This window comes from Rana temporaria, chromosome 3 (genome assembly GCF_905171775.1).
Source record: "Rana temporaria chromosome 3, aRanTem1.1, whole genome shotgun sequence".
Classification (NCBI taxonomy): Eukaryota; Metazoa; Chordata; class Amphibia; order Anura; family Ranidae; genus Rana; species Rana temporaria.
Window position 1 is genome coordinate 251,492,273 of NC_053491.1, and position 288,358 is coordinate 251,780,630.

Below are 288,358 nucleotides of genomic sequence, written 5' to 3' on the forward strand. Positions count from 1 at the left end.
GTGTGCAAAAGGCCTAAGGGGTCACTGACCAACACTAGACTCAATCACACCAATTTCTTTGTGTAATCAACAAATTTCACTTTTGGGCTGCTCTGTTTTAGACGCACTTTTTTTTTATTTATTTTTTTTTTATTTTTTTTGTGCTAGTAAAATGCTATTTTGTAAGTGGATTGTTGTATACAGTTTTTTTTAAAGCCCATTTCCCACTGTTTCCAAAAACAAATGAAATTAGTTGGTATTTTATTAAGAGCTGTAAAAACCTATTGTCACATGAGAGAGCCAAGGGAATAACGGGAAAATCAATCTGTACAATGTATGGTTTTAGAACTAAAATATATGGCAAGTTGCATGAAACAAATAGAAATAAGACTGCTCCATTTCATGGTCAACACTGGCAGGACTGGTGAGCATCTCCGTGCGAACACAACATGCATTTATTTAACATAAATAGTTGTTGCACTGCCCTACATTGGTTACATGGGGTTAACAGTCCTGCCCTGATATTCACAACTGGTGCCTCGGACTCCTGGGAAAGTGGGGAGACGTAGGTAATGTGTAAATATTACATGGCAGAGGCAACATTAAATGGTCCTAGTTCAGAACTGACATTGGGATCTCTTGGAAATATGCAGACTAATAGCTCGGGATGAGAGAGAAAAAACTTGCCAGCTCTAACACTATATTTTGGTGCTACTTGTAAGAGAACAAAGACTAGGAGTGAAAACCGAATCCTTTTAGAATTGGTCTTTGTGGTGTCCTAGAAAAAACAAGGATGAACTCCAGATGTTTCGGGTATGGATTATATAGTAGTAATTAATATTTTTGTAAAGTGTTACATCTATTGTTTTAGTAAAATTAAAGTAAATGTGCTGTGCACAGGTTTAACGAACATGTAATTCTGATATAGGCCAGTCTGATTAATACAATTTTTTTAGTGATTCCAAACATTGAGAATATTTATGCGTATGACAAAGTATGGTATGACACTTCTGAATTTTTTTTTTTTTTTCTTGTCACAAAGCCACATAGACCTGCTAAGACTACACTCTGAATTTAAGCTGACATTTTTCAGTACATTGTGCATTACACAAAGTTCATGCTTGGTTTTATGTGATCTTTACTGACTACTGCTAAGCTAGGTGCCTGTGTAGGGTTTTGTTCATGCAGAACTGCCTTTTCCTTATACAAATCAATGGGAATACAAAAGCAGCTTGAAACATGTTGATGTAGCCTAGAGGGAAGTCAACTGCAGGTTAAATAATCCTGCTAATGTACTCTGATCTCGAAAGCTTCTCAAAATTATTCTAAGTGCACCTGAAAACAAGCTGCATGTACCCATTGACACAACCCCAAAGCCGGTCAACACAAGCCCTAAATTAATGTGAATTTTGAAAGGAGACTTTTTCATTGTTAAAGCTAATTCTTTAAAAAGGAAAAAAAAAAACACGACTGCAATGCTCGTGTTTTGATCAAATCTTTGCTACAACTAAAACATTTCACGAGGAGAAACCACAAATTACTTCTCAAAAGCCTGACCATACTTCAGAATAGAGGTAACTCTCTATGGGCTGCAGCACATTTGTATGCTGGTTCCACTGTGCCTTGTTGGGATCCACCTACTCGTATTCAAAATGTCCCTTTTGGCGCATATTGCCTAAATGAAGTACCTACATGCTTGCTTTATTTATTCCAAGGAGCCAAAGCTGCTAGGATTCCCAAAAGATGCAAGGTACTGAATGATCTCTTCAGCATGTATCAAAAAGTAGATTATTGTTTTTTGATTGACACTTTAACATGACTTTCAGTACATCTTCTGCTAGGCAATTCATCTCCAATTGACATTAGCAGACATGCTAGCCGCAGATGATTCCATCATTAAAAAACATACAGATTTCTCTATCCACACAAGGGAGGTGGATGGAGGAATCTTACCAACTGTGCCATTGCATCCTGACAATGGTACTTCTCCAGCTGTCGGAATACACTGATTAGGCTGCAGACGGCTGATCAGCAAAAGGTTTCCAACAGTCCCATTTGTTAGAAGTTGAATCAACTTCTGTTAAATGGGAACAATCATAAATGTCTCAAGATTCAGACAGTTTCTGCTGAACCAGATTCATTTTGATCCATCTATGGGCAGTTTAAGGCTGGGTTCACACTATTGCGATTTGGATGCAGGTTTCCCTGTATCCAATTTGCATATCAGGAGATTGACCGGCTCTCTATGGAGCCGGTCCACACATCTCTGGTGAGGATTGCACAGGAGTCCTGTGCGTCTTCAGGTCTGAATTCAGCCAAACATTTGTGCTGAAATTGGACCTGTTACGGTGAACAGGGAGCCAAGGAAGTTGCCATCTTGGCTCTTTTTAATTTGACGGTTTGAAGCACAGGCAAAAGAGGCATGCCGAGAATCTTTTTTTTTTTTTTTTGTTTTGTTTTGTTTTTTTAACCATTAAATCGATGAGCTTAGTTCTACTTTAAGACTTGTGTAATCACACACATCTCTGCCTTGTTCCCTTTTAATGTGCTAGGTAAAATAATAGGACAGTTTTAACAGGTGTTGCCAAAGTATAGAATCTTGGCTTTCTAGCCTAAATGGTATCACTATGCCTTTTGTGTACACTTTGATATCATTATTGTTCGACTGCTGTGCCATAGTAGAGTGCTTTATTTAAATATGAGAAAAACATTTTTATTTTAGCTACTTTATATCCGTAGACTTGTTTGGATGTCATAAAATGAATTGAATATATTTTGTCACATTAGAAGTGCAAGAGATTATCTAGTATGTTTATTTATACTGTGGTACAGTTGTCTACCAGTTAAATATTCAAACAACTTTGCTTTTGAGCTGCAAGAGAGTCTGTCTTCTCTTTTCTGAGACTTAAGCCTAGTATACACGGGCCAAACACCGGGTTCAATGGAAACCGATGACATTCGGCCCAGTGTGTATGGCAACTGGTCCAACAGTCGAAGGGTTATGACCAAAAAACGTCTGCCGATCAGTGCTCTCAGCCAATTGCTGAGCGTGCTGACCAGAGTGTTCTGGCGGGGGTCCCCCTGTCAGAACACAATAGCACAGCAGGGAAATTGCACTATTAACATCAGATTATTAGCACAGCAGCTCCACCCTGAGCTGTGAGGTTTGTTTATTTTTTCATTCAGCTCGCTGGGTTGAACAAAAAAAACTAGTAGTGTATAATAGGCTTTAGGTTTAATGTACAGTAGCCTACACTGGCAGTTTTTTTTTTTTTTTTTTTTTTTTTTTTTTTTTTTTTGCCAAAGCTCTTAAACTCGACTCCATAGAAGCCTATGTGTCAATGTACACCTAAGCTTTAAGCAGAGTTTACGAGCTGCAACGTTTTAGATGAGCTTCAACCTTCCTCCCTTGAATGTGGAAGAATCGCATTCAGGATAGGAAGTTTTGATCACCAGCTGTGGGAAAACCCAAAGTGCGGCAAAAATGTTTTGCGTTTTCCAACAGCTTTGGTAAATGTAGGCCAATGTACATGAAAACGTATACCAACAAAACGGTAACACTGTAGAGTTGTCTCTGGACTTTATATTCAACAGTTTATGCCAGTTATTTTCCAAATTCTGTTTCCAAGATAATTATGTAGTGTGATCATACTCGGGGCTACTGTACTGTTGGGGATTCTTGTTCGGTGCTTGATCCAGTGTGGCTGAATATTCTTTTATATTGAGCATCTCTGGATACCCAAGAACATTGGTTTAGCTTTGTTATTAAACAGCTCAGGCACCCTACAACCTGGTGGTGCTCTACTGTACTAATGTCAATTATGGATTTTTTGCCACAATTTTTAATCACTGTTGAAAAAATGTACTTATATTAGAACGGTTTTCTACTTGACAATGTCGAATAGGATTCTTTATTATAAAGGCTTGATGGGATGGTGAAGTCATAAATTGGATGGATGGTAGAATCAAAGTAAAGCTGGCCATAGACGGTTCAAATCTTGGCTGGTTGAGCAGGAACTGGCTGAGATTTGAACCATGTATGGGCAGGCTGATTATACCCAAGTTGATCGCTCAATCAAGCTGGGTACAACCAGCCTGACAGATTTTCCATGTGATCATTGCCAATGGCTATAGCTGCTGGCAGTAATCCCTGTGTTTTTCTCTCCCAGGCCAGGACGGCTCAGCCGCTCCCGACTGTGTTCATGGGGGGAATCGAGACATTTTCTTTCCTGTATGGATGCAGGAAAGAAAATCGCTTCATCTATGGCTTAAATGTTCATTGTCTGAGAATGTGAGAGGGCACTATTACATGTAAACCTGTGAAGACCATTTGGGGTATGTGCCATTATGTAACTCTCACAATGACTGATGTAAATTGCAGAAATAGAGATAAGCAATTGTGTTTTGAATGTAGCTTTGCATGGATTCTGTTTTACATCGGGTTTGATATATAGAGGACTAGACTGCTATTGCAGGAAGAGTATAAGGAGAGCCATGCCTGTAATAAATCCCCTCTGTGCCCTAGTTCTACCAATTTCAGAAATTAAAGTATAGCTAAAAGACTTTAAGTAGCAAGGGAGTGGAACATCTGTCAGATTATTGACATTTAGGTCCCTGTTGGGGAGATTCAGCCTCTCTATTTCCCTTTATTACCCTTGTCCCTGAGTAAAAGAAAATCCCAAATTTTGGGTTGTCACCAGAACAGGGATAGAGGGAAAGCTTCCAATGGTGGCATTAGTTCTGGTGACCCTCATCACAACCAGAGATGCCTCACTTTGAAAGGTATTTTCACCTACTTCCTGTTTTGGCTGTGGGACAGGAAGTGAAGGGAAATCTCCCTAATCTCCCTCATGGTTAAAAAAAGAATTAAGTTTCACTTAATTTCTAATCTGTACTTTTTAGGAGTCCAATCTTAAAACAATATTTAATTACATGTATAAGAACCTACCTCCAGTATAAACATGATAAAGCTATCACAGCTTCTCCTGAACTGTAGTGACAGTATATAGTTTGTATTCACAAGAAGTTGTTCCCTCAGTCCTGTTCCTCCAGTCACTAGGCTTCTTTGCTTCAGAAACTTTTAATGGTGGAGTTGGAAGGTAGTACCCTTTTTATTGTGAATATAAACGATTGTACATGTTTTTACTATAAGAGGATGCTCCGAAGAACTTCTTCTGTATATATTCTGTTTTAGCTATTTGGACTGCTGAGAGTTTTTGTTTCACATATGTACTGTGGATACTAAGGAGTCACAATGTATGGTAAACTCTATTTAATTTTTCGGGAGTTTTTAGGCTTCATGTACACGTTTTAAAAACATCCATTGTGCCACATTTGCGTTTTTTGGAATCGTTTTTTGCATTGAAAATAGTTAAAGGATCACTAAAGGAATTTTTTTTTTTTTAGCTAAATAGCTTCCTTTACCTTACTGCAGTACTGGTTTCATGTCCTCATTGCTCGTTTTTGCTTTGATGTTGCTGTAAAACTGCTGTGATCTCCACACTTCCTGGTTGTTGGTTTCCTTATAACCACAGTACTGGGAGCTTTTCACGATGGTCTAAGCCAGTGGTCTCAAAGTACCGGCCCGCGGGCCATTTGCGGCCCGCGGACCAGTTATAAATGGCCCTCAGGCAGGGTGGAAGTGAGGGGAGCAAAAAAAAAAAATTTTTTTTTTTTTTTTTTTTTTTTTGAGCTGGTGCCATCTGGTGGTGAGCCGTTGGTATTACAAGTTATTACCACCAGATGTGAGCTGGCGCCATCTGGTGGTGGCCGTTGGTATTACAAGTTAAGCATTACAAGTTAAACAGCAATTCTAATGTCATTTTACACTATTTTCACTGCCATATTCTTCCCTCTAATTAGAACCCCCAAACATTATATATATTTTTTATCCTAACACCCTAGAGAATAAAATAGCGATCGTTGCAATACTTTCTGTTACACCGTATTTGCGCAGCGGTCTTACAAGCGCACTTTTTTGGGAAAAAATTACACTTTTTTTAATTAAAAAATAAGACAACAGTAAAGTTATCCCCATTTTTTTTAATATTATGAAAGATAATGTTACGCCGAGTAAATTCATACCCAACATGTCACGCTTCAAAATTGTGTCCGCTTGTGGAATGCCGACAAACTTTTTTACCCTTTAAAATCTTCATAGGCGACGTTTAAAAAAATCTACATGTTGCATGTTTTAAGTTACAGAGGAGCTAGAATTATTGCTCTCACTCTACCAATCGCGGCGATACCTCACATGTGTGGTTTGAACACCGTTTACATATGCGGGCGCTGCTCACGTATGTGTTCGCTTCTGCGCGCAAGCTCGTCGGGACGGGTGCGTTTTCTGGCTCCTAACTTTTTTAGCTGGCTCCTAGATTCCAAGCAAATTTGTCAAACCCTGCCTTACACCAGTGCTGGTGGTAATAATGCGCTCGCTGACACCAGTGCTGGGGGTTAATAATGTGTTCGCTGACACCAGTACTGTTGTTTTTGAAGTTTGAAAGTTTGCATGCGGCCCCCCATGGCATATGAAAACTTGTCTTGTGGCCCTCAGGTAATTTGAGTTTGAGACCCCTGGTCTAAGCTGTCATTACTGTGTGTCTAAAACTTAACCGAACCAATCAGATTCATTTTAAAAACAAAACACTGCCCTGGATTTGTTTGTTTTTGTTCTGTGTGTCTCTCTAGTTCACAGGAACATGAAACCAGTTTAAAAGTGAAACTAACCTGCAGGCACATTATATGATTGATTTTTATCTATTTGTAATAATTTTTAAAAGGAATCGGTTAACTTTTATGTCTCTATACCCTGTAAACTGTCATTTCAGCAAAAAAATGTTTTCCTTTAGTGACCCTTTAATGTAAGTGTGGCTAAACACAAGTTACTGACACATTATGTTACAGGCATTTGGCGTTTCAAAGGCCTCTGAACATCTGTCCTGAACGCATTTTTATTTTCCTTTCCAAAAAATGATTTAAAACTCAACTGCCTGCAAACGACTGTAAACAACCCTGTGTACATGTACTGATAAAGATAACACAGAGCAGAGTTCAGAAGCAGCTGATAAAAATGCCCAACTGCTCCTAAACGTCTGTTTACCAGCAGCAATGTACATGAAGCCTAAGCCTTTATTCACCATATGATGGGTTTATTTTATTGCCATTTCAGTTTTTGTAACCAAAGACCATCATCAGTCATTCCCAAAGCTTCAGTCTACAGATCTGTTTTTAAGATGGTTTCATAGTATTATTCAAGAACAAACAGAGAATGCAAGTCTTAGTTGTGAATGTTCTAGAAAAACAGTTTTTAACAGTAATGTGCAATAAGATCTACAGCTGGGTTTAAAAGAGTAACTTTATTTTAATCAAAACAATGTTAAACTGTGAGTAACTGGGATTTATGTTTCCATTTAAGTATTAGTAGAGAATTGTTCTATCTGAATTAAAGTAGTTAACAAACAATAAAAGCAAGACTGGAAATCCAACTTGTCTGCGTAGTATGGTTTGTTCACCACCTCACACACCACAATATACACCATGAACTGTACTAGCAGTTTACCTGAACTAAGAAAGTTTTTTTTTTTTTTTACTCATTTGTACAAATAAGTTATTTGCTTTGGACCAGTGCACTGGACTTTTATCTATTCTTGTGCAATCTGGTTAAACAATAACATCTATACCAGTAATTGTTCTGAATTGCTTTGTTAAAACGACGTGTATACACCTTTTATTTTATCACAAGACTGTACTCTAGGAAGTCTATATGTATGTATGTATGTATTATATTTTGTGTATATATTTCTACGTTTTACAGATCTCTACGTATTTACATTGGTCCAGGTCAGACCAGTGTAAGTTTGCATGTGTCATACTTGGAAGCTGGACATTGCTGTAAGAGGCACAGTTACTACAGTGATCGCCACTGAGCAAGCAGCCTCCTGTGTTCACGAAGTAGCAGGGCAGCCCAGAAGGTAGCAGCATTCTCTATAGTAGTAGTGCCTGCTACAGTGATTTCCAGCCTCCAGGGGAATCTTCCAGGTTTGACACATGCATGCTTACTTTGGTTCAAGCTGCACCAATGTAACTATGCAAAAATATGCATATCTAAGCTTTGAATATAAACAAATCCAGTGCAGCACATGCTTTAATATGTGTCTTTTAAAGTACAAAAAGTAATGCAAAATAATTGTCAGTGAATTAAATCTTGTGAAAAAATAGTGACGACAAAAATAAAGTGTCTATAAATTGTCTTAAGACACAAATAAGTGGTGACCAGGGCCGGCCCTATGATGGGACCGGGTGGTACCATGGGTACCAGGCAGCACTTTTAGGGGGGCAGCATACTGATGCCCGCCAGCTCCGCTACCCAAATAAAATTGATGTCCTTTTTTTCCCACAAATAGAGCTTTCTTTTGGTGATATTTGATCACCTCTGCGGTTTTTATTTTTTGTGCTATAAAAATTATATATATATATATATATATATATATATATATATATATATATATATATATATATATATATATATATATATATATATATATATATATATATATATATATATATATTATTTTTTTTTTTTTTTTTAACTTTTTGCTATAATAAATATCCCCAAAATTTAGAAAAATAAACAATTTTCTTCAGTTTAGGCCAATATGTATTCTTCTACATATTTTTGGGACCAAAGAAAAAAAAACACAATTAGCGTACATTGATTAGTTTGCGCAAAAGACATTGTGGCCGCCGGCAATTCACAGGTCCCTTTATACTCCTGGATACATGTATAGAGCCATGGCAGGTCCTTTTATACGCCTATATGCATGTATAGAGCCATGACAGGTCCTCTTTATACTTCTTTATACATGCATAGAGCCATGACAGGTTCTCTTTATACATCTATAGAGCCATGACAGGCCCTCGTTATACTCCTTTATACATGTATAGAGCCATGTCAAGTACTCTTTATAGTCCTATATACATTTATAGAGCCATGACAGGTCCTCTTTATATTCCTTTACATGTAAAGAGTCATGACAGGTCCCCTATATACATGTATAGAGCCATGACAGGTCCTCTTTATACATGTATAGAGCCACGACGGGTCCCCTTTAGTTATCATGATATAAAATAATGAATGTGGGGGCCTTTTGGTTGGCGTGATTTTTTTTCTGGGGGGGGGGGGGGGGGGCAGCATTTCATTCTTGGTCCCAGGCAGCACAATGTCTTGGGCCGGCACTGGTGGTGACTGATATGAATAGCCACAAAAAGCTTACCAAAATGGCAGTGACCCCCCTAATAAGAGTTGGCTGCATATGCTTTGTAGCATGTGTGCGTGGCTCTGTCATATGCGTTTCATCACACATCAACAGGGCCCCCGGCTTAGGGTGGAGCCACGCACACGCTACCATGCGTGCACAGGTGTCTGGTTTACCATATGGCATTCCTGTGACATGATTTTAATGTTTGAAATGTAAGTGCATTCTCTTTTATGTGGAAGTTCTTAACTTTCATGCATTCTATGATGACCTACCATCCCAGAGTGTCAGTGTTCTGAATGAAGCCAGCAGTAGAGGAAGCAAGCGGTTGTGGATGGAGCAGAGAGGCCAATGAGTGATACCCAATGCGTTCTGCCTGGGAGTGCAACATCCGCCGATACCTGAACAGAAGATTGTTGTTAAAGGGAAGTTTATTACTAAAAAGTGTATATATGGGCATATCTGTTCTGCAGTGTTTACTGGGCTGGCTTCAAGCTGATCTGCAGGTGCAGCAGTGTACCTGAGGGTTACCTGTACTGAGCCATAGACTTCTGTTATTACCTGCAAGTTTTGTGCGCTTTTATAAAGTGTGCCACACCTGCAGTATATGTGCAGCTAACCCAGGAAAGCAACAGGTCCACTGTGCTGTACCCGCGGTGCAGGTAAACTGCAGCACATCAGTGTAAAAGCAGCCTTAGGCCCCTTTCACATGATCGGTTCAACCTACATGGACACTCCGTTCACCTCTATGGAGCGGCAGTTGTAAATGAACTTGTGGCCATTTGCACCCACCTACCTCCAACTGTCCCTCTCCATCTGGTTGGATCGGATGGTAGAGCCCACAGAGTAGAGTGGGCTGTGTCCTTGTCTGCTTCGCATATACAGAGTGGACACGGATCTGTCATCCGTCCTTTTATTGTGGCCCGTGACCAGTTACCAAGTTGCTTAAGTGGCCCTTGCTCTTCAAAAGGTTGGGCACCCTTGTACTAGGGCCAATTTAGACAGGAGCCAAATAACCTACCATCAGTCTTTAGAGTGAGTGTGTAGGGAAACCAGAGTACCTGGATAAAACCCATGCAGGCACAGGGAGACCATGGTCAAAGCATGGGTTTAATTCAATTGTTCTCTGTATTTTAATATGGCATTTGGATGATGGGTTTCTAACACCTATAGATGTTTTATTTTGGGGCTTTAAAGAGGAACTGAATTCTAGAAGCTGTTCACACAAAAAAGGCAGGCAGAGGGCAAGGAACTAGTCACCAGCATTGCCAGTGGTCTCCCCGCAGCTGATCTTCCTTATTTACTGACCATGCCTTGTTCTGCACTGTCTGTGTAGAGGGCAACCATCTATTTTTAAAGGCAGGTCTTTGCTTCCTAATATCAGAGCCCTAAGCAAGGAAAGCAATGAACAGCACCATAGTGACATCCCCAAATCTTATTCCAAATTTGAGATTACATAGAAAAATGACAGCAATCAGAGGCTGAAGTTTCTTAAATAATATTACAAATGCATAGCTACAAGACTGAAGACTGTAGGTCCATTTGCATACCAGGAAGCGCACTTTTTTTTTGGGGGGGGGGGGGGGAATTACAGACAAAGGGTAGTTCTTGGCACAACATGTGTCGATGTTCCCTATATAGCAAATCTTCTTTTTTGAGTTTAGATCCACTTTAGAGAAACTTGTAATGGAAAGATTATAAAGATTGACGCTGCTGACCTTTACTAAAATATCGGTGGACTGGTTGACGTGCTAATGCTTTGATGTCAGTACTTGTTGTCATTGACCCTGGACAAATCTAGAGATAAGGAAGCCTGACTTTTCTCCTAACATTCTGCTCAAGAATAATGCAGACACAGCCAAACTAATGTTCTTAGTTGTACAGTATAGGACACATACTTCCAACATTCAAGACTTTTGGTTATATGCTGACACCTTCAAATGTGGACACTGGTAAACAAAGCTATTAGGATAGCCCATATAACCACTTCTCATCCTCATGGCAGATATCAAGCACAATGTTATTGGGGCAAGGAGAGAGGCAGCACACACTGCACAGGACCATGATGAGATTTTTCAGGGTTCCTCTGAAAACTCTACTTCTGGTACTTTGGACCTCAGTCTCCACACCTTGGATTCTCCCCTTCAGGTACCCCTGTTCCTCCTTTCTAGGTGGAGAGAAATGTGTGGCCTTCACGATAGACCTGATGGCAAAAAATCTCTGCACTGATGGAGAGAACAGGATGTCCAAAGTTAAGCGCCACCAGTCAGTGTCCCCTGCTGAGTATTTATTCAGGCTTGCTTATTGCAGCAGCGTTACTTGTGATGAAAGTGAGGAGGATGAAGTGGAAGGTAAATCCTTGGAGTCTGAAAACTTGTCCTCGGAGTATGGACAGCTGCCTTTGATCTCCCCTAAGCTAAAATAAACTAAAGTTCTAGTGGCCAGGGTACGCTCTTGTTTGAACGTCAAGCCATCTCCAGTTTCTGGACCTAAAGTCACAAGTATTGAATTTCTTCCCTAATCCAAGAAACCTAGGTCCTTTCTGGTTCATCCAGTAGTACCCAGATGAGGCAATGTACCACAAAAAGTGGAAGGCTTCAGTGGTGGATCTGCTATTTTCTGCCTCAGCAAAGACCCAGTGAACAAGAGGTAAAGCCTCTCTTGCTCTGTCAAGCTCATCCATGCAATGGACTGTGGTTTCTCTTGCCAATTGCAGGACCCTAGTGTGGGCCAAGCATATGGTGTGGTACCCCCAGACCAATCCTTACAGGTACCTTGGAGCTCTTCCCAGTAGCCTTGTTCTACTTCAGCATTCTCTGCACCAAATTATCACCTGACCTTTATATTTGTTCAGATGGGCAGGATTCTCTGGCTGGGGAACTGGACTGCAGATACAGCCTGTTAGAAATGTCATGAAAGTATTCCTTTTGATGGAGAACGACACTTTGGAGAGTCCTTAGACATCTTTATTAATGTGGAAAGAGCACACGCTTGCCTAGTAAGAAGATAGCCAAGAGTTCCTCAAGAAAATCAGCTGCTTCTGAAATTTGGAAGAGTTCCTTTATAGCGGAACCCCACTCTCTTAATCAACATTGACTATTCTTAATCCTTATGCTGCTAGCATTAGTAATTATATGGGAAAGTATATCACATTTACTTGTTTTAAACTTTAGTTATTTTCCTAATTTCCAGGCCTAAGCAAATGTCGTACATCCCAGGAATCTTAAAGTGGGAGGGGTTTTCTCAGCTAAGCACACCCTCCTCCCTGCATGCCTGAACTAAAGTCAGATGGATTCCAGGAAGTAAGTGTAACGTGAATTATCTGCCCTTACTCAACATGTACACAGCTAGAAATGCTAGGGAAGTGTTTTTTCAAAGTGATTTCTCATCAAAATAAAGCATAAAGACATGCATTGATGGGAGAATCTGCTTTGGATATTATAAATGAATTTGTGGTTCTCAAATGCAGCGTAATTCCGCTTTTGTCCCTCCCAGGCCTCCACTTCTAGAGGCAAGTTCTGAACGTCTAAATCTGGACCCAATTTCTCCTTGCAGTGCCCACATTTTTACAATTGGGGGAATGTTTGTTGGCCTTTTTAGGTCTGGATGTGATGTCCCAAGGATACAGGCTGGAATTTTGTTTCTTGCCTCTTCCCTGCTTCATGACCTCTATTTCTCTAGGCCCTTTAGACTGCCTTGCACCAACTTTAATCTTCATAATTATTTGTTCAGTTCCCTTGGGGAAATGATTTCCAGGCTTTATTCAAATCTGTTTATGGTCAGAAAAGCCCAGCAGGGGCAATCCAGAAACAGTCCAAGGGACTTGGCCGTCAAGGGAGTTCAGCCTTTCTATTAACATTTCTGATCTAAGGGCCACATGATAAAATGTTAATGTTGTGGAGGGCTGAACCAGTTTAGTGTATAGTAAAAAAAAAATTTGACTAAACGAGCAGCCTTGGGTGGATAACACTGGACTACATAAGTACACAAACGTAAAGAAAGCAAACACCTGGCGCTAGGAATAATAGGTACAACTGCTCATGAAATGGTGTGCACACGTATGATTATTAAAAGTAGCAAAGAAATGTTTTTTTGCTGGTAACAATGTTGGTGTATGGCATGCTGGTAAAAGCAGGGCTTAGTTAACTGTTCTGCCATTCCAAGTGCCAATGTGTGACCGATAGGCTCTGGGATATAATTGGCAGAGATACTAGAATTGTGGCTGAAAGTAGAGAACCTGCAATTGGTACAGCTGGGATTTCTGCAGGCTCCAAGAGGTTGCTGACAGTGGAGACACATCGTTGGCTGGACAGGGAGAGCCAAAGGGCCGGATGTGGCCCTGGGGCCACAATTTGCCCAAATCTGCACAAGGCACTTTCCAATAATAATATATCAGTTACCTACATACTACAGAATGCCAGATGAGCATTTCCCCCAGGACGGGGCTATGATATAACGTTTTCACACAAATGTCCTTGCAGATGTCCAGCTGTAGAGATGAGATTGTGCCAAGAAGCTGACTGAGGAGACCCCTGAAATTAATCCATGCTCTTAAAGAGTGGAATTTTTTGTCCTGTCCTGTACTGTACTTCAATAAAAAATATGTGCAGGTAAGTCAATGATCCTTATTTTAGATGGTCATATTTATTTTATTTTAGGTATACTTATAGGTACTGAAAAAAATGTATGGACCACCATTGCTGACCCTCTTCAAATAATACAAGTTACATGGTTTCCATTGCTTTCAACAATTTGAGTTACTGACCGGTCCTGGCATACCACAATAAAATCAGGACTACTGACTTGCAAGCTTGTTTTGAATCATAGACTTGGAAAGTATAAAAGTTATTAAAGGAGCATTACTGCCAGGCAACTAGCATTTTAAGGAATAGAAAGCAGTGGCAGCCTATATATTTTCCTTCTTTTGATGCAATCTGAAAAGTGGCCTCTAGAGGGAGATGTTTTAGTTTAAGTGTCACACAGACTTGATAAACTATAAACTCTGCTTATTATTATTACTATATAGGATTTATATAGCGCCAACAGTTTGTGCAGTGCTTTACAACATCGGGGAAGACAGTACAATTACAATACAATACAGGAGGAATCAGAGGGCTTTAACAAATAATTTTACAAACGATAATAGCTGATCTGTTCAGATTAATAACGTTCAGATTCTTCACTGAGACATATACTTGCCTCACTCCTGCCTCTTGAGGACTACATATCCCAACACACTATATTTTTCACTTGTCTCTCCTGGACTACAGATCTTGGCATGAAACGCTTTAGTTAGTAATTTTATTTTTTTTCGAGTTTTGGATGGAAGAGGCAGAACTCGAAAGTTTAATTTCTATTCTGGTCTCCACACTATAGATACCCTCATTTCCTGTCCCACTTACAATGGTTCAACCAGAGGGAGCAAGGAAAAATCTGAAACGGGGACACAGACAGAGAGATATAAAAATCTTACAAGAGTTCTCTTCTTTCCCTCTCTCCTTCCTACTAAAGAAAAGCATTTTTTATTTCTATATATCACAGACTGACCACCCATCACAGACTGCCCCCCCCATAACAGACTAACCCCCCATCACAGACTGACACCTCATCACAGACTGACACCCCCCCCCCCCCCAGACTGACTCCCATAACAGACTGGCCCCCCAAACACAGACTGACAGTAACCCCCATCACAGACCCCCTTCACTAGTAGACTCCTGTCCTCATAACAGCACGGTACTCCCCCCCCCCCCCTCCACACAAAGCCCTACCTTATTCACACAAGACGGAAAGCATGGCAGCCCTTGACAATGGGCAGTCCTTTTCATGTTAAAGGTGAGTGATTTATTGCTGGGATCGCCCCGCTGTGTAGCAACCAATCGCCCACTTTTTAAATTGAAAAGTCCCGCCTTTCGTCCAGAGTGGCTGCTCTTCTCCTCTCGTGTATTCTTGGGAATAAGACAGGCAGTGTGGGGAGGGGCAGTGCAGGGATCCTATCGAAGGGACAGACCCATACGCAGCGTGCCTGCCATGTTGTGCACATAGCAGCAGGCTGGCTGGCAAGCCGGCGGCGGGGAGAGGACACACAGGCAACCATATGGCGAGGCTGCGGTCCGGGTAGTATAGCTACAGGGGCCGGAACTGGACCATGGTCCGCCATTTAGTGATGCCTGATATAGGGTGTTGCTTACATCATTCCCTCTCTGTTTTCCCCAGTAGGTCCAGGAGACCGCAGCCTGGGTATGTTGGCTTCAGAAAAAAACACCCTTTGAACATATCAGGGATATCCCCTTGTCTATCCTTACACACTTACTCCTTGCTATCATGTCTAGGGATGAGCTTCGTGTTCGACTCGAACATTGTATGTTCAACAGTTCATCGAAATACGAACGTTACAGGTCGTTCGCACCAAATTCGAGTGGCGTGTCACGGCCCATAATTCACTGCATTGCTGGCTGATGGCTGGCCAAGCATGCACTATGACCCGCATGCTTGGCCAATCACAGCTTGCAAAAAATGGAGAGCCATAATTTGGCCAATTATGGCTCAGGGGGTTTAGTACACGCCCCACACTATAAAAGGCCGCCTGCAGGTCGGCCTTGTGTAGTGTATTGCGGTGGTTAAGAGAGAGAAGACAGAGAGTGTCATTTTTTTTGTAGGTAGATAGAGCAGGCAGGCTAGTCAGCTAAAGTTACAGGCCCAGATTCACGTAGATCGGCGCATCTTTATGCCGGCGTAGCGCATCTCATATGCGTTACGCCGACGTAAGTTAGAGAGGTAAGCTCTGTATTCTCATATGTAAGAAGTGAAAAAATGCGCATACCAAAAAAAACCCTAAAAAGAGCAGCAAACTCAAAATGTTATACAGCATAAAAGTCAGATGTTAGAAGATGGGAGTTGCGCTAAAAATTATAAATGAGTGAACATATGAAATAAAAATAAAAGAGAGCTGTGCCAAAGACAGCTCGTGGGAGTGACAAAAAGATCAACAAATTAAAAGTCTCAATATGTGTACATATACAAATCAATAGAGAAGCTTGGTTGAAAGAATTCCCAAAAATAGTCCAAAAAACTAAAAGGTGAATCCAATTCTGTGGTTAAAGTTGGGACAATATCCAAGTGAAAGAATTCAGGCTTGACCCTTACCAGAAGTATAGATCCCCAAGGATCAAAAAGAGCCATCCATACTGTAGCCACAAATGGATCCTAGATGGAGCGGTGCAGGAGTTCCTACTTCCGTGGACTCAGCCCAATAAATAAAAGGAAAAAGAAGACAAAATAGTGCAAAAACGAATGATAGGCAAATACAGACTAACTCCCGGTGGCTAATGTTGACAGACACTGTGCAGTAAGGCTGGGGTCCCACCACCAAACAAACACACTGACCCTTACCAGAGCTAGGCGACCCTCAAAGGATCAATATTGCATGTCAGTGTGTAACGATCTACAGCAAGGAGACGTTTGTCAGGCAAGTCCTTTCAATCCAGAGGTCAGGTAACTGCAGCTCCAATGTGTCGGCTCTCGGCGTCCAGGGGCGGCTTATAACCCCAATGCTGAGCGGCGGCGGCGGTGTGATCCTCTATGATCGATCCCTGATCAGTCCTCACACTGAGGTCAATCCTGCAACAGGCAGAGCGCAGCGCTGATCAGCAGGCGGGGAGGCACCGAGAGCCGACACATTGGAGCTGCAGTTACCTGACCTCTGGATTGAAAGGACTTGCCTGACAAACGTCTCCTTGCTGTAGATCGTTACACACTGACATGCAATATTGATCCTTTGAGGGTCGCCTAGCTCTGGTAAGGGTCAGTGTGTTTGTTTGGTGGTGGGACCCCAGCCTTACTGCACAGTGTCTGTCAACATTAGCCACCGGGAGTTAGTCTGTATTTGCCTATCATTCGTTTTTGCACTATTTTGTCTTCTTTTTCCTTTTATTTATTGGGCTGAGTCCACGGAAGTAGGAACTCCTGCACCGCTCCATCTAGGATCCATTTGTGGCTACAGTATGGATGGCTCTTTTTGATCCTTGGGGATCTATACTTCTGGTAAGGGTCAAGCCTGAATTCTTTCACTTGGATATTGTCCCAACTTTAACCACAGAATTGGATTCACCTTTTAGTTTTTTGGACTATTTTTGGGAATTCTTTCAACCAAGCTTCTCTATTGATTTGTATATGTACATATTGAGACTTTTAATTTGTTGATCTTTTTGTCACTCCCACGAGCTGTCTTTGGCACAGCTCTCTTTTATTTTTATTTCATATGTTCACTCATTTATAATTTTTAGCGCAACTCCCATCTTCTAACATCTGTATTCTCATAGCAAATGTGCCCAATTTGGCGCCGGCGATACGTAAATTCGTTGGCGTAAGCCAACGTAATTCAAAGTAGGAAGGAAGTGGGCGTGATCCATTTAAATGAAGCGTGACCCCATGCAAATGAAGGGCCCGAACGGACGGCGCGTGCGCCGTGACGTGACGTATGTCCCGCCTCCCTCTGCGCATGCTCACAACTACGCCCGGCTTAAACCCTGAGATACGCCGGCCCACCGATTACGCCCAGGGCATAAATACACCCAGACATGCGCCCGTCGAGTTCAAAAGTACACCCGTTTGGTTTCTTGAGTGTAAGTACTTTTGCTGTCTTACTTTGTGCCATGTCTGCTCCTCACAGTGATAAGAGGAAGAAAAACTTCTCCCCAGAGGAGAGGGCGATTATTATATCGGCCATGGAGAGGTATGATGCTCGCCTCCATGGGGCAGAAAGTAAAGGCACGAGTAAGGCGATTGATTAGATCCTGATGAGGATCACCACCCAGGTCAATGCCCTTGGGAATGAGGTAAGGAGGCCCAAGGACATTTTGAAAAAGATGAATGACCTGCGTAGGAAGGTCAAAGAGAAGCTGGGCAAGATGAGGAGGCATGCCAGCGCCACTGGAGGTGGACCAGCCTCTGCTCTTAGCAGGTGGTTGCCCGGTGCCTTCAGAGGGAGCAAGTGGAGGGCTATGACTCAGTTGAACCAGCCTTGAGGACAGGTAAGTGTGTTTTTTCTCCTATCTGGTGTGTAGCATGTGAGGGGGTGGAAGGGAACATGTGACAAGTGTGTGGGTCCACCAACATGGGAAGGTTTTGTGTCATCCACAGATGTCCAGGAGGGAGCTGGGCCATCATTTGCCTCTGGCCGTCCCACACCATCATCCCCTGAATATCATGAGCCGGACCCCCTGGGAAGCCAAGAGACATTGGTGGAGGGGAGTGGTGCCCAGACCTCAAATGAAGAGGTGGTTGAGGATGATGTTGTCCCTATGGGTGAGGAGGTGTGCCTCTATTTGGAGGAATCCTCCCTATCGGCTGAGCCGTCGCGCACTTCAAGCCCCATCTTGTCCAGCCCATCAGGATCCATCCCCATCACACCCACTCACTCAAGGGCCTCCCCATATGCAAGGCCTCAAGCCTCTCCTGGCCCCAGGAAGGCTACCAGGAAGACCAGGGGGGTTCCTGACTTCCTTCCTGAAACTTTAACAAGGGCACAGGACTCCCAGACCCGCCATATGGGTGAGATGACCGCGGAGATGCGTCGTGTGGCAGACAGCCTGGCCTCCACGGGCAACATAAATGACGCTCTTCTAGATCTCACTGGCAACAGTGCAGCAGTGATCACCTGCCTGGGGGATCTGCAAGCCACAACGGCTACCCTCGTGGCAGAGGTGATGTCCCTGACAGAGGCCGTACAGGGCAATACAGCTGCCATTGAGGCGGAGGGGAGGCAGTCGCGCTGGTGCAGGCAGAGACCAATTCCATCCTCACCCGCATTGCCATGGCTTTAGAGGGCAGGCCGCCAGCCAGGGAGAGACCAGGGGATGCTCCTCCACCTGATGACCCACCCCCCCACCTGAGGCTTCTACCAGGCAATTACGGAGCCGTGGCCGTGGCCGTTGTAGCAGGCTTGGCCCACGACAGGGCAACTGATTCTTTTGTTTTGCCTTATCTTTGCTCTGGTGTTGAGTGTTTTTTTTTTTTTTTCCTCAGGACATGAGTTTTTTTCTTTGCTAAATTACTGCACACGGTGAGGCGTGCAGAGTATAGTGTGACTGGTGTGTGAATGTGGGGGTGACACTCCTGCCAGCAAAGGGGTGTCACCCTCGGTCGTTGGGGAGAAGTTATCCCCACGACCGTGTGAATGTGGTATGAATGGACAGTGACATAATTGGGGCCTTGGCGTGGTGTTGCTGCTCCCAAGTCCTGCATGGTGGACTTGGGCTAATCCAATGTGATGTGGATGTGGTGTGTGTGAGCTAGGGACCACAGTGGTGTGCATGCATGCATTGTCCTTGTGCCATGATGAATGTGTGTGTTTAACGTGCAAAGATACGTTCCACAAGGCATCTCCTGACTGCTGTTCCCTCAGCAGACGGGGTAGCCTCAGGCAGGGGGGGAATGTCTGGTTCGGGGGTCAGGTCATCACGTATGTCAATCTCCAGGCCCTTTCTCTCAGCAAAGTTGTGCAGCATGCAACATGCACCGATGATCTGGCACACAAAGTTTGGGGAATACAACAGGGTCCCCCCTGACTTATCCAGGCATCGGAAACGGGACTTCAGGATGCCAAATATGCGTTCCACCACTGCACGGGTACGTATGTGTGCTTCATTGTAGTTTCTCTCTCTCCTCTGGTTTGGGGATCACAGAATGGAGTCATGAGATGGGGCCCACGTGCATATGCAGAGTCACCTGGAAGGGAAAAGACAGGAGGATGTTAGTCATGCATGTGCCCCTCGTGATGTCTGCATCATGGAGTCGGACAGTCATGCCTGACTCCCATGTCACTCACCAACCAGCCAGCTGTCCCCATACACGTTTTGTTCGAATTCCGTTGGGATGGTGCTTTGACGGTATATGTAGCTGTCGTGGCTGGCCCCTGGGTGTTTGGCACGGACGTGCCATATGAGGCCTTGGCCATCGACTATCACCTGTACGTTGATGGAATGCCAGTGCTTACGATTGCGGTATATGTGCTCTGTGGCACGGGGGGGCCGTAGTGCTACATGTGTGCAATCAATGGCCCCCACGGTGCGTGGGAATCCTGCAATACTGAAGAAATCCTGCATTGCCTTATGCCGCAGGTGCTCCTGGGTGGGAATGATGATGTGGTTGGACATGCGTCTGAGGATTGCGGGGACAACCTGGTGCACACATCTGCTCATGCTGGTTTGTGACATCCCAGCCACTACTCCACTTGTACGCTACGCCGGCGTAGAAAAGTTACGTCGGTCGGAAGAAGCCTATTTTCAGGCATATCTGGTTCTGTGGGTACGGTGCATAGATACGCCGGCGTATATATACACTTACGCCGCACATCTCGAGATATGCCGGCGTAACTTCTTTGAGAATCTGGGCCACAGTGTGTAGAGGATATATATGCATCCCAGGTGTTGTGTATATATATTTAAACACTATAGTTTAGCTAGATCCGCTCTTCCTAATTTACTGGCAGGCAGTATTCTCATGTGGTGTACTGCTTGTGTCCTCTGCAGTGTGCACCTAAAGCTACATGGTGTGTGTGTACTGCCTGTGTCCTCTGCAGTGTGCACCTAAAGCTACGTGGTGTGTGTACTGCCTGTGTCCTCTGCACATTGTGCACCTAACGTAAAGCTGGTGTTTCTGATATTTACTCCTAGAAGCAGGGATCTGCTCATATTAATACTACAGGCAGGGTATATTGCTGCAAATACTTTCACGTGGTGTACTGTCTGTGTCCTCTGCAGGCCATTAGTTTGTCTGGAAGGACAACAAGGAGAGGCAGAGAGTCACGAGCCGATAAAAGAGGGCAAGCAGGCTCTGCGTCGAGGCAACAGTGCTGGTCGTGGACACGGTGTATCCTCATCAGCACGTGGCCGTGGGACACGCTCGTCCTTTTTTTCGGCAGCTGGCCGTGTTGAGCCGCAACATGCCGAAGACTCGGTAGAGTGGATGACCAAGCTGTCCTCATCCTCTCTCACCCAGGCTCAGGGTACTTTGTCTGGCAAAGCAGCTGCCAACGCGGCCTCATCCCTCTGCTCAATGGCATCAGTCACTCCTTCCCTAGCCCCACCATGTCCTCTTGAGGAGTCCCCTGAACTGTTTGACCACAGTGTTGGGTACATGCTGCATGAGGATGCGCAGCGTTTCGAAGGCTCCTATGATGGTACACAGCTAGAGGAAGGCAGTAACGTGAGCCCAGAGAGAGGGGGGTGCCCAAGAAGGACAGCAATCTGGCAGTCATGTTCCCCCAGCTGCAGCATACTGCCAGGTCTTCTACAGTGATGAGGAGGGAGGGGATGATGAGGTCACTGACTCTACTTGGGTGCCTGATAAGAGGGAGGAGGAGGAGGCACAGGCACATCTCCAACGAGGCAGGATGCCCTCCAGGGGCCAGCTTAAGGGCATCACACCCACTGCATCACAACGCAGAGCTACGCATGTGCAGGACGCTGCTGTCTCTCAGCGTTACTCCAAAAGTTCTTTGGTGTGGGCCTTTTTTGAGACGAGTGCATCAGATTGCACCGCTACTATTTGCAACATATGTCTCAAGCGTATCTCGCTTGGCCAAAACATCACCCGCTTGGGCACCACATGCTTGACCAGACATATGTCGACCTGCCATGCAGTTCATTGGCAAGCGTACCTCAAAGACCCACACCAAAGAACAAAGCGGACCTCCTCTTGCTCCTCATCAGCTGGGATCTCCAACCCCACTATACCCTCAGTCCTCTCTGAAGCCTGCACTGATAGGACTGAAGGTGTAGAAATGGGTGTGTCACAGCCAAGTACTTGCGTGCAATCTACTATCGGTACACCGATGGCAGATTGTACCAGGCAAATTTCCCTGCCCCAGCTGCTGCAGCGCCGAAATAAGTTCTCTCCCAGCCATCCACATGCCCAGCAGTTGAATGCTAGCTTAGCTAAATTGCTAGCACTTCAACTGCTGCCTTTTCAGTTGGTAGATTCTGCCCCCTTCCATGAGTTTGTGGAATGTGCGGTACCTCAGTGGCAAGTTCCCAAACGCCACTTTTTCTCACGGAAGGCGATTCCGTCTCTACCGGCATGTGGAAGGCAATGTCCATGCCTCGCTGGACAGGGCGGTCAGTGGTAAGGTGCATATTACTGCTGACTCATGGTCCAGCAGGCATGGACAGGGACGTTACCTATCTTTCACGGTACATTGGGTGACTCTGCTGGCAGCTAGGAAGGACGCAGGACAAGGTACAGTAGTGTTGGAGGTTGTTTCACCACCACGCCTCCAAAATGCTACTACTGGTTGTGACACACCTCTCTCCTCAGCCCCCTCCTATTCTTCCTGTGCTGATGTGTCCTCGGAACCAGCGGTGCTCCGTATGCGTTCAAGGAGGGGGTACGCAGGCAAAGAGATGCCATGCAGTGCTTGAGCTGGTGTGCTTGGGGGACAGGAGCCACACTGGGCCAGAGGTTCTGTCAGCTCTGCAGGGGCAGGCTCAGAGGTGGTTGACACCACGCCAGCTTAAGCCAGGAATGGTGGTTTGCGACAATGGCACCAACCTCCTCTCCACCCTGCGACAGGGACAACTGAACCATGTGCCCTGTTTTGCTCATGTCCTTAACTTGGTGGTGCAGCGGTTCTTGGGCAGGTACCCGGGCTTACAGGATGTCCTGAGGTGCATGCATCAGTGAGACTGTCCCTCTTATTCACCTGTTGGAGCACACGATGCGGGAGGAAGAGGAGGACTTCCTTACCTCTCAAGGCCCCCTTTATCCCCCTTTATCCAGACAGTGTTCCTGCTTGCCCACCTATCACACAGAAATAGGACGAGGAGGAAGATTGTGTCAGCATGGAGGTGGAGCCTAGCACTCAGCATCAGCAGCAGTCTTTAAGGGATCAATTACAGTCCCAAGGAACCCATGGACTTGTATGTGGCTGGGACGAGGTGGCTGCGGATCATGTCGTCCTCAATGACCCAGAGGACTCCGCACCGAATGCCTCAGCAAACCTACGTTGTATGGCCTCCCTGATCCTGCAAAGCCTGCGGAAAGATCCTCGTATTCGTGCTATCAAGGAGAGGGACCCTCCTTGATCCACATTACAAGAGTAAGGTTGCGGACCTTATCTTGCTGGCACAGAGGGAGCAGAAGATGAAACATCTTTGGGAGGCCTTGCAGAAAGGTCTGTGCAACGCGTTCCCAGATACTGGGAGGTTACAAAATCCTGGTCCTGGACAACGTGTTGCTGAGGCTTCGGTCAGTCACAGAAGGAGCGGTGGAGAAGGTGGCCGTCTGACCGATGCGTTCAGAAAATGTTTAAGTCCGCAGCCCCAAGGTATGACCGGTTCCAGCAACCATCGTCGGCGTCTGTTTTACATGGTGCGGGAATACCTAGGGGCAAGATCAGACTTGGATACCTTTCCCACCGAAAATCCTCTGGCTTACTGGGTCTTGAGGATGGATCACTGGCCAGAGCTTGCACAGTACGCAATTGAGCTACTGGCTTGTCCTGCATCCAGCGTTCTTTCAGAACGCACATTCAGTACTGCTGGAGGCTTTGTAACCAATCACAGGGTGCGCCTCTCCACCGACTCGGTCGATTGACTGACCTTCATAACAATTTAATCAGGCTTGGATCACCACCAGCTAACAAGCACCTGATGCTGATGTAACTGAATATTTTTTTTGAAATGTCAGATCCCTTCAAGACTGCCTATGCTGAGGCTGAGTGACTATCCTGGTATGCTGAATGACTATCCTTTTCCTCCTCAATGATCATGCTGATAGCTTGTAAGAACATTTTTGGTTCTGGGCACTACCACCAGTGGCTAAGGCCTAATTTTTCTGCCCCTGTTTAACAGGGGGCGTGTAATTACAATTTTTGATGCAATACTTTGCAGCAGGATCATTCCTGCGCTCCAACTAGAGTATCTGTGAGGGGTTGCAGTGTTGTGGCACCAGCACCAGTGCCTAAGGCCCAATTTTTCTGCCCCTGTTTAACAGGGGCGTGTAATTACAATTTTTGATGCAATACTTTGCAGCGGGCTCATTCCTGCACTCCAACTAGAGCATATGTGACGGGTTGCAGTGTTGTGGCACCAGCACCACCACCACCACCACCACCAACAAAGGCCCAATTTTTCTGCCCCTTTTCAACAGGGGCATGTAATTGTAATTCTTGATCTAATATTTCACAGCAAGGGCCGTTCCTGCGCCCCCCAAGAGTAACTGTGAGGACTTACAGTGTTGTGGCACCAGCGACCAGGACCAAAGGCCCAATTTTTCTACCACTGTTCAACAATGGCATGTAATTACAGTTCTTGAAATAATAGTTCACACAGCAGGGTGTTCCAGCGCCCACCAAGACTAACTGTGAGGGCTTACAGTGTTGTGGCAACACCTATGGCCCAAATTTATGCAGAGTGTATACGGCAGGCCCCTACTTTCAAACAGCCAACTTACAAACGACTCCTACTTGCAAAAGGAAGGAGACAACAGGAAGTGAGAGGAAATCTACCCCTAGGAAGGGAAATTCTCTTCTGTAAGAGGTGTCTCTGATGCTTTATCACCAATCCTTGTTTCACAAAAAAAAAAACATTTTCAAAAAATCATTTGTCATTGGGACAGAAAAAGTGAATTGCAATCTTCTGAACAGATGCACACAGACAAAAAAACAAATGTTACAGGGGTGATAACCCTTCTCTAAGTTTTCAGAAAAGCTTAAAAATAGATTTTAAGGCTGGAGCTACACTTTAAAAAAGTACCTTATCCTCCTGTATAGATTCATTCTTTGTGTTATACAGGGATAAGGTTGTTTGAGGCCTCAGGCCTCCTTTCTTCCTAAAGTGATTGTGTCCTTTCTTCATATCCAGTAGGTACTCCAACAGCCATGCTTTCTGTTCCATACAAATACCAATCAGATTCAGCACCAGAAACATTAGACCTGCATTTCTGAATGTCTACCAACACTTTTGTGTTACAACCTCCCAATCTTTAGTTCTCCAGTTAATCACCTGTATCAACAGTAATCTCTCTGTGCTGTTCCTCCTCTTAGCTCTTTGATCACTCTCAAGCTCCACAGGTAAACAGGATTGCAGCTTCAAATCATCTGCAACTTTTTACCTCTCCTCCAGTATACCAGGCAAGAACTTGCATGTCCTGCATTGCATGTTGCATGTCCTGCATTCCTCTTAACTGGAAATCCCCCCCAACTATTGCTCAGTGGCTCCGAAGAGTGGATGATGTCAGCAGAATGGAAAACCTGATCCTCGCAAGCCAACACAGGCAGGAGGCTTACTCCAAGACATGGCGACTCGAACATTTTCAAATATTCTGATGAAGGACAGAACCTCAGAGGAATGACCCTGGCAACTTGAGAGCCTGCCCCCCACCCCATGCGGCTGCTATGGGTGCGTTCTTTGCCTTGTGTGTCCATGTTCGGGCATGCCTGTCTCCCCTACCCCTCCCTCCCCCCCACCCCCCTCTTTCATGCCCTTCTCGGGAGCCCGCTTTATTTGGGTCCTACCTTGTATCTTCTTCTCTGCTCTACTTTACTTTCTACTTTCTCTCTTCTTACGATATTATACAGGAAAATTAGATGAGGGGCTGTGCCCGCAGGGCTCCAGGACGGCATTTTTCACACCTGTCCAAACACTCCGCGCCAGGTGGGGGCACGGTTGGGACTACCACAGATTTGGCGGGGTAGTAACTCCCTGTGGACATTTCACCTAATGATCCCTATCACCTGTCTTAGCTGTGCCTGCACTAGTGGAGTACCTGTTTTGCGATGTTGCCAACTGTGCTGTTGTCAATGTAATGCTTTCCTTGTTATTGCGGCCCCTGGGAGCCGACCTCTCTCTTATAAATAAAAACAGTCCTTAAAAAGGAACTGCAGTCTGCTTACATTATTTGTAATACAAACATCTTTGCCATTCTGAAGCTTCCCTCCAATCACTTTGCATATTATTTTATATATATATATATATATATATATATATATATATATATATATATATATATATATATATATATATATATTGTAAGGTTGGGGGTTATTAGCTCTCGTGGTATGGGCGTTTTTTCAGCGATTCACTCCAGCCAGGAACTATGGTTAAGGGCATGGTAGCCCATTTTTATTAAAAAGGCAAAAATAAGTCCAAACAAACGTTTTCCCACGCAGGGGTTCTTCTCCATCAAATATACAATAGAAAATGCTAGTCCTCCTCTGGCTCTCTGTAGCAGTACCTCTGCTCTTTATCCTGGTTGCCGAGACCAGCGGACTCCTCAACATAGACCGCTTCCCTTCAGCGTCTACAGCTCTGCCTCTTGCAGTCACCGTTCTGGCTGTCTCCTACAGCCTCTCTGATTCCTGGAGACCTCCTGTCTCTTCCAGGAGCTGTCTCCAACTGGGAGCCATGAGGTCTTCCCACACACTCATTATAAAGGGCTGTGCTCACCTGAGCACACACACCCTGCTGGTAATGAACAAAGCCTGGATTACCAAAACCTGGAGAAAGCTGCAAAAGCAGTCTTCTCCAGTCCACAGCTATGTTCTGTAGTTTTGCACATCTCAAGTGTGCATACCCTGGGTCCATTTTACCATCACAGTAGCTCCTACTGTTACATACCTCCCCCCCTTGTTTTGAACCCGTAGGGGGCGGAACACACAAGCCTGAATCCTTGATTGGGCCTACGCAGCGAACAGCTGGCGCAGAGGTGCCCCAATCTTTTTTTCGGGTGCGTTTCCAGGCACGCCCTATCCTGGATCGGAACGGGGTCCTACCATTCTGTATCCCCAGCCTACTCCCTCTGTCCTTGGGGTTCCTGAACTCATGTTTCTTTTCTGGTGGCCCCCTGCCTTTCCTGCTACTTTTGGGTGTACCAACTTTTGCCAGCTCACACTTTTCCATATCCCAATGTTTGTTCCTCTCCATACTATATTTTAGAGTGTCTCCAGGTACCCCAACTTGTACCTCTTTGTAGGTGAGAGACAAAATATCTGCTTTTGCTGTGTCCGTATCTGGCCCTTCCTTCTTAGTTGTAACGGGTGAGGCAGTATCCGCGCCATTTACAAAACACTGCTCAGCCGCACCTCGGACCACATTAGCAGACATTTCCATCACCGCATCAGGCGGAGAGACCTCTGATGTCCCCAGCAGCCCCCCAGAGTGCCTTCCGTACTGAACTGTATGCGGAAGCACCCTCACAGGAAACTGGGAGATCACCTGCCACACTATCAGAAAGCACTGTACTAACCAGTTCCACTGGTGACTAATTTTAACCGGCACAGGTTGCACTACCTGGCTCCATCCATTGGTACCACGCAGTACCACCACCTCTGACTGTAATGGAGGCACCCAGGTATACAAGGACTGTGCTTTCACCAGTTCAAGCAAATCCACTAGCATATCTGTAATTTCTACACACTCCACATCAATATGCCAAACATTTTTGGGGACCTTAACCTTATTAGAGACATGGAGGGGCTCATTCACTGCAGCTTGGGGGTCCGAGACCTTTAAAGGGGCATCCACCTCACTGGAGGTAGCCACCACAGCCGGATGCTCCCCTGGAACACTGTCCAAATTTAGCATCACTTGTTTCCCCATGTACACTGCATGCTTCATTCTGTCAGTTTCATCACCAACATCCTCATATGACTGCGGCCTCGTCCTAGTCTCCCTCTGAAGGACATCCTGACTATCTCGCCACTCTGAGGTTTTTAAGTCATGTGACACCTTGCTAAGTTTTGGGCTTTTTCCCTCCAACCATTTTTTACCAGGATCCTTCTCAGATCCTAGAAGTTCCTCAAACCTCAGGAAACCTTCCCCAGAATTACCCTCCTGAACCTCTAGGGGGCCTACTTCTGCTATACCTTTTTCCTCTTCTGTGTCAAACCCATCATTCCCTGTCTCGCTACAATTTTCAGGGTTTTCTACAACCAGATCAACTTGACCAAGACCATCATGTCTACCATTATTTTTGATGTCACCCATGGCAACCATACCATCAAAAATCGCCAACATGCTACATTTTTCATCATGGTCAGAAACATCAATGCATTTGTCATATTTAATTTCACCCATGTTCCGCAGGGCAGTGTCTGGAGAGGAACTGCACCCAACGGAGTGGTTGTCTCCGGCAGCTTCAGTACACGCAAACTCCACTGGCATGAGATCCTCTGCCAGCAACTGTCCCGACCGCTGAACATCACATAACACAACATTTGGATCTTTGACTACAATCAGTTCACTTATTGCTGTGCCCTCTGGCACTTCCACCAACATCAGCTCATTTGGCATGGCACCATCCATTACCACATCATTAGAACCTTTGTGGATCACAGACATGACCTCTTCTGTGCGTTCGCCGTTACTTGGCGCTTCCATCTTGTGAGCAACATCATCTGCAGCAGCAAATGCACCATTGCATACAAGTTGCTCTGCAGGTCCTTCATCTGGCACTGCAGAAATCATGTCTGCTCCACTCTTACCAACAGAGGCCTTTTCCAACAAAGCCAACAGGCTTTTTGTCCATCTGTCCCAATCTGTTATCTCTGCGCTACCAGAGGGACAGAGTGGCACAGCAACAGACACATTGCAAACATCACTTTTGTGTAAACCTGACTGTGGTAATACATTTTTAACCATTGCAGGCTGCAATACCACACTCTCACCTTCTGGTGGCGCTTCATTAAATGCATGAAGACCTTCACACCTGTCATTGCCAGACAGCATTAAGACACTTCCATCATGAGTGTTTTCAAACATATTAGTTTTAGCATTTAACATTTCATTATTACCATGTTCAGGTACCGTCTTATCCTTCAGAGTGGCACCATAGCTGTCCCAGGCAACCTCCGGCTCCAAAACGCAGAGCTCCCTGGGGGTTTCTAGGGACACCTCTGTGGCCTTCATCACGGTTGCTAGGGGAGATAGCACATCTTTAACTGTATTCATATCAACATTTATATCTCTAGTGAGGTGCACTAGCCCATTAGCAGCTGGGCCATCAACTTTAGCCAACACAATATCAGTTTTACCCATCACATTGTCATATTCAAGTTTACCACTTGCCTCCCCACTGAACAGGGCACTGCAGCGAGGAAAGTCCTTTTCCACACAGACAGTGGATCTCCCATTTGGGGTCACTGCAACTCCAGTGTGCACATTCAAATAGTCAATCTTTTCCATGCATTTACCAGCAACAGTCTTACCGATCACTGTAACGGGGGCTGCCATGTTCATTTGAGTACGTTGTCTTTCACTGGCCAACTCTCCCTGGTGGCCATGGGATGAAACTGCAGCAGCAATTTCTGACTCCTTAGCACCCCCAGGAGGCACAACAAAAAACTCCTTGTTGCCAGGGGAGACGGCAAATATATTTTCACAGGAAACTGGCTCAGCCTCATTATCTCCAGGTGCACCCCAGAATCTAGGGCAAGACAATATTTCATGCCCCAGCTGGCCACATTCCAGGCATGGTACATTTTTACACATATCTTTAATGGGATGCCTCTTTACATCTCCACAGTAGCTCCTCCTTCCGGTTGACATTTGATCTCTCGTTGCCAAGGGAGATGGCACTCTTCCAGCTGTACTTTGCTGACTCTCCCAAACGCAGCGACTTTGCGATCCTTGAAACATTGTTGCTTTCAACTTGCCACGATCCTTTGTCGGCAATTTGTTTCTCACGTGGTTTGCAGACTTGATATCTCCACCGTTGCTACGGGCAACCACATACCTCTCGAACTTTGTATGCGACTTTTGGACACTCCTGGCACTCAAATTAGGTTTTCCAAACATTGTCGCAGACCTTTGTTTGGCCATGTCACCTTGTCTTGGAGACTGAGACAAAGGGCACTTGGAGACAACATGCCCCCACTCACTGCACCGCAAACAGCGCTCTTGCTTCATAGCCTTAGCAGGGCTTCCCCAACTGCATCCTCTTTCAACCTTAGGACTTTGCACATTAACAGCTGGCCTGCTTGTACTAGCGTTACCAGGGGCAACCACATGAACTTCCCCTTTAACTGGCGTTAGTTTAGCAAAAAACAGTCTGCAGTACTCTCCGGCAGGCTCAAACCCTTGCATCATCTTTGCAGTCACTCCACCAAACTTTTGCACCGTCCAGCAAAAATGAAGCACTGTCACTTTAAAGCAAGTTGCTTTTCACTTCATGCAAGCTCTCCTCAGCTGCACACAGATTGTGCTGTCTCAAGCACACAAACACAGTTCATATAACAGATGAACTTACTTTTGCAGAGATCTCCAGTTCTGCCAAGATTGTCCTTTCACAGGTACATAACCTGCAATGCCTTTTGCCTGGCTGCACTTCCACACACAGCCAACAGTTCCTGACGTGAACTCACTGTGGAGCAAGGACCCGGATGCCACCGTCTTGTGCCCGCATTCATCCACCACTTGTAAGGTTGGGGGTTATTAGCTCTCGTGGTATGGGCGTTTTTTCAGCGATTCACTCCAGCCAGGAACTATGGTTAAGGGCATGGTAGCCCATTTTTATTAAAAAGGCAAAAATAAGTCCAAACAAACGTTTTCCCACGCAGGGGTTCTTCTCCATCAAATATACAATAGAAAATGCTAGTCCTCCTCTGGCTCTCTGTAGCAGTACCTCTGCTCTTTATCCTGTTTGCCCAGACCAGCGGACTCCTCAACATAGACCGCTTCCCTTCAGCGTCTACAGCTCTGCCTCTTGCAGTCACCGTTCTGGCTGTCTCCTACAGCCTCTCTGATTCCTGGAGACCTCCTGTCTCTTCCAGGAGCTGTCTCCAACTGGGAGCCATGAGGTCTTCCCACACACTCATTATAAAGGGCTGTGCTCACCTGAGCACACACACCCTGCTGGTAATGAACAAAGCCTGGATTACCAAAACCTGGAGAAAGCTGCAAAAGCAGTCTTCTCCAGTCCACAGCTATGTTCTGTAGTTTTGCACATCTCAAGTGTGCATACCCTGGGTCCATTTTACCATCACAGTAGCTCCTACTGTTACAATATATATATATATATATATATATATATATATATATATATATATATATATATATATATATATATATATATATATATATATATATATATATATATTGTGATTCTGTACTTGCCAAATATGCTGCAGAAATCTCCCTCCATTGAGTCTGGCTGCAACCATTTTAACTGTGGTCAGCTGAAACTGCTGCCTGTTCACTTCCTGGATTTACACAGACACCCAGAGGCACACCTCCAGCTCTGTAGCTCTCATTGGCCCTCTTATGACTCTTCCCCCCACCCTTCCTGGCAAACTCTCACAAGAGTGAGACAGAGAGAGAGAGCTGTGCATAATGTCATAAGCCTAGGCTAATGATCGGACAAGCCTGATCATTAGCCTAGGCTTGAAACTCCCCATGGGGGGGATTTTCCCAGGGTCTGCACAGGTTCCAAAAGGGGTGCAGAACCAAACGAGGCACCCGAGGGGGAGGCGGGCCAGGAAAAAGAAGCAAACCATAAAAGGCAATGGCATTTTTAATCTTAGTAAGGGGGTATTTTCAGATGCCGAACTTACGACTCTTGATAAAGGGTTAAAGTTTGTTCCATCTAAACAATTGAACAAATTCGAGACTTTTGTTGATATTCACAAATTCACTCGCAAACTAAATATCCAAAGGCATTTTTTGTCCAACCCCTACCAGTCTAAAATGACTTACACACTCCCTGCAGATGTGGTTCATTCAGGCATGTCGAACCTGTCTCTCTTCAATCCACCAAGTACCACAGCATCTTCAATCAAGGTTTTTAGAGACTTAGACAGGCGGCGCGTAAGCTATTTACACTACGCCGCCGCAAATTACTGGAGCAAGTGCCGTATTCTCCAAGCACTTGCTCCGTAATTTGCGTCGGCGTAGTGTAAATTGCCCGGCGTAAGGCCGCGTAATTCAAACTGCGCATGCGCCGGGCGGAAAAATAGCCCAGTGCGCATGCTCCAGCTCACGACGGAAAACGTCAATGACGCCGACGTGAGCATCATTGACGTAAAGTCGTATTCCCGGACGACTTAGGAAAATGGCGTAAACTACGGAAAAAGACGACGCTGACCCGACGCCATACTTAACATGGCATACGACGGACCTACGTAAACTTACCCCTCATATAGCAGGTGTAAGTCTACGCTTACGTAAACGTCGTAAATTCACTGCGTCGTCCGTTCGGGAATTCGCGTAAATAGCTAATTTGCATAGATGACGGGGAAAACGACGTCGGCGACACCTAGCGGCGGGAAAAAAAAATACATCTAAGATCTTTCAGCGTAAGAGCCTTACGCCTGTCAGATCTAATGGAAATCTATGCGTAACTGATTCTAAGAATCAGTCGCATAGATACGCCGGGCCAGATTAGGACTTACGACGGCGCAAATGGCGTTGCGCCGTCGTAAGGTCTTTGAGAATCTGGCCCTTAGTCCTTAAAGATTTGGAGTCATTACCAAAGAAGCGAACTTCCGATCACCCTGATATTAAAGCGGGGGTTCACCCGTACATAACGCTTTTTTCCCTTAGCTTCATGCTCGTTTTGTCTAGGGGAATCGGCTAGTTGTTTTAAAATATGAGCTGTACTTACCGTTTACGAGATGCATCTTCTTCGCCGCTTCCGGGTATGGGCTACGGGACTGGGCGTTCCTATTTTGATTGACAGTCTTCCGAGAGGCTTCCGACGGTCGCATCCATCGCGTCACGATTTTCCGAAAGAAGCCGAACGTCGGTGCGCAGGCGCAGTATAGAGCCGCACCGACGTTCGGCTTCTTTCGGCTACTAGTGACGCGATGGATGCTACCGTCGGAAGCCTCTCGGAAGACTGTCAATCAAGAAGGAACGCCCGCTCCCCAGAAGACCCATACCCGGAAGCGACGGAGAAGATGCATCTCGAAAACGGTAAGTACAGCTCATATTTTAAAACAACTAGCCGATTCCCCTAGACAAAACGAGCATCCATCTAAGGGGAAAAATTGTTTTATGGGTGAACTCCCGCTTTTAAGGTTGGCCTTAAGTCCCTATGTGAACGGAGGGATCTAATTATTCGGCCTGCTGACAAAGGGGGTGGGGTAGTAATCTTGGATAAAAGGGACTACCACTTGGAAATATGTCGCATTTTAGATGATACAAGTACCTATTCTCCTATGGCCCTAGATCCAACAAAAACACTTCAAAAAGCACAGTTGGGATTGATTAATAAAGGTTTTACGGATGGAATTTTGGACAAAAAAAGAGAAAGATTATTTAGTACCGACTGTTCCCCGCATTCCGGTCATGTATTATCTTCCTAAGATCCACAAAAACATCACAAAACCCCCGGTCAGACCAATTGTGAGTGGGATCAATTCGGTGACCTCTCGAATAGGCAGGTATATTGACTTCTACCTCCAACTATTGGTGCGCACCGTTCCTTCCTTTTTGAAAGATACAGGTGACACTATACGCAAACTACAATCTGTCGATTACCAGGAGGGTTGCCTACTGGTAAAGGCCGATGTAACATCTTTGTATACATGTATTCCACACAAACTGGGGTTCAAGGCCTTGGAACGTTTTCCTTCCATCAGCAATTCACTCCCGGCTGTACAACGATTTATAATGGACCTACTCAAGTTTGCCACCCAGGGCAACTATTTTTGGTACAACGACCGGTTTTTCCTCCAAACACGAGGTGTCGCCATGGGGGCTAAGTTTGCCCCCAGTTTGGCAAATCTTTACATGGCCCAATGGGAGGAGGATGTCGTCTATGCCCTTCAGCGTCCAGAAATAGTGCTGTGGGCCCGTTACATAGACGACATCCTCCTCCTATGGCATGGCGATGAAGAATCGTTACATGACTTCATGGTCACTCTTAAAGCGGAGGTTCACCCTTAGAGAGCACATTTTCCCCTTAGATTAATGCTCGTTTTGTCTAGGGGAATCGGCTAGTTGTTTTAAAATATGATCCATACTTACCATTTACGAGATGCATCCTCTCCGTCGCTTCCGGGTATGGGCTGCGGGAATGGGCGTTCCTTCTTGATTGACAGTCTTCCGAGAGGCTTCCGACGGTCGCATCCATCGCATCACGATTTTCTGAAAGAAGCCGAACGTCGGTGCGCAGGCGCAGTATAGAGCCGCACCGACGTTCGGCTTCTTTCGGCTACGAGTGACGCGATGGATGCGACCGTCGGAAGCCTCTCAGAAGACTGTCAATCAAGAAGGAACGCCCGCTCCCGAAGACCCATACCCGGAAGCGACGGAGAGGATGCATCTCGAAAACGGGTAAGTACTGCTCATATTTTAAAACAAATAGCCGATTCCCCTAGACCAAACGAGCAGGAATCTAAGGGGAAAAGGGCAAAAATTAAATAAATGGGTGAACTCCCGCTTTAACGATAATGAGATGGGCATCACTCTAACTTATGAGTTGAGCCACACCTTGATTCACTTTCTGGATCTTGAAATATCGGTAGTAGATCGCCGGCTGGTGACCAAAACTTTTTTCAAGCCGACCGATAGAAACGGATACATTCCCAATGACAGCTGTCATTACAGCTCGTGGCTCAAGTCAGTACCTTACAGTCAGCTGCTCCGAATTAGGAGGAATTGTACGAATATATCCGATTTCCATACAAAAGCTGAGATCCTTGAAGTCAGATTTGTAGAAAAGGGTTACACACCAGCTACAGTTGATGATGACATAGATCGAGTCTCCAAACTCGAAAGGGATTTTATCATCTCAGAAAAACCCAAACGCCCTCCCGATACTAAGTTTAAATGGGCATTCACTACCCAATACTCAGTACAACATAAACAAATCAAAAATATATTCAACAGGCATTGGAATGTGCTACAAAGTGATTCCCTTCTAGGACCAGTGTTCCCTGACAGGGCTGGCATTGTCTTCAGCGGAGCTATGTCACTTAGAAATAAACTTGCCCCCAATGTGTCAGATCCTCCAACAAAACCTTCATTCTTTCCTGAATTTAAGGGATTTTATGCCTGCAGAAGGTGTAATGTATGTCTTCTCAACACCCTTACAAGTAGGAAAATGGAAAGTTTCTCTTCCACAGTAACATCTACTGTCTATAGGATGAAAGATTTTGTCACCTGTGACACTCGGTATGTGGTATACCTTCTTACGTGCCCGTGCAAAAAACAGTATGTTGGTAGGACCATACGCACATTCTCCATCAGGGTCAATAAGCACATTGCACGTATTAGGAAGGGTAAGACTAACCACAGTGTGCCCAAGCACTACCTAGAATACCATCAAAAGAATCCAGAAGGAACGAGTTTCCAGATAATTGGGAAATTTACCCCCCACTGGAGAGGGGAGTCACGGGTTAGAGGGGTTTCCCAACTCAAAATGTATTGGATCTACCAACTTCGGTGTTTCTCCCCCTATGGGTTAAACATCGAGTGGGATATCAATGCATTTATTAACAAATCTTAGACTGCTCTTACCAATATTATTTTTTTCATCTCTGTCATTTATAGTATGATTATCATGCAGCTTAATATTTTTACTTATACCGTTTACATGTGAGGTTTTCATATGTGATATGGTGTCTCCATATGTACGTGGTTTTTGGCCTGGGCATTTGATTTTACGTTATTTTTAATTGTGCCCATATATCTTTGATATCCTGTTTGTCCTTAGGCGGTTTATTAATGTTTTACTTTGTTCTAGATGAGTAATTGTGTCACTCATAGCCTTTTGTATATTAGGTGTCACCTAATTACGAATAAGTCACTCCCCCCTAATTACCAAGTTGGTGTTGTCTCTCACCACGGGTTGGCCAGTTTCTGGCGTCGCCCAGTGGTGTTACATGGAACGCAATAGTATGTGGCGCGGCGTGATGACATCATGACGCCAACCTGTCATTATAACGCGCCGCTTGTATGCATCTCTATGATGGGCTGGTCGTGGTCCAGCCTGGAGCTCACAACGCCGCGAGGGTGGCGTGATTGCGTCATCGCGGGCGAGCGCGGTGGCGCGCACACACCTCGGGGCTGGCTTTGGACCAATGAATGTGCCTGTGAGGGCATCATGTGATGGGCGCTGTGTTTAGTGGTTGTTCCCTGCTGACAGTAGTGGGTGTTGTCATCAGGATACCACTGTGATTGGCTTAACATCCCGAGCTGCGCTTTCACAGCTGATTCGGCTTGTTGACACAATTTGTTCATCATTTGTATGCAGTATATATATATATGGCGTGGTGCGGGTCTATAGGTTTATGTCCCAGTTGAAGAGCTAGTAGCTCGAAACATGTCGGGTACATAGCCTATATACGCTACCTGCTTACCACGCTGCATTATTTTTCCTATGTGATCACCTGTAGTGGTCTCTTCAAAAAGACTTGTACCTTTTTATCTATTTTTTTGCTTTTATTGTATTTATCCATGCCTAATAAAGGCCTTTTTTATTGGGAATAACTACACCAAGTGGAGCTTTTTTCCTTTTCCTTCCATGTTCCTATGACTGAACATGTACACCTGCTACCATCTGTAAGGATTCCTTCAGGGATTTACCTTAAATTGGATACATTCGACTTCTGATAGTGATTATCAACAATTTCATCGGCTGTTCCACTGTTACTACCGCTTTCTTCTGCACCTCATAGTTTGCTGGTGCTGGCCCTGCTTTAGGCACGACTGCATAGCGGGAAGTGAGCAGCGGTCGCCGCTCACCCCCACTGTGCAGCCCAGTCAGCAAGAGGGTGCTCTTCCTAAAACATGCAGTTCGGAGGCCCCCGGCCCATCAGGCAAACACCCAGTGTACTCTATGGCCAGTCTGGGCCTACTTACAATTAGTCCAAGTAGCTACTGGATGATGCCTAAACAATTATTGTACTGGTCTACTAGGGAGAAAGAAAGATGAAGATGTTTTCAAGACTGCTACATACCTCCCAACATTATGAAATTATAAAAAGGGACATCTTTTAGCACACACTCTGTAGACAAAGGACATGTCCCTGCCATTGGAGGACATGGTTCTTCTTACATGGACCACAAAGATCTAACATTCAGAAAATAATTGGCTAAACCATACAATGCTTATTTGACCTCTATTTTCTCTTTTATATTGGCTTTTCAAAATAACAAATGCAGTAATATAGATATTAGATATACATTTTAGTGCAGCATACACCACTTTCGCTTGTAAAAATAGTACAATTTGTATAGAGATATACACATCAGACAAAAATAGGAACAACTGAGCCTGCAAAAAAGTTTTTTACTGTCAAAAGAAGTATAGTCTTATGTGCTGTAAAGCCAAAGTTCCGCTGTAGACATTGGCTTTCTGTTTCTACAAGTAATCCCAGACTGGCTTAATATTGAGATCTTGGCTCTTTGAGGGCCAAACCATCTGCTGTAGGTGTAACCCCCGGTCTGTGGCACTTCTAATGCTGCAGCCACCCACCCACAGGTTTCTCTTTCTCTCCCCAGTCACAGTGAGGCGATAAAGGAGAGAGAGACGGTTATGGGACATTTTGCTGGGACTGTGATGTAGCGAAGATGAGTTTGAAAGAAGTCCCAGAAGGACACTGTGATTGACTGCTGTGCAGCTTGGGAGAGAAAACAGACTGCTGAGAGCCAACTGGAGCTATAAAAGATGTAGTAGTACACAGGAGACAGTTCCAGGGCTGGATGGGACTACAAGTCCCTGGAGGATAGAAAGCTGCAGCAGGAGGAAAAGGAACGAGAAGCCTTGGATTGAGGCAGTCTCATGTGGGATGTGAGAGATGACTGGAGACTGGGTTGCTGAGTTGGAGAGCTGCCTGCTGTGAGTGAGTGTAAGTCGAGGAGCCGCATAGAGACTGGGCGGCCTAATCTCATGGCGGGCACAGCTGTTGAACACATCCAGTGAGCTGGAAGAAAAGCATGTCACCAGTTCCATGAGAGATCGTCACTACAGGGTCCCAAGCAACTGCCAAAACCATTGGTTCCTGATGCCAAAGAGCAGGAGTAGGGTTAATTACAAACTGCATAGTGTCAAGAGGCGGCGGCTCCCAAAAAGTCCCACACATGAGGTATCCCCGAACTCAGGAGAAGCAGCAGAATATTTTTTTGGGTGTAACTCCACATATGCCCATGGCATGTTTGAGCAATATATCATTTAGTGACAACTTTTTGAAAAAAAAAATTGGTAATTTTCCCGCAACTTGTGGCGAAATATAAAATATTCCATGGTCTCAACATGCCTCTCAGCAAATAGCTTGGGGTGTCTACTTTCCAAGATGGGGGCATTTTGGGGGGGGGGGGTGTTGTGCTATCTGGGCATTTTATGGCCTTCAAAACTGTGATAGGTAGTGAGGAGCGAAATCAAAAATGTGCGCCCTTAGAAATCCTGAAGGCGGTGCTTGGTTTTCGGGGTCCCGTACGTGGCTAGGCTCCCAAAAAGTCCCACACATGTGGTATCCCCGTACTCAGGAGAAGCAGAAAAATGTATTTTGGGGTGTAATTCCACATATGCCCATGGGATGTGTGAGCAATATATCATTTAGTGACAACTTTTTGTGTTTTTTTTTTAAATGATTCAATCATTTGGGACAAAAAAATGTAATATTCAATGGCCTCTCAGCAATTTCCTTGGGGTGTCTACTTTCCAAAATGGGGTCATTTGGGGGGTTAAACTGCCCTGCCATTTTAGCACCTCAAGAAATTAGATAGGCAGTCATAAACTAAAAGCTGTGTAAATTCCAGAAAATTTACCCTAGTTTGTAGCCGCTATAACTTTTGCGCAAACCAATAAATATACGCTTATTGGAATTTTTTTTACCAAAGACATGTGGCTGAATACATTTTGGCCTAAATGTATGACTAAAATTGAGTTTATTGGATTTTTCTTATAACAAAAAGTAGAAAAAATTATTTTTGGTCTTTTTTCGTTTTATATCGCAAAAAAATTAAAATCGCAGAGGCAATTGAATACCATCAAAAGAAAGCTCTATTTGTGGGGAAAAAAAAGAACGCAAATTTTGTTTGGGTACAACATTGCATGACCGCGCAATTACCAGTTAAAGCAAAAAGTGTAGCTGCTGACTTTTAATAAACAGACACATACCTGCTCCATGGTCCAGCGAAGCGCCCGCCCGGAGCTCCGCTCCTCTCCACCCCTCTCTGCCGGCACCTCCATTCATAGTGTGGGCACCCGGCCGTGACAGCTTTCGGCTTTGCGGCCAGGCACTCACTGTGCATGTGCGAGTCGCGCTGCGCTCTATGAGTGGACAGGCAATCTCCTGGGACCTGTCACGTGTCCCAGGAGATCACCTAAAGGGAGGGGTCACCTAAGGCGAGAGGAGGAGTCGCCTAGGCTGTCCCTGGCTGGAAGTAGGAAGTGGGACAGGAAGTCCCACTCCTAACAAAGCCCCCACCCCCCCCCCCCAAAAAAAATGACATGCCAAATGTGGCATGTAAGGGGGTGAGGAGTGCTTAAAGCGGAAGTTCCACTTTTGGGTGGTGGCTGGTGATCAACATTTTTGGGGAGGTGCAAACAAACGAAAAAAAAAAAACAATTGCAGCATCACTGTGCCCATCAAACGCAGCTACTGTGCCCATCAAATGCAGCCACTGTGCCCATCAAATACAGCCACTGTGCCCATCAAATTAAGCCACTGTTCCATCAATTGTCACCACTGTGCCATCAATTGTCGCCACTGTGCCATGCCATCAAATGCAGCCACTGTGACATACCATCAAACGCAGCCACTGTGCCCATCAATTGTCACCACTGTACCGTGCCATCAAACGCAGCCACTGTGCCATCAATTGTCGCCACTGTGCCCATTGTCGCCACTGTGCCATCAATTGTCGCCACTGTGCCATCAATTGTCACCAATGTGCCCATCAAGTGTCACCAATGTGCCCATCAATTGTCATCAATGTGCCATGCCAAACGCAGCCACTGTGCCATCAAACGCAGCCACTGTGCCATGCTATCAAACGCAGCCACTGTGCCATCAATTGTTACCACTGTGCCATCAATTGTCACCACTGTCCCCAGCAATTGTCACCACTGTCCCCAGCAATTGTCACCACTATGCCATGTCATCAAACGTAGCCACTGTGCCATCAATTGTCACCACTGTGCTCAGCAATTGTCACCACTGTGCCCATCAATTGTGGAACTCCACTTTAATGCAATCCATTCAAATTAATAGCTGCCTTAATACAATGGACCATAAAGCAGGGTATTGCCAAAAAGCATGCATGCAGAATTTATGGTAGTACCCTGCTATGCATAGGTGTGTGTTACCTCACGTGCTGGAAAGGTGCATTACTGCAGTTCACTGGTGTGAATAGTCCCTGTCAGTTTTTCAGGCAGACCTGATCAAGCCCTCCATTCACTCCATGGACTGGTGGGTTAAAACTGACTTGTTGTCATTTACACTCACCTACCTCCATTCCGATCCAGTCTGTTAAGGGAAAAAAAAAACGCCTCTGTCTAGGCAGTTCAGATCAGAGGGCAGTTGGTTGTAAACCGACAGTAGAGTCAGTTTACAGCTGCCGGTCCATAGAGCAGAGCAGGCTCTGTCCACGTCCGCTCTGCATAAACTGAGCAGACACAGACCTGTCATCTGCCCACTCTGCTCAAAACAACAGGGGGTCAGCTGACAGGTACCCTGCTTATCTAATCAGAGTCCACCTCGTTTGAAAGGGGTCTATGCATTGTGGTAACAAATGTGCATACTGTGTGCAGGGCCGCCATCAGGGGGGTACAGGCATTACACCTGTAAGGGGCCCGATGGTCCCTAGGGCCCCTTACAGGCCCGGCTGGCCCCCCTCACATTTTTTTCATTTTTTATTTATTATTTTTTTGCATTACACCTGTAAGGGGCCCAATGGTCCCCAGGGCCCCTTACAGGACTGGCCGGCCCCTCTCCCGTTTTTTTTTTGCATTACACTTGTAAGGGGCCCCTTATATGCCCGGCTGGCCCCCCTCCCATTTTTTTTTTGCACCTCACTTGTATGGTCCCTAGGCCCCCCCCCCCCCCGCTTATTATTTCGCATCAGGAGAGAAGTGATTACACTTTTTTTTTCGTCAGCCCCCCGGTTCTCTGCTCCAGGGGGGCCCTGCCTAAAACTGTGTAAGGGGCCAAAATTGTGATGGCTGCCCTGACTGTGTGGGTATTGCAGTGCCATTCTAATCTGTTTTTGGCTGTATAATGGTGTATAATGCTGTATAATGGTGTAATTGTACAGTTGTTTTCTATGTGCCCTTGCATTGAACCTGTGATGATGTACGTGAACAAGTTCCTATGGAAGTAATAACAATCGTGTACATCCTATAGCATCGGCTCCATTTTTTTTTCATAAAACAGCCACACTGTGTCACTATGCCGAATACACGAGCCATTGTCAGCTGTACATCTTGTATTTATCTTCTAGTATAGTTTCTGGAAAGCATTTTGCACTCACTAGGCCATAATGGCAGCATGCAGTCCTAGCTAGCAGCAGAAAGCCTGAGCACCTACACAGCAGTCTCCCATTGTAATGACAGCCTTGTTTCCATAGGAACTGAGGGAGGGAGATTGCAGTTGCAGGCTCCATGAGCTCATGTTCTGTCTGCCTCCCTAGAAGGAGGAGGGAGGGGTCCTTTGCCTGCCTGCCTGTCTGCCATCCAGCCATCCTCAGCATCATCACACAAGCACAGCTGCTGATGTGTGCCTCATCCAGCCATGGATTCAGGATTCAGGCTGCTCAGCTTTCATCTCTGCCCGACTTCAACATGGTAAGCCCTCTCTGTCTTTTATATCATGTCAATGCATTTATATATATATCATTATTTCAATGGACATCAATGGTGCAGCTAGATGTGCTGCTCGCTTGTTATAATTTTCATTATTATTATTATTATTATTATTATTATTTTATTAACATTTTACATAAGCTTCTTTTACGATAGCGACTGTTATATTGGTGATGTGGCGTGAATACACTTGTGGGTTTATGTGCTTGCCAAGATAGCTACACTGGGCCTCACCTTCATTCTCCTCTGAAGACATCCCCAGAGATTCTATGCTAATATGTTATCCGGTCATGTGCAACAATTTTTATTTCAGCTTCAGTATACAGCAGCATTGCAATCAGCACATCGAAACAAGCTGCATTGTAATAAGAAAGGATCTGATAAAGGATTCTGATATTTTAGATTTATGGAAATTACTGACGCATGTATAGACAATCACTATAGGAAGTAAGTGCAGCATCTCAGTGACCTATAAAGAGACCCTTTGCATGCTGAAATATTTTACCCATGTCATATCATCTGCCCTGCAGCTACTGCGGCCATTGAGCTGGCTCGCACTGCGATGGGCCGTCTTTATCTATCCTTTTTAATGGTGTGACATTTTTATGCATTTACTTCCTGATTCATTGAACTAGACGTTTTGACACGCCACTGATATTTTTTACCTTTATTATGGTGACATGCTGCATTAAAATGTGTATATTTGTCATTCAAAAAAATCCATAATGGAAATAAATGCATTTGTTTTTAAAAGGTGTACATTTGTAAGAATGAAAAATAATTATGATACAGTTCTAGCTTTATGGTGCAGATAGAACATACTGTTCTTGGTTACATTGTCCTCTTTGTAGTAGCAAAGCACTTTTGCCTGTCACGTGCTTGCCGTTTACTGGTGCCTATTGATTTGTGCTGTAAATATTGCCTTGGCGGTATGCCATGTATGTGAAGGGGGGCCCTCCTCTATATGCTATTGTGCTATGTGTAGTGTTAGGTAGACATAGTCATTGGATGCTTGGCCTTTTTTTTCTCAATGTAGATGAATAATGAGGTTATATATCGTTTATGATTTTCAGTCTTTTATGGTGTCTTGTGTGATAACAAAACCTTATATGTTATGTGAATTTATTTATGACTTCTAAAATTTAGCTGTGAGCTTTTAGATCTTAAAAGCAGAACTAAAGGCTACAAATAAAAAAATTGAGAACAGGCAGGCTCTTAATTTGCAGAAGAGACATGCAATGTCTCTTCTGCAATATAATTCACTTACCTGCCTGTTTGTAATTGAGCTGCGCATGCGCAGCTCAGTTTACAGTCTGGTTATGTGCCTATGTGCCAGGATGACTGCATAGCTCCCAACTGTCACTGATTTTGAGAGACTGTCCCTGATTTGGAACAAAGTCCCTCTTTCCTCCTCATTTGTCCCTCATTTTGGTCTAATCTATATATTTGTATATAAAATGCACTTTTTATCTTTAAAAAAGCGCTTCCCAATGCTAAACCTTTCATCCAATTTCTAGATTGCTGCGGTTGTAAATTTCAAAAGCCAGTATAAAGTATAGTAGTGGTAAAAGAAAAAGCACTTGTGGGTTTAACTAATCTTTTCTTTTTCGTATAACTCCCCTTTGAGGGGGCATGGCAGGGGGTTGTCCTATGCCTACGTACTTTTTCTAATAGTTTCCCTCATTTCCATCTCTAAAAGTTGGGAGGTATGTAACTGAACTCCTGCACATGCACAGGAGTGAAAGCATACTGCACCTGCCAATTAAGACATCTACAGACTAGCACCCGGAAGAAGTCGGAGCGAAGATGCCGGTGAGGTGTTGGACCATTTGGAGCATAGGTGAGTAATCCTATCTTTAGTTGTACTTTAAAAAGGAACTTCACTCTGCCTGAATCCCCCTGTCCAAGAAAAAAAGGCCTAAAGTAGGGTACATACTATGAGAAAATCATAAGAAAATTCCCGTACATGGCTCATTGTTCAATTTTTCGTATAATGTGTACAAAACTTTCGACATCAGACTCAGACTTTCCAAACCAAAATATCCAAAGGGACAAAAATCAGATACAAAATACTGAGCGTGATCAGAAACAATAAACTACAAAAAAAAAAATCTTTGTCGTGCAAGAATTTACGTACATTATTTCCATCCTCTGTTCCAACTTGCTCTAAAACATCAATGAAAACCAGACGATAGTATACTCATGGGCGTATCATAAGGGGTTGCAGGGGTCACAATCACAACCCCGACCCTATCTCCAGGGGGCCCCTGCAGCCTCCCTGTCAAATTATCATATTCTCCACAAAGTCCAGCTCTGATCTGCCCTAGGGCCCCACAGCCACTCTCCAGTACTGGGCTTCCACTTTGCCTTCCACAGTCCACACCCCTCCATTCTCATTGGCTGGGAAGAAGCTGTGAGCCATTTCCTGAATGAGGAGGAGCACGGGGTGAGAACCACCCAGGATGGGGAAGTGTCTGTGCTGTGCGCTGGTAACATGGAATGGTGACCGAGCTCAACGAGTTAAGAGGAGGAGAGTGCCGTCCTGTAGCCACGATGGGACCGCTGTCTCTGGTAAGGAAAGACACCGCTCAATGTCTCTTAGTCAGCAGCTGGGATTCTCTGTAACCCCCCACCCCATGGGGGATGTCTGCTTACCCCCACTTCCCTGACAACTGGGGAAAAGACACACACCTCCGAGAGGTGACCTTCCCCCAACACCTGCCAACACTGACAGAGAAACCTTCATAAAACTAAAACTAATCCCCTAACACCTCCTGAGGAGCTTCAGTCTCCAGATTTTGAGTCTCATGGTTGCGCCTCCCCCCAAAGCCCCTGACCACCCCCTCTGCCCTGGATGCTATGCCCGGCTGCTGAGCTCCTTTCCCATTACAACGCTCTATACTGCTCCTCCACCGTAGGGCTGAAATCACATTCCTTTACAACACAGCCAGTCAGCCACGATCTGCACAGGGTGTATCAGCCTACTGCAACTACACAGCCGTTCCGACCAGTGTGTAAAGGAATGTGATTTCAGTCCTGTGTAGGGGGGGGGGGGGCAGGAGCTGTGATGGGAAAGGAGCTCTGCCAAGTGACCAGCCTGCGGTGATCCCTGTCCTCTGATGTAAGGAGGAACTCTGGGAACTCTTAAGCCACTTTGAGTATCTTGACGTGTGATCCGTGCATCTGCATGCACAGTGGTCAACGTTTGCATCGGGTCACACACGATTCCAGCTACGCCTCTGAGTATACCCAATTTTCTTATAGTGTGTACCCACCTTAACATTGATCTCTGTCTCAAAATAAAATAAATACATACATTCCCATCACACCTCTTCTTTAGTGCTGCCATCTTTACTGGAGATCAGACTTATGCACAGACATGCTACAAGTCCTTGCCAGGTCTCATAGTAGTGTGACAGACCCCTCGTGACATATCTGCACATGCCCTACATCTCACAAACAGCTATTTTGAAGCTATATTTATTTATTCATTGTACTTGTATAGCACAGTTAAAAGAGGAACTTATAAAAATTTGTAAAGTTCCACTTTAAGGTAATTATATTCTTCCATAGAGGGCTATAGGCAGTGTGTCTGCCATCTTTAGAATGAATCCCATGGTAAAGTCCATTCTTAATGAAGGGGATGTTTATTGTACTAAGGTTATTGAAAGATGTTTGTTATTAGTTACTGCACTTTGCTCCTCTGTGTCGTACTAGCGAAGATTAAAAACTATCAACAAAAACATAATGTCAAATGATCGGTATTTTTGGCTGTGATTGTGCTGGCCATCAATCAATGCTGAAAGTTTGCAGTTTAATGTGGTTATGAAGCCTAAACATTTTTTAACCTAATGCATTCCTTGCAAACACAGCTTTACCTTATTTACTAGTTAACAATAAAGTTGATGATTAATCTGCTTATGGTTCTTCCCTTCCCTCTTATCGACAAGCTAATTAGGTTTTATTGAATTTTTGTTTTTGTTTTAATTATGTAGCCCCCCCTTTCTCTGGGCTGATGCCTGAGGAGGTGCTGCTAGATGAAGCTTTGCTGTTAGGTCCTGTTTTGGGGCCTAACGTGTGCTGAAGTGGCCCTGACTGGTCTGGAGGAAGTTGTATCAAGGAGTATACCCAGGGGAGGCCCCTTGCTGAATAGAGGCAAGAAGAAGGCTGATCTGGTGATGGTGACTCACTTGGAGGATGCACGGAAATCTGGGAATGTGTTTACAGAGTTGCCAGATTGGCTTAAATATTCTGACACTGTGAAGCTGGACATTGATCTGGAACATCTGTAAGTGATCTGCTGTGGTATCTGGGATCCCTAACCCTCGCCTCCTTAACCGTTCTGCAATAAAACTTTAAAAAGACAAAAGTGACTGGCACCCAATATTCTCTCTCGGTCTCCTTGTTTTAGCCATGGACAGCCCTGGCCTGCCCCTGCCTCTGGAGGTGCTATTGGGTGCCTGAGGGGTGCTACAATTACATACCTTATTTCAGACCCTATGATGTCATGACTGGCTTTTCTATGCAACACAGGCAGATCTTGGCTGGGTAGAGAGACCAGCAGGAGACTGCTCTCAGACCACCCTAGGTAATGCCCACATGTGATGCTGAGCCTCCATTATTAAAGGAGCTAAAATCCAATTAATGAAAGGGATGGGCTGGGCAAAGTCAGGCTGGGGAGGAAAGGGCTACATGATACATCCACCAACTAGGAAATGTGGTGGGCTCTATCTCACTTGCTGCAGCTTCTAATGCACACTGTGAGAAGCTCACAGTGAAATCAGAGTAACAATTTCCATACAGGAGAAGAGCCTGTACAAGACTGAATGAAAGGCTGGGGACCAAATAAATCTTTCTAAATGGCCTCTGATCCTAGTAAAAAAGCTTGCTGTGTATGGAACTTGTTTACTTCCAATTGGTGCGCCCACAAATGAAAAGCAAAAATTGTTTAAAAAAAAGCACCTTTCACTTTGTGTATTTATACAAGAATTTAATGACTAGTCTGGTTGGTCAGCTTTAAAGAGTGTCTCTAGCCCAACCATTTTTTGATAGAGAAAGGAATGGTTAAAATCTCTGTGTGGGTGTTTTTGGTGGTCTCTGTGAGATTTAAGAGGCTTCCCTTCACTTTTTTTCTTCATAGATAAAACAGGAAATTTCTCCACATAAAGGGGAATGCCCAGATTAGACCAGATCACGTGTCTCCATTGAAAAAATGTCATTAGATCCTGTTCTGGTGACAAATGTTAAAGAGGAAGTAAAGTACCATGTATTGTTTGTACCTATAAGCCCTGTAAGATTGGGGTTATTAGACTCCAGCGATAGATGCATTTTCCAGTGAGTACGCCAGTCTGGAACTGAGGGCCAAATCTTCAAAGGAGATACGCAGGCGGAACTGCTGTTCAGCCTGCGTATCCCTGTGGCTATCTTTGGAAACGATCCTCAGAAGGATTTTTCCAAAGATAGTCAGAAGATCCGACATCTGTAAGACACTTACACTGTCGGATCTTAGGATGCAGTAACGCATCCGCCGCTGGGGGCATTTCGAGTCGAAATGCCGCTTTGCGTATGCAAATGAGGACTTAGGCAGATCCACAAAGCTTTTTAGCTTTGTGTTTTCTGCGTAAGTTACGTTTTGCATATGTAAAAGTAGGGATGCTTTTACAAGGCCTAAACTGTTTAGACCTTGTAAAAACAAACCTTTTTTTCGATCGACGCGTTTTTTTTTTAATTTTTAATTTTTTTTTCCGGCGCATATTTTTTTTTTTACCCGACGCAACTTTATTGTCCCATCGCGATCCACAAAGCCCGGCGTAAAGTACGTTCGCGCGATGCACGTCGGGAAAAATGACGTCACACGCATGCGCCGAACGTCCGGCGCGGGAGCGCGCCTCATTTGAATAGGAATCGCCCCCTCGAGCAGACGACCGCCTTGCGACGGAGGCACTTAGGTTACACGGCGTGTAATTTCTAGGTAAGTGCTTTGTGGATCGGGCACTTAGGTAGAAATTTAACGCCTGTGTAACTTAACTGCTGAAAGTTAAGTTAGGCAGGTTTTTTTGAGAATTTGGCCCTGAGTTTTTAAGGGCCTGGTAGCCCACTTTTATTTAAAACACAAAAGTTCATAAATACAATAGCAGCCCTCGCAGGGGGTTCCACCATTCCTGTATCTTGCCAAATCAACAGTTTAGCCGCCTGGCTGTCACACTTGCTATCTGGCTGTTTCAGGCCTTTGGCCTAGGCCCCAGTTTTGTTCCTCAGAACACACAGTTTCCTAGAGATAAGCTCAAACCTCGCTTACTTCTGTCAGCATCTTGCTGCTCCATCATTAGTGACATCTGCCTCCTGCAGACATGCACACACAGCCTCTGGCTCCACTCAGAGGGATTTTGGGAATTCACCTGATTCCCGGGACAGACTTCCTGTCTGTAGGGTGGGGCCCTGAGCTATAGTCAGGTCACAACTAAATAGCTGAACACACAGCTGTGTAATTAGTGTGTCTTTCTCTCCAACAAATGGCGTAAACCAGCAATCTTTCCCATAGCACAGAGTCCCACCCTCACAGCCCCTATAGATGCTGTAAATATCTCCTATACATGTGCTATTTAGGAAAAATGTACTGTATATGTAACCGATTAAGTGATCGGCACATGCGCTCTGAAGGACCGGCCTCCCCTGCCATTTCTTCAGAACCCTGTGCCATATGACCAGTGGCTCCCATATACATGCGGATGCCAGATGTGGCCTCCAACAGTGATGAGGAGGACTTTGTTTGCAGGTAAGTTTAACATAATGTGCTAGTATGTGATGCATACTAGCACATTATGCCTCTACATTTGCAGGCTAGGGAGAAAAAAATGCATTTTACTTCCTTTTTTAATTTTAGATTTTTAATCGCTTTCTGAATACCAGGTCCAATAAAGAGAGTAAAACTCGGCAAAGACACAGACAGCAAATAAAACTTGACAAGGGTTCTAACTATTCTCTTTTACATAAAGACCATAGTGTTTTGAACTTGTTCTACTCAGAAAACATAGTCACATGTTCAGCAATTCAGCAGTATTTTCTGGGGATCCGCTGCTCCCCACCAAGTCACATGTCATGCTCTTCTAATGTCATCAGGGAGCCAGCTGTATCTTCCAGATGCCCCCACCGAAGACGCACATGCGCTGAGGTGCGTCATCACAGGGCTATCTGCAAAAACTAGGAAGAGACAGTTATTATTATTTTTATTATACAGGATTTATATAGCGCCGACAGTTTACACAGCACTTTACAACTTAAGGGTAGACAGTACAAATACACTTTAATACAGTAGGAATCAGAGGGCCCTGCTCATTAGAGCTTACAATCTAAGAGGAAGGGTCAAGTGATACAAGAGTTAATAACTGAGGGAGATGTGCTGATAGAGAAAATAAATGTACTGTTATTAGGTGGGGGCCAGATAGACTTATCTGAAGAGATGGGTTTTCAGGGATCATCTGAACATAGACAAAGTAGGAGACAGTCGGACAGATTGGGGTAGAGCATTCCAGAGGATGGGAGAGGCTCGGAAGAAGTCCTGGAGGTGAGCATGGGATGAGGTGACAAGGGTGCTAGAGAGCAGGAGGTCTTGGGAGGAGCGAAGAGGATGATTTGGTTGGTATTTTCAGACCAGGATAGAGATTTAGCTGGTTGTGGATGGCTTTGTAAGTTACTGTTTTGCCGCGTACTCACGATCGGAAATTCCGACAAGAAAAGTTCGAAGTGAGCTTTTGGTCGGAAATTCCGACCGTGTGTAGGCTCCATCAGACTTTTTCTGTCGGAGCTTCCGACAGCAAAAATTTGCGAGCTGGTTGTCAAGTTTTCCAACAAGAAAAGTTCTTGTAGGAATTAATTCGACGCATGCTCGGAATCATTGAACTTCCTTTTTCTCCACGTTCTTGAGGGTCAGAATTTTGTGCGACCGTGTGTATGCAACACAAGTTTGAGCCAAACTCAGAATTTCCGACCGTGTATACGCGGCATTAGTATTTTGATTTGTTATTAGTTATTTTTATTTATTTGTCCACTCTTCTTTGCAAAAACACTCCAAATCTGTCAGATTGCGAAGGCATCTCCTGTGCACAACCCTCTTCAGATCACCCCACAGATTTTCAATCGGATTTAGGTCTGGGCTCTGGCTGGGCCATTCCAAAACTTTAATCTTCTTCTGGTGAAGTCATTCCTTTGTTGATTGATTTGGATGTATGTTTTGGGTAGTTGTCATGCTCAAAGATGAAGTTCTTCTTCATGTTCAGCTTTCTGGCAGAAACCTGAAGGTTTTGTGCCAAAATTGACTGGTATTTGGAACTGCTCATAATTCCCTCTACCTTGACTGTTCCAGCTGAAGAAAAACAGCCCCAAAGCACGGTGCTGCCACCGCCATGCTTCACTGTGGGTATGGTGTTCTTTTGGTGATGTGCAGTGTTGTTTTTGCACCAAACATATCTTTTGGAATTATGACCAAAAAGTTCAACTTTGGTTTTATTAGACCATAACATATCAGATGTGTTTTTGCAAAATTTAGCTGTCTTGGATGTTTTTCTTTGTAAGAAAAGGCTTCCGTCTTGCCACTCAACCATATAGCCCAGACATAGGACGAATACGGGAGATTGTTGCCACATGTACCACACAGCCAGTACTCGCCAGATATTCCTGCAGCTCCTTTTAATGTTGCTGTAGGCATCTTGGCAGCCTCCCTGACCAGTTTTCTTCTCGTCTTTTCATAAATTTTGTGGTAAAGTTCAGTTATTGGTAATGTCATTGTTGTGCCATATTTTCTCCACTTGATGTTGACTGACTTCACTGTGTTCCAAATAAATAACTACTGACACCGTCCACTTCTCTACTGACACCACCCATTGCCCTACTGATATGATCCATGGCCAACCTCCTCCCCCCAAAAAGAATTGTGAAAAAAATATGTAATTGTAAAAAAAAGAAATAAATATATTTGTACCAAATATATGAATAAAAATAAATAAAAAACTACTGACACTGTCCACTGCACTACTGACACCGTCCAGCCATAACTGTCCGCAGCAACCCCCAACCACAGCACTATAAAAAAAATATAAAAAAAAAAAAGGAATACAAATAAAACGGTAATAAATAATAATACAAAAAAACTACTGACACCATATACTGCTCTACTGACACCGCCCACTGCCTTACAAAATGTTTGTAAAAAAATAATACAAAAATAAAATTGTAAAAAGTAATACAAAAATAAAATAATAAACAAAAAAATGGTCACTGTCTATTGCTCTACTGACACTATTCACTGCCCTACTCACACCATCCTGCACATACTACACACCACTATACACTCCACACTCTTCTCCTGCACATACTACCCACTGCCATATACTCTGCACTCCTCTCCCTTAGCTGATCATTATATTAGTGTCACAGTTTATGTCAGTGTCAGTTAGGCAAACCATAGATGATTAGAATCTTGCCTGGTTTAGCAGGGACCAGCTAAGATTCAAACCATCTATGGGTGCACCCCTGAACTCTGTACATGGAGCACCCCTGAACTCTGCAGTCTGTACATAGAGCACCTTGATGCTTCTTTGGTAAGAATAAAATACAAAATATGCATTGAAAAGTTTTTTCTCTATCTTATTGTCTTAACTTTTGGTAGTCATATCCCCAAAAGAAGTATCTTTTTTTTATTTATTTTTTATCTCATGTATGAAATGCGAGAAATAACGTATATATCATACAATCATTCCATAAACACATACCACATACACTGCATATATAATTTGAGGAAAATAAAATAGTTTACCATTTTCCAATTAAAAAAAAAAAAAAGAAAATATGTCCTTGGATTTCATTTTAAAAATCTGGTCACCTTTATCTAAACATTTCAAATGTCACCTCTCCCGGGAAGATTCACACATTTCAGATTATCGTAACAGGGATTTTCTCCAGCAAGATGGTTTACAATAATACTTGTTCAAATACCCCCTATTACCCAAATATTTCTAGTTTCGAAAGGGCACAGCCAATTAAAAAAACAGTAGAGGAGAAGATCTTAAGGTTAAAAGGGAGGATGAGGAGGCACAGGAAATTATTTTATAGTTTAGGACTCCTGCTGCCAGTCTGAAGATTTGTAAGGTACAGAATGATTTCTGCCTTTTCTATATTTCCCCTGACAATCCCCTCTCTTCATGTGGTTTACTGTGTTAAACTGGTAGAAATACTCAGCATGATCTCTACTTTTATTAAAATCCAAGTGATGCTGATTTATTATACACTATACCGGAGAACCTGGTGCAATCAGTTGATGGTAAAGCAACCCTTTCAGAAAATAAAAAAAGCCTTAAAGACGTTTTATCTATCTTTCCTGCTGCCTGTGCCACCAAAAAGCCATTTGATTCAGAAGAAATTCATAGGAAAACTGACACTTCCAGAAGTGTCAATTGCTTTTCCTGGTTCCTCCTGCTTCTGTAATGAGAGGTCAGAGGAGGGATTCAGTTATGCCCCGTACACACAAGCGTTTTCCAGTCGGAAAAAAAAAACGATGGTTTTCTCGACGGGATTCCTCTCAAGCCTGCCTTGCATACACAAGGTGACACAAAAGTTTGGTGAACTTTTCACTGCCAAGAACGCAGTGACGTACAACACTAGGACGAGCCAATAAAATGAATCAGTCGACCTGATTCTGAGCATACCCGTTTTTTTTTTGCACGTTGAAATTGCATACAAACAAACGGTTTTCCCGCTAAGACCCTGCTCTCTTTTCCCCAGAAGTTTTCCTATTGGAAAAAGTCAGATGGAGCATACACACGGTCAGGATTCCAAGCCAAAAGCTCCTATCTGACTTTTTCCGACGGGAAAACCGGTTGTGTATACGGGGCATAAGAGTTGTGGGCGACCCAGGCCGGGAGATTGACACCCCTGGAAGTGTCGGTATCAGTACCAACTTCAGCAAGACATTGCTACTGAATGGAATTCCATTCTGATGTCCAGAGCCGTGGAAAAAGATACCAATCCAGAAATGCTAATTCACTCCTGAAACAGATTTCTCCATCCACACAAAAAAGGTGAACCTCTCCGGGAAATTGGTTGAAATTTAGTCGGTCCCTGCTACACTGCCCGAATTTCACGTATGGCCATCTTAACACATGACTTTTACAGCTTTTTCACATTTGTAAATGTCATTGCACATGCACCCTAATGTGGTATTTTATGCAACTTTAGTATTGTGGTGTGCCGCAGCAGGCAACTGTACTTGTGAATGTGTGTGTTCTAAGTCAGGGCTCAAAATTTCAAGTCCTGAGCTACTAGCCAGGCCTCAAGAGTTACTCGCCACCAGTTGCCCCACCTAATTCATATACTGCCCTGCGCCTAATTGCACCCGTAAACACGCCCTCGTAGATTATCTCATGGAATGACACTGTTAAATGTTTTATGCAGAATCAAGTTACAAAATTAAATATTACCAACAACAACTTTAACAAAATGGGACAGGGCACTGGGGGCAGACCAGAGGGACAGGGCACTGGGGGCAGACCAGAGGGACAGGGCACTGGGGTCAGACCAGAGGGACAGGGCACTGGGTCAGACCAGAGGGACAGGGCACTAGAACTGGGTCTCTTCCCCATTCTCTTGCTGTCTCCTCTGCAACTCCCATCCATCCTCTCTCTCTCTCTCCCATTCATCTCATCATCAGGAGCCTGTGTGTGCGGCTCCACGCTTGCATGTCCCCACTTCCCCCTTTTATTCTGGCTGGCTTGTAGTGAGTCGAGGAGGTGCAGCACAGCGGGAGGGAGTACAATCCAGCGCTGAGATCCACACAACTGCACAGCCATTGACACCATAGCACAGCACACATTGACACCGCACAGCACACATGGAGACCAGTCTGCTCACAGTGCTCAGGCTGAACTGCTGGACACTTACATAGAGCACCAGGAGAAGAAAACTGTACAAACTGGAAGGCTGCCGCTGTCATGTCAGGGCAACTTTCAGTGAGCGCTGCACCGGAGTGGTAATTTTTGCAATCCTCCACCTCACTCATTACTTTCTGCTCTCCAGCTACATTGGTCGGGGGAGGGGGGGCAGGCTCAGAGAGGTCATACTGTTAGGTCCCATGGCTTAAAGCGGTGGTTCCCCCTTAAAACAAATTTCTAACAATGCATTCGGACGACTGCTTACACTGCGGGTAGGCTGGCTTTTTTTTTTTTTCCGTACATAATGAGAATTGTAAGGAGAGCTCCTGTGTACTGCTCTGCCTGTGCGTGGCTCACCAGACTACTTTTCCCGAGCATGCACCTTTCCTCTTCGGCCGCCAATCTCATCGGGACTCTAAGTGTAGGCACAGATTGGAGGGAGATTGGTCATGTAGCCCTGTCATCACTCGCCCCCAGCTTAAATCCACTCGCCAAATGCTAGTAGGCGAGTGGAAATTTTGAGGGCTGTTCTAAGTGAACACGACACAACATCAAACTGGGGGGGGGGGGGGGGGCGATTTACTGAAACTGAAGCAGCAGTGCATAGTAACCAATCAGCTTCTAGTTTCAGCTTATATGTCCAAAGCATATCTATGGTCAAAATGTAAAATCGTATATTCATTTCCACATTCTATTTCAATTATTTCTAGCCTACTCCTAATACTTTGAATAATCTTGACGTTTCTAAACTTTTTTTGTGAAGATCCCCACACATTCACTTCCTTGAATTGTATGACACATATTCACTATGCTCTGTTAATAGGCATTGCTGTGTCACACATTTCACAGAGCCTGCCTTCTGACCTTCAGAGATGCTGAGAGAAGGAGTTTCAGGAGGCGGAATCAGTATAGAATCACTGCTTGCACGAGGTATGCAGTCCCTAGAAATTGAAAGTAAACAGAGAGGGGAAGGTGCAAAGCATGCAGGAAATCAAGGAAGTTGTGGATCAAAAGGAGATTTTTCAAGTAAGCTTGTATTGGATTGCCAAAAATAGCTATTGTTCGCATTGCTATTACAATGCTAATGTTATCCCCTTCCCCCCAAGCGTACACACAGATGCGTCCTCGGCTTTCGGGGGTTATACCGGGATGATGCCCGCAGCTGCCGGTATCAATTTTTAGAGCGGGCAATCAGCTTTCCAGGGATAATAATTGTTATGGGACACCCCCCCCCCCCCTAGGGTGACCACATTTCCAAACTACCATTCAGGGACACCCTCCCTTCCCAAAAATCAGCTTGTGCTGTAACAAATCACAGCACAGTGATTGGACACAAGAGGCAGGATTTATGATTTCTCCAATCACAGGCAGGGGGCAGGATTGTGCTCCTTCAGGCATTCCCGGCCAGGACAAGTACTGTCAGTGAGTAAAGCAGTGATGTGGTGGCCTCAGATTGTCGGGGGGGGAGTTGTATGTGTCAGTTTCATTCCGGGACACTGTATTGTCCTGGAATGAATGTGCCCGGGACAGACCTGCAAAATGCCCGGGACACGTGGTCACCCTACCCCCCCGCCGATCTTACCGGGCCTCCCATCCCACCGGGAGACCCGATCCACGATGTGCCACTTCTGGCACCTAGAGATAGACTGCCACGAAGCTGGACGCGGCTTTGTTCCAGTATCCTGAATGTAAACACGGAAGCAACGTCACTTACAGGTTTTTTAAAGTGCCCCCTTCACCACGAGCTTGCGCAGCAAACAAAACTCATACGGAAATCGCGCCTGCATATGTAAATGGTATTCAAATCTTACATGTGTGGTATCGCCCAATCTCGGGGTGTCATTAACAGTTTATTGACACCCGCATGGGCTGCTCAATCAAAAATGCCCGGGCCTATTTTTTGTCCCAGTCCGGGCCTGATAGCACCTCATGGCAAAGAACTCTCTAATGGCGCATACACACAATCGGACATTCCGACAACAAAACCGTGGATTCCGACAGAATGTTGGCTCAAACTTGTCTTGCATAAACACGGTCACACAAATGTTGTCTGAAATTCCAATCGCCAAGAAGTTGGTCACGTATAACACTAACACTACGACAAGCCAAGAAAAATTAAGTTCAATGATTTCGAGCATGCGTCGAATTGATTCCGAGCATGCGTAGAACTTTTGTGCGTCGGAATTGCATACAGATGATCAGAATTTCTGACAGGAACTTCTTGCCGTCGGAAAAATAGAGAACCAGCTCTCAAACATTTGTTGTCGGAAATTCCATCGATAGAGCATACACACGGTCGGAATATCCGACCAAAAGCTCACATCGAACATTTGTTGTCAGAAATTCCGATCGTGTGTACGCGACATTAGGATGTGAAATAAATGATTGTTGCTCTACATAAAGATGGCCTAGACTATAAGATTGCCAAGACCCTGAAACTGAGCTGCAGAGCGGTCGCCAAGACTATACAGCGGTTTAACAGGACAGTGCCATGGTCGACCAAAGAAGTCTCAGCGTCATATCCAGAGGTTGTTTTTGGGAAATAGACGTATGAGTGCTGTCAGCATTGCTGCAGAGGTTGAAGGGGTGGGTGAGTCAGCCTGTCAGTGCTCATACCATACGCTGCACACTGCATCAAATTGGTTTGCATGGCTGTCCCAGAAGAAAGCCTCTTCGAAAGATGATGCACTAAGGACATGGATTACTGGAACCATGTCCTGTGGTCTGATGAGACTAAAATATATTTATTTGGTTCAGATAGTGTCAAGCATGTGTGGTGGCAACCAGATGAGGACCATAAAAACAAGTGTGTCTTGCCTACAGTCAAGCATGGTGGTGGTAGTGAATGGTCTGGGGCTGCATGAGTGCTGCCAGCACTGGGGAGCTACAATTCATTGAGGGAACCATGAATGTCAACATAAACTGTGACATACTGAAGCAGAGCATGATCCCCTCCCTTTGGAGACTGGGTCGCAGGGCAGTATTCCAACATAATGACCCCAAACACACCTCCAAGAAGACCACTGCCTTGCTAAAGAAGCTGAGGGTAAAGGTGATGGACTGGCCAAGCATGTCTCCAGACCTAAACCATATTGATTATCTGTGGGGCATCCTCAAACAGAAGGTGGAGGAGTGCAAGGTCTCTAACATCCACCAGCTCTGTGATGTCATCATGGAGGAGTGGAAGAGGACTCCAGTGGCAACCTGTAAAGCTCTGGCCCTGCCCAAGTGGGTTAAGACAGTGCTGGAAAATAATGGTGGCCACACAAAATATTGACACTTTGGGCCGATTTTGGACATTTTCACATAGGGGTGCACTCACTTTTGTTGCCAGCGGTCTAGACATGAATAGCTGTGTGTTGAGTTATTTTGAGGGACAGCAAATGTACACTCATTACTTTACATGTAAATACATTATACAATTTACATTATACAATGTAAATATTTACATTACAATATTTACACTAATGTGAGGGGTGTACTCACTTTTGTGAGATACTGTGAATATACATCTATATATAGATGTTTATCTATATATATCTTTTTCTATGAATGTTCCTCGAGTAGACCCTGAACGTTTGCAATGCCAAAATTCTCTGCAAAACTGACAAATCGCACCACGCTTCTTCAGGTGCCATTTATTTTCAATGGCACCTAAACACAGTTGCAAATCTATGGTGATTGTTACGCGATAAATTGCGCTGCAATCGTGGCAAACCGCAGTTAGTGTTGGGTTTTGGAGTACATGCATTAGGGTATAAAACCTTGAGCCTTTATAACCACTTTGAGCCTGGGTTCACAATTGTGCGATAATTTTTTTTTACCAAAAATATGTAGAATACATATTGGCCTAAACGGATGAATAAATAAAAAATTGGAGGGCTATTTATTGTAGCAGAAAAATTAAAAATGTATTTCAAAGTTGGCGCTCTTTTTGTGTTTGTTTATATCACAACAAATAAAAACCACAGAGGTGATCAAATACCACCAAAAGAAAGCTCTGTTGGTGGGAAAAAAAGGACATCATTGTTTTCTGGATACAGTGTCGCACGATCACGCTATTGTCAGTTAAATCGAAGCAGTGCCGTATCGCATAAAATGGCCTGGTCATTAAGAGGGGCAAACCTTCCTGGGGCTGAAGTGGTTAGGACTTGTTCATTGTACTGGGCTAATCATTTAGGTCCGTTCACAGCATAGAAGAAAAAAGCGTTTCCACTTTGCGATTTTGTGGAGCAATATGCATGTGATTTTGCGTGTTGATTAGGGCCAGTCCATGCATGTGGCCTGCACAGGTTCTGTGCTATTTTTTATTTTATTTTTAACAAAAGAGCTGTATTATTGGAAAATTATGTTGGGTTGTTCCCTTCAGAAAGACTGCACAGGTTTTCTGTGGATCCCCATGCAGGCAGGTTCTTTCATGTCACTTATGCCGCGTACACACGGTAGTTTTTCGGCATGAAAAAAACGACGTTTTTAAAAAGTCATTTAAAATGATCTTGTGTGGGCTTCACATCGTGTTTCAGCTTCTGAAAAACAAAAAATTCGAACATGCTGCATTTTTTAACGTCGTTTTTTAAAATGACGTTTTTCCGGTTGTAAAAAATTATCGTGTGTGGGCTAAAACGACGTTTTAAACCCGCGCATGCCCAGAAGCAAGTTATGAGACGGGAGCGCTCTTTCTGGTAAAACTACCATTCATAATGAAGTAAGCACATTCATCACGCTGTAACAGACAAAAAAGCGCAAATCGTCTTTTACTAACAAGGAATCAGCTAAAAGCAGCGCAAAGGCGGATAGAACTTCCCCTTCAGAGTGCCGTCGTACGTGTTGTACGTCACCGCGTTTTGTTCATCATTTTTCAAAAACGATGGTGTGTGGGCAACATCGTTTTTAATGATGAAGTTGGAAAAACTTTGTTTTTTGGACATGCTGAAAACGTGTTTTTTTTTTCATGCCGAAAAACGACCGTGTGTACGCGGCATTAGGATTCAATGGCTGCACAGACACAGCCGCTGCTCCCAATTTGACATCCGTGCAGGTGCATGGCCTAGAACGCACACTGTCTGCGTTCAGGGTTGTGCACCCGCACAGCTGTAAACTTGAGAGCAGCGGCTGTCTCCGTGCAGCCGCTGCATCTCAGTTGACATGAATGGAACCGTCTGCATGGGAATTCACAGAACACCTGTGTATTCCAGTTGCGGTAAACACGGCCCTCACACGGGCGTAAGCTGTAGTTCATCCATGTGAATGAGGTCTTAATGGAATATAATTATTTACTGAATAAGCACATACTCATGTGAGTTTTGTTACCCTTCCAAATGACTTCCCCTGCTTAACACACTTTGTTTCACATTGCCTCCTTGCTTAGTAGAAGCATGCTAGTGAAACAAGGTCACTATTATATGACCTCTTTTTTACCTCAAGGCACGGATTATTATGGAAGCTGAATACAAACACAATGCTTCAGGAAGATTTCTAATTGTTGCCATAGTAATTGAAACGATAAAATGGAAGACTGATGTCTCTTGAGAGTTGCAAGAGCAGCAGTGAATGGCATCATGTGTGCCTTTTTTCCTTTCTTACAGCTGTCAGTTTCCGCATATACTGAGATTGCTTTGTAATGGTGTACTCTGCGCCTTGTTAATGAGAACTTCCTGGTTCTGATGTACTTAGAATTCAGGCTTTTTCTTGGCAGTGTTGGCCTAGTGATGGTCAGTGTGGTTACAGGTGCAGTGATGACTTTTTTCGTTCCAAATTTTTTTTATTTTGGAAACATTGAATAACAGATACAGTATATCTAACAAAATTATTAGAATATAATACTGAAGTATAGATGATGCAAGTACAAATGTTATTTAAATATTAGAATTTAACTAAACCTTGACCATAACTTCAATTATGCATTGATAACAAATACTGTATTATAAATAAAAAGCATGAGTTGAGAAAGGTAGTAGTTCTTGAAGGAACAAGGGGAAAGAAAGTAATAAGAAGAAAAAAGGTAAATTGGAAGGAAAGAGGACAGAACTCAGAAGGCAAATTTTGTGTATACATTTAGTTTGTTGAAAATCCATGAAAGAGTATTAATCACCATGACGAGAGTACTCGATTATCAAAATTGCCCGGCATGTAATATTTAATCCATGGTTTCCATATGTTGTCAAATTTCTTCATATTATTATCTAAAGCATTTTAGCATGTATAAAAGATTGATTCATTCTGAAGCCCTGTACACATGATCGGATATCTGATGGAATCTAATCCGATGGATTTCTTCGTCGGATATCCAATGAAGCTGACTTTCATCGGTCTTGCCTACAGACCATCGGTCAAATATCCGACCGTGTCCAAACGCGGTGATGTAAAACACCACAACGTGCTGAGAAAATGAAGTTCAATGCTTCCGAGCATGCGTCCACTTGATTCTGAGCATGCATGGATTTTTGACCGATGGACTTCCACACAGACGATCGTTTTCTTAAATCGTTTTTTTTATCCATAGGAAAAATTTAAAACATGTTCTATTTTTTTTAACCGATGGAAAACAAATTGATGGGGCCCACACGATCGGTTTGACCGATGAAAACAGTCCATCGGTCTGTTTTCATCGGACAAACCGATCGTGTGTACAGGGCTTCAGTTCGGTTTCTGCAATGTTCACAACAGATGTTTTCCATGCGTTAGCTATTGTCTGCTTTGCGGCTATCAGGAACGAAAGGAATAGCTTAAATTGATTTTGGGTAAGAGATACTGGTTTTACATTGAGAAGAGCTGACATTGGATCTGGCAAAACAGAACAGTCAAATAATTTTGAGGCTATCAGAAAGACCTTTTCCTAAAATGTGTGCAAGATAGGACACTTCCACCAAATGTGCATGTATGTACCTTGTTCCGGACAGCCGCGAAAACAGAGGTGTTATTAGCAAATTTTGTTATGCTAGTAGGAAACAAATACCATTGTGTGAGTACCTTATATGATGTTTCAACCGCCAATATGTTTGTGGAAGAAGATTTAGCATTAGACCAGTTATTAGACCAAATCATGGGATCAATCCTACAATCAAGATCTTTTTCCCCCTTAGCAACATATGAAAGTGAAATTGTATTTGATTTAGTGATCAATTGGGAATATATTATTGAAATGCGACCTTTAGCATGTGGTTCTTTTAGACAAATTCTTTCAAATGGAGAGATAGGCCCAGATTCACAGAGAGTAAGGCGCACATTACGCAGCCGTAGGGCAAACACTGTACGCTACGCCAACGCAGCGCCAGTGCTCCCAACGCTGCGCCAGCGTGGCATGGGTTTCGAAGGCGCACGTCGGCGTAGGTGGAAGTGGGCGTGAACCCATGCAAATGAGGCGTGACCCCATGCAAATGATGGGCCGAGCGCTAGACAGGTACGTATCACGAACTGCGCATGCGCCGTGACGTGGATGCAAGCCTCACAACCACGCCGGCACAACTGCCTAAGCTACGCCGGATCACTGCGTACGCCGTGAACATAACGTACACCCAGCCAGACACATGTCCAACGCACATTACGCCGGCTTGTGTTCCCTGGTGCAGACTTGTGCATGTTTGTTGCCAGGTTGCACCTCCTTTATGGGGAATAACTTTACGCCGGACGTACAACTTACGCGCATCTCGCGTAGTATGCGCCGGGCACACGCACGTTCGTGAATCGGCGTATTTCCCTCATGTGCATGGCTAATCAATGGGAGCGGCACCATGCGCCCAGCCTTAATGTGCGCTCACCCTACGCCGGCGTGTGCAAGCTACGTCGGCGGGGTGTAGCCTGTTTTTAGACGCATATTAGTTTGTGGGTCTGGCGCACACATACGCCGGCGCACATTTGCACTTACGTCGGTGCTTTGTGAATCTGGCCCATAGTGTGCAAATTGTCACTAGAATCAAGGATAGGAGCATAATTTTTTTTGATTTGAAGGTATCTGAATATTTTAGATTGGGGGAGCCTATAGGTCTCACATAGTTCTGGGAAAGGTCGTATTGAGCTTGTTGAAGTTATATTATGTAGACAAGTAATGGCAGCCTTAGACCAGACTTTAAAAGTCCTGGGAGATATCCGAGCTGAGTAAAAGGCCGGATTCTTGTGAAAAGTGATGACTTTTTTCATAAGAGAACTGTATCATTGGAAAATGATTTTGTTACATGGGTAGGTTTGTTTAGAAAGGTTATTTCCATTTTAGCAGAAAATGCAATTGTATTTTTTTTTTTTTTGGACAAACAATGATTTATGAGTAAAATAATGTTTGAAACAATTAAATTTAGGATCAATTGATTATTTTACTGTAACTTGTATGCTGTCATAACCACCCCAAATTGTCTTAAAAGAAAAAGAAAATCAATTTCCTATGTTTTGCTTAGAAAAACACGAAGGCCGTTTCATGTCATGTCATTTTTTTATGTCAAAAATGTAAACTCCATTTAGTATTGCGCCAGACACAGGCCTAGTAGAGTTTTTTTTTATTTATTAAAAAATTGTATTTATTAAAAAATTGTATATATAGTCAGTGCTAAGTGGTAAAAAGACAGCCAGCAAAAAAAAGGTGATATAAAAACTCCTAAAAGCTACCTGAAGATAGATAGCAGTCTCCTGTGCGCTCAAAATATATAACAAATTATTCTGTTTCAGTATGTTGACTTATTTGTGCAAATAAATGATAAATATTATGTAATAAATAGTCACAAAATATACAAACGTGCTTTAAAATCAATGTGATAAAACAATAGCTTAAATAAATTCCTGCAACGTTATTATTCATGCAATAGTAACTGCAGTGCTGTGTACTCTTAAAATTCTTAAAATTCACCAAAGTTATGCCACATACACACGATCTGAAAATCAGACGACAGATCGTCCGACTTTTTCCGTTTACTAGTCGCAAGTAGAAATTGAATAGGTTGCTAAAGTCACGAAAATTCTCGTACGACAGAAAAAAAAATTGCAAGTGATGTCGTGTGTTGTAATGTATTTGTGTTGTATTTTCAGACGACAACCGTACTGACCAAACAAAAATCGTACGATCTGGTATCCTACGAGGAAAATTTTCGTGCATGTCCGATAAAATAATATCGGATGAACTGTCATGATCGGCTCACGGAAGCCCTGTACTAACGATCCGATTATCGGACGATTCTTCCTCGGATGACATTTTTCGTACAATATTCGGATCGTGAGTTCATGGCATAAAGCCCCCCCCCCCCGTACACACGACCGGATCTATCTGCTGGGATTGATCCGCGGATCAGTTCCAGCAGACAGATCCGGTCGTGTGTAGGCCCGAGCGGACATTTTCCAGCGGATAAAAATCCAGCCGACGGATTTCCAGCGGATAAAAATTTCTTAGCATGCTAAGAAATCTATCCGCTGGAATCCTGTCCTTCGGACTTATCCGGTTGTCTGTACAGACTCACCGGATAAGTCCGCCCGATCCCCATCCCTCGCATGCGTCGAAGTGATTCGACGCATGCGTGGAAGTATTTACCTTCCAGGGTCGCGCACGTCGCCTGCGGACCGTTTCCAGCAGATATCCTCTCGTCTGTACGAGGCCAAAGAGTTCAATTTTGGTCTCATCTGACTGGACTATATTCTCCCAGTATTTCAGGCTTGTCTAAATGTTGTGCAGCAAACTTTAAACAAGCTTCAACATGCTTTTTCTTCAGCAACAGAGTCTTGCATGGTGATCGCGCATACAGGCCATGGCGGTTAAGTGCATTACTTATTGTTTTCTTTGAAATAATTGTACCTGCTAATTCCAGGTCTTTCTAACGCTCTCCACAGGTGGTCCTTGGCTCTTGGACAACTCTTCTGATAATTATTCTCACTAGTCTGTCCGAAATCTGGTCGTGGCTGGTTTATGGTGAAATTATGTTCTATCTACTTCCAGATTATGGCCCCAACAGTGCTCATTGGAACTCTAAGGCCTCGTACACACGACAGAGTTTCTCGGCAGAATTCACCGAGAAACTCGGTCAAAACCCGGATTCTGCCGAGAAACTCTGTCGTCTGTACAGTTTTGGCTCGATGGAGCCGCCGAGGAACTCGACGAGAAAATAGAGAACATGTTCTCTATTTTCTCGTTGTCCTCGTTGTCCTATGGGAGAAGGCGGCCCGCCGAGCTCCTCGGCGGCTTCATCCCAAAACTCGACGAGGAACTCGACGTGCCAAGCACGTCGAGTTCCTCTGTCGTGTGTACGGGGCCTCAGACGTTTAGAAATCCTTCTGTAACTAATGCCTTTAGTACCTTTTGCAACAAAAAGGTTGTGAAGGTCTTGAGAGAGCTCTTTACTTTTATCCATCATGAATAGGGTTTAGGTCTGGAGACATGCTTGGCCAGTCCATCACCTTTACCCTCAGCTTCTTTAGCAAGGCAGTGGTTGTTTTGCAGGTGTTTTTGGGGTCGTTATCATGTTGGAATACTGCCCTGCTGCCCAGTTTCTGAAGGGAGGGGATCATTCTCTGCTTTAGTATGTCACAGTACATGTTGGCATTCATGGTTCCCTAAATGAACTGTAGCTCCCCAGTGTTGGCACCACTCATGCAGCCCCAGACCATTACCCTCCCACCATTATGCTTGACTGTAGGCAAGACACACTTGTCTTTGTACTCCTCACCTGGTTGCCGCCACACACACTTGACCCCATCTGAACCAAATAAGTTTATTTTGGTCTCATCAGACCACAGGACATGGTTCCAGTAATCCATGTCCTTAGTCTGCTTGTCATCAGCAAACTGTTTGCGGGCTTTCTTGTGCATCATCTTTAGAAGTGAGAAAAATAAATAAAAGGTCTGGTGTCACCAGAGACACACCTCCATCCCTGCATTTAGCATCAAAAAATAAAAATTTGCCCTTGGGACTTTGAGTGAGGTGAGCACTGTAGAGCCAATAAAATAGCAGGAGTAATTACAGTATATATTTAATTCAAGTAAAAAGCAGTACATACATTAATGTCATGAACATGAGCCAATTCATACAGAATACAGAAATCGGGTAAAATGATATTGCAAGTAACTGTCCATATTAAAACACACACAAGCATCAAGTGTATACCCGACGCGTTTCGCAAGGCTTAGCTCGCGCTTCAGGGGTAGATGCTTGTGGTATACCTAAAATGAAAGGATAAAGTATGTAGTATGATATGAAGGGCACATGGTAAGGGGGGGCCCTTGATATGGAAAACCCCATACTCACCGATGGACATAGCCAAAGACCAGCCCATGTGAGGCTCCCAATACGGCGGCAGCGAGTGACACCAGACCTTTTATTTATTTATCTCAATTGTATCCGGGTGGAAGACACCCACTAGCCCAAAACTGGTATGTGGTCACCCTTGCCATTAAAATATATATATATATATATATATATATATATATATATATATATATATATATATATATATATATATATATATGCATTTTACATTTCTATCATGCACTAGCCGCTTGATTTTCCAACTATATCTCACAATGGACATATATCCCAACCCAGCTGATGTGCTGCTCTCTGCTGGTGGCAGTGTTTTGGTTTTGCTTTGGGAATTGCGATGTGTATAAAAAGGGGACGAGATTTTCACCTAACCTAAGCAGAATAACCCAGGTCCTGTGCAAAGCATCTCAAAAAGGCAGGTAAGATATGAGGTCCGATATAAACATTCATAAGCTTAGCTGTTATTAATTAGTCATATGTATAATATCATTGCAGAAGTTCCACTAATAAGCCAAAAAGTGGACAAGGAAAAAAGTGCAAGGTGGTTTTTCATTCTGCTGAGAAACATTACCAAGGCACAGAGTTCATCAGGGTTATTTGGTGCATATCCAACCTATTTTTCCAAAGGTTTGTGGTTTTCATAGCTTTTACAACTCCTGCATCAATATGCCTGGAAAGCCATCCATATTTGTTATATTTATTATTAAAATTGCAAGAATTTCCCATATAAAATAAAAGCACAGATTATTGTTCTATTATCCCGAAGCACCTTTTTCCCATGTTCATGGGTGTTGATGGGGACAAGAGTCTCTGGTTGTGGGGGTCTGCAGGCAGGGGGCTTATCAGAATCTGGAAGCCCCCTTTAAGGAGGGGGCCCCCAGGTCCCAACCCCCCCATGTGAAGGAGTATGGGGTAAATAATACCCATTCACCAAAAAAGTGTCAACAAGTAATAAAAACACAGAAACTGTTTCTTGACAATTCCTTTATTAAAAAAAGCTCACCTCACAGGGTAGACCCTCCGTTAGATAGGGTCATACACGCTTTTCCATGAGGGTATGATCCAGGCAAATGCTCCAATAAAGACCAAGCAAACAAACTCACAGACGATTCCAATGAGAGATATGTCCAATCATGTAAAAAGATAACAGACCATAGTGCTCTCCGCAATGATAATATACAATTTTAATAAAAAAATATAAACACTTACAAACATAGGCACTATATCCAGTGCCAGGTATACAGCTGCTTTCTCAACATCTGCTTTAACCCCTTGGACCAGGCAGGAGCATGCAGTTGCGCAGGGCACTTGCAGAGTGGCTGCGACATGTGTACACCTTTTGGCTGCTGCCTCAGCAACTTTACATGTGAATGAGCCCTAAGGGTGCCCCTGCCAGATACAACTAAGGTCTCATTCACAAGTGCAGCAGGCACTGCTGCTTCTCTAAAAAGCGTTTAGAGACACAGCCGGTCACAAATGTAAACACAGCAGAGCAGTTACTAGCTGATCTCTGCTCTCTCCTCACACACCGATTGTGTGAGGAGAGAGCAGGGAGCAGTCAGTGAGATATCAGTGTCTGTCTACCTGTACTGTGCACAACACGCCCCCCCCCCCCAATAAAGAGAATCTGTCAATAGTTCTGTTAGTCCATCTGGATCTGTCACAGCCCATTTGTCACACAGGACCGCCATCGGTACCGCCACACAGGCCCAACACTAGTACCGTCATCGGTACCACCACACTGGCCCGCCACCTGTACAGCCACACAGGCTCATTACTAGTACCATCATCTGTACCCCCACACAGGCCCACCACATTTACCGCCAACATTATGTATATCCACACAGGCCCACCACTAATACCGCAATCGGAATATACACACAGGTTTACCACTAGTACCGTCACACATGCCCACCAATAAGTACTGCCATCATGTCTCAAAGGGTTTTCACACCTGACGAGGCATATGCTATCCTTACCATGTCGGATTAAGAGAACAGCGGGGAGCTCCCATCATCTGATTCTGGTTTGGAATTCGAGCCATTAGAGAGTAGTGAAGTCCGAGTCAGGGAAGGAAAATGTTCCTCCAAAAAGAATAAGGAGATCAGGACTATGATCATAAGACCTGCCTATTACCAGCAACACCAGACCCCAGGAAGAGGAGCCCAGTACGAGTACTGGAAGTACACACCCAACCCGAAGAATCCAGTCCTACCTTCCCGATGCTCTGGCAAACCCCTTATGTTTGTCTGCCAACTCGGGATCCGCTATAATCCCCCCCTTTCACCGCATAGCCAGGTGTGCAGCCCAACACTACAAATTTTTCAGAATTGGATTATTTATCTTTCCCACGAGATTTGTTGCAGAATATGGTGGACCAAACCAATCTGTATGCAGAGCAATTTATTGCGGCCAACCCCAATTTATCCTACACCCGCATATTCCAGTGGCGACATCTCACACTGGACGAATGTAAATAGTTTTTGGGTCTTACATTTAATATGGGGCTTACGAAGAAGAACGAACTCCATGCCTACTGGTGCACCAGCCCCATCCACCACATGCCGCATGCCGATATATTCTGCTGTCATATCCAGGACACGCTATGACATGATCATGCGTTCCCTACATTTAATGACAATTCGCAGTGCCCTTCCCGAGATCAACCCAACCATGACAAATACAAAATACGCCCCTAATAAATACATTTTTCCAGCGATTTGCTGAGGTGTTTATCCCGGACCAAAACATTTGTGTGGACGAAAATCTGTTAACCATAAAATTGCAAAACGGAGAATCGGCATTCATGAGAATTGAGGAAGTGTTGGCCATGAAGAGGAGGGACAAGAAAGATATCCACATCCTCTCTACCATCCACAATGACACATTGGTGGAGATCCAGAGAAGACGCTGCCCCGTTGTAAAGCCTGAATGTGTCCACAATCCACAACTACAATATGTACATGGGGGGGGGGGTGTATTTAAATAATCAGATTCTACAACCCTATTTGTCAACCAGAAAGTCCTGTTATTGGTATAAGAAAATTGCATTTCACCTGTTTCATATGGCCTGATTTAATTTTTTGTCTGCTACCAAAAAGCAGTCAAACAAAGAAATGAGATAGGCACACATCACGTGTGATCAATTTTCAGTGATTGGCACCATAGCTTGTAGACTCTATAACTTTCACACAGACTAAACAATATCCACCAATTTTTTTTTTTTTTTACTAAAAAATTTGTAGCAGTATAGTAAGAAAAATTACTTATTTGCAAAATGTTACAATAGAAACTCACTCTTTTTTCGCTTATATCGCAAAAAATAAAAACAGCAGTGATTAAATACCACCAAAAGAACTCTATTTGTGATGAAAACAGATACAAAATTTGTTTGGATACAGTGTAGCATGACTGAGTAGTTGTCATTCAAAGTGTGAGAGCACTGAAAGCTGAAAATTGGTATGGGCAGGAAAGTGCATAAGTTTCTGGTATTGAAGTGGTTAAAGGATTTCTGTATTTCTAATGGTGCCCTTAAAATCCCACGAAGGCCCCCTTCTCGTTATGTTTTTTTCATTCTATGGCTGTGCCTTGCTTCCCATGCTCTTTTTTGATAATAGTTTTCCTACTACCCCTAACAGAATTTGCAACCCCCCTCCATCCCCATAGACTTCAATATAATTTGCCTCTAAGTTCAGGTTCACGGAATTTCAAACAAGATTCGTCAAACCTTTAAGGAATCAAACTTAGGCAGATTAACCCATCACTAGCGCTAACAAATATAACAAATATTATTATACATTTCTATTTTTTTTCATTTTTTTTATTTCTTTTATCCCTTGTAAATTGCAATTAGATCTATGAACATCTTGTATGTTTTGGAGAATATAAGTAGGAAATATTGATGTTCATTTAGAGGAACGTCTTGTTATTCTCAGTATACATTATATCAGGCCTTTGATGAAGTGAATTAATTCTTGAAATCCACTGTTTTCAATCTCAAAGCTCTCTATTTGGAAATAGAACTTGGGCTGCCTTGCTTTGCATGCTCCCAGTCTAGTTCTGTAGGCTTATCTGTCTAGTGTAGTAATTAATGCTAATCTGAATTTTCAGGTCATTGATATGGCAAGATATTAATTGGCTTGTTTCACTTCCACCAGGACTGAGCTTACACAGTATTCATTGAAATGTCATTGGTAAAAAGCATGCAAATATGTGGACAAGTAACAATTTTTTCTTACTGCTGCGGCTACATTGAGGGTCCCTAGCAATACATGTTTTAAGTAATGGATATTAAACAACTACCTTTTAGTCAGGGGATCAACTGTAGAGACTGCAAGTTCATTAACCACGGACCTCCAAGGCCCCATTTACACCTGAGCGTAGTGTTGTTGCACGTTTTTCAGGCGTTTTGTTGCGCGTATTTGTGCGTTTTAACCTCTTGACCACTGGGCACTTAAACCCCCTTCCTCACCGGACCAATTTTCAGCTTTCGGTGCTCTCACAATTTGAATGACAATAACTCAGTCATACAACATTGTGCCCATCTGAAATTTTTGTCCTTTTTTCCCCACAAATAGAGCTTTCTTTTGATGGTATTTGATCACCTCTGCGGTTTTTATTTTTTGCGCTATAAAAGAAAAAACACTGAAAATTCTGTAAAAATAAAAAATAAAATTCTCGTTTCTGTCATATTAGCAGGTATTGCGGAGTATGGGGGGTATTGCAGAGTGTGGGGGGTATTGCAGAGTGTGGGGGGTATTGCAGAGTGTGGGGGGTATTGCAGAGTGTGGGGGGTATTGCAGAGTATGGGGGGTATTGCAGAGTATGGGGGGTATTGCAGAGTATTGGTGGTATTGCAGAGTATGGGGGGTATTGCAGAGTATTGGTGGTATTGCAGAGTGTGGGGGGTATTGCAGTGTGGGGGGTATTGCAGTGTGGGGGGTATTGCAGAGTGTGGGGGGTATTGCAGAGTGTGGGTGGTATTGCAGAGTATGGGTGTTATTTATTGCAGAGTATTGCACAGGGAGGGAGGGATGGATCTGTGACTGCATTTGTCACAGATCCATCCCACAGCAGCTGCTGCTGCTGCCGCTCTCCCCCCTCTCCTCTCACACTGTACCGATCGATACAGAGAGGAGAGGGAGAAACCGCGTCATTACATGACGCCGGTTTGTTTACAAGTGATCGCTCCGTCATTTGACGGAGCGATCACGTGGTAAACCGCTGCTATCAGCGGCGATTTACCGCGATCTGTGATGCGCCGGGTCTTCTAGACCCGGCGCTCACAGATGCTTCTGGGAGCGCGCCGCAGGGGGCGCGCGAGTGAAGCATTCTGGGAGGACGTCCCAGGGACGTCGTCCCGGAATAACTCTACCGCTCTGTAGACGTCTTTTGTCTATGGAGCGGTGAGGAAGTGGTTTAATGCAGCGTTTTCCAGCGTTTTTGAGCTTTTGAGTTTTTTTTTTAATAGCCAATAGGAAAAATTAACATCTGTTTCATCATTTGTTGCTATGTTTTTATTTTTTTCCATCTGCTTCCTGGGTGAATTTTCTTTTTCCGGTACATCATTGTTCTTCATTGTTCTTCCTGGCTGTGTGTGGTGTATGTTGTTATACAAAGATGAGTGCTGATGAGTTGGCATATTTTGTGGCAGCAGCAACTATTATGTCATATTTTCTGCATGAAAGACAGAGGAGGAAGAAGAGGGAACGCAGACACTGGATCCACCCCGTAATTGCCGATAGAAAAGAGAGAGGCCAATTTTGGGTCATGTACAGTGACCGTACATCTGTGTTACCAGCGGAGTGCTTCCTTACGTGTGTGTTCCCAGTTTCTCCCAGCGGAGTGCTCCCTTACATCAGTACATGTGTTTAGATAATGTACATAATAACAATCATCCTTATGGTCGGTTTGGTGGTTAGTTCAGTTTGCAGGGGTTTAGCTTACCTTTATTATCCTTCACATGGCCATTTCTTATGTCTGTCCAGTTTGTGAACACTTGGCTGGCAATCTGGTTCCATGCCCTCCTTTTGCTTGATTGAACCTTGTAGCATGGATCTCTGGAATCGTAGAGGCAAATGTGCTGCTTTACCATTCGGATAAAGCTCTCCGGGTCTAATATAGATAATACCTCATCCATCACTTCCTCTACCATGTTGTTTTCCTTCATGTCTGCTAAATAAATATGGATATCTGTGTATTTTATGTAATTTCCTTTATGTAGATCTATTTCACTTGAGCAGATAAAAGCGGCAAAACGCACGTAGAAACGCTCAAAGAAGCGCTAAGACGCTCGAATGGAGCGTTTCCATTTATTTCTATGGCAAAACAAACGCTCCAAAAATGCCCAAATCTGTCCGATTCGAGCGACAAAAAAAGGGTCCAGAGCTTGTTTGAGCTTCAGGCGTTGGGCTTCAGGAGACTTGGAGTGGAGATATGAACAATCTCCATAGAGAATAATTGATTTTTTTCCCCTCAAGCATCTTGTAGCTTCAGGCTGTGAATGGGGTCTAAACTCTCCTGTATTGAACTGTATTGTAACTGTCTCCTTAATTTTGTGAAATGCTAAGCCAATGGCTTAGCGATATATAAATCCTGTATTATATAATAATAATAATAATAGAGATTTTCTAATGATCGGAACATCGACAGAGGGCATTTGGTGCTCATTCAAGCAGTATTAAACCCAAAAGCAAACATTTATTAAATTGCACCTTACCACTTAGATGTGATGGCTGCATTGTTTTTCTTTTTAGTATTTCTTTCCCTTATTTTCACCTGGCGATCCTGCCAATAAGTCTGTTTTTTTTGTAAAGAACAAGCAAATGTAGCAGTTACAGGATGATACAAACCATTTATTACCAACAGGGGTACTTAGAATGATCAGCTTTTTTTATTTATTTACTGTATATAAGACCTTTATCCAAAAAGGAAAAAACAGTTTGCTATAACTGCTTATAAAGTTTTTGAAAAGTCCCCCTATTCTCATTCATCCAGAGTGGAGGCACTCTAATACAGGAGGTGTGGTACTGCCAAGATCACCAGGTGAAAACAGAGGGATAAATCTGGGAGAAAAAAAAGAAAACAAATGCAGCCACAGCATCTAACGATTGGTAAGCTGCAATATAATACATTTATGTTTTTGGGTTTAATACCACTTTAACTTTACAAAACAATAAATATATTCTTTTATCTAACATATTTCAGTGCAAAAAGGGTGGTGGTCAGTGCATATTGTTTAGCAAGAAAATTTCTTAGAACTTGCAAACAGTATATATTCTTCTTTTTTTTTTTTTTTTGTAAAGGTACTAGAGAATAAAATGGTAGTCGTTGCAAATTATTATGTCTCACGGAATTTGCGCAGTGTCTTTTGGGGAACAATACACTTAAATGAATTGTAATGCAAGAGAAATATATAACCCAATTTTTGGGTAAAATATAAAAGATGATGCTACGCTGAGTAATTGGATACCTAACATGTAACGCTTTAAAATTGCTCACGCTTGTAGACTAACTACAAACCGATACTTAAACATCCCCATATGTGATGCTTTTCAATTTTTGTAGGTTACAAATTTAGGAGGAGTTCTAACACTAGAATTATTTCTCTCGCTATAACATTTGTGGCGATACCTCACATGTGTGGTGTGAACACTGTTTACATATGCATGCATGCAAGACCCACGTATGTGCTCGTTTCTGCATGTGTAAACATTCCTTGTGAAAGAAATAAGGCATGGCAGGGTCATAAGACAACCCCAGACCTCCCTTCTACCCTGGCAAGCATTAGATCAACAAAAAAAACATTGATCTCATGCTTTCCAAAAAAAAAAAAATGCCAGTGTTTCCCTAACCGGAGTCAGAGCCAGGGACCTTTCAGTGCTCAGCCAGCTCTATGATAACCCGGCATCACCATTGGATTGGATACCAGACTCCCTGTTCACACAGCACAGAAGAGCCCAGCAGGGGCGGATTCGGGGGGCAACAGGGTAATTGCTCCCCCAGAGAAAATAGCAGCAGGCTAGCAGCGGCGCCAAAAGAGACCATCTTGTTGCACCGCTGCTGGCCTGGTTGCTATTGCCTGGCATCTAGCAACCAGTGATGTCACTTCCAGGCCGGAGGAGGAGGAGGGCATGGTGCCAGCATCCAGAGCGGAGTGGAGGAGGATATAACTTCTTACTCCTCCATGCTTAGTATGTGAATGTTGGCTCCTACCATCTCCTCCCTCCATCTTCTCCAGGCTCCTGCGTGGCATGTGTGAAGGAACGGAACTTCCAGTTCCATGGCTGTGTAGATAGGTTGGAGGATTGTATGTCACTTTTCCTGAACTTGAAGGTCGGTATTAGTTGTCAATTTAGTAGTAAAAGCAATGCAGTGGCTAATCAAAAAAAAAACAGGCAATAGGCTATGATCCAGCTAGGATTGCTTTTAAACTAAATAGCATTGCCGACTGAAAAAAAATATCGGGGTTACGGCATACAGCTTCAACCAGTGCCCCAGTATAACCACTTGAATCTGTACATATATGTGATTTGGCAGCAAGTGGATAAACAATATACCTGCATTCAGATCCGTAAACAACATTTTTTTTTTTTTTTACAGTTGTGTAAATGTATCCTCAAGTTGCTGACAGAATCTTTGTCCTTGTCCATTCCATACCATACCAATGTCCCTAGACTCTAGAAAAGCAGAAAGTTTCCTAAAAATCTCTTGCATCACAAAGCTATTTATATCGAGGTCTAATGGATATCTTAGAAACAGCTGAATATGATAGTTCAGACCTTTAATAGCTCCAGAGAGGGATAACCTCACTTGACCTCTGTAGTTAGAAAAAATGTAAAGATAAAATATAGCATTTATCTTTTGTTCATTGAAGGACACTAGTGGGGTCTCTTTTTTTCCTACAAAGGCTCACAAAAAAAGGGTACCCCTCATGGTGTAGTACGTAAAAAATGTATTGCTTTCTTAAATAAAAGTAAGTATTACACTCACAATTGGTTGTGAGGACGCAATATACCTTGCGAAACGCATAGAGGCTGCTGACATCTACGGAATCACGCGCTGATCGTGAGATAGGCGTAGGGGAACACGAGAGGAACGGCTTTTATCCTTCACCTGTTTTGCATACACGGCTGGAGAAGCTTGGTGCCGGCATACTGGCACAACCAAATGTGAGTGTAATACTTACTTTTATTTAACCACTTAAGCCCTGGACCATTTTGTTGCTAAATGCCCAGGCCAGGTTTTGCGATTCGGCACTGCGTCGCTTTAACAGACAATTGCGCGGTCGCGCGACGTGGCTCCCAAACAAAATTGGCGTCCTTTTTTCTCCACAAATAGAGCTTTCTTTTGGTGGTATTTGATCACCTCTGCAGTTTTTATTTTTTGCGCTATAAACAAAAATAGAGCGACAATTTTGAAAAAATGCAACATTTTTTAATTTTTGCTATAATAAATATCCCCCAAAAACATATATAATTTTTTTTTTTGCCTCAGTTTAGGCCGATACGTATTCTTCTACCTATTTTTGGTAAAAAAAATCGCAATAAGCGTTTATTAATTGGTTTGCGCAAAATTTATAGCGTTTACAATATAGGGGATAGTTTTATTGCATTTTTATAAAAAAAAATGTTTTACTACTAATGGCGGCGATCAGCGATTTTTTTCGTGACTGCGACATTATGGCGGACACTTCGGACAATTTTGACACATTTTTGGGACCATTGTCATTTTCAAAGCAAAAAATGCAATGTTTATTGTGAAAATGACAGTTGCAGTTTGGGAGTTAACCACAGGGGGCGCTGTAGGAGTTAGGGTTCACCTAGTGTGTGTTTACAACTGTAGGGGGGTGTGGCTGTAGGACTGACGTCATCGATCGAGTCTCCCTATAAAAGGGATCACTCGATCGATACGCCGCCACAGTGAAGCACGGGGAAGCCGTGTTTACATACGGCTCTCCCCGTTCTTCAGCTCCGGGGAAGCCGTGTTTACATACGGCTCTCCCCGTTCTTCAGCTCCAGGGAGCGATCGCGACAGGGCGGCTATCGTCCCGGATCGCTCCCCGCGGGTTACCGACCGCCGCATGTACCGGGGGGGGGTCCCTTTTGTAGGAAAAAAAGAGAAAGGGGCCTTTGTAGGAAAAAAAGAGACCCCACTAGTGTGCCCAAAGTGTGCCAAGAAAATATACCCCACACTATTACACCACCAGCAGCCTGAACTTTTGATACAAGGCAGGGTGGGTCCATGTGTTTATGTTGTTTACTCAAATTCTGACACTATCTTCAGAATGTCACAGCTGAAATCAAGACTCATCAAACCAGGCAACATTTTTCCAATCTTCTGTTGTCCAATTTTGGTGAGTCTGTCCGAATTGTAGCCTCAGTTTCCTGTTCTTAGCTGACAGGAGTGGCACCTGGTGTATTTTTCTGTTGCTGTAGCCCATCTGCTTCAAGGTTTGATGTTTTTTTAGATGGTATTCTGCATACCTTGGATGTAACAAGTGGTGATTTGAGTTACTGTTGCCTTTCTGTCACCTCAAACCAGTCTGCCCATTCTCCTCTGACCTCTGACATCAACACTGCATTTTTGTCCACACAACTGCCGCTCACTGGATATTTTCTCTTTTTCTGGCCATTCTCTGTAAACCCTAGAGATGATTGTGTTTGAAAATCCCAGTAGATCAGCAGTTTTTGAAACACTCAGACCGGCTTGTCTGGCACCAACAACTATGCCACGTTCAAAGTCACCTTAAATCCCCTTTCTTCCCCATTCTGATGCTCGATTTGAACTTCAGCAAGTCGCCTTTACCGTTTCTATATGCCTAAATGGGTTTCTGCCATGTGATTGGCTGATTAGCAATTTGTGTTGCCAAGCAATTAATAAAGTGGCCGATGAGTGTATACGAATGTTACACATTCTCTTTAAGGAATGAAGACATTCCACGTGATTTCAGTTACAAAACCATCCAAAGCTCCTCGTCCAGGAGGCGAAAAATTTTGCATGAAATTTTCCCCTACTCCATACTAAACACAACGGAAGATGTTGGCACTATATGAATCAATGATTATATCAATAGTCACTGAGATCCTACAAATCTTTTAATACCCTTATGATATAAAATAGGTAATACATTATCCCATATACGCTGTACATGTTGAAGTTGGCAGTATCCCATGTAACAGAATGAGGCATGTGAAGGAATTTCTGCATGTGCATTGTTCTCTGTGAAGGATTCTGGTACATCCAACAATGGACGTACTGTACTGGTTCTTAACAATAATTGATAAATAAAAACCCATACTCTACTGGATTTATATCCCTAGGCAGTGAAAAAAACGAAATTTCATATTTAAATTCTTTCTTGCCTTAATGTTTTAGGCGTGTTCTAAAGTTATCTCATCTTCTCAGCTTGTCCCCGGAGAATTGTAAATTATGGAAATCCTCAGTCATGTGACAGCAAATTGTATGAAACACAATATGATTAAGCAGCACAAAGTGAGGAAAGTTGGCATGCACCCCATTCATCATATACTTTCTAGAAATGTGGATAAATTATTTTAAGTACACACTCTGGGCCAGATTCACAGAGACTTACGCCAACGTATTAGTAGATACACCGTTGTAAGTCCGAAAAATGCGCCGTGGTATCTCTGCGCTCATTCTTAAAATGAGATACGTCTGAATGTTGCCAAGATAGGACCGAATTAAGTCTCCTACGCCGTCGTATCTTGGGTGCATATTTACGCTGGCCGCTAGGGGCGCTTACGTTGATTTACGCGTCGAATATGTAAATGAGCAAGATACGCCGATTCACGAATGTACATACACCTGTCGCAGTAAGCTATGCCGTTTACATAATGCGTACGCCGGCGTAAAGATAAAACACCTCTATAGGTGGCGCAGCCCATGCAAGGTATGGACGACGGAACAGCCGTTGTATTTTACGTCGTTTGCGTAAGCCGTACGTGAATGGGGCTGGGCGTAGGTTACGTTCACGTCGAAAGCATTGAGCCGACGTATCTTAGGAACAGCCCTTAATTTACATGGGGTCACGGTTAATTTAAATGTAGCACGCCCACTACCTGCCTACTTTGAATTAGGCGGGCTTACACCGGCCCATTTTCGCTACACAGACGTAACTTACAGAGCAAGTGCTTTGTGAATACTGGCCTTGACTCACTATGTTACGTCGGCGTAGCGCAAATGGGATGCGCTATGGCGGCCAAAAGATGCGCCCTCCTACGTGAATCTGGCCCATTATCTATTGTCATGCACTTTTGAACTGTTTATCATTTGTAGATCGTATTAAGTTCCTCTATTTTTGTTATATTCTTCAAATTGTTCATTTTTAAGCATTGTATGAAATAATTTCATAGGAGTTTACCTACAAAATTAGTTTTTGCATTGGAAATGTAAATTGTGGCAGGGTTATCTCTATATAAAAATACTTGGATTAAATGTTTCCACAATTATTTTTAAATATATGTCTGAAAAATACTTTGGTAATGTATAAGGGAAATTGATTTTGGAACATTTTTCCACCAAAATGTTTTAGACAATTTACCTCATCCTACTTCTGATGTAGTTCAAAGAATAGAACCTAAAAGGTTAAACACATTCGCCATTATTTTGGCATTTTTTTCACCTCTTGGTGTTAGGAAAACCTGTCAGAAGTAACTCATCCTATTTACTATTAAGCAGCCTACAAATACTGTATTTAAAATTATGTTATGGTGCTGACTTCCCTCATTTTTTTGAACCTAACTGTTACTGCTATGTGCTAACCGTTTAAAATAATTTGTGCTTATAAATGTGATTGTATTTAAACAGGGAGGATTCCTATAGTCTGATATTGTGATTACTGTTGAAAGAGCAAGAAACATTTTCCCAATCCACTTGGAGTAAAACTCTTTAGCTCCTAAACATAACCAGTGTTCCTGGATCATAGCCTATTGCCTGTTTTTTTTTTTTTTTTTTACTTTTTTAACTCCTGTTGACGCTGGAAACAGACAACTGAAAAGAGATCTGGCAAGCTACACACGGCATCCCAGAACATCTCCGCACTTGAAGTCATCTATCAATTTCTCTCAAGATTGTATTTAGTTCCAGCACAGATAGCCATGTATGTTCCGAATTACTCTTCAACATGCTTTCACCATTGTGGGGTGTCCAGAAACCCATCTCTATATTTGGTGGACCTTCCCAATAATTAATTCTGGTCTGAAAACTTTCAAATTCTCTCACAGTTGTTTGGTATTAACATCCGGCCAGATTCCTAGGTATTGTTGCTAGGCAAGCATGACCATGGCACAATTCATAGTCTTGTTTCAAATAACTACTTCTTTGAGGCAAACGATAGCCAGAGCCTGGAATGCACCTCCTTTCTGTCCCCCTGCTACCAAGAATGGAGTTACATGTTATGGTACATGCCAAGGTCGTGGCAACCTTGCAAGATAGAATACAAAAGTATGTAAACATTTGGTGGCCCTAGGTTGATCTCTCTTCTTGAGCTGTGATACTTTTGGGTAATACCTTGTAACAATGGCCTTGTCAAATGCCACAGCTTGCGTGACCCCTGGGGTGTCCCTCTTCCTTCTCCAGCCCTCCTATCCTGGTCTTCCACTGTGCTCCCTCTTATTCTTCTCTTCCCCCTTCTTTCCTTCTTTCCTTCTTTCGCGTTCTGCGATCCACCAATCAAAATCTACTCCAAATACCAAAAACCAGATACAAGTCCAAGGGAGAATGAAGATTTGCGCTCCAAGGCCCCAGACTATGGAACGCTTTACTAACCAGCATTCGGTTGGAGGAGAATCACTTGACCTTTAGGAGAATGATCAAAACCCATCTCTTTTGAGTTCAAAGGAGAAATGGACAAACGAACGCCCAGAGGCGATTTAGTTCGCATGTGCGTATATACGTTTTTCACTTACTCACTTACTCACTAATTTATTGTTTCCTTAGTCCTCTTTCTTCACCATCTTCCCTGTTTACATGTTGCTCTTAGATATGGTACAGTATTATCTTACCTTATTCTTACTCAGAGTGGAATGGAGTAGGAGAAGGAGTGGAATACTTACTGACGATTGTAGAGTATTGTGAACCTGTTGAATTATTTTCCTATGTTTATGTACAACCCACTCATCATCCCTGCGTGGAGGTTTTGTTTGTCCTTCCTATTTTATTGGGGAAGCTTTACTATACCCCTATTTCCTATGCTGTACTTAAAACTTTTACTAAACATTTTTAAACAAGACAAAAATACAGCTAAAGAATGTATACACTTCTTTTTGCCACAAAAAAAAAAAGACCTAAATGATTGTGTTGGGCATATGAAGGACCGTTTAAAGAATTGATAATTTTCTAAAGAATAACCATCAATTACTGAAGGGAATTGTGGAGCATGACCTCTCTGCCTATGTTTAATGCGCGTGTGATAGTGTTGGACTGACAGAAGTGAAAGTTGGTTTAGATGGATTTACCCTAATGTGATTTTTCCTTCAAAGAAGCAGTCCCATGGTTAAAATATAATACAGGTGGACCATGTTCTGGTTCCAGTCTGCTAGGTGGGGAAGTATTCACCTGACTTTATATTCTTGGATATGGACTAAGGAGCGCCCGGTACAATGCATTTTGGCTGAAAAAAGCCTTCCTGTTCTTCATGGCTTGAGCAGTTGATGTTGAATAAAAATAAGACAGAATGCACTTGAGTACATGCTTTAAGACTTGATGGAGACTCATTTCTCCTGGAAGTAGTAAATTCAGCTGGTTCAGGAATGTATGGGCAGGTTGGTTGTACACAAGTCGATCTATTGTGTACAACCAGCCTGCTGGAAAAAGAAATCACAATGCTATGCTAATGAGTATATTTTGGCAGCTGGGAAATCTCACCACTGTCAGAATACAAAGACTCAGCAGGAAAGATTCCCTCATCCACATTGAGTGTGTGGATGGAGGAAGAGAGACACTTTCTTTCATTCAACTCGCTGGTTGAATGAAAGAAATGTACTCTTCTAAGGGCAGCCTTAATCTTCATCAAGCCTTCACACAGGTCCCCTAGTGCAGTGGTTCTCAATCATGTCCTCAAGTACCACCAACAGGCCATGTTTTGGGAATTTCTCTTAGATAAAATAGATGTCCAAAATACCAAGCCACTGACTCTGATTTAAAGCACCTGTGCAAGATAAACGAAAACCTGCAAACATGGCCTGTTGGGGGTACTTAAGGACAAGGTTGAGAACCACTGCCCTAGTGCTTTCCATTAAGATTTTTTTTAACATAAGTCCTTCAAATGAGATTAACTTTTGTACAAGGTGCTCCTACATATCCAAGGGTTTACTCCCTAAGTTTAGTAAAAGTACTTATAATAGATTAATACATGTAAACTAATTTGCTAACAATTAGGGCCCTTTCACACGTACGGACCGTATGTCCGCATTTTCATCCGTCCGTTTGCGGATGAAAACGGGACATACATGGGTCCCTATGTGATTACGGGTGTCAGCGGATGAACATCCGCTGACACCCGTAATTTGTCCGCCTCAGCAAAGATCCGCATTTGCAGACGGTAGAAATCCTATTTTTCTGCCGTCTGCCGGATCGGATGAACACGGACATACGGTCCGTGTTCGTTCGATCCCCCATAGGGGAGAGCGGAGGAAAGACAGGGCGGTCCCTGCAGTGTGCAGGGACCGCCCTGTCAGCTGCCAGCTCAGCGGGGATTTTACGGAGGTTCCCTACTGAGCTTTGCGGACACGCGGAGCAGATCATTACTGATCTGCTCCGTGTGAAAGGGCCCCAAGTTTAAAAAAATCACCTTGGTTCCGGGAAATACAACTGACTAACATGAAAAACATGAATTTGATTAACTTACAGCATGAATCATTCGGCTTGTTGGTTTGTTACTGGCAAATGAAGAATGACTCAGTTTATCCTTGCTGACCTGTAGCTTCTTCGTTTATCTCTGTTTTTGAAGAACAGGCATGTGCTCCCTTAGCACTGCTGCCACCATTGCTAAAACTGTGTAGACATCCTAACAGTCTTATGTAACAATTAAGGAAAAGGGGTCTAATAATCATTTTGTTTATCACTTTAAGGCCTCATACACACAGACGTTTCATGGGCGGGGGGGGTTTCCCCTTAAGATCCATACCAGACTGAAGGGTCTGGTATTGTCGTTGGTGGGGGAACCTCACGGATTTTTTTTTTAACATTTTGGTGACTTGATTCGACTTCTTGTGTGACTTCTATTCAAATAAATGGGATCCCATAGGGAACCATTGATTTTGTATAGAGGCAGAGAAACGCGGCTGAAAGCTAGTGCAGCTAAAAGCGCAGTGACGCCAATGCAAAACGCGGATAAAATTGTGTTTCTAACGCCGGGTTTTTCTTGGCGTTGGTACTAGCTTTACAAGCCAGTTTTTTTAAACGTCCGTGTTTGAGGCCTGAAAGGTAAGAAAACTTTTACAAAAAGTGTTCTTACCCTTTTACTTCCACCCCCTAAGCAGATGTACCCCACACTCCCCTCTCAAAGCATTATACTTTCTAAGATCTCACTCCAAGGTCTGCGGCATTGTTTACATTGCTCTTCTATGTTAGAATGTGTGCAGTTTGACCCCACAGACTTCCATGGGGCAGCAAGAGAGATAGACTTTTATGGGTCAAATAGATAGATAAGAGCCTATGGGCAGGGCCGGATTTCCCACAAGGCCACTGAGGCCAGGCCTCGGGGCTGCAGTAGGTGAAGGGGCGGCGCCGCTCCTGCGGCGACTTTTCTGCTTTCGCGGCCGCCCCCCGAACTAACATGGCCCCCCGCGAGTACTTCCTCCCCCCCTCTCCTTACAGTAAAATTTCACAGCACAGTGTGGGTCAGTGTGTGTGTGTGTCAGATAGGTGGGTCAGTGTGTGTGCGTCAGGTAGGTAGGTCACTGTGTGCATCAGGTGTGTATGTGTAATGGTCAGGTAGGTCAGTGCGTATGTGACAGGTAGGTGGGTCAGTGTATGTGTCAGGTAGGTGGGTCAGTGTGTGTGTGTGTGTGTAAAATGGTCAGGTGGGTGGGTCAGTGTGTACGTCAGGTAGGTGGGTCAGTGTGTGCGTCAGGTAGGTGGTTCAGTGTGTGCGTCAGGTAGGTCAGTGTGTGTGTGTGTGTAATGGTTAGGTAGGTCAGTGTGTATGTGTAATGTGTTGGTGGGGGCGGCATTGAAGGACCCGGCCTTGGGGTGGCACAGGGAGTAAATCCGGGCCTGCCTATGGGGATGAACTTCACATGCACGGCATCTGGTGAAGAAGCCAAAGGAGAAATGTAAACAATGCTGCAGTTTTCAGCGTAAGATTTGGGTAAGCACAGAGCTTTGAGAGATAAGGGTAGTCTACATCCTCTTAAGTGGGTGATGGAAAAAAGGTGAAAAATATTTCTGTGAACATTTCCTCACCCTTTAAAGTGAAAATTCTGTTAAAGTTTGTATTGTTAACTCAAAAAAGTACATTCTATTTCTCTCGGCCTCTTCCAACTCTCCAAATTATTTAAAAAAAAAATTCGTCATTGTGATTTGACCTTCTGATAGGGTGGCTATGCTCATTATCCATGGTCCCACTGTATGTGGGAATGTGGACTAGGAACTATGGGATTTGTAGTGTATGTAGAGCTGTGCACATGACCCCAACTAACGTGCATTGTTTTTTCCAAACAGTGAGGGAGAAAAGGAGAGGTTCAGGATCTCACAGAGGACAATACAAGGAGGCAGAAAAACACAGTAAGAAATGATATTATGAGAGCAGGGCCACTAAGTCATGGATGTGTATAGATATTTTTGGAGAATAAGGATATCAATTAGTGCCACTTTAAGGCTTCATGTTCTTTTTCCTGTACATGTATCCAATCCCTTCTTGAACCTTTAAGCTGTTTGTAACAAAGCATACTTATTCCTTGAGATTTCAGGTTTTGATGCTGTTACTTTCCTTGGCACCCATCTTTTGTTTGAGCTTGTCTGAAAAAAACTTGTTAATGGCTTTTCTGTAATGGATAAGTAAATAGTAATAAGAAGGGCTGTAAGACATTTTCTAGAGAAAATATGGCATCAAGCTCTCTTCAGAGATGGTTACCTAAATCCATAGCCAGCTGTTCTATTGCTCATTCCTTATTAATCCATCACAGCAAGACAGTAAACATAACATTAAAATCTAGAGTTACCCCGCTATAGCATACATCTTATTATTGTATGGATATGCTTGGTTTCATCTGTATTTTAAAAGCATTATTTGATGCCACCCATTCTCCTTTTGTTGATCCATTTTATTAGAAGATATCTTTAGTTTTTCCTAAAATCAAGAAATTTGCCTATGAGGTTCAAAAACATCTGTATGCAGTGGCATGCTGGAAAAACAGGCTAAGGTCTCGTACACACGACCGAGAAACTCGTCGTAAATGAAACATCATTTTCCTCGACGAGTTCCTTGTTAGGCTTGTGGAGAAACTTGACAAGCTTTCTTTGCGTACACACTGTCAAGACCAAATCTCATTGTTCTCAAACGCGGTGACGTACAACACATACGACGGCAGGGGAAGTTCGATTCCACTGGCACAACCCTTGGGGCTGCTTTTGCTAATCTCATGTTACTGCGTGTTAAGTAAAAGTTTGGTAAGAGACGATTTGCACTTTTCAGACTGTTACAGCGTAACAAATGTGCTATCTCCATTACAAACCCTACTTTTACCGAAGGTGCGCTCCCGTCTCATACTTTATTCTGAGCATGCGCTGGTTTCTAAGCATACACACGAACGTGTTTCTCGTCGAAAACCAGCCCGACGAGGAACACGACGAGGAAATTGAGACTCCCGTCGAGGAAAAAGAGAACTTGTTCTCTTTTTTTCTCGTCGAGTTCCTCGACAGTTTCTTAGATGAAAAACATACACACGACCGTTTTCCTCGGCAAAAAAGCTCTGCCACCAAGTTTCTTGATGGATTCTGTTGAGGAAAACGGTCGTGTGTCCGAGGCCTTAGAGTGGTCAATGCCAACAGACCCAACAAACCTATCCGCAAGGCCTGTGATGTTATTGGATTGGAGCTGGTGTCTTTAACAACAGCGTTGGAGAGGAGAATGTTGTTGAAGGTACAATCAATCTTGGACAACTCCTCCTACACACTCCACAATACGCCGGTCAGTCTGCAGAGTACCATCAGTAACAGAGTGTTACAACCACGATAAACCACAGAGCGACACAGGAAATCATCTTTGCCTGTGGCCATCAAGTCATATCATTTTCTCTGTGAGGGCTTGAGGTGAAGATTTATATCTGGTTTATGATCAAGATTTTTATGTAGTTTTTATAGTATGTTGGTATTATGTTAATTATTATTTGGGGTAACGCTAGAGAAAGTGGTGTATTATTTGTATCATGTTATTTATTCTATGTTGTATCTTAATTGTATGGATGGTTTATTAGAGAATAGTTCAACCGCCTTCCCCCCTGGAAGATTTTACCCCCTTCCTGACTGCGTCGCTTTAACTGAAATTGCGCGGTCGTGCGACGCTGTATCCAAACTAAATTTGTGTTAATTTTTTTTTCCATAAATAGAGCTTTCTTTGGTGGTATTTGATCACCTCTGCAGTTTAAATTGTTTGTGCTATAAACACAAGAAGAGCTACAATTTTGAAAAAAAAAAATATAATAAATATCCCACAATTCTTTCGTCAGTTTAGGCCAATATTTATTCTTCTACATATTTTTTTATATAAAAAAATCGCAATAAGCGTATATTGATTGGTTTGCGCAAAAGTTATAGTGTCTACAAAATAGGGGGTAGTTTTATGGCATTTTTATTATTATTATTTTTTTACTAGTAATGGTGGCGATCTGCGATTTTTATCGGGACTGCGATATTGTGGCGGACAAATTCTACACCTTTGACACATTTTTGGAACCAGTGACATTTTATACAGCGATCAGTGCTATAAAAATTCACTCATTACTCTATAAATGCGATCAAGTGGTTAACTGTGTTCCCTCTCTGTGTTATAACTGTAGGGGGATAGGAGTTACTAGGGGAAGAGGGAGATCGGTGTTCACTCTTTGTATGAACACACGATCAGTCTCTGCTCCCCTGAGACGGGCGATCGCGGGTGCCCGGCGGTCATCGCACCCACCGGGCAATCGCATCGCCTCTATGGGCGAGCTGGGGACGTGCGTGCCTCCAGCGGTGCGCGCGCGCCCCTAGTGGCCAAAAGGCGGTGCAACGTAACATAACGTTGTTTTGCCAAGCCGTGCCATTCTGCTGCAGTAAAACTGCTGCGGCTGGTCGTCAAGTGGTTACATTTTGTTTTATTGGTGCTAATTGCTGTTATTAGTAATTTTGTTGTGTCATTGTGTCTTGTTCTATTTATTGTTGTGATCTTGTGTTGTCTTTGATGAGTGTGGCTGTGGCGCAATACTTTCCCTTTGGGATTAATAAAGTATTCTGATTCTCATTTATTTCACTGTCAAAAAGCGATATGTTAAAAAAATAAAATCTTTTCATTTTCCTAGTCACACTGCTTAGTAAGAATGAATGTTAAGTGTGTGAATTATTAAATATGTTATACAGTTGGTCCATTTTGAACTTTGCATAACCATCAGATAAATTTGACAGCGAGCACAATTATCTAAAGTAGCACGATTCCCAGCATTCCCTTTCTTCCTCCTCTGGGACTCCATAGTATTTTCTTATGTCATGTGTGTTTTTTGCTTGTGCAATAACTTATCCTCACATACTCTGGCCTTTGCATGTTTTTCAATTCTCCATTTACTCACTTTGCATTGACAGTTAGTGGATGGGTCTGACCGACCATGACCTTATTTTTGCGCAAGGTAGGCCAGTTTTCCTAATGGCATAAAGCTTTTTATGTTGCTGATTTAGATTTATTGCTTGCTTCCAGTCTGTATTGTGGATTTTTGTGAGTAACATGTACCCTGGACAGTAATGGATGTGTTCACGTGGGTTCTGCTTGTTGGTGCAACATACAGCATTTAATGGGAAATTCTGCCATGCAGTTTACCTATTTCTGGCAGTTACTAGTTATTAATGGCATTGATTGTTGCGCCAGGTATACTAGTGCCTGGCACAACAGTTGCCACTAGCTATTTTTTGCTCAGTTGACACTTTTTCTGGTCTGTTGTATAGATTCAATGTATCATTAAATTTATCAAAAGTGTTCTAATGCACTAAACTTCTTTTTTCCAAGCCCAGCTTTAGCTCCTGACAATACTACAGGACTGTCATAGTACTAAAAAAAGGAAACGGAGTGTGACCACCCTACAGGTGTGGTTGCAGACTGAGGTTATGTTACATGAGACTGCTAGACATCACTTTAATTTCAGTCCCTTTACAACGCACAATGATCCCATTACTGATTGCTGGGGTCCATAGGTCATAGGTTGGGCACTAAGGATGTAAAGTGGGGTCTAGACATTGCTGTTAACAGTTTTAACCACTTCAATACCGGGCTTTTATACCCACCTCAATACCGGGCCTATTCTGGCACTTCTCTCCTACATGTACAAATCATCATTCTTTTGCTAGAAAATTACACAGAACCCCCAAACATTATATATGTTTTTTTAGCAGACACCCTAGGGAATAAAATGACGGTCATTGCAACGTTTTTTCTTGCACGGTTTTGAATAAAAAAAGTAACAAAATAGTAAAGTTAGCCCAATTTTTAGTAAAATATGAAAGATTATGATACACCGAGTAAATAGATACCTAACATGTCACACTTTAAAATTGCGCACACTCATGGAATGGCGCCAAACTTCGGTACTTAAAAATCTCCATAGGCAACGCTTTGAATTTTTTTACAGGTTACCAGTTTAGATGTACAGAGAAGATCTAATGCTAGAATTGTTGCTGGCACTCTAACGCACGCGGCGATACCTCACATATGTGGTTTAAATGGCGTTTACATATGACAGCGGGACTTACGTGTGCGTTGGCTTCTGCGCGCGAGCTACCGGGGACAGGGGCGTTTTAATTTTTTTTTATTATTTTGTATAAAAAAAATTCACTTTTATTCCTATTACAAGGAATGTAAACATCCCTTGTAATAGGAAATGTGTGTGACAGGTCCTCTTTATGAAGAGATGTGGGGTCAATAAGACCCTGTATCTCTCCTCCAGGCTGGAAAGCATGAGAGCGGTGAAAAAAATGTCACCGATCTCATGATTAGTGTTGCTTACTAGCCGCAATCGCGGCTTTGTTTACTTACGGGTACCCGGGCGTGACGTCATCACATCGCGCCCGGGCCTCCGACGGTCATAGAGATGACTGGTGACCATTTGGTCACCAGTCATCTCTATGCTTCCTGCCTGCGACTGACGATTCTTTCTCCGGGCCCCCGATGGCACGGGAGAGCCCGGAGAAGCACCGGATGGCGGCGGGGAGGGGGGGATGTCTATAAGAACGACCACCCTTCCTAAGTGGTGTGGGCATAATCCCTGAACAAATAATAAAAGTCAAAACAAGAAAAAAAAATGGTTCCTTGGTGTGTAGAAAAAGGGTTAAACAGAAGGAGCCATTGGAGTAAAAGGCAGTGTTGGATCGCCCTCCTCAATGGGGGAACGACATATAGCAATGTTCTGAAACAGCTCCGACCATCACGACCGTGCTTCCTAATGCTAAGTGGGGGAAAGTCTCGATGCACTTTGCATGTGGTTGGTAGGACTACTGCGATCTCGAGGCTCCGGCTATCGATGTAACACACTGGGTTGTATTGGACCCCAGGTGGGTAGAAGACTCTCGTTGAAAAGGTGACCATATTTCAGGCCCTCATCTGCTCTTGTGGTCAACAAGGATTGGTATAATGCAGTGGTGCAAGGTACGATTAACCGTACAGTAGGAACAACAGGTGGGCAGCCGGGTGCCCAGAATGTGGTGCAAAGGCCCTAATCAGCTGTGGAGCAGTAAAGGGGCAGAATACACTGCAATATGCTATAGACGAGGGTATCAGTAGGTGTACTCACAATGGCATCAGTCCGCTCTCTCTGGGCTGCTCGGCGCTCCAGCCAGGTAATCACCTCTTCAAGATCCTCAAAGAAAAACGCACAGCCGTCCTGTTCTTTTGAGGCGGGCTGGAAATAACATGGCGTATTTGATGTGCTGGTCACACGGCCTGAGTTTGGCCTCAATAAAAAAATTTACAGCGGCGCTGGACCTCCGCCGAGAAATCCGCAAAGATATTGCCCAGGGGGATATTTCCCTTTTCTCTGGCCATTCTCAGGTCTGCATCTTGATACTTGTAGTTGAGGAGCTTAGTTATGAATGTGCGGGAGGGAGCCCCCTGCGGGGGTGGTCTGGCCGGCATGCGATGGACTCTCTCCACTGTTAGCATGGGGAAGAAAAGAAAGGCCTCTCTGCTATAGGCGGTTATGAGCAATTGCTTAAGGAACATGGTGGGATCATTACCCTCTGCCCCCTCGGCGAGGCCAATGAATCGTAGATTACACCTCCTGAGTCTGTTCTCCATGTCACCCTGCTTGGAGAAAAGCTGTTGTATCTGCTGCTGCATGTGGCCGATCCTTCCTGCAGCGGCAGGATGGCGTCCTCCACATTGCTCAGTCTGGTCTCAGCAGTCTTGACCCGGTCCCGGAGCTTGTGGAGATCCTGTCTTATCAGGGATATGTCCACCTTGACCTCCTCGATTTTAGCTGTGAGCAAGGTCCGGCAGAATGTAATCACCTCCAAGAGCCTGTCTGTGTCTCCCGCCGTCTGCCCCCCCCCTTGTCACAGCACCACCATCTTCCTCCGTCTCCTTCCTGTCTTGCCGGCTATATTGACCAAGCTTCGCCATGGTGGCGGATTTCTACGCCTTCAATGGGGACATGATGCCAGTGGTCCTGGATGTTGTGAGAGGTAAGTCAGGATCTGCAGGGTCATCAGTGGATCGCAGAAGTATTAAAAATTAGGATTAATGGACGGAGCTCCTCGTGAAAGCATCCTACTCCATGCGGTGTCAGGCCACGCCACCCCTCTTTCATCCTTAATTGTAACTTTTTTGGTCTGATATTTAATCTTCTATTAACAAATATACTATTTACCTAACAAAAGAGCTTATTTGGCATTATGCTTTTCACCTAGATTGTGCAATATTGGATTTGTTATTTTTAAGCACTGATATAAGGAAAAAGGTTATCCAAAGAACAACAATAAATTTAACTGATAATTTTTATTCTGTAATTCTTTATGGTCCACTTAACCTGTGGCACGGTAAAGGTGTGTCTTTTGCTCACCTACTATTGACTAAAAGATGTTTCTTTTCTTTTCTCAGAATGCTGTAAGGTATGGATTAACAGTGGTAGCCCCCCACATGTTTGAATTCTGACCCTTTATTAAACTACTGTTTCTATTAGTGGTAGAATATAATAGACTGTACAGTGTTCTCAGCAGTCAGTAGCCATAAGCACACTTTATAGCATACAAACCCCGTAAAGCTGAGCCTTCTGATTTACAGTTTCTACAATGTGAAAAGACGTAAAGGAAGAAGCAGAACAATACCATGCACTGTGTAATCCTTTATCACAAGATGTGCCCTGGAGAGCGTGCTAACATTATCTGGAAATACTCTCAGTCTCATCTCTAGCAATTCATGCATTAAAGCACTGGCGGCAATGATAAAAATAAACCTATCCAGATCATTATTCTACATTTAAATTGATCCAGAGAAAGTGCTGTAGCCTGCTTCCTTCATATATCACAATGACAAATGTCTATGAACAATTAAAGTAGCCAGGCAATGCAGATACAGATTGTGTTTCCTATGGAAAGTATCAGGGGCTTGACTACAAAGAGGGCCCCATAGCAAAATTTTGATGGGACCCTTGGCAACCTACCTACTATCATTGATCTTAAAATAAAATAGTTCTATATTAGGGTGAGGTAACAGGGGAGTTGTCAGCATACTCCGTAGATTACTATGGACCAGTGCTGTAGTCAGGGAAGAAGGGGACATCAGTGCAGGAAAAACATTTTTAACTGTTTATTTTCCAGCTAACTACTCTGTCTTCAGTAGCTCACCAGCCTTTTTCAGAATCTCAAATCTCGTTACATAAGTTTGAATAACAACAAAAAAAAACACAAAAAAAGAGTTATAGTAGCAATGATATTAGTCATCATGATATGTACAATGTGTGCAGCCATGTTTCTGACCCCTTGCCTCTTCCTTATCCTTCATCCCAGGTAGCAAGGATAACTTGCCACAAATGTGTGGCAGTGTTGAATTGTAAGTCTTGTTAACTTGCTGCACATTTTCACTGGCAAGTTGCAAAGCATTTGAAGCACAAGTTCTAGTTGACACTTTTTCAATTTGTAGCAAATTTGAGTGGCGAGCCTCTAGCAAGAGCAAAGTTGCAGTGGTGAGTCTACAGCAAGAGCTCTGCAAGTCTACAGCATGAAAATTCAGCGACAGTGACCCCTGTGGTGGGATGACTATTGCACAACATAACTGAACCAGAACTTGCAACAGACTTGCAGAATGTTTGCAAAGAAACTTGATCTGGAGTCATGCAATGTGGACTTGCTGTAATTGTGCAACAAACTTCTGAAGCCTGGCAAGTCTACTAATAGCTTGGCAAGTTATTTTTAAACTTGCAGCTCAATTGCTTGCTATCTGGAATCTCACCTTAAAGTGGATGTAAACATTGCTGTCACAATGTAGAGTATAAGATTTCCTATCATCTGTGCCCAGTCTTGCCACAAAGAGTTAATCCAGCTCTGAGCAATCGTCTTATCTTTTTTCAGTGAAATAAATGGACAAACAGGAGAAAACTTTTGTCCGTTCTTCCCCCTTGCTGTGAATGACCGGTTATTTACATATCTCATGCACTAGCCTGGAGACGGGCATTATTTTTTAATTCCCACCCCCTCTCTTTTTCTGAAGTCATGTGGTTACTTTTCTGGATTTTAACTGGATGTTAGTGATCATAGCAGAATTTAGTGTAAGGAATACACAGGAAAAAATGCATGTTGACAAGGGGAGTGTAGAGGTGGGCGGGGAGTCTACTGACATCACGACTCCACCCACCGAGCTCCAGACAACAGATCCACCCACAGACTCAGCTGTAGTGCAACTAGGCACAGTCTACATGAGAGCGGCAACTCTGCTTTGAATTCAGGAGCAGTGCAGCATTATTGCCACACCATCATGTGAAGCTGCATTAGGTGGACTTCACTAGCAGATTCAACAGGTATATGTGGGATTTTGCAGGAGGATTAAGAGAAAACTGTAAGTGCAGATTCACCTATAATTAAAGTGTTACTAAACCCACAACAGTAATCAGTCTGTATATGCAGTAAAGCATACTTGTTATACTCACTGTGGAACCTAAGCATTTAATCCTGCGCATTATATAAAAGGCTGTTTGATCATGTCTTCTCTGATCCTCCCCTTCTTCCACTGTCACCAATCCATCTCCTGATGGGACAAAGGCTTGGGGGCACTCTGCACATGCTCAGTTTGGTATGTATTGCTAGAGAGGTTTTTTTTTCTTGGGAAGGGTGCATGTGATCAGCACGGGGCCAATCAGCACTGTCCAGACAGAGGGTCTGGGGTCCTGCAGCCTCATAGGACATTCAGAGGAGAATAAAAACTCCTCCTACAAGCTTTAACCAAACACTGATAGAAGTAACTAGACTGCTTTATACTACTGATTAGAAAAGGTATTTAGCAGTTTATATTTACTAAAATATATGCATTTCTATGTTATGTGTACTGTGTGGGAGACCAGATACAATCAATGCAGGGTCCTGGGTTTAGTATCACACTAAGTGATGAGACAGATTTTTGTAATGGCAGGCAAAAGTTTTATATAACCCCAACTTCAAGTACAGTATCTCACAAAAGTGAGTACACCCTTCACATTTTTGAATTTTTTTTATTATATCTTTTCATGTGACAACACTGAAGAAATGATACCTTGCTACAATGTAAAGTAGCGAGTATACAGCTTGTATAAATTTGCTGTCCTCTCAAAATAACTCAACACACAGCCATTAATGTCTAATTTGCTGGCAACAAAAGTGAGTACACCCCTAAGTGAAAATGTCCAAATTGGATCCAAAGTGTCAATATTTTGCGTGGCCACCATTATTTTCCGGCACTGCCTTAACCCTCTTGGGCATGGAGTTCACCAGAGCTTCGCAGGATTCTACTGGAGTCCTCTTCTACTCCTCAGTGATGACATCACGGAGCTGGTGGATGTTAGAGACCTTGCGCAACTCCACCTTCCATTTGAGAATGCCCCACAGATGCTCAATAGGGTTTAGGTCTGGAGACATGCTTGGCCAGTCCATCGCCTTTACCCTCAGCTTCTTTAGCAAGGCAGTGGTCGTCTTGGAGGTGTGTTTGGGGTTGTTATCATGTTGGAATACTGCCCTGCAGCCCAGTCTCCGAAGGGAGGGGATCATTCTCTGCTTCAGTATGTCACAGTACATGTTGGCATTCATGGTTCCCTCAATGAACTGTAGCTTGACTGTAGGCAAGACACACGTGTCTTTGTACTTCTCACCTGGTTGCCACCACACACCCTTGACACCATCTGAACCAACTAAGTTTATCTTGGTCTCATCAGACCACAGTACATGGTTTCAGTAATCCTTGTCCTTAGTCTGCTTGTCTTCAGCAAATGGTTTGCGGGATTTTTTGTCTTATCTTTAGAAGAGGCTTCCTTCTGGAATGACAGCCATGCAGACCAATTTGATGCAGTGTGCGGCATATGGTCTGAGCACTGACATACTGACCCCCCACCCCTTCAACCTCTGCAGCAATTCTGGCAGCACTCATACATCTATTTCCCAAAGACAACCTCTGGATATGACGCTGAGTATGTGCACTCAACTTCTTTGGTCGACCATGGCGAGGCCTGTTCTGAGTGGAACCTGTCCTGTTAAACCACTGTATGGTCTTGACCACCGTGCTGCAGCTCAGTTTCAGGGTGTTGACTTCTCATAGCCTAGGCCATATTTATGTAGAGCAACAATTTTTTTTTTCAGATCCTCAGAGAGTTCTTTGCCATATTGTGCCATGTTGAACTTCCAGTGACCAGTATGAGAGAGTGAGAGGGATAACTCCAAATTTAACACACCTGCCCCCCATTCACACATGAGACCTTTGTAACACTAACGAGTCACATGACATCGGGGAGGGAAAATGGCTAATTGGGCCCAATCTGGACATTTTCACTTAGGGGTGTGCTCACTTTTGTTGCCAGCAGTTTAGACATTAATGGCTGTGTTGTTATTTTGAGGGGACAGCAAATTTACACTGTTATACAAGCTGTACAATCACTACTTTACATTGTAGCAAAGTGTAATTTCTTCAGTGTTGTCACATGAAAAGATATAATAAAATATTTTCAAAAATGTGACTTTTGTGAGATACGGTAAAGCATGGGTGCTCAACCTGTGGCCCTCCAGCTATGACAAAACTACAATTCCCATCGTGCCTCTGCCTCTGGGAGTCAAGCTTGTAACTGTCAGCAGCTTGCAGTGTCTCATGGGACTTGTAGTTCCGCAACAGCTGGAGGGCCACAGGTTGAGTTTTTCTGTACGATTCATACTTTAGCTGCAAACATCGGGTAATCATCCCAGTCCCCTTCTCTTTCTTTTGCATTGCGGAAGCAAATCCATGCTGGCATGGTCATTTTGCATTCCCTAGCCTTTAATACCTGTAGTCCTATATTCAGCCTAGCTGACAAGCACCCCAGACCTGCTTGTGTTGACTGACAGCGACTCCCAACAGGATCCTCACTGTCAAAGCAGCAGCAGGGATGTTGGGATCGCATTGTGGAAAACAACCTGAGAAGATAGGGAACATATTCCCTACTGCCCCATATGTCATGCCTGCCCTCAGCTACATCCCCCCAAAGACAAGACGAGAGATGGACAGAGAGGTGTAGTTATAGAGCTGCTTTTAAAATACAACTATTATAAATCTGTACATTTTTCCAATCAAGGTACCTGCTTGTACAGGTGCTCTCAAGCAACACACTGGGTGTTATTTACTAAAGTCAAATCCACTTTGCACTCCAAGTGCAAACTACAAGTGCAAAGTGCACTTGAAGTTGCACTGAAAGTGCACTTGGAAATTCAGTCGCTGTAGGTATAAAATAAAAAACAGCATTTTAGCTTGCACATGATTGGATAATAAAATCAGCAGAGCTTCCCCTCATTTCAGATCTACCACTCAGATTTAGGGCCCTTTCACACGTACGGACCGTATGTCCGCATTTTCATCCGTCCGTTTGCGGATGAAAACGGGACATACATGGGTCCCTATGTGATTACGAGTGTCAGCGGATGAACATCCGCTGACACCCGTAATTTGTCCGCCTCCGCAAAGATCCGATTTTGCGGATGGAAGAAGTCCTATTTTTCTTCCGTCTGCCGGATTGGATCGGATGAACACGGACATACGGTCCGTGTTCATCCGATCCCCCATAGGGGAGAGCGGAGGAAAGACAGGTCGGTCCCTGCACAGTGTGCGGGGACTGCCCTGTCAGCTGCCAGCTCAGCGGGGATTTTACGGAGGATCCCCGCTGAGCTTTGCGGACACACGGAGCGGATCATTACTGATCCGCCCGTGTGAAAGGGCCCTTACAGTGACTGCACTTCCAAGTGCACTTTCAGTGCAATTTTAAGTGCACTTTGCACTTTTAGTTTGCACTTGTAGTGCAAAGTGAATTTGCCTTTCGTAAATAACCCCCACTGGGTGGATTAGAAAGTAGGGAGATTACCTTATCAGGCTGTTGCTGCACCTTCATAGTCCAATCAGAGGCTGGGGGGCTGAGGAAGGTGGTGCCTAACTGCTGTAGAAAAAAATCAGGCCACCCACCTAGCTATAATGTCTAACATGGCTGTGTAAAAGTGGTTCTAAAGGCTGAAGGTTTTTTACCTTTATGCGTTCTATGCCTGAAGGTAAAAAAAAAAACTTCAGAATGCAGCCCCACCCACTGCCACGCCTAATACTTACCCGAGCCCAATCACGATCCAGCGATGTGTGCAGGGCACTTGGAGAAGAGGAGGAGCCAGGAGCGCCGGCTGGGGACCCGAGAAGAGGAGGAGCCAGAAGCGCCGGCTGGGGACCCGAGAAGAGGAGGACTGGGGTTGCTCTGTGCAAAATCACTGCACAGAGCAGGTTACTATAACATGTTTGTTATATTTTATTAAAAGATTTAACTTTAATATCACTTTAATCTCAGAAATGGGTAGACAAAAATGCAAATACTTTGGCAGGTAAAAAATCCCCCATAAAATGTATTATACTGTTGTATTTAGCTGGTTGCCTGAAAGTCAGCAAGTGTATTTAAACCTTGGACCAAAAATGTATATACAGTAACTGTTGAGGATTCTCTTTGGGATGTAAAAATGCTAACATAACAGGTGATAAACTTTATTCAGGAGAGCACTGCATTCCCTAAATACCATTTTTAACATCTAAAGATAGTTTTAGAAAGCCACCAAGTGTTGTGGATACATTTTCTGGGTGGATAATGATAGCCTCAGTTAAACTTCTCTGGAATGCAGCATTTGCTGGAGCTCCCTTTTTCATACAGTACATGCATACCATCCACAGAGCTGATTATTTACCGTCACCATGAAAAGACTGAAAATGTTGCTGGTAGGTTGCCTTTAACAAAATGCTATTCAAAAAAATACCTTCTATTGCTCTTGGTCTCCTTCAAATGTCCAAATTCCTTTTTTATTAGCTGTTATCTGACTTCCTGTTAGAGGGTGGCTATGTTCATCCTCCATGGTCTTGTTGTTTTCATGAACATAGCCACCCTCTTTTGCTTGCTCTCAAAGTGGACCAGGGACTACAGGATTTGTAGTGTGTATAGAGCACATGACCACAATTTGTACTGCGTATTTCAAGCAATCTGAAGGGAAGGGACAAGGAGAGGTTGTGGGGCTCAGTGAGGACATTACAAGGAACCAGAAATATAGAGTTTGAAACAATTTCATGAAAACCTGATTACAGAGCTTTTAAAGTAATTGTAACGTCTGTTTTTTTTCCCCTATAAAAATAAAAAACATGTTATACTTACCTGTTCTTACTTGGATTTGCAGTCCAGATCCTCTTCTTCTTGTATCCCTCTTCTGTCATTCTGGCCCCTCCACAGGCTGTTCTGTGCCCCTCCACAGGCTGTTCTGTGCCCCCACAGCAAGCTGCTTTCTATGGAGACACCTGAGCGGAGTCAGAGCTCCCTGTGTCCATTCAGACACAGAGCCCCGTCCCCCTCTTTCTCTCCCAATTGGCTATCTGACTTTGTTTGACAGCAGCCAGTGGCACCACTGCTGTCTCAGCCAATTTAGGCGGGAAAATCTCTGAAGGCTGAGACACTTGTGGACTTCGCTGGACAGAGAGGGACCTCAGGTGAGTGTTAGGGGGGCTGCTGCACACACATAGAATGCAGATAAAAAAAACTTCTAACTTTATAACCCCTTTAAGAAGTGACTGCGTATGGATTATTTTTGAAAATAAGGATATTGTTTAGTGTCACTTGAATACGTTTGATGGTTCTGGAAAGGATAGAACCTCTGCCAAATTTTTATTGCAGTCTGGCTCTATGATGCAGAGATTCGCCACTTTATTTGTCCTGGTGACCATTGGCACAGAGAGAGAAAGTAAGTGAAATCCAAAACATTATTTGGCTGGTTCAGCAGGGACAGGTAGAATTTTGATCAGTGTGTGGTTGCCCTCTGTCAAAGGTATATGTTCGAATATTATGCTAGTTAAAGCGGAGCTCCACCCTAAAGTGGAACTCCCGCTGATCAGAACCATCCCTCCCTCCGGTGTCTCATTTAACGCCTTTCAGGGGGGAGGGGGGGTGCAGATACCCGTCTAAAGGTATTTTCACCCACTTCCGGCACCCACCTCGGGCCACACAGTCTGCGAGTAGACTGCGGGCAGGACATCAGATCCCCCCCCCCCCTATGTTGTTCTGGGAAACACACAGCTCCCAGAACACAGCGGGAACCAGTCAGCACGGGAACCGGGCAGTGAAGCCGGAACGCTTTACTTCCTGGTTCCCTCACAGAGGATGGCGGTGGGGGCAGCAGAGTGATGAGCGATCGCTCGTCTTCTGCTGCCGATGGCGCTGGAATCCAGGAGAGGTAAGTGTGCTGATATTAAAAGTGCTGGTATCTCAAGATACGCTGTGTAAGTGCAAATGTGCAACGTCGAATCTGTGCGCCGGACCCACAAACCAAGCCTAAAAATAGGCTTCGTCCCGCCGACGTAACTTGCCTACGCCGGCGTAGTGTGGGCGCATATTTAGGCTGGACGCATGTGGCGCTCCCATTGATTTTCTATTCAAATATGCAAATGAGGGAAATACAGCGATTCACGAACGTATGTGCGCCCGACGCAGGCTACGCGATGTGCGCGTAAGTTATACGTCCGGCGCAAAGTTAAGCCCCATAAAGGAGGTGTAACCCAGCAGCAGACATGCAAAGGTCTGCACCAGGGAACACAAGCCGGCGTATTTTACGGAGTTTACGTTGGACGTGTGTGTGGCTGGGCGTAGGTTACGTTCACGCCGTAGGCATTGATCCGGCGTAGTTTAGGCAGTTGTTTCGACGTAGTTGTGAGCATGCGCAGGGGGATGCGTCCACGTCTCGGCGCATGCGCACTTCATGATACGTATCTGTCTGGCGCTCGGCCCATCATTTGCATGGGGTCACGCCTCATTTGCATGGCTCACGCCCACTTCCACCTACGCTGACTTACGCCTTCGAAACCCAGCGCAGTTTTGGCAGCACTGGCTTTGTGAATTCCATGCTTGCCTCTCTGCGCTGCGTTGGCGTAGCGTATATTATTTGCGCTACGGCGGCGTAATGTGCGCCCGCTCTCTGTGAATCTGGGCTAGAGTTTCCAGAGCTCTCCAAGGTAAGCTGAGTGGTACAAACCCCCAACCTAAAGTGATCCGTCACAGGATCTATCATCAGAAATATTTTTTCATGATAAGTAATGTGTAAGTGTATCTGGTATGTTGCATCTCAAAGATCTCACAGCATCCCCCCATGACAATTCTTTTAGTTGTTTATCTCATCAGAAAGGCAGTGCCATCTTTATTCAGGCACTATGCAGGTTTAGTGTTTACTACTTGGACTGAGAAGTTGCTGCAGCAGTGACGCAATCGTGTACCATTTCTGTTCATGTGCGTTTTTCACAAATCTCTGACACCTGTCGGATCCCTGCTGCAGTCTGTAACCTTACAACTTGCTCCAGAGTTGCAGTGTGAGTGGGGGTCAAGGGAAAGGTGACTGGAAATACATGCTCCTGTTTGCAGAAAACTGATGACATCTTCTCAGCCTAAGCACCGTCATGGGACTGGAGCTCAACAACTGCTTTTTTGTGTTTATTGTGACATGCCAGAAATGCATTTAAATCGTTAGTTCACCTTTAATGACATAAAAAAAGTCCATATACATTCCTGCTTTAGCTGTACATTAAAATGCTGTCCTTAAAAAACAAACAAAAAAAAAACATACTTTTAAGTGGCTTCTACCGTGGGTTCCCCCTCTCCAGCCTGATGGGCACTGGTGAGGCTGCATTGATGTACACTGGTGAGGCTACATTAATTAAAACTGATCAGGCTGCATTGATGGGCACTGTTCAGGCTGCGCTTATGGCCACTGGTGAGGCTGTATTGATGGGCACTGATGAGGCTGCATTGATTGACACTGAACAGGCTGCATTGATGGGCACTGGTGAGACTTCATTGATGGGTACTGGTGAGGCTGCATTGATGGACACTGAATCAAGCTGTTTTTCTAGGCACTGATGAGGCTACATTGATAGGGACTGATGAGGCTGTGCTGATAGGCACTGTTGATGCTGCATTGATGGGCACTAGTGAGGCTGCATTCATGGGAACTGATCAGGCTGCATTAATAGGCACTGATAAGGCTACACTGATGAAGCTGCATTGATGGGCACTAATGAGGCTGCATTGATGGGCACTGATAGACTGCATTGATGAGCACTGCTAGGCTGCATTGATTGGCACTGATCAGGCTGCATTGATGGGCACTGATTCTGCTTCACTGATGGGCACTGGTGAGGCTGAATTGATGATGGGCACTGGTGAGGTGGGTATGGATGATGGGCACTGGTGAGGCTGCATTGATGGGCACTGGTGAAGCTGCATTTATGGGCACTGGTGAGGCTACAATGATGGGCACTGAGGCTGTATTGATGGGCACTGGTGAGGCTGCTTTGATGGGCATTGGTGAGGCTACATTGATGTGCACCGATGAGGCTGCATTGATGGGCACTGATGAGGCTGTACTGATGGGCACTGATAAGTTATTGTTAATATCTATTTTTGTAACTTAATTCTGCATAACACATTTAACAGTGTCATGAGATAATTTATGAAGGTGTTTAGGGGCGGAATTAGGAGCGGGACAGGGTGGGGCAACTAGTGGCGAGTAATTCTTAAGGTCTGACTAGTAGTTCAGGATGATATTATTGTTAACTGGCTCCCCCTGTCAATGCTGCCCTGCCTGTTATAACACAAGGGTGGGTGTGGACGTGGCCACAGCACTCACCTACATTATCTCCAGCGAATCACAGGCTTCGCCTACAAGGAGGGGGGCAGGCTAAACGTATGACTAAGCATTAGTTGTTAATGCGAAACGCGTCAGCTGTCCATCCCACTGTATGCTGTTGTGTGCTGTGCATTTTTTCCTTTTTACAATAAAGAGCACGTCTTTTTTCAACAAGACTTTTTGGAGTGCGGCTGTCCATCCATTCTCCCACCTGCTTAATTCTATGCATTGCCAGCACCCGTGTGATTCCTGAGTGGACATTGATTACCTGCCTGTGCTCACCTGGAGCGGCGGTCTCCCTACCTATCGAGGGGGGCAGGCTAAACGAAAGCACTTTAATTGTAATTAGGATTATGAATAAGTCTAATTGTCCTGACAAATTTTTCCGGCTGCCATTGTGACTCTACTCACAGCCCCTTCTCTCCTCTCTTCCCAGCCATCAGAGTAGGTGTCCCCAGGGAGCTCAGTAACTAGTAGGTGGCAGAGGTGAACCCAATAACATAAAAGCTGTTTTTTTCTTTTTTTAGGAGGGGTACAAGTAGCTGATCTTGCCTATGGCGTAAAATAGTCTAGCACCGGCCCTGAGTGCAGACTGCACATGCAAGATTAACCACTTAAGGACCGCTTAACGCCGATATACATCGGCAGAATGGCACGGCTGGGCACAGGCACGTACAGGTACGTTGCCCTTTAAGTGCCCAGCCGCGGGTTGCGCGCGAAGCTCCGTGACCGCGCTCGTGGGACCCGATCACCGCCGCTGTCCCGCAATCGGGTCACAGGAGCTGAAGAACGGGAAGAGGTGAGTGTAAACACACCTTCCCCGTTCTTCTCTGTGGCTTGTCACTTATCGTCTGTTCCCGGATATAGGGAACGATGATCAGTGACGTCACACGTCCAGCCACGCCCCCCTACAGTAAGAATCATTACTTTAGGGCACACTTAACCCCTTAGCGCCCCCTAGTGGTTAACCCCTTCACTGCCATTGACATTTTCACAGTAAGCAGTGCATTTTTATAGCACTTTTCGCTGTGAAAATGGTCACAAAAATGTGTCAAGTGTCCAATGTGTCCGCCATAATGTTGCTGTCATGAAAAAAATCGCTGATCGCCGCCATTACTAGTAAAAAAAAAAATATTAATAAAAATGCCATAAAACTACCCCCTATTTTTACCAAAAATATGTAGAAGAATATGTATCGGCCTAAACTGAGGAAAAAATAGGTTTTATTTATATATTTTTGGGGGATATTTATTATAGCAAAAAGTAAAAAATATTGCATTTTTTTCAAAATTGTCGCTCTATTTTTTTTTATAGCGCAAAAAAATAACCCGCAAAGGTTATCAAATACACCAAAAGAAAGCTCTATTTGTGGGAAAAAAAGGATGGCAATTTTGTTTGGGAGCCACGTCACACGACCGCGCAATTGTCAGTTAAAGCGACGCAGTGCCGAATCGCAAAAAGGGGCCTGGTCCTTTAGCTGCATAATGGTCCGGGTCTTAGTTGCTGGGGCCACGCATCCAACAGTAGGATGGAGAGGGGGAGACCACACTGAAAACAGCTTCACAAATACATTAATCATCATTAAAAATGGAGCACAGCAATTTAATATACTGTCAAACATTAAGGCATTTGGAATAAATAGAAAAATTGGCATTAAAGGTAAACTAACCCTTTAAGAAGGCTTGTTAAGTTAAGGTCTACTTTAATTTGTTATGAATGGCATTTATAAAATATTTTTAAAAAAAATTAAACGTTCAATAGTGGTTAATTTTTATGAATTACATAAAGCTGAGTTTGTTTGATCTAGCACTTAGAAAACAATTTATACATTTTACTAGAAAAAAAAGTCTCCCGGATCTAGCACAGCCCAAGCTCATTTACCTGCATTGCTATGGAAGATGTGAGAAGCTTCCTGAATGTTGGGATTGTAGTTATAATGTTTCTATACTTTGGGTAGTAAAGTAAACAGCTGTTCAGCGCATACCAGCTGTTGCAGTCAGTTTTCTGTATAGCAGTAATGTTAAGAAATATGCCAGCAATAATGCCTCTTCATAGATTTGCTGGCTCTAAATCTGCTGTCTTCTCCAGCCTCACAAAAAACTAAAGAGTGAATGGAGAATGGAAACTAGCACTACTAGTAACCACAAGCACTGAATGGATGTGCATCCAGCATTAGTATGAAACCTTAAAGTAGAGGTGTACCAAATGAAAATGTTGGTGCCAAAGCCGAAAATGCAGGATACACTTAGCCGAATACCGAAAATTACAGTTTAAAAATAAGATTTCAATTTTTATATATAATTGTATTATATTCAACTTTTTCATTAATATCATCAATATAAATTAAATTAATTTATTGTTGGCCATCATTGGCACCTTTAGTGCAAGAAAAGCTCAAGAAAAATGCAGTCTGCCGTCTCTAACTATCTCTTGTATCATGTCCTCAGTCTCTGACCATCTCTTGTATCATTTCCTCAGTCTCTGACCATCTCTTGTATCATTTCCTCAGTCTCTGACCATCTCTTGTATCATTTCCTCAGTCTCTAACCATCTCTTGTATCATTTCCTCAGTCTCTGACCATCTCTTGTATCATTTCCTCAGTCTCTAACCATCTCTTGTATCATGTCCCCAGTCTCTAACCATCTCTTGTATCATGTTGACAGTCTCTAACTATCTCTTGTATCATGTTGACAGTCCCTAACCATCTCTTGTATCATGTCCCCAGTCTCTAACCATCTCTTGTATCATGTTGACAGTCCCTAACCATCTCTTGTATCATGTCCACAGTCTCTAATTATCTCTTGTATCATGTCCCCAGTCTCTTTTTTTTTTTTTCTTTCCCCTCTTTAATTTCAATGTTTTTTTATTGTTTGCGTATAAAAAGATACAAAAAGTGTTACATCATCGTACGTATTATAAACAATACACAACCATACGTTTTTCCCTATTTTCCCCTTATCTTTTCCTACCCTCGTTCTTTATGACATTGTGAATAAATGAAAGAACCCTTGTTTCTGAACTGTCATACCTCGCCTCCCCTCCCCCTCCCCCACCCCGCAAACCCTCGCCCAGTCCCCAGTCTCTAACCATCTCTTGTATCATGTCCTCAATCTCTAACCATCTCTTGTATCATGTCCTCAATCTCTAACCATCTCTTGTATCATGTCCACAGTCTCCAACCATCTCTTGTATCATGTCTGCAATCTCTTACTTAAACACATTGGCCCAGATACACAAAGCACTTACGCCGACGTATAACAAGTTACGCCGACGTAAGTGCAAATGTGCGCCGTCGTATCTGTGCGCCAGACCCACAAACGGATATGCGCCTAAAACCAGGCTACACCCCGCCGACGTATCTTACTTACGCCGGCGTAGGGTGGGCGTACATTTAGGCTGGGAGCATGGTGCCGCTCCCATTGATTAGCCATTCAAACATGAAAATGAGGGAAATACGACGATTCACGAACCTGCGTACGCCCGACGCAGGCTACGCGAGGTGCGCGTAAGTTGTACATCCGGCATAAAGTTATTCCCCATAAAGGAGGTGCAACCCAGCAGCAGACATGCAAAGGTCTGAACCAGGAAACGCAAGCCGGCGTATTTTATGTTGGACGTGTGTCTGGCTGGGCGTAGGTTACGTTCACGCCGTACGCAGTGATCCGGCGTACTTTAGGCAGTTGTTCCGATGTGGTTGTGAGCAGGCGCAGGGGGATGCGTCCACGTCACGGCGCATGCGCAGTTCGTGATACGTATCTGTCTGGCGCTCGGCCCATCATTTGCATGGGGTCACGCCTCATTTGCATGGGTCACGCCCACTTCCACCTACGCCGCCCTGCACCCTCGAAACCTACGCCACACTGACACAGCGTTGGGAGCAATAGCTTGCGGAATGCATTGCTTGCCTCTCTGCGCTGCGTTGGCGTAGCGTACATTGGTTACTCTACGGCGGCGTAATGTGCGCCTGCTCTCTGGGAATCTGGGCCATTGTTAATAGTATTAGAACAATTTCCATTCAGTGCACCTCTAGCAGACATGGTACAGGAGATGGTCAGAGACTGCAGACATAGTACAGGAAATGAGCACCAGTGCCCATCAGATGCAGCCCACCAGTGCCCATCAGATGCAGCCGACCAGTGCCCATCAGATGCGCCTTGGAACTGCCCATCAAATGCAGCCTACCAGTGCCCATCAGAAGCAGTTTTGGAAGTGCCCATCAGATGAAGCCTACCAGTGCCTGAATCGCACAGAGCAGCAAACTCCCGCTGTGTCAAGGACCTGGATTTGAATTGCCCAGGCCGGGCGGCTGCAGTAATAGATTCCCGCCTCCTATGATAGACATTACATCACACTGATTCAATTTCCCAGCATTGGATCAATACGCCACCTATCACAGGAGGCGGGACTTTGTTACAGCGGCCTGTGACACAGGGAGATCTCCGCTCTGGGTGACAAGGAGAGGAGGAGGGAGGGGAGGACTAGGGCGTACCAGGGTGACACCCCCGCGGACCTAACAACTTGCCAAGGCAACTATCCCCTGGCAACTAAATTTGATGGCAACCCTGCCTAAATACCAGGGTGCTACATTAGCATGTGTTTTGATAGGTGAATTTAGTTCATACACTGTAGTGAATGTGGCTGTGATTGTTTGTTAGTTAACAGCATAGTTTGCTTACTGTACTCTGTGTAGTTGTGATCAATTCATTAGGTCTGCTTAGTGTGCTCAGCAGCTGTCTGTCTTATAGCTTCCTCTGTAGGAACTTGAAAAGTTTATGGATAAGTGTGGAGCTATGCAGATGGCAGCTGTAATATTGATACAGCCATGGCCTATCCCAGAGAGATAGGCTCTTGTGGCATGCTGGGAAACTGTATATATTCTGTGAGCACACTGGACTCTGGGTCTTTTCCCAGAGAGGATTAGTTCACCCTGGAGGGCACACTGCCCTCCAAGGTAATACTGCTGTGTGTGCTGCCATGAGGCCTCAGGTGGGAAACCTGGGGGCCTGGATGCTAAGGACCTGAAACTGAGAGAAGCTGACTGAAGGGGGGCTGTCCACTGAAGATCTGGTCTGGTATCACTGTAAGGCAGAGGTGCCCAAACTTTTAACCAGTTAACAACCGCCCTATAGACGAAATACGTCTACAAGGCGGTTGCTTAACTCTGGGAGGACGTCCATGGAGTGTGAGAGGAGAGGGGGGAGAGCGGAAGCAGCAGCAGCTGCTGTGGGCTGGATCTGTGACAAATGCAGTCACAGATCCAGCCATCCATCCTTCCCTGTGCAATACTCTGCAATAACACCAATACTCTGCAATACCCCCCATACTCTGCAATACCCCCAATACTCTGCAATACCCCCCATACTCTGCAATACCCCCCATACTCTGCAATACCCCCAATACTCTGCAATACCCCCAATACTCTGCAATACCCCCCATACTCTGCAATACCCCCCATACTCTGCAATACCCCCCATACTCTGCAATACCCCAAAATACTCTGCAATACCCCAAAATACTCTGCAATACACTGCAACGTCGCCTATGGGGATTTTTAAGTAGCAAAGTTTGGCGCCATTCCACGAGCGTGTGCAATTTTGAAGGGTGACATGTTGGGTATCTATTTACTCAGCATAACTTCATCTTTCACATTTATGCAAAAGAATGAAGAAAAAATACTAAATTTGCTAAATTTTATAACAGAAACAAAGAAAAATTCATTTTTTTTACAGAATTTTCAGTCTTTTTTCTCTTATAGCGCAAAAAATAAAAAACCCAACGGTGATTAAATACCACCAAAAGAAAGCTCTATTTGTGTGAAAAAAAGGACGAAAATTTCATTTGGGTACAATGTTGTATGACTGAGTAATTGTCATTCAAATTGTGAGAGCACCGAAAGCTGAAAATTGGTCTGGTTATTAAATGGGTTTACGTGCCCAGTGGTCAAGTGGTTAAAGAGCGAGGGCCACTTAAGCAACTTGGTAACCGGTCACGGGCCACAATAAGCAGAGCAGACAGATAGCAGGTCCATGTCTACTCTTCATATGCAGAGCAGGCCAGGGGCACAGCCCACTCTACTCTATTGGCCCTCTGATCTGCCCAGATCTTTGGCTCAATAGGAGGTGAACGGAGGGTCCGATTGGGTCAGACTAACCATTTCAAAGGCGCCTAAAGCTGCTTTTATACAATAGAGCTGCTTTGTATAGAGCATTTGGTATCAATCCGCCTGTGACAGGAGTTGGCGCTATACACGAAACATGGGCTTATGCCAACCTGCCCATCCCAGAGCAGAAGGTCGCGGGCCACATCAGAAGGCTCCGTGGGCCACTGGTTGGGCACTCTTGCTGTAAAGTGTCGTTTGGAAGAAGGAAACCAGCTATCCTTGGGCCTTATGTGAGTACAGACACTTGAGAGATCTAGGGAACCTTTGTTCTTTTTCTACCTCTCAGGTGGTAGAATAAGTCAGCTGTGGGTCCAGTTAAAGGGGACAATGGCTGGTGTCCTGAAGAGCTTTGTTCAGCTAACCTTCTACTTAAAGGGACTCTGCTCTTGTGGCTCTAAGAAAGCAGTTTACAGTTAACTACTACAGCTGCTGCTGCCTTAAAGCTGAAGTCTACTGTTTGCTACAAGCCCAGACATTAATATGGCTTGTTTTGTAAAATACATAAGTCCTCAAGTGTACATAGTTCTTATTTTTGCAGTATGCCACCTAATCCCCTCAACTCTATCCAAGTTCTCTAAAAATAAAAAAGGACAAATACAACACCCATAGACTGGTCATTGAAGAACCGTGTGCCTGGCTGCAGGGCGAAGCTTGTGAGGAAGATCTGGACAGTATTCATGTGGATCCTACGGAAGGAGCTCTACACTTGCAGCACTTATGTTTGGCATAAATCTGTATTATGTAGGAAGATATTGATCATTGTCCTGCTTGATATTTTTTGCTATTTCATTAGATTGCATTGGCTGCAGACCAGGTACTCAGAGTTTTATAAAATCAGGATTGCTACCTCTTTTTTTTTGTGGATTCAAGGTAACATACTGTTAATCCATTCTATATTTACAGTTAAAAAACATGAACCAGCAAATGAGTATTACCTTAAATGTTTTCTTCAGTTTCATTGGTTGAGCACCTTTAGATCACATGGGTGAATAAATAATCAGGCATTGGTAATTAATGTTGGAAATTCTCTTTTTGAAATGAGGATACTGGTTTTCTATATATCTATATACAATATCTTCCAATCTTCTATAAGAGCCAGTGTGTCTTTGAAGGAGTACTAATCCTACTTGAAATGATTCATAGGTTGACCACTGTCATCCTTGAGCGCTTATCGTGAAATTCCACTTGAAAATCATCTTGTTGAGTATGCTTTTTATAGTAAGCAATTTGAACAGTCCCACAGAGGCCATGAAATTGACATGAATTTTGAATAGCTGAAACTTTTACCCTGTGAGTCTACTGTGCTGCTCACAACTTCTGCATTTCGGATGTAGTTCTTGTAAGTGCCAGTTATATTTGTTACCCTTAGTACTTCTCTCCTTTTATTCTCTTTGATGCGCATATCCATGCTTTACTGTTTTGCCTAATGCTTTATCCAGGGGCGGACTGACCATTCGGGCACTGCCCGAGGTCCCCATGCCACTAGGGGGCCCCATCAGGGTTGCCAGCATCAGTAAAACCAGGGACAGTATGTAAAAATCTGTGTTTTTAAAAAAATCCCAAGATTATAGCTGCCCGCCTCTCCAGTACCTTTTCAGTGTGTGTATGTGTATTCTGTGTGTATGTATACTGTGTGCGTATATTGTGTGTCTGTGTGTATATACTGTGTATGTATACTGTATGTGTGTATACTGTGTGGCCCCATTATCTATTGCCTGGTGACCCCATAATCTCCTATTGTCTGGGGGCCCCATGAGATGTCAGTCCGCCCCTGGCTTTATCTCTCTCCTATGTCTTGTTGTCTTCTCCTTTGCTCACTATTAGTCATCCTCCTGCCCATGATCTGTTCTTCATCTTTCTGTTGTCCTAGTTGGTGCTCCCATTCTTTTGCCACTGTGCTTACTGTCCTCATCTTTCCATCACTTATGGCTTGCCTGTGTGCCCAACTTTCTTTACCCGAACATCTGCACTTTCAATCATCCAGTGGCAAGCCCATTGCCCTCAGTGTCGCCTACCACATCTGCCTGCTGAGCACTCTCCATCTATAATCAAGCACTACTCTGATCCCCAGTCTCCACTTGCATGCTACTTTCTTGGATTGCACTCCTAAGCCCTGTACACACACTCGGTTTTCCTGGTGGTAAAAAGTCAGCCAAGAAAACCGAGGGGAAAGCCGAGAACCCGTCAAGAAAACTGCCATGGAGCTTTGGCTGGGAATCCCAGCTGTGTGTATGCTCCATCGGCACTGCCTCGCAGTCTTTCCCATAGGTAAGTAGTAGATCCGGCAAAAAAAAAAAATGCCGGGAATCCTGACTGGAAAATAGAGCGCAGGTTCTCTATTTTCCTGATGGGATTCCCGGCTGTTTTCCTGATGGGAAAACTGCGTGGAAGCATACACATGTCTGGTTTTCCCAGCCAAAAGCTCTCCTGGCAGTTTTCCTGGTGGGAAAAACGGTTGTGTTTACAAGGCTTTAGGCCCACCCTCATCCTGTACTATAATCTGTCTATTTTTTTTATGCTATATGATATTTTTTTGGCCTGCCCTAGAATTTGGAGTGCTCTTGTTTCATGTCTCTCCCACTGCAGTATGGTCCTGCTCACTCTATGCTTTTCTAGCCTGTTAAAAATCTGTCTCTATTGCTTCCCATTTTTCCATCCTTTCCATGCTTTTCTCCCTGCTCTTTAGGTGATTTGGTCTTTTGACACCTGTTCTGCACACCTTCCATATTCTCTTTTTCTCAGCTGCTACCTATACCCCCTCTCTGTCCATCTTCTGTACCCATGTACCCTCTGTCCCTCTCCACAATCCGCTACAGTCACTTCTCTCATTCCTACCTTCATCAGTCCCAATCCACAATCTTATATTAAACTGTTTAACTATTTTTGGCGTTGGCTATTATTGAAGCATTAACATAGCAGATTTAGGAGAAAACAATTGGTTGTGAGTGTCACCGGCGCAAAAGGAAATAAATAAATAAATAAATGTGAACTGTGATCTGCTGCAGTACTGTGTGCCCTTAGTGGGGTTCAATAGTGCTCTAAGAAGAAAAATGTTACTGCGCTGATCTAATTATCCAGAGGTATTTAATCTCTGGGAATATGGACATAAGTGAAATATCAGGGCCACAATGTACCCAATCTTAAGTGTGAATAACCTGAATACAAACAATAAAAAATATAAGAAATATATGAGTCATACAAATGTGACACAGTGATTTCAAACTTAAATCATATATCTAGATCAGTGTGTCAGCATACAATCCATATGCCACAGTGCTTCTATGAGAAAAATGGCTGTTGCTGCTACTGACCAACCAAATAGTGAAAACAATACGAAAGATATTACAAAAAAAATATATATTATATATATATATATGTGTGTGTAAAAACCCAATATGCAGTACGCCAACTGCACCGTGAGTTGTCCAATAACCGATATTGGAACAAAATAAAATAAATATCAATAAAAGTGAAATAATTATCAAACAACCATACAAATGTGCAATGTGCTGGCTGCACTTAAAAATAGTCCAAATGACAGGCAATCTTGCTCTTATACAATAGGTTCCAGCAAACACAAGGTTCAATGTTGGTAATGCTGTGTACAGGAAAGTGCCGCTATCTCTTCCACCCGACAAAGATGTGCCACCAACACCAATGGTTAAAATCAACACTCACCAGACCCCAGATATTATTAGGCTCCAAAGTGGTGTCTTTTCTTTGTCGGTCAGTGGGTGTTGCCTCCTGGGGCTCATCATGGTGTAGTATATTAAAATATGTATTTATTTAAAAAGGTAAAAAAATATAACACTTACAATATAAAGTGCCTCTGACCGGCACTGAGTGTCTTTGGCAGTGTCAACCGTTAAAAGCCGCTGACCAGCATTTAAGTGGCGTCCTAAGAGGTGTGCTTGCCCCGCTGTGCTCCGCATGTATTGCTACAAGGGGTCCGTGCGCGCTGGTGTGCTGCACCCTCAATGTGTGTGTCCAAAAAGCCTCTACGCGTTTCGCTAGTTGCTCTCCTGACGACGCAACTAGCGAAACGCGTAGAGGCTGTTTGGACACACACATTGAGGGTGCAGCACACCAGCGCGCACGGACCCCTTGTAGCAATACATGCGGAGCACAGCGGGGCAAGCACACCTCTTAGGACGCCACTTAAATGCTGGTCAGCGGCTTTTAACGGTTGACACTGCCAAAGACACTCAGTGCCGGTCAGAGGCACTTTATATTGTAAGTGTTATATTTTTTTACCTTTTTAAATAAATACATATTTTAATATACTACACCATGATGAGCCCCTTGTTTTTGAGGAATTGATGACACCTTGTAAAAGGGAAAAGGAGGCAACACCCACTGACCGACAAAGAAAAGACACCACTTTGGAGCCTAATAATATCTGGGGTCTGGTGAGTGTTGATTTTAACCATTGGTGTTGGTGGCACATCTTTGTCGGGTGGAAGAGATAGCGGCACTTTCCTGTACACAGCATTACCAACATTGAACCTTGTGTTTGCTGGAACCTATTGTATAAGAGCAAGATTGCCTGTCATTTGGACTATTTTTAAGTGCAGCCAGCACATTGCACATTTGTATGGTTGTTTGATAATTATTTCACTTTTATTGATATTTATTTTATTTTGTTCCAATATTGGTTATTGGACAACTCACGGTGCAGTTGGCGTACTGCATATTGGGTTTTTACACACACATATATATATATATATATAATATATTTTTTTTGTAATATCTTTCGTATTGTTTTCACTATTTGGTTGGTCAGTAGCAGCAACAGCCATTTTTCTCATAGAAGCACTGTGGCATATGGATTGTATGCTGACACACTGATCTAGATATATGATTTAAGTTTGGAATCACTGTGTCACATTTGTATGACTCATATATTTCTTATATTTTTTATTGTTTGTATTCAGGTTATTCACACTTAAGATTGGGTACATTGTGGCCCTGATATTTCACTTATGTCCATATTCCCAGAGATTAAATACCTCTGGATAATTAGATCAGCGCAGTAACATTTTTCTTCTTAGAACATAGCAGATTTAGCCTAAAATGGTACTTTATCTCATCTTGTCTCCACTTTTGTGCAATAATTCAACTTGTGCTTTATATTCTGCTCTTTACATCATTATATTCTGCACATTCTGTATGTTCTTTACTACACACTACACACTCACTCTGAACTCTGTGCTGTGCAGTACATGACGTACTCTACTGTATTTTACATACTCTTCACTGCTGCATTCTGTACAGTTCACACTCTATTCATTGTAAACTGTAGTGAACACTGCTCAACATGGTGTACAATGTGATATACACTACATTCACTCCATTGTACTATACTTTCTTTACTGCACATCGTTACACACTATACAGTAAATTGTATATTACATTCTCTACAACAATCCATTCCATTCACTGTACACTTCTCCTCTATACACTATGATTTAACAGTTCATGCTGTATTCTGTTTGCTGTGATGTATATTATATACTTCATAACATGCGACTCTGCACACTCCCTAAATGTTTTATACTTTGCACTGTGCCATTGTATTTATAGTATTCTGCTATATCAGTGGTCTCCAAACTGCGGCCCGACGGCTGGATGCGGCCCTTTGCTTGCCTTTGTCCGGCCCTTGGGGCACTATCCCTCCCACTGATACGAGACACTATTCTGCCATCTGACACAGACAATGGAGCACCATTTCTTCCACTGACACAACTATAAGAGCACTATTCCTCCCTATGATACCAGCAATGGGGCACTATTCCTCTCCCTAATACCAGATGTTTACTAACAATGATGCCAGGAAAATTTCCACTCCCACTGGCCAAAGTCCGGCCCTCGAAGAGTCTGAAGGACAATAAACCGGCCCTTTGTTTAGAATGTTTGGAGACCCCTGTGCTATATGATACAGTAAAACCTTGGTTTGTGAGCATAATTCGTTCCAGAAACATGCTTGTAATCCAAAGCACTTGTATATCAAAGCATTTTTTTTACAGGGTATAAAAGAGAAGAGAGGAGCCTCTAAGGCCTTGTACACACGGTTGGACAAAACCGATGAGAATGGTCCGACGGACCGTTTTCATCGGTTCACCTCTGAAGTGGCCGTACGGCCTGATATGTGTACACACCATCAGTCCAAAGTCCGATCGGGTCAGAACGTGGTGACGTCAAACACACGACGTGCTGAATAAAACGAAGTTCAATGCTTCCAAGCATGCGTCGACTTGATTCTGAGCATGCGCGGGTTTTGAACCGATGCTTTTCTGTACTAACCATCGGTTTGGTCCGATCGGGTAGCGGTCCATCGGTTCGGTTTTGAAGCATGTTTTAAAATTTTGGACTGAAGGAAAACAGACTGATAGCCTATACACACGGTCGGTTTGCTCCGATGAAAATGAACTTCGGTTCATTCTCATCGGACCAAACCAACCGTGTGTACGGGGCCTAAGTGTAGCAATAAGCTGGTAAATGTTGTACCTTCATTAAATGTAACCATATTGCTACACTTAGAGGCTACTCTCTTCTTTTTTATTCTCAGTTGTGACATGACGCTACTCTTATATCAAGACATCGCTTGTACTGTATATCAAGGCAAAATGTATTAAAACATTTTGCTTGTCTTGCAAAACGCTCTCAAACCAAGGTTTTACTTTGTATACTCTGTCACTGTCTATTGTGCCTTTCCAATTTACGAAAAACACTAGATTCAATTCATCATTATGCTTCCTCCTCTGCCAAAATGGGCACACATTTGCTAGTTATGATAAAGCTGTACTCCAGGCAAATATAATGACACAAATGAATGCAGATCTGTAATCATACTAATACTTCTAATACTAAATCATGATTGATATATATATATATATATATCAGGGCTCGACAAATCCCGGGCGCCAGGTCGCCATGGCGACTAGAAATAGGGTCCTGGCGACTTGAATTGGAAGGGGGCAAAAAAAAAAAAATTTTTTTTTTTTTTTTTTTGATCTGGGGCCATCTGGTGGTGAGCCGTTGGTATTACAAGTTAAACATTACAAGTTAAACAGCAATTCTAATGTCATTTTACACTATTTTCATTGCCATATTCTTCCCTCTAATTAGAACCCCCAAACATTATATATATTTTTTATCCTAACACCCTAGAGAATAAAATGGCGATCGTTGCAATACTTTCTGTCACGCCGTATTTGCGCAGCGGTCTTACAAGCGCACTTTTTTTGTGAAAAAATTACACTTTTTTTCATTAAAAAATAAGACACCAGTAAAGTTATCCCCATTTTTTTTTATATTATGAAAGATAATGTTACGCCGAGTAAATTCATACCCAACATGTCACGCTTCAAAATTGCGTCCGCTCGAGGAATGCCGACAAACTTTTACCCTTTAAAATCTTCATAGGCGACGTTTAAAAAAAATCTACAGGTTGCATGTTTTGAGTTACAGAGGAGGTCTAGGGCTAGAATTATTGCTCTCGCTCTACCAATCGCAGCGATACCTCACGTGTGGTTTGAACACCGTTTACATATGCGGGCGCTGCTCACGTATGTGTTCGCTTCTGCGCGCAAGCTCGTCGGGACGGGGCGCGTTTTCTGGCTCCTAACTTTTTTACCTGGCTCCTAGATTCCAAGCAAATTTGTCAACCCCTGATATATATATCAATTTTTTTTTTAATGCAAGCAGTGTAAGTACCTGAACTTGATTTGGTATTTGTCCCTTTAAGTCCCTCTACAACAGAACTCAGAGATGGGGAAGGGAAAGCAGCACAAGAAGCCAGTCAGATGTGTTGCAGTGCAAGCAGCATGCTGATAGGAGGATAGAGCAGAGTAACTGAGAGATGAGCTCATGAATGCATTGCTTCTCCTCTCCTTGCTCCCTCACAAGCTGGGGGGTGGGAAGGAGACCTATAAGGAAAGTGGAACTGCAGCAGAAGAAACGATTATGTTTCTTCTCCTGCCAAACAGGACTGTGCTGTGTGGCAGAGCAGTGTAAATCCCAGGACTGAATGTACATATATAAAACGGTTCACATACATTTAATTATATGTGTAATATAGTGGGTTACCTTTAAATTCCCATAATCTCTTGCACATCACCTGTTAGTCCATAGGTGTGCGCAGCCTACTGCATTAGGGTAAGCACCCCAAGGTTCAAACAAATATGCGTGTGTGTGTGTATATATGGGCAGTAGGGAAATGGACAATGTCAGTAGGGCAAGAGATTGGTGTCAGTCGTTTTTTTTTATTTTTTATTATTATTATAACTTTTTTGCTTTGAAAATGATTCTATAGCATGGGGGAAAGTTATTGGATGAGGCGCTACATAATCGTACAAAAATGTACAGTTAGGCAAGTTTTTTTTACACCTGCTGGTAATGCTTCTTGTTTCTATAAATTGGTCTGGAGTATGTTTTCCTGTTTTCCATTGGCTGCCATCCAAATAAACAGAAGACTGTACTGTTGCAGTTCTATGACCTCTAATCCAACCGGTTGTATCAGAAATGTGTCTAGGATGTGATATTTGGCTTTTTATTGATTGTTAGAGCAGGAAACTTTCTTTGTTGAGATTAGGATGTGCACACGGCATTATTGTAAAGATTGGTTCTTATTCGGTATGTCAATACCGAAGGTAGTCCTTTCCTTGGCACCTGAGATGATGGCTTTGTTAGATCTGTGCTCAGCCATGATAACTTCCTCATTGAAATTCTGCACTGCAGTTGTGCGAAGATCAAGCTTCACAAAGGAGAACTGGCAACATGCTGCAGTATAAGCCGAGCTCGCCATCTCCATCTCACTGCTTGTAAACACATACATTTTATCACTTGATTGGATAGTCAGCCTATCATTTTTCATTTAAAAAGTCTTGTCTTTTTCACACATATCACTATCTCTAGCATACACAATTCCTGCAGCATTCAGTTTAGGTGGAACATCTGCTTTGAGGGCATAAAATGAACCAGCATTATGTCATTAGAGCAGGTACCATACAAAATGGGGGTTATTTATTAAAACTACATGGTGCAAAATCTGGTGGAGCTCAGCATAGAAACCAATCGGCTTCTAGGTTTTATCGCGCCCAAGGTACATCATATGACATCCTGGACTTTCAGTGGGGATATCTGAATGATGCCTGCAGCTGCATGTAAACATCCCTTTTAATAGGAGTGATTTGTGACAAGTACTCTTTATTGAGAAAAGACTGGAAAGCATGAGATCATGAAAAAAAATTCACCGATCTCATGCCGACAGCCGCGATTGCGGCTTTGTTTACTTCCGGGTACCCGGGCGTGACATTATAACGTTGTGCACCCAGGTTTAAGGTCCACCTCCTGGATGCTGTATATATGTGTGACCATGTCGTAAAGGGGTTAACAAGTTGGATAACATTAACAAAAACAAAAAAGGGATATGGAGATTTGGAGGTGGCATCGGGGACCCAGAGAAACGATCTGCCGGCGCCGGATGGGAAGCATAGAGATGACTGGTGACCAAGTGACCCCTAAAGGACAACCCCACAAAACATTCCCCCCTCCACTAAATGATTTGGAGGGGTGGCCCAATACTTTTGGCAATATTAGTGTGGAGGAGCGAGTTTGTGGTGGAGGAACTTGACTGACCTGAATCCGATAGACCTCACAAATGCGCTTCTGGAAGAATGGTCAAACATTCCCATAGACACACTCCTAAACCCTGTGGACAGCTTTCCCAGAAGAGTTGAAGCATTTAAAAAATTATTTGCTGTATTATTTTGAGCCAGTTTTTCTTTGATAATAAAAAAAAATCAGGAGATATCCGTTACCATTTACCACCAAAAGAAAGACCATTTTTTCCTGAAAAAATCAAGATATAATTCACCTGGCTACACTAAGTAATTAAAATGTACAGTTTTAGTAACAAACTTTAATGCTTACTCCGGCCGTGCTTTCAGTATAGGTGCAGTTTCTGAGGCTTCTCGCCGGGGGGTCTGTATTCACATTGTTGAGGAGTTAGGTTTGTGGGATTCAGCATTAATTTCCGGACATATCCCGGATCCACATGTTGAGTTGTCACGGGGCTTTCTTGCGTTGGCTGCTCAAGGTTACATACGGTTACTTTCATTTCAATCTCTTTGCTAGCTCATCCTACTGTCCTATTTTTGCCCCCTTTTAGGCATACTGACCACGTGACCCCGGCACACCCCAGGTCACTTTCCCTGTTTTCCCTCAGACCTTTCCAGCACGATTACCTGAGACTCTGAGTACAAGTGGAAGGCTGACCGCAGGTCAGCCTGAATTTGTAGGAGGAGACGGGAGGTATAAACCCGCCCTCTATCCTCCTCCTTTCCTGTCGTCAGTTCTCTCGTGTCCCACCCACCCTTCCCCTTTTTTCTAGCTATTTATTTTCTTTTACTTCTACTTGAGTATGCCCCCTTTTAGGCATACTGACCACGTGACCCCGGCACACCCCAGGTCACTTTCCCTGTTTTCCCCTCAGACCTTTCCAGCACAATTACCTGAGACTCTGAGTACAAATGCAAAATAGGGTCTTGGCATTAAAGCTGGTTTTACCCTCAGTCATAAAGGGTTTAAAGGGAGTATACATTCCTTTCTAATGGTCCCACTGTATGGACTATGGAATTTGTAGTGTGCATAGAGATTTTCATGTCAACAGAGCTTGGGTGCACTGCTTGTTCCAAACAAACAGTTCCACACAAATGGAGGTTCAGGAGCTCACAGAAGATGTTATAAGAAGGCAGAAAAACACAGTAGTGCCCTGTACACACGTGCAGTTCCCGTCGTAAATCCCGAGGGGAAAGCCGAGAACCTGCTTGGTTCCGTCTTTCCCCTACACACGGACGGTTTTCCCGACAGGAAAACTGCGATGGAGCTTTGGCCGGGAATCCCGGCCGTGTGTATGCTCCGTCACAGTTTTTCTCTTAGGAAAACTGCCAAAAAACGCTGTGCAAAAGTCCGCCAGTTTTCCCGGCGGGAAAAAAAGAGAACTGGTTCTCTTTTTTTGTCCGGCGATTTTTGGGCAGAAAAACTGCGAGGAGCATACACACGGCCGGGATTCCCGGCCAAAAGCTCTCCTCACAGTTTTCCCATCGGGAAAACTGATTGTGTGTACGAAGCATCAGAGAGAATTTCATGACCAGTAGATTACGGTATGAAGTTTACTGAGGAGAAACAGGAAGTGAGAAATCCAGGAAAAGAAAAAAACACATTTAGAAGGGAAATCGAAGAAAAATGTAAGTGAACCAACAATGCACTAGCTTAAAGGAACCTATTTAGAAAATAAAAAACAAACCTTTACAACCCCTTTAAGCCCAATGTGGCTGAAACATGTCAGAGGGGCATGACCAGTGGGTTGGAATCTGATCTAAAGCCTGTCTTTCATTTACCTTACATTGGAGTTAAATACAGTGGGCGGCGGAACCATGCCATATTATATTTTGGGGCGAGATGTGCTCTGTCTCTGCAAGCATCTGAATACAGAGTGTAAACCTGGGAGACTGATACTGCAGGCTTAGAGTAGCGCTAATCTATTATGGTATTTACAATAGATTACAGGGCCATTAAAGTGGAGGCACCCTAAAACAATTATCTAACATTACATCCAGCATACTAACGACATGTACAGTATGCAGGTATTTTTTTTTTCTGCCGTACATACCGTTATATTGTTATTTTCCCCCCAGCTTCCGGGTTCTGATTCCCGCGGGACTGGGCGTTCCTATCCCTGGGTTAAATGATTGACGTCTGGTAAAAAACTTCCCATGGCGCACAAGGCGCGTCACCAGTTTTCTGTAAATAGCCGACCTGCGAGTCGGCTCTATATGGCGCCTGCACAGTCAGCTCTATACGGCGGGCGCAGGCGCCGTATAGCACCGACTCGGAGGCCGGCTATTTACGGAAAACTGGTGATGCACCTTATGCGCCATGGGAAGTTTTTCACCAGACGTCAATCATCTAACCCTGGGATAGGAACGCCCAGTCCCGCGGGAATCAGAACCCGGAAGCCGGGGGGAAAATAACAATATAAGAGTATGTACGGCGAAAAAAAAAAACCTGCATACTGTACATGTCGTTAGTATGCTGGATGTAATGTTAGATAATTGTTTTAGGGTGAACCTCCACTTTAAGTAGATGTGTATGGATTATTGTTGGAGAATAAGGATATTATTTAATGTCAATTTAAAGCCCAATCCCAGCCTGGACCAAGCACAGTAAAAAGAATACCACAGCAGCTCTTTGTTGAGGTAGTGTGCATTATGCACATCAATGCATTATAGTGTGATTTTTAATGGCACTCTAATGAACCTTCACACTTTACCTGCTTTGCAGGCTGCAGCACACCACAATATATGAGTAACATGCTGCCATGCATAGTGGTGGGCTGCATAAGAAATACACATACTACAAATATTTTTTTTGTGCTCTAGCAGCCCCTTAGAATGATTGTGATTACATTAACACAATAAACCAAGTGAACCAGTGTAAATTCCTAGCTGATCTTCAGTGCTGTCTCTCACAAATTCAAGGATGCAGTTGTGCTCCTCTTCCAGGTTGAAGGAAACCTAGTGTCATTCAGCTAACTTCCTGTGAACCCAGGTTGTTGAGTCTCTACCCTCTGTCGTGGACTCACATGATAATGCTACAGCAATTTGGGATATGTTAACCTACTTTTTTGACCTGCTTATTCATTTAAAACAGGGGTCTCCAAACTTTCTAAACAAAGGGCCAGTTTACTGTCCTTCATACTTTAGGGGGGCCGGACTGTGGCTAGCGGGGGTAGAAGATGTCCTGGTGTCACTGGAAGTAAACAATGTCCCTTCTTTAGTATCAGTGGGAGAAATGGTGCTCCATCGTTGGTATCAGTGGAGGAATAGTGCCCTACCATTGGTGTCAGTAGGAGAAATGGTGTCTCGTCATTAGTGTCAGTGGGAGGAATGGTATCTCATCATTAGTGTCAATGGGAGGAAAGGTGTCCCATCATTGGTGTCAATAGGAGGAATGGTGTCCCATCATTGGTGTCAATGGGAGAAATGGTGTCCCATCATCGGTGTCAATGGAAGGGAATGGTGACCCATCATTGGTGTGATATTGGTGGAATGATATCCCATCACTGGTGTCAATGGGAGGAATGGTGTCTCATTATTGGTGTTAATAGAAGGAATGGTGTCCCATCATTGATGTCAGCGGGAAGAATGGTGTCCCATCATTGGTATCAATGGGATGAATGGTGTTCCATCATTGGTATCAATGTGATAAGTGGTGTTCCATCATTGGTGTCAATGGGAGGAACAGTGTCCCATCATTTGTGTTAGTAGAAGGAATAGAGCCTCATCATTGGTGTCAACTGTGGGTATAGAATTGGGTATATGGGATTGTACGATATTATTTATTTTATTTATAATTTTTTTATGGTTGAACTAGATGGACTTGTATCTTTTTTCAACCTGACTAACTATGTAACTATGTGTCAATGGGAGGAATAGTGTCCCATCATTGGTGTCAATGGGAGAAATAGTGTCCCATCATTGGTGTCAATGGAAGACATAGCGCCCCATTGTTTGTGTCAATGATAGGATCTTTGCCCCATTGTTGCTGACAGTGGGAGGAATAATGTCACAAGGGCCAGATAAAAGCAAGCAACGGGCCACATCCGGCCCCTGGGCTGCAGTTTGGAGACTATTGATTAAAGGGATCAAAACTCAGAGGTGAGTTTATCACTTTTTGAGGTGTCAAGAGGGAGCGAATTTGGCACTTTATTCCTATCCTATTACTATCTTCATGCCTACAGAGATTTTCTTCCTTTATTACTGGTGTATACACTGATTATTTGCTACCAGAACATAATCTGCTTTTGCACTTTACAAGTAATCTTGTTTAATGTGTGCATGGAGCAGGGGTTATAGAGCTATGTGTTTTTGTTTCTGTAGACCCCAAGCTATGTAAAACCCTAAAACATATTTTAAATTTGTTGTTGTACTTGGGATTTGCACCTGTATGAAGCCACTAAGGGGAATGTGTGTGGTACATCTAACATTAGAAAATATTATAGATTTTTGTTTTAGACAGCTGTGATGGGTCCTGCGGCATGCCATAGTGCAGTGTCAGCATCTTCTCTATGAACATAAACCACATGCTGTGACTGAACCCTCCTTTCTGTCTGCTTCCCCGCTCCCTCCCACTTGCTGCTGTTTCTTGGTAGCTGATCCCTTTAGTATTTCATAGATTGCATTCCTTTTAAGGTCATGCATCAGTTGTTCTTTACTAATTATTTTATCGTTCTTGATTCATTTTAAATTATACAATAATAAATGATTTTTCTGTTACATTTTAAGAAATCAATGAGTCTTGTATGTTATAAAAATGTACAGTGTGATCAAGGTGATCATGTGTTGTTTACCATTGTTCTGGTTCCCAAATTCCGAGCTCCATTTGGTAAGAGAAGGCTTAATTTTCTTAGTCATACATCACAGGACACAGAGGGCTCAGATATTAATGGCTACATTATGCTGCCACTTTCACATGAATGAATGCTGGCCAAAAAAGACAGGAATCCCTGCCCAGGCATAACCCCTCCCGGCTCCATTAAGCCTCAAGCCTCGTACACACGACCAGTTTTCCTGCCAGGAAAACTGCCAGGAGAGCATTTTGCCAGGAAAAAACGGCCATGTGTATGCTTTCTCGCAGTTTTCCCAACAGGGAAAATAGAGAACCTGCTCTCTATTTTCCTGTTGGGATTCCCGGCGTTTTTTTTCCCCGCCAGGTTTACTAATACTTTCCTATGGGAAACACTGCGAGGCAGTGCCGATGGAGCAGACACACGGCCGGGATTCCCGACCAACGCTCTCATGGCAGTTTTCCTGCTGGGTTCTCGGCTTTCCCCTCGTTTTTAACCAGCGGACTTTTTTACCACCGGGAAACCCGAGCGTGTGTACAGGGCTTCAGTTTTGTTCTAGTGTCTTTGAGTGATGGATGTACCTTCTCTTGGAATCTCTCTGAGAGATTCCCTTGTAATTCCACCTGAATCAGAACATTTTGTTGCCATCCTTTTGTCCTTATCCTAAACATGCTATGGAAAAAGTGCTTCACCCTGTGAATGTTGTTCAAGCTATCGAGTTCAAGCTGAAGTCTACAACTTCTTTTTGACATTCTGATTCTCTGTTTCTTCTGCCTGAGGGCTCTTGTAAGGGTCTTATATGGGTCATGATGCCTCCCGATCCACTATATTTTTTGGTGTATTCCTCAGCTTATTCCTCAGACCTGTGGTATCAAGGGCAAGGTTCCCCCTTTCCCGATCAAGGCCCATTTCACCAGCAGTGTCAGTGCTTCCTTGGCCATTTAGCAACAAACTTCTATTGTTCAAGTCTGTAAGGCTGCTACCTGATCCTCTCTTCACACATTTACTACATTTTATCAGGTCAATGTTTACCCCTCTGTGGATGCCAGTTTGGGGTGGGAGGGTAGGCAGACAGCATTAAGAAGGGGAGGGAGGACAAGCACCAGCTAAGTGTAGCAGTAAGTAAAACACTTTATTAGCACAAAGATATACACTGACATGAAGTAAGTAAAAACTCACTTACTGGCTGTAAAAACACTGTGTCCAACATCAGGTCCTGGCCCCCCAGAAGGAAAGGACTGTCCATGTGCTTATAGGTTTCGCCAGAGGCACGCAGGGCTTCCTGGTCCTTTGGGCGGATGTGACATCATGACCTGACGTTCCACAGCAGGCATGGCTACACATTGCAGACAACTTTGCAGTGGGGTTCCCCCCTCTTCTGTTTTTTGTATTTTAGGCATGTTGGCCTTGTTGCTGAATTGCACACCCCTCATGTTCAGTGATTCAGGACACCTCAAGTAGTTTTTGGCAAAGGTCAGTAGAAATGAACTCAGCCTTTAAAGAGAATCTCACGAAGCCAAGCATGTGTGAGAAGCAGGGCTCAAGTCCTGCGGGAACGCATGGGAACGGAGTTCCTGCACTTTTTTCACAGCAGGAACGCAGTTCCCTTTGCAGGACTAGAGCAGCCGAGCCGCCCGAGCCAATCCTTCACTAAGCGGCGATGCCCAGCTCGAGTCACTGTCAGGGGCAGGCGAACCTTATAAATCTTTTATGTTACTGGCCGCTTCCTGTATATGGATTCATCAGGTAGTGTGCCGGTATTCCGTCACTTCCTCGATGCCGCAATGTCTCCTGGGAGCTTTTGTCATTGTTCCCAGGAGACATTGCGGAGGTCTGCCGCGAGTTATCGCGGGATTTAGAAAGAACTTGCTTTAGAAAAAACATGCGGTTTAGTAATTATGCATATGAGCGTATCATTTTTTTTTTTTTTGGTGGGGGAGTGGATCTTGGTCGGGAGTTCCCACACTTTTTTTCCCAGGACTTGACCCCTGGTGAGAAGGCTCTTATGAAAGCAACCATTCTCTGACTTTTGTGCTGCATACTAATATTTGCAGTGATTTCAAATATATTCACTGAGGATGAGTCACTAAAACTCCAAATAAATAAATTACAGCAAAAGGAGACTTATTGATTGCAACCAATCAGATTTTTCACTTGATTAGAAATCTCAGACATGATTGGTTACTATTGACAACTGCCATCTGTTGTTTCAGCTTTCTATACTCCAGCTTTTAGAGGTTAGCATCACTAAATCACAGCCACAGAACTACTATGTGATAAATGGGTCTTGGAATGAGTGAATCCGCTCCGTGGCCTCCCTGGATATAAACACATCCAATTTGCATATATGTTAACCCAGCCTTAGGCCTCGTACACACGGCCGAGGAACTCGACGTGCCAAACACATCGAGTTCCTCGGCCAGTTCAGCACTGAAGCCGCCGAGGAGCTCGGCGGGGCGAGAGCTCCCATTGAACAACGAGGAAATAGAGAACATGTTCTCTATTTCCTCGCCGAGCTCCTCGTCGGCTTCCTCGGCCGAAAGTGTACACACGGCCGGGTTTCTCGGCAGAATTCAGCCAGGAACTCGGTCGGAAGCTGAATTCTGCCGAGCAAACTGGTCGTGTGTACGGGGCCTTACAGACAAAGAGAGAAATACCAGGGAAAACTTGGAAAGGAATAAAGGTTGCAGCAGTTTATGGCACACCTGGGTACCAAAGAAAGGAAGTGTGTAGGGCTTTACATATTAGAGCCAAGACCCTAAATTGTGTTTGTGACCTATAGAAGCCAGTGCATAGACAGACATATGGGAGCAGATTTAAGAGATACATCTACTGGCTGGGTTTCTTGTTCACAGCCAATGGGCACAATTCACAAAGCTATCATACTAGGATATACCGGTAGATTTTTTTCTTTTTTTTAACAGTGACTTTTTTCTATCTTAGTCAGGTGAGATTAAAAAATTACAGCCATATAGCCAAAATGAAGATCATTATCCTTCTCTGTTACAGTTTTGTAACTTTAACCTAATAACGTATTATTCTAAGGAGGATAGTGGCACTGGGAGTGCTTTCTGAGAGCACAGACGTGGATACCAGTGCCGTAAAAGTACAGGTACATCTGGCCACTACCATTAAGGAACAAAAAGCCGTCAGATCAGTCCAACGCACCCACGAGTTCTTTCGTTTCTGTGGTTAAATCTAGAGCTCTTAGCAAATGATTCTGGTTTTATTCATATTTAGTTTTTTAGCAGCCAGTTGAATGCATGTTTTCACCATTCTCTGTTTTTTTTGTTTCTACAGATATGGACTGGAGGGCTGGAGACAATGGATGTAGATGGTTGAAGTCACAGGTGAGACTGCATTCACAATTATGTCAATATTCAGTCATTTCTGTACACTTAAAGGGGTTGTAAAGGTAATTTGTTTTCCCTAAATAGCTTCCTTTACCTTAGTGCAGTCCTCCTTCACTTACCTCATCCTTCGATTTTGCTTTTAAATGTCCTTATTTCTTCTGAGAAATCCTCACTTCCTGTTCTTCTGTCTGTAACTACTCACCGTAATGCAAGGCTTTCTCCCTGGTGTGCAGTGTCATGCTCGCCCCTCCCTTGGACTACAGGAGAGTCAGGACGCCCACTAACACACAGCTCCTTTCTCTATCTGCAACGTAGAGAGCATCCTGACTCTCCTGTAGTCCAAGGTAGGGGGCGAGCACAACACTCCTGCAGAAAATCAAATAGTGTGTATGGGGTCTAACGGTGGTGGTGGGGTGCTTATAAGTGTGGGTTCAATCACTGATTGGCTGTCTCTGCCTGAGCTTGCACACAGACCTTTTCCCTCTACCATAGCTGACACAAGTACCACTAACCAGATGAAGCCCGACAATCACGTGTGCAAAGTATTACTCCAGAGTATTTGGAATTTTGGTTTATTAAATGGGGTTTGAAATTGTGTTTGAGTCCACTTTAATAGCCATATAACATACTTTTTCTCCAAGATCATATATTGTATCCAGTTAAAGATTGTCATTATATATTACTCATAAAACTAATATCTTTACTAACTTGTGACTTTTTTAAACATTCTTTAATTTCTAAACAGGGCTTTATTACACAGTTGTAGTGTAAGAAGGTACCGTATGTTTTTGAACATACCAAGAATTATGAAAAATGTAAACTTAAAAGTACTGTATACGAATAGTGGTTTGTACAGTAAAACCTTGGTTTGAGAGTAACTTGAATTGAGAGCGTTTTGCAAAAGAAGCAACATGTTTTAATACATTTTGCCTTGATATACAAGCGATGTCTTGATATAGGAGTAGCGTCATGTCACAACTGAGTATAAAAAAGAAGAGAGGAGCCTCTAAGTGTAGCAATATGGTTACATTTAATGAAGGTACAACATTTAGCAACTTATTGCTACACTTCTCTTTTATAAATGTTTCTGGAACGAATTATGCTTGCAATCCAAGGTTTTACTGTATATTGCATTTAATATACAACACAATCAGCTTTTAGTCCTGGGGAAATACATAGCAGTGAATGGGTGCCCTAGTGTTACAAAGCCTGTAAAGTTTAGAAAAATATGTGGACAGAGGCTGACAAATGGATGCTAGTGCACCAGATGGGGTAGCTACCAAATTGCTTAAAATGTTTATTCCAGCCAAAACGAAATCATAGCTATACCAGGATACCTGTTCAAACTCAGGCGATTAGAAATTACAGGCAGAATCGGTGCAACTCTGCCCATGCCAAATCGCAGCAACACATGGGATGCGCAATTGGGCGCCATTCATGCATGCTCAGCATCATATCCAGAGGTTGTCTTTGGGAAATAGACGTATGAGTGCTGCCAGCATTGCTGCAGAGGTTGAAGGGATGGGGGAGTCAGCCTGTCAGTGCTCAGACCATACGCTGCACACTGAATCAAATTGGTCTGTGTAACGGTCACCACCATTTACGATATTCCCATTCCATTGCCCCACTACAGCTTATCCGACAATCTACAATCCAGCAGACAGGACCCATTGGATTTTCCCCAGAATAAACGAGACATACGCTCTGTTCTCTGGTTTCAAAATGTATGAATGAACCAATGCTTTAATGGTTAGCTCTCTTATATACAGTACAGGCATGTTACAGTAATCAAAGGAACTCTCCACCCACACATCACACAATGGGGCTTCAATCACATTCTTTTAGAAAATGATATTCAGATGAGTTAATTATCCCCCAGACGTCCTGTCTCCGAAAAGTTCCCCTCACCTGTTACACAAAACACATTCCTTTACTAAACATAATTGACATGCTAATTCCCTACCCCTGAAAGGAGACATCTGACCTTTGAGACTTAATTAGTACAATGGACACAAACAGTATTAGCATCACACAATGAAATGTCTAGGAGAAGACGCAATTAACACCTCAAAAGCATGTGTCCCCCATTGAATGAAAACACTCCATTTGGAGTCGGACTTTAACAACTTGTAATATTCCAAGATATCCTGCAAAACATGAATTATCACTTATCAGTCACCCTATGCCCAAAAGGGGCACAGGATGGCCCTAGACCCATGAGTCATTAGTGACGTTGGCACAGGAGTACCCCCCATCCTTCAAAAGTCTCTGGGTGTCACGGGCCATTCTGTTACAGTCTGCATGGCTGTCGTCCCAGAAGGAAGCCTCTTCTAAAGATGATGCACAAGAAAGCTTGCAAACAGTTTGCTGAAGACAAGCAGACTAAGGACATGAATTACTGGAACCATGTCCTGTGGTCTGATGAGATCAAAATAAACTTTTTTATCCACTTTAGCCCCGGAAGATTACCCCCTTCCTGACCAGAGCATTATTTACAATTTGGCACTGTGTCGCTTTAACTGACAATTGCGCAGTCATGCAATGCTGTGCTCAAACAATATTTGTGTTCTTTTTTTCCCACAAATAGAGCCTTCTTTTGGTGGTATTTGATCACGTATAACACGCACAGGCGTATAACACGCACCGCAATTTTAAGAGGGGAGTTTAAGGAAAAAAATAATTCACAGCCTCCTTTACAATACACAGCTCCTCATCCAGTACACAGCTCCCCCATCCAGTATACAGCTCCCCCCATCCAGTATACAGCCCCCCCATCCAGTATACAGCCCCCTCCATACAGTATACAGCTCCTCCATTCAGTATACAGCTCCCCCCTATCCAGTATACAGCCCCCTCCATTCAGTGTACAGCTCCCCCTATCCAGTATACAGCCCCCCCCCATCCACTATACAGCCCCCCATCCAGTATACAGCTCCCTCCATCCAGTTAACAGCCCTCCCCATCCAGTATACAGCTCCCCCCATCCAGTATACAGCTCCCCCCATCCAGTATACAGCTCCCCCCATTCAGTATACAGCCCCCTCCATCCAGTATACAGCCCCCTCTCTGCACTCCCAGGAGACCCCCAGACAGCGCTGCCAGCATACTCAACAGTTAAGAAAAAAAATCACTTCAGCTCCTTCCATACTGCTCCTCCTGTGTCACTCCTATTGTAAAATGAAGCTTCCATATACCTCAATAGTTCAGTTTTTCCCACTGACCTGGTCACATGACTGCTCTCCTCTGATGTTACACAGATGGTCATGTGACCGCTCTCCTCCAATCTAAAGCTACACTCAGAGGAGGAGGAGTGGAAGGAGGAGAGCAGCCAGAAAAAAACTGAGTTGTTGAGCTATTTACAAGCTTAGTTTTTCAATGACACTGACACAGGAGGAGCGGTGTAGAAGGGGCTGGCAAGTGATTTTTTTTTCTCAACTTTTTTTCTTTACTATGCAGGGGACGCTGTCCCAGGGCCAGGAGAGGCGGAACGGCCGGCCTGACACCCTCCCAATGGGTGGCTCCTGGGGCGGACCGCCCGATCCCCGCCCCATGCTGGTAAAACGTGATATCGGCGTACAACACGCAGGCACTGTTTACCCTCTGTTTTCAGGGGAAAAAAGTGCGCCGATAAATACAGTATTTTTTTTTTACTAGTAATGGCGGTCATCTGTGATTTTTAGCGGTATTGCGACAAACAGATCAGACACTTTTGATACATTTTTGGGACCATTGACATTTATAGAGCGTTCAGTGCTATACATATGCAATGATTACTGTATAAATGTCACTGGCAGGGAAGGGGGTTAACACTAGGGGGCGATCAAGGAGTTAACTGTGTGTTCCCTCACTGTGTTCTAACTGTGTGGGGATGAGACTAACTAGGAGAGATGACAGATCATTGTTTCTACGTTGTAGGATCAGTCTCCTCTCCTCTGACAGCACAGGGATTTGTGTGTTTACACACACAAATCCCTGTGTTGGCTCTCGTGCACGCGATCGCAAGTTGCTGGCGGCGATTGTGCCCACCCGACCACGCGCCTGGGGTCCCCCGCTGTGCAGCGGCAGCACATGCGTGCCTCGGACGGTGCTCGCGCGCCCTCTGGTGGCTAACCTGGGCAAAGCCGTATATATACAGGATTTTACCCAGGAGATATTCTGCCACAATATATCTGCGTGAGCCGGTCAGGAACCAGTTAAAATAGACCATATTTGGTTCAGATGATGTCAAGCGTGTGTGGTGACAAGTGCGTCTTGCCTACAGTCAAGCAAGGTGGTGGGAGTGTTATGGTCTGGGGCTGCATGAGTGCTGCCGGCACTGGGGAGCCACAGTTCATTGAGGGAACCATGAATGCCAACATATACTGTGACTTACTGAAGCAGAGCATGATCCCCTCCCTTTTGGAGACTGGGCCGCAGGGCAGTATTCCAACATGATCACGACCCCACACATACCTCCAAGATGACCACTGCCTTGCTAAAGAAGCTGAAAGTAAAGGTGATGGACTGGCCAAGCATGTCTCTAGACCCATTGAGCATCTGTGGGGCATCCTCAAACTGAAGGTGGAGGAGAGCAAGGTCTCTAACATCCACCAGCTCCTTAATGTCATTATGGAGGATTGGAAGAGGACTCCAGTGGCAACTTGTGAAGCCCTGGTGAATTCCATGCCCAAGAGAGTTAAGGCAGTGCTGGAAAATAATGGTGGCCACACAAAATATTGACACTTTGGGCCCAATTTTGACATTTTCACTTAGGGGTGTACTCACTTTTGTTGCCAGTGGTTTAGACATTAATAGCTGTGTGTTGACTTATTTTGAGGGGACAACAAATATACACTGTTATACAAGCTGTACACTCACTACTGAACAGATATACATGAAAAGATATAATAAAATATTTACAAAAATGTCAGGGGTGTACTCACTTTTGTAAGCTACTGTATGTACAGTGCGCTTCCGCGCAATGTGATATTTAATTTTTATGAATGAACGATTGTCGACGTTGAGCTGTGTTAGAGCCATTACTGATCATTCATTCCTAAAAGTGAAAGTTCACACATCTCTCCGGCACTTTGTGATCCATCAGCCAGGCTGTGTAGATGTACAGTAAAAGCAGCAACTGAACACTCTGGCTCCATTCACATCTATCCGACAAAACGCCCGACGCCGGATGCTTCTGCCGCTAGAGGGGAGAATTCCCATTGCTGTCTATGGAGATGGTTCACATCTCATAGACGCCGAACGCCTGTCGCCTGAAAAAAAGTCCCGGACCCTTTTTTTCAGGCGACATTGGCGTTCGTCCATTGACAGCAATGGGAATGCTTTGTCAAAAAAAAAAAAAGTTTCACACTCGCGGCAAAATACGCCGCGTACGCCGTTGTCGCATAGATGTGAATGGAGCCTCTGAGTGATCTGTCAGTATTATGAATGAACAATCAGACCTGCTTGTTCATTCATAATAATAAAAGATGACTCAGAGTTGCAGCCCTGTGTAATTTATCTGTGTCTGCTTTTACTTCATACAGGGCATTGGCAGATATCTCACACAGAGCCAAAGCTCTGAGTGACCTTTTACTAGCATGTTCATTCATAATAGTGATACATCACTCGGCTTACAGAGGGCAAAGACTCTATACCAACTGTACCTACCCTACAGGAATGCCCATTATTTGGGTTCAAAAGGAGTGAAGCTACAGCCAGCATTAAGAGGTATGTTAAGGGGACGACAGGGTCATCGGTCAGAAAAGCACAAAGTGCTATATGCGCTTGGTCCCCTGGGGAGTTCAATTAAAAAAAAACATTTACTGATAGTTCTCCTTTAAAGTGGATGTACACCCACTCTCATCCATTCTAAACTACTGCCATAGTGCTGATCTATAAGGATATAGATGCCTCCTGCATGTATCCTTACCTGTCAAATGTCTCCCCTCTGTCTGTTATAAGAAATTAAAAACTGCAGATTCTGTGGGTGGGTCTGTTGTCTGGAGCTCGGTGGGTGGAGTCGTGATGTCAGTAGACTGCCCCGCCCTCCTCTACACTCCCCTTGTCAACATGCAGTTTGTCCTGTGCATTCCTTACACTAAATTATGCTATGATCACTAACATCCATTCAAAATCCAGAAAAGTAACCACTGACTTCAGAAAAGGAGTGGGGGTGGGAATTAAAAAATAATGCCTGTCTCCAAGCTAGTGCATGAGATATGTAAATAACCTGTCACTCACAGCAAGGGGGTGGAACGGACCAAGGTTTTTCTCTGTTAGTCCGTTTTATCTCACTGAACAATAAAAGAGGATTGCTCAGAGCTGGATTAACTCTCTGTGGCAAGACTGGGTACAGATGATAGGAAATCTTTTACTCTACATTGTGACAGCAAAAAATAAATAAAAATTTGGGTTTACATCCACTTGGAATTCACATGGAAAATACATACTGCCTATATAATTTTGGATGCTTCATGCCTTTTTTTTTTCTTAAAGGGCTTCCACCAGAGCAGAACTTTGTCCTTCCTGGAATCCTAACCTAACAGGAGTTCCAACATCCAACCATGATGGCTTTTTATTGAAAGTAGTGAAGTCAGACGCTTTAAAACAAGAATGGCGAAAAAAGGGCGCAACAAGGGCGAGAAGCCTGAAGCCCTAATACTTGCTCTTCAAGCTGCAAATGAAGATCTCAGGACTAAATTAACAGACATTCAAATTGAGCTACACCAGGAGAAATCCAAGGTATGAAACCCCAAACCAACCAGAGGATAAGCCTACAAGTGGTAGACATACTGACAGATGCTCTGATTTGGTCCTTGGGAATCTAACAGCTGCCTGATACATGAAGCCAATAATATTTTATTATACCCTGTTAGGACTTCTCCAGCAGAGTCTGGCAGAGCAGCTTTCCCTCTAGAATAGAGAAAATGAGAGTGAGCACTGCACTGTCATATCTGGCTAAATGCTAATTATTATACTTGGCTGCAAATGAACATATGAACCTGTTTTTTTTTTTTTTAGTAATTAGGAGGTAATGTTGATTCTTGAGCGTGTCTTCTTAGTGCCTGCCTACCAAATGAGGGAAATTGATGAAACCAATTGTTCTCTTCGTCAAAAGACGTGTTTTTGTTCTTGTATTATTCTAATACACAATAGTCCACAATCCGTTTTTAAGAAAATAAAATCACTGTTCTTTTCAATGATTATGGGTCTGAAGGTTAATACAAAAAAACGGAAATCTGACATTTTATTGAATGGGGTATTCTTTCTTGTCTGCTAAAATATATCACAAATACATAACGCTTATACAGTATTTCAGTGTTTCTTTACCATATACAGCAGGGGTAGTGAATTAAAATTCAAAGAGGTCCGGTCACTAAATTTTTTAATATAAACTAAGTCTTTGCTTAGAACACAACAAAACCTGGGCAATGCCCAGGGAAAAACCAAGCCTTCTTACCGACCACCTTTGCTTAGGTTGCTTCCCCTTAATACTGTAAAAACCACATTCCTACTACTATAATAGGGCAAAGCAGACTTGTTAAGGTTTGTGCCACAGTCATGGAAAGACACCAGGCAATTTCAACCTCTTTCAACTAACTTTCAAGTGTCAATGTGATCTAATGGATTTAGTCAAACCTGTCACTAACAGTTTTAGACATTTTACTTAAAGTGGAATTTTACCCAAAAGTGGAACTTCCGCTTTAAACACTCCTCGCCCCCTTACGTGGCACATTTGGCATGTAATTTTTTTATGGGGGAGAGGGGAGTGGGGGCTTCAGTAGGAGTGGGACTTCCTGTCCCACTTCCTCCTTCCGCTCCGGGGACCGCCTCGGCGACTTCTCTTCTCGCTTTAGGCGGCCCCTCCCTTTAGGCAATCTCCAGGGACACGTGACAGGTCCCAGGAGATCGCCTGTCCACTCATAGAGTGCAGTGAGTGCCCGGCCGTGAAGCCGAAAGCTGTCACGGCCAGGTGCCCACACTATGAATGGAGGCGCCGGCCGGAGAGGGGGGAAGAGAGGAGCAGAGCTTGAACGTGGAGCAGGGTAAGTGTTTGTTTATTAAAGGTCAGCATCTACACTTTTTGTAGCTGTTGACTTTTAATAAACACTAAAAGGCTGGAACTCCGCTTTTAAGAGGAACTGTTGGTAGGTTGGCTTGATCCATTTACTTTTTTTTTGCGATCAAGAGCTGGTTAAAATTGGTTGAAATTGCCTCAAAATTGTGCAAGTATAAGATCAGCATAGGCCTTCAGGTGCTAACTTTCATGTGACTGATTTATTTAATGACGATGTACCTAGTTCTAGGTTAGTAAACCTATAATACAGGCATATCCCACTTTTAAGTACACAATGGGGTTTATTTACTATCGCTGGAAAGTGCAAAATCAGGCTCACTTCTGCATAGAAACCTATGAGCTTGCAGGTTTTATTACCTACGCTTAATTGAACAAGCTGGGGTTAGAAGCTCATTGGTTTCTATGCAGAATTGAGCCTGATTTTGCACTTTCCAGCTTTAGTAAATAAACCCCATTGTGTACTTAAAAGTGGGGTATGCCTGTATTGGAAAGAAGAGAATGGCAGTAATCCATTAAGGAGAGTAACACGGCATGATTGATGAGTGTAATACAGGCTAATGCTGATTACTATCTGGATATAATAGATTGTTGCGCTTTGTTGTTAAATGTAGAGCAATCAGTAAAGAACATTCAGGTAAAATTAGAGAATTATGTAAGCTGCCATTGCTGACCTTTCATTTTACAAAAACTTTAATTGCCTGGCTGTCATTCTGATACATTGACTTCAAAGCAGCCAGTTTAAATCAGAATGCAGTGCAGGACACCAGCATTCCATTGAAAACACACTGCAGTTGTGATCTGCAGCAGGTGTCAATATTAGGTTAATGATATCCCAAACACAGGTCGCAAGCGCAATGCGTTTGCCACCACCGGATCGAATGGTACAGAAGTACTACGCGATCCGTTTGCATTGAGTTTCCAAAAGTAGTGCATGTGCTATTTTTATTGCAGTGCGATTTCAGCCCATTCAAAATTAAGGGGCTGAAATTGCACTGCACAGAACTGCATGGAAAAAGGTTTTGTGTTCCTGTGCGATTGTGTGTGTGACACAAATTTACCGTCATTTTTCACACCCGTGTGTGCATGAGGCCTAAAAAGTGTGCACCTGTACAGAGGTAGGCAAGACCAGTTTTTAGAAGGAGACCCGCAAATACAGTCCCCATACTTCTGTCATGACAGGTGAACATAAAGGTCAATGAAACAAATAACGATTGTACCTACGATGCAAGATTGAGACACACTAAATTAAATGTATAGGCGTTAATGATGCTTTTATATTTCCTTTGCCAAAATGTTACTTTATTGTTATTCTTCAATGTCTATACTGTAATTGCACTCTTAAATAACATTGCCCTTCCTCGATTTTTTTTCAGGTGTCTAGGCTTGAAAGGGAGAAAAATCAAGAGAGTAAAAGGATAAAGGAGCAGGAACAACACAAACACACTGCAACTGTTTCTGAACTGAAAGCCAAGCTGCATGAAGAGAAGATGTTGGAGCTTAAGGCAGTAAGGGAGAACTTAATCAAACAGCATGAGCAGGAGATGTCTCGGATGGTTAAATTAAAAGAGGCAGAGATCCTGCGACTAAAGTCGGCTGTTAATGCTCTTCGCGATGGCAGCAGTGACAAAGTAAGGACAGCTCTGAGCACAGAGGCACGAGAAGAAGCCAGAAAAGTGTTTGACTCTGAGCGCCTCAAGCTCTTACAGGAGATCACGGAGCTGAAATCTGCTAAGAAACAAACGGATGAAGCTCTCAATAATATGATCCAGGCTGACAAAATCAAGGCTGGGGATTTGAGAAGCGAGCATCATTCCCACCAGGAGGCTATTACAAAGTTTAAATGGGAAAGCGAAAGGGACATTCGTAGAGTGGTGAGACGTGACTTTTTACTTATTCAATACCACTATTGAATGATAATCAAATTAAATAGTGTTTTAAAGACTTCATCAGTTTTTCCAAAGATCTTCCTGTCATAATACACTTGAGATCTTCCTGTCAATGTTCCTGACTCTGTTCCTGTCTATCTGGGAGTAGCAGGTGTTCCTCTCTACTTTGCATGTTGGGGCACCTGCTGTTGCACTTACTGTATTATTAAATAAACTAAAACTCTAGCAGGGGATGTGGGAACCCCGGGTAATAGCCACAGCAGCTGTGCAGACTTGAGAACTTGAGTGCAAAGATCTCACTATTCGTAAACACAAGGTATACATTTTGTCAGATGGTTTAATTGCCCAGTATCTTTCACAACCTGAAATCCAGTGGTGGCCCTTCCATACAAGGCACAGGGGGCCAGATTCACATAGAAATACGTTACTCCACGGCGGCGTAATGTATCCCATTTACGTTACACCGCCGCAGGTTTACAGCCTAAGTGCCTTATTCTCAAAACTCTTACCTGTAAACTTGCGGCGGTGTAACGTAAATGCGCTCGGCGCAAGCCCGCCCAATTCAAATGGGGCGGGCACCATTTAAATTAGGCGCGTTTCCGCGCCGAACGTACTGCGCATGCTCCGTCGGGTAAATTACCCGATGTGCATTGCGCTAAATGACATCGCACGGACTTCATTTGTTTAGACGTTAACGTAAATGGCGTCCAGCGCCATTCACAGACGACTTACGCAAACGACGTGTTTTTTTTAATTTCGACGCGGGAACGACGGCCATACTTAACATTGCTTAGAACAACTAGGGCTCAGCCCTAATTTTATGCGGCGTAACTCGACGGAAACGACGTAAAGTTAGATCGACAGCCAGCGCGGACGTTCGGGAATCGCCATAACTAGTCATTTGCATATTCTACGCCAACCGCAATGGCCTCGCCACCTAGCGGCCGGCCTAGAATTGCATCCTTAAGATCCGACAGTGTAATTCAATTACACCTGTCGGATCTTAGGGCTAGCTATGCGTAACTGATTCTATGAATCAGTCGCATAGTTAGGACGGCCGCAACACAGAGATACGACGGCGTATCAGGAGATACGCCGTCGTATCTCTTTTGTGAATCTGGCCCAGGGGCACTGCCTCCCGAATCCATGTGCCCGGCCCCTAATCTACATGCAGGGCGCTGGATGCATGGATTAAATTTTTTTTTGCCCTGAGCCCACCCAGTTGTGTGACAATAGAAAATTAATATTCGCTACTGTCTTCCTGCTTCTCTTCCCGGCCAACCAGGAAGTGGGTTCTGAGACCCGTCACCCGATTGGCTAAGAAGAGAAGCAATCCCATTTGCCGCCGGGGAGGAGGAGGCGTTGGGTTCCCCTGCAGGGCTGTTGACCAACTGGGGGGTGCCTGTGACCTGACCGGGGGGGGGCCCTGGGGGACTGCCACACACCCCCCCAAAAAAAAGTATACCACTAGCCGCCACTGCTGAAATCAGTTTTTGTGTGAACTGATCCTTTAAAAACCCAGGTTCAAACAATTTGTCCATTTCCACAAACCCTTCTCTTTAAAGGAATACATTATCTGTATCACACAATATATGATTATTTTGGCAAAATTTGGCAAATGCCTCCAGATAATATTTCTATTAAAGCGGAGTTCCACCCAAAAGTGCCACATTTCGCATTTTTCAGGGGGGAGGGGGGAATGGGTACCTGTTTTTGACAGGTACCCTTCTCCACTTCCGAGAGACAATGCCGCTGCACCATCCTTCAAAAGTTTGGCCCCCCTCCTCCTTCCCCTGATTATAAAATGCAGCATGCTTCACACATGCACAGTAGGGAACCGGCTGTGAGCTGAAAGGCTTCACTGCCAGTTTCCCTCACGATGAATGGCGGTGGCAGCTTCAAACAGCCGATGCGAAAATAGGCGGGGGTGCCGGCATCGTGAACTCCCTGGACAGGTAAGTGTCTATATATTAAAAGTCAGCAGCAACAGTATTTGTAGCTGCTGACATTTTTTTCCCCCAGGTGGAACACCACTTTAAGTTCAGTTTATATGCCTGACCATGTGATTCATCCCAACTATGTCTGAGTACTTCCAGTACTAATAAATTATACCACATACCTACATGGTATAAGAAAATTAATACTGATAACATGCAATATATATATATATATATATATCTATATATGCAGATCAGCCATAACTTCATGACTACCCACCTAATAGTGAGAAGGTCCCCCTTTTTTGCCCCCAAAACAGCTCTGACCTGTCGAGGCATGGACGCCACTTAACCTCTGAAGATATGCTGTGGTGTCTGACACCAAACTATCAGTAAGGGCCCTTTCACACTGGGCGGATCAGTAATGATCTGCCTCGTGAACCTCCGTTTGCTCAGCGGGGATCGATCCGTTGATCCCCGCTGAGCCGGCGAATGACAGGGCGGTCCCCGCACACTGTGCAGGGACCGCCCTGTGTTTTCTCCACTCTCCCCTATGGGGGGATCGGATGAACACGGACCGTCTGTCCGTGTTCATCCAAACCGATCTGCAGACGGAAGGAAAAATAGGGTTTTTCTCCGTCTGCAGATTTGGAGGAATGCGGAGGCAGGCGAGATCGGGTGTCAGCGGATGTTAATCCACTGACACCCGCGATCTCATAGGGACCAATGTATGTCCCTTTTTCATCCGCAAACGGATGGATGAAACAGCGGACATACGGTCCCCAAGTGTGAAAGGGGCCTAACAGATTCTTTAAGTCCTGTAAGTTGTGAGGTGGGGTCCTTGTTTTACATAACAAAAATATAAAATAAATAAAACAACCAAAAAAAACAGAACAAGAAATTCCCTTTTCCCCTTTTTCCTTCCTCTCCTCTCTCTTCCTCTCTCTTTTCCTTACTGCTCAGTTAAGCTGATAAAACTTTAACAGCAACACAATTATTTCATTATTATCAAATATTCCAAAAATTCCAGAAATATTCTAGGGCAACTGATATACTGTATAAAAAGTTAAATAAAACAGTCCAACCTGCTCTTCAGACACCTCTCTTTATTATGCATTTAGGTTTTCGCCTGGAACATCTATCCATTTTTTCCATAGTCTTTGAACTTCAAGGATGCATTTTGTTGAACATAACATGTTTATCCATTTCCCAGATCCAGTCCCCAAATGTAGAGACCCAGCGAGAAGCTATCAACTTGCGTGGCCACTACCTGATCATGTTCCAGATTGTTGGGATTTATATACCCTACATCCCACAAATGGTTTAATTGAGATCTGGAGAATTTGGAGGCCAAGCCAACACCTCAAACTTGTTGTTTTGTTCCTCACATCACTCTTGAACCATTTTGTAGTGTGGCAGGGCAAATTATCATGCTAAAGGGGCCACTGTCATCAGTTTCCATGAAGCGTGTACTTGATCATCAACAATGTTTAGGTTGGTGGTATGTGTCAAAGTAACATCCACATCAATGGAAGGACTAAGGTTTCCCAGCAGAACATTTCCCGATGTTCAGTGTAAAAGAAAACATAATACCAGACCAAGACACCTTCTTCCATTGCTCCGCGGTGCAGTTTTAATGCTAGCATGGGCACCATGACCTATCTGCGGCTACACTGCCCCATACACAACAAACTCTGATGCACTGTGTGTTCTGACACCTTTCTATCAGAACCAGCATTAACTTTTCAGCAACTTTTCTATTAGATCAGACTACACGGGCCTTTGCACCCCACATGCATTGGTGAGCCTTGGCTGCCAGTGACCCTGTAACTGGTTTGATGGTTTTCCTTCCTTGATCCACTTTTGGTAGGTCCTGACCACTGCAAACCAGGAACACCCCACAAGAGCTGCACTTTTGGAGTAGCTCTTACCCCATCCGTCATCAAGCCATTACAATCTGGCCCTTCACATGAGATACATGTGAGCTAGTTACAATATACGATATCTGTAACCTTTTTTTTTAGTTAGCATTTCCTACTAAATCGAGTAAATGCTTTCTCTTGATGACTCTTTCAGATGGATGAAATTAAAGCAAAAGATAGGATCATCTTCTCTCTTGAAAAAGAGCTTGAGACAACAACCAGCTCCCTGCAAAAGCTTTTGTTACAAAAGGAAGCCTTGGATGATCAATTATTTTTAGTTAAAGAAGCTGAGTGCGGCGTTGGAAGTCCAAAGCGTGAAATCCCAGGAAGGGCAGGGGATGGATCAGAGCACTGTGGAAGTCCGGTAAGATAAGTCTGTTTTTGACAGGGTAAAATACAGTGGTTAATGAATAACAGCTAGTTTTAAAGGAATTTAGTCTACATGGAAATCCACAATCTGCTTCAGTAACACCTATTTCTTCATACATGTCTGCTCCAGTACATTATATTAACACTTACAGTATGTCGTGCATTAATGTTCATTACAGTGTACAATTCAGATGCATTGTGGAGGTGCATTCAAAATGAATAGCATTGCAGCACACCAATAGACACAGGGGACCAGATTCACAAAGAGTTACGCCGGCGTATCAGTAGATACACCGACGTAACTCGCAATCTAAGCCCGTCGCATGTTTAAGTGTATGCTCAAACTAAGATACACTTAAACCTACCTAAGATACGACGGCCTGCGCCGTCGTATCTTAGGGTGCAATATTTCCGCTGGGCGCTAGGTGGCGCTTACATTGAGTTCGGCGTAGAATATGCAAATTAGTAGATACGCCGATTCACGAACGTACGCTTGCCCGTCGCAGTAAAGATACGCTGTTTCCGTAAGAGGTATGCCGGCGTAAAGATAAAGCTGCCCCCTAGGTGGCGTATCCTATGTTAAGTATGGCCGTCGTTCCCGCGTCAAAATTTTGCAATTTTACGTTGTTTGCGTAAGTCGTCCATGAATGGGGCTGGACGCCATTTACGTCCACCCAATGACGTCATTTACGTCAAAACCAATGACGTCCTTGCGACGTCATTTAGAGCAATGCATGCCGGGATATTTTAGGGACGGCGCATGTGCAGTTCGTTCGGCGCGGGGACGCGCTTCATTTAAATGAACCACGCCCCCTACCCGCCGAATTTGAATTCCGCCGGGTGATTTAGGCCACGCCGCCGCAACTTTACAGGCAAGTGCTTTTTGAATAAAGCACTTGCCTGAAAAACTTGCGGCGGCGTAACGTAAATCAAATACGTTACGCCCGCCCAAAAATACGCCCATCTACGTGAATCTGCCCCAAGGTATATAATTGTGTGCTTCTGCAACACATAGATGTGAAGAGTCCTCACAATTCCCTGTTGTAATTAATGGGTTTTACCCATTAGAAATGTCAGTCAGTCACAGATGTCTCTTGTAGAATTTTGGTGGCACTGGAGTTTTTCAGAATAGTGAAACAGCGTGAAAGTGAAGGATAGGGGAACCCTTAATGTAGTTTGATTATGAAATGTAGTAATATATACCATATTTATCGGCGTATAACACGTACCCTAAATTTAAGAGGGAAGTTTCAGGAAAAATACTTTCCACAGCCCCCTGCGTATAACATGCAGGCACAGTTTACCCTCTATTTTCAGGGTAAAAAAGTGAGTGTTTTACGCCAATAAATACAGTACTTTATATTGCATACAGTGGGAACACTTGCATTACTGTGGTTTTTGAAAGAGAAATGTACAAATTCAAAAAAGTGACCATACACTTAATTTACACCAGAAAGCTGTGCTGAAATCATGGCCGCTGGTGTGCGCTATGGGACACTGTGCTGATCCATGAATGCAGTACTTTTTACTGTTACAGACAGGGCATTTTGCTTTGTCTATGGGTTGAGGCTGCGCTGGAAATAGCTGCCAGCATGCCCCCTACCCATTCATTGTTTTGTTTTTTAATGCCTGTAAAAAAAAGCAACCCCTTTATTAGACTACAGTATGCGGCCATGCACACATAGGTATTTACAAGTGTATTTGAAGAGGAGCGTTTACAGGCAGAAAAAAGGCACCAAGGGTGCATTCTAAGAGGAGCTTTTGAGCAGCAAAAAAAATGATGTAAATGCATCTAAACACATGTGTATGTAAGTAAATGTATTCCATTGGCCAGAATAAATTAATATTTAGGCCAGTAGAATGCATTTACGATCAAATTGCATACACGCATAAAAGCACATACAATATTGTAACTTTAGTAGAGTTTTTTCTGCCAAGTTATGGCAGAAAAAAATACTTCTTATTTTTATAAGCCTGTGTGCATAAATCTAATCTAGCAGTCTGTTGATACCTGGAATCATTTTGAAAGGAAACGCAAGCCAAAAATATGGGAAATTGTACTAATATTAGACAAACACCAAATAAGTAAATTGCCAGGGCTTACTTATTCTATCATTTTTGTAAACTAATAAACATAAACCTGTTTGCATTTCAGGACTTACGCAGAAATCAGAAAAGAATGGCGGAATTAAATGCAACAATCCGAAAACTGGAGGACAGAAATACATTGCTTGGGGATGAGAGAAATGAACTGGTAATAATATTTTTAATTTAACTTAATTTATTCTTTTATTGGCATACATAAGCTTACAGCCTTTCTTTAGCCATTTATTTTTATTTTTGGATAGATTTGGTAATAGTAAATACTATCAAGTTTTTATTGCTGCCATTGACCCATTGAGATTTCACTGCATTTCTTTTCCCTGTGACATCAACAGAAGATATTAGAAGAGCAGTTGTCACTGGGACTAGAAGGTACAAACAGTAATAATTGCCCTTACAGAGGATCTATCCCTTCCCCATTTGATTGAGGCGAACAGTTTTTCATTGCAGTTTTTGACCACATAATTTCCTGTCCTGACAGGAAGTGAGAAGATTTTTTTTCCAGCAGGAACATTGCAAATTAAAATCTGACAGTTTCTAACTCATCCCCTTCTGGTCCATAACGAATAGTCAATTTAATCTTTAATGCCCAGAATTGTTAGCCCTCACTTCCTGTCCTAGTGACAAGCTGTTGTTCTCTGGCACATAAAAACAAACATAGAGCACCATTCTAATGCTGGCCATACACTATACGTAAAATCGTTCAAACTCGTTTTCAAATGACAAACACTCGGTTTTGAGAGCGAACTATTTTGCCATCATGTAGTGACTGAATTTTGATTGATAAATTGTTTAGTGGACATTAATGAATCAGTTTTGTGTTTGTTTTGTCACATATGCCTAGTGCAAACAGTTTGGGTGAGAAACACATTAACTCTTTAATTTTTTCTTTTGTTTGGCAGAATTTTAAAACCTGTTCCATTTGGATTTTCAGCTCTGAAAAGTTGAAACCGATTTTCTCTTTGTGCCCATTAACTGGGTAAAAAACAAAAAATTGGTCCAAATGACAGATTTTTGAACGATTTTTCATCTAGTGTATGGCCAGCATAAAGTGCAGAATATATGAAACCAAACAGGTTTATTAGACAATTTCCAAGTTATAAAATAGAGAAGAAAGTTAGACACCCCACAGGTCAGGAGGTTCAAAGCACAAGGTAGGATCTGAACAATCCACTGTGTGTTACAGGAAGCTCAGAACCCCTGTGGTAACGGGACGCTAAACACCAGCTGGGGGGGAGGAAAGAATGACTTGGTATGGGACATGATCACCAGGTAAAAAAAGAAAAAAAAAGCCTGAGAAAAGGAAACAAATGTGGCCATCACATCTAAGAATTGGTACACTGGAATATAATATATGTTTGCTTTTTAATACCGCTTTTACAGTGGCTTTTACAGTGGTTGAAATTACATATTCAAATAGATGTTGGTTGAGCGACTAAATAATTTATTCATTGAAGTGTTTGTCAAAATTATTATATTAGCTACCTATTCCATCACCTTTAAAATCCCATATAAGGCCTCATGCACACTGGGCATCAAAAACACAGCTTTTAAGGGCATTTACCAATTGTTTTTGCCTCTAAACACCCCTCAATGTTAGGCTATGTATCCACGCACCCATAGGTGATTACAGGGGTTTAGAGACAGAGGGAAAAAAAACATCACTTGAGTGTTCAGGGAAGGAGGGGTTCGGCAGATAAAGCACCCAACGCACCTAAACCATCACTTACCCTACCCAAAATGTAAAAAAATGTTTTGGCTATAGTTCTACTTTAAGGAAGAACAGGCTACTCTTTTTTCCTTATATTTACTGTACATACTGTACCCTATTTGAAGTATAATAAATGTTTTAAAGATAAGCATAATAAGGGTTCAAAGTTCTAAAACTGTTTAGGATTAGATGTTGAATCAACAGGTTGATTTTTACGCCCATCCCAGTAACAAACATCCAACTTAGCTGTGCTCCCCTGCGACTCTTTTTGGCTTTTGAGACTTTGCTCAAGCCTTAGTTTTACGCAAGGGTATAGACTCTTTCCATGTTGCAACACTTGTACTTGATTATTATTGACCCAGAGGTGTGACGTGGAGTCATGTGCTTCTCCTTATCCTAAAGTACAGGTATTCTTTGCCCTCCATGTGGGTCGAAAGAGCTGGGGGGAGTGAAGTTAAGTTGAGGTTGTGCTATTGGGGAGAATAATTAAAGCAATCCTGTTGCTTTGCCTTACATGGCTCACTTTAAGCAATGGCGCCACTTTCCCCGAGGAGATGTAGCAGGTCTTTGGTTAGCATGTGAAAGGTGCCCCCATGTTAGCTTCAAAATGAACAAAGTGTAGTTTGTTGTATTTTTGTGGGTTAAAATCACAAGAGTAAATGTAAATAATGCCTTTACTGATTAAAGTGTTTGTAAAGTCAATAAAAAATATATATATATGATATATGTACCTGCTCTGTGCTACAGCCCTGATCCTCCTCTTTGTGGGTCCCCCGCCGGCGCTCTTGGCTCCTCTTCTTCCTGGTGTGCCACCATAGGAAGCCGCTTCCTATGGTGGCATACCTGCAGATGCACACAATGCTGGATCGAGATCGGGCTCAGGTAAGTATAAGGGGGATACACATACTGAAACATTTTATATCTTAATGAAGGGTAAAAAATGTTTAAGATTTACTACCATTTTAACTAAACTTTTGATTTCCTAAGCATGTAAAAATAATTTTAGCTTTATAGTGTGACCCCTATGCTGTTTCAAGCACAATGCTCCTTTCCTTAAAACTTGAAGACTAAACAGGGCTGTTAATGATATGCAAAATATGAAAAGTCAGCAGCTAAGCCTTCTTCTGTATCTATATTCATGGTACTAGGCTAATGAAATGCGAATATCAGTGACAGAACAGTCATAGAAATTACAGAGGTGTCTTTGACACACAGGCTCTGATTGGTAGCTTTGCTTTACCCTCAGGATGGTGACTTCCAATGAGGAATAACTGGATGCCTGGGGACAGATTGAAGCAGAGTTTTTGTTAATTGATTATGCCCCATTGAGTTGTTTAGAACTGAATAGTTCTTATTTGGCAGTGGTTTTTGTAAACAATGTCAAAGTAATGGGTTGTATTTAATTGTAGTGGAAATCGCAGCAAAGCCTTTAAAGTGATTGTAAATGATCACCTTGTAAAACTACCCATTCAGTTTTTAAAATTTAAATGAAAGTAACGGTCCGTAGGAATGCTAAGTTAGCCCTATTACACTGACCAATACCTGGCTTATGCGTATCACAGCTAGGCATGTGCATTTCGTTTCGTTCCGAATCGAAATTCGGACGAATTTTTCATTATTCGGACATTCGGATGCATACGAATTCCCGAATTGCAATATTAATGAATTTACCGAATCCGAACGAACGTTTTCGATTCCAAATCGAAAACACGCGGACGAAATTCGATCGGAATTCGATTTTTTTTTCGAATTCCGATCGAATTCCGTCTGCGGGTTTTCGATTTGGAATTCGAAAAAAAATATTTTTTTTTTTTTTTTTTTGGAATTCCGATCGAATTTCGTCCGCGGGTTTTCGATTTGGAATTCGAAAAAATATTTTTTTTTTTTTTTCGAATTCCGATCGAATTTCGAAATTATATTCGAAGAGAGAATTTTCGAATTCGACCGGATTTTTCGAAATTCGGTCGAAAACGAACGAGTTCCGAAAACAAATTTAACACATGTAACGAACCTAACTTAACAAAATTAATTAAATAACGAATTAAAACGAAACAAAATTTTCCCTTTTGCACATGCCTAATTCACAGCAGAAGCTGGCCACATACCTTTTTATTGTGGCTAAACAGACCATAGCTTAGGCCTGGAAGACTCAACGCACAGCCTTTCAGGGGGTGAAGACAAGTATGACCGTCATGATGCTTCATGAACGAATGTCCGGTTTTATGAAGGATTCACATGCCAAATTTCTCAAGGTTTGGGAACCATATGAGTTCCCCTCACTCCCACTGACCTGTTTGGGCTTTGTCTGATTGCTCTCTTTGTGGCTGCTGAGTCCAAGTTACCCCCGTCCTCTCTCTCCCCTTCTCTCTTACCTATGACACGCCTTTTTATTTATTTTTGTTTCCCTCACCTATTTTCTATTTCTTCTTCATGCTGTTGCCAATTATGGGGTGGGTTGCAGGGGGAAGAGCTTCCCCACCAGTGACTGCACATCGATTTTTGGGGACATGGCGTTTTTGCAGTTTTAATTTTATAGTTTCACCCCAAAATTTCTGACTTCTGTCATTTTGGTTAGCCTAGTTGTGATCTTTATTGCTCAATTGTAATATGGTTACAATTTTCTAGCCCCTGCATGGGTGATTTACAAGCTTGCTTTTGTATTCTCGTATTTATTCTCTAAGGCCCAGATTCTCAAAGGGCTTACGACGGCGCAACGCAATGTGCGCCGTCGTAAGTCCTAATCTGGGCCGTCGTATCTATGCGACTGATTCTTAGAATCAGTTACGCATAGATAACCATTAGATCCGACAGGCGTAAGGCTCTTACGCTGTCGGATCTTAAATGCAATTTTTTTTTCCGCCGCTAGGTGTCGCCTCCGTCGTTTTCCCGATCGAGTATGCAAATTAGCAAAATACGCAAATTCCCGAACGTACGACCGGCCGACGCAGTGAAGATACAACGTTTACGTACGATTTGCGACGCGTAAAGTTGCCCCTGCTATATGAGGGGCAACCAATGTTAAGTATGGCCGTCGTTCCTGCGTCGAAATTTAAAAATGTACATTGTTTGCGTAAGTCGTCCGTGAATAGGGCTGGACGCCATTTACGTTAACATCGAAACCAATGACGTCCTTGCGACGTCATTTGGCGCAATGCACGTCGGGAAATTTTAGGGACAGCGCATGCGCAGTACGTTCGGCACGGGAACGTGCCTAATTTAAATGATCCACGCCCCCTACCCGGATCATTTGAATTAGGTGGGCTTGCGCCGGAGGATTTACGCTACGCCGCCGCAACTTTACAGGCAAGTGCTTTGTGAATCAAGCACTTGCCCGTAAAACTTGCGGCGGCGTAACGTAAATGAGATACGTTACGCTGCCGCATTTTTAAGCCAGTCTACGAGAATCTGGCCCAAAATCTATAAACATATTGAAATAGAAAATTTAAATGAAAGGCACACATTTGTGTATAGATATAAAAAAACATTATAAATACCTTTTTCTTTCCCCTTTTTTTTAAGTGATCACATTCCCTCTGCTCCCTCTGTTCTTAGCTGCATAAGAGCTGGGGGGGGGGGGGAAGCAACAGCACACTGAACTTCCCAGTGAAAGGCTGTGCGGAGTGGGTGTGTCAGGACAAGTCTGATCTTTGGAGGAGAGCAGGCTGAGTTTCCAGCATATACAAAAACAAAAGAGCCTAAGAGCCGGTTGACACTTCCGCGGCATGACTTCGGGGGCGACTCTGCAAGTCGACCTGAAGACGACTTTAGAGGCGACCTGCAAAACGACTTCTGTATAGAAGTCAATGCAGGTCGACTTGCAGAGTCGCCCCCGAAGTCGTGCAAGAACCTTTTTCTAAATCGGAGCGACTTACGTCGCTCCTATTAGAATGGTTACATTGCATTGAATGGGACGCGTCTCGTCAGGGGGCTGAGCCGCCTGACGAGTCGCCCCAGTGTAAACCGGCTCTAAATAAGTAATGAAAGTGGTAAATAAATAAAATATTTGATAGAAATATCATTCAATTAAAATGTGCCAAAAAGTGCTAGTGCCTTAATTATGGTGCAATCCGTGACTTCATAAAAATAATATCATTAAACATTCAAACAAGAAAGTCCATTGTGATAAGCAAGTGCAAATTTTTTAATCGAAAAAAAATTGATTGGTGTACAGATCAATCACATCCTCTAATGATCAAAGCCAGTGCTCTTAAAGTGTCAATGCAGTGCTATTCCACTTCAGTTCACTCCATGTGCGTTTTGTCCCAACCCCAATGGGTCCAGTCTTACCAAATGTAGTTGATTTCTTGTGGCTTATGCCAAAAGCGATCAAAATAAATCTATCCACAGCTCCGCTGTGCGTGGCTAGGTGTTCTTAATGCTGTTTCTTTTTACACAGACCAGTTGGAGCTCAACATGTGTATGGAGCAGAAAGGGATATCCTTGCGCAAAAACATCTTTATTAAAACACATCATCACATCATAAAAACTACTCACATTGTCAAGTGCCTCCCCAGCACCCAGGGATCATCTGCCTGTAATTAATATAACTGCCACTGGCCGCCACTCTGAAAGCGCAAGCTGATGCTATCCGTGTATGGACTCAGAGAGCAGAGAGAACCGCTCGCCCCTACTCGTACAGGTTTCGCCGTTCAATTAGATATAATCAGGAGGCAGCTCCTGATGATGTCTAATTGAGCGACGAAACCCGAAAACCTGCTCTGTCACTTTAAGAGTACTGGCATTGATCATTAGACTGGATGCAGACCTATGCATTTTTAGTGCTTTATGCATTTTGCAGATTTGCACTACAGTCTATTTAACATGGTTTCCGATGGAACCCGTTCTGTAGAGCAAATCTGCAAAATGCAAAAAGCACAAAAAATGCATAGATGTGAATCCAGCCTTAGAGGATGTGATTGATCTATACACCAATCAATTTTTTCGATGGAAACTTTGCACTTGCTTATCACAATGGACCTTCTTGTTTAATACAGGCACTGGCACTTTTTGACACATTTTACTTGAATGATATTAGGGCTACTGTGTAACCACAGACAATTTTTACACTTCTCCTGAACTCTATGAGTTCCTATTACTGAACAAGATGGAAGAATATGGGACCTTTAGGGCTAACTGACATGACATGCAGCCAACCTTTGGCAATAAAAAGCTCAAGGCAGGAGAAATAGTTGGCTGGCAGAAAGGCAAAATGATGGCACAGAGATGGCGCAACAAAAAAGATGTGTGCCTAATGAGTACTATTCATAACACTGTCATGGTACACACAAAAGGTGGAAAAGACGTATTGAAGCCATGACATTTTATCCAGCGATGAGAAAACAACAAAAAAAGTATTACAACATTTTTTTTAGGCATCTTCTTGAGCAGTTATTGTGGAATGCCCTCATTCTGCTAAATAAAAAGAGTGACAAGCCTGTGGTTTATGCGGACTTTGTTCGGAAAGTTGCCGAACTTATATTTCTCAAGCACCAAACACCAACGATTGTAAATATCACAAATTATACTAAGTGAGCATAGGGTGGTAGTTGCTAGTGACCTTGATTGGTCACTCAGAAAAAGCAGGTTGATTGGAAGGCCACCACAGCAAACGACTGTAAATAGGGCTGGACGTCGCGCTGCTGGCGTTGTGAATCCAGAACGCCTGACTGGTTGTCACTGTATAGACCACATCCCACCAACGGAAAATAAGTCAGCAACCACAAGGATGTGTGTGGTTTGTTGCTCTAAGCATGATGACACTGGAAGGAAAATCAGAAAATATGCCAGGTTCTATTGTACTGATTGTGACGTCGGACTTTGTGCTGTCCCATGTTTCAAAATTGACCATACCCGGGAGGTTTACTGAAGCAATATGACTAGTAATATTGCACCCTTGTTTGGGCAAAAAAAAAATCTGTGTTTTTGATTTGATTGATTACATTTTTTTGATTTGATTGACTAAAATGTATTGAATAAAAAGTATTATTATTGTATTAATATTTGTTATTATTTATAGTTATTTATTATATTATAATTTAATTTTGTGTTTCAAACTTTATCATACCCGAGATGTCTACTAGACTCTTGTTTGGACAGAATTAAGTGAGTTATTCCTAAGAATTACAGGCCTACAATATTCTAATACTTCAGTGTTTGGTAGATGCCAAAAGGTTGAACCATCTAGCAGTTTCTTATGCCGCGTACACACGGTCATTTTTTGGCATGAAAAAAAAACGAAGTTTTAAAAAATGTCATTTAAAAAGATCTTGTGTGGGCTTCACATCATTTTTCGGCTTCTGAAAACGACAAAAAAAAATTCGAACATGCTGCATTTTTTAATGTCGTTTTTTAAAATGTCGTTTTCCGGGTTGTAAAAAATGATCGTGTGTGGGCTAAAACTACGTTTTAAACCCGCGCATGCTCAGAAGCGAGTTATGAGACGGGAGCGCTCGTTCTAGTAAAACTACCATTCATAATGGAGTAAGCACATTCATCACGCTGTAACAGACAAAAAAGCGCAAATCTTCTTTTACTAACAAGGAATCAGCTAAAAGCAGCCCAAAGGCGAATAGAACTTCCCCTTCAGAGTGCCGTCGTACGTGTTGTACATCACCGCGCTTTGTTCATAATTTTTCAAAAACGATGGTGTGTGGGCAACATTGTTTTTAATGATGAAGTTGGAAAAACTTCGTTTTTTGGACATGCTGAAAAACTTCGTTTTTTTTCATGCCGAAAAACAAACCGTGTGTACGCGGCATAACACCTCTCAAGGACTATAGTGGTTGGATCTCTGTGCCTCCGTTTGCAATTTTGCAAACCTCCAATGGCTATAATGCAAGGGCAGGGGCTCCACACTCTGTAATAAGTGGTATATATTGTATAGCCAAAACTTCTCTCATTCATTTTGGTTAGAGTGGAAAGGGATTAGAACCTTTGTCACGTTTTTATTGCTGTCTATGTCCTAGCTAGGTAGATTCACCTAAGAGGGTAATTCCCACCAATTTGTGAGGAGTTCCCCTCACTTCCTGTTAAACCTTGGAGAGAAATTGAAGGAAAATCACTCTACATTAAGTAGGTGTTTTTAATCCTTCTCTGCTCTATTCAAACCAAAAAACAAAACAACAAAAAAAAAAGAAAAACGCCAAAGCTTTGTCTATACATATACTTTATGTTATTTGATATTAAGAGGAATGTAACAAAGGATTGACACCCCATGGTAGGGAGGATCCCAAAAACTAAAAGTAGGGCAAGAAAGGAACCAAAATGAATGGCACAAAGATGTAAGGACTGGAGTCCCAAGAAATAAAAAAACAGTGGATGAGGAAGTCAACTAGAAGACTCTACCTATAAATAAAATATTATTTTTTAATGAACCGACTGTTTAAAAAAATAACCTGTATGACCACTTCCCAGCATAAACACTGTGCCTAGGCATAAACATGTTTTCATGGTAAGCAAAGAATAATTGTCATAGTGTCAGGCCCAAGACTGCATATTAACTGCTTTTGTACTGCATGGAAATTACAAAAAATATGAACTGGTTATTATTTTTACGAATTTCTAAACTTAGATCCCAGTATACAGAAAAGCCATATTTAAGAAATCATATTTTATTGTGTCTTGTTTCCAGCTGCGGAGAGTCAGGGAAGCAGAAAAACAATGCAAACCTATGCTGGAAAAGAACAAGTGCCTCACTAAAAGAAATGATGAACTAATGCAATCCTTGCAACGTATGGAGGAGAAGCTGAAAGTCCTTTCAAAGGAAAATGCAGAAATGGTAAGTATGAAGAACACAAAATGAATATGGAATTGTTTAAAAAAAATAACCATACATCATTGGAATCTAAAGTCTTGAATCTTTGTAAACATCTCCCAGATAGCCATCCTATGACATGCCTAAGCTTTGTGCTAATAAAAGACATGCAAAAATGTTCATATAACAATGGTGCAGTCGGGACCATGTTAATCTGGAACTTTACCCATTACAACATGATAAAAATAATGCTCTTTAGCCAGGAATATACATTCCAGATTAATAATAATGTCACCAAAATTAGTGTGTGCTGTAAATGGCTCCAGAATCATTGCTGTTTCTTCTTGCTTGAGGCTGACATTTTGCTGAAGCGCAGAGCCCCTGAGCAGCAGTAAATATTTAGGCTGTCAGTAGGTCAGCCTGTAAAAATTTGGCACAGTACCAAAAATAGAGAGCAACTGAGCATGTGCAGAGCAGGGTGAACCAGGTATTACTGGATTTTAAACAGAATAGGAACTCATTTTTTATATTTTGCATAGCTTTATCTGCAAAAGGGGCCAGGCTGAAGTGATCCAGTAGGACTTAATTTTCTGACTAACGTTCCACTTTAATTGACATTTTATACTGCTCCAGCAACCTGGAGAGCAAATAGGCGTCAGTTATTATGACTGACCATGTGCTCTAAATGTCATGATAATATTGGAGGCTCTGTTGCATTGTACCAACACCCTAGGTTATTCATAGGATACTCAGAAAGGACAGGACTATTCAGCGACATTTAGAACCCAGGATGGCTCAATTAAAATGGCATCTCTGGTAACCTGGCACCTTTTTGTATCATGCCTTGGAAATGGTAGTAGTTCATGGCTTTATGTCACTGGGGGCATGCTTAGTATGATCAAATATGACATGAAATAAAAGAAATGTCCACACTTGCTCACTGATATTTTAATGTTTACCAATTTGTATGATGCCCTCCGTACCTGATGTGGTACAAACTAAAGAACAACAATTGCAGTCTTCTATTAATACGCAGTGTGTTTTGTCTTCAAAGAGAAACTCCAGGAAGTATTTGAATTTATTGAGTCATTAATGTTTTATAGAAAAGGGCTGCAACTGTTTTAAAGTCAGAAAGTCTGCTCAGTCTACCTCTATTAGAGAATGACATAATTCAGACCTGACCATTTTTGTAGCCTTGTAAAGTGATATTTAACTAACAGTTGGATACAAGGGGACTGAAGGGTACCAATGTCAGACAGCCCATAAAAGTCTGGAAGTGTGGAAATATATTGCTGTTTTTTAACTGTTTACCTAACAAAATATTTGCAATTCTGTTTAGTCAGTCTTGGTATATACATATCAATGTCACACTGAATAGCCAAGATGGTGACACCACTATTTCCCCTTGCAGCTTCCTATGTCACCTGCTTACTCATTGAGCTATGGATCATTATTAAGCTGTTTTTTTTATCAAAAAGGTTTTTATTGAACAAGTAAAGATACAACATTCTCCAATGCACAAGTCCAGAAAGGTGGTTTTGAACCATAAGCTTATGCATAAACAGAGTACCAGGTACCACACAGCTGTAAAGTCCAGGCAATTACAAGACGCCACTCCATCCCTCCACCGATCACATGAAACATGGTATAGGTACGGTACACGTTCCCCCCTAGGGACACTGCAAAAATCTAGACAATACAAGCACTTTAGGACTTAGACCAGGCGTATCCAACCAGCGTGCCTACAGGCGTTCAAACCTGCCCGGGGATCCCCTGTGCTGGTAAATATATTTTTTCATAATAAGGGTATTCCCCATGTGAGTTAACCAGGAGGCGCTAGTGGGTGGTGAGGTGGGTTTCCAGACCATTAATAGTAGTTTCCTAGCCTGAAACAGCACCCTATAGAATGCCACCCTGATCAGTTCCTCAGGGATCACGTCCTCCAGAACCCCCAGTATACAGCACATAGAGTCAGTAGGTACCTTAGTTTGAAACACCATATTGAGTGTCCCCACCACCTCACTCCAGTACCGGTGTGGCTTCAGGGCATCACCCCATTATGCTGCTGACAGCGGCAGTACAATGGGTCCGCCAGCCTGCCCATCCTGTGTAATTTTACTGGGGTGTAGTGTACTCGCAGTATTATATACAGTTGGAAAACTTTTTGTGTGACATTCAGAGAACAAGTGGTTATTGACTTCAGGGCCTCCTCTCATTGATCTCCCGTAATTGGGTCGAGGTCTCTCTCCCACAAAGACACCGCCCTACAGGTGTAATCCCACATGTGTCCTGAGAGTAACATTTGATAGCATTGGGATATGATCCCCTTGGTTACAGTGGTGGAATGCAGCACATGGAATACAGGAGTGGGCGACATTACCCACCGTTAAGCTGTTAACGGTTCATTTTCCTTATTAGGGAGATTTTCCTTTCCTACTAAGTAGTCTTTGGAACAGGAAACAGAATCTGTCCAACAGGGCCACCAGTGGCAATTGAACAACTTTTATTAGAACAAGAGAGGGTTGTACTGTTAGTTATTTCAGGCTTTTAAAGCTGTCTAACCCCCCCCCCCCCAAATCCAACGTGGTCTAGCGTGGTCAGTTTGAAATTGGAAAGCAGGGGGACTGACAAGATCACCAGGGATTTCACACAAAAGAAGCAGAACTAAGAGAACAGGATACTTTTTATCACAAGTGGATGGAACAACAGACACCTATCAGGAATATTGGGGTAACACATTCTTGTTGAAATTTCTTAGATACAATTAGGGCCACTTCACACCAGACACAGTTCCGTACAGTTTTGTGCGCATTTTTTCTGCACTAAAAAATGCATGCACAGTGTTTTCCATGTATTCCAATGCCTCTTGTTGGCTCTTGTTCACACCATGCAGTCAGTTTCCGGTGCAGAAAATACATTTACATTTTTGCTTATTTGTTCCCCTAAAATAAAAATATTAACGGAGCTGTGCTTTTATTAATTGTCTAGCATTATCTGATATTATAATACATAATACATAAACCTGTAAAAAATAAATCTGTGGTCTTTTTTCACTCCAGAAAGAGAAAATAACATCTCATCCTCCACTGAAGAAGTTAAGATCCTTAAATGACCTTGACCAAGCAGGAGAGGAACAAGAAATCGAGTTTTTGAAGTTACAAGTGGTAGAACAACAGAACATTATCGATGATTTAACAAGGGTAAGATTGAACACAATTGTAGTTTTTGTTATATGTTTAATTACATCTTCATGATTCTACATATGATACAATGCATGGCTTTAGTGAAAGACTCTGAACGCAGAAAAATGTTTACACATATTTAAAGTCAAATTTTCTTTAATTTTTAAAGAAAATCACCCATTAGACTGCAGTATGACATTGTGTAACAATGTCCCTAAATTGTATGTAAATTCCAATATTAACCATTTGACCTCCGGAAGGTTTTACCCCCTTCGTGACCAGAGTATTTTTTGCTATTCAGCACTGTGCTTCTTGAACTGGCAATTGCTCAGTCACACTGTACCTAAATGAAATTTATATTATCATCATTACCATTTCCACACAAATAGAGCTTTCTTTTGGTGGTATTTAATTGTCACTGTTTTTTTTTTGCTATATAAATGAAAAATGTTTTTTTTTTTTTTTACAATGTTTTTTGCTATATAAATGAAAAATGTTTTTTTTACAACACAATACAACACGTTCTTTTTTTCGTTTCTGTTATAAAATTTTGCAAACAAATAATCTTTCTTCATATTTAGGCCAAAATGTAGTCTACTATATTCCTTTGGTAAAAAATAACCCAAATCATGTATTGTGTATATTCTTTAGTCTGTATGAAAGTTATATAGTCTACAAACTATGGTATACGTATATTTTACATTTAATTGAACAGTCCTGATGTAGTGAACAAGACCCACAAGGCTGAAACGCATTTACTGTCTGTTACTGTCTTTTATGGAGAACCAATAAATTATGAAGATTCCTGATGTAATAATGACTGCCTATCTAATTTCTTGAGGCCATAACATGTCAGGATAGTACAAATACCCCAAAATTACCCCTTTTTAGAAAGTAGACAGTTCAATGTATTTAGTAAGAGACATGGCTAATATTTTGAAGTTGCAATTGTGTGGAAAATGAAGAAATTAAATACAATTTTGGGTTCTCATAACAATTTTTTTTTTACATACTGTCACCAGTGCAGTACAGCGTCATCATGTGACTGCTATGACAGTGATCAGGGATACTCTCATCAGAGTAGTTTTTTAAATGATCACTGTACCTGCGAATTGTTTAAACTGTAATGAATTGCTTTCATTCATGACTCATTATTTACTATTGTGATGCTGAGATTGGCCCACGGCTATCACCAGTTTCAGGGTGCTGTGATTGGCCCAGGTACCATGTGATTACTGGTGACCATCACAGATCATACACAGTAGTAACAGTGATGTCATGAATGGATTTCATTTATAACACTTGTATACTACATGACATGTGATTGCATAGCAATCATGTGATATCTGGGCCGCTCACAGTGGCCCGATACCAAGCACCGCAATCCACTGTGTCGGGTGGACACTATGGTTGCAAAGCATGCCACTGCAAGCCCCAGAGGAGGTGCACTGTGTGTATGCACGATTATGTCATGGTGCCTGGGAAAGTAGCCCACCAGCTGGCTGCCGGCAAGTGGTTAAACGTCTCTTATTTGCTCCTTGACCTTTTTGGACTGTAAAATATAAAGTTGGAAGTATTTGTTACATATGCTTGATAATTAAAACATTTAGAACTGTCCTGTGCACACTTTTTGTGTTATCCTAATGCCGCGTACACGCGATAGGTTAAACCGATGAGAATGGTCTGATGGACCGTTTTCATCGGTCAAAACCGATCGTGTGTGGGCGCCATTGGTTATTTAACCATCGGTTAAAAAAAAGCAAACTTGTTTTAAATTTAACCGATGGATTCCTAACCGATAGGTCAAAACCGATCGTTAGTAGGCACAACCATCGGTTAAAAATCCACGCATGCTCAGAATCAAATCGACGCATGCTTGGAAGCATTGAACTTGTTTTTTTTCAGTACGTTGTTGTGTTTTACGTCACCGCGTTCTGACACAATCGTTTTTTTTTAACCGATGGTATGTAGGCGCGACGGACCATCAGTCAGCTTCATCGGTTAACCGATGAAAACGGTCCATCGGTCCATTCTCATCGGATGGACTAATCGTGTGTACGCAGCATAACAATGCTTTTAGCCTTCTCAGTTTTTATCATAGACTACATGCAGCCTTCATCCAGCCTTGTTGGGTGGAAGCTATTCTAATAATTCAGAATCCCTAATTTTTACCTGACACACACTGCTCATGAAACATCCACTAATATCAACGTCCTACAGGCAAAAATCTTTTTCTGACCATAATGATGGAGAACGGTGAGACATCACTGAAATTTTCTAACCCATTCAAACTGCTTTTGAGGGAGCAGACCACCCCTAGTCCACATGTACCAATTGTCCTCAAAGTGAAAGACTTTGTTCAATCTAGACCCTAAGGCCCCGTACACACGATAGAATCCATCCGCAGATAAATCCCAGCAAATGGGTTTCTGCGGATAGATCCTATGGTGTGTACACGCCAGCGGATCTGTTTCCGCGGAGAAATCTCCTCTGGGATGGATTCCAGCAGATCGGATATTTGCTGTGCTGCACAACAAATCCATCTGCTGGAATCCATTCCAACGGATGGATCCGCTCGTCTGTACAGACTTACCGGATCCATTCGTCCAAAGGGATTCCCCGCACGCGTCGTAATGATTTGACGCATGCGTGGAATTCCTTATATGACAGCGTCGCGCCCGTCGCCGCGTCATAATCGCGGCGACGGCGTGACACGTCATCGGCAGAGGATTTCCGCGCGGATTTCAATGCGATGGTGTGTACACTCCATCCCATCGAAATCAGCGGAAATCTTTGAGAGGATTTATCCGTGGAAACGGTCCGCTGGACCGTATCTGCGGATAAATCCTCTCGTGTGTACGGGGCCTTAGGCATGTACAAATAATGGAATGATTTATTTTAATTTTCTGCAACACAGTGTGAATTTGAATTGATGTTATTGAGTTATTATGCTTAGGATTAATGTAACATTACCGTTAAGATATGCAGTAGTACGATTCCCCAGTGACTGGCTTTCTTATTAAATGTTTCTTTGCATATTAATCTTTTGATACATATTTAAATTAGCAGAGCCTGCAGCGACTGGCAATATTCACACAGTGCTTCTGTGTACCTGTAGGGAGATTCTGAGTTTGTGCCCACTTTACATTAGCAATTTTATTTGATGTTCAACAACAAAAGTTCATGTAAATTAAGGGACACGGGTGTTCTGCCCCCAGGCTCATTTTCTTTCCCAAAACCCACCAGTAGATTGATCAGTAATTATAACTGAGAGCGAGGCATAGAAAGACAAGAGACCCTTAGCTTCCCCTAGGTCTGTTTAGCATGTTGTTTGACTATGTTTATGATTATTCTTAGTCTAGTGACAATGCTTGCCAGAATTTTAGCCAGTTCCTTTGTGTGAATCACTGTTATATACAGTACATGCAAACAACTTTTGACAATCAGAATATACTACATTTTCAAAACACATCTTTAAAGCGGATGTCCGCTGAAAAAAAAATATTAAATGCCAGCAGCTACAAATACTGCAGCTGCTGACTTTTAATATCGGCACACTTACCTGTCCTGGAGTGGAGTCCAGCGCCGTTCGCAGCAAAGGACGAGCGATCGCTCGTCACTCTGCTGCCCCCCCCCCCACCATCCTCGGTGAGGAAACCAGGAAGTGAAGTGCTCCGGCTTCACTGCCCGGTTCCCTACGGCGCATGCACGAGTCGCGATGCGCCGTGCTGACTGGCTCCCGCTGTGTTCTGGGAGCCGAGTGTTTCCCAGAACACAACGGGGGGGGGGGGGGGGTGACGTCCTGCCCTAGGTCTACACGCAGACTGTGTGGCCGGAAGTGGGTGAAAATACCAGGTATCTGCACCCCCCTCCCCCTGAAAGGTGTCAAATGTGACACCGGAGGGGGGGGGGGGTTCCGATTGGCGGGAGTGGAGGTGGAGGGTTGAGCTCCGCTTTAATATGATGGTGCCAGGTAAGACCAGGTACAGAAAATGTGTATGTGTACACTGTATGATATTTTTTTAAGGCTGAACTCCAGAGAAAAGATATATTGTGTACTTAAATTGGATCAGCTTGATGCAATGTAAATATGTACAGTGCCATGAAAGAGTATTCACACCCCTTGAAATTTTGCAAATTTTGTCACGTTACAACCAAAAATGTAAATGTTTTTTTTTGGGATTTTATGTGATAGACCAACAAGGTGGCACATAATTGTGAAGTGGAAGGAAAATGATAAATGGTTTTCATTTTTTTTTTACAAATATCTGAAAAGTGTGGCGTACATTTGTATTCAGCCCATTTTACTCTGATACCCCTAACTAAAATCTTGTGGCACCAATTGCCTTCAGAAGTCACCTAATTAGTAAATAGAGTCCACCTGTGTCTAATTTAATCCCAGTATAAATACAGCTGTTCTGTGAAGCCCTCAGAGATTTGTTGGAGAACCTTAGTGAAAAACAGCATCATTAAGGCCAAGGAACACACCAGACAGGTCAGGGATAATGTTTTGGAGAAATTTAAAGCAGGGTTAGGTTATAAAAAAATATCCCAAGCTTTGAACATCTCACTGAGCTCTGTTCAAGCCATCATTCGAAAATGGAAAGAGTATGGCACAACTGCAAAACCTACAAGACATGGCCGTCCACCTAAACTGGCAGGCTGGGCAAGGAGAGCATTAATCAGAGAAGCAGCCAAGAGGCCCATGGTAACTCGGGAGGAGCTGCAGAGATCCACAGCTCTAGTGGGAGAATCTGTCCACAGGCCACTATTAGTCGTGCACTCCACAAATCTGGCCTTTATGGAAGAGTGGCAAGAAGAAAACCATTGTTGAAAGAAAGCCATAAGAAGTCCCGTTTGCAGTTTGCGAGAAGCTATGTGGAAGACACAGCAAACAGGCGCTCTGATCAGATGAGACCAAAATGTAACTTTTTGGCCTAAAAGCAAAACGCTATGTGTGGCGGAAAACTAACACTGCACATTATCCTGATCACACTATCCCCACCATGAAACATGGTGGTGGCAGTATCATGTTGTGGGAATGCTTTTCTTCTTCATCAGGGACAGAGAAGCTGGTTAGAGTTGATGGGAAGATGGATGGAGGCAAATACAGGGCAGTCTTAGAAGAAAACCTGTTATGCCCTGTACACATGATCGAAATTTCCGATGGGATAAAATCTTTTTCGTCGGAATTCCGTTCAAGCTGCCTTGCATACACACTGTCAGACCAAATTCCGACTGTCCAAAACACGGTGACGTAAAACACTACGACGAGCCGAGAAAAAAGTTCAATGCTTCCGAGCATGCGTCGACTTGATTCTGAGCATGCGTGGTCTTTTCTCCGTCGGAGTTCCACACAGACGATCGTAATTTCCGATAGGAGTTTTTTCTGTTCTATTTCTAAACTCCAACTGAAAAAAGTCCGATGGGGCCCACACACGGTCGGAATATCTGATGAAAAAATGTTGTCTGATATTAGAGTCTGCAAAAGACTTGAGACTGGGGCAGAGGTCACCTTCCAGCAAGACAAAGACGCTAAACATACAGCCAGAGCTGTAATTGCAGCGAAAGATGTTTCTACAAAGTATTAACTCAGGAGGCTGAATACAAATGCACCCAACACTTTTCAAATATTTATTTGTAAAAAAAATTGAAAACCATTTATAATTTTCCTTCTACTTCACAATAATGTGCTACTTTGTGTTGGTCTATCACATAAAATCCCAATAAAATATATTTGCGTTTTTGGTTTTAACATGACAAAATGTGGAACATTTCAAGGGGTATGAATACTTTCTCAAGGCACAGTATATGTGAAACCTGATCGCCCCCTGTGGAAGTTTTAATCATTTTAGTAGCCTAAACAGTAATGGGCACAGTCTTTCAAGTGCTGTGTTTCCATTCACACTCCAGGCTCCTCCTCTTCAGCGAGTGCCCCCAGGGAAAGCCACTTTTCCTGGGGGCACTCCTGCGTGCTCACTCCCGAGCCACCCAGTCTGCATTTATTGACACAGACCAGGTGACTTAGCCGCGCCCCCCCCCGCTCCCTCGTCACAGCATTTGATTGGCAGCAGAGGGAGCCAATCGCTGCCCAATATGGAGGGAAGCAGCAGCGAGAACCCTCTCATGCACATTGCTGGATTGGGCTCACGATAAGAATAAGAGGGGGGGAGCTAGGGGAATCATGCAGCACAGAAAGTTGTTTACCTTAATGCATAGAATGGGTTATAGTAAAAAAAATCTTGAGGCTTTAAAACCACTTTTTTACATTCAATCTTTACTAACTGTAAAAGCAGATATTATTTTTAAGGCCAAAATACTTTCTACTCATGTTTTGTGCTAGAGTATTGTTCAGCAGGTCTAAATGTTTCTATTTATTTTCTAGGACAGAGAGAAATTAATTCGACGGAAAAAGCATAAAAGAAGCTCCAAGCCTATAAAGGTATAAGCCTTAGGTCCTATACATATGCAATGTAGTAAAGAACTCTGCATGCTTTCCTGATTCTCAGCAAAAGATTTCCACAGTCATGGCTTAATATGTAGAAACTTGAATAACCACAGGAAGTACTGGACTGAACGCAGATGCCGTTACCTTCATTGTAATCTTACTACTTCTGTTGTATTGATGAGACACATACTGTATATACTATATGTTACTAGTTGCAGAATTTCTAATGCTGTTCAAAACAATTTAGATTTTTTTTTTCTTAAAAAAAAAGAGGCAAAAACTTCTACACAACAGTGGTAGTGGGTTAATTGTATAGCGAGAAGAAAAAGGCCTAATTTAACGTGCATTAATCGCAGGGTGATACTGAGAATGCACTGGTTATAGGGTGTGCCACCGCCCCGATATTGAGGGAATTTGAATGAAATCTAGTGGTTTGGGCTTTGAAGGCACACAGTACAATTGGTATGAAAAAACTAGAATTGTTTTTGGTATGGAAATATCATAAAATCAGTTATAAACATAAAATCACAAATTACTCATTAGGTGGCAGATAATATAAAAACAAAATACTTCAGGTGTCAGGAGTGTGCATATTTACTAAATTTGATTAAAAATAATAATGAAGGGAAACTTTAGGAACAGATTACACTTTTACGTTGAGGTTACCCGCATTACCACACTTCCCCAGCACACTAAGACAATGGAGATCCGATGCACATGCATTGTAGCGAATCACATTGCAATGTAACGCTCTACCTTGCACTTTGGTAGGTTGCCTCAGGTAAAAATGCTGTATGTATTTTGTGTTGGCTGTTCTGGTTCATTGGCAGCTCATTTTAAAATACATGGTCTCCGTTAACACAACACACATGCATGTGACACAAAGCCCGTTAGCATGTGTTATTTATTACTAATGCAACATACAAAAAGAGAAAAGTCAACAATTTTGAAAAGGTAAAAGTGGTTGGAATGGAAATTGGCAGAACTTTGTTTAGCACCTCTGTGGGCCTTCTTGGAGCTTGGGGCACCAGGCACCCACCCATTCTGCACTGGTTATACAAACTATAGAGAAGATGATCAACAACCAATGGTTGCCATTGCTGATCACTTTCTGGAAAACTCAACAATTTTGAAAAGGTAAAAGTGGTTGGAATTGAAATTGGCAGAACTTTTTTTTAGCACCTCTGTGGGCCTTCTTGGAGCTTGGGGCACCAGGCACCCACTCATTCTGCACTGGTTACACAAAGGATAATGAAGATGATCAACAACCATGGACATACCCAGAAAAAATGCACATGTCCCCTATTCAGCACCTATTAGCTATCCATATGTTTGAATTTTTTCCATACAATCAGATAAGCCATTAAAACAGTAGTGTAAATTTTCAGTTACTGCTCTCTCATGTTTCTCAGAAATAAACTCTGCTTCCACATTTTCTGAATTGATATTTATGACCCAACTGACAGAATTTATTTTGATTAAAATCAGGGTGAATCTCATTACCTGAATTCATAACCTATTATTCAAAAAGGTAATAGGTATGATGAGCCTGACATAAGCCTGACATAACATGACTACTTTATTGTGTTAAGCCCCGCGCAAACTGTTGGTGCTATATAAAACCTGTATAATAATAATAATACTGCTCTTCTACTTATAAAACACACACACATTTATTACTAGTTGCAGGATTCCTAACAATTCTCTGTACTATATTATAATTGTTACAAGGAGACAAAAAACACTTCACCTCATACGTTGTGCCCCCTATTTATTCACTGGGAACAGCTTCCTTTCTTTTTGGAATATAGGCACAATAAAAGATGTGATTTCCTTAGGTTCTACTACAGTGCTGCTGTAAGTTTATTTCACTGCAATTGTTGCAGAGACACCTAGTGGACACTGTGTTTGGTTACGATGATGATTCAATGGATTCAGAAACGTCCTCAGTTGCGTCCTATCGAACAGACAGAACACCAGCCACGCCTGATGATGACTTGGATGAGGTAACTTGGAGCGATTTCAGATACTTTACACTGAGTTCTGGGTTTTGCATTTGTATTACCATTAGCCAGATGTTGGCTTCTGCTCTCTGTATTTTTTAGAGTTGGTTTCTGCATTTTTTTGCATTTTTACATATTGGTAGATACACCTGCACCCCTCTGCAAATTAATAAAAAAAATAAACAAAAATAAGAATTGCCTGGAGTAAGTAGGTCCTCAGCACTAAAGCTGAACTCCAGCATAACCTTCAGTCTTGCACAGTTGTACATTCTTTTACTTTGTACTGCAAGCTCCACACAGTGTGCAGTAGAATCTGCAGCAAGTCAGATAGAGCCCAACTTCTGGCTGAAGAAAGTCCAGCATCATCTAGCAATTTTCTCCACAGCCAAACTGTCCCTGGCTTGCCCCTCCATTCACACTGCATCCGCCACTTGCCTTCTTTTCATAATGTATCCTGTTGTCATCTCTTCCCCAGGTAAGCGACACATACACAACCAGACATCCCCATGATGTAAAAGAAATTGTGATACATCAGGCAAGGACACCTTCTTCCATTACTTTGTGCTCCCGTTCTGATGCTCACATGCCCCTTTGTAGGTGCTTTTGGCTATTGACATAGGTTAGCATGGGCACACTGTGTCATGGTCAGGGGTCAAGCTCAGTGGCCAGTAAAGAGGCTCCCACCGACCAGCCCAGATAAGTGCAGCAGCAAGTTACTCTAACAGATGATAAGGGCTCACCCGAGGTGCGCCCTTAGGAGTCTAAGCACTAACCAGTGTTCACCAGAGCCCTGATGGTGGTGGTGAGTTTTGCTGAATGTTAGTACCAGGTCGCGGTCCTCAGAATTGCCCCACCAGGAGATGAGCAAGCTGGAGTCTAGTAGCAGATATAGTAAGTAGGGATCAAGCACAAGCATAGTCATTAAACAAGCTAATGGTCCGTAACAAGTTGTGACAGGTTGGGATTGAGCAGAACAGTGGTCAAGGAACAATCCAAAAGTCTGTAATGAGTGGTAGCGGAGATATGGACAGAAGCAGGAGTGACAAGAGTGAGATATTGGCTGGAGAGAGCACAATAATCTGAAAAGCAAGAAGTGCAAAGTCATGGCTTAAATAGGACACTCATAGGAGTAGCAAGGAGTTCAAAGTTCAGCAGAAACAAGGCAGGATTATTGCCAGCATCTCAGGTGGCTCAGCAAAAATAGACATCATCAGACACAGCGGAGATCACTGGTTCAGTCCTGTGTCCTGACATACTTTCAGGTCTGCGGCTATGCAGCTTTATACCCAACAAACTGTGATGCACTGTGTGTTCTAACACCTTTCTATCTGAACCAGCATTAACTTTCTCAGCAATTTGAGGTACAGTAGCTCTTCTTTTGGATTGGACTACACAGGCCAGCCTTTGCTCCCCATGTGGATCAATGAGCCTTGGCCACCCATGATCCTTTCACGCTTCACAGATTTTCCTTCCTTGGACCTCATTTGATAGGTCCTGACAACTGCAGACTGTGAACATCCCACAAGAGCTGCTGTTTTGGAGTTACTCTGACCCAGTTTTCTAGCCATTACAGTTCGGCCCTTGTCAACGTTGCTTAAATCCTTAAGCTTGCCCATTTTTTCTACTTTCAACACATCAGCTTCAGAGACATGTTCACTTGCTGCCGAAGATATCCCACCCACTTTTAGATGCCATACCCCACTTTAGATGTCTGTTATTCACTATATATATACACAGGTGCATCTCAAAAAAATGTAATATCATCAAAAAGGTAATTTATTTCAGTAATTCAATTCAAAACATAAAACTTATATATTAAATACATCCATTACATACAGAGTGATATATTTAAAGCATTTCTTTCTTTTAATTTTAATTATTATGGCTTACAGCTAGTGAAAACTCAAAATTCGGTATCTCAGAAAATTTGAATATTGTTAAAAAGTTCAATATTGTAGACTCACAGTGTCATGCTCTAATCAGCTAATTAACTCAAAACACCTGTAAAAGTTTCCTGAGCCTGTTAATGGTCTCTCAGTCTGGTTCAGTAGGTTATACAATCATGGGAAAGACTTCTGAATTGCCAGTTGTCCAGAAGAGAGTCATTGACACCCTCCATAAGGAGGGTAAGTCACAAAAGGTCATTGCTATAAAGCTGGCTGTTCACAGAGTGCCGTATCCAAGCATATTAATGGTAAGTTAAGTGGAAGGAAAAAGTGTGGTGGAAAAAGGTGCAGAAGCAACAGGGATAACTACAGCCTTGAGAGGATTATGAAGCAAAGCCCATTTGAGAATTTGGGGGAGATTCACAAGGAATGGACTACGGCTGGTGTTAGTGCTTCAAGAGCCACCACAGACATATCCAGGATATGGGCTACGACTGTCACATTTCTTGTTTTTCAAGCCCCTCCTGAACCAGAGACAACATCAGCAGCATCTTACCTGCGCTAAGGAAAAAAGGGACTGGACTGTTGCTCAGTTGTCCAAAGTCCTGTTTTCGGATGAAAGTAAATTTCATTTGGAAATTAAGACCCCAGAGTTTGAAAGAAGAGTAGAGAGGTACAGAATCCAAGTTGCATGAGGTCCAATGTTAAGTTTCCACAGTCAGTGATGATTTTGGGGGAGCCATGTCATCTGCTGGTGTTGGTCCACTGTGTTGTATCCAAAGTCAGCGCAGCCCTCTACCAGGAAATTCTAGAACAGTTCATGCTTCCCTCTGCCGACGAGCTTTATGGAGATGGTGGTTTCATTTTCTGCACACACTACAAAAAGTACCAATGCCTGGCTTAATGATCATAGTATCACTGTGCTTGATTTGCCAGCAAACTCACCTGACCTAAACCCCATAGAGAATCTGTGGGGGTATTGTCAAGAGGAAGATGAAAGACACCAGACCCAAAAATGTAGACAAGCTGAAGGCCACTATCAAAGCAACCTGGGCTTCCATAACACCTCAGCAGTGCCACAGGCTGCTCGTCTCCATTCCGTGCTGCATTGATGTAGTAAAAAGAAGTCCCCGACCAAGTATTGAGTGTATACTATACTGTACATGGACATACTTTTCAGTAAGCCAACACTTCTGTATTAAAAATCCTTTTTTTATTTTTTATTGGTCTTATGTAATATTCAAATTTTCTGAGATACTGAATCTTGGGTTTTCACTAGCTGTAAGCCATAATCATCAAAATGTAAATAAAGAAATGCTTGAAATATAACACTCTGTGTGTAATGATTCTATGTAATATTTTGAATTTTACTTTTTAAATTGAATTCAAGAAATAAATTAACTTTTTGATGGTATTCAATTTTTTTGAGGTGCACATGTGTGTGTGTGTGTGTGTGTGTGTGTGTATATATACACATATATATATATATAATGTATATATATATACAATAACATACCCACATCTCTTCTAGCTGTCACAGCTGTACCATAGTTACAATATTGCCACATTTGTTTTAACATCAATTATCAATTTGCCATCAAAGAAACATAATCCACTTGTAATCTAGGTTAGAGTTTTAAATGATTAACCTGTATGTGATTAAATAAAATCAATTCATGCAAAATAATGATTTCATATGTCTATGCTACTTGTATGGTCAAATTATATTACCATAGCTAAAGGTTATGTTAGCACACAAATAACTTCTGTAAGTGTCTTTGCAACATGTTTAATAGTGTGTGAATTTGAATAGCATCAATAACATGACCAATTTTGACTTATCAAGAGTTTAGCAGCAGAAGAATCAGAGCTGAGATTTCGGCAGTTAACTAAGGAGTACCAAGCACTACAGAGGGCTTATGCTTTACTCCAGGAACATACTGGCAGTATCATGGATGCAGAACGGGAGGCCAAGGTAAACTACATTAATTATATTGTTTTTTTTAAAACTTTGTGGGTTTTTAAAATATAGTATGATTCGTGAAGCACTGTAGAAGTTATTGGTCCTGAGTGACCCTAAACCTTTTTTTCTTAGTCTTTTTCAAATTTTTATTAAGCTGCTTGTTGATGTTACTAGTAGTGGTGCACCAAAATGAAAATTCTTTAAATTCAGGATGTACTTGGCCGAAAACTGAAACCGAAATGGACAGTTTTTAAAGCGTGTATATACATCTTTTTATATATCATTGTAATATATTGGACGGTTTAATTAATATCATGAATTTGAATGAATATGAATTTATTTTCGGCCATTATCGGCACCTTTTTTTTTCTATTTTCGGCTATTATTAGTGTCCCTTTTTTTCTATTTTCGGCCATTATCGGCACCTTTTTTCTATTTTTGCCTGATAAATTTAGGTAGCCATCATTTTTCGATCGGCAAAACACTGATAACCCAATTTTCGACCTTTAACATTTTCGGCGGCCGATATATCAGTGCATCCCTAGTTACTATATTTTTTAATAAGCAAGAAACGTATTTCCATGACACAATATATACACAGTGTGATGCAGTTAAAATCATTCAAGTGTTATATTTACACATCAAAGGACACAGCAGAAACTCCATGTAGGTCAATACATTTACTATGTTTTTTAGTTTGTGTATTATAAGAACTGATAGTTACATACCCTAGCATAATACTTCATCTTACAATACTTCAGAATAGTGGTTTTAGATGAGGTGTTATATGCAGGAGAGCCTCCACTGCCTGTGATGTTTCAGCAACAAAAAACTTTAAAGATTTACCCTTTGCATGCCTTATTTTTCTTTTCCTTGCCATTTATCTCATGGTGGGGCCATTTTCACAAAGGGCAGATGAATCCATCTCCCTTTACTTCCTGGAACTCTGGGTCTGCCTCCTGGAACATGTGACATAAACTTCCCAGGATGCATCTGTGAGACCCTGGTTATATCACCAGTGCCTCACTCTAATAGGAAGTGAAAAACAGTAATTGTAAGTAAAAGCAAAATATATTTAACTTATGAATGTAAGATGATTTCATATGCAAATGCAGAGCTGCATGCTGTTGTGATTTTTAGGGAAATGGTTGAAAGGTCCGCTTTAAAGCTGTCACTCAAATGGCAGTGTATAGTATTGTGACAAGTTTTTCATTTTTGCTTCTGCATAAAAAGTTATGCAGGAAGATGAGGGAAGGGGTGAAGGAGCTTAGAGTTTTTTTCCCAAAAGGATATACTCCTACATCCTCTGGTTGAAGAGGTTATACTGTGGGCACGGCAGCAGCTGTAATGTTTTTAGCCAGCGATGTTGGTTTGCTTTTACAGACGATGGAAGGGGGTCCCCCTCCAGCCCCTTTCCACCACCTTGCGGGGCTCTCTTGTCTCACCAGGGCGCCTCGGACTGAAGCTGGCGATTTCTCCGGCTTACCATACAGATGACTGAGGACCAGAATATCCCTGATCATTGCTATGGTCTAAAGCAGTGGTTCTTAACCATGTCCTCCGGTACCCCCAACAGGCCATATTTTGGGAATTTCTCTTAGATAAAATAGCTGTCAAAAATACCAAGCCATTGACTCTTATTTAAAGCACCTGTGCAAGATGAAGGAAAACCTGAAACCATGGCATGTTGGGGGTACTTGAGGACAGGGTTGAGAACCACTGGTCTAAGGAACCGGAAGCAACAAGTATTATAGTAATATAGTAGTCACTTTCAGTTTCAGTTCCATGTAAACAGGCCGTTACCAGCCTGCAAAAGATGCTTTTAACAGAAGAGGAGAGATCTGGGGTCTAATAGACCCCAGATGTCTCAGTAAAGAGTACCAGTCTCTGCCCATGCTATCACAAGGGATGTTGTTCATCCCTTGTGATAGCAATAAAGTTGATAAAAATAAAAATTAAAAAGACAGTGTAAAAAAATAATATATAAAAAAAAAAAATGTAAAGCGCCCCCTGTCCTCCCATGCTTGCACGCAAAGGCGAATGCATATGTAGGTCAGGCACACATATGTAAACTGTGTTCACACCACACATGTGAAGTACCGTATTTTGGCACCGTTCCACAAGCGTGTGCAATTTTAACAATCGGCGTAATATCATCTTTTAGATTTGACCAAACAATTGGGTATTATTTGAGCATTAAAATTCTCTAAATTGTATTTTTTTAATGCATTTAAAAAATCGATGCGCAAATACTTTGTGATGTAAAAAATTGCAACACCCACAATTTTATTCTCTAGAAACGCTGCTTGAAAAAAATATATAATGTTTGGGGGGGTTCAAGTAATTTCTAGCAAAAAAAAAGATGATTTTTACACTTATGCGAGTCAGAATGGGCTTGGTAGGCAAGTGGTAATTTGATGACATGGTCTGTTTAAGGCTGAACACTAATATCAAATAAAAGGCTGTGATGAGAAGAGCCCATGAATCCCAGATGTGAGTAAATAACATGTTCCAATGCTTAGACTTCCCAGTAATGCAATTTTTATATCTATGGGGAGCTTCGGCCTGCAGAGAGCAGCATTTTAATTAGATAGAGATGAATGATGCATTATAAAGTTTCTTTCACAATATTTAACAGGAACAGGAACAGATGCAGACAGAGGCTTTGCGTTACAAAGCCAAAATCGAAGACTTGGAAAAGGCTTTGGCTCAGAGGGGACAGGTTAGTACAGTAAATCAAGTATATATTCATCCTATGTATAATTCCCTAATGAAATGTATTATTTTTATTTTACTTTTAGGTGTTTTGTTATAATGTTTAATTTGACAATGCCATTCATTTTGTTTACAGGATTCCCATTGGGTGGAAGAAAAACAACTTTTCATGAAACGAAACCAGGAGCTAATAGAAAAGGTACAGGTTTTATAAAAGTATGGTATGAACAGTTAAAGATAATGGCTTGACAGTCTCTGCTATACTGCTGTTTGGCCAAACCTCCGACAAATGCTTTTAAAAAAAAAAAAAAATGCCATGCCTTGTAATATATATTTTCTGGGCTATATTTTTCTCTTGATCCCTGTAATGACGCGTTTATATCTGCAGTGTGGTCTGCCCCTGTACCAAATACAGAATCTTCACACAATAATTTAAATGACTAATCACTTCAATAATCCAATCATGTGCAGGTTAAAATAATAAATATGAATTTGCTTTTCACATCTTTTCATATGATTGGATAATTGAAGGGCAAATTCACACAATTTATTGTTTGACTCTTTTAGTAAATCAGCCCAAATTAGTCCAGCTCAAAGAGCATATAGTGGATATAGAGATAAATCACCCCTTTTAAAAGAATCACATTTTGTTGCTTTGCAGCCTGAAATGAAGACAGACACAGTTTTTGTTTTTATCCAGCTGTATTTACTCACTTATAACATCCAAGTGAAAGACATAACACCAACATGTCAGAATAAAAAAAAAAAAAGCAAAGCACAGTGGCTTAGTGTTTAGCACTTCCACCTAGCAGCACTAGGGTCATTGGTTCAAATGCCAACCACAACACTACCTGCCTGGAGTTTGTATATTCTCCATGTGCCTGCATGGATTTCATCCCACACTCCAAAGACATGCTGGTAGGTTAATTGGCTGCTTTCTAAATTGGCCCTAGTATGTGTATGCATAAATGTGAGTTAGGGACCTTAGATTGTAAGCTACTTGAGGGCAGGGACTGACGTGAATGTACAATGCATATATGTAAAGCGCTGTGGGAATTGATGGTGCTATATAGGTAACTGTAATAAATAAAAAACAAAAAATATGACTTGTAAACTCAATCAGGTGTAGCTAATCACCTTCTCAATAGCACACAAAGCCGTTTGACTTTCAACTGTGATCATCTGTGGTCATTTTGATGTGCAAAGTTATTAGAGACATATCCCAACAGACTAAAGGCTATAACTAAGACACAAGACACAAGGGGTGATTCTTTATACAACTCAGTGATTCTGTTTTTTATTTAAATTAACATTTTTGATATGTTGGTGTTATAGCTTTCACTTGGATGTTATAGATACAACTGCATAAATCAAAAACTGTCTGGTGTAGATTCAGGTAGGGTCGCGCAATGATACGGCGGCGCAGCGTATCGTATTTACGCTATGCCGCCGTAACTTACAGGAGCAAGTGCAGTATTCACAAAGCACTTGCTCCGTAAGTTGCGGCGGCGTAGGGTAAATGGGGCCGGCGTAAGCGCGCGTAATTCAAATGTGGAAGGGGGCGTATTTTATGTAAATATATGATGACCTGACGTGATTGACGTTTTGTTTGGACGGCGCATGCGCCGTCCGTGTACATATCCCAATGTGCATTGCTCCCAAGTACGGCGTTTCGACGTGAACGTAAATTACGTCCAGCCCTTTTCGTGAATGACTTACGCAAACGACGTAAAAAATTCAAATTTTGAAGCGGGAACGACGTCTATACTTAACATTGGCTACCTTACGCCGAAAAAGCCTAACGTAAACAACGTAAATAAATTGCGCCGGGCGTACGTACGTTTGTGAATCGGCGTATCTAGGTAATTAGCATATTCTACGCCGACAACAACGGAAGCGCCCCTAGCGGCCAACGTTATATTGCACACAATTCTACGCCGCCGCAATCAAGTTACGTCAGTGGAGGAAGCCTATTTTTTAAGCGTATCTGCCTTTGGGAATCAGTGTAACGGTACGCGGGCACGGATTTCAAATTACGGCGACGTATCTGGAGATACGCCGCCGTAAAAGGTACGTGAATCTACCCCAAGGTCTTCATTTCAGGCTGCGAAGCAACACACTAGGGGAGATTTACTAAAACTCCAGCAAGCAAAATCTGGTGCAGCTCTGTATAGAAACCAATCTGCTTCCAGGTTTTATTGTCAAAGCCTAATAGAGCAAACTAAAATTTTAAGCTGATTGGCTACCATGTGCAGGTGCACCAGATTCTAAATGATCCAGTTCTCGTAAATCTCCCCCAATGTGGTTATTTTTAAATACTACTCACTGTAGTTTGCCATCTCTAATATAATGTGTACATTTGAGCACTTGCACACAGAAACATTTTCATTAAAATCATTTTTTTTCAGAATGAAAAACTGGAGTTTGAAAATAATCGACTTCAACAAGAATTGCAAGATGCCAGAGATCAGAATGAACTGTTGGAATTCCGTAATCTAGAATTAGAAGTAAGACTGGTTCATAAAATGGTTTCAGGTGTTTGATATCCAATTATTTATTTTATTTTTTGTCAGTTTCCAGGACCTAGTCAATATTGCAAAATATTGCAGTGTGGGTGTTATGAAGTTCTTTATTCATCTTAAAAAGAATAGACCTGTCTAAATTATCTTTCAGTAGTTAAAAGAGTAGCTAAAACTCATAATAATAATTGTTTAACCAAAAAAAGCATACAACCTCCTGAAAGACCAGAAGCATTTTGGAATATAATCATTACTGGCACCAGGAATAATTGTTAGATCTTATCTGTTATATGTAATCCCTGCTAATTAATCTGTAAATTAGAGTCATATCTTCATGCCAAATTCAGTATTCATGTTTACTATATTCTTTTCACAGGAGAGAGAGAGAAGGTCTCCTCCCTTTAATCTTCAGATCCATCCATTTTCTGATGGTGTTAGTGCACTACAAATCTACTGCATGAAGGAAGGTGTCAAGGTAAATTGTGAAGCATGCAACATGGCTGGGTGATTACTGATAACACTCACGTTCTCTTTTTATCTTAAAGCCCAACTCGGGGCAAAAAAAGTTTTCCCTTGAAGTTGGGCTGTGCACACACTTCAATTCTCAGATGACCTAACGTCCGTTTTTTGGGGCATGCTAGTCTCATGTCGAAAGTGAAGAGGTTAGACAGAATACAAGTGACGTAATGTGTTGAATAGTATGTATTCTTTCATTTCTGAGCATAGAGTCTGCACATCCATTTTTTTTCTGACGAAACAGCAAAATCGAAAGCCATGTACTAACAATCTGCAAATCGTCAGACAGCTTGTCGTACGAATTTTTCCATTCGATTTTTTGTATCGTGTGTATGGGCCTTTAAACTCACCTGATCCTTCGCTCCACCAAAAAATGGATCCGCCTCACTATCCAGCAGTGGACTGGCATCCTCTTGTCCAGAGCAGATCTATATGGGGCCTGCTCTGGACTTGATGATGTCAGGACTCAAAAACGCTAGAGAAAGGGGGAAGCTCCAGGAACTTGTGCGGAGAGGATCAGGTAAGTATATCTCCTTTTATCGCTCCCCTAGATAAAAACAAGCAATTAATGTTTGCACTGAGGGCACAGCCCCATCCTCACTGCAACGGAAACCTTTTTTTTGCCTGGAGTTCAGCTTTAATGCTGAACTCCAGGTAGGGAGTTTATTGCTTTGTTACATTGGTCAGCTACTACAGTGAGCACTACTGTCTTCCTGGTCCCATCCTTTTGCAAAGTGAACGTAGGGGTTTGTTCTTTGTCATGGGTGTCATTCACTCAGCATTTTGCATTTTTCTCAATGAATGAAAGGCACTCTCTGATTGAATGGGGTGGGAAGTTAAAGTGGTGATGTCACAATCTCCACCTCATCCAATCAGTGAAAGCTTTGCATTCACTGAGAAAAATGCAAGGGGTCCTGTGAATGACTCCCTGCCAAGTGAGTGAGCCTCTGTGTTCACTATGCAGAAGGACAGCCACTAGGCACAAGACCTGAAAGACAGTGGGGATTTAATAGTAGGGTTGTTTACTACAGTGATTCTCTGCTTCATCAGTGGTCCCACAGGTATGACATATGCATACTTGCATCAGTCCAAGCTTGACTAATGTAACTATGCAATAAAATCAATACCTGGAGTTCGTATTTAAATTATATTCTTTTAGGTGTTAAAAAGCTTTGTATTTTGAAAGTTCATAAATTTTAGTCTGCATTCCTAAATTCCTGACTTGTCACAGTTTATAAAAACAGTATATTTTTAAAAAAGTGATACCTTTATGTGGCGCTGTGGAGGGGACGATGCTGCACATTTTTTGAGCCTGTCCCAAACTCACTCCTTTTTGGCTTGAGGTGACTCGCACGATCAAGCACCTGACTGGCGTCTCTCTAGAGGGAAACCCTGCGGCCTGTCTGCTTCACCTCTCAGCGTGCCCCATTCGAAAATACAAGGCTTCCCTTACCATTCAGTTGCTGAATGCTGCCAAGGCATGCATCCCTCTCTGTTGGAGAGCCCGCCGGCGAAGTCCCTGTGGTTTTCAAAAGTGAACGAGCTGAGAGATATGGAGGATCTCACTGCCACCTTGCACAACAGGGAGGAGACCTTTCGGGAGACTTGGAGACCCTGGCAGCACTTCATCTACACATGAATATCTCAATGAAGTAGCACAGCCTGGCTGACTAACAGGGTCCGCTCTACCTCCTGGTCGGGGGTGTATGCCTCCCCCTCGCTCCTCTTAATTTTCTTGATCTCTGCTGTGTTTGTTTTTCATCCCCCCCCCCTTTTTTTTTCTCTTCTTACACCCTCTTCCCATATATCCCCTATTATTTAGTTATGAGTTTTTTTCTGACCGGAGATCGTCTATGTTCTATTGAGCACCAACCACCCTGTGTGCCCCATGGTTGGGCCTGTTTGGTTGTTGGGCTGCTTCCCTTCCCACACTGTTGAAAAAGTTAATTATATTATATTATGTAGCACGGTGTACGTTGCTAGAGGGTTTTGGTCGTGCAAACCCTTATCTAGCGGCCTCCATGGCTCCATACTCTAATCCTATTTCAATGCCTTGCCATTTATGTCTTCTTACAGTGTATTGCTGGAGTATCTGCTGTTTTTATCTTGTCTGACGACCCCTCTCATTCATACACTTTTCTTTTTTGTATGATCGTTTCTGTTTACTGATGCTATATGTATGCTGTACTGTTTGTCAGTTATATATATTTTTTGGAAAATAAAAGAACTACAAAAAAAAAAGTGATACATTTTATCAAATACTGTACCTAGTCTTACCATTAATACGATGCAGGCAGGATGGCTTCTATTTTGTGAATTCTGCAACAGAAAAATATAAAAAATGGGGTGGTTGAAATTGGCTGTTATGATTTGTTTAACCCCCCTGACGGTAAACACGAGCGTGACTCGGGGTTGGTTTTACATGTTAGGATCGGCAAACCCGAGTCACGCTCGGGCTGGACGGGCTTACCTTTCGCTGGATCCACAGGCTTGGTTTACTCACCTTGTCCCTGGATCCAGCGATGCCACCCGCTGTGTGAGCGAGCGGGACCTCCTCGCTCGATTCACAGTCCCCGTGTGACGCCGATCTCCGTTCCCTGCGACGTTACGACGCACGGGGACGGAGAACGGCGCCAAATTCAAAAAAGTAAACAAACACATTACATACAGTATACTGTAATCTTATAGATTACAGTACTGTATGTAAAAAATACACACCCCCCTTGTCCCTAGTGGTCTGCCCAGTGTCCTGCATGTACTTTTATATAATAAAAAATTTCATTTCTGCCTAAAAACTGTAGATTGTCCAAAAGTGTCCCTTTATGTCAAAAATGGTTTTAGATCAGCTAGAAAACAGCGATAATAAATTATAATCACTTGCAGAAATGTGCGATAGCGATTTGCGGGGAAATTCGTCATAAAAAAAATAAAATAATGACAGCGACAATTCTGCAACTGCAAATTTCAGTGATTTTGAGTTGATTACATTATTGAATAATTTTTATTATAATTATATTATTATTTGTTATAATTATTTATAATTATTTATTATATTATAATTTATAATTTTGTTTTAAAAAAAAAAATCATACCCGGGATGCCTACAAGACTCTTGCTTGGTCAGATTTAAGTGAGTTATTTCTAAAAATTACAGGCCTACAGTATAAAACGCCAATTTCCTTGCAAAATAAATGTACCGCTTTTGGTACGTAATTCCAGACAGAATCATACCGCCAGGGAGGTTAAGCAATGGCTGACTGATCTTACTGTGAGCCATGAAAAACATATAGAACACTGGGATTTTCTAAGCAAGGCATGATATTGTTTTGTGAAATGAAACCTATACATGCTACCAATGTAACACCCAAACATATTGACAATACAATGGACAAGCAAAGTGGCCCACCTATCCTGCTGATTTTGCTGCAGGTTAGAAAAACAGTAGGTTTCATATAGCAATCCACTTCAAACTTGTTCCTAATAGAGTGGATTTTTTTGTCTTTTAGGATGTCAATATACCGGATCTAATCAAACAGCTGGACATTCTGGGGGACAACGGGGTGAGTGTAAAATATTTAGTTTTTTTTTATTTTGTTACTTTATGTAACAATGTGGAAACAATGTGGGGTAGATCCACAAAGAAATTACGCCGGCGTATCTACTGATACGCTGGCGTAATTTCAAAATTCCCGCGTCGTATCTTTGTTTTGAATCCTCAAAACAAGATACGACGGCATCTCGGCTAGATCCGACAGGCGTACGTCTTCGTACGCCGTCGGATATAAGATGCAGTTTTTCGGCGTCCGCTAGGTGGCGTTCCCGTCGTAATCCGCGTCGAGTATGCAAATTAGCTATTTACGTCGTTTCCATTCTGCTTTTTCCGGCGTATAGTTAAAGCTGCTATATGGTGGCGTACTCAATGTTAAGTATGGCCGTCGTTCCCGCGTATAATTTTGAAAATTTTACGTCGTTTGCGTAAGTCGTCGGTGAATGGGGCTGGACGCCATTTACGTTCACGTCGAAACCAATGACGTCCTTGCGACGTCATTTGGAGCAATGCACCCTGGGAGTTTTTACGGACGGCGCATGCGCAGTTCGTTCGGCGCGGGGACGCGCTTGATTTAAATGAAACACACCCCCTACCCGCCGAATTTGAATTCCACGCCCTTACGCCGCGAGAGATACGCTACGCCGCCGTAACTTATGGTGCGGATTCGTTGAGGATTCAAACCATCTAAAAGTAAGTTACAGCAGCGTAGCGTATCTTAGATACGCTGCGCCCAGCGCAGATGTATGTGGATCTGCCCCTGTATATTTAACTTCTGTTAGGCTCAATAGATATTTTTTGCACTTATTGAAAAAACACTTTCAAGGGTATACTTAACAGGCCAAAATGGACCTAATGTGAAAAGGTCAGGGCTTACATATTCTTAAAATCTTTAAAAATGACTTTTTTTCCCAATATATTTCCTAAAAAAAAAAAAAAAACAATTAATTAATAATTGCAGAAAAAATAACATTTAAAAAAACTTTTTTTGACTTATACTGGTTTCAGAATACCAGGTCTTACTTCTGTGAGCAAGTATTGTAAGTCATAATTTTACATAAACAACTATTTCTAATTTTGATTTTTTGCAGAATCTGAGAAATGAAGAACAAGTTGCTATTATTCAAGCTAGTACTGTGTTATCCCTGGCTGAAAAGGTAATGATAAAATATGAATTAGTTTATTTGTTTTAAAGCCAGTTGAAAATTCACAATGCCTATTAGATATAATGCCTTAATTATGGTTCATCCAATTTCATAAATTATTTACATTTCCTTAGACTACTATATAAAAAGGGTATATGAAGCAATGCATACATTGTGATTTTGTGAAAAAAGTTAAAGCTGGACTCTGGCTAAATACATGAATGAAATACTGTACATATGTGAGAGCCGATTTACCTGGCAACAGATATTTTTCCTGTCCTACCAGTCCTGGTTTAGCACTTTAAATTACATTGGCTTTGGACTACTATACTAATACATGTTTGTTGTGATATGGGGTATAATATTATTTTGTTCTGACAGTCAGAATGTGTCAAATGCTTTTACTTAGTGAGATAAAGAAAGGTGCTATTACCTATAGCAACTAGTCTTTGTATATTGTGGTTGATCTACACTGATTACAATCATGTTCATGCTTAGAAGGCTGGAAATGGTAACTACATTTTTCCTTTTTTTCACAGCCTTATTAAATAAGACCAATATTGAGATACAGCAAAGTATACAGTATAAGTTAAGGGCCGTACACACATTCTGAGTATCGGGCAGCATTGGTCTGTTCAATAGAAACCATCCGACATTCGGGCCGTGTGTAAGGCAGTCGTGCCGGCCTCTGTCGAAGGGGCATGACCGACAAAAGGTCTGCTGACCGTTGTGTTCTGGCGGGGGGGGGGGGGGCATACTCCAATCGGAACACAATAGCTCAGCAACTAACATTGGATTATTATACAGCGGCCCCTCATGAGCTTTCAGGGTTTTTTTTCAGCCCACTGGGTTAAATAAAAAAAATAAAAAAACATATACTGAGTACCAGGCTTAACTCTCCAAAATTACGTGTAGACATTGCTCCCTTTATAAAAACATACATTTTTTTTTTTTTTTACATTGCATTTTTTATTTAGTTATAAGAACATAAAATAACAAATAAAGACATTAAGAAAAGTATAACAGGATTCACACCAATACACTAAAAAACATAAAAAAAAAAATGTTATTTACCTTAGTACAGTAGTAACACTATACAATGCTAATAACATATTTTAAAATGCAAAAAAATGTCATTTTCAGCGCTAAGAGGTCTTCTATGGTAAAGAGCAACACGAGCATCAGTATTCCAAGACTAGGTGGATACTGCCTTCCTCAGATGGAGTAATTCGATGAAAACTACGAAAACAAAAGAAAATGGAAGGTGTGCACACCTAGTGCATTACCAGTGACATTTATTGAATAGTAAAAATGATAAAAAAAATGGGTACTCACAAAAAGCAACTCTCAATGAGCACTGTCCGCACTATTCCATACTGTGTGGTTTATTGCTTATTGAGAGTTGCATTTTGTGAGTACCCATTTTTTATCATTTTTACTATTCAATAAATGTCATTTGTTAATGCACTAGGTGTGCACACCTTCCATTTTCTTTTGTTTTCATATTTTAAAATGCAATTTGATTAATGTTATGCAAACGTCACTTTAAACAATATTATACATTTTAGTAATCGCATACTGTATAATTTTTAAACCATTTAAGGGGAAGATTGAAAGTGAATTAGAACTGGCACATACTGTATACATATACAATATACTGTATACGTTTGTTATCTTGTAGTATTAAACACAAGTGAAAAGCTACTTCTGAACTGTTTTTCATAAAAGAAAACATAACATTCTTTTGTATTCATTCTTATGTGAATAACTGTTGAAATAAGAGTAGAGATATATATTTAACTTGTTATACCTTTGGTTAAAAGAGCTGGTATTTACTTGGTTATCTTGCAGTGGATACAGCAGATAGAAGGAGCAGAAGCTGCCCTACATCGGAAGATGATGGAGTTGGAGAGTGATATGGTAAGCTGTTGTAGACTGCCAAGATTCAACATACCACTTAATTTCTTCATCCATTTTTTGCCCACTGCACAAGAACTTGGGTCCATCATTGCTAACAGTTGAGATGCTTCCAAACTGTGCAACCATGTGACCTGAAATTTGTTCTAGCCAGTGTTAGTTAGCCAGATTCAGCACAACTTGTTCTGTAAAGTTACAGATGTTTTCCAGCTTATCAAAACGGCTTCTTCAGTTCTAATGAGTGTTAGGAACACACCCCTGCATGGATAGCATCACAGTTAGTCACCTTAATCCAGTCACCATGTAAAGTGTCAAAACAGAGGTTGATTCTCCAAGGACAGGAAGGGTGGTGTACAACTTATGGAATCACACTGTCCTAGTCATATAATTCCATCCCTTGGTGTCAGGAAGTCTCTAAAAAGGCACAGCCATGTTTCTGTCCGTAGAAGTTATTCGTGTACTTGAAATAGGTGGTGTTGAGACAAAGGTCCAGAAAGAAAAATACTTGGTCTGGCTTGAGTCCTGTTTGGCTCTCAAGGGTCTTATCGTCTTTCAGATGTTTTCCTACAGCTGCTATCCTCTGCAGGAGGTATAAAAAAGGGAAAGTGATGTAACATCATAGGACATACTGAATATACTGCCCTATATAAAGAGGAAGAGCTGCCAAGCCATCATATACAGTTTATATAAAATACAGCCGCAATCATAATGCACAGCCAGCATATAAAAATGTGAAAAGCAGCAAAAGTTACTTTTGAATTAACAGTAACATATTCTCTATTCACTAAAACTATATATTTCCATCTACATCAGAGTAAGATTACATAGGTTGTAATTGCAACCGAGGTTTTAGCTATGCCCCCAGCTAGGGTCCATGCCAGCTCTGTGGCCTGGCTAAGGTCTGATGCTTTACCACTTTCTGAAAAAAGCGGCTTGGAGTTCTCTGAGTAATTAGCGGGTATCAAATTTGCATTCTGAAATATGGCAACAGCTTACTAACACAGGTTGACTGTTTTATGTGGTTTGTCTCCCTTAGGAACAGTTCTGCAAGCTCAAGGGTTATTTAGAAGAAGAACTGGATTATAGAAAAACATCTCTGGACCAGGCATACTTGGTGAGTGTATTATATACTTTCATACATAAATCGTATTTATGGAGATTGTTGTGCGGTCCAAATGATATTGGTGTAACCAAGCAAAGTTCTCAACTTTTATAGAAAAGTTGCAATGGGGAAAGCTGGCAGACCAGAATCAGGTTCATAATCTAATAAACAGAGACTAGCTGGGATCACATGTCACTTGCTCATTCAACTTGACTTTAGATGTTTTGTTTAGGCAGGCAGCTCTCACTCTGGATTTACTTAGCTACATTGCTTTTCTGCAGAGCTGATATGCTTCCTTCTCTTATGGATTAATGGAGCTACATTCAGACACAGCACAGGTGAGTGTATAAGATTCCCTGGGGAACCAGAACCTTCCCTGGACCGCTATTGGGTTGCCCCCACCTGCATCATAATTAATTAAAGGGACAGTACGGCCCATCCCCTTGCCTATCACTCCTTAACCCCCTAACACCCAGAGAGGGGTCAGGTGTCCCCAGTCCCAAGAAAGCGGGCCCCAATGCTTTTGCCTGCTTTTAACATTCTCCCAATTTAGCTTTGCATCTGTCTGAGTACTACAGAGGCTGATCCCCTGTAAATGATAGTCCAGCTAGGCTAACTTAGAGTCAAAGAATTATTACTTGGGTCCCAGACTTCCCTGTGACCCCCTGTAAAACACTGAGCATCTCAAGTCCAACTGAAGTTGTGTTTGGCTTTGAGATTGCCCGAAAGGTAATAGTCTGGGAATTACTTAGTACCATGTGATCAGTAATTATAGTGTCTCTTCCAAGAAGCAGTGATGTCACACTAGGACAGAAAGTGTGTATGAACTTCTTCCCATCCTCCTCATCATCCCCACAACATGTGGGAGGTACCGTATATATTGGCGTATACCGCACACTTTTTTGCCCTGAAAGGGCAAAATCGTGGGTGCGCGATACCCGCTTCCCGCGCCGAGTTTGAACTACTGCGTTGGCATATACCGAGCGCAGTACACTCGTGTATAGTCGGGCAGGCTCGGGTTCTCTCGCAGTCACGTCCTGGACGTACAGGACGCACAGGACGTGACCGCGAGAGGAGCCGAGCCTGCCCGACTATACACGAGTGTACTGCGCTCAGTATATGCCGGCGCAGTAGTTCAAACTCAGAGCGCGGGAAGCGGGGATCGAGCGGGGAGGACACCGCAGAAGGAAGCCGGACCCGACGAGGAGGACACCACCGAAGCCGCAGACGGACGCCGGACCTGACGAGGCCGCCGATGGACGCCGCGCAAGACACCAAAACTGTAAGTACTAAAAATATTTTTACAGGAATGCGGGTCCACTTTAGGGGTGCGCGCTATACGCCGGAGCACGCAATACCCCGATAAATACGGTAATCACACATTTCCTGTCTGGTGATGAGCGTGCTGCTTCTCTATCGCTACAGTAGGGAGTGTGTCACCTTACGACAGGACAGGAAGTGTGTTATTGGCAGGATTACCAGGTGAAAATAAAGGAAAATTGTCTGCAGCCTGAAACATGAAAATGAATATACGCAACACATCTGATAAGCTGCAATATATTACAAATGTTTTTGGGTTTTACTACACTTTAATGCTATTGCAAAACTGATCATTTCATGTGCATAAAAATATTTTACAAATGTGTAGAAAAGTGTGACCAGTGAGTATTACAGCTAACACTGACTGTATTAAAATTCTCTCTGACTGCTGATTGAACAGCGAATCCAAGAACTGGAGGCCACACTTTATAATGCACTGCAGCAAGACTCAGTCATTAAGTTTGGAGAGCTTCTAAATGACAAGCAGCAAGATGAGCTCAGGATGGCTGTGGAAAAGCTCAGAAGACAAATGTTGAGAAAAAGCAGAGAGTTTGACTGTCAGATCCTTCAGGAAAGGATGGAGCTTCTGCAACAAGCTCACCAGGTAAGATTCCAATAATGATGTTCAGTCTTATAATAGATATTTCCACATATCTGTTTATTTAAAGCAGAATTTTACCCATGACAACTTGATATTCTTGATGTTCTTTAGCTAGAAACATACATTCCCCATTGATAGATATGCTACCAAAATTAGTGTGTGCTGTAAATTGCCTCCAGCATTGTAAATTGCCTCCAGTACTGTTTCTTCTTGCCAGAGGCTGCCATTTTGCTAAAGCCCAGAGCCTCTGAGCAGCAGTAAATCCTTAGGCTGTCAGCAGATTGGCCTCTTGTCGCTCTGATGTTCGACACTGTCATGATCACTTAGTGTCCCTTTTCCTCATTTCAGCACCCGGGTGTTGGCTGTTGTTTTTCCCCTGTCTGTGTTCACCTGCAAGATGATTGATCTGATCAGTCACCTGATATAAGCAAACCAAACACTCTGTCCCTTGCTTGTGATAGAGACAGTTACCTGCATTGATCCTGTTCAAGCCTCCCATTTGTCTGCCTTGCTTTGCTGTTGGATTTCCCTGTGTATGACCCAGATTGGATATTGGATTATTCCCTGAACTCAGCCTGCCTTATTATCTGAACCATCTTAGAACCACACTATCTGTCTGCTAAACTACAAGCAGTCTGTTGTTTGCTCTGTTCGATCTGCCCTAGTGTGGTGGCCAGACACTATAGCATTATCTTAAGGGAAAGGGGGCTGCTATAGGTGAAGCACACAGTAGCTAGCTATAGTGTCTGACCACCTGCATTGAGGTAGACGTGACATTCGTGACAGGCACAATGTCAAAAACAGAAAGCAACTAAGCATGTGCAGAACATGGTGAGACCTTGCATTGCTGAATTATAAACAGTATAGGCACTTATTTTTAATGTTTTACATAGGTACACCTGCAAAAGGGACCAGCCTGAAGTGATCTAGCAGGACTTAATTTTCTGACCAAAGTTCCACTTTAACTCTTTTGTAAGATGAGGTCGTTGCCCAGGGCATATCATTAAGCATCAGCATATGTTGGTTAAGTTCACAATAACTCTCTGACTATTTTGATTAAAAAACTTGATGTGATTTTAGGGTTACAAAATCTTAAAAAGTTTTTTAAAAATCATTTATTTCTATAGTTTAATTAATGTATTAATTTTAGTAATGTAATTGTATCTGAAAAATACAGTATTAATCAAATGTACACTGCCACCTTTATGCTGAAGGCTTATTTATTTCTCGTCCATTGAGGGACACACATTTTTTAATGTCTTATGCCGCGTACACACGATCAGTCCATCCGATGAGAACGGACCGATGGACCGTTTTCATCGGTTAACAAATGAAGCTGACTGATGGTCCTTCGTGCCTACACACCATTGGTTAAAAAAATGATCTGGTCAGAACGCGGTGACGTAAAACACAACGACGTGCTAAAAAAAACGAAGTTCAATGCTTCCAAGCATGCGTCGACTTGATTCTGAGCATGCGTGGATTTTTAACCGATGGTCGTGCCTACTAACGATCGGTTTTGTCCTATCGGTTAGGAATCCATCGGTTAATTTTAAAACAAGTTGCCTTTTTTTTAACCGATGGTTAACTAACCGATGGTGTCCACACACAATCGGTTTTGACCAATGAAAACGTTCCATCAGACCATTCTCATTGGTTTAACCAATCGTGTGTACGTGGCATTAATTATACTGCTGCCTACAGTAGGATTGGACACTGACAAGCAAAAAAGCTGTAGACAAATCCAGAAAACCCCTCTCACTACCACCATACCTTAGTTTTTTGCTAATTTCCTAGAAGCATAGATGTCTTTTTTTTCTGTGTTAAAGACTAACTTTTGCTAGAACCACTTGTCACCTTCTTTTATCGTCAGTCTTCTTTTTTTAATGAAGACTATTTCTGCATTACTTGCTGGAGCTGTGTCTCTATAGTTACAGCTCTCCAGCGCAGTCACTCTCAGCCTGGTATTTTAATCCTGATGAACTGGATGTTGCAAAGATAGCCTGGAAGTGATCTTTGGGCACTGGATTCCACAAAGGGAGTTTGCAGTTGGTTTCAGATCACTTTCCAGGTCCAGACCTGCTGGAATTGCTTTAGTACTTGCCCTATATCGGAAGGCCCACATAGTGAGCAGGCTAGCAGGCCTAGCACTTGGAGCTATCTCAATTGCTTAGGTCACTGGGCACGTTTATTCCTTGTTCTAGACAATTTTGCCTCAGAAGGGGTTAACGCTGTGGCACTGAACATAGACATCATACGCTGGATGGACTGCTCTCTTTCCCACCATACAGAATCAAGGAAGCATCTCCACACTACTGCTGCTGCTTGTAAAGGGCCATGTGGACCTTTGCTCTTTGATCCAGTCCTGCTGCTTTCCTACAGTTACTCCAGCCATCCAACCTTCACCTAGTACCAGTTGTATTCGATTCATGAGTACCTGAGGTCTTGCCCCTTTCCTGAGTCTATACTTTGCTTTACTGCTATGTTGTCTCAGCATGTCTCATTCTTGACCAGGGGGAGGATGTCACTACTGCTGTACCAGGTGCTCCATCTCACATTCTACTCAAAGGGGATCAGAGGATCTAAGATACAGTTTACATGATCTAAAATGGTAACAAAGGGCAACTTCTAAGGTAAACTGAGGGTAAAGAGTCAAAGAGGTGGTTAGCCAAAGCTGAGGTCTAATCTCTGAGAACAGTCAGAAACATAAGCAAACTGTCCACAGACGGCTAACAAAATTAAAAGAGGAAGTGGGACCAAAAAAAGGTCATAACTAAGGTACAAGACATGAATGGTCTTTACCAGTGTCAGTGATGGTTGACATACAGTATAGGAGACCTCCATGCTTTCAGCCCTTGGATTTCTTAACTGGCAACAGCTGACATGGAAAATGAAAAGTAAAACTGAATAACAACAGGGGGTATGAGCCTATAATTGGAGAATCAAAAACTAGAGGGGGGCTGTTTATACAACATCAAATCAGGAAACATAGAAGGCTGAGACTTCTAGAGGGACAAGCAAGAGGATGACTGTTGGGCTGACTAGTAGAGGAGGTGTAACAAACAGGAAACTGAAGGCAAACCATACAGAAACGAATTTTGTGGAGTGGAGGCTATGACAAAGAGAGCAATACAAAAAAGCATCTCAAGGCCAAGGAGATAGAATAGACACAGCCGAGTATACAATCAAAAATTAACTGCAAAGTTCCCAGGTATACTGTATGGATAGTGATAGGCCTAAATACATACAAGTAGGCTGCAAGATTAAATCCAGACATATGTTTACATATACATTTCGCTGTCTGATTTAAAGTGGTTGTAAGGGCGTGGCCTGGACATGGCTGAGTGAGGCTGCTAGATTGCTGAGCTCCCGGCCCGGAACCCTCTTTTACCGGCCAAAACCACCCTAACACTCGGCATGCAATCTGCCAAGAAAAGCGGAACCAAACCCAATACCCGCGTGACCCGATCCGGAGCTGCAGTGGGAGATTTACATACCTTTTTTCAGCCCAGACCGCAGAAACAGACTGGGGCAGAGGCGGCGGCACCACGTGGCGCACCGACCGACACTCCGCCTGAAGATCTGGACCCAGAGCTCTGGACTTTCCAGCCTGGGGAACTGGTGTTGCCGACCGAACCATCGGCCTCACCGGAGGCCTCCGACCAGCACATGGCGTCCCGGGCCTCATCGCCGGGAGTCCCGATGGCCGAACAGGACATACGTGCCCTTCTGCAGGCCCTACCCACGCGATCAGACATAGAGTCCCTGATACTGCGGCTAGAAGAGACACACCGGCGCGACTTCCAGGAGGTCCGTGCAGAGGTCTCCACCCTCACCGACAGGGTATCAACAGGCGAGACATCGCTGGCGGAACTGGAGCGGAGAGTGTCGGGCCTCGAGCAGGCGAGAGACCAGCACCGGGACACGGCGATAGCCCTGCAGCTCCACCTGGAGGATGTAGAGGACAGAAGCCGCCGCAATAATCTGCGGATCCGCGGTGTGCCGGAGACGGTGGGAGCGGAGGCCCTAGCTGGGAAATTGCAAGGCCTGTTTCGGGAGATCTTGGAGGAGCCAGCGGAGGAAGTAGAGATAGAACGAGCGCACAGGACCTTGGGCCCCAGAAATCCGGACCAAGACAGACCCCGCGATGTGGTATGCAGACTGCTGAGATACGCACAGAGGGAACGGATCCTCCGCATGGCCTGGGAACACGGCGACATTGAAGTGGAAGGAGCCCAGATCAGAATACTACCTGACCTGTCCGGGGCGACGCTGCGACGCAGGGCGATGCTGAAGCCCGTTCTGGAACTCGCGAAGGAGCATGACTACACATACCGCTGGGGATATCCGCTGTCAGTTACCTTCCGCAAGGATGGCCGGGCCTACACCCTGCAGACACCAGCGGACCTCCCAGGCCTCTTCCAGTTCCTGGGAGCGGATCGAATACCAGTGCCGGATTGGCTCCAGATTCTGCCCAGACCGATCGGAAGATCGGGCCCCTCCAACGCCGGGGCCCCGTATCCGCCGCGCCAGCAACGACAGGGAAGAGGAAGACGGAGAGCCCCCCCGGGGGGAGGCCTACGAGACTGAACCGTGAGTAGGCCTTGGGCCACAGACACCTGCCCGTCTTTTGCTCTTTCCTCCCTGACTCTATGACACTGCCAGGCTGCCCAAGCCCATATTGAGGAGGTGATCCCATATAGAGGACCCGGCAGACCCACTTATGACCCTGAAGGTCCCCCCCTATTACGTCTGCACCACGCGCGCCGAGAGTAGAGGCAGTGGAGTTAACATGGACAGGATCTTTCCCCGGTTATGGCCTGTTGCCGTTTATTCGCCCCTGGGGGGTGAGGGGAGGGGGATGGAAACTGAACTAGGCCGCCCTGCTATACTCCTCACGGCAACGCGATCTCTTTGACCTAGGGCACGGAAACGCTGCCCGCTAGTGGGGGGAGGGGGGACACCGATGGAGCACACCTCTCCGCTGGAAGCACGAGAGACACACCCTCAGTGAGCTTGACTTAGCCCAACACCCCGAATGGAACCTGACTGATTTGGAGGGCTCACCCTGCCGAGCTGTGGTGAAGTGGAAGGGGAGACCCCGTGGGGAGGGAAGGGTGGGGGGTGGCTACCAAAACTGCCCCGACACAACCAGGAGGGCACAGCACGGAACCATGGGCAGAGAAGCCTGACGGTACCGAACGCCCCACGCCACCATGGAGACCACCGAAACTTTCAGTTGCTACCGGAACTGCCAGCAACCCCCGGTCACAACCCCACTTTTGACAGTGCCCGGGAGACCCGGTCGATAACACACCGGGGGGAAGACACCAAAGCAGAGGGACTTTAAATACATGCAGAGGGGCGGAATACTTAACCATTCAATGTTGTGCCACCTCAGGAGCAGTGACTTGATGTGCATAGCACGACAAAGGGGGGAAAACGGGCTAGGGGGCGATACTATGTTTTATTGTGGCCCAGGGCGTAGATCTCGATATGTGTGGGGGCTGAAACCTCCGGGGTCAGGGGGTTACTGTCACAGGGGCCTAGTTGAATGCATGTTCGAATTATTCTAAGCTGAACGCAGTTGTGCATAGCTAGACCCCTCCTGTTATGTTCTCGTTGAATGACATGTTGAATAGATTGCATTGCCTCGCATTGTTTACAGCATTATGATTGGCCGGGGGGAGGGGGGGACGGGTCCCGGGGGCTCGCCTTGCTGGGCCTGTCTAACCACCTACCCACTTAGGCCCACACTCGCATCCCAGTCTACGACTGGCGAGTGCCATAGCCGCTTAGGCTAAACTTAGATTTTCTCCTCTCTGCCGCACACCCTGGTGCTGGCCTCCTAATCTTAACCTCTATCCTATTCTATTCCTTTACTGCAGATCCTATTCTGCTTTCCCTTCCTGCTCTCCAACTAAGCTTACCTGTAAGCACCTAACCCCCCAATCCCCCCCCCCCCCCCACCCACCCCTCCAGTCACGGGGATGGATACGCTAACAGTAGTGACGCTAAACGCCAAGGGACTGAATATCCCGGAAAAAAGGAGAATGCTCCTACATGACATGCGCCGGTTGAGGGCGGACGTGGTCCTGCTCCAGGAGACGCATTTTAGAGCCAACAAACTCCCTGTGTTGAAGAATAGGTTCTATCCCATGGTCTACCACTCTCAGTACACAGAGGCAAAGTCCAGGGGAGTGTCCGTCCTCATCTCGGCCAGGGTTCCGTGGGTGCTTGGGGAGGTGCGAATGGACCAGGAGGGCCGCTCGCTGTTTCTGAAAGGCCGCATAGGACAGACGCAGGTGACCATTGCAAATTTCTATGCCCCTAACGACCGACAGGACAGATTTCTTGCGAGACAGCTGACCCAGCTGATGCGCTTTAGGGAAGGCCAACTGATAGTAGGGGGAGACTTGAATATACCCCTGATCCCCCAGGAGGACACCTCCACTGGCCGGTCCACCATCTCGGGAGACCTTCGTAAACGGGTACATGCGACGCTACATACACACCAACTGGTCGACGCGTGGCGCCTACTGCACCCAGGCGAGAGAGATTACACCTTCTTCTCGACACCCCACCATTCCTATTCAAGGATCGACCTGTTTCTGATCCCTCATCGCCACCTGGCGGCGGTCAAAAAGGCCTCGATCGGCTCGATCACTTGGTCAGACCACGCACCGCTAGTGTTGGTTTACGGCCTAACAGACGTCCTGACTAACCGGAGACAACCATGGAGACTTAACGAGGGACTACTACAGGACAAGGACACTGACAGAAGTAGTGAGAGAGTTGGGACACTATTTTAACACAAACGCCACCGCGGACAGTGACCCAGGGGTGGTGTGGGAAGCCCACAAGGCAGTAGTGAGAGGAATCCTCATTAAGCATGGATCAAGGCTAAAGAGAGAGAGGACCGAACAGCTTAACTCGTTGCTTTTGAAGCTACAGACCCTTGAGGCCCAACACAAACAGAATCAGACAGCGCAGGTTACCTCAGACTTGAATACCACCCGCAGGCATATTACCGACCTATTGCATCATAAGGCCAAAGCGGCGATGCAAATTTGTAGGCGAACAGTATATGAGTCGGGAAACAAGTGCGGGAAAATGCTGGCCCGCGCACTACATGCACAGAAATTGGCTTCGTACATACCGCACATTACCACGAGAGCAGGCAGTAAAATATCCGTCCCTCAACAAATCTCCAATGAATTTAAAGACTTCTACCAAGACCTGTACAATCTCCCTCCTAACTCCCCAATACTAGACACAGTCGGGTCCTCGACCTACATCTCTGACTCCCGCATGCCGACGCTTAAACCTGAGGTGGTGGAGCTGCTGGACGAGCCAATTACTATGACAGAACTCCAGGCAGCCCTGAAGTCCGCCAAACCTGGGAAGGCCCCGGGCCCGGACGGCCTCACTGCACCTTATTACAGGACCCTATTCCCATCTTTGGGGGACCGACTGTTACACCTGTTTAACACACTGGGTGCAGGAGGGAATTTTCACTCCTCCACCCTACAGGCTCAGATAGCGGTGATACATAAGGAGGGGAAGGACCCGGGGCAATGCGGTAGCTACCGCCCAATATCGCTACTGAACTCGGACATTAAGCTTTTCACCAAAATTGTTGCAACACGTATCCAAAAACACCTCCCGGACCTGATACACCCTGACCAGGTGGGCTTTGTCCCGACTAGGGAGGCTAGGGATAACACGACCAAAGTCCTAAACCTTCTGCATGCCACCAACACCACCAAGACGCCAGCAGTCTTTGTAGGGACGGACGCCGAAAAGGCGTTCGACCGGGTAAACTGGCAATTCATGTTTGCAACTCTCAGACACATAGGACTGGGACGGCAGATGCTGAGCTGGATTACGGCAGCCTACACGGGACCGTCGGCCAGGGTGAGGGCAAATGGTGTGATGTCGGACCCATTCCCAATCTCTAACGGGACCAGGCAGGGATGCCCGCTGTCACCCCTGCTCTTCGCCTTGACTCTTGAACCCTTTCTACGACAGATCAGACTGAACCCCGACATTACGGGAGTAACCATAGGAAACCGACAACATAAAGTGTCGGCCTATGCGGACGACATGATGTTCACCCTGACGAACCCATCAACCTCACTGCCGAATCTTATGAGGGAATTTGACACATACGGTAAGATCTCAAACCTGAAAATTAACATGACCAAGTCCGAGGCGATGGGTGTGGGGATCCCCCAGACACGATTGCAGAACCTTAAACAAAATTTTAATCTGAAGTGGACGAGTGCGGCCCTGACGTATCTCGGGACCCGTATCCCGCCCAAAATCTCAGATATATTCAAGCTCAACTTCCCACCGTTGCTTCAAACGGTCCAGAAGCTGCTGGATCAATGGACCACGGGACTGCACTCGTGGTTTGGGAGATGCAGTATCCTCAAGATGACGGTGCTACCCAAATTCACATACCTCCTACAGGCCCTCCCCGTACGTGTCCCGGCGGCTTATTTCGGGAGAGTCCAATCTATGTTCGGGACATTCATGTGGGCGGGCAAACACCCTAGGCTCAGTAGATCGACACTCTCCTTACCTAAAAATAGTGGGGGCCTTGCGGCGCCCAGCGTGAGGATGTACTACTATGCAGCGCAGTTGAACCGTTTGGTGGACTGGTGCCGCCACGGACAGACGAAGCTATGGCCACTGATGGAACAGGCGCAATGCGACGTACTGTTACGGACCGCCCCCTGGTGCCAAACCATGAAACCAAGAGACGTGAACAACCACCCGCTGATAGGCAACACCATTGCGGTCTGCATGAGGCTGTTTCAGAGATATCGCCTGACGTCTGCTGCCTCACCCTTGCGACCGATTATGGGCAACCCTTCTTTCACGCCGGGCCTCACAGATGCCAAGTTCCGTGCATTACGAGACTCGGGAATGTTCCAGGCCTCACATTTTGGCGACGCGGGTAGATGGAGAACGGCGGCCGAACTGATGGACCCATCGGGCCAATATAGGCTAGACTTTCTGAGATCCGGTCAGTTGAGCCATTTCCTGCGAACACTTGCCCCACCCCCTAGAGCGGGACACACCCTTACGTCTCTGGAAGAGATATGTATAGAGACGGAGCCGCTACCACATGCCTTGTCACTGATGCATACAATCCTGATCACACCGCCGGAAGACCACCAGATACCGAGCCTAGGTAAATGGGAAAGAGATCTAAGCTGTCACTTCACGCCCGCTCGGACACGTCACATAATCAGATTCACACACAGGTCATCGATATGCGCAAAGATTCAGGAGACTAACTTTGAGGTGCTGACAAGGTGGTACAGAACCCCGGACATACTACACCGACTGTTTCCGTCACAGCCGGACCTCTGTTGGAGGTGTCAGGCGGACAGGGGCACTATACTCCACATATTCTGGTCTTGTCCACGCCTACAGACATATTGGGAGGAAATCAGGCGCATAACGCAAATGTTCTCAGATCGCGCAGTACCAAACGACCCGGCGTATTTTCTCCTTCACGCAAATGACACTCCGGCGCGGATATACAAGAAGTCAGTGGTACGACACCTCCTGGACGCAGCAAAGGCGTGCATACCGCTTTGTTGGCGGTCTCCAAACCCACCGACGGTAGCCATGTGGCTGCGGAAGGTGGACGACATTAATACAATGGAAGACTTAATTCTGACAAAACAAGACAGGTCCGAGCGATACTCTCAGAGATGGAGGCTGTGGAACTCATTTAAGTACTCGGCGGAGGGCCAGGCCCTCAGAGGTAACACCTAGACGGGGGCGAACGGAGGAGACTATCACTACCTAGTCTGGGAGACAAAATGCCAGATTGACCTCCTGGAGAGGACTGCCGGGACCCGGTTATTGCCTGGGCTGGTGGACTCCATACCCGTGACTCCCCCCCCCCCCCCCCCCTCTTCCTCTCACCACTTCTCTGCTACACAACTCTTTTCTGCCTATCCCTAGCCGCAATCTCTGCGGCGACTATACTCTATTTCTTGCTCCTCTCTCTACTGACTAGCACTTAGAAAACGGAAAAAGGGGGGAGCTGTGCCCGCAGTTCCTTACACACAAATTGCTCCTCATTGACCCCAGACCCTCGATAGAAGAGATATGGGGCTCGGGTTACTGAGGAAAGGGAGATGGGACATGGTAGAGACTCACACGGGGTTGCCAGCACCTCATTTGGTGACAGATGGCGTCCCCGATGTATCACCCTCTTAAGTATGCAAGTCTGTATTATTTGATTGTTTTTATGTTTCATTTCCTCTCTCCCTTCACTACTGAAGGTGCAATTGCTGTAATGTTAATGTTATGGTTCATGTGGACCAGTTCCTTGCTAAGAATAAATAAACATTTTATAAAGTGGTTGTAAATACCCCCAAAAAAACTGGAAGACAAAGGCATAATGAGCTTGTTTGCATCGCATACTAGCTCATTATTAAATGCTTACCTTAGATCAAAGCTGTTGCAGCAGTCCCCATGCCGCTGTGACTGGCGACATGTCTCCTGGAGTTATTTTCGGGTTTGCGGGTTACAGCGATGTGATTTTTTAGAAGCTGCGATGACGTCACTCCCGCGAATGCGCGCGGGAGCTGCCAGTAACGGCACGGCTGATGAAGAAACTGCACGAGCTGGCCATTTCTTCCATGCACATGCGATGATGTCGGTGCAAGTGTATATGGTAAATATTTTCTAAACCGTGCAAGTTTAGGAGATATTTACAGTACCTTTAGATAAGCCTTATTATAGTGCAAGTGGTATGACTAGGTTTACAACCACTTTAAGACATTTCTAATATAATAAGAGTAGTAGACATACAGGACACAGACCGGAAGTGAACTCTCCTAAACATGACATAAATAACAAAAAAAAAAATCTGGTTATACTGCTGCCTACAGGAGGACTGAATACTGACAAAATTGAAATAAAACAACTGTATTCTAGCTTAATGTATAACCTTGCCTACTACCAGAAAATCTTAGTTTTTTACTAGGATAGTCTTAGGATAGACATCGGTTCTTGAACTCTGCTATATCATAGACCAACCTGTGAGTTTATTAGCAATTTGTTTATTCTTCATTCTTTTATTTAATTTAAGACTCATCACTGCTGGATATTTCTCTTCCAATTTGCAGCTATCTGGTTCAGTTATCCACGGCCTGCTTTTTGGCTGTACCACATCTGAACCCTGCTTGACTGGATGTTGTAAGGTGGGTCCAGAATGGACCTTCAGGCACTAGGTTTCTTAATGCGGTGCTTTACAGATTGCATTCTGGTTATTTTAGCAGCAGAATATGTTACAGATACAGAGCCACTGGCATTGCTTCTGCACTTGCCCTGTCTCTGAAGACATTTAGGCCCAGATTCTCAAAGAAGTTACGCCGACGTATCTCGAGATGCGCGGCGTAAGTGTAAATATGCGCCGTCATATCTATGCGCCGTACCCACAGAAGCAGATACACCTGAAAATAGGCTTCTTTCGATCGGCGTAACTTTTCTACGCCGGCGTAGCGTAGGCGCATATTTGATTATAATTCTTTTTTTATTTTAAAACAAATCAGTACAACACATATATATAAAAAATAAAATAAAAAAAATAATACATAACAGAACATTATTACAAAACAACAGTCACAGTCCATCTTATTATTATACATTCCCTTTTACCTTGTTGTCAAAATCAAACATATAACTCCTTCTTACGTATCTCTCCCCTTTCCAAACATCCCTGAGAGAGAAAGAAGAAGAAAAGGAGAAAAAAAAAAACCCACCCTACTTCCCTCTCCTCCGACCCTTCTCCATTCCTGTGGTTTCTTATTAAATCCCACATATACCCAATCCAAGTTCCCGGGCTCCTTCTATACCATTCAGCCTTATCCCCCTTAACCTTCCCCCCTGTGGTCCATATAGGACTTCCAGGGAGTCCAAGTTCTTAAATATTTTTCCCTTTTATATTGTGTTGTCAGGACTAACTCTTCTAATTTGCTTATTTCCCTAACTTTACATATCCACATCTCCGCTGTTGGTGGAACTGGTGACTTCCACCTCTTCGTTATACAGGCCTTAGCGGCATCTAATAGATGGCATAAAATCATTTCCCTATAGGCTTTTTCTGGTATTTGGTTTAAATGCAGAAGATAGAATTCCGACGTAGGCGCATATTTACGCATACTTACGCCGGGAGCATCTTGCGCTCCCATTGATTTCCTATTCAAATATGCAAATGAGGGAGATGCGCCGATTCCCGAACGTACGACTGCCCGACGCAGGCTATGCGCGGTGCACGTAAGCTGTACGTTCGGCCTAAACTTGCCCCTCATAAAGCAGGGGCAACTTTGCACCAGACGTGTGCAGGTCAGCTGGAGAGCAGCTTCAGCAGCACCGTTACAGACGAGCTGAGAAACCACACTTGCAGGACAAGACTTCTGTATGCCAACATGCCAGGGGCAGGCATGGTCATAGCACTACTAGTGTGTGCCCAGGCGCGTAGAAGGAGGAGGGCACGGGAGAGGATATACCGCACGCGCATAAACATCTTTGGCATGGGGGATTCTGAGGTGTATCGCATCTTCAGATTCAACACTGATGCCATCCAGGAAATAGCCACAACCCTGCAAGATGACATCACCAGCCAGACACACCGCTCACATGCAGTGCAGCCACTGGTCAAGGTACTGGCAACACTGCATTTCCTCGCCAGTGGATCTTTTCAGCGTACAAGTGGAGTTGTGGCTGGGATGTCACAAACAAGCATGAGCAGATGTGTGCACCAGGTTGTCCCCGCAATCCTCAGACGCATGTCCCACCACATCATCAGACCCACCCAGGAGCATCTGCGGAAATAAGGCAAGGGCGGATTTTGTCAGAATTGCAGGATTCCCACGCACCCCCGTGACACAGAGCACATATACCGCAATCGGAAGCATTGGCATTCCATCAACGTACAGGTGATAGTCGATGCCCAAGGCCTCATATGGCACGTCCGTGCCAAACACCCAGGGTCCAGCCACGACAGCTACATATACCGTCAAAGCACCATCCCAACAGAATTTCAACAGAACGTGTACGGGGACAGCTGGCTGGTTGGTGAGTGACATGGTGAGTGACATGGGTGTCAGGCATGTCTGTCCGACCCCCCTAATGCAGACATCACGAGGGGCACATGCATGACTAACATCCTCCTGTCTTTTCCCTTCCAGGTGACTCTGCATATGCACTTGGACCCCATCTCATGACTCCATTCCGGAATCCCCAAACTCCAGGAGAGGAAAACTACAATGCTGCACACATACGTACCCGTGGAGTGGTGGAACGCACATTTGGCATCCTGAAGTCCCGTTTCTGATGCCTGGATAAGTCCGGGGGGACCCTGTTGTATTCCCCAAACTTTGTGTGCCAGATCATCGGGGCATGTTGCATTCTGCACAACTTTGCAGAGAGAAAGGGCCTGGAGATTGACCTACGTGATGACCTGACCCCGAACCAGACAGTCCCCCCCTAACCGAGGATACCCCGTCTGCTGAGGGAGCAGCAGTCAGGAGATGTCTCGTGGAACGTATCTTTACACGTTAAACACACACACATTCATCATGGCACAAGGAGAATGTACGCATGCACACCACTGTGGTCCCTAGCACACACACCCCACATCCTCATCACTTTGGATTAGCCCAAGTACACCGCACGGGACTTGGGAGCAGCAACGCCGCGCCAAGGCTCCAATTATGTTGCTGAACATTGATACCACATTCACACGGCCAAGGGTGACACCCCTTTGCCGGCAGGAGTGTCACCCCCCCCCCCCACATTCACACACCAGTGACACTAATCTGCACGCCTCACTGTGTGCATTATTAACAAAATAAATAAAAAAAACTCTTCATCAGAGCAACAAAATAAATAAAAAAACTCTTCATCAGAGCAACAAAATAAAAAAACTCTTCATCAGAGCAACAAAATAATAAATAAACCAAACTAGTTGCCCTGACTGGTGCCACGGCCACGGCCACGGCTCCGCAACTGCCTGGTTGACGATGGGGGGGGGGGACATCAGGTGGAGAAGCATCCACCATGGCTGGAGGCCTGCCCTCTAATGCCACGGCAATACGCCTCAGAAGGCTGTTTGTCTCGGTCTGCACCTGAACAATGGCAGCTGTGTGGCCCTGGACGGTCTCATTCAGGTTCCGCACCTCTGCTACAAGGGTAGCCGTGGTGGTCTGGAGATCCCCCAAGCAGGATATGATAGCTGTTGTATTTGCTGCCACGTCCTGCAGACCATCCGTGATGTGTCCCCTGTCGCCCAGGCTGTCGGACACTCTCCGCATGTCCTGGGCCATCTCGCCCATATGGCGGGTCTGCGTGTCCTGGGCAGTGGTCAGGGTCACAGGCAGGTATTCCGGAACCCCCCTGGTCTTCCTGGTTGCCTTCCTGGGCCCACGAGAGGCTTCAGGCCTGGCATAGGGGGAGGGACTTGAGGGAGTGGGTGGGTTGGGGATGGAGCTAGAGGGACTCGAGGGAGTGGGTGTGTTGGTGATGGAGCCAGAGGGACTCGAGGATCGGAGGCTTGACGGCCGGGAAGGACCAGCTGTGATGGACAACTCCTCCAGGTATAGGGACACCTGCTCCCCCAAATGCTCAGCATCCTCCTGAATCACCTCCTCACTTGAGGTCTGGCCACCACTCCCCTCCACCAATGCCTCTTGGCTTCCCAGGGGGTCAGGGGCAGAATCATCACGGGATGGTGTGGGACGGGCAGGGGCACCAGATGGCTTAGCTCCCTCCTGGACATCTGTGGATGACACAAAACATTCACATGTTGGTGGAGCCACACACTTGTCACATATTCCCTCCCCCCCCTCACATGCTACACACCAGATAGGAGATAAAAAACCTGTCCTCAAGGGCGGCTCAACTGAGTCGTAGCCCGGCATTCCCTCCACTTGCTCCCTGGTAAGGCAGCGGGCAACAACCTCCTCCTCAGGTGTCAGACGGACCCTAGAGGGTGGTCCACCACCAGTGCCCCTGGCATGAGTCGCCATAAGAACCATCTTTTCCTTCACCCTCCGGCGAAGATCATTGATCTTTTTAGCAATATGATTGGGCCTCCTCGCCTCATTGCCCACGGCATTGACCTGGTCCGTGATCCTCTGAAGGATCTCGTCCCTTCTGCCCTTGCTGGTGTTCTTGCTACGGGCCCCATGGAGGCGATCATAGTACCTCTCCATAATGCCTTTCTCCTCTGGAGAGCATTATTTTTTTCGGGTCCCAGAAGACTGGGTAGATATGTCTACAATCAGAGCGCAAAAGTATAGCCACCAATCCACCAAACCAAAACAAACAGGTGTACTTTTGCACTCGACGGGCGCATGTCTGGGCGTATTTATGCCCTGGGCGTAAACAGTGGGCCGGCATAACTCAGGAATAATGCCAGGAGTAGTTGTGAGCATGCGCAGAGGGGCGTGGGACATGCGATCACGTGACGGCGCATGCACCGTTCGTTCGGCCCTTCATTTGCATGGGGTCACGGTTCATTTAAATGGATCACGCCCACTTCCTTCCTACTTTGAATTACGCTGTCTTACGCTGACGAATTTACGCTGCACCGGCGCAAAAATGAACGCTTCTGATTAAAGAATACGGAACTTGTCTCTCTAAGTTACGTTGGCATAACGCATCTGAGATGCGCTACGCCGGCATAAAGATGCACCGATCTACGAGAATCTGGGCCTTAGTGAGTAGGTCAGTTGGGTCAAACACTAGGTGCTTCCTCATTTTTATTGCCCATTTGACGTCATTTTTTCACATTTTACATTTTGCCATCAAAGGGGTTAACACTGTGTAAGTGCTAATGGAATGGGTGCCTTAAGATTGTGCATAATTTTAAAGGGTGCATTGACTGAAAAAAGATTGAGAAATGCTGGCCTAGGCAATCCATGCAGAAGTTCATATTCCCCCATGGATTATTTAGTGTACTGTAGTTTACAAGCATTCCACACGGCACCATTATCTTTAATATTTTATCCAAAAAATCTGTATTATATTGTGTTTTATGTGCCCTAAAATTCGTTTAACCACTTCTTGACGTTAAATACCATTGTTATGGCAGCAGATAGCTGCCATTACCCAGGTTTTTTTATTCACGGCGAGCTACCCGATTTCAGATAAGTGGTCTCTGTGGCAGATTTTCCACAAAATCACTTTTATTGGCAGCGGGAGTGGTGCCACCGCTTACCGGAGTCATTGGAAGTGTGGCATGATGGGCATGAAGTCGAGTGAGGGCATGATGGCCCCCCACTCGACTCTATGCCCTTGGAGGACCGGAGCAAAGTCAAAAATCATTTCCACCCCTGTCACATTCTGCATACACCGGTGCTATGTCCAAATCGCAGTGCACCACTGCGGACCTGCCCTTATTATAAAAGACTTATTTATTATGATTTGTACTTTTCTTTTTTTTTTAACCACTTCAGTACCGCACATAGTCATTTGACGTCCACAGAGGGGATCTCCCATCCCGGGTGGACGTCATATGACATCCTGGACTTTGTGCAGTGATATCTAAATGATGCCTGCAGCTAGAGGCATCATTCAGATATCATTGTGTTCCGGCGCCGATCCTGCGCACCATAAAAACGATCATAGCGGAAGAACCGTTTTCCTGTAAAACTGAAGCATGTTGACTTCCTGTTTCCCACAATGGACCCCAAGAAAAAGATTTTGCACATGATAGAAGGATCCTATTTTTGTTTATAAATATACTTTCAGTCCTCAAAAGAATGTCCTGTCACTTACAGGTCTGTGGAGTACAGTAAATCATATTTTTTTCTTTTGTTTCAGAGGATACGGGATCTGGAGGATAAAACTGATATTCAGAAGAGACAGATTAAAGACTTAGAGGAAAAGGTTGGTTTTAAAAGTTACTACTGTTTTTTTTTACTTGCAATATGACATTTGCTCTCGCTAAAAACATTTGTAGGTAGGACGTAAGCAATGAGGCTGGGTTCACACTGGTGCGCTGTGCAAGATTGCTTGTAATTTGCACCGCACTGCAGTGCAAATCACATGTGATGTCTGTGCGATTTCAGCTATACAGATCGTATGGCTGAATTTGCATCACCAAGCTCGTACAGGACCCTTTTTTGGTCCGCATCAGAATCGGATCACATGGATGTTGACACCCATGCGATCCGATTTATGTCGGAACTGTCAGTTCGCAGTGTGATATGCAAACTGAAATGGGGGTGTCATTAACATTGTATTAACACTCCCAGCAGTTTGCATATGGCAGTGTGAACTGCCTTGCAAGTTAGGTGCGATGCAGGAACCCGCAGTGGATTCGCAGGGTTCCCGCATCGCACAAGTGTGAACCAGGACCGAGTCCATTTATACAGTATGATCTCTTTGACTGTCATAAGATAATAATTTTTATTTTGTAAAGCAAATCTGGTTTGAAAAGAGCTACACAGTTAAACATTACTTTGCTTCTTTCGGAAAGAAATATTATTTTGTTAATAGCAATAAAGACATCAAAAACAAATATGCTCAATTTTGTCTGGTACAGGAGGATGTGCATGTTTACATGGGTAAATTCCAAGTAAAGTTTTCCAAATTCAAACCATCTGGTAAAAATATGATTACTTATAGCCAAATTCTTTTTTGGTTACAGTCTTTTTTATTTCAGGAAAATGGTGGTACAAAGATGTGTTGCATATCAAAAATGAATAAACAGACAATACAATGTATACATGTAAAAAAGGATTTTTGAGATAAATCATTTGTTAGCAAATGGATACAAAAATAGGACAGGAATACTGTTGGTATAAATCTCCATAGACTGTAATTAATTTGTATCAAATATTTTAAAATGTATTAAAGATAGTAGATTTCCAGTTGAAGGTAATTAGCCAGTGAATTTCTACGCTTATTGCATGGATAAGTCTCATATGTGGGGTGGAAATACCAGGAATAGTTGTAAAAAATAAACAATTAGTCAGGGATAGATTAATGCGTGTGTCAGAAATTGTTGATGCAAAGTTTTCTAGTTGGCACCAGATATGTGATGTTTTATCACAGTCCTAGAAAATGTGGGAAAAGGAGACTGATGATGGACAACTCCTTTTTTTTTCTTTTTTTTTTTTTTCACGTCAGACTCTGCTCACATATGGCAGTGAGACTAGCTCACGGTTCGACCGCCCATAGCGTCTCTCTTGTGGCTTCGCATCATCCGTGGGTTTTTTTTTCTCTTTTTTTTTTTTTTCCCCTTCACTCCCCCTCATGTTTATTTTTTTCTTTTTTCTTTTCTCTTTTTTTTTTTCTTTTTTTTTCTCTCTTTTCTTTTCTTGATGATGGACAACTCCTAAAACACATTAGTAGAACTCATGGGAAAATGGCATTCAATTTGGTGGGGGTATAATACCATCTGTAAAAATGTTGGGCCAGATTCACAAAGGTTAGCGGATCTTTAGATCCGTGTAACCTATGTGTTTTAAGATCCGCCCTCGCAAGTTTGTGAGGAAAGTGTCAAATTCACAACACACTTACCTCCAAACTTGCGACGGCGGATCCTAACTCCCCCGGCGGAATTCAAATTCCGCGGCTAGGGGAGTGTCATATTTAAATCAGGCGCGCTCCCGCGCCGATTTAAATACGCATGCGTCGTCCGGGGAATTTCCCGGCGTGCATTGCTCCCACTGACGTCAATAGGACGTCAGTGGTTGCGACGTGAGCGGGACTTGCGACGCGCGTGTTCGTGAATCGGCGTACGCAAACGACGTAGGAAATTTCAAAATCGACGCGGGAACGACGGCCATACTTAACAATACTTACCCCTGCTTTTAGCAGGGGTAAGTATACGACGGGTACCGCGCTACGGAAACGACATAAGAACACTGCGTCGGGTCCGCGTACGTTCGTGAATTTCGCGTATCTCGCTGATTTACATATTATTCAGTGTAAATCAGCGGGAACGCCCCCGGCGCCATTTTTAAATCAAAAAAAAGATCCAACAGTGTAACACAGTGTGACACTGTCGGATCTCAGCCCTATCTATGCGTATCTGATTCTATGAATCAGGTGCATAGATAGGACTAGAAAAAATCCGAGATACGATGGTGTATCTGAGATACACCGTCGTATGTCTTTTGTGAATCTGGCCCGTTGTCTGCAGTTTTTCTTACAGTAGTGATCTAGTACACTTACGAAGGTTGGTATTATTCGCGAAAGATACGTTGCATTCCAATTCCCATTTTTGCATGTAAGGGAGTTTTTCTTCTGTGTCAGCATTCACCAGATTATAGTATATTTCTGAAATTAGACCCCTCCCCCTAGGGTTTTTTAAACATATCTTTTTTATAAAATGTAGAGGGATCTATGTCTATTGTTTGGTAATATTATTATAAAATTGTCTAATTTGTAGAAATCATGTGTGGTATCTTGTTTCAGGGATGAAAATGATGTGAATGTGGAGTTGTCAATGAATTTATGTAGGGATATAAAGTCATTATTGATCCACCAGGAATAATTATCTAATCACTTATAGGAAAATTAATTAGGATTTTGAATACTGTTTACCCTACTTGCTAGAACTGTGGATGGTGCTATCTCTGACTGTACATTTTACAGCTCTGGGTTGCACTTATGAAGACCTAGGGAAACTCATAAGTACTTCATGGGTCAAGTATTAAGTATTGAATTGTTTTCTCCAGTATTGTCCCTTGCTATGTGTTGTATCTTAGTCTCTTTTTGTTTGTATCTTAAAACTCCCTTTTTGACATCTATCCTTCACTTAGTCTGGAAACAATATCTATGGCTATAGCAGCAAATACATTTAGAATCTTTGCATATGATATAAACATACACCAGGCTACTAGTGAATATATCTATATATCTACACAGTATCTCACAAAAGTGAGTACACCCCTCACATTTTTGTAAATATTTTATTATATCTTTTCATGTGACAACACTAAGGCCTTGTACACACGATAGGTTAACCAGAGGACCGTTGTCCTAGGTTAACCTATGAAGCTGACTGATGGTCCGTTGTGCGTACACACCAGGTGTCAAGTCCTGGGGAAAAAAGTGTGGGAACTCCCACACAAGATCCACTCCCCCACCAAAAAAAAAAATGATACGCTCATATGCATAATTACTAAACCGCCTGTTTTTAAGCAAGTTCTTTCTAAATCCTGTGATAACTTGCGGCAGACCTCCGCAATGTCTCCTGGGAACAATGACAAAAGCTCCCAGGAGACATTGCGGCAACGTGGAAGTGACGGAATACCCGCACACTACCCGATGAATCCATATACAGGAAGCGGCCAGTAACATAAAGGATTACTAAAGTTCGCCTGCCCCTGACAGTGACTCGAGCTGGGCATCACCGCTAAGTGAAGGATTGGCTCGGGCGGCTCGGCTGCTCTAGTCCTGCAAAGGGAACTGCGTTCCTGCTGTGAAAAAAGTGCAGGGACTCCGTTCCCACGCGTTCTCGCAGGACTTGAGCCCTGGTACACACCATCAGTTAAAAAAACTATCGTGTCAGAACGGGGTGACGTAAAACACAATGACGTGCTGAAAAAAACGAATTTCAATGCTTCCAAGCATGCGTCGACTTGATTCTGAGCATGCGCGGCTTTTTAACCGATGGTTTTGCATACTAACGATCGGTTTTGACCTATCGGTTAGCAATCCATTGGTTCATAAGATGTTACACCCTTACTATGGGTGTAAAATGTAACATGTTGCAAAAGGTGAACTTATCCTTTAAGCATTAGGTACCTTTACCTTTTGTGGGTGAAAATGTTGGTTGTCATAATGTCTAACAAAGTGTATAAAGCCCAATAAAATTGTTTTTTTTTCCTCTGGATAAAGTAGAGACCTCTGTCAGGTTCCTATTGTTTGCCCCCAGTGAGGAGCTTTACTCTTTCTATTTGGCTTGGTGTCCGTTGTAACCAGTACTAAAAGTTTTGGAAAATCCACAATTCTGAGTTGAATATACCCGTTTTGCTGATAAATGACTAGGAAAGGATTCACCATACTTTAGAGAAATGTCCCCTGAATTCCTTTTTTAGACTCCCAGACAGGAAGTAAAGAAAGATCCCACAAACAGGAGACATATAAAAACTTGGAAAAAAAACTTGGACATGGAATTTCAACACAGCTTATTCTATCTAAAACTAATAACACAAGAAATTTGGGGATTTAGATATACTTACACTGTTCAAAATTGCCTGGATGGAGCTTAGACTTCCCTAGGAGAACAAACACCATGCTTCTAGTTATGTATTGCTATATTGTATTACACAGGTTTTTTTTATATATATATAAAACACGTAGTCTTTTAATTTGTTGTAAACACTTTGCTTTTCTTCTTCCTCTTTAGTTTCTATTTCTATTCCTGTTCTTTTCTCTTGCCTTCATTATTTGGCCTTGACATTAATGTTACCTCTTGATCAGGTAAGAACTGTAACATGTTTCTTCTTTCATCTATAGAACTAAGCTGTCATTTACTTGTGCTATAAGACATGCATTACCCATGTAATATAGAACTAGACATAAACACTCTGGGGCAGATCCACATACATCTGCGTGGGCGCAGCGTATGTGAGATACGCTACGCCGCTGTAACTTACTTTGCTATTCTTTGAATCCTGAAAGAATTTGCGCCGTAAGTTACGGCAGCGTAGGGTATCTCTCGCGGCGTAAGGGCGCGGAATTCAAATGACGTCGCAAGGACGTCATTGTTTTCGTTTACGTGAATGTAAATGGCGTCCGTTTCCGACGTAAAATTTTCAAAATTATACGTGGGAACGACGGCCATACTTAACATTGAGTACGCCACCAGATAGCAGCTTTAACTATACGCCGGAAAAAGCCGAACGGAAACGACGTAAAAGATTGCGACGGCCGCTCGTACGTTCGTGGATTGTCGGAAATAGCTAATTTACATACTCATACTCATACTCAACCTAGCGGACGTCGAAAAATTGCATCTAAGATTCGAAGATGTACGCCTGTTGGATCTAACCCAGATGTCGTCGTATCTTGTTTTGAGGATTCAAAACAAAGATACGACGCTGGAATTTTGAAATTACGCCGGCGTATCACTAGATACGCCGGCGTACTTTCTTTGTGGATCTACCCCAATAAATACATAGCTACATTACCCATGTAATATAGAGATAGACATAAACACAGTAAATACTTAACTAGTACATAGTAGTTATAGCTGTGGCATTCATATGATATATTGTACTTGTGTACCTGTGTACTTTTGCTGGGAGATGGCCCAAAAGGTGCGTGATGACATCCGTCTCATAGCATATTTTAGGTGCAGTTACGCATGTATTTATTTGCACCAAAAACCTGTGAATAGCATCTGTTAGGCATGGTTTATACAAGTAAAAGGTGCAAAACATACCTCTGGATGCTTAACCTAGAGATATGCCTTTTTATTTTTTTATTTGTAATCTTGAAAAACAGTAAGATGAATTGAACCTTAAAAAATGTTGCCTTGGAAGTCAATTGCTTTAGTGAATGCCACAGAGTAAGAAAATTATGTGGTGCTAATAATTGTATAAATGATCTGGTTTAAAAAAAAAGGCTGGCCATAGATGGTTTGAATCGTGTATTGGCAGGCTGATTGTACTCAAGTTGATCAATCGAGTCTGATGGATTTTACATACAATTATTGCTAGCTGCTGGTATAGCCACTAGCAATAATTTCTCTTTCCTAATTACGGAGAACACAATGGGGTTGATTTACTAAAGGAAAATCCACTTTGCGCTACAAGTGCACTTGTAGTGCAGTCGATGTAGATCACTGTAGATCTGAGGGGAAGCTCTGAAATTAGGGGAAGCTCTGCTGATTTTATCATCCAACCATGTGCAAGCAAAAATGCTGTTTTCTATTTTTCTTGCATGTCCCCCTCAGATCTACAGTGAGTACATCTGAGGGGGAAGAAATTTGCTCGGTGTATGGCCTGCCTAAGGCTCACATGGAAAGACGGGGGTTTTATTTACTAAAGGCAAATTCACTTTGCACTACAAGTGCACTTGGAATTGTGGTCGCTGTAGATCCGAGGGGCACATGCAAGTAAAATAAAAAAACAGCATTTTTGCTTGTACATGATTGGATGATAAAATCAGCAGAGTTTCCCCCGATTTCAGATCTTCCCCTCAGATTTACAGCGACTGCACTTCCAAGTGCACTTTCAAGTGCACTTGCAATGCACTTGTGATGCAGAGTGGATTTGCCTTTAGTAAATACCCCCCCTAGTCATCTTGTTTGTGCATGCTCTAGTAAAAATGACTAAGAGGATTAAAAAGCAGAAGTATTGCTGTACCACAGGCATACCAATGCTTTAAAAGAAATACAAAAATTGTTCAGCACATTTATAAAGCACAGTGACGTGCTTCATAAATGCACTTAACATTATGAAACTTAATGGGAGTTGTAAAAAAAGAAGGAACATAACAGGAGATGAGCCCAGTCACATGACTTGACAAATTGACATGGCCGGCTCTCCTCCAATTATGGAGCCCTTCACTGTGTTAAGCAAAGAGAATTATGTGCAGTACTGCAGGTGCTACTGAGCCTCTGCATTTTATGAATTGGCCATAATATGTGGCTGCGTAGAAGAGTTGGGGAGATTGAAATGTTTTATTTTATTTTTTTTAGCTGCCACACGTTATTTACTATTGAAGTCCCTGAAAGGTGCTAATTACTATCACTTAAAAATAAAAATTTATAGCTACATTGTAGGTGAGGTTGAAAAAAGACACAAGTCCATCAAGTCCAACCTATGTGTGTGATTATATGTCAGTATTACCTTGTAAATCCCTGTATGTTGTGGTCATTCAGGTGCTTATCTAATAGTTTTTTGAAACTATCGATGCCACCGCTGAGACCACCACCTGTGGAAGGGAATTCCACATTCTTGCCCCCTACAGTAAAGAACTCTCTACGTAGTTTGAGGTTAAACCTATTTTCTTCTAATTTTAATGAGTGGCCACGTGTCTTGTTAAACTCCCTTCCATGAAAACGTTTAAGCCCTATTGTGGGGTCAACAGTAGGGTATTTGTAAATTTTAATTATATCCCCTCTCAAGCGTCTCTTCTTCAGAGTAAATAAGTTCAGTGCTCGCAATCTTTCTTCATAGCTAATATCCTCCAGACCCTTTATTAGCTTTGTTGCCCTTCTTTGTACTCGCTTCATTTCCAGTACATCCTTCCTGAGGACTGGTGCCCAGAACTGGACAACATACTCCAGGTGCGGCCGGACCAGTGTCTTGTAGAGTGGGAGAATTATCGCTTTATCCCTGGAGTTGATCCATTTTATAATGCATGCCAATATTCTGTTTGCTTTGTTAGCAGCAGCTTGGCATTGCATGCCATTGCTGAGCCTATCATCTACTATGACCCCCAGGTCCTTTTCCATCCTAGATTCCCTCAGAGGTTCTCCCCCTAGTGTATAGATTGCATTCATATTTTTGCCACTCAAATGCATTATTTTACATTTTTCTACGTTAAACCTCATTTGCCATGTAGGTGCCCACCCAATTCATTTGTTCAGATCTTCTTGCAAGGTTTCCACATCCTGCAGAGAAGTTAATACCCTGCTTAGCTTAGTATCGTCCACAAATACAAATATTGAACTGTTTACCCCATCCACCAGGTCGTTTATGAACAAATTAAATAGGATTGGTCTCAGCACTGAACCCTGGGGGACCCCACTACCCATCCCTGACCATTCCAAGTATTCCCCATTTATCACCACCCTCTGAACTCACCCTTATAGACAGTTTTCAATTCATGTACTCACCCTATGGTCCATGCCAATGGACCTTATTTTGTACAGTAATGGTTTATGGGGAACTGTGTCAAATGCTTTTGCAAAATTCAGATGCACCACGCCTGCGGGCCTTCCTTTATCTATATGGCAACTCACCTCCTCATAGAGGCCCTTTTTAAATATTAGTGCTACATTGGCTTTTCTCCAATCAGCTGGTACCATTCCAGTAGACTGTCAGTAAAAATTAGGAACAATGGTCTCTCAATTACTTGACTAAGTTCCCTAAGTACCCTCAGGTGCAAGCCACCCGATCCCGTTGACTTATTAATGTTATATTTCCCAAGTCTAATATCTAATTCTGTCCTCTGTTAGCCATGAGGGTGCTTCCTGTGATGTGTCACGAGGATAAACACTGCAGTTTTGGTTACTGAAGCCCCCCGGTTCCCTTGTGAAGACTGAGGAGGTTCACCCAAATAACATCTATATCAGACCAACTTCTTTATACTTCTAACATGTACAGTCCGCATTTTTTTTTTTTTACGCTGTACATACCGTATAATCTATATTTGCAATCTATATTTAGCTGGAAAATTAGGGGGTCGTCTTATACGCCCAGTTGTCTTATACGCCGGCAAATACGGTAGCTAGACCAAAGATCAGCATCTTTATATTAAAGGGATAATAAGTAACAAAGAAAACTTCTAAACATTCTAACTGTATGCCCATTTTTGTTTATTTCAGACTTTTAGGAAACACGGATGAGCCCTTGCAAAAAGACCAATGCTTCCATACTGCAGAGAGGAGGACACAAGGTATGCCTGTGCTGGAGTGAGGAGATGCAAAATACAAAGCCATTGTTCCTGATCTGCTACTTGACGGTAGTACATAGTCACCGTCTATATGCTGCACTCATAAGACGTGTTTACTTAGAAGAAATGTTTATCTGTTCACTGAGTCCAACAGGTGCCACAGGTCAACAAGAGGAGAGCATCTTGGGCACAGAACCAAAGTCATTGAGAAACAATTTATTCCCTGCTGTGCAGGGGAACACTTTTAATGTAACATCGAAAATTAAAACGAAAGACTTAGAAAAAGGATCAAATTTCTGAAGGACAAAGCCGGAGACATATTCAAATCCCCGACCAGGTTATTTACAATAAAACATTCTATAATAACAGTCTGGTTTACTTAATACAGGGATTCTATTCGTCTCAACTCAGGAATAGTGACAACAAAAATGTAATGACTAAAGCTTGGGGAGAGGTTTTTTATCTGTATGATGATTGGTACTTGCTGCACATCCATCTACATTCTCCAGTGTATTAAGCATACGGATCAACAAATATTGTATGTGGACCCGTCAACAGCTGCACCCATGTCACCTTTCTGAGAAATGAGCATTATTTTTCATTTTACTAGTATTAAAAGCAGCCTAATGAAATGGGTTATACTATTTTGGATGGGCACTGATATGTATAATCAGGCACTAATTTTTTAAAATGTCTAAAAGTCCTAGTAAGGAGATCTACTTGCTTCACTACACTGTAGGCCCAAAATGTGATGCCCACCTGCTGTCAGATTCTCCATAGATGTATATGGACTATTGGGTGATTGAGTGACATCAACTTAAAGCTGTGCTACAGTTAGAAATGGAAACAGAGAAATATGCAACCAGGATGACCAGACATATTAACAGATCTATGGATGTCAAAAGGTTCTGTCCCCCACCAATTTGTGTAATCAATTTGATGCCTGTATGATGGGAATTTAGACATACAAACAAGGTCTGGGTCAGTTATTTGCTGTAAGCTAAAGCTAGTATCACAGAAACGGAGCACGCACCTTTATAATAAGCTAGCAATGGCAGCTCTGATATATCTGTCATAACATGTTTCCTTTGAGATCATTTCTTGGGAAACAATCATAATAATTCTTTCCCTGAGGTTTTAACATTATATTATATACATGCTTAACAACTATGCATTAACCAGGACAGTTTTTTGCCATGCAGTAAATACTGTTACAAAGTAATGGGATCACTGTGCTCATAATGCCTTATAGTACCATATAGAAAAATACATTTTGTGGCAGGATTTTCTAACCTTGATAGTCACTATGAAATGGCAAGTACAGTGCCTTATATCTAAAACCTCAGATCCTACTGTACACTACACTGTACTGGAGACACATTGTATACATGTAAATGGGTGTATAAAAGGTGACTACATTGCGTGCGTCTAATAGAAACCACTTTCTTGAGCTTTGGTGGGAAGGTATACAGATCTGTCTGATATACAGCAAAAGAATTTCGAAGGTTGTAGACTGTCAATAATTTTAGGCTGTACACAGTTTTAGCTATGCCAGAAACAACATTCATACTGTACATAAAATATTCCACTAATATGTCACTGGATTTGGAAACAAAGGACACTTTTTTTTCTGTCATTTTTGTATTTACTACCTTAACTATTTGAGAATACCCAGTGTACATAGTTTCCTAAATTACTTCTATATTCAGGTAGCTGTTACATTGTACAGTTCAAATGTTTGTAGGCTAATAAAATGCCCTCAGATTATTCGCTTGGTGATTTAAAAAACATAAGCAATTCCGTTTACTGCGGCTAATTTTTCTCAGAAGTTCCTTATTTTAGTGTTATAAATGAAATGCTGCTATAAATCTTACATTAGGCTTAAGGTACCCTGAGACCACTGGTGGGGCTACACTGTTCTTGTCCCTGAAAGATGGGGTCCGATCGTCAGTCCTCACTACATGCATGGTAAGGAGCTGCCTCTCACATTTCCAGTAGCAGTATGTTGTTCCCAGTTTACCAGTTTATTAAAGAGAAGGTGTATCACATGGGGCCCACATTGACTTGACTCACTTCTGAACAATGTGGAAACAAAAGGCCTGCTGGCAGAGACATTAGATACCAGTACTAAGGCCCCGTACACACGACCGAGTTTCTCTGCAGAATTCAGCCAGAAACTCGATCGGAGCTGTATTCTGCCGAGAAACCCGGCCGTGTGTACACTTTCGGCCGAGAAAACCGACGAGGATCTCGTCGGGCCAAATAGAGAACATGTTCTCTATTTCCTCTTTAGTCAACGGGGAAACTTGGCTCGCCGAGATCCTCGGCGGCTTCACAAGGAACTCGACGAGCAAAACGATGTGTTTTGCTCGTCGAGTTTCTCGGCCGTGTGTACGGGGCCTCAGAATTGTAGTACACTCCTTCAGTAACTACAAGGGCCTAGGGTATCAACGAACAGATAGCAAATTGAAAGAAAGTGGCTGCGCTCAGATGGGTAGATATCTCAGATTTTGGGAAGTCAGAGGTCTGTACATCATTGTTGAGACAACCACGCTAAAAATATTTGTGGAGAATTTCCATCCCAAATGTTACTTTGGGGCACATGCAGTCATAGAGTAACTCAGTTTCCTAGAAGAAAAAGGGAAAAGCTCAGTCAGAAAGACTTTCCATAATGTTGCATATCCTCTGCTCATGACAATGAGAACTTTAACTCTCATGCATGCTCACTACTTCTTGCTTGCTAGCCCATACACTGTTCAATTATCAAAAGTGGTGCTTGGATCAGCCTGGTTGCTTGTGGATAAGGAGAATTTACTAGCAGCCAAAGTCTAAAAGTCTGTTTTCCAGGAGGAATCACATTAGCACATTGCTCACTGCCTATATACAGATCATGCAAATACTAAAGAATGTACATAAATGCATGTTGGGAAATGAATGATCGTTCCATGGTTTTTCTTTTCTGTTTAATGCTTTTTTTTTGTTCTTCAAACAAAAGACACATGTGCTTTCTGCATACAGTAATTATAATTGCAGATAGCTGAGCAATGATATGTGTTGGTTTAAATGCCCTAGATTGTCACTGCTTTATCTAATCAATACATGACAACTGTTGGGCAGACAGGGGTCCATTTTTCATCTAAAGTGACTAAAGCTGTCTACAGACATCAGATGGTGTTAGAACAATATAATGCAATCTAATGGCTGAATTTTTTGGCATCCTATTGATCTGTGTATGTACAGTATGTGTATTGTGAACATGCATGCTTGTGTTCTACACACAGGTTTGGCATCAGCCTTAAGGAAATATTAACTACTGGCTGCAAACCTAAGTTGGCCATCTAGTCAGACCTATCAGCACTAGGTGTCAGCAGAGGTGGAAGGATACCCACAGACTTTACCATTGCATGCTCTGTTTAGCATAGTCAGCGGGATACAAACCTAGGAAGAGAGACCCCGATTGATTTTTAGCCTATTGACTTAACCACTATCTTCAGTGGCATCCTATTGAAAACTGGCAAGACTGAATACAAAATTTTATGTATACAGGTACTATACGTCATACCATATATTTAAGATGGCACTTGGACAATAAAAAGCTGTCCAGCTGCCTACAGTTCTTTCTCCTAGCCAACAGCACATAAAACATATAGTCATGCTTAGGTGTAGTGCCAAGCTTAATGATGCCAGTTCCAACTAGGCCACTAGCCTTTTACACCAACCAGGTTGTCATAAAGGTGCTACAAAGCTTTTAAGCACCCAGTAAGCACTTAGATTATTAGATGACCTGCCAACAATATAGGCAACAATGATATTCAAATGTTTATAAGTATCTTTAAATGGAAGCATCACTTATGATAATTTTAGAGTATAGGAGGGCATTACAATAATTGTTTCTAAGCATTGGTAACTGATATAGTCCACAACTGTTTCAAAGCACACACATTAAAGTTAAGCGGAAGTCCAAACTTTATTTTTTATTATTTTATTTAACTTTTGGATAGGTTGGGTAGGACCTCTGCCAGGTTGTTATGTCTGGATTAATCCCTGTTGGAAACATTTCCTTACAACCTAGAAATTTGCAGAAGGAAGATATGGTTGTCCGTACTTTCACTTCAGCTCAAAAGAAGTGCCAGGGACATTTCATTTCTGACAAAATCAACAGGTATTTTCTGTACTTGCTAAAAATGATCTTTGCCTGACAAATAAAACTTAATGCTACCATTACATCTAAAGACTTGAAAGATGTATAAATCTTTGGGGAAAGATACTTTAGTTACACTTCAGGGTTGGAGTGAAGAAAGGGTTAAAGTGATTCTAAATGTTGTAATTTTCTGCTATACTTACCTGCTCTTTGCAATTGTTTTGCACAGAGCAACCCAGATCCTCTTTTTGGGTCTTTTTGGGTCCCTATCCAGCGGTCCTGGCTCCTCTCCCTTGCTGAGTGCCCCCAATATGCTATGCTTTTGCTTTGAGGGCACTTAAGAAGGCTCACTCCCAAGCTGTGCTCCTGTAAATGGACATTGTTCATTCACACACCGCGCATGGCTCGGCCCTGCCCCCCCGCTCTCTCCTCATTGGCTCACTGGCTGTGATTGACTGTAGCGGGATGGCTCCGGCTGCTGTGTGAGACAGTGATACGCGAGAGACCCCAGACAGCCGCTGCTCTCATGTACATCGCTTGATCAAGATGTGGCTCAGGTAAGTATAAGGCCCCGTACACACGACCGAGTTTCCCGGCAGAATTCAGCCAGAAACTCGATCGGAGCTGAGTTCTGCCGAGAAACCCGGCCGTGTGTACACTTTCGGCCGAGGAAGCCGACGAGTTCCTCGTCGAGCCATATAGAGAACATGTTCTCTATTTCCTCGTTGTTCAATGAGGAAAGTTGTCTCGCCGAGATCCTCGGCGGCTTCACACAGAACTCGACGAGCAAAACGATGAGTTTTGCCCGTCGAGTTCCTCGGACGTGTGTACGGGGCCTAAGGGGGGCTGGGGAGCTGCACCCAGAAGGATTTTTTACCTTAATGCATAAGTAAAAAAAACTTCTGCTTTTAGAACCACTATAAGTGTTAAGGTCAACTTTAAATTTAGAGGTCCGGGACCTCTAGTAAAAGGTTTGTTTATTAAAAAAAAAAGCAAAAAAGCCAAAGCTATTTCCTCTATCTCTGCTTGTTTACATTGTGTAAAAATAACTACAGCGCTAAATTAAATACTCAAAAAATATAACATTAATAAATCACCAAATAATAAAAAGCTGCAAAAATATTTTGTAGTGGGTCAAACAAAGTAAAGATGTGTATAATATGTAAATATTGCGCTAATTATTAACTTAATTAATGATGCCAACCGTGCTACAACAGTGATTCAAACAATATAGGAACAAATCCACAAAATGTGTCCAATTGTGTATAAGATGTGCACCAGTGTTTCAAATAAAACAACAACACCCAGTTCAGTGCAGTGATAGGAATAATCGATGTAATCACAAGCACACTCCTGCTTCACAGATGGGGGATCTCCTCCACACAGACACCGCTCATGAAAAGGAAAGGAGACAGCTCATTGCACAGATGGTATGGCACCAAAAAGAAACAAAAGATATTCCTCTAGAAATGGCACACTCACACTACCGCCGTTCAAACAGAGCATAGATATCCAATGCACCAATCCTCCATAGAGCCGCTCAGCTGATGTTGTATCTACTCATTCGGATCCACTGTCCGTCCCGCTCGTAGCTCCTCCCCCACGCGTTACGTCAATAGTCACTTGACTTACTCATGGGTCACTCCCCGTCAGCTCTCAGCTGTTGATATTTATAGTCGGTGAGGCTGACAGGTAAAAACGGGAGCGAAGGAGTGATTACACATCATCATCATTGCTGGCGTTCAAATGATTAAACATGCATTGTACAAAATATCTAATGCATGTTGGCAATTTTAATAAGAACTTAAATGTTTAAAACTTTGTCTAAAAAACTTTATCTAAAAAACATTACCGGTTTTAGCATTAATAGACACTAGGGATATGCATCAAAGGCATAGCAGCCTCTAGTGGCTAAAGACAATATTACAGCTTATATTGCAAAAAACAATATCAATTAGACACAAACATAATCGCATTAATCACATACAGTTATAAATATGCAATTACAAATATACAATTAAAAATCCCAAATATATTACAATTTAAAAACCCATAGGTACTCTAAAATTAAATTAAAATTAGATTTAAAATTTAAAATTGCAGAGAGGAAAAAATTAAGTATATATTAAACTAAATAGATACACTATCACAAATTCTTAATTAGTTATCAGAGATGAAACAATTGAGGTCGAATTCTATATTTAACCCATTGGGCGATAAAGACCTCATTTCGTGTATCCATCTTGATTCTGTTTGGCTTAAGGTCCGTACCATATGGCTACCTCTCCAATGGGGGTTGTATTTAGCAATTGCCCAAAATTTGAGATCTTTGGGATTCATATTATGGCACAAAGCAAAATGACGCGACACATTATGATTCGGAAAGCCCTTTTCAATATTTTGAACGTGTTCCCTGAGCCTCTTCCATAGAGGTCTTTTTGTGCGACCAATGTACTGCAGAGAACACGAACATTGTAGAGCATAGACAACTCCCTCCGTTCTACATGTTATTAAGTCTTTTATTTGATATGCCTTTTGTGTAACATTGGACGTGAAACTGGAACATTTTTGACCATTAAAATTGGTCTTTTTGCAGGCAAAACACCTTTTACAAGGAAAAAAACCTTTTCCCTGAAAGAAGGTAAGGGTATTTGATTTGGTGGGGGGATCGGGTACATTTTTTTGCCACCAAATCCCTCAAAGAGGGAGCACGTCTGTAGATTACCCTTGGCATACTTGGAAGTATACATTGCAGCTGTTGGTCGGCTTGCAATATAGACCAATGCCGTTTAAAGATCAATTCCAGTTGTCTATGTTGGACATTATAATCCAGAATTATTGGTACATTGTCGTCCATGGTTTTGTTTATAATCTTATCTTCAATTAGTGTCTCTCTCGGTATATCTAACACGTTTTTTATTTGCGTCTGTATGAAGCTACTGTCATACCCTTTTTTGGTAAATCTCTCGCCAATCCAGTTGGCTTGTTCCAAATAAGTCTGGGGGTCGGTACAATTCCTGCGGATTCTTACTAACTGACCTTTCGGTATGTTGATGAGCCATGGATCATGATGGCAGCTATCTACCGGAATATAACTGTTCCGTTCTACCGGTTTGAAAAAGGTTTTGGTAATAATCTTTTGAGCTTCAAGTGTAATTTCTAAGTCCAGGAATTGTATCTTTTTATCATTGATGGTATAGGTAAGTACAATGTTTTTCTGATTAAGATTCAATTTCTCAAAGAATTGAACTAGTGATTCCGCATCTCCCTTCCATATGAGGATACAATCATCAATGAATCTTTTATATAAAACCAATTGATCTGGCAAGTTCTGATAAATGGCGACTTCCTCCCACTCGGCCATAAAGACATTGGCAACACTAGGTGCGTATTTGGCTCCCATACCAATGCCATTTAATTGCCGGTAATACTTTTGTCTATACCAAAAATAGTTATGTTGTAGGCCGAATGCCAGACATCTCAACACAAATCTATTCTGTCTAGACACAAGTGACCCAAATTTGTTTAAAGCCCATTTAGATGCCTGGATCGCTTCTATGTGATTTATAATAGTGTAGAGCGAGGACACATCAGCTGTTGCTAGTAGATAGTTCTACGATGTTTCAACTTTTACAGTGTCCAGAATCTGAATCAAATGTTTGGTGTCCCTTAGGTAAGCCCTAGTTTGTGGGACCAAAGGTTGAATGAACTTATCTACATACTGTCCTAATCTTGTATTTATGGACTGGATACCGTTAATAATGGGTCTCCCTGGAGGTCTTAAAGGGTCCTTATGAATCTTCGGAATTGTATATATAATAGGGACCCTACAATTATCAGGGACTAAGTACTTGGATTCTCTTTTATGAAGTACTCCTTTGTCCATTCCTCTTTGTACCAAATCAATTAGTTCTTCCTTGTATTCATTTGTAGGATTTCCTCTCAATTTAATATATGTGCTAGAATCTTGCAGTTGATTTTCCAATTCTTCATAATAATATTCTTTTGAAAGTACCACTATAGCTCCTCCTTTATCCGCAGGTCTAATTATGACCTGTTTATTTTCCTCTAATTCTTTTATTCCTTTATGTATACTTGTGGAATCAGGGACTTTTTTTACTTTCAATTTGTCCAGGTCTCTGAGTACCAATTTATTAAAAACTTCAACATGTTCATTATTGTGGACTTGTGGATTAAATAATGATTTATTCCTCAGTTGACTATGTTGAACTCTCCCCAAAGGATTTTGGTCCTGTGCTCCTTTAATAGGTTGGTTCATCATGCTTGTTTACATTGCTTTTCCATAATGTACCATTCACTGCAAATTCCACACTGTAAGGGCTCATTCACACATCTGTGGGGACCTGTGTTTTTCTGCACTACAAAAATACAGTGTGGTGCAGAAATCTGTAATGTGTCTGCATTATTCTGCATTATTCCATCCTGCACTGCAGCTAACCTCCAGGTCCAGAACCAACACTTCCTGTAAAGTCAAACATGGCATTTTACCATGCAGGAAGTGTGAACCAACCCATAGAGCAGTGGGTCCCAACTCCACTCCTCAGGACCCACTAATGCCCCGTACACACGATCGGAATTTTTGATGGAAAAAGTCTGACTTTTTTCATCGGAAATTCCGACCGTGTGTATGCCCCATCGTAGTAATTCCGATGAATTCCATCGGAGTTTAGAAAGAAAATATGTTCTCTTTTACTCCGATGGAATTCCGTCGGAATTCCCATGTGAGTTTGGCCGGGCAAAAGCCTGGTCGTGTGTATGGGGCATAACAGGCCAGATTTTAAGTATTACCTTGGGGGAGATGCAGACTAGAATATTGAAACCACTGAGCAGCAAATGATGACTACTGTGATGTGTTTTAGTAATCTTGCAAACCTGGCCTGTTAGTGGGTCCTGAGGACAGGAGTTGAGAACCACTACATTAGAGTATTCATCCTATTTAGAAATAGGGAAATCTGAGAAGGAAGGACAGCTTTTTACATTTTTCACCACTTTTCTACCAATTTAGCTGCATTTTTTACGGGTGAGTGACCTCTCTTTTTTTTTACCTTTGACTTTGGAAATCATACGAATGATGAGGGAAACTTTACCATTGTTAAACAGGCTCTAAAAAAGAACACTACAAAAAAGTACAAAACTATCTGTATAATTAGGAAGGATCAAACCGCATTCATGAATAAAATCACTGAAGTTCACCATCTCATGACTTTTTTCAGACTGATTAAATAAGGCAGTGCTATGGGACCCAAAACAACCGATTTAATAAATCCCCCATTGTCACTTCAGCATGGCGTAGGTAGGAAATTTGGAGGCTTTTTGTGTATTTTTGCTCATGAAGTACTATACAAGACTTTTTTTGGAGGAGGATTGTGCATTTTTGACCCATAGAGTTTTATTATGGGAATGTTATTCTAGAATTGCCTTAAAAAAATAGTTTGTTTTTGTGCGCACTCTCTTTGAAGTCAATGGGGCTAAAAATGCGCCATTCTGATTCAAAAGTAGCTCACGTACCTTTTTAAGCTTCAGGCATTGAGCTACAGGCACTCAAATTCTCAAATGTGAATAGGGACAACTGAAAAGTATGGGATTTGGCTTGTTGAATGTTTTGGAGCTTTGTGCTACAAACTGTGAATGGGGGCTCACTGTTTCATTAGTTTGAAGCAGTCAGAACATCTCTGATTCATTAATATAGGTTATTGCACTTTGCACTTAGCTCTTCGCCCTATTAAAAAAAGTCCAACTACTTTATTTTAGACTGTAACGTCATCTAAAATAATTTTCTTTATTTTGGTTTAGTCGGTTAGATCCCAAATGAAGTTTTAACAGATGTGTCTGGATAGTGAAAATTGTTTCTCACTTCCCATCCCAAAAAAACTTCAGTTGGACAGGAAATGAGGAAAACTATTTCCAACGGGGCAATACAGCAATAAAAACTGATTTAGCAGAGCAGAGAAGGGCCAGAACCTCCATCAGCTTTTAACTGCTGCTTGTGTACCTGTTGAAGATTACCCATATCTTCCTATCTTAGTTATAGCTTTGGGACTAGGAAAGTATATAATGAAAGTATCTTCAACAGGGCCACACACGTTAATTAAAAGCAAAACTTTAAGTGTATGTCCGGCCATATAAAAAAGAAAAATCACATGTAGTACATCTCTGCATGCATGTGCATCTCCTCTTGTGTCTCTTTAAAATGCTGCAAGTATAAAAAAAAATACCAGATGATTGATTAAGCAGTAAACTTAAAACTAGCTGACATGGGGCCTCGGCGGTACCAACATTTCAGGTGGTTTTGTCAGCCAACCCCTAAAGAACCTCAAAACACCCCCTTAGGTCCACACTTATGCATTTTTTGTGCTTTTTGCAGATTTGCACTACAGTCCATTTAACATGGTTTTCTATGGAACACGTTCTGTAGTGCAAATCTGCGAAATGCAAAAAGCACCAAAAATGCATAAAAGGCGAATCAGGCCTTAATGTTACAAGGATAGGGAGACAATCATGGCTGACAAGACTGCTTGTGATTTTAGGGCAATATAGGAATTGTTGTCAAGTAACTACAGGAAGTTGGGAGCGCATTTGATTGCTGGCAGGATCAACAGGTATTTTTCTGTACTGGTAGTGTTTTTAAAGAGCCAAACACGGGGAAATATGCATATACTGCTGAGATATTGTAAATATGCTATTTTGTTTTAATCTTGCCCAGCCATGTGATTTTTGGCTGAAGTGACATTTTCGGGGTCTGTCTATAAAACATTAATTTCTGAAACATTCCTGCAAGCTGAACTAAAATGTCACCATAGGTCAGGGAATCGATTGTCTCCTGTATCATCAGCTCCATCTAGTGGCCAAAATAAGGTATAGTTTTCTGAAATACCTCAATGAGAAAATATACCACATTTTGGTCACTACACAAAGCTATATAATGAGATATATATATATATATATATATATATATATATATATATATATATACATATATATATATATATAAATAATGGTACAGGAGATAATCTATTTCAAAGCATATGGTGAAATTTAGTTCAGCTTTCAGAATTGTTTCAGACATTTGTGCAACAAATGTTTTATAAACAGACCCTTTTTAAAGAAGCAGATTTTTATTTTATTTTTACTATTTCTAAAGAAATTATTTTGTTGGTTTGTTTCCCTTACACTTTGTGGAAGAAAAAAAATGTAAATATTTCCAGAATAGTAGCACTTCCACCCTTTTCTAATGAAAGTGAAAAGCACTCTTTTAGAGATGCACTAAACGTGTCGGTGTGTTTCACAGAGGGAAAGGGGTGTCAATATAAGCATGAACAGTATATGCAGTAGAGGATGTAATACGTGGAATGAAGCGTCCTCTGCAAGATTGTAATATGTTCTAATTATGGGAAACACGCCAAACAAGACCTCTCTGTTGTAAATTGCTGCGTTTCAATTGTGAGATATTAAACCATTCAACATAATGTTTCAATTGTTGGGTTTTCCAAGAAATATGCTACATATGTCATCCCTGGATTATGAAACTTTTCAACAAATATAAATAAGCCAATGTTCTCACAATGGTTACCACAGTTTTCTACTTCGGGCGATTATATTGTATTTGTGAAAGAAATCCTGTAAAGAATATGATACTTTGTGTACATAGTAGGATGTATTATTGTAGCCTTTGAGCGTGTACTTCCTGTGAATAAGAAAATGACTGAAATGCTTTGTTCTGCATATTAAACTGTACAGTTTGCTTTTGTAACATACCTTTGAATCAATAGCCATTTATAGATTGTTTCTTTTTATCCTGTGTGTGTCCATTTTGTACCGGTCGGCATATCTCATCACAGGGCAAAATTAAGTAGAGCTATAGGCAACATTTATTTATTTATTCATTTTGGCTAGAGTAAGGCCCCGTACACACGACCAAGTTTCTCGGCAGAATTCAGCCAGAAACTCGATCGGAGCTGGATTCTGCCGAGAAACTCGGTCGTGTGTACACTTTTCAGCGAGGAAGCCGACGAGGAACGTCGGGCCAAATAGAGAACATGTTCTCTATTTCCTCGTTGTTCAATGAGGAAAGTCGGCACGCACAGATCCTCGGCGGCTTCAACACTAAACTCAACGAGGAACTCGATGTGTTTGGCACGTCGAGTTCCTTGGACATGTGTACGGGGCCTTAAGGGAGAGTTATAACCCCTATCAGTTTATTTTTTGCCACTTGTTTCCCCTTGCAGAGATTTACATTCACTTCCTGTCATATAGCCAAACAGGAAGTCAGAGAAAATCTCTGCAAATTAAGAGAATTTCTTGGGGACCCCCAGGTCACCAGAACTAGTGTTCCCATTGAGGGATTTCCGCTTTATTACTTTTCTGCGGACAACTCAAAATTTGGGCTTTTCTTTCACTTTCAATGATAATGGTAAGCAGAACAAACAGAGAGGGTAAATTACCCTAAAAACTGACAGATGTTCTAATCCATCTCCACTCATTCCAAAACAAAAAAAAATAAAAAAAATTCCCTTTAGTTATACTTTAACCACTTGCCGACCAGCCGCTGTACTTATACTGTGGCAGGTCGGACTTATACTATGGCAGGTCGGCTCTCCTGCACATACCGGTTTACCTGTACGTTGGTCCGTGCATGTGAGATTGCTGGCACGATGTCCGCCGATCTCTGTCATGTCCCAGGCAGCCCATCCCCCCTACAGTTAGAACACGATGAGGGAACACATTTAACCCCTTGATCGCCCCCTAGTGTTAACCCCCCTGTGCAAGTGTAATTAATACATTGATCAGTGCATTTTTATAGCACTGATCAATGTAATACTGTCTCTGGTCCCCAAAGAGTGTCATTTGGGGTTAGATTTGTCTGCAGCAATGTCGCAGTCCCGTTAAAAATCGCAGATCGCCGCCATTACCTGTAAAAACAATAAAAAAATAAAAATCCCTAAATTTATCCCATAGTTTGTAGATGCGATAACTTTTGCGCAAACCAATCAAAATACGTGTGACGGTATTGGTATGATATCTCCGTCAACGTTCCCTTCTTCCCATAACGAAAATCACCCCAATATTCCACGAGGAGGGATATCCCTGGAATCGCCCAGAAAGCCACACATGCCAAGCTTACTGCTAGAACAAGACAGACTTTAATGTTACAAAAACTCAGCTTATATGTGGTTACAGCCTGTTAGGAACGCCCCCCTCACACAGTGGGGTTTCCCATACAGATTATAGGAGACAAGTCGGAGCCGACCATGCAGACACGTTTCTTTAGATAAAGACATCAGGGGAGTTAATTAATACACTGAAGCAATCAGAATAATTAACATACTACTTCTCTAATCATTTAGCCTGATGATACAATACACATCTTTTAAGGGTAAACACAGATCTTCTTCACACAACACAATAGATCAATTAACGTTTAGAATAGTGAGGGGACATTAGCACGTCAATAACCTGTCAGAGGAATGAATCACACATGAAATTCCTTTCTACCTCTACCCATATGGCTAGCAGGGAGCAGTAAACTGAGACATATAGGCAAATGCATCACAATGGCCCCCCTTTTGCTCCCTGCTCCGGCAAACCCGGTTGGACCTTCCCTGGTCCAGTAGGGTTGACGGGTTCAGAGCTTTTAGTCCGAGGTTAACTCCGTTTGGCATGACTGACCTCCCTTGACAACTGCTTCAGACTCAGGTATGTCACCGGGTCGTCAGATCACACGCCGGTCAGTCCCCAAGTCTTTGTGCGATCTGCAAAGTCAGTGTGAAGACAGCGAATGGGTCTGTGCGCCGCCGTCTAGGTGTCCCGCTATGGGAGGGGGCAGGTTATGGCTCTGAAGTGACAATCACAGGAGATTCATAAAAAGAAAAAGTTATATTTGTTGAAATGCTGTAGCACTGGTGCTCAGAGTCCGGGGGGGGGGGGAGAGAGGGGACTCAGAGCCCCATAAGGTCAGCCACCCCCTGCTCCCTCCGCAGCCGCCGGTTCTCCTCTTTGAGCTTCTCCAGCTCCATCTCCAGTTCATGGAGCCTGGGGGGGTCAGCCCGCTGTGACCTCAGGTGGTTGTTCTCCTCCTCCATGCGGCTTATGCACTCCTCCAGCTCTATGTACTCACGGATCAGATCCTGCTTGCTCATGTCCTGCAGGCTTTCCATGTGGTCCTTCATCATCAGGAACTGGGTGGTGGTGTAAGGGGCCACCGGTGGGCCCTTGGCGAACATCTCGGCCCGCATCTGGGGCGCCCGCTGCGATTCCATCTCCTCCAGTCGCTTCTTCTCCTCCCAGGTCCGCTGGTTATACGGCTTCCAGGACCTCTTCTTCTTGGAGGGTAGCTGGCGGTGCCTCTTTCTGCCCAGCTCCCTCCAAGGCCCCTCCGGCTCATGGCTGTCGCCCATGACCAGCTGACAATGGTGTTCCCTGTTGTCCGTAATAACAGATTGTACCGTGAGGACTTCGTACGGGGTGCGCAATGGTTCTTCCTGACCCAGCTCCTGGAGATCCCAAGCCGAGTCTACACAATGGGCTGCTGCTGGTGGGCGGTACCCAGGTTGAGACCAATTTGACCTGGTGTTGTCATTCATGGGGCAATTCTGCTTGAAGTGACCCAACTGTTTGCACCGGAAGCAGCGTTGTCCGTTGTCCTCCTGGCGTGGGTAGCGAGGGCTATATGTCATCGGTCTGTTAGGCGGTTGGTATCTAGCGGCTGGTGGGTGTGAGGGCGCCGTTGGTTGTGGGGGTTGTACCCGTGGTGTGACCTGGTTTGTCTTGCGAGTATCCGCATATTCATCCGCCAACTTCGCGGCCTCTGGTAGAGTCATGGGCCTGCGATCTCTCACCCAATCCTTGACGTCCGTCTGGATGTGATTGTAAAATTGCTCCAGGAGCATTAGTTGCAAAATGTCCTCTGCGGTGGTGGCCTGGCTGCTGTTAACCCAGTTAGAGGCCGACAGGGACAACTGGCATGCCCATTCTGCGTAAGAGTCTTTCGTGGTTTTGCGTGAGTCCCTGAACTTCTGTCGGTGGGACTCTGGGGTTACCGCATAACGAGCCAGGAGCACTTCTTTAACCCTGGCGTAGCTATGGATATCCTGATCTGGCACGGTCCGGAAAGCATCAGAAGCTTTGCCTGACAGTTTGCCTGACAATATTGCAACCCACTCTCTTCTAGCTATTCGGTGCAGGTTACATTGTCGCTCAAAATCCGCCAGGTAGTTATCAATTTCACAGTCCTTTTCATCAAAAGCTTTAAAAGCGCTAAACGGAATCTTCCTTGCGTCTGCTGTGCTGTACTCACTGTTCGGAGAAGGTGCGGCTGCTTGTTGGACTGCTGCCAGTTTTAACTGTAGTTCTGCGTCCCTGATTTGTTTATCCTTCTGTAGTTCTGCGTCTCTTATTTGTTTAGCCTTCTGTAGCTCTGCGTCTCTTATTTGTTTATCCTTCTGTAGTTCTGCGTCTCTTATTTCTTTAGCCTCCTTCGCTAACAGGTCCATCACTCTCAGCACCACATCTGCCGTTGGGTTCGGGCCGAACCACGCTAGCTTCTCTCTCATTAGCTTGTTGGCTGGCGATTCCTCCTCCTGAATCACTGGTGTCTCCATCTCTTGTACTGCTGGCGTTGCTGCAATCCCGTCCTCCTGGTCTATCTCCATTGATTCTGCTATGATGACCCGCTTGGTTTTGTTGCTAGCAATCCTTCCACGAACTTCCAGTAGTTCTTCCAGTGTCTGCTTGGAATCCGGGTGTGAAGGGGAATAGAAGGGAAAAATCCCACTGCTGCCAACCAATTTGTGACGGTATTGGTATGATATCTCCGTCAACGTTCCCTTCTTCCCATAACGAAAATCACCCCAATATTCCACGAGGAGGGATATCCCTGGAATCGCCCAGAAAGCCACACATGCCAAGCTTACTGCTAGAACAAGACAGACTTTAATGTTACAAAAACTCAGCTTATATGTGGTTACAGCTTGTTAGGAACGCCCCCCTCACACAGTGGGGTTTCCCATACAGATTATAGGAGACAAGTCGGAGCCGACCATGCAGACACGTTTCTTTAGATAAAGACATCAGGGGAGTTAATTAATACACTGAAGCAATCAGAATAATTAACATACTACTTCTCTAATCATTTAGCCTGATGATACAATACACATCTTTTAAGGGTAAACACAGATCTTCTTCACACAACACAATAGATCAATTAACCTTTAGAATAGTGAGGGGACATTAGCACTTCAATAACCTGTTAGAGGAATGAATCACACATGAAATTCCTTTCTACCTCTACAGACATGGCTAGCAGGGAGCATTAAACTGAGACATATAGGCAAATGTATCACAATACGCTATTGCATTTTTTTTTTACCAAAAATATGTAGAATACATATTGGCCTAAACGGATGAATAAATTCATTTTTTATATATATTTTTTGGGATATGCATTATAGCAAAAAGTAAAAAATATATTTTTTTTTTTCAAAATTGTCACTCTTTGTTTGTTTATAGCGCAAACAATAAAAAACACAGAGGTTATCGAATACCACTGAAAAAAAGGGGGGGGGGAGGACATCAATTTTATTTGGGTACAGCTTCGCACGACTGCGAAATTGTCAATTAAAGCGACACTGTGCCATATTGCAAAAAATGGCCTGGTTGTTAAGGGGCAAATCCTTCTGGGGCTGAAGAGGTTAAGTATGTACATTTTTATAGCTTGGACCAAGGTTAAAGCTAAACTCCAGCTTTTGATACACTTTACATAGTTTGTTTGGGCCAAGCTTGCAGAAAGCAAAAGCATTCACTGATATGTCACATGACAATAGAACACAGAAAGAAGTGCAATCTGCCCACTCTGCAGATGGCACCTGTACTTAGAAGGAGTTGTGTTTTCTCGATCCCATCAGGCTGCTATTGGAAAGGAGGAGAGAACAGAATTCTTCCTTCAACAACTATGGTGGCCCCTGTCCATACTCCATTCTCCAGTTGACTAAATGATAGGAGTGACATCACCGGCCCACCTCTTCCAATCATGGAACCTTGAAAATGCAAAGTGTTCTCTAAATGGCACCTGTGCTAAGCGAGCAACCTCCTGTTTTCAGTAAGCAGCAGAGCATCCGCTTGGCACAGAATCCAGGAAGCTACAGGAGATCAATGCAGTACTTACCAACTTCCACAGGAATCGGTCATACTTACATTGGTCCAAGCTGGATCAATTCAACTTTAATTAGTGGAATTGCATAATATTTACATGCATTGTTGTGTAGTCTATTTGTCATTAGTAATTGATATAAAGTTGGCCATACTGATTGTGCAGCCTCTGTACAATCTTCTTTAGGATTACCAAAACTAGGTAATCGTGGAACCTACAGAAACAATGGGGGTTATTTACTAAAGGAAAATCCACTTTGCACTACAAGTGCACTTGAAATTGCACTGGCTGTGGATCTGAGGGGGACATGCAAGATTGTATGATAAAATCAGCAGAGCTTCCCCTCTACCCCTCAGATTTACAGCGGGTGCACTTTCAAGTGCACTTGTAGTACAAAGTGGATTTGCCTTTTGTAAATAACCCCCAATGCATTGATTTATATCTAGTCAGGTAAACCTTGGTACTACCTAGTTGTTGGTAGGTCCAGGTGAGATTTTCAATTAGTTAAAAGTGAAGTATGGGGATAAAAAATACACACATACTCACCTAAATGTTTACTGCATTGTTCTGATGCTGCATCTGTCCTCCGCCGGCTTTAAATCGGGGAACTGAGCGCTCAAAGACCACTAACCACTCCGTTTTTGGTCTTCAGTGAACAGAGAGCCGGTAACAGTCATCACTCTCTGCTCTGCCCCTCCAGCACTCACTGGCGCACCGGACTTGGGAGGGGGCAGGAGCATCTGGCTCAGGCTCTCAGCCGCACACTGAGAGGCTGAGCCAGCTGCCAATCAGACATCTGGGTGGATCTCAAGATTATTGTTGGGATCCCTGCAAAGCCTGGACCGGCTCTGTGACGTGACCTGCCAGTGAGCTTTAGCCTGATGTCAACTGAATATGGGTTACAGGAGTGCAGAACTAAGTGCACTCCTGTGATCCATAGGAGAAGTATGCTAAAAGACCTTTGGCCCTACGTCTCCTTTAAGTGTATTGTCAGTTTATAACAGGAATGTTATGGTTGTCCAGCAACACAGATCTTATCCTGCATTGGCTGGAATACTGAAGTAGAAGGTAGACTATATTTTTGAGGCTTGTGCACAGCATTGGCAGCACTTTCTAGAAGAATGTGGGTCCTCCATAATACTATATATAGTAGCTATAACAGAAATATATCTATATAGATATATATGTAGTTCCAAGGGTAGCCACGGCACTCAATGCTTGAAGTAAATGCCCAGGTGCTCACCCACAAATCTAAAACAGCAGTTTTTTTATTGTCAATGTTTCGATGAAGCTTGGTCCATCTTTCTCAAGACACTACAACATGGGAGTGAACAAACTTATAACCCAAAGCCCCACCCACCAACAACACCCCCATAGTGATGACCTCACACAGTGCACGGGTTAAGACACATGCAGGGTAGAGGTCAATGAAAGATCACACAAGGAGCAAATCACAAAACAAAACATACAAAATCCTAGCTTAAATCAAGCTATCGAAAAATAGCTCCTTTTTAAAATAAGCAAATTTCAGAAAAAAATTTGAACAAGGCATGTAATTGACATTCACAAGATGGCCACCATAGCACATGGCAAACACCAGGCAGATCTGGACCACCCTTAATTAGTACCATGAAAAAATAAATAATTAACAAGTGATGTGCTAGGACAACATAGCAAGAAATAAAAAATGACCAGATAGCCACAAAAATACTACCATTGCCAAACACCCTATGTGTGCCAAAAGTTAACAGATGTAGGAGTGTGAATAGCACCCAACATAATACAATAGACAGTGCACCAAGATAGAAATACATACAAATATACTTAAATCAATTCTCTACATCCAGATAGAAGAAACCAGAGACTGTATATACATACAGTATATAAATAGTTGAAGAGGAGGAATGATGGTGAGAACCCCATGACTAACACCACTAAGGAAAAAGCATGCCATCCCAAACAGAAGGAGTGGGTGTGAAAACCTTTATTACCTGCTTGCCGACCAACCGCTGCAGTTATACTGTGGCAGGTTGGCTCGGCTGTGCGAATCGCTGTAGGTGTACGCCCGCCCGCAATTGTTCCCCACAGAGACAGAACAGGGATCTGCCAAATTAAACAAGGTAGATCTCCGTTCTGTCAGGGCAGGGGTGTCCAAACTTTTTTCAAAGAGGGCAAGATTTGATGAAGTGAACATGCGTGAGGGCGGACCATTTTGTCTGACATTCTTTGAACCATTAAAATTTGGTCTAAGTGTGTTCCTCCGAGCACTAATACACTGCCCAACAAGAATTATCTTGCCTTTGTGGCTGTGTGTGAGTAAAGAGATGAGCTTGGGCGTATTTTTTGGATATACCGTATTTATTGGCATATAACTCACGCCTTCACTTTAAGAGCGAAATTTCAGGGGGAAAAATTTTTTAATGAAGAACTGTGAAGCAAAATAACGGTCAGTGTCCATCTGCAGACCCACCATTTCCAGGAATGCACCCACCATTGCCAGGAATGCACCCGCTATTGCCAGGAATGCACCCACCATTGCCAGGAATGCACCCGCCATTGCCAGGAATGCACCCGCCATTTCTCGTGTCCCAAATAATAGGTATTATTTACACTAGCGCCCTCTTCCACACTTTTGATTCAATTGCACAATATTTTTATATATTTTGTTACAGAGGAGCTGCTTGTCACTATAAGTAGTCAATATTACTTCACATTGTGATTAATTATTTTTTACTTATTTACTTTGGCGCGGAAATACACCCCACTTACAATGCACCCGCCATTGCCAAGAATGCAGCACCATTGCCAGGAATGGACTCACCATGGCAAGAATGGACTCACCATTGCCAGGAATGGACTCACCATTGCCAGGAATGGACTCACCATTACCAGGAATAGACTCACCTTTGCCAGGAATAGACTCACCATTACCAGGAATGCAGCACCTTTGCCAGGAATGCAGCACCATTGCCAGGAATGCAGCACGATTTGCCAGGAATGCAGCACTATTGCCAGGAATGCAGCACCATTGCCAGGTATGCAGCACCATTTGCCAGGAATTACAGGAGAATCTTCTGTTTACACAGCGGCCTCTTTAATAGAAAGTCCCGCCTCCTTTAATGGACAGAACAGTCGTCCAATGGCAGCGTGGGACTTCCTATTACAGAGGCCGCCCGTAAACAGGAAATTCTCCTGTGTGTGTGTACGGCGGCGGCGCTCGTCCCGCCTCCTCCCTGTCCCATTCCAAGGCATATACATCTTTTGTGGCCCCCGGCGCTGGGAGATAGTTGGGGGCCACAAAATATATACATGTCTAAATAACCCGGCGTGCCTTTCAAAACCGGAACGCGTGCCGCGATTGGCCCGCGGGCCGGACTTTGGACATGCCTGTGTTATGGGATCACACAGAGATCTTGTCTTTCTGCTATGCTAGAAGGCGGATATGTGTGTTGTGCCAAGCCCCCTATCACCCATACAGTTAGTAAACACACCCAGGGAACACATTTACCCCCTGGATCGCCCCTGATGTTAACCTCTTCCCTGCCAGTGCCATTAGTAAAATGTCAGTGCATACTTTTAGCACTGGTCACTGTAATATTGTCACTGGTTCCCAAAAAGTGTAAAAAATGTCAGTTAGGTGTCTGATCTGTCTGCCGCAATGTCGCAGTCCTGCTAAAAATCACAGATCACCGCCATTTATAGGTAAAAATAAATAATATATACATCTATTCCCTATTTTGTAGACGTAAACCAATCAAAATGCCCAGAATACAAATTGGCCTAAATTGATGAAGAAATTTTAATTAATTTTTTTAATTGGGTGTGTTTTATAGCAGGAAATATGTTTTATTTATTTTTTTAATTGTTTTTTTTCTTTATAGCGCAAAAAAATACAAACCACATAGGTGATCAAATACCACCAACAGAAAGCTCTATTTGTGTGAAAAAAAGGACATAAATTTTGTTTGGATACAGCGTTGCACGACTGCGCAATTGTCAGCTGAAGTAATAGTGCCGTATAGCAAAAAATAGCCTGGTCATTAAGGGGGCAAATCCTTCAGGGGCTGAAGTGGTTAATAAAAAAGGGTCTGGACACCCAGAACACTACATAGAAGAACTAGTCTAGTAAGGCATAAAATTACAATGGATACACAGAAAACACAGACAGTGCACAAAGATAAGAATACATACAAATTAATGTAAAATAAGGGGTGGTCCATGCCTGCCTGGTGTTTGCCATGTGCTATAATAGCCATTTTGTGAATGTGTTTTACATGCTATTTGTTAAATTTTTTCAGCAATTTTACATATTTATGTAGGAGCTTTTTTCCAATAGCTTGATTTAAAGCAGAGTTCCACCCTGAAAACGACTTTCAAATTTATCCAGTCCTTTATTAATATTAAAAAAACATTTGCAATGATTTTTTTTAAACTTACCAGAAGTGCCCTGTTGCTAAGTGGTGGCTCCTAATCTGCCACTTCCGCCACTGCGACACACCGCATCACTTCCTCCCTCGCCTGTGCTCCTGGGAAATGTCAAAATTTCCCAGGAGTCAGTGGGTGAGACTGTATGAAAACATCCGACAGTAAATTATGCGATTTAAGGCGGATCACAGCATCATTTTTTAAAAGGGTACAAAGCCCTTTGTTTCCAGAACACTTGGATGCCCCATAGAGAGCAGCCGAGCAGAAGGAGCTCTGTGAAAGGCGACAATCTTTGTACTGCAGCAATATATATATTGTGTGTAGCGGGGTCACACTATCATGGACTATATAGTGTGAATCCCCGCTGAGCTCTAGTTATGTTTGCATATACATGTTCACACCCTTTTAGAAGCTGTGCATTGTGGGATCGGAAGTATCGGGAGATATAGACTCCATTGACTCTTAGTAGAAACAGACTACACTTCCCACAATACCCTGCCTTATAGGAACATGTGACACCTCCGCACAGACTTATGGGGGAGGTTATTTAAAGTTAGGGAGGAGCTGATTTCTCTCTCTCAGGACCTGCCTCTTCTCTTCTGTGGAGCTGTGTAGAGCTCCACAGCAGTGCTGCTAGGCCTGAACCCTGGGCTTGGACTTCTCAGGAAGATTAACCATCCGGAGGGAAGCAAGACAAAGAGTGCTCAGCTCGTATGCCAGGAAACGGGAGAAGCCGCCCAGCTGACAACTGAAACAGTGGGAACCTGATACCGAGATCTCGTGCTGCGGAGCAGTGATTGACCAGAGTGCCTTTGAGAAGAATCCAAGCAGATCGGGCCTGTCGGGTGAGAGGGTACATGCTCAAAATCTCAGAAACCCCCCTTTTATGTTGATAGCTAGAGTTCCCCCTGTAAGCCGGAGTCACATGTTTGAACACTGACTGAACCAGAGAGGCCTAAAAAGTTAGGAGTTATATACCCACAGGACTGACTGACGCTGACGAGCGATCAGTTCATTTAGTATTGGCATTTGCCACACCTTATTGACTGAGTTTATTTCCTCATTAACCCTTTTGGATTACAAATCTAAAAGTGCACCAACGGCCGCAGCGAAGACTTTTGTTCCTGGGAGACATCTGGGAGCTGTTTAAGCCAGGCCTGGCAAATAGTTAAACATTAGCTGTTCTACAGGACTGTCCACTAGAGGAGCTTGCGAGCAGAGACTATTAAAAGTTCATTATAGAGTTTATTCTGATTAATCATTTCATTTACTGTTTTTTTTCTTAACTCTTTGCAGAGTCATTGTGTGATAATACTTGTGATTAATTAATATGATATTCAAACCTTTTTCTTCTTTACCACAAGCAAAGTAAAGTTATTCTTTTGGTTTGAATATATTAATTGTGTGACGTGTGTTTACTCTGGGAGCCAACATCACAAAAGGAAAGGTAATACAATTATTGCATTACTATTGTATTGTACTATTGTTTTATGTAATGCTATTGCTGGCCTCAGCCAAGTAGGGGTCACAATACAATTGTATTCATCTGGTGTGCCAAGGGAGGGTTTGAGACAGTTAAAGGGGGGAAAACAGTTAATGAGAGTAGATCCCAAATCTAACCAGTGGCTCCTCCGGGGGTAGCGCTACACGTGTTTTTTTTTATATATATACATATACATATATACCTATCATAATCCATAATTATAAAGAGTATTTGTGCCAGGATCTCAGGAATACTTCACCTTATCCAAGCGCTGCAAATTATTGAGCGGCTTGGGAGGATAAGGATTCTTGATTTTGCTCTGCATAGATAATGTTATCAATGTTGCCATAACAACAGGGTTGGACCTTCCTCCGTTGCTTCCCGTTGTTATGGCAAATTGCTAAACAATCGGCACTACGGCCGCTGCAGCATCGCGCATGCGCGAGATTGGTTATCCAGGAAAAGGTTGTGATTGGGCTTCATATGCCCATACTCATCATGGCAATGACCAGGAGATATATATATCTATAGATCTATATATATATATATATATATATATATATATATATATATATATATAACACACACACACACACACACACACACACATCAAAAGTTTGCATTGAGCCACAGGAGTGGCTAATGAACATTAGATTGTTATTGGAACTTTACATAATTAAAATATAATTTTTATCTAGGTTGATATATTCATATTCATTTTGTTGACAAGATTTTTTTGCCTGGCTACTGAATTATGAATTAGGTCCATCCCTGCATGAAATTATACAAATCCATGTTGTTTTTTCTAATTATAGTTTTTACTTTTTTAAAAAGCGCAAAGCAAAGTTACAAGCTCGTTATACAATCTCCTTCAAGGCTCATTCACACAGCCAATCAGGAATGTTAAAAGCTAAGGAGGCCTTTCATGGTATGTCTATGCACTAAGGCAGGGGGCTCCAATTTTTTTAAACAAAGGGACAGTTTACTGTGCTTCAGACTTTAGGGGGTCGAATTCTTGCCAGTGGGAGTAGAAAATGTCCTGGGCCCAGTGTCAGTGAGAATCAACATGGCCTCAGGCTCAGTGGACAGTAGTAGGAGGAGGTATAGTGCCCCATGACTGGTATAAGTGGGAGGTATAGTACCCCATTGTTGGTTTTAGTGGGAGAAATAGTGCACCATCATTGGTATCATTAGAAGAAAGTGTCTCATTGTTGGTGTCATTGGGAGGAATAGTGCCCCATCATTGATACTAGTGGGAGGAATAATGCTTCATCATTAGTGTCGGTGGCAGGAATTGTGCCCCACTGTTGGGGCAGCTGCCTGGCCATCATGTTGATCCTACAGTTTTTAATTTCCAGGTCACTGATTAAAAACTACTGATCAGGACAGGATCCTGCCCCAGGTGCTACCACTGACAGGTTGCATCCCAGTCAGACACTCATCAGCGTCAGGAGCCAACAGCTCGGGACTGACAGCTTCTAGGTGAGTAACCCACTGAAATCAGTGGCTTTTTGCTTCCCATTGACCATCAAGAGCGGCACTAAAACCACAGACCACCAAAGTAAGGCGATACTAAAACCACAGACCACCAAAGTAAGGCGGTACTAAAACCACAGACCACCAAAGTAAGGCGGTACTAAAACCACAGACCACCAAAGTAAGGCGGTACTAAAACCACAGACCACCAAAGTAAGGCGGTACTAAAACCACAGACCACCAAAGTAAGGCGGTACTAAAACCACAGACCACCAAAGTAAGGCGGTACTAAAACCACAGACCACCAAAGTAAGGCGGTACTAAAACCACAGACCACCAAAGTAAGGAGGTACTAAAATCACAGACCACCAAAGTAAGGCGGTACTAAAACCACAGACCACCAAAGTAACCACCAAAGTAAGGCGCTACTAAAACTACTGACTACCAAGGAAAGGAAGTATTAAAATCACTGACCATCATGGTAAGGGACACCAAAACCACCAACCTAAGAGTGTACTAAAAACAACTTACCATCAATGTAAGAGAGTATCAAAACCACTTGTGTCAGTAGCTATGCATTGTAAAGATTGACCATTTGTTCCCTGTGTATGTGTTGTAACAATTGACTGTTTCCTGCATATTGTATACTATCATCGTTGTTAGGAAGATCATATTTTTATTATATAATTTCCTGCAGGTCCGTCACTATCAAACCAAACCGCTATTATCCCCATGATTTGGCTCAGTGCACCACATACACTGCTATTAAAACCTTCCATTTTATTTTCATGTTTTTTCTTTTTATTATTCATTTTTTACTGGCCTGATTATAAATGACATTCAGATAATGATAATTTTCCCTTTCTATGTTTTTTTCTTGACTGTTGTTACAATTTGTTTATTTTCAAGATTATTACTGATTATAAGATTGAGGTATACACTAGGAGTCCACTGCTCCCTAACTACCCTGATTTGTATATTTGTTTCAAGACAATGGGGTTGATTTACTAAAGGCAAATTGACTATGCAGTTGCTCCAGAGCTTAGTAAATGAGCAGAAGCTCTGTTGATTTATATCGTCCAATAACGTGCAAGCAAAAAAAAATTTTTCTTTTCCTATCACATGATTGGGTATTCTTTGCAAAGTGAAACTTTACCTTATTTACTAAGTTCTGGAGCAATTGCATTTGCAGAGTGAAACTGCACTTTGAATCAGCATTGAATCAGCAGGGAAGCCAGGAAATTAGCATTTTCAGAAGGATCCCTGCAAAAACAATAACCTTCATTTCTCCAATCAGATTTCCTTTCTGCAAGGGTCTACCTATTTCTTCAGCCAGCACATTTTGGATGAATATTGCATTCTACCAATTACAAAAATATATTTAGTGCTAAATCGACTTTTGAATTCAAATTTTTTATGTTCCTTCGCTTAGCCGACAATATTGACATCTATAATGTTACACAGAGCCGGTATCATGCAAAGCATTTTTTTTAGCTTGTGTACACTGCAAATACTGGGGCTAGACAAGGTGTTTAGTATTCTAAGCGACGTTCATGGTTAGCAGCCCAGTTCCCATAGTGATTCATTGAAAACCACAGATAGACTGGTGAGGTTTTGTAAGTATGAAAAGCTGTCTGGAAGCTTAAAGCTAATTCTGACCTCTATAGGGTTTTTGTACTAGGATAAAGAGGTTCCTGCAACATCTATATTCCGCCACTGGGGGGCAGAACTACTCTTAGCATCTTTACGTCAGGGCTGGGTCAGTGGAAGAAGCACTGCTTGTTCAGCAAAATGGCTCTAGCACATTTATTCATACTGTGGTATGTATGATGTTCATGATATCATAGCTAGTCTCTTCAGAAACATTTATCACTTGCATATCACTTATAAAAAAAATGACAGTAGTCAATGATTAGTCAGTGGTAACCCAAAACCACATTATCATGGGTCATGATGATGATGCACACTCATGAAAGCAGTAATTATACTTCAGGAGAAATCCGCCTGTTTATTAAAGTTTACTGAAAAGCAGGCATATTGTTTTAGTTTTGGATAGATTGTAGAAGGATTATAGCCCCTGTTGGGTGTTTATTGAGGTCTGTGGCCCAGTTAGCTCTCGTTTTGTCCTGTTTACCAACATCACCAAGAATGAACGTGAAAGAAAATCACAAAACTGTAAGTGGACATAAGAACAGGAATACAAGTGTAGCACTACCCCCGAAGGAGCTGCTGGATTAGATTTGGGCCTGCCGTTACCTTACTGTTCCATATGCTCGTTACAGGGGTTCTCCTTGAAGAGTTGTCCATAAGAATGTCTGCACCAAACACAAAGTCACTTTCAAGGTTTTTACTGAACAAAGTTCTCCAACAGAGGGGTAGAGGGATAGGGAAAGACTCAGGCACTTGCTTTGCGGATCACGGGTTCAACTTAGATCCAGAGGATTAACTCAGCTCCACACTGGATTTCAGCAACCACCAGATAGGCCTACTCTCACCGGAAAACACCTCACCTCATTCTTAGAAACTCCTGGGCCTACTATCAGCTGCGAGGCCTCGGGCCAGCCGGCCCTCGAGGCTACAAAACGGCACACACATCCCTGAGGCCAGGAGGGCCATCAGGTCAGGATCGGGAGACGAACCCCCCCAAAAGGCATCTGTCCTTTAAGTACCCCTCCCCAGAATGCACAGCGGGTTGACCACGCCCCCTGAGCTACTTCTGAGAAAGACATACCCAATGCATTCAGCCTGTTGCCTTTCCAACCTTGACCTGTGGTAACAGCGACACCTACTGTCAAGAGGAAACTTGTGCAACCCAGCCAAACTGAAACAGAGCCAACAATTTAGCATAATCCTTCTGAGCCAAACTACTGCTCAGACAACTATAATTTAACACATAGCACCCACTCAATGGAAGCAGGGCGCTACACATGGGAAATCTTCCAATGGGGATACTAGTTCAGATGACAACCAGGAATTTACTTTGAAGGGATTTTCTCTCGCTATAGGACAGGAAGTGAAGGGAAATCTCCCCAACTGGACACAGATGACAAAAAAAACTGACAGGGGTTATAACCATCCAAAATGAAAAAAGTTAAAGGGTAACGTGTCACAGTGGCTTAGTGGTTTGCATGTATGTTTTGCAATATTGAAGTCTTTGGCTCAAATCTTAACCACTTGCTGACCGCCGCATGCACTTATACGTTGACAGAATGGCACTCCTGGGCAGAAGGACATATATATATACGTCCCCTTTAACCTCCCTGGCGGTATGATTCTTTCAGAAAAAACATGCTGAAAGCGGTACCATTATTTGCAAGGAAATTTGGCGTTTTATATTGTAGGCCTGTAACTCACTTAAATCTGACCAAACAAGATTCTAATAGGCATCCCGGGTATGACATTTTTTTAAAAACAAAATTATAAATTATAATATAATAAATAATTATAAATAATTATAACAAATAATAATATAATTATAAAAAAAATTATTCAATAATGTAATCAAATCAAAATCACTGAAATTTGCTCAGTTGCAGAATTGTCGCTGTCATTATTTATTTATTTTTATGACGAATTTCCCCACAAATCGCTATCGCACAATTCTGCAAGTGATTATAATTTATTATCGCTGTTTTTAGCTGATCTAAAACTATTTTTGACATAAAGGGACACTTTTGGTTGCTATGGACAATCTACAGTTTGCAGGGAGAAAGAAAGGTTTTTATTATATAAAAGTACATGTAGGGCACTGGGCAGACCACTAGGGACAAGGGGGTGTGTTTTTTTTACATACAGTACTGTAATCTATAAGATTACAGTATACTGTATGTAATGTGTTTGTTTACTTTTTTGAATTTGGCGCCGTTCTCCGTCTCCATGCGTCGTAACGTCGCAGGGAACGGAGATCGGCGGCACAGGAGGACGCTGTGTGAATCGAGCGAGGTCCCGCTCGCTCACACAGCGCGGTGGCATCGCTGGATCCAGGGACAAGGTAAGTAAACAGTGCCTGTGGATCTAGCGAGGCAAGCCCGAGTCTGACTAGGGGTTACCGCTCGCAGCAGGAAAATCTAACCCTGAGTCAGACTCGGGAATACCGCCAGGCAGGTTAAGGAAACAGCATTGTGGACATGCGTGAGCCCGACCGCGGGTCCCGTGGACTCAATCGCCATGGGGATACCCACGATCCTCTCATGATGAGGAAGAACGGGGAGATGCTGATGGAAAACAAGCATATCCCTGCTCTGCCTAGTGACAGTGACACTAATCACTGCTCCTGTAATCAGAAGCAGTGATTACTGTCTTGTCACACACAGCCCCCCCCCCTACAGTAAGAATCACTTCCTAGGGCACACTTAACCCCTACAGTGCCACCTAGTGGTGTTGTGGCAAAAAATGGGCTGTATGCAGAGCATACCGCCATTTTGCCCTGTGCTATTAAGCACAGAATCCGTCTTAATGCAATAATCCATATTTAAGCTAAATATATTCACTTACCATCATTCTCTGCCATTCATACAAGTCAAGAGACCTCAGCAATTGTTCTCATTCCATCCTAGCTCCAGTCATCACTGACTTCCAGCAGCTTGTTTCTTTATTATATAGGGTCAACATCAGTAACAAAAGGTGTGGCTTCACAAAACAGACATGTTGTATACTTTCAAAAGAACCAATCACAGACATGTGATTCAAACAATGCTTAGTAGTGGTGTATACAAACGGCTGGGGGCAGTCACCATGCTCTGTGAGAGACAAAGGAATCAGAAAGCATGGCCACTGCACAGAGCAGTGTGCAAACCACCATTGTCATTATTGCAAACCATACTTAACTCATGGATCAGATAACCATAATTTTCGTATAGTTATGCTACAGTTTCCATGTACGCAGATCTGTCCACTCGGAGTCATTTAATGCAGTCGACAAGAAATGGCCAGTCCCTTGCTGAGGCATAAATTGACATCCTTAAATGGAGCTCGCAAATCTGCTGTGTCCATGAAAAGGTGTTTGTGCCAATGGCCTTCCACCAACGTCTGTATGTGTGAATTCGCTCACTTAAGCGCATTACAGCAAAACCGACACTGGGGGGACATCTGACAACATACATTTATAGAATTTTCCACAACCGTGGTTAACCCCCTTGCTGCCAGTGTAATTTTCACAGTAATCAGTGCATTTTTATAGCATGGATCGCTGTAAAAATTACAATGGTCCCAAAAATGTGTCAAAAGTGTCCGATGTGTCTGCCATAATGTCGCAGTCACGATAAAAAAAGTACTAGTAAAAAAAAAAATTATTAATAAAAATGCCATAAAACTATCCCCTATTTTGTAGATGCTATAACTTTTGCGCAAACCGATTAATAAACGCTTATTGCAATTTTCTTAACAAAAATATGTAGAAGAATACGTATTGGCCTAAACTGAGGGAAAAAAATGTTTTTCATATATTTTTGGGGGATATTTATTATAGCAAAAAGTAAAAAATATTGAATTTTTTTCAAAATTGTCTCTCTATTTTTGTTTATAGCGCAAAAAATAAAAACCGCAGAGGTGATCAAATACCACCAAAAGAAAGCTCTATTTGTGGGAAAAAAGGACGTCAATTTTGTTTGAGAGCTACGTCGCACGACCGTGCAATTGTCAGTTAAAGCGACACAGTGCCGAATCGCAAAAAGTTGCCCGATCTTTGACCAGCATTTCTGTCTGTGGCAACTATGAGTAAGGGAAGATGGTCTATGTAGCATTTACTTCCTTCTGCCCTTAGCTCAGCATTCAGGCAGAAGGGTTTGCTTAGCCAAGAACACACCTTCACCCTCCTGTCCTGAAGACTCCTGGGATGTATGACATATTTTGTCTAGACCTGGAAACCAGGAAGCAACTGTAGAATGTAAAAAAAAAAAAGTTTAGAACAACTACTGTAATAATACAGCAATATACCATAAAGATTAAAAATAGTCAATGTTGCTTGAGAAAGTGAAGTTCCACTTTAATTGTCTCCTGTCTAAATTGTCCAAGTGTGTACAAATTGGTAATGCAAATGTGTTATCACATTCCACATACCAGTCCTAAGCCCAACAATTAGGGAGGGCTGGGTAGAGAAAAGACCTGGTGATCTCTCACGTAAAAAGACATTGGCAAGAAAATTCTATTGAAAAAGGCTTCTAGTGTATCAGAGATGGTAGCCACAGATCTAGCTGAGAGATGTGACTGAACAAATGTATAGATATACATTTTTCACCCCAAAATATGTCCACTAGCATAATAGTATACACAGTTTCTCAATTTTTGTCAGGCCAACCTTATCTCTAAAAAAAGACATTATAGCATGATTAGATTGTTACGATCAATTGGAAGAAGAAGTATATTGCATACTGTTATGAATTCGAAATAACGGTTACGGTTCAAATTTCGAAAGAATTTTCTTTCGGAAATCGTATCAAAAAAATTTCGTATGAATTTCGCACCGTTAGTGTGCTGCAGCAACAGCCGATTCTCGTGCGGCAATCAAATTTGAGAAATCGGACATGTTGGAAATGTTTTGAAAAACAAATGATTTTCTAATTAATGATGGGAGAATCATGCGAGAAATGTAATAGAAAAAAAATGCACATGTGCAAGAAAAAAAAATTCCCGGAGAGAAAAGAATATTCCCGACCACGAAAATTATTTTCTGTAGCAACATGAAGGCTTGGTCGGCCGAATTTCGAAAATCAATGGTGGCATCGTCGGATCACAAAAAAACAAACAAAAAACTTTCTGATTTTGAAAAGAAAATTTGTTCGAAATTCGACTGTGTATGGCCTGCATTAATCACCCTGGCAGCATTAGTATAACAGCTCCTATTAAAGTGGAACTCTGGGCATATAAAAGCAACATATATATGATCATAGAAGGATCACTTTAATGCAGTTGGCCAGTTTCAACATGCATTACAACCAGTGCTTTAAGTGGGCCAAAAGAGGTGCCGGTACTCTATTAGGCGCCGGTGCTCCCCCCCCCCCCCCAATACTGAACATGAAAATATATATATTTTACAAACCCTCTCTTAGACGAAACCTAACATTTGATTTTGCTGCTAAAATTACATAAACCAGCTGATGATGTCAGAAACTAAAAAAAGAGAAGATAAAATGGGCACAAAGCATGACAAGGGACAGACACCACAGAAAATAGATAGGAGAAGTATAGAATATACATATCAGTCTGTGAGCAGCCATAGCAACAAAACATCACTCACCATTAGTACAGAATCTGTACTTCAGATCCAAAGCAAAGTCCGATGACTGATTTTTCACTTTGCTGCACCGTCCTAGGAGGGCCAGTCACCCGCTCACATCCACCACGCCGCACTGATCGCTCCTCACAGGCGTGAGGTCAACTCCCTGCCTGCGCCTGCACGTACGGCTCAAGCCGTACTCTGCACACGGCCCGCCCCCCTCCACTAGCTGATGGCCGGCCCAGCCAATGACTATTATGGAGGAGACGGTGCGCGATGTAATTCGCCCAGCGGCCAGCCACTACAATGCTGTAGCTAGCTCTCCGCCCGGGGGCCGGATTAAAAGGTCCGTCGGGCCGTATCATCATATTCCTGGCCTGGGGCTGCGTTCCGGTACGTGAAACCCACGTACTGGGCGCACGGAGAGGTGCTGGTACTCTCCAGGGCCATTTTTGGAAGTGGCGGTACTGGGTACCGCCGCGTTCCGGCCCAGTTAAAGCACTGATTACAACAATATATTCAGACCATGGCTTTTTCTTTCAGCTGGAACATGGCAGAACAGAACATGTGGTTCCATGATAGGCTGCACACTCTGTGATCCCTATCTGTTGACAGGTGTAACAGAACTGCCTAGAGTGCAGGGGGTACCAAACAGTGGCAGCTGGGGGGCGCAAACAAACTGAAAAAAAAAAAAACAATTGCAGCCACTGTGCCCAAACGCAGCTACTGTGCCTATCAATTGCAGCCACTGTGCCATCAAATGCAGCCACTGTGCCCATCAAACGCAGCCATTGTGCCATCAAACGCAGCCATTGTGCCATCAAGCGCAGCCACTGTGCCCATCAAATGCAGCCACTGCACCCATCAAGCGCAACCACTGTGCCCATCAAACGCAGCTATTGTGCCTATCAAACGCAGCCACTGTGCCCATCAAATGCAGACACTGTGCCCATCAAGGGCAACCACTGTGCCCATCAAATGCAGCTACTGTGCCCATCAAACATAGCCACTGTGCCATCAAACGCAGCCACTGTGCCATCAAACGCAGCCACTGTGCCCATCAAACGCAGCCACTGTGCCAGCAAATGCTGCCACTGTTCATCAAACGCAGCTACTTTACCCATCAATTGCTGCCAGTGTGCCCATCAATTGCCGCTACTGTGCCCATCAATTGCTGTCAGTGTGCCCATCAATTGCCGCTATTGTGCCCCATCAAATGCTGCCAGTGTGCCCATCAATTGCCGCTACTGTGCCCCATCAAATGCTACCAATGTGCCCATCAATTGCCGCTACTGTGCCCCATCAAATGCTCACAGCGGGTCAGCAGCGGTGTACTGCACGCTCCTCGATGTCTTCTTCCGTCCTCTAACAGACCAAGCACCTGATTGGCTGAGAGCCGGTTCAGAATTCCTTTGCTTTGCTAACACAATTCTGAGTGAAGAGTAAGCGCCCAGCATGGCGCCCGTTGTTCACCTTTTTGGGAGCCTATGGCTCTAATCAGGTGCTTCCAAAGAACACCCCCGCCGCTGTAATTCAGGTGCCCGGTGCCCAAAAAGGGGGCGGACACCTGAATAGGGGGTGTCAGCGGTGACCATAGATAGATTCATGCAATGCATAAATCTATATATGTGATAGAGCGGTGCCAGGAGAGAGGGGGCGGCGCCCATGCGCCCCTTATGGACGCACCGCCACTGGAAACGGGCCGGGTGTTTTTTGAAAAAGTAAGACGGGTGGAACATGGTGGAGTTTTGAAGAGGAAGGGTTGGGAAAGATGAGGGCAGTGGATGGGGGGTGTGTTAATATGTGGAATATGGGGGAAGAGGAATGTTGTTGCAGAGGTCAGAGTTGAGGAGTAGTGGAAATGAGATGTGAATTGGGGGATTCAGAGGTAAAGGTCTGAATCCTGCACTCTGTATGTAGCCCAAAGCTGAACACTGTACTCTGTACATAGCACATCCCTGCATCAGGCATTCTATACATTGCACACCCTGAAACCTTCACTCTGTACATAGCACACCCCTAAACTCTACACTCTGTACATAGCACACTTCTGAATCTGGCTCTCTGTACATAGCGGTTCGGAGGGCATGGTTGAGTCCCTGATCTTATTCTCTGAAAAAAAAAAAGCCCTAGTGTGAACTAAGAAACCCTGTTTTTGTTGTCAAATTTGTTTATTGGGTTTTAAAGTAAAGAGGAAAACAGTAGATACAATTGGCAATAAAAGATTACAGAAAAAGAAAAATGGTATCATGTAATAAGAGAGTATTTGAAACATAGAATAATCTAATAAATATTTGTAGATCCTATGAGAAATATTAAAGGAATCATTAAAGCAGGTTAAAGTCAAACCAATCATGTTAGTCTATTACATTTGAACTCATATAAAATATTATAGAATATTATGATATAAACGGAACCGCATATAATTATGATATGAACTATAGCTATGGAGCAATTGTAATTTTAGCAATGAATCGGTTCAAAAACTAGCCGGGGGGGGGGTAGAATCTTATTCATGTTAATTATTAAATTAGATATCGTATTTACATATTCACATTTACCATTTTATATAATGAGATAGCTTGAGCTATATATTTGAAGAAGTGAGAGATAAAAAGAAAGAAAAAGGACAGAATGTGGAGTATAAAAAGTGGAAAGTGATGAAAACAATAGGATAGGAAAGGGAGTACAGGATAGAGGAAAGGCTCCGGGATCGTTACATAATAGAGATAGTAATAATAGTGATGAACTGTATCCAGAATGTTACTGGCTTACAATATCTTACCAAGGTCTCAATAGAGAATCATCTGGGTTAAGGAATCCCTGTTTTTAACACCTCTTTAGTATCTCATGTGTTGTTTGGTATATAAATCAGCGCAGCATATTTGCTTATACACAAATAGGGATGAGCTTCGAGTTTGAGTCAAACTCATGTTCGACTCGAACATTGCCTGTTCGCCTGTTCGGCGAACAACGAACAATTAGGGGTGTTCGCGGCAAATTCGAAAAGCCGCGGAACACCCTGTTAAAGTCTATGGGAGAAATCTAAATTGTTAATTATAAAGGCTAATATGCAAGTTATTGTCCTAAAAAGTGTTTGGGGACCTGGGTCCTGTCCCAGGAAACATGTATCAATGCAAAAAAAGTTTTAAAAACGGCCGTTTTTTCAGGAGCAGTGAATTTAATAATGCTAAAAGTGAAACAATAAAAGTGTAATATTACTTTAAATTTCGTACCTAGGGGGGGTGTAAAGTCAGCATGTGAAAAAGCGCATGTTTCCCGTACATAGAACTGTCCCTGCACAAAGTGTTATTTCTAAAAGAAAAAAAGGCATTTAAAACTGGCTTTGCGGCTCTAATGAATTGACGGCTCTGGCAATTCAGAGATGATTCATTCATAAAAAAAAAGCGTGGGGGTCCCCCCAAATTTCATTAACAGGCCCTTCAGGTCTGATATGGATATTAAGGAGAACCCCGCCGTCAATTTAAAAAAAAATTACGTGGGGTTCCCCCCAAATATCCATACCAGACCCTTCAGGTCTGGTGTGGATTTTAAGGGGAACTCCACCCCAAATTTAAAAATAAATGGCGTGGAGTTCCCCCAAAAATCCACACCAGACCCTTATCCGAGCACGTTAACCTGGCCGGCCGCAGAAAAGAGGGGGGACAGAGTGCGGCCCCCCCCCTCTCCTGAACCGCACCAGGCCACATGCCCTCAACATGGGGAGGATGTCGATGGGGACAAGGGCCTCATCCCCACAACCCTTGCCCGGTGGTTGTGGCGGTCTGCAGGCGGGGGGCTTATCAGAATCTGGAAGACCACTTTAACAAAGGGGACCCCCAGATCCTGGCCCCCCCTATGTGAATTGGTAATGGGGTACACTGTACCTCTACCATTTCACGAAGGAAGTGTAAATAGTTAAAAAAAAAACACAGACACCGTAGAAAAAATTCCTTTATTAATAAAAAAAAAATGCGGCTCCCTGCTCCAATGTTGTCTTCTATCCAGCGACGGATGATCTCTCCAGCGACGGGTGATCAGCGGTCCGGTCCAGCGATGAGAAGATCCATCCGTCCAGAGCGCAGCAGGCGAGCTCCTCTCTCCACTGGACACAGCCCAGCGGAATGACGCGCTGGAGCTTTGGCATTTCTTATATAGGGGAAGCGGCCACCTGTCACATGACCCCGCCCCCTCTGACGCACCCTCGTACGTCACTGGGAAAGACCGGGCTTTTGAGACCGGGATATTGAGCCGCTGCGCGCCCTCGGGGGCGCGCATCGCGGCGATCGTTGTTGCAGGGTGTCAGTCTGACACCCCGCAACACCGATCTAGGTAAAGTGTCTCTCATGGAGACACTTTACCACGTGATCAGCCGTGTCCAATCACAGCTGATCACTATGTAAACAGCAAAATCCGGTAATCGGGCTTTTCCTCACTCGCGTCTGTCAGACGCGCGTAGAGGAGAGCCGATCGGCAGAATTCCTTTGCTTTGCTAACACAATTCTGAGTGAAGAGTAAGCGCCCAGCATGGCGCCCGTTGTTCACCTTTTTGGGAGCCTATGGCTCTAATCAGGTGCTTCCAAAGAACACCCCCGCCGCTGTAATTCAGGTGCCCGGTACCCAAAAAGGGGGCGGACACCTGAATAGGGGGTGTCAGCGGTGACCATAGATAGATTCATGCAATGCATAAATCTATATATGTGATAGAGCGGTGCCAGGAGAGAGGGGGCGGCGCCCATGCGCCCCTTATGGACGCACCGCCACTGGAAACGGGCCGGGTGTTTTTTGAAAAAGTAAGACGGGTGGAACATGGTGGAGTTTTGAAGAGGAAGGGTTGGGAAAGATGAGGGCAGTGGATGGGGGGTGTGTTAATATGTGGAATATGGGGGAAGAGGAATGTTGTTGCAGAGGTCAGAGTTGAGGAGTAGTGGAAATGAGATGTGAATTGGGGGATTCAGAGGTAAAGGTCTGAATCCTGCACTCTGTATGTAGCCCAAAGCTGAACACTGTACTCTGTACATAGCACATCCCTGCATCAGGCATTCTATACATTGCACACCCTGAAACCTTCACTCTGTACATAGCACACCCCTAAACTCTACACTCTGTACATAGCACACTTCTGAATCTGGCTCTCTGTACATAGCGGTTCGGAGGGCATGGTTGAGTCCCTGATCTTATTCTCTGAAAAAAAAAAGCCCTAGTGTGAACTAAGAAACCCTGTTTTTGTTGTCAAATTTGTTTATTGGGTTTAAAGTAAAGAGAAAACAGTAGATACAATTGGCAATAAAAGATTACAGAAAAAGAAAAATGGTATCATGTAATAAGAGAGTATTTGAAACATAGAATAATCTAATAAATATTTGTAGATCCTATGAGAAATATTAAAGGAATCATTAAAGCAGGTTAAAGTCAAACCAATCATGTTAGTCTATTACATTTGAACTCATATAAAATATTATAGAATATTATGATATAAACGGAACCGCATATAATTATGATATGAACTATAGCTATGGAGCAATTGTAATTTTAGCAATGAATCGGTTCAAAAACTAGCCGGGGGGGGGGGCGGGGGGGAATCTTATTCATGTTAATTATTAAAACAATAGGAGCAAAATTAGATATCGTATTTACATATTCACATTTACCATTTTATATAATGAGATAGCTTGAGCTATATATTTGAAGAAGTGAGAGATAAAAAGAAAGAAAAAGGACAGAATGTGGAGTATAAAAAGTGGAAAGTGATGAAAACAATAGGATAGGAAAGGGAGTACAGGATAGAGGAAAGGCCCTGGGATCGTTACATAATAGAGATAGTGATAATAGTGATGAACTGTATCCAGAATGTTACTGGCTTACAATATCTTACCAAGGTCTCAATAGAGAATCATCTGGGTTAAGGAATCCCTGTTTTTAACACCTCTTTAGTATCTCATGTGTTGTTTGGTATATAAATCAGCGCAGCATATTTGCTTATACACAAATAGGGATGAGCTTCGAGTTTGAGTCAAACTCATGTTCGACTCGAACATTGCCTGTTCGCCTGTTCGGCGAACAACGAACAATTAGGGGTGTTCGCGGCAAATTCGAAAAGCTGCGGAACACCCTGTTAAAGTCTATGGGAGAAATCTAAAGCTAAAGGCTAATATGCAAGTTATTGTCCTAAAAAGTGTTTGGGGACCTCGGTCCTGTCCCAGGGGACATGTATCAATGCAAAAAAAGTTTTAAAAACGGCCGTTTTTTCAGGAGCAGTGAATTTAATAATGCTAAAAGTGAAACAATAAAAGTGTAATATTACTTTTAATTTCGTACCTAGGGGGGGTGTAAAGTCAGCATGTGAAAAAGCGCATGTTTCCCGTACATAGAACTGTCCCTGCACAAAGTGTTATTTCTGAAAGAAAAAAAGGCATTTAAAACTGGCTTTGCGGCTCTAATGAATTGTCGGCTCTGGCAATTCAGAGATGATTCATTCATAAAAAAAAGCGTGGGGGTCCCCCCAAATTTCATTAACAGGCCCTTCAGGTCTGATATGGATATTAAGGAGAACCCCGCCGTCAATTTAAAAAAAAAATTACGTGGGGTTCCCCCCAAATATCCATACCAGACCCTTCAGGTCTGGTGTGGATTTTAAGGGGAACTCCACCCCAAATTTAAAAATAAATGGCGTGGAGTTCCCCCAAAAATCCACACCAGGCCCTTATCCGAGCACGTTAACCTGGCCGGCCGCAGAAAAGAGGGGGGACAGAGTGCGGCCCCCCCTCTCCTGAACCGCACCAGGCCACATGCCCTCAACATGGGGAGGATGTCGATGGGGACAAGGGCCTCATCCCCACAACCCTTGCCCGGTGGTTGTGGGGGTCTGCAGGCGGGGGGCTTATCAGAATCTGGAAGACCCCTTTAACAAAGGGGACCCCCAGATCCTGGCCCCCCCTATGTGAATTGGTAATGGGGTACACTGTACCTCTACCATTTCACGAAGGAAGTGTAAATAGTTAAAAAAAAACACAGACACCGTAGAAAAAATTCCTTTATTAATAAAAAAAAAATGCGGCTCCCTGCTTCAACGTTGTCTTCTATCCAGCGACGGATGATCTCTCCAGCGACGGGTGATCAGCGGTCCGGTCCAGCGATGAGAAGATCCATCCGTCCAGAGCGCAGCAGGCGAGCTCCTCTCTCCACTGGACACAGCCCAGCGGAATGACGCGCTGGAGCTTTGGCATTTCTTATATAGGGGAAGCGGCCACCCGTCACATGACCCCGCCCCCTCTGACGCACCCTCGTACGTCACTGGGAAAGACCGGGCTTTTAAGACCGGGATATTGAGCCGCTGTGCGCCCCCGGGGGCGCGCATCGCGGCGATCGTTGTTGCAGGGTGTCAGTCTGACACCCCGCAACACCGATCTAGGTAAAGTGTCTCTCATGGAGACACTTTACCACGTGATCAGCCGTGTCCAATCACAGCTGATCACTATGTAAACAGCAAAAGCCGGTAATCAGGCTTTTCCTCACTCGCGTCTGTCAGACGCGCGTAGAGGAGAGCCGATCAGCTGCTCCTCTGACAGGGGGGGTTTGTGCTGATCGATTATCAGCACAGCCCCCCCTGAGGATGCCCACTGGACCACCAGGGATGCCCACTGGACCACCAGGGTTTCCACTAGATCACCAGGGATTTAAATCAAAGGTATGCCACCCTAGACCACCAGGGATGACAAAATGGATGCCAATCAGTGCCACAATGGATGCCAATCGGTGCCCACAATGGGCATCACTGATTGGCAGGCATTGTTTGGCACTGATTGGCATCCATTAGTACAACACATTAGTTAGTGCCCATCTATGCCCATCAATGCCGCCTATCAGTGCCCATCCATGCCGCCTATCAGTGCCCATCAATGCCACCTATCAGTGCCCATACGTGTCTGCTATCCCTGCCCATCTGTGCCGCCTATCCCTGCCCATCCGTGCCACCTATCCCTGCCCATCCGTGCCGCCTATCCCTGCCCATCTGTGCCGCCTATCTGTGCCCATCTGTGCCACCTATCCGTGCCGCCCATCAGTGCCCATCCGTGCCACCCATCAGTGCCGCATATTGGTGCCCATCATCAATGCCACCACATCAGTGCCACCTTATCAGTGCCAGTCAGTGCAGTACCATCAGTGCCCATTAGTGAAGAAGAAAACGTACTTATTTGCAGAAAATAAAAATCCCAGAGGTGATCAAATACCACCAAAAGAAAGCTCTATTTGTGGGTACAAAATGATAAAAATTTAGTTTGGGTACAGTGTAGCATGACCGCGCAATTGTAATTTAAAGTGCAACAGCACTGAAAGCTAAAAATTGGTCTGGGCGGGAAGGTGTATAAGTGCCCTGTATGGAAGTGGTTAAAATCATTTTTTTTCACCTAGAAAATTACTTAGAACCCTCAAACATTATATATTTTTTTCTAACACCCTAGAGAATAAAACGGCGGTTGTTGCAATACTATCTATCACACCGTATTTGCGCAGCAGTCTTTCAAGCGCACTTTTTTTTTGTACAAAATACACTTTTCAGATTTAATAAATAAGACAGCAGTAAAGTTAGTCCAATTTTTTTATACTGTGAAAGATAATGTTATGCTGAGTAAATTGATACCCAATATGTCACGCTTCAATATTGCACCCGCTCATGGAATGGCGACAAACTTTTACCCATAAAAAAAAATATTTGGGTCACATTTTTTTCCTATTACAAGAAATGTAAACATTCCGTGTAATAGACAAAAATAATGACAGGACCTCTTAAATATGAGATCTGGGGTCAAAAAGACCTCAGATTTCATATTTACACTAAAATGCAAAAAAATGTCATTCAGGGGAAAAAAAAGTCACTTCCGCCCTCCCATGCTATTGAGCCGAGCAGGGGCCATCTTCCCCTCACTCAGCAACCAGGCATCCACGGGGAAAGGACGCGATCATCTCCGCCGCTACCGGTTGGTCCGATAAGCGTCGGAGATGACCGGAGAGTGCCGGGAGGATGGTAGGCACCTCTCCTGCCACCGATAAAAGTGATCTTGTGGCGAATTCGCCACAGAGACCACTTTTACCATGAACGGCGTTCCCGATAATACCCGACATAACAGCGGTATTTTCGTCAAATTACCGACGTACAGGTATGTAATTTTGTGTGTAGTGGTTAAAGTAGTTGTAAACTCTTACATATACCTATTGAAGTGAGTAACCACAGGTGATATTTACCTGCAGCCCTCTCTTCTCTTTCCCTGCAGCCCCCTCTGGCTCCGTACCGCCACTGAAAATAACATACATTCATGCATTGCATAAATCTATGTTATTGTTGTTAGCTGCCTATTCAGGTGGCCGGACATTGAGCGCCGACCACCTGAATAACGGCAGCTGGTTGTCTGTGCAGAAGTGACTATTAGAGCCAGCGGCTCTGATAGGCTTTCCGAGTACAGCCCTCGGCTCCTGGATGTCTTATGCTCGGAACGCACGTGGTGCGTTCCTTGGATAGAACTGACGGGCGTCTCAGCCAATCAGGTTCGCCGATTCCAGTTATCGGTAACCTGATTGGCTGAAGCATCACCAGAATCTGGGGAGTGTTTTTTAATCTCAGGCAAGTGATGCTGTCGGCCCCGGACTCTGGATATGAATAATGGGATCAGATGAATTGAGGAAAATTATGAATGGATCACGGTGAGCACAACTAGAATCATGTAGGACCGCTGCGTGTCAGATTTATTTTATTTAATGTCAGATTTATTTTATTTTGTTTTTAAAGCACATCGCCATTTTCCTGCAGAGATGAGGATCTGTTTGTCTCTAGAATCTTTGAGACTCGGCGTAGACCTTGTGCCTCTCTAGGAACACCCTGTGCCTCGTGCCTCCCTTGGGGTCTTCCTTTTAGATGCATTAGTAAGTGAAGCACTTGGAGTCTCTGATCTCCGTGGCCTGATCTGGAGTGTGTTGTTGGATGATGTGCTGAGCCTTATGGGGGGGGGGGTAATGATGTAACGAGATAGAAGTATTACATTGTATCTGTGTGATTTTCTGTACAATGCTGACAGCAGAGATATTAGATTTGCTGCACTGGCACAGTGGTGACAATTGATGGCACAGTGGCTGCGTTTGATGGCATGGCACAGTGACTGCGTTTGATGGCATGGCACAGTGAATGCGTTTGATGGCATGGCACAGTGACTGCGTTTGATGGCATGGCACAGTGGCTGCGTTTGATGGCATGGCACAGCGGCTGCGTTTGATGGCATGGCACAGTGGCTGCGTTTGATGGCATGGCACAGCGGCTGCGTTTAATGGCATGGCACAGTGACTGCATTTGATGGCATGGCACAGTGGTGCAAATTGATGGCATAGTGACTGCATTTGATGGCATGTCACAGTGGTGATAATTGATGGCACAGTGGCTGCGTTTGGCATGGCACAGTGGCTGCATTTGATGGGCACAGTGAGGCTGCAATTTTTTTCTTTTCTTTTTTTTTTTCGTTTGCGTCACCCCAAAAATTTTGAGCACCAGCCACCACTACTCTACAGTCTTCTCCTCTCTTCTCTACAGTCTTCTCCTCTCTTCTTTACAGTCTTCAAAAACACACAGATTAAAGGCTATTTCTCAGCTCACAAAGGCAGGAAGTGGGGATCTGACGTCACACACTGCACATCATAGAGCACAGAGCTGAGTGTAAGCTGAGACCTACTGTAAGTGTAGAGAATGGACACCCCCTTTATAAACAGTTTAATAAGGGAAACATGCACAGCTTGCTGGCAGCATGAGGGACCAACAAGCTATTAACTATTAATATTTTTACTTTAGCTAGGTGTTAGCATGCCACAATGGCACTGCTTCTTGTGTAAGTTTGCCCCCTCATGGCTGGAGGCCAAATTACTTCATTGGGCCCCACACAACATTGATAACATCTTTTCACCTGCCAGTGAGACCTGCTCAAGCACTGACTAGTTATTTTGAGGGAAATAGTGTAGAGCACTGATTTCCTTCCACGAGCTCTTTTACACTTTTACATATGTTTTACATTACACTTTAATGCTGCTGTATACTTTGCAATGCATCATATACCCGTGTTATAGGCACGGACTAAAAGAGGATTCTGTTATGCAGCAGGCCCTAAGGTAGGGATCCTGCCACTTAGAGGGGTAGACTATACAGCCACCAATCCACCTATCCAATAGAACCTCTGTCACCAGCCACCACTCTTGAGCTAGCTACTCCTCCTTACTTTTATCACTTACTCTCCATCTCTTCAACTATCTGCTCACAGTAAATTAGACCAGTCATTGTTACTAAATCCAAACTCTCTTTATTTTAATAAACTGGCATACTGTATTAATACAGTTCCTCTTCCGTTCTCAGTATAGTTTTCCATAAGTCACATGGGCAATGCTACTGATTAACCACTTTTTAGATTAACCCTCCAGAAGATTTTACTCCCTTCATGACCAGGCCATTTTTTGCTATTCAGCACTGTGCTACTTTGACTGGCAATTGCAGGTCATGCAACACTGTACACAAATGAAATGTATACAATTTTTTTCACACAAATAGATCTTTCTTTTGGTGGTATTTGATTACCACAGTTTTTTTTATTTTTTGTGCTATAAACAAAAAAATATATTTTTCTGTCTACGTTCTGTTATAAAACATACCCAATAAAATCAAATTTCTTCATAAATTTAGGTTAAAATATATTCTGCTACATGTCTTTGGTAAAAACAAAAATGTATATTAATTGGTTTGTGTGAAAGTTATTGCTTCTACTAACTATGGTATATACAGTATATTTAAAAATAGATACAAATACCTCATAAATTACCCCTTTTTGGAAAGTAGACAGTCTGAGGTATTTAGCAAGAGGCATGGAGAGTTCTTTGAAGTTTTACATTTTTGTAACCGTTATGGGGAAAATGAAGAAATTGCTTATACAATGATGATCACTGTATGAGCAATAGTTTTAGCTGTCATGAATGGGTTAACATTGATGAACAGCTTGCTTATGGTTGTGATCTGTGATTGGCTACAGCTAATCACATCGTACAGGTAGCCAGGTATCATGTGATTGCTGTGGGCCAATCACATATCACAACTGTAAGCAAGCTGTTCATCCACTAGAATATCAAAATTTGCTTTTGATTACCCTGGAGCTTGTTTTTGTGGCAGTTCAGAGTCTGGCACTCAACAATTGCCCAAAAATTCTGGAAGGCAGTTTTTGACTTAGCCTCCAAAATCTTTGATACACCTATACAGCCTGATCCTGCTACAGCCCTATTAAACCTAAAAACCTGATGTGATCACACAAAATCAATGTTGCCTTATTTTACAGCTCCTAACAGGTGCGAATCAAACCATTGCTAAGGTATGGAAAACTCAATATTTACACCTAGCTAAACCATTCACAGAACTAATAAAAGTCTTATTCATGCTAAAATGGAAGAAATCAAAAGAGTTCAAATTGGTAAATTTGAGAAACTCTGGCTTCCTTGGGTTAAGCATTGTTTACCTCCAGACTTTGATGACACACTTATTGCCTTGGTAATTTTGCCTTGACTAAACTTATTCATTTGGGATCACATCGCCACTTGTAAACCCCCTCTCATTCACTCCCCACCTTTTTTCTACCTTCTTCTCTATCTTCTCCTATTTTTTGTTTTATACCTTTCTTTTGATATTGTGCGGTACTTATTAACCTCCCTGGCGGTATGATTCTTTCAGAAAAAACATGCTGAAAGCGGTACTATTATTTGCAAGGAAATTTGGCGTTTTATATTGTAGGCCTGTAATTTTTAGAAATAACTCACTTAAATCTGACCAAACAAGAATCTAATAGGCATCCCGGGTATGACATTTTTTTAAAAACAAAATTATAAATTATAATATAATAAATAATTATAAATAATTATAACAAATAATAATAGAATTATAATAAAAATTATTCAATAATGTAATCAAATCAAAATCACTGAAATTTGCTCAGTTGCAGAATTGTCGCTGTCATTACTTTTATCTTTTTATGACGAATTTTCCCACAAATCGCTATCGCACAATTCTGCAAGTGATTATCATTTATTATTGCTGTTTTCTAGCTGATCTAAAACTATTTTTGACATAAAGGGACACTTTTGGTTGCTATGGACAATCTACAGTTTGCAGGCAGAAAGAACCGTTTTTATTATATAAAAGTACATGTAGGGCACTGGGCAGACCACTAGGGACAAGGGGGGTGTGTATTTTTTACATACAGTACTGTAATCTATAAGATTACAGTATACTGTATGTAATGTGTTTGTTTACCTTTTTGAATTTGGCGCCGTTCTCCGTCCCCGTGCGTCGTAACGTCGCAGGGAACGGAGATCGGCGTCACACGGAGGCACTATGTGAATCGAGCGAGGTCCCGCTCGCTCACACAGCGCGGTGGCATCGCTGGATCCAGGGACAAGGTAAGTAAACAGTGCCTGTACATCCAGCGAGGCGAGCCCGAGTCTGACTCGGGGTTACCGCTCGCAGCATGAAAATCTAACCCCGAGTCAGACTCGGGAATACCGCCAGGGGGGTTAACAGGCTGGGGAGTGGTAGCCAGTCAGTTTCTAAATTCACCAGCTTTGACAATATAACCTTGCAGCTGGTTGGTTTCTATGCGGGGGTGCACTGAATTTTGCGCTCTCTGGTTTTAGTAAATCGCCCGATTTATCGCTTCTGTTATTAATATATACCTATTAGATTGATCTCCTAATTACTGCTCTTGCAAAATTAACCAATAGTCACTAGCTTACTTTTTTCCTTCTGATGAAATTTTCTAATGCTTTCGATGTAATATTTTATTGGTTTATTTGTTGCTCTACTCGTTACATTTTTACATTGTTTGGTACTCATCCTGTTCATAAATCAATATGTTTAGCTTTATTGCTATTTGAATATTGTACCACCATTCTTGTATGTACTCAATTTGTCAGTCTTTGTTATATTAAAAAAATAATAAACAAATTTGACAAGGAAATCCATCCATGACAGTTTGTTTACATTGTTATACTGGGTTTGTACCTGGTTACTGGTATTGTAATACCTGGTTACTGGTAACTGTAAGGAGCAGTGCACTGCATGTCCCATGGGGCGCTCAGTGCATCCCTAACCCAGAACAGGCTGGATGACGTACAGGTACCCATGTAAGGCTTTAGACCAGGGGTAGGCAACCTGGGGCCCTCCAGCTGTTGCAGAACTACAAGTCCCATCATGCCTCTGGGAGTAATTGTAACTGCCAGCCTTGCAATGCCTCATGGGAAATTTAGTTCCACGACAGTTGGAGGGCCCAAGGTTGCCTACCCTTGTTCTAGAGATTACAGTACCAAGGAAATAAATACAAGTTGAGCTGACCTTTACGAAGAAACCATCAAGCAGGAGTTCAATCCGCCTGGATGCGTCACACAATTATTCTTGCTGAACCCCTAACAACCACTTATGGAACTTATGAAATTTAGTTTCACAACAGCTGGAGAGCTCCAGGTTGCCTACCCTTGCTTTAGACTACCATAAGTGACTCATGTGGATTGCAGAGGGGGGAGATATCAGTGAGGAACCACACCAGGTGCTTTGGATTGAGGCAAGTGCACACTAATGAAGGATGAGGGATATGCTTTGTTCTTTTTTCATTACAGAGGTTTACAACCATTTTGAGTTACTGGCCTGCCATGCCAGCAAAAATGCTGCAGCATTTCTCTTTTTGCTTAGATATACAGATTCCTGTGATTTGGGCATATGAAAAACATTTGGCATAATTTATTTTTATATATGTTAGAAAAAATGGATTCAGCAAGATTTTTCCTACAAAACAAGCTCATAATGTTACCACTTCCAGTGAAATTCATTCTGAAGTCAATGACACCATCCATTGTGGTTAGTGTAATTGTGATAATGACATACATTACAGTTTATGATGCAGAGAAGTACTGAGACTGAGGATTCTCCGTCAGTGAAATAATGGCTCTTGCAACTAATACAATTAACTAATGAGATGATGCAAAGTGTAGAGCACAAGTTATAATCTGTCTGATTTCTAAACAAACCAGTTATTTTTATATAATACAGAAACATTTCGCAAATCTGTGCAACTCATTATTGCAACAAGAGCAGTCCAGCGCCTGGCAAAACTTACGTGTACTTAAAGCAAAAACATTTTTTCAAGTGTGGAAGAGTTAAACCCCCTGTCAGTTTTTTTGTCTGTGTCCTATTGAGGCGATTCCTGCCCCAGAGATGCAACAGGAAGTGAGAAGAAATGTTTACAGATGGAGGATAATTCCCCTCTAAGACAGTTGTCATCAGTGTTGGAAAAGTATTATGAACTGACATATATATATATATATATATATATATATATATATATATATATATATATATATATATATATATATGTATATACATATGTGCATTATACATATCTATGCCAGCAGGTGATGCTGTAGTGTTATACTGTATAGTTCATGTATTCTATGACATAACAAGTACCCTCTGTATCTAAGTGTGCACTTGTTTGTGTTCTCTTCCTGTCTGTCTCCATGATGATAAAAGGCATGCAATGTATTTCTCCATGAAAGTAAAGCTACCGTATTTATTGGCATATAACACGCACAGGAGTATAACACGCACCCTAACTTTATGAGAGAAGTTTCAGGAAAAAAACTTTCCACAGCCCCCTGCGTATAACACGCAGGCACAGTTTACCCTCTATTTTCAGGGTAAAAAAAGTGAGTGTTATACACCAATAAATACAGTTATTGCTGAAACAGGAAACTTCCAGCTCATAATTATTTAATAACCTTCTAATAATCAGAACAGGTGTTCCCACTGAAAGATTTTCCCTTACATTTGTTTTGGTGACTGTAAATTTTTGGATTTCCTATCAATTTCTGTCTTGGTAATAATGGTTACTATGACAAATATATATGGTGAAACCCCATCCAGGGGCATCTTTAAGGCAGAGCAAAAGGGTCAGCTGCCCTGTGCCTCATCATTGTTGTGGGACCAAAATTAAAATAAAAATTCCCTTTGGTACCGTGCTGTATCCCGATATCTCAGTGTGAAGTTATGTTACTAATGCTACCCAGCTCTGCCTTATTGCCATGTACAGATGACTCACTCGCAATCCCTTCATACATTGGTGGTTACTGTAAATGCTCCTATTTCATTAGTGCTCAGTGTAAATTCTCATTACATTGGTGGCCAGTGTAGAAACTCCTCTTATATTGGTATTCGGTACAAAAATGTAAATTTGCATTTGTGGTCCGTTTTGAATCTTCCCTTACATTGGTGGTCCATGTAGAAGCTCCCTTTAAATTGTTTGGGAATGTAAATCCCCCCTTACACTGGTAACCAGTGTAGAAATCCCCCTTTATTGGTTGTTGATATAAAATCCCCCATTACATTGGTTGTCAGTGTAAATTCTTCTTTTTTACAGTGGTGATCAATGTACATTTCCCTTTACATTGCCCTTACACTGGTGGTTAGTGTAAATCCCCCTTTACATTGGTGGTCAGTGTAAATCCCTCTAACATTGGTGGTCGGTGTAGATGTGTCAACTTACACAGTGGCCATTGTATATTCCCTCTTACACATGCGTGAGTGGTGTAAAGTCCCTGTTACATGATCAGTGCAAATTCCCTCTTATATTGGTGGTCAGTGTAAATCCCCCCTCACATTTTTGGTCATTGTAAATTTCCCATTACATTGGTGGTCAGTCTAGAATCCCCCACTATATATTTGCCAAAGATTTCCAGCTTTGCTCTACATCAAAATTTGCCACAGTGTAATGCCCCCTAACTAAAACCCATCAACCCCCCAGCATTGCCACTGATCCCAGAAGTCCTAGGAACCCTAATGCCCCATACACACGACCAGATTTCCCGGCTGAAAAAAGTTGGATGTTTTTTCCAACAGAATTTCGTTTAAGCTTGTCTTGCATACACACGGTCACACAAAAGTTCTCTGAACTTTCGAGCGCTGAGAACGAGGTGACATACAACACTACGACGAGGCGAGAAAAAGAAGTTCAATGCTTCCAAGCATGGGTCGAATTGTTTCCAAGCATGCCTGTTTTTTTTCCCGTTGGAATTCCATACAGACCAATGGGTTTCCATCGGGAAAATAGAGAACCTGCTCTCTATCTTTTTCCGGCAGTTTTTCCATTGGAAAAAGTCAAATGGAGCATACACACGGTCGGGATTCCCGAACCAAAAGCTCTCATCTGACTTTTTCCGATCGTGTGTAGGGGGCAAAAGTTTTCTGTCTATTGATGGGTCCCCTCACCTCCCAGTCCATGGTGTGCAGGCAGTGAGGAGATGATGTGCTATAATGTTTAGCAACCAATCAGTGAGCAGTAATGATTTGCACTAACCTCTTGCAACCAATCATTAAGCGGTAAGGATATGCAGTGACCTCTAGCAACCAATCAGTGAGCAATAATAATGTCCAGTAACTTCTAGCAACCAATCAGTGAGCAGTATTGGTGTACAGTAATCTGTAGTAACCGATCAACAAGCAGAAGTCATGTGCTGTAACCTCTAGCAAAAAATCAGTGAGCCATAATGTGTGCTGTAACCTCTAGCAGGCAGTCAGTGAGTGGTAGTGATACACTGTAATCTCTGGCAACCAATAGCAATTGCTGCCTGATCTGATTCAGTAAACTGATGTTTTTAGAGCAGGCGGAGAGTGAAATTGCATGGAAGGAGCCCCAAGAAAATGTTTCCCCGGGGTCCAATCAATATTAAAGAGGGCCCTGACCCCACCACACACCCCCTGCAGACCTCTTGCTGTCTTTCACATACAGGTGAAACGCGAAAAATTTGAATATCGTGCAAAAGTTCATTTATTTCACTAATGAAACTTAAAAAGTGAAACTAATATATGGGATAGACTCATTACATGCAAAGCAAGATAGGTTTTGGTGCTTTTGGCAGTGTGGGCAGGTGCCAAGTCCTGCTGGAAAATTAAGTCAGCATCCCCATAGAGCTTGTCTGTGGTAGGAAGCATGACTGCTGTATAACAGATGGAACTACTATCCCATTAACCCCTTATGCTCCCATTCTTACTATTAACTATAGTAACCGAGACCACACCATTGTTGGAGTTATAAAAGGTCGTAGCAGACCGATTTATTAAACGATTCTATAAAATAAATAATAACTCTGTATAAATAAAATAATAACATAAATAACAAGAATACCATAAAATAACATAAAATAACATAAAACTCAATAAGAACATAATCTAACTTGGTGTTGGTCTCAGCAGGGACTCAATACCCCTAGAGGGGAAAAACCATAATGCACTGACGGTACTTAACAGTGTATGATAGGCCTCCTGCCACAAAACTGGCCCGGAGACAGCCACAGACCACAGTGCCCCATTATCACTTCCCAGCTAACCTCTGTTAGCTGGAAACCATTATCGGGACCCATAGCAACGATGGGTCCCCAAAACCTCTTTCCTGCCAAGACCAACACCCGCCTCTGCCACGACATCAAAAGTATCCCGATAACCTGTGAAAATGAAGCAGAAAACACGCACAAAACAAGAGCACAAGCCCAAAAAACATACCCCAGAAATTAAGGGAGGGTGGGCGGGAAAATTTCCCCCGGGATGTGCTTGTAAGGATAGGGAGGGGCCAGCTTTTATATGCCTCTCAACCCCTCCCACTAAATTCCTTACAGAAACTCCTCTAACTTTCTACTTCCCCTGTTAACCCCGTCATGTCCGCCCTACGCATATGCCATTGCATTCTAATGCTCCGGGCTTTTCTTGAAGTGCTCCAAAATCTCCTGGTAGACAGCTGTGGTGACCCTGGACTTAATAAAGCACAGTGGACCAACACCAGCAGATGACATGGCTCCCCAAATCAACACACAGACTGTGGAAACTTCACACTGGACTTCAAGCATCTTGTAGTGTGTGCCTCTCCATTCTTCCTCCATACTCTGGGTCCTTGGTTTCCAAATCAGATGCAAAATTTGCTCTCATCAGAAAAGAGGACTTTGGACCACTGAGCAACAGACCAGGTCTGTTTTTCTTTAGCCCAGGTAAGACGCCTCTGACAATCCTCTCCAGGCTGTGGTCATCCCTGCTGCTTGTGCACCTTTTTCTTCCACACTTTTCCCTTCCACATAACTTTCTATTAATGTGCTTTGATACAACACTTTGGGAACATCCAACTTCTTTTGCAATTACAGTTTGAGGCTTTCCCTGCTTATGGAGGGTGTCAATGATGGTCAATGATGGTTCCCTGCACAACTGTCGGGTCAGCAGTCTTTCGCATGATTGTGATTCCTACTGAACCAGACTGAGAGACCATTTAAAGGCTCAGGAACCCTTTGCAGGTGTTATGGCTTAATTAGCTGATTAGAGTGGGACACTTTAAGCCTAGAATATTGCATCTTTTCACAAATTCTAATTTTCTGAGATTGTGGATTTTTTTTTTTTTTTCATGAGCTGTAAGCCATATTCATCACAATTATGACAAATCACGGCTTGAACTATCTTGTTTTGCATGTAATGAGGAAATATCGTGTATTAGTTTCACCTTTTAAGTTGTATTAGTAAAATAAATTAACTTTTGCACAATATTCTAATTTTTCGAGTTTACATACAATGTTTGGTTTAAAAATTCCAGTAATGTGAAGTATCTCAAAACAATCAGGTAAACAGGTGGGTAAAAGGAATCTTATTATCAGAGTCCAAATAGTGATGTACTCCAATGTACCATTGCACTTATTACAATCTAGACCTTTGGAAATGCCAAGTGGTTAATTTAAATGACAGATGAAGCTGTCAAAATCCCAGCAAAAATCCCAACAAAAGAGATGAGGGGCAGGGCTATATTTACTGTATAGGCCAAATTGTAAATTTGGTCTAGAGGCTACCTTGAGGAAAATGTTGGTTGATTATATCCACAAGTATACAGCCAGAACAAAGATAATATCAGCTAGGAGTGTTCTTTAAAATTTACATATCAATTTGAATCTGGCCCCATTATTTTCTCGATAGACAGTTACTGTAACTTAAAAGCTAACAGTCTTCAATTTAACTGGAGCAGTATTTATCTAATGACCTTCATGGAAGAACAACATAACTCGTGAGAGGCTGGCCATTGGTAAATCCATCACTGCATGAAATCGATGTACCCTAGATTAAAATCTGGATTTTGCTTAACCCTCCTACCACCAAACTAGATGAAATGTTTTTTAGGAAGACCCTGCTGCTATATGTTTGTTGGTAAAACAAAAATGACAATGTACAGAGATCAAACTGTAACATATGTGATCAGCTTGGAAACTACATCCTAAAATAAGAAAATCAATTCTAATCTAATCAAAGTAATAGGAAGCAGAGGAACTACTGCACCCAGCATTTAGCATTAAACATAAGTAAATAGATGCACACCAGTAAGGAGATTATACAAGCTTTATATATAAAAATAATAATAATACATATATTTAATGCAGTGTTGCCAACTCCCTGTAGTGAAATTTGCTGACAGGATGCCCACAATTTACAAACAGCACAAATTGTTTACTGACAAAATTCATGAAATTTACTGACAGAGCCTACAAGATTCTCCCTTTCACTGCAAGGGGAACTCTAATGTAAATGGGAATGCTGCAGATCATGATGTAATGGGGAATGCGGCAGACTTCGGTGTAAAGAGAAACTCTGATATAAAGTGGTCTCACCGCCCTCACATTAAAGTCACATTAAAGTCCACAGCATTCCTCTTTACATCCTCTTTACCATGTACATCAATTTCTGGAGAGTTCCCTCTTGCACTGTAAGGGGGAAATTCTGCAAACTCTGAGATTGTTAGAGACTGCAGAGATGATACAAGAGCTGGGTAGAGATTGTGGACATGATACAAAAGATGGTTAAAGGCTGTGGAAGTTATACAGGAGATGGTTAGAGGCTGCCGACATTATACAGGGGGTCGAGGCCAGCCGAGGTGCCTGGCGGCACCATTTTGAAAGCCAGCCCCATGCCTTATTTTTTACTGGCGGAGGCTATCAGCACAGGGCCCAATAGGAGTACTGGTGGAATTGTGCACATATACCCAAGTATATATGGGTATTAATATAGATACCTCCAGATAAATATTGCAGCAAAGTTCAGTTGCAGGGGTCCCTGAGGATGATCACAATGCAGCATCTATCTTTGTGTCAGAGACCCAAAGACAAGATCAGTGGGGATGGGAAGATCCTCCAACTCTTGTCCAACCACCTTGGACTGCAGCTCCCCACAAGCAAAAACTGTGGTGTGGCATTAAACTTGGAGTCAGCCTATTTACGCTGCGTTCTAGTCCCTGCCTACTAGTTTCTAATTTGAGATTTAACCGGACCTCTAACTAACAGAACTGGTCATTGGATGTCTAACCTGGCTCTAGTCTATGCTAATTACTGAGCGCTGATTTGCTGAACTAAATATAGTTATAGAATGCCAGACCAATAGGAACAAGGTTAACTAAAATAATAAAAGCTGTACATAAACTCTATTGCAATTAACAGGTTCACCTACTAATATACAGCAATGTGACCATTACATACTGTACATACAGTAGCACAGACCTTGCTAGCTAACACTGCACATGTAAAATAATAACAATAGGAGAGAGATACTGTAGCTGTTACAAGGATTTAGATATACACTCAGCAGCAGCAGTTAAACTATTAGAATATAGGACTACTTGCATGATAGCCCCTTCTGACTTGGAGTTTAGCAACATGGACAGGACACATGGCTGAGACTCTCTCTCTCTCTCCATTTCTGCCTTCTGGGGTTTCAACACCAATAACTCAGCAATAACCCAGGGACAGGAAGTGCATACATAATATATTTATAGGCATTTACAAAGTCAAACAGTAGAGAGCAGCAGGTCCCTACATCAGCAAAAAAACAACCCCAAAAAAATCCCACTTGTAATGTAGGCCATATACTCAACAATCTGTCACATATCAATCTTATATATGTTGATTTAGACACAGTGAAGAACAAAACATCATAAGTCAGTAATAAAGAAACAAGCTGCAGGGAGCCTACAGGTAATACTGGGTCCAAACCCGCCTAAGCTCTCCCAAAAGCTGTCAAAGCCATTCCCCGCAGCCCGCCCCACAGCTGTTCGTATGCAAGGGACTTGTATAAGTGTGCCTACAGGGCAAGGACTGTCTTGTCTATGATTACATGCTTATTGGTGGGATGATTTAGGTGGGTTCAGACTTGTGTTCAAGCAGGCCTGAGCAAATCACTGCCGGCGACTAGTTCTCTGCTTCCCTTTTTGGACACAGCTTGCATAGCTCAGGTTCTCTCTAAAGCTCCATTCTAGGCTGCTAGGGAGAAAGAAATCGGTAGAAACACCTACTTTATTTCTTGTGTAGCACTCACATCCAGAAGGACTTCCCTTACCTGCTCAGAGGAAGCCAGGCCCAAGTAGCAGTTCCAGAGCACACCGACAAATACATACCTAGGGGGTGTCTAGGGGGTATCTTGTTGTATATTTATTGCTATAACTGAACAAGAGAAAGGGACGAGGGTGCAGGATACTCCAAAAATGCCAGCAGGTACAGGAAGACAGATTCTCAAGCAAAGAACCTTTAGCAGCAGCAGCCTTAAATACTTTTGGAGATAGAGAGGACATTCAGTCTATCTGAGACTCTGTAAAAGCAATCAGTCCTTGTAGCAACCTTGGGCATCTAGCCCCCACAGCACAGGCACTACAGGAGTCCTAGGCAAAAGGTCCTACTCCAAGGACAGCTGTCTCTAACCATCTTCCACACAACACTCTTCAGTGAAAATGGTTCCTTCTCCAGTACAGCTACCTATAGTAGTTGTCAGGGAAATACTGGCCAGCGCATGCTCACAAATATTGGCGAGATGCGTAAGCCTATGCGCATGAGCTCACACGGGTGCACACGCCCAATAAATATTGATGCCAAATGCCATATATAAGGTGAGCAGTTGCACTAGGGCTTTGCTGTCTGATCTGCAGCTTTCTCCTGTATCTTGTGCCTGTCCTTGATCTTGTTCACCCGGCTTCCTGACCATTCTGATTCTCTCCAATCCTGACTCCGGCTTGCTTTTACCCCGATTCCTCTTATATACTTGATTCTCTGTTGCCAAGCATCTGCATACACGTTGAAAATTATTTGCCTGATGCCTTTGATAGATCTGATCTCCTGTGTATGACCTGGCTTGTTTGACTCTGCACCAGTCTCCTCAGCTTCCACCAGCCTCCATGTACCTGCATACACAGTATTCTGGCACCCGCAACAGACCTGAATCCGCAGCAACCCCGGTCCACCAATACCTGCTGTTACTGCTGCCACCTGCTTCTCCTACCCATCTGCCAATGGAGAACTCCGAAGACATTCCAACCCCACTGTGCTCTCGCCGCTGTTGCAACCTCAGTGGTCTGTGAATCAGGGATGTACGATAGGCCTTCCTCTGCTCATCAGGCTCAGCTTGAAGGTACATGACAGTAGTATCCTCCAGTAAAGGTCTTTTAATCCAGGTTTCTCTAGGTCCTCAGCCAAGCACATGCTGAGGCCTGACAACAACAGCTCCCTAAGTAACACAGCTGCCTTCCAGGCCAGAGGCCCAGGAGAGATAGAGAGAGGAACAAGCTTTCTCAAACATTTTAATTCTCCCAAGCCACCTTCTGGACACCCCCTCCCAGGGATTGGCTGAGGTTAGATAAATATTTATAACCCAGTGGCTGACCCTCCTACTCTATTTCTGAAAGCTTATTTCAGAGGCAGACAGGAGCAATCAACCACCAGGCTTAGGGATAGACGTGACCATACCTGAAAAAAACTGCTGCTCAATTGAGTACAACAGAGCCAAAAATGAAATGTATCCAGCCTAGGGAAGGCTGCTACACTCCTTAACTTAACCCCCCCCCTCCAGTCCTAGCCTGTAAACATGAGCACTCAAACCCTTTCCACCTAGTTCTTATTGCCCAAATCCTACCCTCCTAAATGTAATCTCCTGACCTGTAAAGCGGAGCTACTGGGCTCCTTCAGAAAAAAAAGTCAGTAGCTTAACGTAGCTGCTGCTGTTTAATATTAGGATACTTACCTGTCCATAAATCCAGCAGTGTAGTCACCCAAGTCAATTTTTCAGTCGGCTCTTGGGTGCTGCTAATGCCATCTCGGCTAACGGAAACCGGCAGTGAAGCCTGGCTATTGTTTATGATTTTGGCATTTCCCATTTATTGTACATATCTGTCTGTTGTTATTTGTGGGTCTCTGTCTGTTGGTTGGTTTGTTGCACTGTGTCATATTGGAGGTGGTTGTATTTATATTATTCACTTACCTAAATAAATCATTATATTTTCACTTATATGTGTTTGGTGTTCCTCTGTTGCTAGCCACACATTTCTGGTCACACCTGGTACATGACACCTATGTAAGTTAGTAACACTTTCAAATCATAATTTATCAACTCTGGACTCACTTGTGAACTGTTCTATAATAATTCACATAAACAAATACATTCTTACATTTGAATATCATTGAATGACCATTATTTAAAGGATAAGTTCACCTTTGAGAACATGTTATGCATTGTACACACAATCGGAATTTCCGATGAAAAAGTCGGAAGTACCGACATCCTTTGCGGATACCGCCTGTAGTTCTCAATGAACTACCACACCACAGTTTAGGACTCTGAAAGATCATTGATTCTTACTCTCAATGTGAAACTGCTTACATTAACAGCGATCAGCAAATTTCCAGGCTCCTAAAAAATCCCCCAAAAAATTGCATATATTATTTGTTTATTTTTTAAAGGTGAACTTATCCTTTAATTTTTCAAAGAAGCACTGTTTTATGGAATGATAGTTTCTAGCAATCGTCTGAAAGTTATCTAGTTAATTATTTTTGTGTGTGAAATACAGCACATTTATGAAGACACAATGAGCACAGGGTGGAGATACATATTCAGCATATCTCAGTTTGTGAAATAAAGTACTTAATATAATATGATGCATGAGACACATAGATAAAGAAGCTTCTTTGTTTTATTGATGCCCGCAAGCTGCCACAAGTTTACAGACTATTTGTTAAGAAAATGTCCCTGTTATGAAATAACACCATTTAAATTGAATACATAGTTATTACAGGGGTGGTGCAGACTTCAAAGATGTGATGTACACAACCAAATAAAATGGCAAATTAAAAATGACATTTGCTAGAATATAAATATTTCATTTTATTCCATAGCTGCAACCTTTAAGTCCCCTTTACTGAAACTGCTAATGTGTGCTGTCATGTTACATATGACAGGTGTTCAGAGGTTCCAAATCTTTGGATAATGTCCCAGAGGGAATTCTACAAGCATCTGGTGGTCCACACATTTTTTTAAAAGACAATTATTGAACTAGGGAAAAAAACAGATTTGCAGAACAATGACAAGCTGATATTTGTGGACTCACTGAAAATAGGTTGAGTATTTAGTCATTATTGTGTTCACAAGACATTTGACCATATAGTGTGGTAATGGAGTTTCTGGATCTGCACACTTGTTTTGCCCATCAGAAGGGCTTTTGTTATTTATATTTATTTATTTAATTTACCTAGCATTATTGAGAATGGAACAGAAGGCTCTGGAAAATTGGATGGGGACACCCAAAACCCAAAAAGTCAGGAATTGTGCCAGAGTGATCTGGCTGTTGGTGTATACAATATATTTTTTTAACATAATCACATTGTTTGATACATTTATTGTACCACTTACTCTGTTATAAATATCAGTTTTTAAATCAAACATGTATGCTTTGATGAAGGCTTCTTAGCTGAAACGCGTCAACGTAGCCTGTACCCGTGTACCCATGTAACTAAATAAAGGACTTTTATTCAAGAGCATCCGAGTCGCCAGCCCTTTTCTGATTCAAGCATTACATTTTGGAGCCTGAACGTCCTGGCTAGAGCACCGGTCCACAGTTCACAGATCACCAAATTGGCAGTGGAGCTGGGGTATCATTTTGCTTCTCATATATATATATATATATATATATATATATATATATATATATATATATATATATATATATATATATATATATATATATGTATATATACACATATATGGCCAGGGGTTGACACCACTTATAAAAAATATCACCTTGTGGACTAACCCCCTAATTATCCTCTCTACAAAAGACAGCAGGATGGAGAGGTTGAAACTGCCCCTTCCTTTTCTTACGCTCACACACACACACACACATACATTTTTCATTACCCTGTGACTTTCGTTTTATTAAATTTTGATCACAAATATAAATAGGTTCAATCAGTCATACATGAAGAGAAGAGGGCTGTGATTTTATATTACTACTTCATGCTACCTAGTCCAAAACACCACTTACCATTTCTTTGCAAGCCATGTACTACTTTGCTATCCTTGTGTAGGATAACACCTAATGAATACTACTTCATCATTGGGTAACTAAAGATACATACTGTTTAGAGACTTCCTGTTGGATGAGGGGTGCTGCCAGTCTACATAATAATAAACTAGTCTCTGGACTATTTTTTACTAGTTCATCATTATCCCAGAGGGAGCAAATATTTGCCTGTTTAAATTTTGTTTTGTGTATTGTCCAATATTTGTGTATCTCTAGTTCCTAATATTTTGGGCCAAATATCATGACCAATGCTGGTCTTTAGGCCACCTCCAAGATGCATCATTCCAAGATCTGAAAGTGTTAAAATGGCATGAAACTTCAACCCATATGCTCTGCCCTTGTTTAACCTACCAATGGAAGACATTTACACAATACATGCACTCCATATTTTTCCTCATGTCCATTAAGTCCAAATTTGCCAACCGTATATACCAAATCCCAAGAGACAATCATTCGCGTTATTCAGCTCCATTAAAAAACACACACAAAAATAAAATCATACTGATGAATGTGACATAATATAATGTAATCATCTGTTAATTTAAATATCCTCTGTCTGGGTCTGTTAACCACTTTTTGTGTCTTCTGTCGGGATCATTATAACAGTGTTTGTTGTGTAATGGGGCCATCTGGCCACAATGGGTTATTAGCTAGTGGAAAATGATTGCTCTTGTCATGATCTCTCAGGATATGAAGCATGAATTAAACTAACAAGATTAAAAAAGCAGGAAATACACCATCACACTGAACAATAAGTAAACGTAATTTGTTGAAGAAAAAAAGAAACAGGATGAAGAGTATATTCTGCTATTAAATACAAAGTGACTAGCAACACAGAAAAGATTGGTCATTGTGAATATAAATACAATTTAAAGTCTGTGCACAGTAGTAAACTCATTCCGTTTTACTGATAATGAAGTCACTGCAACAGTTATGAACTGTGTATTTATACTACGATATTTCATGCACAATCCAGCAGGAGATGTGTGGTTAGGTAAGTGGGGGATTGGTTTCTACTAAACAATATCACACATTTACTATATAAGACCCCAGCTGGGACCATTAATGGAAACTGATAAAAGGGAGTTCTGAGTCAGAAACTCAAATACATTCAGCACCTGTTTTACCAAAATTGTCATGTCAAGGGGCTCTTGTGTACAATATTGCAACACTGGAGTTCAGCTTAGGACAATAAACATATTGCTGGGCCTCGTGCATTAAATGTCTGATGGAAGGACTCCTTCTTCTAAACACAGCCACCGAATTCTGCTCTTCATTTTACTTTGTGGTGCTGCAAATATAAAAGAAAGACCTAAATGATTGTTATACGTCAGTTTTGCTCAACTTTATTCCCTAATACTATATCCCCAATACTTTATTCCCCATACTAGCACGTTTTTAATATTACTAGACAGACGCTTATTTAAATTAATTATTGCAGGTTGCTATAAGTCCTTATCATATTGACCATTTAGGCCCCATGCACACGAGACACGGGTAAACTTGAGTTCAGAGGCATTTGGGCATTTTTTTCAACTGCCCCTGAACACATTTAATGTTATCCTATGTGTCCATGCACTAAATGAGTGTCAGGGTTGTGAACTTAAAGCAGCTCGCTAACAGTTCCTTTTACTCACTGTGCAGTTTAAGTATAAGGTTTAAGTATTTGTAGAGCTACCAGTGAAGTAGCTGCTGGAAACTGCCCAGGCTCTTTTCCCCAGTGGTTGCCCCACAGTCAAGCACACGATCACAGTCAATCTTTGGCTCAATAACAAGTCCAGGGGTGTTTTTATTTTTGAGGTAACTGGGATAGTGTTGAGGGAAATAAGTAGGATACTCCAAAAAGAACTATGTACAAGTTGAGGACAGGGCAAAAGCCCTTGCAAAAGCAAACTGTGGACTTGGCTTTGTGGTAAGGTTCAGGCACCGACTGAAGTATGTTCTGATCAGAGTCCATACATAACAATGTGGCTTTGATATACAATGTCTCTGGCAGCATGATGACAAGAACTTGAGTTCTCCGGACACCCAATTGATTTGGGGGTTGTGGACCTGAAGCCAGGGTAGGCCCAAAATAACAGGGAAAAATGGGGAAGTGATGGCGTCTAGTCTTTGGTTGCAGGGGGATATGTTATTGAGTGGAGAAAGTCAAGTCAATGAAGCAGCTGCATGCTCCATCAAATCAATGATAGCGTTGACTGAGATTGTTCCTCCTGGAGGCTGGAATGAGAGTGGAAGTGCATGGTGAGGAATAGAGGAATAGAAGATTGGCACTTACGCAGAGCAGCTGCACACGTAGTGGCCAGCCTTCCCACAGTAGAGGCAAAGGTTGTTCTTCCAGCGGTGTACTCGCTCTTCATTTGGACAGGGCTGGAATTATTAACCCTAGTTGCATAGGTTGGGGAGCATCAGTTGCTGAACCTATGCGTGCACGCACATCTGATGCGTGCCCCTGCGCACACACACATCACTGCCCGTCTCGGCGGACCAACAACGAAACCCATGTGCGTATGTGCGCCCGCACGCACCTCTGCCCTGCTGCAGTGCATTTCTGACACCAGTAAAGAGTTTTAGAGCTGTTGATCTCTGTGCTCTCAAGCCATAAGGTCTGAGGAAGGTATAAAATGGGTTACTGATGGTACTGGTTAGCAGTGGGCCTAGACTGCTGCTCAGGGAATGATCCCCTGTCCATAGAGCCTCAGTGAGTCTAAGGGGGCAAAATATGCCAGTCAGAAATGGGTTAAAGCGTATATGTGCTCCCCCACAAGTTGCCTAGGTAGCCAATAGAGGGCCCAAGAGTAGTCAGTGGGATGTATTATAGATATTAATGTAGCGCCAGCTCAGCCCCTGCCAGTGTGGGACATCTTGGGAAGGAGGGCTCTGTAGTTTGGCAGGAGTCTGCCTGTTGTTGGTCATCATGAGAAACGTTGTAAGGACCAGGTCTTGGCAAAGATGTAATGTTTGTGGCATTAGCTTCCAGGAGCTTCACTTATGGATGGGTATGGGATGCAAGACTCTGGCAAACCCCCTTAAAAGGTTATTGCTGCATTTACTGTATGCAACTTAAGGAATGTGTCATCACCATTGGGATGATTGAAGGATGGAAATATGTAAGTCAACTGGTTCAATAAATGGCTGAATGGCTTTCTATTGTTCTGACTCTTATGCCGCGTACACACAACCGTTTTTCGGGTTGTAAAAAATGACATTTTTAATGGTCTGAAAAAAAACATAGTTTTTTTCAACCCGGTCATTAAAACGGCCTTGCCTACACACGATCGTGAAAAAAAAAATGCTCTAGCAAAGCGTGGTGACGTACAAATTAGAGCATGTTCGAAATTTTTAATGGTAATTTTTTACATCGTGAAAAATGCTCTGGAGGCCACACACGATCGTTTTTAATGACATTTAAAAAAAACTTAATTTTTTACAACCCGAAAAAATGGTTGTGTGTACGCGGCATAAGTTCTACTAATCATGGACATGTCTTTTGGAAATTAACAAGTGCTAGGTAACGTTACTACTGGGATCCATTGCCATAAGGTATGGGATAGATAACTGGTGGTGATGGTTAGACTAGGCAGGGGGCCTTCCAACAGTGCTCACGTATTGGTGCTCAGGGGAGGATCCCATGCCCACAGTACCCAGGGAGTCCAAGTGGACCAATTTATGCCAGGCATAAATGGGTTAAAAGATGCACATGCTCCTCCACCACATATTTAGATGTGCACATGGAGGTAATGCAGCCCATCACGTGGATAAGCCACCTCACAAGTGATTAAAAGTGGCAAGTAAAACTCACACTAAAAGTAGGAAAACATACAAAGTGCATTCCCGGGGGGGAACTCAGGACTATAAGGCCAAAGTATTAACCACTTCTGCTGTCAAACTTTACACAGCACAAGTAATTTAGATTAGCAGTGGTTTCTCTAAAAAGCTCTGTTTCCAATACCTGTTTAACTGACTATGTAATAGCTTTGTAATATAAAGGCAGCCATAAAAAAGGGCCCACGAGGGGAAGCCCTCACTTTTGATCCCTTGACAGAACATATATCTCACTAAGTCAGGTGTGTCCATTTTCATATATTACTTCTTTGAGTACTGAGAATATAGACAAGTGGAGAGACGGGTCAAGTAAATAAAACAATGGAAAATAACCATTTCTCCCATGTGTTCTATATAAGGACATTTTTCTTCTACGTAATGAATATTTTACAACAATACTGACATCCAGAGTTTTCATTCTTAGCTTATCTAAATCCTCAAGCACTGTTCGAAGCCCTGCTCACTCTGGCAGGATATGCGGTGAGATAATGGCAACAGAAATATGTTCTACAAAAACTAAAATTCGCTGGAGGAAATGATTAACTGGAACCAAAGAAAAACAATACACCGGTCATGTTTAGGATTCCTTTTGATATTAGAGATAAATATTTGAGGTGAGATTAAACACCATAGAGAGATATTCTTCCCCGAGACTCACCTCTACCCCCTAGAGGCTGCCAGACATTCCTGTGCAAAAAGCAGACAGTTACACATGCCAGTAATGGCATCATATGGGAATCATGCTTATCAGAGAGACAGCAACACATCTACTGCTGAAAGGGGGCCAATTTGCTTCACCTAAGTGCACTGGAACTCTATGTTACAGCAAAGGCATTATTTTATCTCAGTGCTCATGAGTAGGGCTGGTCCCAATGTTCGAGTAGAACGTAAGTTCGACTTTAACATCGGGTGTTCGGCGGTTCGACGAATACCGAATATTATGGGGCATTTGCGGGGGAATTCGAGCGCTGCAGAATGCCCCATAATTCACCGCAGTGCATTGATGTCTGATGATTGGCCAAAGCATGCACCTGATCTGTGTCATGTGCCGCGGAGTATTTTTTATTTATTTTTCTTTTTTGTAGCGGGATTGAAGATGGATGCACATCCTGGGACACTTTTTTCTTTTTTAATAAAGGAATTGTCAAAAACTGTCTTTTGTGGTTTTTACTATTTTGACACTTTTTTGGTGAATGGGTAGGGGTACAATGTACCCGAAATCCATTCATATAGGGGGGCAGGATCTGGGGGCCCCCTTGTTAACAATCCATGTTGAGGGCAAGCGGCCTGTTATGGTTCAGGAGGGGGTGCTCGCTTGTCCCCCCTTTCCTGGCCTGCCAGGCTGCTTGCTTGGATAAGGGTCTGGTATGGATTTTGGGGGGGGGGCACGCAATTTTGTTTTTATCTTGGCATGGAGTTCCCCTTAAAATCCATACCAGACCCAAAGGGCCTGGTATGGATTTTGGGGTGGACCCCACGCTTTAAAAAAAAAAATAACCTTGGCGTGGCATTCCCCTTAATATCCATACCTGACCAAAAGGGCCTGGTATGGACTGGGGGGGAACTCTTATCGATTTTTTCCTTGAATTTTGAACTATAATTGCCCAGAGCCAGCAATACATTACAGCCGTGAGCAATTAAAAAAAAACTCATTTAGAAATGTAATTTTGCTGTGGCACAGAGGACAGAATTAGAAATAGACTTGGTAAACATTAATAAATCACCAGGAAACCCCTGTGGCATCAGAGGGGGCAAGGTCACCCGTTTACGTCACAGGGTGGACCCGATCTCAAGCTATATAAGCGAGAGAAGCGTTAGTCGGCGGGAGCCTCCTATGGGGGTGGAGCTGTTGTGGTCTTTTTTTTGGGCTCGGACGGCGGAATAGAAGTTGAATGGACAACCCTGGGTATTTTTTTTTTAATAAAGGGCTTGTCCCGAAGTGTCTCCTGTCTTTTTTACTATTTTTGACACTTTTTTTGTGAAATGGTAGGGGTACAATGGTAGGGGGGGCCGGGATCTGGGGATCCCCTTGTTAAGGGGGGCTTCCAGATTCTGATAAGCCCCACGCCTGCAGACCCCCACAACCACCGGGCAAGGGTTGTGGGGAGGAGGCCCTTGTCCCCATCAACATGGGGGCAAGGTGCTTTGGGATATTAATTGCTGATTCTTGCAAGGGCCCTTGCGGAATCATAGTGAGATATTATTTAACCGTTATTTGTTTAAGATCTAAAGCTATGCTTGTTTCTTCAAGTTCACATGAAGTAAACTTATCTTTCTGATTTAACTACATCCACTGTGTGAAGTGTATTTTCTTGTCTGGAAGGACCTTCCATGAAAGCAGGTAATACTTTCGCTATATCACTGTATATTGTGTGCCTGCTATTGTGACCCGAGCCCAGCAGAGGTCACAATATCTTACCTACCAGACTTCTGATGTGTCAAGGGAGGGTTCGAGCTTGTTAAATAGGGGTGAGTCAAACTAAAGAGAGTAGATCCCAAAAGAAACCAGCGGCTCCTGAGGGGGTAGCGCTACAAAAGGTTACTAAACCCTTGTTTGAAAAATAAATAAAAAATAACAAACATATCATACTTACCACCACTGTGCAGTTCGTTTTGCACAGAGTGGCCCTGAATCTTGTCTTCTGGGATCCCCGGCAGCACTCGCTGCTCCTCCTGGCATCTGGAAACACCCTAGGAAAAGTGCTCTCCCAGGGGTGTTACCGTGCAGGCATGCTCACGAGTCTAGCATTAGCATCCATAGACACAGAATGCCGGACTCGGCCCCACCCCCCGCATCATTGGATTTGACTGACAGCAGTGGGAGCCAATGGCTGCGCTTCTATCAATCTATCCAATCAAGAGCCGAGAACCACGGCCAGAGAGGTAGAGCGCGTCTCTGGTGGGGGAACGAACGGGCTCAGGTGAGTAAAACGGGGAGCTGCTAAGTGACAGAAGTTTTTACACCTTAACCACTTGCCAAATGCCTAAGGCAGATATCCGTTGGCAGATTGGCACAGGCAGGCAAAGCAACATGTATATACGTTGCTTTGAATCCTGCCCCCTAGCGGACCGACACAGTCTCCATGACCGTGCCCCCCGGACCCGCGGACTCAATGTCTGCCGGTGTCCCCCGATCAGGTCACGGAACGGCAGAGCGGGGGGATGCCTTTGTAAACAAGGCATCTCCCTGTTCTGCCTGGTGATATGTCACTGATCATCTGCTTCTTCTTATCGGAAGCAGCGATCAGTGATGTGTCAAGTAAGCCACGCCCCCTAACAGCTAGAATCACTCCCTATGACACACTTAACACAATTAATAATAAAAACACCATAAAACTACCCCCTATTTTGTAGACGCTATAATTTTTGCGCAAACCAACCAATAAACGCTTATTGTGATTTTTTAGCAAAAATATGTAGAAGAATACATATCAGCCTAAACCGAGAAAAAAATTGCTTTTTTAAAAAAAATGTTGCGCAAAAGTTGCGCAAAAAGTTAAAAATATTGCTTATTTTTTTAAAATTGTCGCTCTATTTTTGTTTATAGCGCAAAAAATAAAAACCGCAAAGGTGATCAAATACCACCAAAAGAAAGCTCTATGTGTGGGGAAAAAAGGACGTCAATTTTGTTTGGGAGCCACGTCGCGCAATTGTCAGTTAAAATGACGCAGTGCCAAAACGCAAAAAGTGGCCTGGTCATTTGGCAGCCAAATGGCCCGGGGCTGAAGTGGTTAATGCATAGGATGCATTAAGGTGAAAAAACAAGAGGGTTTACAACTCCTTTAAGAACAAATCTTCAGACCCGATATTGTTTGTAACCCGGGACCGCCTGTATACGTTTTTTTTTTTTTTTTTCATGTAATCCTTTTATCTTTTATTAATCAATCACCACATAGTCTTGCAATAGCAATGGGTTTCCTTTCCTTTATTAATAAAAGTGAAGTTCATGGAAACTTAATACGCTTTATCGCAATGTGAAGTGTTCTTTAAAGGCAAGAGGTAAAGTAGTCCAAGTTTTTCTTCTCTTATTCCAAAAGCAAAATCTTTTCCCCTCTGTGGGCCATGACACTGAGCAATTACAGCTAGCTAGCAAGGGTTCATTATACGGGCAGCACCTTAAAGGGGAAAGAGAAGTCTCCTATGCCTAGTATTGGCCATGTAAAATAGCATCTATGTTGCCAAAGGCAACCTGAAATCACTGCATAAAGACAGCTACTGTAAAATGCAACAAGCATTTTCTATTTAGGCAAATCTGGTATACGAGACTCTCTGCCTACCTGTGAAACCAAAGGGATATTACTTATTAGCAAATAGTAAAGACAAACAAACATAAAAAATTGTATTTAATGTCAATATAAAAAAAATATATTATAAATTCTATAAAATTGAGTTTTAATAATTGTTGTTGAATTTGAAAACGAAAGTGTACCAGCATCAGTACACAGTTTAATCTGACCATTAACAAATTTGATTGCTTCTACATCATGATTAATGCCGTGTACACACGATCGGAAATTCTGATGAAAAAAGTCAGACGGAATTTTTTCATCGTATATTCCAACCGTGTGTGTGCCCCATCTGACTTCTTTCATCTAAGTTTAGAAACAGAACGGGCCAGATCCACAAAGAACTTACAGCGGCGTATCTATTGATACGCCGCGTAAGTTCTACGATGCGCCGTCGTATCTTTGTTTTGTATCCACAAAACAAGATACGACTGAATGTGGGCTAGATCCGACTGACGTACGTCTTAGTACGCCGTCGGATCTTAGGTGCATATTTACGCTGGCCGCTAGGTGGCGCTTCCGTTGATTTCCACGTAGAGTATGCAAATTAGCTAGATACGCCGATTCTCAAACGTACGTCCGCCCGGTGCATTTTTTTTTCGTCGTTTACGTAAGGCTTTTTTCGGCGTAACGTTACCCCTGCCTCTATGAGGTGTACACAATGTTAGGTTTGGACGTCGGGACAGCGTCAAATTTTCCGTCGTTTATATCGTTTGCGTAAATCGTTCGCGAATAGGGCTTTGCGTAAGTTACGTTCACGTCGAAAGCATTGACTATTAGCGACGTGATTTTGCGCATTCGCACTGGGATACGTCCACAGGCGGCGCACGCGCCGTTCGTAAAAAGCGTCACTTACGTGGGGTCATACCAGATTACCATACAACACGCCCACTCCAAGCCTACTTTGAATTACGCAGGCTTACGCCGGCCGATTTACGTTACGCCGGCGCACATATGGGAGCAAGTGCTTTGTGGATACCCTACGAGCCACTCTGAGTTACTGCGGCGTAGCACATATGAGATGCGCTACGCCCGCCTAAATATACGCCTGTTTTTGTGGATCTGGCCCAACATGTTTTATTTTTTTCCGATGGAAAAAATTCCAATCAGAAATTACTATCGTGTGTGTGTAACTCCGACGGAGAAAAAAACACACATGCACAGAATCAAGTCGACGCATGCTCTGAAGCATTGAACTTAATTTTTCTCGGCTCGTCGTAGTGTTTTACGTCACCGCGTTTTGGATGGTCGGAATTTGGTCTGACAGTGTGTAGGCAAGACAGCTTGAACGGAATTCCGATGGAAAATTTCATCGGATTTTAGGCCATCGGAAATTCCAATCGTGTGTACAGGGCATAATAGTACGAAAATTGAAGTTTGTCTGGGTATTTTTTATTTTTTAAATACTTTTTATTGAGTTTTTGTGGTCTGGGTATTTCTTAATCACTTTAGAGAGGAAGTAAGCCCTGATCGGTTTTATTTCTTCTTTTTTCCCCTGCAAAGTAAAAGCATAATGGGCTAGCATGCATCACATATTAGCCCATTATGTGCCACTTACCTGCAATCGAAGCTCGTGCTGTCTCCATTGGTGGCCGCATCCATCTTTGCCCCTCTTCTTTCCAGGGCCACGGACTCCAGCTCTGTGACTGGCCAGAGGCGCGTGATGTCAATCCCATGCATGCGCGTGGGAGCCGCCAGTCAGGCACTTGCTAGGTAAGAAACGGCTCGAAGGGTCGTTTCTTCACAGCGCATGCGCCGATGACATCATCGGCGCACTACAAGGTAAATATCTCCTAAACGGCAGACGTTTAGGAGATATTTACAGTACCTATAGGTAAGCCTTATTATAGACTTACCTATAGGTACAACTTTCGCATTGGGGGGTATACAACCACTTTAAACGTATATTTTTTGAGATTGAGAATGAGTTACAGTATATGCTTGCCCCTACCTGGAGGTTTTGGATATTTAGCTTCCCTCTCAGTGGCTGAATGGATCAGTAGTGGAGGAAGAAGTAAATTTGAGATGTAGTAAAGTAAACGTGTTACATTGTCCTATTTGTGGGCACTCACAGGTTCATTTAGAGAACCCCAAGCAAACAGCTAAATACACAGATAAGGAACATTTTCCCCTTGCATTGGGTCATGACGTGGTGCACGTGAAGCACGCACGTCGGAGGGAGGAGCTGCCCGTGAGACGGATTCGACCTGGACACGGCTGCGGGTGATGGAGGGATCTAGACCCGGCGGAGCTCCAGGGAAGACGGACGAGATGTGGCGAGGGAGTCCGCCGTGCAGTTAGTCTGCTCACCCCGCAGTCAACATCACCCCCCGTTGATCTCCGAGAGCCCTTCGTCCTCCGACCCCCCCTCGTACGCACCCGGCGGCAGGTGACAAGTGCGGTGGATCAGCTGGGAAGCTTCCAGCTGCGGCGAGCGGGCTGGCTGCCCGCCCCCCCCCCGCTTTTCTCGCATAGATTCCAGCCCATCACAGCACCAGGTGGAAAAAAAAAAAAAACACAGAGAAGCACATCCAGAGAAACGGCATGAGGTAATATTAACCCTTTTCTCCATGTCAAAAACAGTATGTGGACCTTGTGAAAAATGAAGACTGGGTAAGAAAGTGGAGTTCTTATACCTTATGTGCAATACTCTATGTGTCATAAGTGGACATGTGAAAGTTTTATTTTTTCTCCACTCCCTATATGCTCCTAATTTGCTTAAGCACCTATGGTCTTCTTGATTCTAGTCTCATACCTGGTGGATACATACACTGATACCGACTGGAGGGGGAGGGGTGGAAAAGCATGAGATACCCCCGCTCCACCATACTTGCCTCTATCAATTGTTGTTTGTTTATGGGTCTCTAGGGGGCATTGCTTGGGTCTACTGGCGAAAAATATTGGACAGCCGCTCTCTAGGGGCCTTACCTACCCCGACCGGCAATTGGAAGGGAAGGGGAAAAGAATAAAAAAAAAAAAGATAAAATATATATATATATATATATATATTTAAAGGGGAAATAGTGCTAAGGTATCACATCAGGAGCTTAGGTACCAGTCACATAAGAGACACTATTCCCACCTCCGCAGGGCTAGGTTAAATCACAGGAAGGCCGGACCGGAGCACCAGGGGAACACTGGAGTTGCAGCCAACACCACTGGTCTAACCTAGTTTTTTTTTTTTTTTGCTGGGCGAGCAGAGGTCGATAGAGGGCATAGCGTGCAGCAGGCCCACTTTACCTAAAAGCTTTCTGTACCCCAAGACGGTCTCTAAAGGTTTCGAGGGTGAAAATTCCCTCAAATCAGTGGGTACGCAACTCTTCCTGTCCACCCACCCTAACGTTCTGGGTAGTTCACGGAAACTTTTAAAGAGCTCTGGAAATACTGGGAGTCAGTATTCTTGCCGTTTTTCAGAAACAACCAATATCTCCCCCTAGTACTCTCAACTTCCGTCTCAGCAGGTTTTGAAAAAAAAAAAATATATACAGCGTCAAAAGGAGGGAAAAAAAAGAAAATAAAGAAAAAATAAAAAAAAGAGAGAAGGGGGGGTGGAGGCCTGCCCCTCTCTGCTCAAACTGGGGAAACGTATCAGAACGACAAAGAAATACAATATGAACAAGTCAACAAGGGGGGCTGCCCCGAAAATCCCCAAAGAGACTTCCTCCGTGAGTACGATCAGACACTACATGACCCCGGACGGGAGCTCAAAGAGCCCAGGCCCGACAAAAAAAATTGAAAAAACTGGGATTACTAAAAAGGGAGTGGGGGGATTGCCATCCCCAATTGCCGATATTTCAACAGATTCAGAACACGTATCTAACCAAATGGATGACCCCAGCCTGGGCTCCCATGTCCCCACCATGGGTGAAATGGACGTAATGTTAAAAAGGGTGGAGAATGTAATAAGAGAGGAAATTAGTACATTAAGAACCGACCTATTCCATATGTTAGAACGAGTAGAGGAAGTTGAGAAAAGAATAGAAAAGCAAGATCTTGATCTTAGCGAATTAAAAAACCAACACTTGACTATGAAACAAAACCAGAGATGGCTGCAATACCGATTAGAAGATCAAGAGAACCGTAATAGAAGGCAAAACTTAAGAATACGATCAATTAAGGAGGAGAAGGGTGAAGACTTGAGAAAAATCCTCAATGATCTGTTTCTCCCCCTCCTGGATAACGGCACAGAAGGCCCCCTTAAATTGGAACGGGTCCACCGTGTGGGGAAGATTAGAGAGGGAGGAGGAAATTGGCACAGGGACATCATTGCTAGGTTCAGATATTTCGAACATAAAGAGGAGATCTGGTTAAAACTGAGAAGAAAACCTCCCTTATCCTATGCAGGCACGGAGATTCAGATCTTCACGGATTTGGCATGGGAAACCCTGGCCAGAAGAAGACTCCAAAAACCCTTATTAGAGCAGATGCGTCTGCATAACATAAATTACAAATGGGGCTTCCCGGCTTGTCTGATAGGCCAGAAAGAAGGGGTGTCAGCAAAATTAATATTTCCCGAGGACCTGGCAGGGTTCTGCCGCAAATTGGATATGCCTGCAGTGGACTTACCCGGATGGGTTGAATAGTTAGCGGATAATTGCCTGGCCCTCGGTGTGAAATCTGGAGGTGCTCCCGGGCGCTGGGGGGGGCTAGGGGGGGGAGGGGATGACTAGGGAAGGGAACGGGGAGGGCGGATCTGTTACCCCAACCATATAAGATCAAATCCCCTGGAAAGTCCTGGGGAAGATGGATGGGAGGGTCGCAGGGGTGCTCCACCTCATCCATAAGAACCGACGGGTAGGGGGTACCAAGGATCCCTACGGTTCAGAGGCGATGCATAGGCCTGGGCAAGGGGGGGGGAGGGGGGAAGGAGAGGAGGAATGTATTGGCCACGGAGGGAGGGGGGAGGAGGGTGCGGGGGGGGGTAAGGGTGAAGGGAATAGGGATTTTGGCTCCCAAGGAATCTCAGGGACAGTTTAGCACGAAATGATCTAGTTATAAAATAATGACAGAAGTAAAATTTTTATCCTACAATGTTAAGGGATTAAATTCCGCCGTTAAAAGACTTAAGGTCCTTGCAGAGATCGAACAACTAAGAGCGGATGTAGTATTTGTTCAGGAATCTCATTTAACCATTGACGCGAATATCAAGCTTTTTTCCCCAGCATACCCCACCTGGTTCTACGGTGATTCTATCTCGAAACGTGCTAGGGGCGTGGCAATCGGGTTCACAAGGGGGTTTGGTTTCACTTTAGAGGCAAGGATGACAGACCCAGAAGGGAGATTTTTATTCCTAAGGGTAAGGATTGACAACATTGTCTATACCTTAGCAAATATATACGCCCCAAATGTTCACCAAACCCAATACCTAGGGAAAATTCTGGGAAAGTTGAATGATTTCGCAAAGGGATACACTATTCTGATGGGCGACTTTAATTTTGTTTTGGATCCGAAAGAAGACAGTACGTTCCGTGGGAGGGAGACAAGAAACGGGCTTCTACAAAGAATTAAACAGAAGATTCATGACCACCAACTAGTTGATGTTTGGCGGATTTTTCATCCAAAAGCTCACGATTTCACGTTTTACTCTACCCCCCACGGAACATACTCCAGAATCGACTACATCTTGGTGGACCATAGGTTGCTGGACTCTATAACAGAGACGGACATAGGAATTATGACGGTGTCAGATCATGCACCAATTTCTATGAAAATCAAACTCTTTACACAAAAGAGACAGAGGCCGGTGTGGTGTCTAGATGATAGTCTGATACGAGATGAAGGAGGGGCAAGTAGGGTAGAGGCGGAATTGAAACAATTTTTTCATATCAACGATACAGAAGGGATAAATAGTGCAACCCTTTGGGAGACACACAAAGCGTACATTAGAGGAATTCTAATTGCGGAGGCCACCAAAAAAAAAAAAGAGATGAAAAGTAATGCAAACACCCTGATTAAAGATATAGAGATTCTAGAACGTGAACACAAAGAGCAGGGATTAAAAGAAACATATCTAAATTTAATTATTAAGAGAGATGCCCTCAAGGAGATTATGGAACAGGAAGCGAGAAATAAACTTAACTGTATCTCCAAAGAGAGATACCTATGGGGCAACAAACCAAGCAGGCTCCTAGCCAAAATGGCTCAAAAAAAGAAAGCTAGAAACTACATCGAAAAAATCAAAAGGAAAGACGGGAAAATGGTTTATGCAACCAGAGAAATTGCGGATTCCTTCAAAAATTATTACGAGGAACTTTATACATTAAAAAACCAAAGGTGCCAGGCAGGGGAAAAAGAGGGGAAGATCCGGGACTTCCTAGACAGGGCAGGACTTCCCAGATTAGAGGAGATGGATAGCTTAAATATGGACCGCCCCATAACCGAAGAAGAAATAAAAGTAGCTATAAACACCACTGTTGGCGGAAAAAGTCCGGGACCGGATGGGTTTTCCTCCCTGTATTATAAGAGATATAGCAACATCTTGATACCGTGGATGTGCAAATATTTCAATGGGCTCGGGTCTGAATTCGAAATCAGTAGGGAAGCCACGGCGGCAGTGGTCGCAATAATTTTGAAGGAAGGGAAAGATAGCTCTCTCTGTTCGGCATACAGACCTATCTCTCTCCTAAATATAGATACCAAGCTTTTTGCTAAGATTCTTGCGGGGCGACTGAAAGGGGCTATGCACGTCTTGGTCCACCCCGATCAGGTAGGCTTTGTGCCCAACAGAGAGGGCAAAGATAACAGCCTAAGGGCAATCCTCTTGCAGCAGTCCATAAGGCAGAATGTGCCCCCAGGTCTATTTCTGTCGGTCGATGCTGAAAAAGCTTTTGACAGGGTAGACTGGGGGCTCATGATGGAGACTCTAAAGGTTATGGGATTAGGAAACAGGATGTCCCGTTGGATTAAAACACTTTATCACCATCCCACTGCAAAAATAAAAATCAATGGAACATTATCTGATTCCTTTGAGATGAAAAACGGGACAAGGCAGGGATGTCCCCTGTCCCCTCTTCTTTTCATTCTTTCGTTAGAGCCTCTGCTGTCTACAATTCGTAACGACCCCGACATCAATGGAGTTAGAGTAGAAGGAGAGGAACATAAATTATCGGCTTTTGCCGATGATATTTTGTTCTACCTGACCAATCCGGTTAACTCTATTCCTAAGCTCTCTGAAGTGTTGCAACAATACGGTGCCTTTTCTAACTTCAAAATTAATGCAACTAAATCTGAGATTCTGAATATCAACTTAAACAAAAAGGAGGTGGGACGTGTCAAGGAGATCTGTGCGTTTCCCTGGACCAAGGAACTTAAGTACCTAGGTATTAAATTGGCCAACACAGCCCAGAAGATGTATAAAATAAACTACGTTCCCTTATTAAATGAGATTAAGAGCGAATTAAAAAGAACGGTAAATAAACCCATATCATGGATAGGACGTATTAATATGCTGAAGATGGTTGTTGTCCCAAAAATTCTTTATAAATTTTTATTAGTTCCCATAGCCCTCCCTCAGCAATATTTGAGAATTCTCAATGCTCTGTTACTAAACTATGTCTGGAAAAATAAGAAGCACAGAATATCCCTCTCCATCTTAAAACAGGGAAAGCCACTCGGCGGTCTGGCAGTTCCGGATATTAAAAGCTATTATAAGGCAGCGGTCTTATCACGGGCCATAGAATGGGCACGGGATAGGAGGGACAAAAGGTGGGTCCAAATTGAGAAAGCATCAACAAGTAAATATTTGAATAATATTATTTGGATCCCTGCACAACACAGAGCACTAGATCACAAAACACAAGATTTAACACGGGACACTTTAAGAATGTGGGATAGGACCCTGACACAATTAGAGGGAAAATTTAATTCCCCATTAATGAACTTAAAAGAAAACTCTTATTTTGCACCAGGCGAAAATAAAATTGGAGGGAATTGGATTAAAGTAGACACTGTTCACTTAGGGGATATCATTAAAGACGGAGAAATAATGACCTATGAAGATTTGAGAGTCAAAACGGAATTCTGGAATCTAGATAGGTGGCATTATTCACAGTTGCACCACTTTGTGCGGCACCTCCCCCGCCCATTACGGACGGAGGCGGAGCTAACTCCACTTGAGAAAATTTGCAAAACTAAGAATTCAAAGGGCACCATCACTAAACTATATGAGTTATTGGTAAAGATAGGTTCACGGAGCGAAACACCCTTTATAGGTAAATGGGAAAGAGAATTAGGAATCACAAGAGGGACAAATTGTTTTAAGAGAATTATGCACCTTACCCATGCATCCGCTATCGATATACGAACTGCTGAAACAAATTACAAGTGTATCTCAGGGTGGTATATCACCCCGGAAAAAGCAAATAAATACAAAGCGGATCAGACCGCAGAGTGTTGGCGGGGCTGTACAGAAAGAGGCACGATGGCCCACCTTTGGTGGTTATGCCCAAAAATACAAACCTACTGGGACATAATCTTGAGTCAAATCAAGGTTATTACGGGCGAAGAGTTAAAGAGAGACCCTTGGGTCGTGCTCTTTCATTGCAGCCAAGAGGGAAAAAAAATATATAAGCAGTCTTTACTTCCTCATCTTCTAAATGCCGCTAAGAAACTTATACCCAAAATGTGGCAGGAGACGGAAAGTCCACACGTCTGGAACTGGATAGACGAAGTGGAGGAAACGTATAGGCTGGAAGAGTTAAAGGTCAGTCATCTAGAGATGATCGGGGAACATAGGGAGAAATGGGAAAAATGGAGAGACTATAAAAAAACTTGGAGTTACGCAGAGAGAGTAAGGTTAAGCTACTAACAAGCCATACGCAATAGCATGACAACAATAGCTTCTTCTTATATGGTCATTTCCTCGAGGAAATCACATACTATTTATGATTGATAAATGCTAGAGAGTGCTCTAGTATCCTGAGGGATAAGTTTGAGATTCCTGGGAGCCAAGGGGTGGGGGGGGGTGTAAATAATTTAGTGCCATAATAGCAAGCAAATGTAATAAGCTATTTTTCTCTTTCTTCATTTGCGAGTTGGCCTGAATGATTTAAAAAAAAAAAAAAAAAACACAAGGAACATAGAATATATACCACATATGATGCAACCCACTAACTGAGACGTAAGAAGCATCAAATCATGAGCTGGTCTCTAGGATTGGACAAAAGCTGAGGTGGTAAAAAAAATAAATAAATAAATAAATAAATAAATAAATACACAGATAAAATATAGGGACCAGTTTTACTTACCAACATCTTTTGTATTTCTGCTCATCAGGGCCTGAGATTCCGTTTCTTTTTTTTATTTATTTGCTTCAAACAAGTTTTCCTGGTGCATCATGGCAGCATACAATGGTGTGTGGCTCAGCCCCCCCCCCCCCCCCCCCCACACACACACACAAACAACCTGATATGACTGGTTAACTATAAATCAAAGACAGACCCAGCTCGCAGCATTGTTCTTTTTGTCCTCACCTGATCAGGACTGGAGGCCTGCAAGTCAACGTACCATCTTTTTGTGATCTAACCCTGATGGCCTGCTAGTGCTTGGCAGCTACCTTTTTATTCAGGAAAGCTAAAAATCTGTGTTTGGTTCCGGTATGGCTTAAAGGAACACTAAAGGTTCGTTTTTTATTAGATCAATTGATTGCTGTAAGCTAGAGCATTTAAATATCACTTACCTCGTTTTTCCTTTTGACCTCCAAAATATAGTAATCCAGGCTTGAAAATGCCATTTCCTGTCTCTCCTCTTCTTGCTTTCCACCAGCATCTGAGCCGTTTTGCATGGTGGAAAGCAGACTGTACTCACCCCCTCCCTATGACTACAGCCCTGCGTGAAGATGCTCTCTTATCCCTCACAGGCATGGAGGCTAAGCCTAATGGGAACTGTAGTTCCCATTAGGCCGTGATGTAGCAAGAATGAATGTGCACCGCAAACCAGGAAGTCAGTGAGAATAATGATTCCGGAATGACGGAGGTGAATAAAACAGCTCGATTTCAACAAACTAGTTATAATGCAAAACATTACTTTTTACTTTATCAGCTACTGTCAGACTTTAATTTAAGAGGAAAATATTTTTGTTTTTACAACCCCTTTAAGGCAGGGTCAGTCAGCATCAACACATGCAGTCACCTTCTAGATTGTTAAGACAATTCAAAGAGCCTACTCTTCACAAGACCTTCCTATACTGGAAGACTTAAGAGAGCAATAAACTAGGGCAGTGCCAGCTCTGTGGATAGAGCAGTGCTGAGTGTCTCCTGAGGCTATTTGTCTGTAATATGGTCCTCTCAGAACCTTCATTACGCTTTTGTTAGGTGAAGCCAGCTCACGACAGTAAAATTTTATTATATTGTTGTGCAGACTTACGCTACTGACCATTACAACATTTTTCTTGCACCCTCCCGTATGGCGAGTTAGTCCTCATGTGTATGCTGCCATGATGCCCCAGGAAAATGGAAAATTGTATACTCGCCTTTCCGTAAATTTCCTTTCCTGGTGCATTTTCATGGCAGCATACAGATTCCCACCCAAATGGTGAACTTTACAGAGAATTCTGCAAGCTGGGTCTGTCTTTGATTTATAGGTAACCAGACCTATCAGGTTGTGGGGGCGGAGCCACAACCCATTGTATGCTGCGATGAAAATGCATCCGGAAAGGAAAATTCCAAAAAGGTGAGTATACAGTTTTCCATTTTGCAGTCCCATAAAATCTATGAGAATGCAAAAACCCACTTGAAGTGGGTCAAATGGACCTTTCAGTGAATTCTGAATGATCTCAGAAGCATCTCAAAGGGATGTCAAACTGATGCCATTGACACAATCCCAAAGCCCAAGGTAAAAAATAAAAGAGTCTGTCTATTCATAGGTACATCCTAATAGTTTCCCTTAAAGGTAATGAACAACAGCATTTTTGGCCTTGTGCTACTAAAGCCCCATACACACAAACGGAAATTCCGATCGTGTGTATGTCCCATCTGACTTTTTTCAGAGGAATTCCATCGGAGTTTCTGGGAATTCCGATGTTAGTTTGGCCAGGCAAAAGCTTGATTGTGTGTACGGGGCATTAGAGATCTTAGAGAGCTGGGGGAGGAGAAGCAGCAGCACACTGGTCTTCCCAGTGAATGGCTGCGCATTGAGGGTGTGTCAGCACAAGTCTGATCATTGGAGGAGAGCAGACTAAGTTCCCAGCGCAGCCAGAAAACTGACTATGCTGTGCTCACACGTCTAGTGTGGTCAGTTTTTAGTAGGAAAGCAGAGGGACTGGCAGAAACACCAGGAATGTCATACAAAGGAAGCAAAGCACAGAGAACAGGATACATTTTTATACAAGTATATGATATAGTGGGCACATATCAGATATGAATATCTGGGTTGACATATTCTTTAAAGTGGTTATAAACCCAACCAGACAACTTGCACCTACAGGTAAGCCTAGATTAAGGCCCCTTTCACATTACAGCGGGAGCCGCGGTGGCGGTATAGCGCCGCTAAAAATAGCGGCGCTATACCGCCGGGATTGCCGCGGGAATCAGCCGCTAGCGGTGCGGTATTAACCCCCGCTAGCGGCCGATAAAGGGTTAATACTGCCTGCAATGCGCCTCTATAGAGGTATTGCCGCGGTTTCACATTGTTTTCAATGGGAAGGAGCGGTGAAGGAGCGGTATACATGCCGCTCCTCTCACCGCTCCAAAAATGCCGCTGACAGGAGATTTTTTTCTCTCCCGCCAGCGCATCGCCTCAGTGTGAAAGCCCTCTGGCTTTCACATTGAGTAGGCAGTAAAGGAGTTTTTCAGGCGGTATAGCATTGCTATTTTTAGCGATGTACCGCCTAAAAAACTCCTCAGTGTAAAAGGAGTCTTAGGCTTACCTGTAGATGCAAGAAATATCTCCTTAACCTACACGGTTAAGGAGATATTTGCAGAAAATACTGACCCGATGCCTACGGAGTAGACGGCGCAGGCACACTGAGCGTGCCGGTTTTCTGAATGGGATAATGCCGGAAACCGATCATGCCGGTCCCGCGCGCTGTGACTGGCCGGAGCGGCAATACAAGGAAGACGCTCCGAGTGGACACGGTGGCGGCAAAGGGGAACGAGAAGCGCTTTGGGGGCTTCGATCCCAAGTGCCACATATTGAGCTAGTATGCTATGCATACTAGCTCATTATGCCTTTTTCTTGCAGGTTTTTTTTTTACAGGAAAAAAAAATTGGGTTTACTTCCTCTTTAATGATTACAGAGCTGTATTTAGCTGTAAATTGTGCCCGGAGTCAGATTTTTATTTGATCTTTTGAGGGCATGCAAAAAAATAAAATGAACCTTTTAATTATAAAAAGTGATATAAAAATAAAAGAATCTGCCTACATAAAGTTTCATTATTATCTTTTTTTGCTTTTTAGCCTTTTTGGCCTTGTGCTACCTTCTATAAAATATCATTCCTGTACGATGGTATGTGCACCCATAAAGGTAGTCATGTTCACTGGTAAATTCACTTGTTAGAATCACAATGGTTTCATTCTTTAGAAAACCTATAGAGCAATTACGCTTGCTAATAAAAACATAGGGGATATTAAAAAATAAAGAAAGAAAAAATGTGTATATATATATATATATATATATATATATATATATATATATATACACATATACATTTCTTTTTTCCTAATTTTTTTATTATATATACACACATTTAGGTGATGCTGGCTATGAAAATACATTTTAGGGATTTTTTAGGGTAGTTGCTTAACATCTGAGGCTAGAAACTGCTATATAACACATAAAACATAAAAAAAGAATTGAATAAAACATTCAGCGTCTAGGAGTGATTGCATGTCTGTATTTACACACACACAAAAGTTTCCCAGGCAACAAGAGGGACGTGTTTGTAATGGGTGTCTGAATCAAACGTTTCACATGTGACCACTAAACATTTAATGGTTGTGCTTCATCACTGTAAATCCAGATTATGAAATGGAAAGGCCTCAGCCCCGTATGGAAGCAATGCTTTATATACAAGCTCATTTTGTATTTTAGTTTAGTATATTGTTTTTCAAATATATTAGACATCATTTGACATGGTACATATCCTAATACTAGCATTGTCCTGGTAGGTATAATAAGATATAATCTAAATTTTTATTTTTAAAGTGACTATTTTACTATTTGATTCTTAATCACTACTTTAGTGGTGTAATATTAGGGGAGCCTGGGATCCACAGCCAGCCATTGGTAAAAGCCAGTTATTGATGAAAGCAAACCTTCCTTTTAATTTCAAAACACAGGCAAAAAGAAAACAGATAGGGCCAGATTCAGGTACATTTGCGGCGGCGTAACGTATCGCATTTACGTTACACCGCCGCAAGTTTTACGGGCAAGTGCTTGATTCACAAAGCACTTGCCTGTAAAGTTGCGGCGGCGTAGCGTAAATCCCTCTGGCGCAAGCCCGCCTAATTCAAATGATCGGGTAGGGGGCGTGGATCATTTAAATTAGGCGCGTTCCCACGCCGAACGTACTGCGCATGCTCCGTTTTGAAATTTCCCGCCGTGCTTTGCGCGAAATGACGTCGCACCGACGTCGTTTTTTGAACGTAGACGTGAGTTACGTCCTTTCCTATTCACGGACGACTTACGCAAAAAATTGAAATTCGACGCGGGAACGACGGCCATACTTTAACATGGCACGTCTATCTATACGCCACAAAATAGCAGCTTTAACTATTCGCCGGGAAAAGCCGACTAGCGACGATGTATGAGAATTTTTTGAGATAAAAAATAAATAAATGTACATTTTGAAAAAAAAATAAAGAATTTTTTACTTTCTGCTATAAAACATATCTTATAAACAAAAATGTAAAAAAAAATCATTCATAAATGTAGGCCAATATGAATTCTGCTACATATTTTTGGTGAAAAAAAAACTCCCAATAAGTGTATATTGATTGGTTTTGTGCAAAAGTCATAGCGTCTATGGAATATATACTGGAATATTTAAAAAAAAAAATGTATACTCGTAATGGGACTGTGATATTGCGCCAGACATTCTGACACTTTTGACACTTTGTGGGAACCAGTGACACTAATATAGTGATCAGTGCTAAAAAATATGCACTGTCACTGTACTAATGACACAGGCTGGGAAGGAGTTAAACATCTAGGTCGATCAAAGGGTTAACTGTGTGCCTAGCCAGTGTTTTTTTGTACTATGTTAGGTGTTTTTAACTAAGTGAAGTGATGGATTTTATTCCATTCTTTGCAGGGACACAAAATCCATCACTTCCCCCCTGTCAGAACGCAGTTCTGCCTTGTTTACAAGCTGAATCTGAGAAATTCCTAGTGGACTGCCTCAGTGGAAACGAGGAGAGGAGTGGTTGCTTGGATAACGGGTACAGAACAAGGTATGGAGCCATGGGGCGTGGCCAGCACGGCATGTGAACAGACGCAGGTTCACAGAGCTCCGCACTGATCCTGCTATTATCCGGTTTCCGGCACCTATTACACCCGGATTTTTTCGCCCAGGAGGGCAGGGGAACACTCTCCCATCACCCTGCGCTGATCGGTTCACTCCTGGAGGGCATGATGACCCGGGGACAGAGACAAGAAGGCCCGAGGATGGAAATCCAAGATGGCGCCGCCCCGCCATCAGCACAGAAGGCGCGCGGAGGGGACAGAGCAAAGGAGACAGTGAGTAAACCCCTGAAAAGGGCCAAGGAGAGCTCCGGGGACCCCCCCCCCCAAAGATATGAGGTACTATGCCCAGAAGATGGCAGGGAAACCCCCGGGAGTGAACGCGCAGCCCATAGACGATTGTGCCCCCCACAGTGACACTGAGATGGAGGAGGGGGAGAATGTTCAGGGAGCAGGGGCCATCTTGGAACATGCTGAGAGCAGCTCCAGCCTGCAGTGGGATACAGAGGAGCCTGAAGCTGAGGAGGGAGACCAGCCCACGCTTGCTGTTATACTAAAGGCTGTGAATAAATGTACAGCTTCTGTCAATGGCCTACGGATCAGATTTGGAAGTTTGGAGGAGGAGGTGGGCCTGATCAGACATGACATACAGAAAATGAGGGAGAGGACCACGGCAGCGGAGGGGAGGATTAGTGACCTGGAAGATAAGTTGCCCCCCCTGATTAGAGAAACCCAGAGCACCTCAAGGCTGGCCAGAGCGGTTGATATGCGTGCAGAGGATTTTGAGAACCGCCTTAGACGCAATAATGTCCGCATTGTTGGATTGCCAGAAAAGGAGGAGGGCCGTGACCCCACACAGTTTGTGGAGCAGTGGATGACTGAGGTGTTCGGCAAGGACGCTTTTACACACTTATACGCGGTCGAAAGGGCCCACAGAGTGCCAACTAGGCCTCTCCCGCCGGGCAATCCCCCCCGCCCGATCCTGGCCCGACTCCTGAATTACAGAGACAGAGAAATAATACTGCGGCTGGCCAGGGAAAAGAGAAATGTCCAGTTCAATGGTACCCGGGTCTCATTCTATCCGGATTTCTCTGCTGCAGTACAGAAGAGCCGCGCCCGGTTTACAGAAATTAAGAAACGCCTGCAGAAGGTGCAGGCCCCATATGCCATGTTATACCCTGCAAGACTTCGAGTAATTCTGAATGGTCAGGCCCACTTTTTTGAACACCCTGCTGACGCCTCAGACTGGCTGGACGCTAATGAGGGGGCACTACGCCAGGTGAGGAGGCCTCCTGCGGAAGATGACTGACTCTATGGCCCATTAGCTTATGCACTGCCTATGTTGTCCCTCGGATGAGGGCCCTGCCGGAAACACTCAATATCCTTTTTTCTTTGTTGCTCTGAAATGCGAGTTCGGAAATGCTGTTATTGTTGCACCCAGCAAGGAGGGGAGCAGTGGCCGTAGCCACTGGTGCTACCTACCTGGAAGAATGCAGGGACCTGTTGTCCCAAGGTTTTCGGGGTTGCCAGTTGGCACCCCGCAGTTTGAGTTTACAAAGGTCCTGTGGGCAGATGGGCACACACCCCTCACGGGCGGTTGGCCTGCGACGGAAGAAACTGGCGAAAT

General features: G+C 43.1%; 1 protein-coding gene across 2 annotated transcripts; it reads left to right on the forward strand.

The window, feature by feature from the left end:
- The first annotated feature begins 41,796 nt into the window (after positions 1 to 41,796).
- On the forward strand, positions 41,797 to 206,226 carry JAKMIP2 (janus kinase and microtubule interacting protein 2). 2 transcript variants are annotated; one of them, XM_040344559.1, is made up of 23 exons: positions 41,798 to 41,963; positions 123,582 to 123,631; positions 130,109 to 130,354; positions 133,064 to 133,561; positions 137,590 to 137,799; positions 139,960 to 140,058; positions 149,249 to 149,395; positions 152,431 to 152,571; positions 158,939 to 158,995; positions 160,888 to 161,007; positions 164,737 to 164,865; positions 167,492 to 167,575; positions 167,705 to 167,767; positions 169,977 to 170,075; positions 170,464 to 170,562; positions 174,110 to 174,163; positions 175,242 to 175,307; positions 177,147 to 177,215; positions 178,249 to 178,326; positions 180,035 to 180,238; positions 197,096 to 197,161; positions 201,639 to 201,712; positions 205,791 to 206,226. In XM_040344559.1, exons 3-22 carry the CDS (start codon positions 130,226 to 130,228, stop codon positions 201,687 to 201,689), a joined length of 2,463 nt encoding a protein of 820 aa, XP_040200493.1. In that variant the 5' UTR covers positions 41,798 to 41,963; positions 123,582 to 123,631; positions 130,109 to 130,225; the 3' UTR covers positions 201,690 to 201,712; positions 205,791 to 206,226. The 2 variants fall into 2 exon arrangements, with proteins under 2 accessions (XP_040200495.1, XP_040200493.1); XM_040344561.1 differs by lacking the exon at positions 201,639 to 201,712 and having other exon boundaries at positions 41,797 to 41,963.
- Positions 206,227 to 288,358: the final 82,132 nt, after the last annotated feature.

Coding starts and splice junctions, on each gene's coding strand:
- JAKMIP2 (XM_040344559.1), top strand. CDS start 130,226: ATGGCGAAAAAAGGGCGCAACAAGGGCGAGAAGCCTGAAGCCCTAATA. Junction 152,572..158,938: donor TTATCGATGATTTAACAAGG/GTAAGATTGAAC, acceptor TTTATTTTCTAG/GACAGAGAGAAATTAATTCG. Junction 170,076..170,463: donor TCCGTAATCTAGAATTAGAA/GTAAGACTGGTT, acceptor TTCTTTTCACAG/GAGAGAGAGAGAAGGTCTCC.